This window comes from Lathamus discolor, chromosome 2, assembly GCF_037157495.1.
Source record: "Lathamus discolor isolate bLatDis1 chromosome 2, bLatDis1.hap1, whole genome shotgun sequence".
NCBI lineage: Eukaryota > Metazoa > Chordata > Aves > Psittaciformes > Psittacidae > Lathamus > Lathamus discolor.
In genome coordinates this window covers 37,139,681-37,342,671 of record NC_088885.1, presented here as the reverse complement: position 1 = coordinate 37,342,671, position 202,991 = coordinate 37,139,681, and the positions used below count along the sequence as shown (strand labels likewise).

At 39.8% G+C, this 202,991-nt stretch overlaps 3 protein-coding genes across 8 annotated transcripts; 1 reads left to right on the top strand and 2 right to left on the bottom strand.

Annotated features, from left to right (window-relative positions):
• The first annotated feature begins 7,715 nt into the window (after positions 1-7,715).
• ADAM22 (ADAM metallopeptidase domain 22) lies at positions 7,716-144,537 on the top strand. Of its 5 annotated transcripts, XM_065666435.1 has the most exons (32): positions 7,716-8,159; positions 8,279-8,418; positions 25,374-25,450; positions 65,341-65,407; positions 79,460-79,542; positions 84,028-84,091; positions 84,724-84,793; positions 89,218-89,288; positions 90,483-90,557; positions 93,248-93,319; positions 94,288-94,454; positions 96,463-96,547; positions 97,013-97,103; positions 98,830-98,881; positions 100,660-100,759; positions 106,237-106,308; positions 107,025-107,117; positions 108,615-108,695; positions 108,924-108,974; positions 109,257-109,320; positions 109,835-109,940; positions 110,967-111,083; positions 111,787-111,955; positions 112,912-113,020; positions 113,971-114,061; positions 115,397-115,414; positions 118,263-118,457; positions 121,309-121,409; positions 121,986-122,052; positions 127,420-127,506; positions 135,949-136,072; positions 137,203-144,537. In XM_065666435.1, the coding sequence occupies exons 1-32, from the start codon at positions 7,730-7,732 to the stop codon at positions 137,221-137,223; spliced, it is 3,210 nt and encodes a 1,069-aa protein (XP_065522507.1). In that variant the 5' UTR covers positions 7,716-7,729; the 3' UTR covers positions 137,224-144,537. The 5 variants fall into 5 exon arrangements, with proteins under 5 accessions (XP_065522507.1, XP_065522503.1, XP_065522505.1 ...); XM_065666431.1 differs by lacking the exon at positions 127,420-127,506 and having other exon boundaries at positions 118,263-118,370; XM_065666433.1 differs by lacking the exons at positions 118,263-118,457; positions 127,420-127,506.
• A 3,765-nt stretch (positions 144,538-148,302) lies between these two features.
• Positions 148,303-157,152, bottom strand: SRI (sorcin). Of its 2 annotated transcripts, XM_065666429.1 has the most exons (8): positions 156,938-157,149; positions 155,285-155,368; positions 151,910-151,979; positions 151,123-151,166; positions 149,980-150,127; positions 149,708-149,821; positions 149,212-149,270; positions 148,303-148,565 (listed from the first exon to the last, which is right to left on the bottom strand). In XM_065666429.1, the coding sequence occupies exons 1-8, from the start codon at positions 156,986-156,988 to the stop codon at positions 148,539-148,541; spliced, it is 597 nt and encodes a 198-aa protein (XP_065522501.1). In that variant the 5' UTR covers positions 156,989-157,149; the 3' UTR covers positions 148,303-148,538. The 2 variants fall into 2 exon arrangements, with proteins under 2 accessions (XP_065522501.1, XP_065522502.1); XM_065666430.1 differs by lacking the exon at positions 155,285-155,368 and having other exon boundaries at positions 156,938-157,152.
• A 16,533-nt stretch (positions 157,153-173,685) lies between these two features.
• Positions 173,686-193,391, bottom strand: STEAP4 (STEAP4 metalloreductase). The gene is made up of 5 exons (XM_065666428.1): positions 193,246-193,391; positions 178,598-179,053; positions 176,713-177,240; positions 175,935-176,099; positions 173,686-174,918 (listed from the first exon to the last, which is right to left on the bottom strand). Exons 2-5 carry the CDS (start codon positions 179,051-179,053, stop codon positions 174,649-174,651), a joined length of 1,419 nt encoding a protein of 472 aa, XP_065522500.1. The 5' UTR covers positions 193,246-193,391; the 3' UTR covers positions 173,686-174,648.
• Positions 193,392-202,991: the final 9,600 nt, after the last annotated feature.

Here is a 202,991-nt window from a genome sequence, read left to right as displayed (position 1 = left end):
AAGTCTACTTATTGGGTAACTGATGTGTATATTTTGCATAGAATTGATGCAATATTATGTTAGCTCAACAGGCACTGAAGAGATTTAAACACACCGGAATCTGGCTTCAGAATCTTGAGGGGAAAAAAGTCATGTTTATCATTAAAATATGAAGACTCACTGTAGTGCAGAACAAGATGGGAGAGTCACTGCAACTGCAAAGAAAAACACTTTCAGTCATGATGCAGATTTTGTTTATAGATGTCTGACAAGTCACATCAGTGCATGCTGAGTCCCCTTTGCATGGAGTACATTCAGATAGCATCATAAGCCATAGTAAGCTTATTAACTATTTCTAAAACAGATATATTCTGTATTGTATTTCAAGCTTGGTTGTTTTGGTGCTTTGTTTGGTTTTTTTAAAATCCCCACAGCTTTCAAAAAAAAGGAAAACTAATTATTATATGAAAAAGTAGTGAAATGTGGAAAGCTAGTTTTTGGGATAGTTGTCTGTGTCTCTGGCTTTCTCCTAGACAAGAGAATCAGTATTCTCAAAATATGTGGCCAGGATTCCTAGTAATGTCAAACATTTCAGGCAACCACCACCACAGCTGCCTCTGTAGTTCATAGAATAAAGGGTTAGCATTAGAACTGTGTTTTATTTGTAAGTACCTCTTTGTGATAATTACATATTATATAATTACAGTTTGAACTCTAGGTACATGAATTTCTTCTAATGCGCTTCACTTTTTTATTGACTTTCAGTGAATTTGAAAAGCTGGTGTAGGTAATTTTTATATCCTATTCAAAGCTAGTTGTTAATATGCTGACTCTTGCTTTCTTTGTATGGTGGTTAGTGGAACTTGGAGCTGTATTCCTATACTCTGCAGTGTACACTTATACACAGCATGGGATTTGAAATTCTAATAAGGCACGAAATCTTGACTGTTAGAAAAAAAAAACAAAAGCTGTAGTACTTGTGTAGAACAGACATTACTTCATTTTAAGTCTAATTGAAAAAAAAGAATCCCCTAGACTTTTATGTTATAAAAGTACTCTTATTTAAGTGGTTACGCTGTGGCCCAGTGATCTCCATTGTTTCTTTCATAGGTGTGGCAAGTATGTTTCTGGGGCTGTGAAATATTTTGTCATCTTTAAAATGCTAAAATATAAGGCCTGTGCATGCACACACATAGCATTACTGAAAGCCCATGCAGACACTACTGGTTTGGTACATTTGTGTAATGGTGAGTTGTAACTGATGTATTCAGACCCATCTTGCTTCATTACCACAGGAGACAGCAAAATTATTTTCATTAAAAGACTTCTAACATGGAAACTACCTACACAATGCAAAGTTGGGATGGTTGTAACAACATCAAAAGAAATACAGGTGTTGAAATCTGCTTTTAGAAATAAAACACTAGGAGTGTTTTACTTCACTTACACCAAGTTAGATTTGTTATCATTGCAGTAAGTGCCCAACCACTGCCTCTGACTCCATGCTCTGTGTTTGTCTGGAACAGAAATGTTTCTCTTCCAGTAAATTTATGGTGTGGCTGAAAGGATGGAATTTGCAAGGGTTGGGAAATGTGTGTGTGCATGCGTGTGCATGTGGGGTGTACTTAAAGGTATTCATATGGGTGTATGGTGATAGCGGGGAAGTGACTTCAAAACCACACACACCTAATGAAGTTCTGCAATAGTTCCTGAGTTTCATGCACTTGGGTAAGCCCTGTGCTCAGCAGCATCATCTTTAAGCAGTAATCTCATGTGCAATGTCTGATTACAGAATATTTGACATACAGCAACAGGTGGATAGGTGACTGAAAAGCTGTCCCTCCCTTTTGGAGTTGGGGGAAAGGTAGTTACAACCTGAGGAGTACTGAGCATGTTAACATCTGTTCTGTCCTCCAGGGGCTGCCAGTGTGTGTTGAGGTGATTGAACGTATGTTCCACCTCAAGTTTCCAACAAAAGGCCACGCTTCAGTTGTCTAGTCATGCTACCATTGTTCTGTGTTATCTTCTAGCCTGTATGACTGCAAAGCATATGACTCCTTAGGTGCCCCTGTGGAGGGTTGTGTGACTTCATCCTGCACCCCTAAGAACCTCAGCTCCAAACAACTTTGTTAATGTAACTGGCCATGGTATCTACAAAGCTCTTGTTTCAGTCTTCTAAGTGCAGGAATGACGTGAAAAAAATGGTAACTGCACTTAACTTGTGTAGTTACAGTGTGGGGTGTGGACACGGAATGTAAAAGTAAATACTGTTGATAATACCAACCAGTAATAATCTCACTGCTGATGTGTATAGAGTGATGGTGTGAACTGAGTTCATTAACCAGGTAAACATTTACGAAAGTGATGTGAATATTTCTGGTTTTTACCATGCGTTCTGTAAATGCTACTGTTTAGCTTTTGATACTTACAGTATGTTTGCTTTAGAGAATGCAGAATCCAGATAAATGCTGAGCATCCCAGATAGAGCATCATAAAAAGATTTGGGATGCAGAGCAGGTGTTTGGGTGGAATCCAGTTTCATATGGTATAAAGCGGCTGCAGATCCAGCTGCCTGTCAAGAGTTAATTCACTTTGGAAAAAAAAAAAAAAAAAGATATTTTTAAGTTGAGGGAAGATCTCACTTCAAGGATCAGTGTCTCAAATATTCTTTGAGTGCGTAGATAGCTGCGGTTTAAAACCCAGGCTTTCTCTGTGACCTTCGGAACAGTTTTGCACCATGGTGCTCTAGTAGAGGTTGAGAGCCACGCTGTGGAAGTCAATTTCCAAATGATGGTAGTAACTTCCGCGGGTCCAAGTACTAGGCAGAGCATTAATTTGGATGTGGGTCTTGCACATTTTGGGCACACCACCAGCAGATGTCACGTAAGATTAATGTTTCCAGTACAAGGTCTGCAACCAGGGTCCTTGATCCTCAGAAGCTTCATGGACCCTGGAAAGGAGAGTCTTCTGGTCACTGAAAAATTCACAAATCTCGTCCTGTATCCTGCATTCAGGTTGGTTTTGTCGAGTAGCTGTGTAGCTTATTTCTGAGGATAATTTTATCAGCTAACTTCCCTGACATGCTTTAGGGTTACTACAGAAGATCTCACCTGGAAGCTCCTAAATGAATGCAACTTTTGTATGTTGTAGAACATGCATGAGATCTCTGAATGTTTTTGGCTTTGATGGTGCAGATTTCCAAACCACTTGCCACTGAGCCAAATGCTGCTTTTTTATTTGATAAATGAAAACCTGAGCTTTCTTCATGCCCCTGGATTTTCTGAGAAACTACCAATACCAAACCACACTTGTAGTTACTCAGTCCAATCTTCTAAATTCCAAGAGTGGCGAGCAGCAGTCACAAGAGGTGCAAAAAGCATCCTGTGCAATGACTAGACGCAGGATGGAACCCCAACCAAAAAAACAAACAAAAAAAAAAAAAACCCCAGAAAAAAAAAGAAAAAAACAAAAAAAAAAAAAAAACAAACAAAAAACAACCTATTTGTAAACTTAGAATGAAACAACTGGGCAAAGCCTGAAGCTCTTTAATCCAAAGCTGGCTGTTCATCACTACAGGTCCAGTTGTTCTTTCAGTCCGTGAGAACGTCCTGTTCCTTTGAGTCTGAGAATTTTGAAAGGTATTCAAAAGTACAGCCCCATTAAAGACTTCAGTGGACTAACTGCTGTTGAATGGAAGGATATTTGTTCTTAATCAGCTTTTAATTTATTAGGTTTTAAATCAACTAAATGTCACCTTTATAATGCACCGTTCTGCCTGAAGACCAGAAAGCACCAGCTTACTTTCCGCATACTACCTATAGGACATTTTATTGTGTTCCTCTGCTCATCACCATCTTGAACATTCCTGATCTTTCTGGTTTTGTCACTGTCTTTCTTTGAACCTTGCAGTTTCCTCACTGGGAATGCCATGTGGTGCTCCAGATTAGGCTGTACCTGTAATTCAGTGTCAGATTCTGTGTTGTGCTCTGTATTTAGACTCTGATTGCACATGCTTCTTGTTTTGAGGTAATATTCATGGCCTGCAGTAAATAACCAACAGTCAAACGTTTCTATGCCAAAAGGTCATTGCTGTACAATTGTGCAGTAAAAATGCACTGTTGACTGTAATTGGACATGTAACCGGTACTGATACAAGAAAATTTAATTACCATGTATTCAGAAAGTAAATGTGGTTTTCATATGGAAACATTTAGGGCAGTACCCTTATGGTAATAGGTGTCCGGATGAATAGAGGCAAAATATTTGTAGATCTGCCCTTTACCAGGAAAAGGTCTTTGTATGTTTTTTATAAACTTAGTAAGCCACGATTGAATATCAACCACAGAGAGTGTAGTTGTTAAAAAGTGCCCTAAATTTCAGTTGGAATCTATCATATTTGAGAAAACAAAGGTTGCTGTGTGTGTGGAGAAGAGCTATACTTTCCACAGTATTAAGTTGCTTAATGTTCTGTAATTGGAATCAGTGTTGGTTTTCCATCATGTCTATGCATACACAAGGCTCCATTGTGCATTTCTCGGAGCAGAAAATTCAGATTTTAATCAAAATTCTAAAAATACAAAGCCATTTCTGTAGGGTTTTTAGCATTAAAAATGTGTTACTCTTTCAACATTTTAAAGTGAGGTAATTTCTTCAGAACTTTAGGCAGCTTAAAACTGTGAATTGTGATTGCAGTGGTTACTACTCACCATAGTGATTACAGCAAAGTTTACTATATACAAGTGGGAGGTAATTTTCAAGAATACCCCAAATAAATTATAAGTAGGATGTCATCAGGACTGTTTAGTGCATATACTTTCTTACTTTATGTGGCAAGGAGAGAAATAATACTTAGATCTTTAAGTGTTAAATTATTACTTTAATTATGGTTCAAAAATTATCTTTGGAATACCTGTCATAAATCAAAAGCTGAATATCTACTTATAAATCACTTTTTTTTTTTCATTTGCTTTGAAATATTGGCATGTATTTTTCAGGCTTCATTCTTCTGCAGTTGTGGTTCAGTCAGTCATGTAGAATGTGCTCATTATGTTTGGCAAATCATGAAGATGTTGCAGCATAGGATGGAGCTGTTATTGGTCATTTGAAAAAGAACTGGCTTAAATCTTCAGCCTTTCCTCATAGAAGAGGTGCTCCATACCTCTGGTCATTTTTGTGGCTCTCCTCTGGGCTTATTCTAATAGGTCCATATCTTTCCTGTACCAAGGACTCCAGTACTCCAGGTGAGGTCTTGCCACTCCATGTAGTGTCTCATCATATCTCACCACATTCCCATCGCCTACAGACTGGATATCTACACAAAATCTGGACAATGGTAATGGCAAGATAAAAATAATCAATGTACGATGTACTGATCCAGGAACTGTGCTGTCTACCTACTGCGTAACTTGTGTAGTATATACCCAGTGTTGTGAATCTGCACAGAAATGCTAACAGAAGCTGTAAAATAGCGTGCCTGTGGGGACATTTTGGTCTCACTGAAATAACTGTGGAGGCTGGCTGCAGCCTGAAGGATTTATGACTTTTTAAAAAAGATTGAAACATTGTATTTAATGTATTGATTTTTCTTTTTATAAATAGCCCTTTCTGTTTTTCTTTACCCACTCCACTTATGGTCCTTTCGATATCCTGCAGCACAGTTTTGTAAGCTGTTTCAGCAACTGCTCCAGGATTTAATGGATACTTTGAGGTAACATTCCATCTCACCTGTAGTCTGACTGCAGCATAAGCAGGACAACACAAAACTTATTAGCCACTCTCTGCTCAAAGATGATATGTATTTCCAGATGCAGTATTCTGCTCTTAAGCTGCCCGTTTTGTTCCCATCCTCAGCTTGTTGAACCATCATTTTGTCTGTTTTTATGTCATGGAAAAAAATGTGTGAAAAACTGAATTTCATTCATCTGTCCTCTAATTGCTTCCCTTAATAATATGATCTGTGTAAGGTAAGACCTGCAGAAAACTCATACAGGGAGCCCTGACCTTCCCTTCCCTTCCCTTTGGCTGGTGGTTCCTCAGAAGGCAGCTGAATGGGCTGTAATGCTTCTACAAGCAGGAATGGACATGTCAGGTGCTCTGACTGTTGCTAGTGCAAGCAACACAATCATAGAATGAGTTTGGCTGGAAGTGACCTTAAAGATCATGTATTCCCACCCCGTCTGCCATGGGCAGGGACACCTTCCACTAGACCAGGTTGTTCAAAGCCCCATCCAATCTGGCCTTCAACACTTCCAAGGATGAAGCAGCCACAGCTTCTCTGGGCAACCTGTGGCAGTGTCTCACCCCCCTCATAGTGAAGAATTTCTTCCTAATATCAAAGCCAAATCTCCTCTCTGTCAGTTTAAAGCTGTTCCCCTTTGTTCTGTCACTACATGCTCTTGTAAAAAGTCCCTCTCCACATTTCTCATAGGCCCCCTTTAGGTATGGAAGCTGCTCTAAGGTCTCCTGCAGCCTTCTCTTCTGCAGGCTGAACCACAGCTCTCTCAGCATGTCCCCATAGAAGAGATGCTCCAGCACTTCATTGCCCTGCTATGGACTCACTCAAGCAGTTTCACTTCCCTCTTGTGTTGGGGGTCCCAGAGCTGAATGCAGTACTGCAGGTGGGGTGTCAAGAGAGCAGAGTAGAAGGGGAGAATCACCACCCTTGGCATGCTTGAACTGCTGAACCCAGGACTTTGTTTAAACCACGACACATGCTCCTTTTGGTGCAGCCCAGGACACAGTTGATCTGCATAATGGTTTAAGATTATGAAAAATATTTTTTAATTTTAATCTTCCAGACTATGTAAGGGTGGTGAGACACTGAAACAGGTTGGCCAAAGAACTGGCAAATGCTCCACCCCCGGCAGTGTTCAAGGCCAGGCTGGACAGAGCCTTGGGTTACATGGTTCAGTGTGAGGTGCCCATGGCAGAATCTTAAGATCTTTTCCAACCCTAACTATTCTATACTTCTATAATGAGCATCACTTTCAGTGCTGTTTACTGTGATGTCTCCTCTTCCTTTATCAAGTGCTTACAACTGATATAGTAAACCTTGCAGTAGGTTGTTTGACCTTGTATTCTGTTGCCTGAGTCAGTGTGGAGCTGCCTCTGCCGCAGTTCTGTTGCTGCCATTCCTCTTCCTCTCTGGACTCATCTACAGAGGCGGTCCTTGCTACCGCCGCTTCGGCAAACTGCGGGAAAGGGGTGCCTCAGACAGCTGCCCCTCGTCCCATGTTCGTAAGGAAGGGTAGCTGAGGGCGGTGATGCAGGCCGTGCTGGCAGGCAGCACCGCTGTCCGCCGCTTCCCGGTAGGTGGGGCTGTGGAATTGGGTTGCAGCTGCCGCCATCCCTCTGCCGAGGGGGAGCAGCTCCCGGGGGCCGGGGAGCGGCGTCGCGGGGCTCCGTGACACTTCTGCCGCTTGCTGCGGCCTCTGGCTTAGTCCCGGAGAGCGTGCTGTACTTTGAAATGGACCGTTCTGCCTTGCAATGCCTTTCAACTCCCCGCAAGTGTTAGTCCAGTGCAGAAAGCGGCGGGTGGGAGGGAGGGAGTGGAAATTTAAGAAAGGAAGAAAAAAGGTCGTAAGGAAGGAAACTGAGGTTAGATAGAAAAGGGACACGTACGGGAGGAGAGGGGCTGGCGGCGGAAGCCCATCAGAGGGGACCGGGAGGCAGTGCCGCGTCGGGGGGGGCACAGGCTCCGGCTGCCGCTGCAGAGGGCCCCGCCTCCCGCAGCAGGACGGGCTGGCCGCGGATGCACGGTGTGCCGCGGGGGCTCCCTTCGCCCCGGGGCAGGGCGGTACTGGAGCAGGCGGTACCGGGGCTGCCCCAAGGGGCGGCGGCGGCGGTAGCTCTGCGGCGCTCCCGTGGCTGTGGGGCTTCCTCTCCGCTCTCGCACCGGTCCTTCTCTGCCTGCCAAGTGACTACATTTCCCAGCACTTCCCTCTTCCGAGGGGAGCCTCGCTGGCTCTCGCCATCGCTTTCGCTCGCAGGGGGGCTCGGAGCTGCGGGGCGGAGCTCGGCAGCCCTGAACCCGCGGCCCCGCAGCCCCCCCGCTCCCCGCCACACTCCCCGTGCAGGCGCGGAGCCGGCGGCGGCGTTGTCGAGCGGGGCGGCGGGCAGCGCCATGCGGGCGGCCGCCTGCCTCTTCTCCCTGGTGCTCTGCGCCCTGCCCGCTGCTCCAGGTGAGTCTCGGCGGCGGGGAGCAGGGATGCTGCGCCCGGGCTTGATGCGGAGCTCCCGCTCCAGCCTGCGCCCAGGGGCCGAGGGCGCAGCGGGTGAAGGGTGCCTTTCACCTTCCCAGGAGGAGCTGGGCGGCGGGGCGAGAGCCGCTTCGCGGAGCGGGAGAGCATCAGGCCCCTGCGGCTGGTCGGCGAGGCTGGCGGCGTGGGGCGGCGGCCGGCGCTGAGTACGCGAGTGCGGAGCGGCGCGGCGCGGACGCAGGTAGGCGCCGGGCTGGGGGACCGCGGCCTGTCAGCCGGGTGGGGGCCCCTGCGGCGGTGCGGTGTGTGCCCGCAGCCCTCCCCCGAGCGATGCTTGTTTGAAAGCGTTGCTGGGTGCGACGCGCGGCTCCCTTCCCTGCAGGAGCATCGGGAATGCCACTCTCCAGCAGCAGCGCCCGCGTTACTTAAAGGCGCCCCCGAGCCCTCTCCTTCCCTCCCCCGGCGGGTGCCTGGGGGCCAAGCCCGCAGCCCGCGGCGGCCGGAGGGCTAGGGGACCACGGGAGGAAAGTTGCGGTGCCTTTGCGGCAGCTGGAAGCGAAACGCTGCGGCTTCATTTCGGTTTCTGTCTGAAGCGTGGGTAGGGAGGGTGAGCGTTCTGGGGACTCAGATGTGCTTTTATAAATAGAAATCGGAAATCGGCAGGGAACTGCTTGAAATATAAGGTGGGAACTTAAGTGGAAATTTAAGTTACATATTGCTGCCCAACCCGGGTATGGGTTCTGATTTCTGTCATATGAAGACCAGCCCCTGTAGCTTTTAGCAAATAGTTCCCCCAGTTTGTATTAAAACACAGTGATTTTCATCTTGATCACTGAGGATCATATTTGAGGTGGCATATGGCTGTTATATCTAAAGGAGAAAAAAAACCCCTATTGATTCTATCCTGTTACATATGGAGAACATAAAATCTGTGCATGTGAGGTAACTGCTGACATCCATGAGTCTCGGTTTCCTCCTTTTTCCTATTGACTGCTGTTCATTTAAGGAACAAAATAGCTGAGAAAAAACTGTCTCAGATTTCTTTAATATAATCCATAAAGTGTAAGCACTGACAACTTACATTCATTTTGTGTACTTAAATAATAAAGTCTCTTCATAGCATATTTATTTGCCTCTATATGTAATGCTCTATGGAGAAGCTTTTCAGACGCAAAGACCGTATTTACAGTACAATAAAATAGGATTCTAAAAGTTCCAAACGTGTGCTGTGCTTTAAAAAATAAAAACCAAATCAGCATTTCAGGGTTATTTGAAGATCTTTGGACACTGACAACTTCAAACATTTCGTAACATGTCTGTTCAAACCAGTAATGGTTGCTTTTGAATCTAGTATTAGGATTCAGACTCTGGTCTTACAGAATGAACTGTTAATTAATGGGTTTTGTTTTTCTGAGTGTCTCAACTTCTGTTCACTAGCTCTGATGCTCATAAAAACGTTGAGGTCATCCTCACTGAGTTCTTAGTATGAACATTGCTCCAACCAGAAAAAATGTAACACTAGTGGGTTAAAAAGAGTTAGTGCATTTACCTCACAACAGCCTCCATGCTAAAATGAGCTTGGATGCTTAAGGCTTTATGTGCATTTACAACTTTTTCACCTGATCGGAAAGTTTCTCTCTGATGCTTCAGATATCCACAGCCTCTTCCATGGTATCTGATGGTTGTTAGCCACTGAAGGATGCAGTAGCTTTGGTAGACACCAGAGTGCTTATCAAAGTTGTGGACTAACCAAGTTAGCTCTTATGGTTGCTTTTGTGTGGCTGGTAAAGTCACATGAAGTATAAACATGTGATGTGCTGGGTTCTGCTCACACATGAAGAGACACCCATGCCTGCCCTGAAGAGTTAACAGTCCAAGATCAGCAGCATATAAAGGGCAGGGGAACAGATATGCCCTCTCAGTAAGATTTTCACGTGTATTCATTTGTTTTACGACTAAATATGCTCTGACTGTCTCCATGCTGTATTCTATCCTTTGCTAGCAGTCTTTGGACAGCTGAGTATCAGACTTAGAAAAACTGGTCTTCAGTAGAGATTTCAAGCCAAAGCTAATGGCTTTGTGGATTAGTTTAGGGAGGATGCTTCTTGGAGGAGGTTGAAGCATTCAGGGAGGCTCTCTGATGGTTCAAGGACAAGCAGCGGTGTCTAGAAGAGCAAAGGTACCTGGATGGGATGGCACAGTCAGAGGACTAGGCAGTGAGGCTGTAGCTGTTGAATTTATGTAAAACAATGTAATTGTGTTTTGAATTGGATAAAGATAAAAGGAGAGAGAGAGAGATAAGCTGGAGAGAAGGAAGTCACATTAAATCGGATCTTAGTCCTTTAATCCTGGATGAAAGCTTTAGCTGCAGAAAGGGCAGAAGTTATACGAGAGGGATGCAAGCCTGAGTTTGGGATTGCACAAAGGGAAATGAAGATGGGCATTCAGGAGAACACAGAAACAGAGCATGGCCTTTGCAGATCTGGAGTTTCAGAACAGGCTTACAGTGGAGTTGAGCCAGAGGAGCATTATACAAGAAAAGGAGGTGAAATAAGGTAATTGAAGGCAAAAATGTCTGGGAAGTGATGATTGGCAGATTTATAAAAGTTTATGTGTTTTTTTTTCCAGCATTTGTTATTTTTCTTTAGCAACCTCCTTTGTTCTCTTCATTTCTTTAGGTTTGTTAGGGTTTGGTTTTGGTTTTTTTTTTTGGTGGGGGGGAGGAGGCATTGCTGTAAGTATTAAGTCACTGCTGTACATGCATGTTTCACTATTAAATAATGAAAGAAATAGCCTATGTACTCATCTAGAAATCCAGAACGTAATTGCTTAAGAAATAAAATCGATGTGCTCACAGTTGTAGTTGTCCAAGATTGCTGGACTTCAGAGCAAAGCACAAGGCAAATGTTGTAGTGTGTTATATATTCGTGCCATTAATGTTTTAACGTACATTATATAGTGGACATTGGAGAATTCACGTGACTTTGGGTTTCTACTTTTGATTCCATTGTGTAATAGAGTCACTACCAGTATCCGTGACGTTCCTGTATTTCAATTTCTCTGTTCTCCAAAGGGGGACTATTAGCAGCTGCACAACACTTAATCTAAAGAGAAATCAAGAGAAGATATATCTGAGAATATGCTAATATTGTCATGAATGCAATTCAGGATCTTAGCAATGGACACTGAATTTACTGTTGCATAAGTAAGCCTATTAGAAGATGAAGGTCCTTTATAGCAGGAGAATTCAGTGAAGGCTAAGCTAAGATTTTTTTGTGTTTAAAAGAAAGTTCCTACTGTGGACATTTCTAAGGAGCCTTTCATCTCCATGCCTCAAGCTGTATTTTGGTATTGTAAGAAACATATGGGAAATCACAAGTTTTTTAATACTTTCCTTTAGTCAACACAGTGCAGGCGTGTTCTCCATTGAAATGTGGGCCTGTGTAAGTGTTCCTGCCCACTGCCTGTATTTGTTCTTCCACCTGTGAAGGAGAGCAAAATAAAGCACATGGTACACCTTTCCAAAGTTGAGTTTGTACTCTACATCAGCACCTGATTTGGAGGACCTTTCTCTTAATAATTTTCAATGGGTGAAGTGTTCTGGTTGTGAAGATGAGATTGATTTTCTAGCTGGAGATTAGAGTATCAGACCTCCATCTGCCTTCCCTCAACCCTAAGTGTAGTTTAATAGGGATCTTGCTCTCAGCTGGAGACTACCACTCAACACCAGCACATAAGGGTCCCAGTTCTTGAGGCCAGCATTTTGTGGTCATGGTAAGAGGTCCGCGCACATGATCTGAAGGATAGCATTGTTCTTCTTGTGGCTTTCATTATGTTATCCTTCTTTTTATGTATTTGTAGATGTTGATATGGAAATTTGTGAGATTTGCCATGATTTTCAGTGTGAACAAGGTCCTGACTCTGTAAGCTGCTATGGATGTAGATTCACTCATCTCTGCTGGCCGTGCAAAACATTCATAGTGTAGCAACTTCTGCTTAACAACCTGCTTTTTGCTTCCTGGCTGCCAGTTGTCCTGAAGGTTCACTGTACTCCTTATGAGTGATTAGAAGGACTGACCTGGTTGTAGGGAGAGAGCATGGTGTGAAGGGGCTCCAGGGCTGACCTGTGTCTGGAAGGAGTTGTGTTATTTGCAGTCCAGTGTGACTCAGTCATTTTCAGCAGTCTTTATTTGACTTACGCAGTTTGCATTTCTGAACTATTTGCGGCCAAATGATACAATACTATACATCAGTTTGGAAGCGTGGCTTACAGATTGCTTAGATAACTTCTTATTGCTAATAATCAATTGCAGGGAAGCTCTGCTCTGTCATGCTGAGCTCGCATAGCTCTGCTTGCACTTGCAGCTGAAATCTTCATTACTCATTCAGGTGTTGCCTAGTCTTTGCTATTGGATTCTCTGACGTCTTGGCCTCTTGCTCTAGTCTTTGAACAGGATATCCTGATTCTCTGCAGGTACTTCTGAAACTGCTGACTTTGTTTAAAACATTCTCACTTTCTGGTCTGATGCTGTCAACTTCTGTTGATGTTATAAGTTCCTGTGTTCAGTAGCTCAAACCATCAGTAGTTTTTTTGTTGTTTAAAAATGAGTTTTGACTGTTGAGGGGCTTATGAAACATCTCTAGACTTTGGGACTGATGGATGATGACTGTTGGAAAGAGAAGTGTCATGAGAATTTGCCCAGTTTTAAGAATTCTTTTCTGCCCACTTAATCAAATTACTGCTGCCTCTTGGAGAAAGTTAGGTACAATTTTCCATCAGCCTGTCACAAAACCGAAGGGGGAGGGCACTAAACTGGGAGTGAGGCTATAGTGAGTAATGACATACATTTGGTTTGCTGCCAGGTTTGGTTTTCTTCCTACCTTGTTGCCTCTTTTCCCTCTTCTCTTAATGTTTATAAGGCATTAGACAAAATGTTTGTGGTACTTTACTGTACGTTCATTGTATGTAGTTCTACAGTATTCCTGTAAGGATCAGATACTCACCAACCTAGCAATATTTTATGAATATGTGAATGACAGTTAAAATATCAGTACTGTTGATGCAGGTCCTGCCTTCCTGAAGAGTCAAAAAAGTGCTTAAAGCCAAACACTGCTGTAGATTGCTTCATGATGCAAGGGCATTGAGAGTGCCCTTTGATTTCTGAGGAAGGACGTACTTTCAAATGCACCTTTTAATAAAATATATATATTCATAGTTTGTTTTGGTATTTTATAGGCAAAGAATATTTCACATTTCCCATTTATCCTTCTTTGCAAGCTCATAAGTCTTTCCCTACTTGATAATGAGATTTGTTATGACAGTAAATGCATATGTCCAAAAAAATCATTGTCGTGGTTTAAGCCCAGCCAGCAATCAGTGTGTTACCAACATTGTTCTCAGACTAAATCCAAAACACAGCACTGTACCAACTACTAGGAGGAAAATTAACTCTATCCTAGCCAAAACCAGGGCAGTCATCCAGCAAAAAACCTCTGATAGTTGCTGCTTCAGAATTCCTGTTGCAGAAATACTGTATCGGGACTCAGGTTTTACTGTATCAGGACTCAGGTTTTACTGTATCAGGACTCAGGTTTTACTGTATCAGGACTCAGGCTTTGAGGTGGATTAAAAGACATAGGTGTGTTTGAAAATCCTAGTCAAGGTGAAAGGGCTGTGTGGGAAATCTTTGTTTTGTGCTATCTTCTCTTGCTTGTGCCTTAGCAGAGCTGAAAAGAGAGATGTTCCAAAAGCTATGACATAATCTCATAAAGCAGGCTTATATACAGTCATGGATTATCTTAAAGGCTCAGATATAGCAATCCTTATAGAAAGTATTTTTCCTAACATTTGCTTGTTGCCATGATCGATGTAGTAACTACAAAGTCTGATAGAAAAGTCCTTTCTGGCTCTGGAAATCAATAAATCTGTATTCATTTCTGATGTGTTGGTGCCCTGAGTGCAGGACTAAACTGAACAGTCTACCTGCCACAGTTTCACTGAGGATTACCTGTTTTGGGACCACTGCTGTGGCTCATGAGGCAGAAGCATGTCACTTTCCACTTAACGTCATGATAAATTTTCCTGAGATTTACCCTAATTATGGAGGAACTACATATGAAGATAACATTCATTCTAAAATGTGTGCTGCAAGAACATTATGGATGCGTGTGTTACACTGTCATGGTAGATCTAGTATTGCATTATTCTTCTGGTGCTCTAGGTCCCTTTTGTGGTCTTTCCTGTAACCATATCAGCCTTTAAGTGACTCAAGACTAACAACTTTTCTTAGGATTATGCTTGTTAAAACATTATTGCAGTTATTCTGTCAAACACTCCTTAAAGGTCAGTCAAACTCTGTAAAACCCTCAAAGCTAGTTCTTTTGGCTAACATTGTCTCAGAGCTTTTCCCTCTCCAATCAGCTCTGCTGAGGTTTGTGGTCCTTCCACTTATTGTGGCCATCTCCTGCCACATTTCTCTCCCTTGAGAGGATGGGGATCCTTGTCTCTGGATCTATGGGTTTGAGCCAAAGCTGCTTATCATCTTTGATAGACTGCCCTTCTGCTCCAGGGGAGTTTAGCTCACTGGGCTGTTAGATAACTTTGGTTGCCAGCCCAGGCCCACTTTCTCTGAGTCTGGATAACTGTGGATGTGTAGGGTGAAGTCCAGTATTATCAGAGAATCAAGCCCATTGCTCTTGGACACAGGATTGTGGTGTCTTCCTACACAGTATCTCTTTCTCACTCATGTACTGATATGGTTATTCTTTTTTTGGTTCCTAAATAATCTTTTTTTTTTTTTTTTTTTCCCAGTATTGTATTTTCTAGAAACAGTGTAATTATTGGCTTCTTGCATATTAAACAAAACTGCTACATTTAACATCTCCAGATATCACTGTGACTCCCATCCTGTTGTTCTAGTTTTGACTTCTTTATTTTAAGCTACATTAAATTTGCTATGATTGTGGAAAACTTGCAGACAAGAAAGCCTTTTGAGCCCTTCTACTCATCATCTTCCCTTTGGCTTGCCAGTGGCCTCCTGGGTAGTGTATGGATATGGTGTTCTGATGAGATGTTTTTTGGAGTGCGTAAGGGATCACAGAGACCTGCCAGATGAAGTTTTGCACTTCATATCCACAGATGCTCCCTGATAGTACTCCTCTGAAGCCATTGCAGTATTTGCATTAGTCTGAGGAGGAGAAATCATTGCTGCAGGGATGAACTGTGCTGTGGCAGCTGTGCTCAGCCACAGCCAAACATGGAACCATGTCTCTCTCCTCAGACAGAGGAGACCTTTGCACACTAAAGATTACATCTTTAGCAGCTTTTTAATACTTCAGTGGGATGACTCTGTGAGGGAAGGCTCCTGTTTCTGTCCAGAAACTATTGTGTGCACACTGAGCAGCAAAGGTGAGTGAAGAGCTGCATGGGAGAGCTGGGGACATGGGTAGGATGCGTTCTGGGCGTGCACTTCCATGATGTGGGCTGGCTGGTAGGGTAAGTTCAAGTGGAAAGACAATGTCACCTGAAATTAAAGACATGATTATGTAGAAATCAAATAAAGTGGCAAATGTCGTAGGGCTCTTTAACTGTTGAGTCACTAGGAGTCCAACCTGAAAATTGGATTCAGTTAAAGAAAGTTAAGAAGCATGGCATTGCTGCTGGGCATTTGCCATCAGACAGTGAAATGTGGTGATTTCTATGGTAATTTTAGCTCTGATTTGTTTGCCTACACCAAATTCAATTTATTTTTTTTTTTCTAATGAAATTAATGTTACCAGAGGAGAAAACGGTAGCAAGTGGCCATGCTTTAGAAAAGGCATATTCCAGAACGTAATAACTAATGCAAAGTTTAGAAAAAGTTGTGTGGGTAAATGCTTTTCAACAGTGCCTTGATTCTGAGAGCGTGATGTATGTGAGCATGAAGGCTACAGCCCTGACTTACAGCTCAAAAATTGCCCAGAAGAATAGCAGGATGCAGGAACACGGTCTGTTCCAGAAATGTCTCCTCAGAGTATTTCAGCCCCTGAAATTCTGTGGGAATGGAAAAAATCCATCAGCTCTTTCAAAAAATATGTACAGTGAAAATGTTGATTCATTTTGATCTCCTAGAGTGTGTCAAGAGGAAAAGGAGTTATGAACTGTGCTTTTCTGGCACTTTTCAACTTTAAATGGGACTTTGATACTTGAATGTAGAGGGTGAGTCATTTCAAAAGTATTATCTGTGGAGCTGATTAAGCAATGTATTGGCATGCCTGGGATTCTGCAAGTTTTGTCAAGCTGTTCTTAGCCCTTGGTGCTGACAGAATGTTAGTAAAACTTTCTGCTGTTGCCCGAGAACCATTTATGGGAAAAGTTAGACATGTTGGTAGGCTCTAGGTGTCAAAGAGTGCTTGTTGCTTCCAGTGGGAAGAGCTAATCTTTTGGTCAGCGTTCTTCTGCATACAACCTAAATGTAGGACCAGTTGAAAATGCTTAGAATATGTCATTGTGTTGCTGAAAAATGTTTTGGTCACCGATACTTGTATGAAGGAGAAAAGTTAGTGTGCACTCTTTTCATTGTAGAACCACGGAACGGTTTGGGCTGGAAAGGACCTTAAAGCTCATCCAGTTCCAGCCCCTCCGCCATGGGCAGGGACACCTTCCACTAGACCAGGTTGCTCAAGCCCTGTCCCACCTGGCCTTTAACACTGCCAGGGATGAGGCACCTACCACCTCTCTGGGCAACCTGTTCCAGTGCCTCACCTCCCTCATAGTGAAGAATTTCTTCCTAATACCTAATCTAAATCTCCACTCTTTCAGTTTAAAGCTGTTGTCTCTTGTCATGTCACTACATGCCCTTGTAAAAAGACCCTCTCCAGGTTTTCTGTAGGCCCCCTTTAGGTATTTCTAATACCTAAGACTGTTGTAAGGTCTGCTTTGTTTACAATGTAAAGGTGGCATTAATGGAGAGTTTTTTTAGATTCCTCTGATAGTGGAACTCTGTTCCTTCATTTCTGGAGCCTACGGGAGCTGCTGGAAAGAGGGCCTTTCTCTAAACATCACAGATTCCCTTCAGATATTGGAAAACATGCAGCTAAAAATGACCTCAAGGAGCCATCTGCTTTGGTGGGGAAAATGCCTTCACTCCTCTTGACTGTTAGATGCAGTGAGCTTTCCTTCTTGCCTAAATAGTGTCCTTGAGACAATAGTTCTTTCTACAGCCTAATGACACAGCAATCCAGATGGATTCATCCTCAAGTTCGGCCTATGGCGTGTGTGTTGCTGCCCTTGTTTTGTGTTTTCTCCCCCTGCAGATGCATTGTGCATTGGTTGTTTGCCTCTCACACTGCAGCTGTGCATGAGTAGTGGCTCATTTGAGTTCCGTCAACTCGAAACTGCCAGGCATCCTTGGCAGAGGGGGTGTTTCACTGAAGAGAGATTTTCCTTGTTTGAATCCTTTCCCTCTGACCTCATGCTTCTTCCCAAGGAAGTAGGTCCACTGATCTGGTTGTACAGTCGAGTCCTGTAGTATCTAGTGAGACAGGTGGAACTCTGTTCCACAAGGCTCTGCTGCCGTTGTATCTAGTGTTGTTCTTCATGTTGTACCTGACTTTGGGTGGGTGGGGAGGGTAGCAGAAACTGTGGTCTCCCTGTCTCACAGGGTGAGTCTTTGCCCTGCTCCCTGTCTTGGTGTTAGAAGTGTTATCTTCAACAGTCATCAACGTTTTTGAATGAATTAGGGCAGGAAAACATTCTGAACGTTACAAGTTTTCATTCATGGCTTTACTTTGTTTCCTTTTGGTAACCTGGTACTTCATTAGTGACACTTGTAATACCCTCTTTGGTCATACTTTTCCTAGCCACTAGTCTTTGCTGAAGAACCTTGTCAAATGTGTTTTAAAAACATGAGATTGAGCAGTCACCAATTTTTCTGGTTTTGCCCCAGTAGTGATATATTTAAGACATCTTGCACATGAGTTTAATGTGACTTTTTATGCATGAATCTTTGCTTCCTTTTCAGAAAAAGGAAAGAAAAGAAAAAAAGGAGAACGGTTTCCCCACAGTTCTTGCAGTTCTTCCGCTCTCTGGGATACAAAGTCTTCCATAACAACAGACGTTACAGTCATAAGTCTCATAGGAGATCAGAAGTTACAACTAAAATTTTCTTAAAGTCAAATTAATGTCAGCCTCTATATATAAAAGCATAGCAAGTATAAGATCTGATGCCACAGGGTTTTTCTGGTGCTGAAAGCCAGTGTTAGACTTCTTTGGAAGCAGCATCTTGACCATTCAGTTACTTACGTTTATCCTTTTAGATCTATGAGATCAAATGGTAGTTCATGCTAAATTTGCTAGCAGTGACAGCCTGATAGTTTTCCTGTCTTCACTGCTTCACCATTTAACCTTGGGTGAATTTTTGAAGAAAGATGAAGTGGAGGCAAGGAAGGAGAGCAAGAAGAGACGTTTTCAGGGGGAAATAGGGATTATTTTTTCTTAGTCAGTTTGTTGTAACTGTTTTGAGATGCTCATGATTTTGGAGTGCTGAGTGGAGATGTGTGAGCATATATAGCCAAGTCCATCAGCACTCAGCATCACAACTCTGCAGGACCTCAGAAGGATCCCTGCTGCTCCCCAAGCACTGGATGTGTGGTAGCAACACCTGTGCAATACAATCAGTTTGTGCTCAGGACTGCTTTATCCACTGGTGCTGTTCCCTCGTCCCTGTTTCTGGAGACCTCTTTTACTTTACCGTATTGACTGAATTCAGATAACCTCTGATTTCAAACCCACAGATAAATAATAAAAGTGTGGTGGTTTTTTATATTTTTGAGAAGAATAATTACTGCCATTTTAGAGGTACAAATAGTCCTTGCTTCTGACTCTGATTTCTTTGATACTATGATGTTTATGCGGAGAAAAGCTATTTTAGGTCATGTTTACGACTATGTCAGGATCTTCATCTGCTGAGAGTTGGCAGAACCCCACCAAAGTGAACTGGGCCATGGCACTGTGCTCTGGCTGTTGGTGTTTAACCCTCCCTCTGTCCCACCCTCATTTGGCTCAGGGAGCAGATATGTGATCCAGCATTTAGAAACGAACATGGACCTCTTGAAATGTTTCTTAATTGTAGCTTTCTCTCAGAATAAATGACTTACTAAATGTACCCCAAAAAGACAGCTGTAAGAGCCTTTTCGTCAAACCATGATTCTATTCTGCAGCTCCCCCCCCCCCCCCCCCCAAATGGAAAAAGAAGCCCCATAGATATTTAGCTTTCTGCAATGGTAAAAAGAGAGAGCTTGCAAGAAGAATGACAAATAATGATGATTAATACGGCAAATGAGTGCCTATAAATATTTTGAGAATGCTAGGGAAAGTAAAAAAGAAGTTTCACAGTTCTTTAATGTGCTGTAATATGTGAGTCCAGTTCAGTGACACAGAGCTCTTGGTTAAAATTAGATATTTGCAAATGGCAATAGAGGGGCCCTGAGGGAAACATTGCATTTATCTTTTATTGTCTTTTTTTTTCTTTTATTTTCTTTTATTTATATTTTATTGTCTTTTTTTTTTCTTTTAACAGGGTCTCTGTCTTGGAGATATTTATTTTTATCATTAGAACTAAGCTTATTTCTGTATTTTGTCTTGGAGCAAAGTTTTAATTTTTATTTTCCCCAGTGCAAGTAGAAAAGTAAGTTTTGGAACCAATTTCTTATTTTACGTACAACAATTTTATACTGCATAGCTGTGGATTTGTTACAACACAACAGAGGCTAAAAATTGACCTTTTATAATACGTACATGTGCTAATTAGCACTGCATTGCTCCACTGTAGCATAAATTCAAGTGTAATGATTATTTTCAAAACTGCAGTTAAAATTCTTTTTAGGTAAATCTACGTGAAACGTTTGCTGTAGTTTTTATTCAACTTCATTAATGTATTTATTGTGATTTCCCACGGATTTATCTGTGTCCGTACTGAACTTAACAGTCATTTCACACGCACTTAAAGCATTGTTAACAAGCTGAGGTTTCTATTCTCCTATTAAATAGAGGAGGGGAATTACATTAATACCTAAATAATCTATTACTTTGTAAACATGACTGACTCCCAGAATGTCTCCTGTAAAACCTCACTGTTCTTACAGGCTCTGAAGCACAGTTTTTTAATTCTCTTTTGCTGTAACATTTTATATTATCTTCTGTCTTGATTCTCTTGATGCTTTTCTTTCATCTACAAATTTGATTGGAATCTTTTAATTAGAAACTACAAGGTTATAAATAGAAGTAAATATAAAATTATTTACATCAAAAGCAAAGCATATAAAGATTTTCTCATGATTTTAAAAGAAAACCCCAACATTATTTTTTGATGGAAATCATTGTTATCTCTTCTAGCAAAATTTACTAAAAACCCTCAAAGTGCTCTAAGAAGGATACTTCAGGAATGAGAAAAATGTGTTACGAGGAATTGTACACTATGTTACAACGTATTTTAAATTATCTTTTTTCCTTATTTTAATAAGGAAATATTTTAATAAGGAAATAATTTTAATAAGGAAATTTATTTTAATTAGGAAATTATTATTCCTTATTATAAATTCCTTATTTTAATAAGGAAATAATTCCTTATTTTAATAAGGAAAAATATTAGTTGTCCTGTTACTAATGCTGCTTTCTACACCCAACTAATTATATGCAAAGTGAGGAAAATTTCTAAAATACTTCCTTTCAAAGTATGATTATTAAAGAAAGTGCTTTGCTTGCAAATGTTTCACTTGTGATTAAAATATCTGACATTATTTGATATTACAATCTGTCAAACATACTTAAGGTTATCTATAGTACAGTGCAGCCAGGCTCCCCATTGATCTACAATGATATATGTTGGTTGTAGTCACGTATGTGTATTCCCTTTGCAGAAGCTCATTCTTTGGGGCCACTTTCTGGAGAAAGTTGATTCCCAGCAAGGGTACTGAAGGGACTGTATCAGAAATCATTGCTATTCTGTTGTGTTTCTTTGTAATAATAAGTAGTCACACTTCTTACTGATTGCCCGTCTCTGTTACTGCGGTGATCCCTGAGGCATGGAGCAGGTGATTTAGAATAATTGGAATCTCATCCCTCTTTGGCAGGAAGGTTTGTACCTTCAAAGGTACCACTTTGTTTTTCTAGGATTCAAGCTTTCAATATTTGTTTTAGATAAAATGTCTTTGTGCTTAGTGATTTGAAATAATTGTTTCTGCTCCATTTACTTTTGATTCCTTGCAGACATCCACTAAACTTTGCAGTCTTTGACAAAAGTCAGCCCTTGTATAGTTGCATTAGACGCATGGGATGCTCAGTGTTTTCTGTAAGGGGGATTGCAGGGTAGTACACTTTATGTGCTACTAGAAGTTGCATCTGAAAGCCCTGCAGCTGATTTCAGAGTTGTTATCTGTATTTTCCCTCTTCAGTTGCATGACATTAAAATTTCAGAACTTTTTGATTGTATTGGAGGCACAGCACTGTGCTCTTCCATTAAGTTGTTAGAGTCTCCTTTCCTGGCTCTTGTTCATGTTCTGATTTGAATGCATCTCTCTTTGTCTCCAAGAACTCCCCTTTTATGACTGAGTTGTCAGAGATCAATGTGTCATGACCGTGGTTGTTGAAAAAGCCTCAAATTTTCTGAGAAGGTTCCTTGGTCTGAGAGCTGAGTGACCTAACTGTCTCGATTCAGTGGTTTAGAGGAGCCTTTGCAGGTGTCTGTCTGGTTACTTGTGCTTGAATGAGGTATAGATGGAATAAAAGTATGTATTTATTTCCTTTCTTTGGGTTCTTTTGTTGACATATATCTATGAGTGCAAGCTTCCTTTGCAGCTGGCTGTTTTACCTATTCACTGAGCAGGCAGGTAGATGTACTTAAAAATAATGTAAAGCCAAGACCTTTTAATATCTGTTTCTGTATTTTGTGGTTCTTAACCAGATATTCAGAAGAACTGTTGCCCTAAACCATGTACTGGCTGGTACTCTTAAGGTGCAGGTTTTTGTTACACTGAATGAGATCTTTTAGTTGTCATTGACGGGGAAATCTGTCTTCCTCATCTTCATTCTCTCTTGTGTGTCCCTTCCAGCTTCTTTCCATTGTATCTACTCATGGTGTGGCTATATAGTTTATTTGGATCAATTTACTTGTCCAGCAGAAGATGAATCCACTCCCAAATATTGATTGATACTCTGATGCTGATCTGACTTTCTGGGCAGTCAGATGAGCCGCTAAGGAGAGCAGGTGGGAACACGTGGCTGGGATGGGACAGAACTCTTCATTTTCAGGAGCAGCCCTTGCTATGCGGTGTTGCAGTGTTTGCAACCAAACATCAGGATTGAAGGAAGGGCTGTAATTTCTGGAAAGAACTGAGTTTGTCTCACTATCCAAAATGTGTGTCATGGCATCTCGGTAGGTTTGACATATACTTGAGATGCTCTTGATTGCACTTGAGTTTAAATTTAATGGTTAAGTTTCTTGGGTTTACCCTGCTTGTCTTGGGGGTGGTTATGTCTGTGTAAAGGTTTTCATCTTAATGTATTAATAGTAATTTTCTCTCTTAAATCCACATTAACAGCTTCTGTCAGGGAATAACTGTGGTCCAGGGTGACCTCGGAAATACATTAGCCTTGTAAATGTTTATCTTAGAGACATTCAAGGGAGGAGATTTCCCAGACCAAATCAATAAGATGCAATATACCTAGCAGTTAAAAAACAAACCAAAAAACCCTCATCATTTTTGCTCTTACAGTGAATGAGGTGAATACATTTTAATGACAAATGCTATCTTTAGTATATGTCCTCTTAGAAATTTAAGTTAGGCTTTTTATATTCTTCCTTACTGACACATTCTTTTTTGATACCAGCATGTGATCATGTAGAAGACTTGGTTATACTGTGTACAGAGATCTAAATGATGGCATATGTAGCTGTGTTAACAAGCAGAAAAAATAAAGTGCTGTAGAATGTTCTTTGCCTTTAGTAATGTTGAAAAGTGAACAAATGGTCTGCCATTACTCCTTTGATCAGAAAATGGTTGTTGCAGTGCAGGAAGGTAACTGAAGGTTAGTTAAGGTTAGTAAATGTGCTGCAGTGGAACAAGAGAATGGCAAAACTAGCACTGGCCCTTTGTACCTTACTGCATCTTGGCCTGTCACATCCTGTTTATGAGCAGGAGCCTAAAAATTCACATTTCTAGCAAGAGACAATGGAATTTTAACACCATTCAAAGCAAACTGTGCTGCCTGGGAGGTGGAAGAGAAATGCTAAATGCTAACATGATAATTTGTTGATGGTTGTTTTTGCTGTATTTCTGGTTGTGCTAGCTGCTGCAGGCCAGAAACATCTAAATGATGGTAGTACGTGTGGGTGGCCATATGTGCTGCAGCTGTATGTCACTGCAGATACCAGCTTGGCTGTGTCATGGGTCATTTTGGACTATTGGGACTAGCTGTAATAAGATTTCTTTTTTTTTTTTTTTTTAATAGAAACTGGGCTTTTGATTATGCATTTGTTTAAAGAGATGCTTTTAAATAATTCAGGAATTACAGGAACCACTTAGTGAAGACCTGTGGCCTCGGTTACAAAGCAGGTTAGACGTAATGGGGTAGCTAAAAGGATATCTGACTCTCTGAATTGTATCTACTGAGAGGCCTTCTAAGAAGCTTTCCAGTTAATACTGTGTCCTTCTAAACTGTAATAATCTAAATATGTGGAATTTCTCATCATGCCATTTTGGATGCACATTCACTGAACGGCATTTTTATAGAGGGCACTCAGCCTGAGCATCCTCTGTTAAGAGAAGCTATTTTTTTTTCCCCCCTAAAGGAATCAGCTGTTTGTAAACATGTATTCATGGCTGTGGTCTTTTTGATTTATTAGTACTTGCGCTTATATATGTGGACATAGAAGAAAATTCTGCTGTAGTGCAACTAAAAATGTAATAAAAAGTCATGTTTCTCTCGACTTTCCGTTTCTTTGTTGCTGTTCTTTTCCAGGGAAACTGGTATTCTCAACTCTTCTGGATTTAATGCCTATTGAAAGCCTGCCAGTAGTTTTAGAGAGAGTGAATTTGATGATTCACATTATCCTATCCTGTCCTGTGTTTCCCAGAGTTTTCAATAAATCGTTTGTTAGAGTTGTACTATTCTGTTTGGTATTTATTTAGAGAAGTGTAGTTTAGAGTTTTAAGTGGTTCTTCAATGTTTCCTCTTAGATTCCTCTGTCTACATGCTTCAAATCTTAATGCGCAGATTTCAATGAAAGGAAAATGAGAACAAAGTTGAAACTGCTCCAAAATGTCTGAAAGTAGCTTTTCTTATTAATTAGGTAAATAACGTGGCTGTTCGTTTCTTGTGAGTTTTCAGTCCTAGAACAACTGTTGCATTTCCACTGGATAGCTCGGTATTTTCTTCTACTACTACTACAATAAATACTCTATTTTTGGCAGATCATGACTTACAAAGTATTCCTGTGTTTGTCCTCTATAGGACTGAATGAATGCAATTAATTCAGGGAAAATACATGGCAAAGGAATGAACAAAGAAAGGAAGAAAGAGATGTTTCTCTAACACCCAGTTTTTTTTGGATTTAGTGACTGCTCAGGGGGCTGGGGTTTTGGGAGCCTTTTGGAGGAAATGGGTTACAGGGTGGTGAGTCAGAGCTTCACATAAAATGCAACTAATCAGATTTTATCGCATTGCTATTACCTTGCTTTATGGGCTTAAATAAGACTCTATCTGAATGCACAGCTTCTTTCAGGTAATGTCAGTGAGATTTGTGAGTGTATCCTAGTCTGACCAAACCAATAATGTCTCAGCTATTCTCCACTGGTCTGTATCCAAAGACATGATAGGGAACGAATAACGCATTAGCCAGTGGGAGACTTCCACTATCCTTTGCTCAAGATTTTGCCCAAGGTGGAAGTAGAGAAAGCCATTTCCTATGGTGTGGATAGGTTAAGAGGGAGGTTACTCCCAGCCATAGGTTGTGGTGTTTGGAATTCTTGAATTAGCCTCATAAATTCAGAAAACAGATCTTTTATTTGTCATCATAGATGGCTTTCTCCGTTTCAGTATAATTTTATTTGGTTAACAGCATAGTTACTCAGTAAATATATTTAATACGTGCATTCACAAACCTGTACAGTATGTTTTGCTATGCCTAAATACTAATTCTAGTCTTTTCAATATTGCAGTCTACCCACATTGCTCGCGCCAGCTTCCAAGTTGATGCTTTTGGATCATCTTTCATCCTAGATGTGACGCTAAACCAGTAAGTAATGATTGCATCGTACTCTGTGTTTTTTCAAGACCTGGTGCCAGTGAAATGTTATTTTTCAGCAGAGGCTTTAGAGGCTGTATTATAGCATAAATGCTATTTCTAGGTATTGAGTTCATCTGTAGTAGTGTATTTTAAGCTCTTTTGTTATTTTCTCATGCACTATTATAGGTTTTTATATTTCCGTTGTTACTACTTAGTAGCTATTGTAGTGTAGGTAACATTTTAGCATTATAACTTCATTTGCCATCTTTCAGTTAACCTTAAAGGCAAATCACTATACTCATTCAGAACCTCCATGTATATTAAAAGATAGATTTGCCAAAAACTGGTAGCTGTTAGCGTTTTAATAACCAAGTGTAAAGTACTGGAGATACAGCAATTGCAAGACAGCTAATCCTCAAAAAAGGATGAGATTGATAGTTGGGAATGATGTTTCTCTGGATGCGTTTACAGTCTTTTGGGAAGAGAGAAGCACTATAAGGGGGAAGCACACTGTGAACTTCGGTCTGCGAGGGAAGTCTGAACAATAGTAAACTTAAAGTGAGATCTGGTATGTGGCTTTAAGTTTTTGAAGTTGCATCTCAGCACAGCTATTTAAAATAGGAGTTGCTTTGCTTTTCTGCTCTGAAGTGAAAAGAGAATAAATAATAAAGTAAATAGAAATGCTTTAAGTAATTCAACTCCCAGCAATGGAACACAATGTTGCGTGCTTCAGTGTAAGAGTTGTGTTCAATTGCCACAAGAATTTCTGCCATACAGATGAACCATTCAGATTGTAATGGAAGCCACTCAAATTTCTTTTTTTTTTTCACTTGCATGCGCATTCTAAGCAGTGGTGATTTCTTTATGTGCACGGACATGAGTTAAAAACCACAAATGAATCCTTACTACTTACAGATGGCAGAGACACTGTGCTGCTGGAAGGAAAGAGTTTGGTTTAGAAGTATGATTGTATAACAAATGCATTTTAAAAGAATCTAGAGGAAGAATTTCCTGCTAAAAAGCACTAAATCCACAACATTGAAATGTCTGTTGGAAAAAGCAGTTTTTATACCTACTTAGACCTTACTGAGAATAGGTTGCAAAACCTGTTTTTACAGCCAGGCTTGATGGGGCTTTGAGCAAGCCCATGTAGTGAGAGGTATCCCTGACCATGGCAGGGGGTTGGAAGTGGATGATCTTTGAGGTTCCTTCCAACCCAAACGGTTCTGTGATTCTATGATACTTTGGGCGGCAGATTAACGGTGTGGCCACAATGAGTTTCTGGAAGATCAGGATTGTCCTTACAGTATGAATTTCGGGTCATCTTGATAAAAGTAAATACATTTAGCAATGGCATATGAAAACACAAGTTAAGGACATGCTTTTAGGAGCTGCAACAGTTCTCTGTATCTCTGGATTTTCTTTGTTTATGCACATATACATATGCACATAAATGCACACATATGTTTAAAATCTGTTTTGTTTTGAAATTTATCTGATTTTCATAACATTTTTTGTTGTCTTTAATGATATTAAATTAGTATTTGTATGGTAAGACTGTAAAAATATATCCTTAGTGTTCTTCAAAGTGCCAGAATCCACCTTAAATATGCACTTTTCTTGAGGAGCTGTGCTTTTTATAATGTGAAAAAATCGTATCACAGATTTTGCAAAATGAAAACAAGAAGTCTTCAAGGAAATTAAGATGTTTGACTTCTATCATGGTATTTAAATCAGCACTTAAACTACCTCTGTAATAGCATTTGAAGATCATACATAAAAAAGGGCCAAGTATGCCAGGGCGACATTTAAAATGTATTATTATTCTTGTGAACAAATCTATTTCATTCAGAAGTCTATATATATATTTCTTCTCTTGCAATTCTTATTCTCTGTATTACATTCTGTATGTATGTTCTAAGGATCCTGAGAGAAAAGCACTATTTTTTTTGAGAAGTGGTTGGCAAATTTAGCCCTCAGTAGCTTTATATTGAAAAGTAGTTGAATTCTTGTAAGGATCAAGGTCCAAGATTCTAGTTTTCCTCTGTAAAAAATATCAGCTGAACCTCTGCTAATATCAAAAGCATGCTGAAGCAGGTCCCTGTGGTAAAATTAGCTCTTACGCTTAATAAGCATTTGAGGAATGTTAAAGGAGGTATGGGGGACAGGGGTGAATGACTTAAAATACATAGGTTATCAGAAAGGAGAAACTGTCCCTGCCTTTGTCAATCTCTGTTCTTGCAGTCTCCATGTCGTTTAAAAATCGGTGTAATACGGCTTGCGCATCTGATCATCTCTAGTTACAATGTCAGTGGTGGTCAGTCACAGTAGAAGTGTTCATTCTTCTGTATGGTTCCCCAATTCATGGAGGACAAAATTTCAAAATTAAAATGATAGTAGCAAACAGAAAGCTTTAAAAAATCAGAAACTAAAATGTGCCCCTAGTGTCTGTCTGCAAATAGTTTTTCTTTCTTTACTGCTTTCTGTATGGACATTACTTTCTCTATTCCTGTAATTCCATCCAACTTTCTTGTTTTTCTTGCATACTTTTTCTTGACAACTTTTTTGTACTCTGGCAGTTGAGGCTGGCAGAAATGTTTATGGTCTCCTACTTGTCTCTCTTCCCTCATTGCCTGATACCCTCTGTTTTATCTCACCATAGGAGATTCTGTTATTGAATCTGAGTGTTAGTTGAAGCAACTTCCCATTCCCAGTCCCTTCCACTCTCATCTCTCAGAATGGTGGCCTGCAGCCAAAACTGATCTCTGCAATGAAACAAGCTGGGAAGATACAGGAGGTGGGCATGGAAATGTAAAAGCAGAGCTCACACTGACATTTTAGATGTCAGGAAAACCGAGGCCCAGAAAGGGAGCATTGTGCCAGTCCTGGATGCAGATGAAAGGAAGGAAAACAAAATTTTCCAACTGGTGTTATAGTGTGGCAGTTTAATTTAACATTGAAATCTGTGTGGTTTCTTCTTGCTCATACTGGATCTCAACCAGGTTTGAATGTGCGTTTGTTCACATTAAACGCAGATGTGACATACACTGAAACATTACCTTGAATGAGAATAAAAAACAGTAATAAGCTGTTACAACTACAGTGTAGTTTCCTTTTTTTCAGTGATGGTGGTGTTTTCTCTGCATGCTTCACTATCTTTCTCTCTTCCTTTTCCCCAAGTTGCCATAGTGTCTCTGCAATGAGCTTTTTTAAAGATAGAATATTTCTTTTTTAACTTTTTTTTTGTCTGTTCAGCTGGCTGATGTATTTACAGAGGAGCTTTCAGATCGAATCAGTTGTGTTTTTGAAAGGTTCAATCCCTCAGGCAAAGGTTAGGGGTTGTCTTAGTTGCATTGGTGTGTTTATGGATCCTTTGCCTCAGTATCATTATGTGTTCAGAACTTTATCTAATGGAGCTGTTTTCTGTGGCCATCTTTGTTAATGACGCCTTTGGCTCTGCCAGACCTGGGGTCTGTCTGGCCTGCGGTGCCTACCCTAGGTTCGCTTAGTGGTAGCCACATCAAGCAAGAAGGATGATCTAGGCCCTTCCTGGCTGCAGCATCATCCTCTGTATGAGGGCTCTGGTGCCGCCTGTCATGGAGACAAGTAGAGAGGGTTTGCTGAACCTCAGTCTGAGTTGTGCTCACTTCTGAGGTGTAGTGTGGGCACCAGGTACTCTGCCAAGGGGACTCCTGACCTTCAGAAAGCTTCCTGGAGCATCTGGGCACCTGTGTGTGCCCTGGCTTATCATGTTATAACAAGAAGAGCCCTCCCTGATCATGGCCTTTTCGTGGGAGAGTGAACACATTGATAGCCTGAGTGAGATCCTCAGGTTTGTGGTGATGGGGAAGCACGTAAATAAGGATTTCACTCTTATATTCAGCACTTCAGGATTGCTCTGTCCTTCCTGGTGGCACTTAGTCACTAACATGGAGCATAATCACCACTTGCTTTCTCTTCTTGTAAGACGAATTTAATTCCTCTAGTGTTAATGAAAAATAATCCATAAAGAAGTAGTAGACTGGGCAAGATACGCTCAGAAACCCTACCCCTTTATGAAGTCTACACATCTTCTGTTCCTGTTGGGCACCTGACTGTGTCCCAGAGGAGTGCCAGTACTGTGTATAAATTGATGGTCCTGATGATCAAATGTGTTCAGAAGGCTGAAAGATTTCAAATGAGTCAATTTTTATAAATTGCAATCAGTCTATTCACGATGTGGAATATAAATGCCCTTGTCTCCTAGTTTATCCAAAGGTAGGCAAAACCAAAGAAGCTTCTTCAGAAACTATTGATAGATATTTTGTTTATTTCAGTCTTAATTTAAATTATTTCTGGTTAGTGATACTGGAAAGTTCCTGGCACACCAGGAATTTATTATTTTGCCTTGCCGCTGAATGGTTTTTGCAGCTTCTGCTGAGTAGGATACAGACATTCCTCATGCCTTGTGGGAATGTTTATTAGTAATGTCTTTTAACTAGAGTTTTGCAAACCTTACAGAATCAGACCATAAACTTCATTAAAAAATCCTGGAAACAGAAGCAAAATAAAAGGCAGCTTGACAGCCAAGTGCCAGCTTTTTCGTGAGACAAACTGCTGAAACTTTGCCTGTAATTTCTTTTGGCAAATGGTCTCCAACACTAATATCAATGTGTCATGTAAGCTGTAAATGGAAAACATATTCCTAAATTTGCTCTAAATTGGCTGTGTGGATTTCAAAAAAGATTAGCTCCCTGGCATGGTTTAAAAGGTGCAGTTACGCCATTTGTGACTGTTATAATTCTTTGTGAGTCTTTATTCCGTGTTGCCCCTGTGAGCTTTGCACTCCTCCTTGTCCCCCGCAGGATGAGTGTGTGATTGAGGGGCTCTGCTTGATGTTACATGACTTGCTGCATTGTGGTGCTGGGTGTAAGAAGATCTCTCCATGCTTTATGATCTTTGTTACCCTCCTAATGCCTCCCAATAACTGTTTGGGTAACTGCATGTCGTAAGTAATGGTCAGATCAAACCTGAGGAGAAGCAGCTCTTCTTTCAGCGGTTTTGGGTCTCCCTAAAATCCAGCTCAATCCCTTACTAGATATTTTAATGGATGCCTTGGCTGCACACAGTCCCAATAGTTTTCAGTAGCAGCTGGAATTTATTTGAATCAAGGGAATTCAAACTCTGTTCAGTTTCCTTATTCATGCTCTGTGCATGTAGGCTGAGGAGCCCCACTTGAGTACAATCAATTTGGTAATTGATTCTTACTTAAAATAATGCCTTATTTTTTTTTCACCATGTGAGAGTGCTCTGAAATTTAATTGTGACATTTAGTACCAATTTTCAGGTAGCAGGATATAGGCTGGGTTCAGGTCTTTTGAATGAGGTACTGAATCATGTTCTGCACTATTTTTGAATTAAGTGGTGCTTATCATGTTCTTTGTGAATCTTTGTGAACATCTCAGCCCCCCCCAACAGGATTGTTCTTTCACAACCCCATTTTGCAAAGTCATCCTTTCCTTCTCCCAGTCTGTGATGGAAATATTAGGATGGTCATAACTGCAAACCAGACTTCATAAACACTTTCTCCCTGATATTGTTGCTTAATTTCAGAGGCAATTGTTCTGCACCACCATTGTGTTAACATGCTTTTCTAACATATTTTGTACAAACAAACGAAGAATGAAGAATCTGTTGAGATATAAATTATTTGAATAGATCATTACCCTCAATGATAAATGTTTGAACATGAGACTGGAAAAACCCTGTAGCATTGAGTTTTCCTCTCACTTCGAGTTTTCCTCTCACTTCAAGTTTTCCTCTCACTTCAGTATGTATATCACATCAGCGTTCTTTTTGTTTTATCAAATAGGTTCAGCTACTGGATCTTTGATAAAATGGCATCTTTAATGATTTCTGTGCCTTTTCATCAACCTCCCTTGTTTATCACCATCCTTGCTGAATTGTAGACTTAGTACTGCATTTTGGCTGTATCACATATAAAGGCAGCATAGTTTTCCCATTTCTAATTGATACCTCTTTACATAGGTCCCAAGATTTTTCTTTCCTTTTATTCCTTTTTCTTTCTTCAGCCACCCTTTTTTAATTTTTCTTTTATTTTTTAAAAAACTTTCTTCTTCCAAGCTTAGAATTGGCTGTTTAGTAAATATGTACTATGTTCTTTGATCGTATTTTATCATCACTATTACTATTGTTGAATTTGCAGTCCTGTTTTTTCTGTTTAATGTCCTGTTATGCTTAAGTCTTCTTTTGGAAAGGTTAAATTGCTTTTGAGAACTCCATTACATTCAATTTTTGATACTTAGTTTCAGGTTAAGAAATATCCATTATGATTGTTGCAGTATTATTGTCATTAGGTTTTTTGTTGATTTCGTATCAGCTGCTAGTAAAGGGTGTTGAAATCATCACAATGGCTACTAACTTCAGTTGGATGGGATACGAAAGTTGATGTCTGTGAAATGCTTGCAAATGCTTAATTAGCATTCTGGTTAAAATGAGAACAAAAAAGGTAATTAGTATCATTCATCTGTTATTTCTGAGTGTGTCACTAAGATAGTTCTAATCACCTGTGAGAGAATTCCCTGATATTTCTGAAACACCACTTAAGGTTCATGACTTCTAAGAAAAATAGCGTTGAAAAACATTTATGTATGTATACAAAATCTGTGCAGCCCCTGGTAAGATACTTTCCTAGCCCATTTAACAAAGCTTCTGAAAAGGCCAGTCCTTTGTTTTTCTCTCAATGGACGTGGAAAAGAATATTTTACTGCTTTTAGGTAATTATATTCACTGGAAGCAATATCTGTAGGTTTATAGCACCACAATCTTTGTGCTCTAGATGACCTTGCTTGACCTTGCTTGAGCAGGGAGATTGACTGTATGACTCCCATATGGTCCTTCCAACTTCAACCATTCTGTGATTCTGTGATAGTAGAATAATTTAAACATTTATCAGCATTGAGTATAAATTGCCTTTCTGTGGTCTGATTTTTTTGACACAGAAATAATTACAGGAAATGTACTACTGTGTATTTGTGTGTGTAGGAAGAAAATGATTAATTAGTCTGGAGAGATACTATCATTCTATTACTATAATGTTTTTCTTTCTTGATGACACTCCTTAAATTATCAGATCACTTAGGAGCTATCTATCTTACACACACATATACAGACATACCTCATATGTACAGATCAATCATGTGCTATTTTTAGCATCTTCTTTAAAGTAAAATAACTTAAACTAGGAAAAGAATCCAACTGCTTAACATGTTTCAGTGCCTATGAATTTATCCTTAAAGTGCTGTGTATCTCCAAGTGGCAGTACCTTTAACAATCGCATGAGCTCTAGCCATTATGAAGGATTTTAAAAGAAACATTAATTATATTTTTGATTTAGCCTCTGCAAGGCGACTATGACAGTCAAAGTGTAGTTTCTGGATTTACTGTTGAAATGGAATTAGTGGTGAGGCACTGGCACAGGTTGCCCAGAGAAGCTGTGGCTGCCCCATCCCTGAAGTGATCAAGGCCAGGTTGGATGGGGCTTGGAGCAACCTGATCTAGTGGCAGGTATCCCTGCCCGTGGCAGGGGGGTTGGAACTGGGTGAGCTTTAAGGTTCCTTTCAACCCAAACCATTCTATGACTAGTTTGGGCACCAGAAGTTTTACTTGAATGTTTGGATTGGATACTGTCACTTCTGTAAATAATACAAAACAAACTCTTGACCTTTTTGACTATTTATTTATTTATGCTTTAAACCAAGCTAGAATAGGATTTGTGTTTACGAAAGCAAACAGCCCTAAAAGTTGGTCAAATAGAAATTAATGATTTTTTCTTTCTTACTTTCTGTCAGATTCTCAGACCACTGTAGCTGCAACATTATTGCTGTCTTACAAATTGTTCCATATGAATACTAGTCAGAGTAAGATGTGAAGAAGGTAGTAAACAGGAAAATGCATGAACAGAAATTTAAATAGCTGGTATATTCTGTGCTGTCCTTTATAGGGCATCTCCTCCATGAGTCGGCAGCCTTCCTACTGATACAGTTCCCTTGATATCCCTCTCCCTGTGTTGTCCAGCTGCTCTGCCCTGTTTTTTTACTTTCTCCTTGAGAACTCCTTTGGCATCATGGCCTTCTGTATGTGTGCATTAAAAATAGCACTTACAGAAACAGAGGAAGTGCTGCAGGCCTTTTAGCTTGGGGCTCAAATACTTTGCTCAGCTAAGCAGCGAAATGAATTTGAATCCCCCTTTTCAGACAAGAAGTCAAGTGATGCATGGAGCTATGAATGAAGATACAGAGAATGAAGGCAGCAGGAACTGTTAGGCTTTCCATGGGGAACTGGAGGACCGAATGGATGGCTGAATAGCCAACAGTACACAAACTCACATTTTTTAATACTGTGGGATCATTACGTGAGGAATAGGTTATTCAGCCCTCTTCTATGCAGGATAGTCATTCTACTTAAGGAATGTGTTTTTAGTTCAGAGACTGAACCAACAGACAGTATTAAACCAATATGTTGTTAACATATGGAACATTTTACCTGCAAATAACCATGCTCAATTTGTGCACACAAATTCTTGCATCAAAGCAATGGACTTGTTTGCTTTCTTTGCAGTATCTATTACAGATATAAGGTGCTACCTATGAAGTGTACAGCCATTTGTTTCTGTGGTTGTGTGAGATTTATGTAGCATTTTTTAATGCATTTTGCTAGTAAGATTCAAGATGGGTGTTCCCACGTTTCCTCGCTCAGTGGATGGAAACTGGCTTCTTTCAACAGACTCTCTGTATCGTGGGTAGTCTTTAATGTAATTGTTTTCATTTGATTGGGGCCTGCTATCTTAGTGCAGAAAGTTGGTTTCCTTGAAGAAAACCACAAACAAACCAGATTCTGTACTTTGATTTGAAGCTCTTCGCACAAATTGCTCCAATTCTCTTCCCAGCTGTATTAGTGTAATGACCCCCTCTATGTGGTGAGATTTTTGTCCTCTTCCAAAACATGCACAAAAATCAGGTTTTCATATCCTGAAGCACTAATTAGCAAATGCAAATCTGGCAGGAAATGACTGATCTGTGCCCTGTTTCCCTCTTGTCAGGGGTGCTGCTGTGGCCATGGAAGCCACTGCTCCCTGTGCCACCCTGGGCTGATAGACAAGTATCCTACTGGAAAACCTTTCACTTCTTGAACATAATCCAAAGTATTCTGTTGACTGTAGTCAACAGTTCAAACAGTGGGACTCATTTGATACTTTACAGGCCTTTGGACTTCAAAGTCTGCTATTGTTACTGCAATGTTTCTGTAATGCCCCATCTAATTCCTACTTTTTTTAAATTATATGATAATCAAATTTTCCTTTTAAGTCATCTGATTGGAGCAGAACTCAGTATGACACTAAAATTCTTCAAATACCTAATTGCTTCCTATTTAGTTTAGTTCATTATTGTCCAAGTTTCATTATGAAATAGTAGGAGATGAATGAAGCAATGAAAGATACCTTGTTTACACTACTCATCAAATAGGGTATTAAAATCTATGTTTTGCAGAAACACTGAACAATTTATTTGCACCAATATATTAAGAAGTTGTTTAATGTAATGTTCTGTCAGATAATCCTAACAGAAACAGAGGCATGTGGCTGTTTTATGGTATGCTATTGAAAGAAATTTTTTTTTTTAATCCCTTTTTTGTTTCAGGTGTTTTAATGAAGTAGTATAGAATCTGCTTGTACTACCATAAAATACAAGTAAATTCATGTAGGCTAGAAAAAATCCCTTTATCTATTGACTGAAGGATTGGTTGTGTGTTAGTAGTTGTATTTCTTAAAAAAAAAAAAAGACAAATGTTAGACAGTATTTATCATGTGTCCTCATTCTGTTCCATTCACTTTATTTCTGCTATCCCAAAGGAAATAAAATGCTGTCATTTGGTGTGATACACAGTGAGATGAAGGAGAAAAATCATCTTGTGCTTTTATTAAAGATGACCTACTAGGAGATATTTCTTCTAAATTGGGCTTCTGCCCTTTTTTTGAAATAATAAAGGTCAATTGAAAAAAAAAACAACCCAAAACCTTACGATTTTTTTGTTCTTGATCTTTCTTCCCTTCTTTCTCCATAGAAATAAACCCACTTAGAGCCCAACTTTTTGATAGCGAAACTTATTTATATGCAGTGTCGTGTACCTCATATCAGATCTCCTTGTTCTTGCTGACAAATCTTTTGGGGAGGGTATAAACGTTCAAGAAGTTACAAATGTGCAGGATGTACTCACCCTCTAAGTAAAACCCCTCCTGATGACACACTGAAGATTGGCCTAAATATCAAGATATGAGATTTGTTCCAGAAGAACAAAACAAAAGCATTCATGTCCAGAGGACATGACAGATTTTAAGCCCCTGGTTATGTGTTAGTCAATATACCATAGTGGCAGCTCTAAATTGTTGTAGAGATTAATATGTAATTAACAAAAAGATAAAAATCACCCTATCTTTTTGTAGATTGTGAATTTTTGGTATCTTTTGGTTTTGCCTGAGCCAGCCAGCCAAAAAAAAAAAAAACCACAACCACATCTTAAAGATTTTCCCTCTATGAATTAGTTCAGTTGGAGCAAAACTGCCTTTTTTCACTGTAAATGTGGTACTTGTTGTGGCTCTCATTCAACCTTCCTTTCACAAACACAGCCTTGGTGGTGACAGGGAGATTATAATTGTCTCTGCTTTTTATTTCTCTTATAATGAATCCCACTTTCCATTTGGTCTGTCAAATTTTGATAGTATTAAATGAAGTTATGCTGAGAGAAAAGGAGAAAACATGAGCTTGGTGTAATATTTCTATAATGGAGTTATGCATGTTTTCAGAGCAAAGAAATAAAGAAATTCAGGTGTGTTTCCACTTTTTAAAGGGACATACATTCCTAAATATCATTGAAGGGACTAAAAGGTTTTTTGTTATGTTGCCATATGTTTTAGCATCATCTCTGCTTTTAGATAATTACAAAAAGCAAAGGGATTCTTGCCACGACTGTAGAGAGGCATGGGATTATCAATGCCTTTTTGCCTGTGTCAGGTGGTCTATTTGATTACAGAGGAAACTTACTAGAAATCAGCCAAAGAATAAATTTGGTTTATTGTACTTCACTCTGGTAAGTTGCTCATCACTAAGTGGAAATCATGAAATGTGAAGCTGTAGAAAACCAGCAAGATTGAGCTGAATATGATACTGTAGAGAAGCTGCCAAGTCTAGTTAAAGAGATTAATATAAATACATTTCCAGTGTTAATGAAAAATGGTGGCTAGAGCTTTTCACTTATATATGTACAGCCTTTGCTTTGGTATAAAGAGATTTCTTTTGTCTTCCTCTTTTTGGAAGAATTGTTAGATCTTACATTACAACGTATTTTCTGTGTAAGCTTGCTGATCTTTAGCCTGCACTTATCTGTAATCATTCTTTGATCTTCGTTTCTTTTCTGGTATTAGAGGATGTATTTCTCTTTAGTGGTCTGCCAGAACATCACTGTTAATGGATTTCTGGTGAACTAGGAATTTTACAAGAGGAATGGATACAGTAATGTTCTAATGGCCGGCAAATACGTGTTGTTACCACTTGAATTAGGCAGCTATGCTGTACTCACGTTTTGCTCTTCCCTTTGCCTGATTCCTTAGGTAGACTGTGGGAGTTCAAAAGATGCGATTCATCATTTCTTACTGAATGTGTTTCTTTTCCATATTTGGGGATATGACTGGATAATTTTGCAGCTGGGAATCGGGAAGACTAGGAACTGAGTGAATTTCTCACTAATGAATTTCTGCCATTCCCTTGTTGACCAGGTTTTTGCATGTGTTTTTATGGGTTTTGAGCTGTGAAGGTCATTTGCATTCACCTTCATTCCAGTCCTGCTCTATCTGGACAGCAGAAACAAAGCACTTCAGGCCCAACCATACGGGTTTGCTGGCTAATGCCATTTCTGCCCTTCCCATCAAAGTCTGATTTAAGTGAGGTTGGTAAAGGTCTTCACCACATTCGAACGTAGTCTTTCAGATACTCAGTGCTTGAGCACTGAGCAACATTGTCAGTTGCTGGTTGTTGCTAACAATTCCTGCTTCATTTATCCCGCACGTTCACAGCTGGTTGTTTCACCAGTATAAAAATTAGATTGTGATCTGTGGGTTTACCTGAAGGGCAAAAGACAAGCCTTTCTTTATGATTATGCTTCAAACAAATGATTGAACATTTCACATTAAGACCCCGTGTGGTTTACTCCCAAAAGCTTGTCAGATAAAGCTACTGGTACCAGATTTCAAGGATGGAGTACAGAAGGTCGGAGGTAGATGTCTGAAAAGAAGAATAATGCTGAGGTAGGGAGAGGTGGTGTCAGCATTGATGTCAGCAAAAATATGGGGGGATAATAAACTTGCTTTACTAAAAGTGTAGCTTTTGAGTTTGGGGCTGCATTATCTCAGTGCACAGGCATTTAGTGTGATCTTCCCACTTACCTGTTTTTCTGGAGGCACTGCAGTATTTTCCTGCAGACTGAATACAAATTGGTGGTGAAACATAAACATATTCCTCTTCTTTCCTACATGAGGTGTGTTGAAACACTTCAATAATTTTTTTCTCTTGCCTGGTGATCTGCAAATACTTTGCTTTTAGTCTTTGAATTGTTGTCATAGCCTTCATGTTGGTCCATGCTGTAATGCCAATGGATTAGACCAGTACAGTCCTTCCTTCTCTCTTTATAGGTAGGTCTGCATGTAAGGCTTCAAGTGATTCTCGTATGGCCCCTGTTCATAATCTCAGCGAGGGAAGATTGTTATTTACAATAGCATTGTCTAGACATTGGCTGAGTGTGCAGACAATAGAGCAATGGAAGTAATGCAGATTCTAGACCTGGTTTCTCATAAGGGAGATCTTCTTGGACACTTACCGCCTAGCAGTATTCTGTCAAGTTTCCTGTTTTCCATTTCTGTCCCACCCTCCACCCCAAATGAGCAGACTGAACAAGAGGCACTGGCACTTCAGAGGAGTGAGATCCTTATTGCTTTTATTTCTTTTGCAGATAAACTCTAAATGTCAGTTGCTTTCTTTGGAAGCAAATACTCGGCTTTTATTTGGTTTCAGTTCTTGCACATTGATAATCATGCAGATAATTCCTGAGGGCAACTCAAATTTCTCATGAAATGAACATGAGAAAAATAAGGCAAGTACTGCTTGGTCTCTGCAAAGCCTGTCATAAGAAAGGATTTGGCTTTAACTACATTGGTTTATGATAATATGACTAAGATTTTTTTTTTTTTTCATTCCCTCTGCACCTCTTTCTGTCATTGAGGAATTAAAGCAGCAGCAAGCAGACAACACGCTGACACTTTACTGTGCCAGCAGGAATAAGAAAAATATTCACTGACCTTCAATGAGGAAATAATGTGGACATTTTCTATATTTTTTGTATATTGAAAGCAGCATTAAACTGTTTTCAGAGTCATTTTCAGGTCACTGTAAATCCCTGTGGGCATAATCCCCTCACCTGATGTTGCTGATGGCACGAGTTCCTTCCTATTCACACAGGGAGAAGGAAGACCACCATGATGCTACCTAATTGACAGTGCAGGACTTGGGAGGGGGAAATGCCTGGGGAATGAGCAAGTCATGAGTTGTTGTCCATGCTGTTGGCACCCTAGTCCTTCAGTATTTCTAGTCAGGAATCTCCTTGTGAATTCAGACAGCTTAAAGATGTATTTATACTGTTGTGTTGTGTCAGCTGTATCACCCCAGCAGAAAAAGGAGAAGATGCTAATGGAACTGCACATGGCAAACTAAATTACGCCCCTGCACTCGGGCAACTGCTGCCACTGCTGCCTTTCTGTTCTGCTTTATCCAAACCTAGTAGCTAGTTTTCAGTTACGCATTTCATATTTTTCCCTATTTAGACTTGTGTATAGCATAAAATAAATGTTATATGTGAATTTTTGCCCTTGGATGAACATTAGTAGCTCTGGTTGACTTCATCAGGAGCTGCAGGCAAACATCCTAAAAAAAGAACTTGGCCTCAGATCTAAAGCCCTTTTTGCTGCATCCTATATTCCAGGAATGTGTATCTCCCTGTTTTCAAAGTACAGCAGTTACTAGCATTTTTAACAAGTCTCTTTCAGTTGTCTTTGAAAAGCCAAACAGAAGGAGCTAAATACTGTATGGGAATAAGAGGCCAATGTTTGAGCACCTTTGAAATCTGAACCCCTGAGATCAGCTGCCACCTAACCAAAGCATTTAGGAATTTTAAGTGTGTGTGGGCAATTAACGTCGTAACTAGAGCAGATTGATCTTAAACACCAGCTATCTGTAGAAACTGCTTATTGGGATAGTATTAGTGTTTTGTGTAATTTTTAAGCTGCATTTTTTTGCATTGTTAATGTTTTGTAGCCATGTAGTCATGTTTGCCCTGGGGTTTCTGAATGTAGCTAACAACTGCTGCTGTGGATTACTATAGTTACCTAAGGAAAGAGGCAGAATACCAGGATGGAGGAGGCACCTCCCAGTTGTCAGCAGTGGAGCTGGCAGAAATCAAGAATCCTTTCCCCTCCTCTTAGAGCATATGGCAACCAGAATCTTCCTATTTACTGCAAAGGAGACATGAGACAAAGGAATTGAATTGCCAGTCAAAGAGTAGCCAGAGGAGGGAATAATCAATATACAGAGAAACCACCTGGAGAAGCTAAAAGGCTGAAGCTGCATTAGGTATTTCCCAATAGATACTGATGATAATTTTATGCTGTTGTAAATGGGTAAAGCAGGATTGCCTGCTTGCTGGTAAACTGGGACACTGCTGTCAGTAAACTGAAGCTGCATGAAGAACAATTTTGTGTTTCTACAGGTTTTCCTGTTTGATGGGAACCAGTACTTGATGCAGGACTTGGACCAAATTTGCGACACTAGTTGAGGGCCCAGTGTAGTTGGCTGCAGAATTGGCCTTTCAGGTGTGAAGGTTGTTCAGTATAGCAAATCAAAAGCTTTTCAAAGGCCCAGTGTTCAGAGCATAGTCCTTCTGCAAATCAGCCTAAGTAGAGTATTTTAAAATGGGTTTGCTAGCTGCCTTGTTTCCTTAGGCATCTATTTTTGTGTGACTTAATATTGAGTAGATGCTAAAGTGAGATAGAGAAATGCTACACTAATCTGTGGCAACTGTTTTGCGATTAAGCTGGTGCCAGCGTCAGTCTGAAGAACAGCAAGGATTTGCTGGTATAGTGACTAAGGAAAGTTACATTCAATTAGTGGGTGTGAACAGATAAACTGCAGTTCATTAGTTGCTCATTTTTTCCTTCTTTGCTTTTCCTTACAGATACTTCAGATATGCGTTGAAATAATTGTTACTCAAACTGTGTGTTCAGTAATTTGCAAATAAATGGTCATGTTAACAATTTATATAAGGAATGGGTAATGAGATTATTTGAGTATAATACCAGGGTTGGTTTATAGTGGTACATGAATGCGGCAGTTTGTACTTCATCGACCTGTGGTACAACATCAATGAGATATTAAGGATTGTCTCAGGACAATCCTGTTAATAAGTGTTTTCAAATAGAGTTTGTTTTTCTGGTAAAGATCCATAGAAGCCCTCTCTCTTTCATGCAAGACTGAGTGGTCTTCTCCAGTCCCCTTTGTAAAAAGGTAGTTTTCTCCCATAGTACAAATTTAATATTTTCAGGTTTGTTTTTTTTTAACCACAATTTTATAATTTTTTTACAACTTTTTAGAAGTTAAGACAAAAAAGTCTGATATGAAAAAACCCCAACATTAAGATGGTGCCATCACTCCCCAAGTATCAAACTGAACATGCAGTAAGAAAGCAGGAGAGTTTTAACCACTTTTGCAAAATGTCATCTTCTTTTTTCAGCCAGTGCCCAGTTCTGAATGAACATGAACTTATAATTTTCAACTGACTCTTTCCTCATCCTTTAAGGAGGTTTGGTTGCCAAAATATCACACAGCTCTTAATCTCTTTCAGCATCAGTGCACCTGTGCTACAAAGGAAGCAGCTGATGCTACCAAGTTGATAATTGTCATCTTCCTTCTCATGTTAGTATTTCTAGATCTAATTGTACTCCTCCTTCTTTTAGGATTTTGCTTGACTGTCATCTTAGGTGATGTGCTGCTTTGCCTCTTCTCATGTATGTTTATTTTTGCTCAGGACATCAGTCCCAGGACATTTGTGTCTCTCAACTTCTTTACGGCACAATTTCAAATTGCATTTGCACTTGGAAAGAATGAACTGTCTCCATGCTGGAGACACAGGGATCTGAGTAACCAAAGAGGTTTTTCATCTTGCCCTAAACCTTTGCTGAAAGTTTTATTGTGGTTCTCCTAATTTGGGCATTTGTGTCTTTTATTTTTGATGTGTTATTCCTTTTCCTAGCATTAACTCACAAAGCTACTCCTCCAGCCATGTCTCTTCTCTCTCACTGACTTTCTCCTCCACTTTTTCTTCTCATTTAAGGTCTTCTCTCTTTCTCCAATTTCCAAATGCCATTCATGAATTATTTTTTTTAGGTTTTTTTTTGAGTAATATTGTACATGTATTTACGGTGTTGTCTCAGGGTGTTTTATAGTACTGCTGTCTCTATCTTCTCTAAACAAGAAAAATATATTTTTCTTAGCTCTTAGAACTATTCAGCTTTTAATGCTGTTTTTTATGGGTATCTCCACTGCAGAGATTGTTATCACAGTACGTTCCTTCAGCAACCCAAAATCAATTTGCAGCTACCGTGCGGTATCTGCTGCACTACAGCGTTACTGCACTCTGTACAGATATTAGTCTTGTACCATTCTGCTAAAATACCACAGATCATTTTTCTTATTCAAAAAATGGAGATTTCAAGGTGACCATATAGGTATATTTATACACAAACATTCTCTTTTCTATTATCTCTTGTCAAGTTTAGAAGCTCCATGGTGTTTTCACTGCGTACTCTTGCACTGACTTCTGCTGCCTTCACAATTTGGGGGGTGCCCCTCTAACAAAGGGGTGACTTATATAACAGATTGCTTGTCCCTTCAGGGGGACAGTTTCCAAGCTTGCAAACTTGTGTAATTAAAGGACTCTCTAAGACTCTCCTCAGTGCATGAACATCAAGTCATTATCGTAGCAGCCAGTGGTTTAATCCTCACCACCCTCTCTTGAATTGTCCAAAGGTCTTTGTCAGGAGCTTTATGTTATTGGTGGGGGTTTCCTCCTCAACAGTCTTGGGTTCATTTGGTGTTATTTTTATATGTTGTCAAGCTCATAGAACACTCTTGTTATTATCCCTGGGTTTATTTATACAGTGGTAGCCTCTTTTTGTTATACGCGTGTTACCATACGACACAACAGGGTGTTGCCCATACGGGTTCTACCTATTACTCGTACCTTATATGGGTATAAACATTAAATTCTATCGTACATGTGAGAAAGACTACACATCCTATGTTGAATTTTGAGGCATGTGGACAACCTGCTACATTCGAAACAGGGTAACAGCTCCTGCCACTTCCCTTATTGTCCCCTCTCTCCCCCTTTTTTTGTATTCTTCTTTGGGGATAAACATAGTGTCTAAAATCAGTACGTAGCCAAACTCTAGGAAAATGTTTTGGACTAAAATTAACATATCTATGCTTGAGTTAGTTTCTTTTGCAGTGTGGAACTAGTTCTGATGTGTATGTAGTTTTTACATGAGTATTGCTCTTTCCTTGTTCCGGAGCTCAGTGCTGCTACTTTTATAAACAGAAGATTTTTAAATACTTCCAGGCCTGTCTTCTTCTGGACTTTGATTTACAAATGAAATGAAGAGTCAGGATCATTGATGATTTTAGATTGGCCTCAGATACTTCTAATTCCTTCCTGATGCTTCAGGATGTTCATATTCTGGTCCCGTATATCCTTTTTGTCTGAAGTGCCTGAGGAAGGCTTGGTGCTTGCCCCAGGTAGCTGACTGTATGCTGTACATTCAGGGTTTGTGAGAGCTTCCCCTGTGTTTGAGCTGTCTTGGTAGCCCACCCACCCTGCATGTCTAGTGATTGTTTGCAGTTGAAGGAAGAGCAAAGAAACACCCCTGGGGCTGGGCAGCCTTCTGGTCTACCAGGTGCTCTAGGCCAAATCACTTTATCCCACCATAACTCAAGCTGGGTAATAGACACTCTGTAACTTGAAAGAGTGTTGTGGACTTTAACATACTGAAGAGAGTGTTAGGTGCTCGCCTAATAAGGGAACTCAGATCATGGGGGTTGAACACAGAACTCCCAAACCCAAAGGCTTTAACTACATGCATCCGAGGACCTATAGTAGTAATAATTTGCTTTCTGAGTGGTGCACAGATAACGTGAAATATGCAGCCTCAGGAATGAGCTATCCTCAGATACTTTGATGGTGAAAATGGGTGGGCATATGTCAAAGACGGCTACTAAATTGAAGGGAAAACGGAGAAGGCTGTGATGTGTTGCATGCTGAAACAATCTGTGAGAGAAGTGCTGTGGCTTTCAGCTCACTGGTTTTTCCATTTTCCCTTGGCTGCTTAGAGCTATTTTTAAACTCAGTATCTTTTAAATAATGCATAAGTTAACAATAGAGACTTATAGTACTGGAAAAAACCCCCCACGAATGAACTTAAAAAACCCAGAAAATCCTATCCAGACTGCTTCCAGGAGGGTCTCTGGGAGGAACAGAGCACATTTGTCTTTGCGATTTCCAGACATCTTTTGCAGGATTCCTTTTTTAGAGCAAATCTCCTCTCTTTGAACTGAGATTTTTCATTTACAAAGTGCCTTCCCAATCAAAGCAACTGAATAAACGCTATGCTGTAAGAGAGGTACATCACTTTGCTGGCTGTATGTTTTGACAAAGAGCAGCCCAATCTGGCTGTCCGAGTACCTTAGTACCTTTGCATGTCAGGAGGAGCAGTGCCAGGAAACCCCTTCTCCTCTGGAAATAGTATGCATGAATGGTTCAGCTGAGCTACTAATCCTGTTTTTCCAAGCTGCACCAGATCTATAGTCCGTGTGCTCCATAGCTATCCTGTGCACAGGCAGCCAGGCCACCATAGCTCTTGTTTGTGTGTGATCATAAAAGACCTGAAGCAGTAAATGGCTGCCCCAGGAAAGATGGTTAGCAGGGGTGGTACATCCAAATGGCTTTTGCAGCCTGCCTGCACTGGCCACACTTGTCTCTGCAGCTGGCGTACATCCATGGAGGAGGATCAAGGGAAAGCGGTGGCTGGGAACGTTGTCACCATCAGGCCAATTTATCTGGCCCTGATTGCTCTGAATAAAAAAGAGACGCTGGGCAGATTAATTATCCTGGCAGCTCACAGATTTGTAACCTCTGTGGTCAGAGAAGCCTGCACTTGCATGTGAACCGTGACAGCAGGCAGGAACTGCAGAACTGATTTGGGTTCTGCTTAACGTATTAAACCTGCAATGTTGCTGGGCCTGAGCAGGAGGACTGTAGCCCCTCTGCTCTGCTCTGCTTAGCAGTGACATAAGCCATGAATTTAGAAATAGAGCAGGACTGAGAAATTAGGAACATACTGAGGTATTTGGGTCTGCTGCATTTTTTATGTCATCCAGATCTAGTTTTGCTGGTGAGACCTCCAAGTGAAGGAAAGGGAAAACGTCTGGTTTCAGTAATCTCTGCCTTTGTTTCCTAAAAAGTGAACGCTAATGATCGTAAGGTCAAAAGAGGGAGAAGCGCAGAGTATTTAGTGATCTAGTATCAATCATGTTACTTTATTGCCTTTCACTTGTGTCAAAGGCTTTTATGCCATCATGTAGACAGTAATAAATATTCATGTGGGTGGAAAGATAGCACTTCTCCCCCTCCCCCAAGTACATTTGGAAATAGTTTGCACTCTGATTGTCTGAAAAATTGCAGTTCTGTGCCAGTTTTCAGATACATTATTTTAATACTTTGTGAGATATTTTTGGAGACATGGTTAGGTAATTGGAGCTGTTTCATTGTAAGATTTCTCTTTTCTCCCTTTCTTTCAATGTCCATGAATCTATAATATAGAAGATTTTACTATTGATAGTCTTTGGAAGAGAAAAGTTACTAATGAATGTCTGTTCTTAAGACATTAATGTCTTTAATATTAAGGAAATAAAAGGTGTACTGGTATGTTAGCCATAATACAGTAATTGGTGGAAGAGTTAAAAATAATCATCAACCTGATACCAACACAGAAAATGTTTTTAAGAATATCGTAATCCCTTTATGTCACTGAATTATTTTTTTAACTGAATTTTTCCTGTTGTTGATTGACAGTGGTGAGAATTTGCAATATGTGTTTAATTCAGAAAAATTGAACATGAAGTGATGTCAGTAGCACATGTAGTTTTTCAGGATATTGCTCAAGGTTTAGTGTCACGGGGAGAATTGTAAGAGTTTTAGGATGCATCTTGGAGAGTTGGAGAACATATTCTTTGGTTTACATATTAACAATAGTCAATAAAGGCTCTAGTTAAAAATCGTGTGTCATTTACATTGCACTTTGTAGAGATTGTGAAAAAAGGATCAATTTGACTTCATCGTACAAAATATGTAGTACTCTGTTTTTGTAGTATTGCATATGTGCATCCACTTTAAGTGTTTACCCATATATACTATTGTATGTGCATTGATACTTCAGTGTAGATTGGGTTGCCTTTTACAGGCTCACGGGATACACGTGTCTTGTCTTTTCTCATGTTGCAGGCCTAAGGACATAAAAGGTGGTGTGTGCTTCCCTCTGTGCCTCTCATCCAGCTTTGGCAGAGGACCATATATCGGGATGCCCATATGGTCTGCAGCTGTTCCCAGAACCTCTGCTTTCCCTTCCCCTTCCCTGCCCCTTTTCTGCTCATGAGTCTTTTGAAGACTTGTACTGTCCTTTTTTGCCTCTTCAAGCTTGTTGCTATGGGTAAAGTGATGCACAACAGTCTTTTTTGCTCTGTCCTATTGCCTGTATATAGAAGTGACACTCCACTTTGGTTTTTCCAGGTTGCTAGCTTCAAGTGGAGCACTAGGGGTTGTTAAGGTGACCTACGTCTCCAGGTTGCAGTTTGTAATATTTTATTCATTTTCAGACCCAAAAAGATGATTTAGACCAAACTCCAGGTATAACTTGAGAAGTCTGTGCCATCAGTCTTTAGTCGCAGAGTACAGGACTGTGCATGAAAGCAAACTTGGAGAGGTTTTTGTCTGTGAGGATGTTCCCCAAGAAAGACAACTATCCACAGGGTCTTTGGGCAGGCTTTCTTCACTCTCTCCTCACTTTGCAGGCTCACAGACCTTGCAGCCTCATGACAGCAGTGTCCATTTTCAGGAAGCCTCTCTCTCAGGGCATGGCATATGGAACAAAACCGTGTATCTGAGCAGACAGCGCTATGGATGATCATATGCCCATGCTTGACCCTGTGACCCAACCCTACTTGCTCTGCTAGGAGAGACTTAATGTGACAGTTCACACCTACTGCTTTTGACTTCTTGAGTAGTGCTGCCCTGTAATGACTGTGAGCTCAGGTGGTTTCTTTTACACGCGCTTTCTGTATATAAATTAGTTTTTGGAGTTGTGTGAACTATGCTGTGAACTTCTCAAGCAGGCTTGCCAGTGATAACCCTCGTTCCTATCAAAACTAAAATAAATAATTGCTGTAAGGATAAGATGGTTTTCTATTAGAAAAATAATGTGCATGTTTGCCAAAATCTTATCTAATTTATATTTTTTTTCTGACAAAACCAAAAATGGTAAAGAAGTTTGGGATGTTTTTTTTGGCCATAGTTTCATTTTTTTTGGTGGATGAGAAACTGTTTTCCTTTCCTCCCACCATTACTAAGACATTCTTTACAAATATTGCAAAAGTTTTTGAAGTATTGGCTTAAACCAACATAATTTACAATATTTGAAACATTTTCTCAAATTTTGGTGTAAACTAGTTTACATTTGTGCTTCTTATTCTTTTGGTTGTATTGTTTCCCAACAAGCTTTCCCTTTTCGCCCCAGATGAGATACTGCATTCTGTGTTTCATTCACTATTAAGTGCATTGCTGTTACCCAGTCATTGACTTCTCTTCAGTCATAGTTTAGGGTTCTTTGCTGCACAGCTCTGCAAAACTTGAATTTGAGACAAGAGTGTTATTGTGCTTTTGGAAATGATATTTTGCAAGTCTGGGATAGTAACTCATGATTTTTTCCATGTCCTATTATAAACGTCTATCAATAGTACTACTAAAATATGTATTTGTATCCTGAGTAAACTTCTGGGGCTCAAGTGGCCAAGTAGCAAATAATAATTGCTTATTTTGAATTGTTTTCCAATGTTCTACAACAAGTTGCTCATTCAGGAAAGATGAATAAGATTCTATTTTGGTGTGTTTCTGTTATTTAAGTATCTTTGAAGATTAAAAAAAGGAATTGCTTGGGGGACAGAACTTATATGGAAAAAAACATTAATACACTCTTTCTCATTAGACTTCGGGGTCTGGTATTTGTATGTTGAATTACCACTAGTGAATGGAAACTGCCCTGATAAAAGTGTAAAAGCATGTGTGCTATTTACGGTCCATTTATGGCGTGATGAAGACGGTAATGAAGTAGAACTTTCTGAGCTTTCACTGTATGGTACTTTCTGTTTTAAAATATACTGGGAAATGAATGAAAGGATTTTAGGGGTACAAAATTTATACTGCACAGAACTATGTCAACATACTGTAGGCAAAAGCCTTTAAATATTTGGACCATGTTTAGATAGTGGGGAAGAAATAAAATGGAGAGCGTAGGCTTCCTTCGGCTTCAGAGTGTACCTGGGTCAGGGTGGAGGTGGGCATGGCGTGACTCCTGGGACACCTAATGGGTTTGCCCTCCACTCCTACCTTTTTCAATTTTAGTTTATTTGCAGTTCTGCACCTCTTGGCACCTTTCTGAGGTGATGGTGCGATAGTATAAATAATATTTAGTTCTTTCACCATCATCGTTTCTGTTGGACATAAGGCTGTGGTTCTGCCTTGCTGCTGAAGGAGCAATTCCTGTGCTCTGCTGCACACCAGTGCTTTTGTGTAGCAAATCTAAATCTACATTTTCTGAGTGTCAGTTTCCATTTAATTTTCTATGAATGAAACATATTCATAGAACAGAATTCATAGAAGCACATTCATTGTCACATACATGGATTCAGGTGTGCATACCCATCTATGCTTATAGACCATTCTTGTAATCTGAAATTAAGCTGGCATGGGTGGTGTCTCGCCTCAGAGGGCTTAGTTCTGTCAGGGGCTGAGTGCCCTTGACTTGCACTCATTTAAATGGGAATTGGGCACCTTCACTTTGTGCATGCTCAGACTGTGAAGACTGAAGTATGTACTTTATGTTTCAGAACAATATCATCATCCCATGTATAAAGAAAATTTATCTAGCAGCTCACACTATCTGGAATAGCACTTCTTCATCTGCTTTTTGGTTACCTCATTCTAAGATGAAAACATCTCCTCTCTTCACCTTGTCCTTAATGTGTGCTTCCTGATGATATTATATATTAATTCTTCAAATGCATTATTTAACTCTAAAGAGCATTTTAGGCTGCAAGCTGTTACAAAGTGGAATAACCTATGAAAGGATGCTTGAGCTATGGGGAGGACACATCTAAACTATTTTTAGTTTGTTTAAATAAATACTAATTTTATTCTATTTGTATATATGGATTAAGAATTTGTAGAGACTGTATGGTTGCATTTCAGGAATTTGCTAGTGTTTCTGATGTTAGATTGAGCTCTGTTAGAGGAGCTTTTAGACTCAGATATTTCAGTGCAAAATACAAACATACATATTTGGATAGTTTGTGTGTTATCTTTCATGTCTTTGGTCCAATGAATCCCTTGCATGGCACAAAATGGAAATGATGGAATTGATGGCAACCCAAGAACAGTCTGAAGAGCAAGAATTAAGGTACATATCTTATTATAGGTACTCCAGTTATACTCCTTGATCTGAATCAAGCAAATCAGAGCTTTGAATGGGAGAGTTGTGCAGGTCTATGGCTATATGGACATGTGTTTTGGGAAAAAAGTTTTGTTTAAACTGTTGCATTTCTGATTAAAGTTTTGCTTTATAAAAGTTGGATGAACTTCTTTGCTAGAAAGCCATTTGTTGGAAATTCCTGACCAGCACTAATTAAAAACATATTTTCAGGGCATCTGAGGTGTCTCGGGCATCTTGCTATCTGTTCGTAATGCTCTAAAACTCTCAATTGCTATGCAGCATAGTCATTTTCACCTCCACATATCATTGGTCTGGAAGCAAAACAAGTGTAAATGGAAAATGCATTTATTCCTGTAAAAGCATTCCTTAAAATTACCCCCTTTTTTTTCTGATTATCACAGAATTATAGGATGGTTTGGGTTGGAAGGGACTTTAAAGGTCAGCCAGTTCCAACCCCCCCTGCCATGGGCAACGATTTTGGCAATCAGTGGTAGAGATTACATTATCTCTCCCCAAAGAATGATAACTACATGCAAAACCAATTACCTTGTAAGGAAATATGGATCAGTATATACATCTTTGTGTTTTAAGGAACAACTGTATTTATTTTTCTAACTTTCAGTTTAATACTCATCTCCAAATATTAAGATAGAGTGCTGCAGATTTCAGTAATACCAGCAGTGTTTAATACATGTACTGGAACTATTCCTGTGGAAAAAACCCCAAACATTTCAGGATTGATTAATTGGTAGTATCATTGTAAATATGTCTGTGTCTTTTTTTGTGGAGGGGCAAAAGACATTTGGGTTAGAGATACATATACACACACACACACATATAACCATGTGAGTCTTCTAACTTAAAAACCATTAGCATTCTTGGAGGTTGGTTAGCTTTAATTTATAGTTTAGCTCAGCATTAAATTCTACAATATTGCGTGGAGCTTTTGGAAGGTTTTTTTTCTTGTTCTGCAAGCCACATTAGCTTCCCTGATGATTGCTCATCAAATGGATTGCACTGTAGAACTTGAGTCTTTATTACAGTTTTTATTAAAAGTAACACATGACATGTTAGAAGGATTATTTTTAGAAACATAAATAATTTAAAGTATTGAGCAAGATTCTAGAAATATGTAGTAAGGAGAATAATAAGGATATCCTTATACATTTTTGTACTGAAGAGGAGAATACAATCTTGAATGTGTGCTTGTCAGTGTGAGCTGTAGTTATAAACAGTGATGCCATTTAGCTAAATTAATGTTTGCAAACCCACACGTGATGTTCCTTAATAACTGATGAACACTGTTGTAAACGAGAGGCTCTTGAGCCCTCCACTGAGGCAGTGTTCTGTATTCCTGGGGGTGTTCCCGTGCCTGATTTTCAGGCACAATGAACAGAGGCATCTAAATTAGGAGGCTGATCTCCCAGGATCTCTGTAGCCAACAGGGAGAGTGTGGGCTCCTGCAGCTGGGAGTCAGGGCAGGAGGCTGGTGGGAGGGCAATGTCTTGGCATTGTGAGCAACTGCTTGCTCTCTCTGCTGGTTGTGCAGAGGGGGATCCCATAGGGACCAGCCTCCCATTTGGGTGTACTGTCTTCCTGTGGCTCAGCAAAGTGAAGAAGGGGTGGGTGATTTCCTTGTTGATTTAGAATGTCCTGTATCTTTGCTCAGCTGTGGAGGTTGCTTTAGGACACCAGGTTAGCTCAGGATGAGGATAAGTGAGGAGGTGTAGTAGTTCTCTTGTTACAACAGTGTCAGCACATCACTGAGATGCCAAGCAAAGATGACAGGAGATTTGAAAGTAGGTTTCTTGTAGAAATGCTTGGTCAAATTCAAACTCATCATTCACTGAATGGAAATTTTAATTACAGGCAGCTCCACACTAAGATGCAGATCATAGCTAGAGCTATCTGTGTGTGACTGTATCCCTGGACAATGGGATGGCTTTACAGATGCTGGGTGTGCTCCCATCTGCAGATCCCACCAGGCAGCTGTTTTGCATCTCAGTTCTGGATGTGCAAGTGGACCTTTGTGTGGGAAAAGGACAGGAGTGCAGGAGGGACGTAGGCACTCAGAACTGACTCTGAATTCTATACTCCCTCTCCCTTTGCCTGGCAACAGTGGCACTTTCGGCTATCAGAGGTGTGATAAAGTGCTGTGTAGTAGGAGCCATTCAGGTTAACTGAGTCAAAGTCTTGAAGGGGGAATACATTATACTGTGTGTCCTTTAGGGAATGTTTTTTGTTCTCTCAAGGCTACCACACTGCTATATAGCATTTAAAAGGGTCTTCAGCTGTTCTGCACTTTTCCTTTAGGTTTTTTTAATGAACAATCATCTGGCTATGCAGTTGCTTTGTGAAATGGACTCTAAACAGACTTACCTTTTCATCTCAGTTATATTCAGCTTTTTGGAGAGACACTGATTTGGAGCCCTTTGAAGGAAAACAAAGCATATGCCAGAATGGCAGAATATGTTCCTGCTCACTTCTTATCTGCTAGAATTGCTTTCATACTTTCATCTTTTGATTCCTTCTACAAGATGCACTTTGCATTGTCACTGTAGTGTTTTGTTGTGCCATGTTCAAAATGTAACTGATGCCAGATAGTTGCCAAATTGCAAAGAATACCATTCTTGGAGTCCTACAGAATTGAGGTGGCAGGTGCTCAGCCTGACCTACAGAACATATGACAATCATAAAGGTACATGTAAGTAACCTCTGAATGAAGAGGTTACTCCTGTGAAAAGTGATAACTGGAATTGGCGTACTCAAATATGGAGATCCCTTTTCATCATGAAGAGAATACTTCAGAATAAAAATAGATAAGATTAATAGATAATAATAAAGATACTTCCTAGAAATCTATTTGCGTTTTATAAATGGGTATAAAATGTTTCTATCTATAGGCACATCATTGCCGAAAAGTGAGAGGCTAGAGGAAAAGATGGAGTAGTTATAAGGGTTTGTATTAAAGAAAATGTTGAGTCTCTGCTAGCACCATCAGCCCACTTCAGAGAAATCATCACGGCTAATGTTCTGAAGATGTAAGGGGATGGTGGTGGTTCAGATTTAAGACTCTGTAGGAAGAATGCAATATACTTGGGTTTGCTTTGACCCTGCCAGTTTTCCATCCTAGGATACATATCTTCTGAAATTTAAAACATTGATTAGGTGGCAGCATGAGAAGTTGCAGGTGGTTTATTTCTGAGCATGGCTGTATGAAGTATGTCAAATTCTGAAAGTGTCTGTTAGAACATTAGACACGTTAGTAGGCCTGCAGGATAAAGCAATTTGATTTGTGTTTTGAGTTAAGAGAGAAAGCGGGTAGCTGCTATTTTCTAATCATGAGAATTTTAAGCTAGAATTCTCCAAACAGACAATTCTGCAAACAAGGCAGCGGACTGGTCCTGGCTTAAGAGAGGATAGACATGAAAGATGAGAATAAAAGGATAGAAAAAGTTGTGGTGAAGGAGCGAGAAGAGACAAATAAATTGGATGTATAATGCGTAGTATATTGCTGGCTGGTGCCTTCTAGGGATGTAAAATATATCTTCATATGGATATAAATTTATGTGGGTATATGGCATATAGAGGGTCTGTGTGTGTGTGTGTATCTATATAGGATATATATATGTGTATAAGAAATGGCTGGTAGCAACAGAACATCAGTTGAATGAGAACTTCTACCAATGCTATATTAGTGAACCAGCTGCAAAGCTCAAGATCTATTTATAACTTCTATAACTTTTTACCAACCAATGCACCAAGTTAGGTGGATATATGAATGCTGTTAGGAATGCCAGGGATTTCAGCCTGTTCCCTTTTTCACTACTTAAAAACGAGCTGTAGTTATGTCACCTGCCGGTGTAACTGGCCTTAATAGTCTTTGAGAAGGAGTGTGAAAATGAATTTTGTATATAAAGCAGCAAAGCTAGTGTTAGGGTAGGAGGGATGTGATACTTCTGATAAGAAAAAGGCAAAATATTTGAACCCTGCAGGTGTTTTGTTGTAGGATTTTCAGTATGGGTTGAATCATAGTCTTATCCATGCAGCAGCAGATGGAAAACTGACAAAGCTGCATTTTCAGAAATGGATGTCCAGTTACAGCTGTGGAGCAGTCTCTGCAATGGGTGCAGTTAGCAGGATGCTGCTGACTGCTGTTGTTCTGTACAGCTATTGAGGTTACACGATGTGGATACAAACTGTATATTTAAAAGCAATCCTGTGCTGATATGTGGACAATAATTTGCATCCTATAAGCACAGATATATTTTCTCTCAGAGTTTCAAGAAATTACTTTGGATAGAAAGGGAATTTTAAAATATCAAATTTCTGAGTTTATTTTAGCCTAAGGAGTAGTGACAGTGATTGAACACAAAACAAACAAAACTGCATCATACCGCTGGTCCATCTATCCTGGCACTGGCAGTGGGAGATACTGTGAAAGAGCACGTGGGCTGGGCCACTTTCCGGGTCCATTCCACTCACTCCCTCAGCATCCATTAAAAGTGCCAGAATGCACATTTCTCCATATGCCTTTTAGTGCCTGTTAATGAACCTGCCGTCCGTGACTTAGTCCCTTTCTGGGATACCTTTTGATACTGTCTGCCTATACAGCCTTCTGTGGCAACATGGTGCAGAGATTCACAGCTTGTGTGACAGTGCTTTCTTTGATCTGTTTTAAATTGGTCTTCTAATTTCTTCAAGTACTTCCTTATTTTACTAATGTCAAATTAGGTGAATAACAGCTTTGCATTAATTTTGTCTATGGCCCACGTGATATTGTAGACCTCTGTCATATTCCCCCACTCTCACCGTATCCTCTCTTCTCCAAATTGAAGAGCCTTTTGAGTTTAGAGAGGATGATTTACTGGTAGGTAACACACAGGGAGGTGAAGTAACCTGCTGGGACATCAGCAATGCCAGAGCTCTTTGGCAAGCCAGCTGAATCTGACTTGGAACAGCACTGGGGAATGGATTTTTTGTCTCTCTGAAGCTAGCTGTTTACTTGCAGTTGTGTATGCTAAATGAAGATTGATGATTGTAAGTTTGCAGAGCTGTGATAATTCCTTGGACTGTATTTAAGTGATTAGTGTTGTCTCAGAATCTGGCTCTTGAGGATTTGGTGGTTAAGGGACTCTTGTCTTCCCACTCTTCATTCATTTTTTAAAATGGGCCATGCATTTTATTTCACAAAGCTTTGTGTCATTTGTCATGGGTGGATATTCTGTGATCCAGTAATGCAGACTGCTTCTTCAAGAGACGCCTTTCCCCGTCAACTTTAACAGTGCATTTGGATTTACTTGTGTAGTTTCAGACTAAAACCCTGGCTCACCCACAAGTGCAGTGTGGGACATTTGACTTACGATCCTCACAATGTGCTGTGCTATTAAAATGGATCTTCTACGTCAAATGAGAGAGGTTACAGTGCTACAGCAGGTACCTGTAATTTTAGTTCTTGCTCTTTAATTTGCCTGCCATTGTAGGTATTTTTTCACATCATGACGCATTTTTCTTTAGCCCCTCTACCAATAACAGGCTTTTTTCAATGTCTTTATAGTTTCAAGCCCATTTCAATTTTCTTGAAATTCTATCAGATTGTCTCCATCAAAATAATTTCTAGAAATTAATTAGTTCCTAGATTTAAGGTTTACTGTCTTTTGAATTAAAGCTATTTTCAGCTTTTCTAGGAAGTTCTACAGTTTCATAAAGTTCACGTATTTTGTGAACAAAAATAAAAGTAATGTTGACCAGTTTTTCTCACCTTGTTTCTGAAACTGCTTGGGTACTTGAACAATTGATGCGTTCATTAGATTAACAATAAAACCAAACTTCTCCATAATTTTTCCATGCATATATGCTAATACTCCTTAATTATATGAAAATTCTTGTGGCATGAGCAACACTTCAAATTTGAGAATAAAATTCAAGTTCTAACAGCAGGTAACCAGGAGTGTAAGGGGGTGATCATCCTAAGTGCTTATAAAAGAAATGACAGCACAGTGGGGGGAAGCTTTGGTATCATTAGGGATGCAGATTTTAGGATGGATGTACTTAGTGTCAAACTGTAAATGTAATCTTGGAGAGATACTGACTCCTTTGCTGGTCTTTCATGGCATCATGCACAAGCAGGAAGCAGTGGCGTGGAAATGCTTGTTGGTAAGAAGGGGTGATGAGCTGGGGATGAGCTGGGGAATAGAGGAGTAGGAATATGACCAGGAAGAGGAAATCTGAGGACAGAGGAGGTGGATGGGGTGTTTGAAAGGAGGTGATGAAACAGGTAGGAGCAGGAGCTGGGACACAGCTTAATTTGCCCCCTTTGTATTCCTATTTTATTCAGCTTAAGTTTTTTTATTTGTGTAAATCAATGGTATGGTTGCCAAAGTAAAGTAGTCTGGGAGTGAAGCAAGGTTGTGCTAGCAATGAAGTGGTTTGTTGGACAGTCCCCGTTTATCTATTACTTGGTTGGCAAGTGTGTGTGTGCAAAGCAAATGGCAGTGCCTGGTCCCTTTGGATTTCTTACTTGGCTTTGGACAAGCATCCCCCAAAGTGGTATCTTCAGCATTTGCTCTAGTGACTGTTCATTGTTCCTCGGGCACCCTGTGAGCAGGACACTTGGGATCAGCTCTGAAGGCTCCAAGAGCTCCTGAGTTGTTCTAAATGCAACACAGGGCAGGACACATCTGAAATGTGTTATTGTATTTCTACAATACATGGATCTGTGAAGTTTCAAACTAAGCACCCAAAACAAACATACTTTAAAGCTTTCGAGTAGCAAGTAAAATGCTGTTGCCTGCTTTCCTGAGGACCAGTATGTGGAGGACTCAGTATTTCTGTTTTGCAAATACTTTGAGAGGCTGTCAGAGAAATGCCCATCGGTACAGGAATAATTCGTATATTTGCTCCAGGGCAAGAAGATGTATACAGTAACTAGAATTTGAGGGAAAATCTTGAAGGAACCGACCAAATAAAAATATTCAGTAATGATCAACGACTAAATGATACGTATATCTTGTGCAAAATATATGTGCTTGTATTTAACAGCATAAAGCCATGCTGGGGCCACTTTGAGATGGCTGATATTTTATAACAATAAAGCAATTGAGTTTGCAATTTTTCTCTATTAATATAGTATTTGTGGACAGTAAACAATAGGTATAAAGAATTGGGTTGAAATGTGCTTGAAATCACGAGTTTACATGGGAAGTGATTTTTCATATAATATAAAAAAGCTTGACTGTATGAAGAAGCATATTAAAAACTAGGATTAGACCATGTTAGTAGATTTGTGCAAGAAAATGTGCAACCTGTGCCTTTTGTGTGCTTGCCTTTCCCTTTTATTATTAATTTACCATGTTCTCAAATACAAAAATTAGCGATGTTTATCCTGATTCTAAAGCAACAAGCATGTGAATTATGGCATTGGGGTACCTGCTTTGTGGTAGTGGTATGAACATGAGCTAAAAATATGTGCTCATTTTCATGGGATTCCTTCTGAAATTTCTTTAGGAAAAAAAAAAGAAGCAATTGCCTGAAGTTATACTGGTGTAAATTATTCATCAGCAAAAGCACAGTGAGGTTTTATTGACACTTGTGGTGCCATCAGTACTGTAAGGAAAACTAGAGCAGAGTAAGTGGAATAGCTTATTTTTGTCTGACAAGAGTATTGCCAGGGAAGTTGTGAATGCACCACCCCTGATGGTGTTCAAGGCCAGGTTGGACAAAGCCTTGGGTGAGATGGTTTAGTGTGAGGTGTCCCTGCCCATGGCAGGGGGTTTGGAACTAGATGATCTTGAGGTCCTTTCCAACCCTAACTATTCTATGATTCTAAAAACTGCTATTTATTCCTTAGGCTTCTTAGAGTCTCTAGTTTATCATTATGGTATCTTGAGTAGCAGTGTCTCCCCCTGGATACTGGGAAGAATCTCTGTGTAGGGGTGGAGCTTCCTTGTTAGGGCAGTAGATTAAATCTCCCTCTTTGGAAGAGAAGACTGTAATCACCTTCTCTCAATTACGAGTAGGATGAATTAACTGCTGTATTGACTATGTGCCCTTTGTAGTGCTTGTACCGCAAAATGTTATAAAATACATGATTTTTTTTAATCCACCGTATATCACTGTGTATTTTTTATCTACCAATTTTAATGAGCATATTAAGATAAGTTTATCAATATGAGAAATATTAACAATAATTTGGTTATATTTGAGTTGCAATAAAAATAGAATCTGAAATTGTGCTTTCAGAGCTGCTTTAGGTTTGTTTTGCTCTTACTTTGTTCGGGTAGGAAGCTATATTCAGATTTCATTAAAACATAGTGAAATATGTGGTGATATGAGTCAGTAAATGATTAGTTTGCATCTCTCTAGCTGCAGAACTTAAATATAAACTGAGTATTTTCCAGGGGAAAAAATACAAGCAGTATCTGTTGATCATGATGTGCCACATTTTTCAGTAATTTCTCATAAAATTGCTGATATGGTCATTTAGTTAGAGGAGATCAGGCTGAATTGCAAAGGTTCAAAAGGATGGGCTAAAAAGTCCGTGGTGTAGTAACTGTAGGTGAAGAGTGGCACCATGAAATGCCTGCTGGCAGTACACAGCTGGATGTACTTCAGGTACAGTTCACTTGCACAGGGCATGTCCAGCATCAGGATGTGGATTGAAACTAGTTCTGTTGCTTTACAGATTTTCCTTGCAGCTTTTGTTTTGTCCTCTCTCTCTTTTTTTTTTTTTTTAATACTAGTGCTAGGAACCATGTGCATAACAGAAATCTAGTGAAACTAAGCAGGAATGTCTTCAACCTGCTTAAACCTTTTCCCGTCAAGAAATAAAGCTAATCCAGTAAATCAAACACATGCTGTTTGTGAGACAGAACAGTAAGAATTGATCTCTTATGCTAGAAGAGGGGGCCCTGCACAGGGCTGCAGAGCTGCTCTGCAGTTTGGTGTCTGCAGTAGGATGCAGGGCAGTTACTGTCACGGCCTGAAGGCAAGTTAGCTATTAAGGGATAAAGGGACTAAGTGCATTTTCAAGTCAGATGGCATTAGGGATCCAAGAGAGAAGTCCTGGAGAGGGAAAAATTGAGCAGATGTTGGTATTTGGGAGAAACTTGATCAGGGATTCAAGTTGTGCATAGTTGACTGTTACTGAAACGTGAAATTAAGCTCCAGCGAAGGACTGAGATTGTGTACAACTCGGCACTTGTGTATAAGTGAGGACTCAACCCATTTGTAAGTAAGTCCCTAATATTTTTGGGGAAAGTCTTTAATAGTTGGTAGGAGTAGAAACATGAAGAAATTACGTTCTCCTTTCTCTCCTTCATATTAGCAGCAACAAGAACAGAAAAGCACAATAAGAATGTTTTAAAAAGGAGACAAACTTCAATTTGTGCAGACAAGAACCGCTGTTTTTCTCAGTTACTTTTTCCTTCCTCTAAGTAGGCACTGTGAAAATTGCTGTGGTATCTCAGAGAAGTTACCTAATTCTGACTGATTAGTCCATTTGGCTAATTTAACATCTACAGTTGTTAAATTAACTATTCACATAAAAGGAAATTCAGCAATTCTGTTGAGGGGAAGGAGGGGATGAAAGTTTTAGAGCTGTGGCTGTTAAAGCAGATAGATTCATGGTGCATGGAGATAGCTAATCCCCCCTGAAGTGCAAGGAAAGATCATGTATGAGCAGAGAGAAGGTGTCAGGGTCAGCATAAGGATAAAGGAGAATTAAAATGTTGTAGCTAGTCAGATACAGAAATCTGCCAGCTTAGTGGCTTCTTTTTAGTTTATCTTGCTGTATTTTTTAGGTAGCTCATGGCTGATACTGAAAATGTTTTAGGACCATAGTGTAATGATGTGAGGTAATCCTAATTCTCCCTCGTACTGTTACTGACTGGCAGATTGAATAATCCCTTCTATTCCCTCTCATCTAGTTTTTCCACTTTCATGGTCCTTGTTTTGTGATAATAATCAACTGGCCTTCTCTTCCCTGGTGTGCGAGATGAGCTGTTCTAAAAAGTTACCTCCCCGAGTTACTCCTTCCATATATATTATTTCTGTTAATGAAAGGAGTCTTTCAGCACTTTTCTCAAAGCAACATGCTGGTAGTTTCCCATCTTCTACAGCAATCTCCAATATGAATATGATTTTCTCCCTTTACTCTTCTCTTAAGGGGGATAACTTTCCCTTACATGCTTGAGTTATAATTCAGACCTTTCCAGGTTACTTGGTAGAGGAAGTACCCCACTGGGAAAAATCTTTCACTTCATCTTTATGTGCTTGGTACCTGAACAGTGCCCATTCCTTTTACTGCAGCCCTCTGAAGTGTGATATTACAGGAAGCCCCCTTATTACAGCTTGCTCCTGCAATGTATGTTAGTATTAATTGTGCAGCTGATATGGCATCTTCCTCATATCAGTGTCTCAATCATTCCCCTGAACCATTCTTTTTCTCTTGAATGTCTCCATATGTCTGTTGACAATTTCCTGCTGGCATTCAAGCCATCCAGGCCTTTCTGCTGATTTCAGCTAAAGCTCTTGTCTTCCTTTTCAGTAATGCATCTCAGCTCAGATCTCTCGTTTGATGTCCTTGTCTGGCATCATATTTGATCTGAAATTTCAGGTGTACATATTGGAGAGTTGTGGAGACAGAAATAGGGCTAAACAGACAGATGAAATGATAAACAATTCCCTCAGTGTCCAAGAAGACCCAGCAACCGTCTCAGATATCCCGAAGCCAGACATTTCTCTAATTTATAAAACTGATATGCCAACAAAGATGCATTTTATTACTATGTTGATGAACTCCCTTTATTTCCACCTTTCTGAAGTTTGTAAGTGTTGCTTTGGCCTCTAAAGAGGCCCCTATAATTTCTGCTCTTTTTCTTCCATGACTTTTAGGCATTCCATCTTTCCTGACTCTTAAATCTGTAGAGTTATTTTTTGTTCAGATGCTAGTGATAGGCATTTTCCTTTTCTTCTTGAAAATGAAAGTTTCTATTACATTTCCAGGGATAATTCCCAGTTTGTTATCCATTTCATACTCAAATGCAAACCTGTTCCCTTTTTAAAAATCTTTAATGGTCTCTTTTTTATTTCTTTCAAGTTGAAGTGCTTTATAATCTCCTGTTTTTTTTCTTTCCCTTTCTTTAAGCACTTGGCCTGCCCTGTCCTCTTTTCTCTTGACACCTTATTTCTCCCCTCATTTGCTTCCTGGAGCAGCCTGTTTCTGCTGGGGAGTCCATCTGTTGCCAAAGCTCATCTATTTTCCTTGGTTCCCAATCCCAGCTTTGGTTTGGTAAATCTCATATGCAAATACTAAAATTAATTCAAGCGAGAATTTAAGTGCGTATGCATGCATGATCTTCGATAAGGATCTAATTTTCTTAGTTGGGCTCTCTTCTGTAAGAAAATTCCCACAGCCGCCCCCGCTTGTGTTCTACTGTTGTGACTATTTGGGAGAGTTGGAAAAGCAGAGATGAGCTTGCTCATTTTATTCTTCTGGCTCTTATGCTATTGGGTCTGTATGGGATGGACTCATGTAGTTATGACTTAACATAATGTTCCAAAACCCAGTGCTGCTGTAAACAAAACCACTACTTAATTTGTGTATATTTTTAAAATAACAGACCACTGAGAAGAGAATTGCTATTATTAGCATAGCTGTTTTTTCCTTGTAAAAGCCACAGATCACATGTGCATCTTCCCTGTGAAATGTCTTATTTTTAGGCCTTAACACATGCAGGTTTTTGTCATGCCTTTTCAAAGAATTAGTATCAGTGCCTCAATGAATGTTTCTGAAAATCTCATTCTGCAGTATTGTCTTTTATAGTGTAGATGTTTTTTCACTGTTATTTTCTACATCCCTTGTGTTTCTAAGTATTTTTCAAGGTTTTTTTTTTTTTTTTTTTTGTTTTGGTTTTTTTCACATGCAGATTTTCTTTATACTTAATACCAAAGCTACTATTTAAACTATGAAAGATGGCTTTTAGGATTGATTGGCAGGCAAGCTAAATTATTTCTGTTTCATCTCTACCATAGGAAAAGGTTGGATGATTTATGTTGAAATGTATATAATTTTAATGCTGTTTGCTCAGTGTCTTCCGTTGCTTAAATAATTTTCATCGTGTTTCACTACAGCTTTTTTGTTTTAAAGTAGCGACTTCTATTAAAATTACACAGTTATGTGCTTCACTGTTACTGAAGACAAAACATTACTTATGAGGCGATATCAGGAGAGAAGCATATCTTTTGGTGTAAGTTTCCAGGACTGTGTGTAATTGTTAGTTTGTAGTTTAGTTTATAATAGCACTGATTGCATTATTGGATCTCCAAGACTGATGTGTTTTTTATGATATTTTCTGTGCAGTGAGTCATAATAATAATAATAAAGCATAATATGACATAATTTGTAGGTTTTTCTACTGATAAAGTATTCCCAGATGTATCCTGCCTGCCATGCTACTTAGGGTAGGCTTTAAAAAATGTATTTAAATTCATTTGTAAGGTCTGGACTTGATTCGCTAAAGCTGTGCAGGCCGGTGACCCCATGATGTTTCCCTTCCAGCCAGGCTTAATTTGGGAATGGAGGCACCTGCCCTGTCCTGTCACAGTGGCCCAAGGCAGATGCTGAGGGAGAAGAAGAGCAGAACAAGAATGTGTGAGGCTTCCCCAGAGTCCTTTTCCAGGACTCCAGAACTTTGAGTCAGGTATGATAACTGAGGGTTCATTTGGCAGCCCTCAGTTATGTCCCTTAACTTGTCCATTCCCAGCTTGAACTAGTACAGACCTCCAGTATCTATTCTTTCCTGTGGCAAGAGGTTCCACACTGTAACCAGGAGCTGTGCCAGAAAAAGTCTATTTGTCATCTCCTAGTTCTTTCATTGTACAAAGCAGAGAATGATCAATCTGTTTGTTTTCTTATGGCAGGCCTAATTTCCAGATCTCTGAGAACTCAATGTATGGTCTTCCAGAATATAAAAACATAAACCATAAAACAAGTTGTGTCTTTTAAAAAGTGACAATAGTGACAATTTTGTCAGGCCCATGTAAGAAGACCCTGTGCTTCTCCTTGTCATCTCTCTAAATACAACTGTAAGTTCTCTCTAAGTAATTCTGTTTGACCTCTGTCTTCTGTACTCTATACTTACTTTTTATAATCACTTGCATCTTCCTTTGCATAAAACCCTTTGTGGCCATTAGACAAGGAATCTCCCAGAAACAGTCATGAGTAAAAGTAGAACCCTAAGCTATAGAGGTGGCTTTAGTAAATCTATGGAAGCGTTGACTTTTGCTGGGAAGAAAGTGTAGTGAATGCTGAGAAACTATGTATCTAAATTCAGCAAGCTAAACTAAATGCATTTTAAGAGAGCATCTGTCTAAATTTATGAATCTGGAAAAGGCATACAAACCTTACAGAAGTCTTTGAGCTTCCCGCAGGTGGATGAGTGTTCCAAATATTTAATACTAACTTCTAAGAGGAGTTAATTGTAATCAGTAAGTTAAACAACAGCATCTCTTTTAGGAGCTCCTCAGTAACCGGTCTCTTGCAGGCTGCTATGCAAAGCATTGATTGGCAGCTGCTCAGGTAATTTCCTTCCCTTGCATCAGCTCTGGAGCTTATCATACCTCTTCGCAACGGACTTCAATTACCTAATGCAGCAAAAACATGGGTTAGTTGCACCCTTCCAAATGTACTTTGATGAGTGCCAGTGCTGACACAAAAATTGTTTTGGTAAGTGTTGGTTATGACACTGAGAGTATTTTGATGAGTGTTCGTGCTGACACAGGTAGGTTTAACACTTGCTGCTGAGGGGGCACTGAGACTTGCTTTCACCAACAACCAGTTGTTAATTCACTGTGGCTGAGGGGACCCCACCTCTATAGACAGGTTTCTCATGGATGCTTCTATTCAGAAATTTATTAGCATCCCTCTTTTTGTTGCCTCTGTCACACTCAGGTACAAAGTCTCTCTTTCAATATATATTGACTCATTGGCTGTCCTTGTACATTTGATGTTCTGCCAGGGTCTTTTATAGCCTAATTAGCTACTTTACGTCTTGGTGTATAAATTGTGGTGCATTCAGATCCCCTTACATTTCAATTTTTTGCTAGATTTCAGGAGCTTTGCATTCCCTGGTTACCTTGGGAGTCTCTCTGTGCTTCCAGGTAATTGAATTTTCTAAGCAAAGCTGTCCAGTACCTGTCTGCAGTATTTGAAAAGAGGTCTCATTTGGACAATGGTATTAATCTTACCTCAGTTTGACTGGAAATACATCTTCTTTGATATATTCTGGGATGACATGTGTTTTTCAGGAAGGCACCCTATTGATCTGGCAAATCATTTTGCCAGAAACAAGTGCAGTCATGTCTTTCTTCTTAAATTAGGCCTTCCAAACCAGCATAATAGAAATTCCCCCCAGCCCTTAAGTGCATATACTTGCTCTTTGTACAATTGAATTTGATCCTTCTTCTAATACCTAGTCATGAAGATCATCCAGTTCTTTTGTGTGGGAATTTTTTCAGTCTTTGTCTTTATTCCCCATGCTTTCCAAGTTGGCATTATCAGCACATTTTATTAGAGTACTCCTGGTTTTTGTGCCTGGGTTATTAATGCAAATACCAAACTGGCAGTTTGTAGGGCCGATATGGAAGGACCCACACAACCAACCTTGTCCTGCTCTAGGCTGTCACCAGTGTTTATGTGAGCAAAACAGCCCATGGCCTTCCTGCCTGTTTAGCCAGGGCAAAGCTCCAAAGCCGAGCAGCTGCTGCCCTGAGTCCGCTCTGCTTCCCTTCCCTCCCACAGCAGGTCAGCTTGCTTCTAGCCTGGGTGTTTGAAGGAGAAACATTCAAGTTTGCCTCTTCTGCTGGGGAGGTTTTGTGCTTGCTGCCTCTTGTCCCATCAGGCAATGTGACTGTTGTCATGTTTTCTTTACCAATTCTTCATCTTTTCCAGTCTGATTGCCTTTTGGGTCGGACAATATCAAATCTTTATTTGGATGTATAAAATAATTGGTAAAATTTTGAAATCTTTGAAAATGCTTAGTGAAATTTCTGATGTAGATGATGTGCTTTCCTAGACGATAACTTGGGCGTGAGAGGATTTGACTGGTTTAGCATTGAAGTGTCTTAGTAATACTGTGTGCATTTAACTCATATAAATTTGCCTCGGGTCTGATTGTTCTTCTCTTCAGTGTTTGTTCCAAAGCCTTGTGTGTACTTTTGAGTCTGGGTTTGCTGTTGCCCAGAGCATTTTCCTCTGCCGAAGTCGCAGTGCTGCCAGGGGAAGCGGGTGTAAGGGATGGCCGCTGGTGGAGGCCTGCCCTGGCTGCCCAAGGACAGCATGGCGCCTGCCGCCTGCCTACACCGGGTGGAGCTGGCTGTGACCTTACGGTGTGGTGCAGCTCCTGTGGCTGGTGGCTCTGTCTGCCCATTTAGTGTGATACTGATCTCACCGTATTGCTACTACAAGGTCATTTCATGACTGTGCCATTGTGTCCTTAGAAGTCTGCCGGAGGCAGCTGCCATTTTACCTCAGATACAGCCTACAGCAGGACTGACTTCAAATGTTTTCTCATCTTTATGCTGTTTTCTTTCTTTAAAATTCACCTAACTTATGTACTGCTTTTACCTACAAACAGAAAAGTCTTCTGACTTAAAATTGTTATTGCTGGCTGGATTTGAACCTTCTGTGAAAGACACACCCCCCTCCCCCCCCAGTTTTTCTTGTCGCACCTTCTGGTATTAAAAATAAATGCATCCCATGGTCTGTGACTCCCTTGGAGGTGGTTGTTTCAGTGATTTTTATGGACATTTTAGGAAAAGTATCCTGCAAGTTTTGACCTTTTCAAATGTAAATGTTTAATCAGTGCTTGCTGAGAGGGAGTGCAAGAAGATATGCGCGAAGCTCATGGTTCTTTTTTTCTTCTCGCAGTGACCTGCTGTCTTCTGAATATCTTGAGAGGCATATCGAGCAAGGTGGGAAGACAGTGGAAGTGAAAGTAAGAATTTCCTGTTTTATGCTTTGATTTTTAAATTTGGTTTGCTTTTGATGCTAATGCAAACTCATTTGTTTTCTTGTAAGGAGAACTGAGTTTTCAGGTCATTTGTTTCACTCTTCCAAGGCAAATGAGTTTCATGTTTTCTAACTGTTCATTTTTTTCCATAAGAAAAAAACCACTTTATTGGCAAATTCAGTACATTATTGTTTATATCAAAATGCTCTCCATGAAAAGTGGATGTATGGTAGTCCTTTTCACTAGTAAACATAATTCACTTTTGATACCCGTTAAAGATAATGTTTATGGTTGGGTAGCTAGTATTTCCTCATTGTACTAAACCCCAAGTTTGTTGTTTTTAATGAGCTTCTTTGTAAGTTTGAGACCAGTAAAATTTATTGTATAAGATTTCCAAATCTGTGTATTTGTTGGTGTGATGGCTACAAGATCCTGTTGCAGTTGTCTTCTGTGAAGTGTCTTACTGCCTTTGCAGAAGTGTTTTAACTTGCGTGCAACATGAGAGAATTTCCCTGAGGACCCTCTGTTTGTTAGGATAATATTTTGAAGATATCAGGTATAAAATCACTGTATAAAAAACCAATCACAGATATAAAAACTGTAGGCTACCTAAAAGGTGCATAAATGCAATATATGCTGTGTGTAACGGAAACTTTTAAAATTTGGCTATCAATCAGGTCAGATTTTGTTAGAAGTTTACATTTTATTAAAAAACCTTTCAAAGTCTTTTATGAAATCTGAGATCACCTAAATACCCTGAAACAAATGTATTAATATCTGCAGTGTGAAAGTGGAAATCCTTTAGCCACTGAGTAGCTGAGAATACCTGCTTCCTTTGGTTTATCCCTTTCTAGCATTTGCAAACTTGAAGTCTGCTTTCTTTCTACTCTCTGACAACAGTCTGCACACATTATCAGACTGAGGCAAACACATACCGTGTTCCATTAAATTGTAAAGATTAATTTCTCAGTCAGTCGTACTCTGCAGTCAAGAAGTCTTGACTCAGATTCAGAATATGAGTCAAAGCAGAAATAAAGATAATAGCTGATATTAATAAGACCAAAACAATCCATTTGTCTGTGTCAAGGTATATATGAAAGTTAGCTAAGTTGATCTATCTGAGCCCCATCACTGACTTAGAACAAATCAGTTTCTGATGCGTAAGCCTTAATCAAGAAAGGAAATGTTTGAAATCAGTGGCTTATGTCATGTAAGTACTGTTTAATTGCAGGGGGAAGAAAAGGGTGGATTGGGCCTTTTAGAGGAAGGGTCATAAAATGTTTTCTGGGTAAACATGTCTCAGTCTTCAGGGTTCCAGAGATTATTTCCCCTTCAGTTCTCTGTGGTATACCTTCAGGGATGGCTGTCACTGCCTTGCTTAGTACTCCCAAGTATGCTTTAAGTACAGAATCATCCTTGCTGTGTTGACCTTGATGCTCCAGATGAACTGAACTTGGAATGAAAGGGTCACAATGTTGCATTGCAAAGAAGTGGCATTGCTACTGGGTGGTGTTTCCTTCTCCATGCTCCCCTGCACCCTGTGCACGCATGGGCACGGGATCGGGAATGGCCAGGGTGTGCAAGGGTGCTTTTCTGCCCCTTCCTCACCCACTGCTCCAGGAGTTCGACAGGCAGCAGACCTACGGAAGTGTGCCAGGAAGGGGGGTGTATATTTCTTTCTTGTTTTGCTGCATCCAAGTGTCTGGGATTGGAGGAGAGGGAAGTAGCTGATGTGACAAAATGTCTGTAAGAGCCTGTTTGCCACAGTCATTGTCAGAAAAGTTCATATATCAAAGGATTTTTGGAAGAGTGCAGGCTGCTGAGTATATTTTGGTGCCAGGCACTGAGTGAGGTTAATTTCAGTGCCAGTAGATGTTTAAAAATAAATCTGCTTCCTTCTGTCCAGCCAGTATTTTTCAGAGCACCTGTGAGTGCCCTGGAGAGCTCTGTTCATCCATCGAACAATTTCTGAAAAGCTCAGCAGTATCTGTTTTGTATTTGAGAAGCTGAACTCTGGTTTATATCAAATGTTTCGAAAATCCTACTGCAAATACAAGAATTTTTCGTTATGGTGATTTAGTGCCTTCAGTTTCTGTTGAAATTGTTTACCATAACTGGTAACACCACCTTTAAATTGGTACTTACAATACATGTAATTATTGTACTAGATTTTAGGGATTGTGAAGATTGCTTAGATACTTATTTAAAAATAGCTAGTAAAAGGGTGCAACTTATAAATAAATCAGAAAATATGCACTCTGCTATGCAGCATATTCTTAAACAGAAGCAGGAGAAGAGGTATTTCTGAAAGGAGCCAGGTTTCTATCAGTTGCTTCGATGCGCTGCTCTTCACCCACCTCTCTGCAATTTGTCTTTGGCTGTAGGCTGAAACAGAGGCGGCCTGGCAACATCTCTCTTGCTGCCTTGGTGGGAGAAACAGTGACTGAAAGAAAATGTCCATCTGCCATCCACTGCCAGCTGCCGGCTTTTTCATACAGCAAAAGGCCCTCCTCTGTTCTTGGTCCTCTTAGCAATAAGAGGAGATGTGTTTCTTTAAAATACATATATATTTCCCTCTTGTATTTCTTGGTGCAGAAATACTGCATAAACATGTAAATCATCAGTGCTGCTGTTGTGCCATCAGCAATATGGGAGAAGGCAGGAGCTTTGAATCACTGTGGGAAGGCAGCTGTATGTATGTGCACTCAGTAATTTGGGAATGTTACAGGCATGAATGTGTCCGGGAAGTAGACGCCTGCCTTGGCTTGTGTGTGATGTGTTGATAACTACTTTTGCCACTCCTCCTCCTCTCCATCCCCCCCCCCAAAAAAAAAAACCAACTTCCTGCGCTGTAAAATACATATGGATCTTCTGCCATTACTTAGGATGCTTCAGTCAGGAGATGGGGGAGGGAAAATGGCGAAATGTTCAGATCATTAAAAATGCAACTTTGAAGGAGCGAAGGGTTTCTTATGGGGAGGAGAGTCCTCAGTTGTAACACAGCTTTCTATTATAAAAGAAAATTGAATTATGTTTGATTGCTACATAATTTGTTAATACATCTGACTGTTGGGAAGGTGGAATGTTACACGTTTTTGCAAGATGCCGGCATTTAGCAGCTGCAGAAGAGAGGTTTTTCTGTGAGATGTCCTTGTTGATTTGGCACAGTTAGGCAGCACCTAAGACATTCTTATTAAACCAGCATCAATGTGCAGTGCTTAAGTAAAACAAAAGGAGGTAGATCATAGAATCATAGAATGGTTTTGGTTGGAAAGGACCTTAAGATCATCTAGTTCTAGCCCCCTTGCCAGGGGGGACTTTTTAATTACTTTCATGTCTCCCACCTCCTTTACTTTAGATGTAACTGCTAGGAAAGCAGCAGTATTGGCCTGAATTCCCTCTGGTAGCAAAGAGAATCATCAATTAATAAGAAAGAGAAAAACCCTTCATGCATTGCCTTTTCCTGATTGTGTCAGTCCAGATCATCCTATGCTCAGAGCACATAAATACTCAACTTGTGTATACTCAATGCTGCTGCAGTATATGTGTCCTTTTATCTATCTCTCTTTTTTGGGGGGCTATCATTCTGTCACTGATGCTGTCAGTAAGACAAAAGGCAAAACCGAGCTATGGTGCTGAGTAATTCACATTGCTGGATTTTTCTCCCTCAGAAGGAATAACTGATGTCTATTCAGTGACAGTGTCTCATATAAAATTTTTTCCTCTTTGGAGAGTGTAGAAATAAACGTTTCTGCCTGTATTCCTCAAAAACATTGGACAAGTCTATGAGTTCTTAGAAAATTGCTTTCTGAAAAAAATTAAGCAATGAAAATAGTTCAGATCCCAGAGAACTTGAACAGGTAGAGTTGTGGTAGATAAATGTCATGAATTTTTGATGGCATGCTTAAATATAACTAGAAGGAACTATATTTCATAGACCTAAAATTCTTCAGTGCAGTGGTATAAACACAGTATGTGTATTATAGGTACAAAATAGCCATGCTATTTTATGCTTACAGCATTAAAGAATATTGCTTTTTGCTTCTATTTCACAGCATGCTTATGATAATGCTAGCATCAAACAACATAAATGGAATAATATTAATACCAAAGTACTGTTTTCCTCTATTGTGGTGTTGACAGAGAAGCTTTTGCCAAACCTGCCTTGTGGGTTGAGATTGCCTTGTGGCTTTGTGTCCATGTGGTGTTCAGCCTCTGCCTATGCAGCAGTGGATGCAAGCAATACAGTGCCCAGTGCCCTTCTTCAAACCACCTGTGGCTATCCTCTCGAGCTGGGGTGCCCCATTGTGGCATTGTGCTCTGCAGAGGCTGTAGCAGAGGTGCCATCATTGCAGTTTGGGGCAAATGCATTTTTATGATGCACAGCAAAGCAGAGCCCTTAGTTTACAGGAATTATTTCCTTATACATGATGGTTGGCTGGTAGCATTCACAAAATGCCTGTTGCTGTAGCTTACAGGTATTCTAATGCCTGTGTGCAAGAGGGGAAAATTATTGTTCTTCATTGCCTTGCTGTGATTAAAGTCTCAGCTTATGTATGCCATCTATTTGACAGGCTCTTTAAATGTCCTTTTTCAGGAAAATAATATAGAAGCAGCCTCAATATGATGAGTATTGCTTTATCTGTTAAACTCCCTCTTTCAAATCTGATTTGCTCAGGGAGTCTGCCTGTGACTGAGGGCAACGTCTCTGTATTGCACATCTTAGTACCTGTGTTTGATAAGACCTTATCCTCAGTGGTATCCCAACATTTGACTCCATCACCACAGGTATGAACTGATCATGACTACAGGATTAGCGGTGCAGCCAGAATAAACACTGAGCCAATGAGGAGGTCATTTTAATCATTGATTGGTATGTTTTCCAGTCTTACAGTGAGGTGCTTCCACCGGTATCTTCCAGTTCTAAGGTCTTCCAATGTCTGAGCTCCATAGAAGGATCTCTTATTTTCCCTTTAGCATTTGTTAACTCACTGTTTTGTAGTCAAAGAGGAGGATATTTCAGCTTGCCAGAAAAGCCCGTACGCTAAACAGGCTTTCCTGGGAGAGATTACATTTTCTTCCTGAAAACTGGAGCACCAGTTTGGCTGGTGGGAGGGAATGGGAGGGGAGTGCAGGGTGTCTCTACCCTGGGAGGCTGGAGCCTGGCGCTGGTGGGGGAGCTGTGTGTGCATGTACCCAGAGCTTGCACAACCTGGTGATAAGCCCCTGGGGAAGGAAAGAAAATGAAAAGGAACAAATCATAAATAATGCAGGAATTATGTATTCCTGTTTCTGGCAGGGCATTTTCAGCTGTGTCCAGAGACTAGAGAAGTTGTTAGTACCAGAAAAATCGCTCTCTTGCTTGTTTGAGAGACTATTTTTGAAGAAGGGTTCCTGTAATGTCATCAGAGCTCCTCTTCCTTATTCCCTCAACAGAGCCCTGCTTGCCTCATGGCAAATTATTAATAAATCTAGGCCATCTGAGGAAGAGCTGACAGGGAATCTGTGAGGCTGACACAGTTTAGCAGGGAATTCCTGCAAGGTTGATCTTCAGACTGCTCTCATCAAATATTTTCATTAACGATTTAGGTAAAAAAAAAAAAAAAAAGAGTATATTAATAAAATTTGCTAGCAGTGCAAAACTGGGAAGCATTGCAGTGTACAGAAGAAGGTGGAGAAGTAGCTATCTTTGACCAGTGGAGTAAATAAAAATGGGATGAAACCGGATATAACAAGTGACAACTTCTTTCACTTAGTCACTACTTATAGGCATTTTGCTGTATGGTGGGATTTCATTAATTCAAAGTCCAAGAAGAGGGTGATAAGAGTGTAGTAGCGGAGCAGGAAATGACTCTATGGCATATACCTGATAGAAACTGTGGTCCCAAAGTATACTGGTCAAATTACTTTCCGTAGATTTTAGCTAGAATTAGTGTTGCTGTATGTGTCTTGAAGAAGAGATGAAAAAAAAATTGAAATTTCTATGTGTTTTCAGTGACTCTGGACATCTTTTATTTCAGCAATATGTTATGCTGCTGCATTGAGTTGATAGGCATTGAGAAATATCTCACTTTCCTATTTTAGCTTTGATTTAGTTATGAAGGAGATCCCTTTGGGGTTTAGTAAAATATAGTGTCCTCTGTGGGGTTACCAGGGCAAGATAATCAGCCATCATATATAATGCATTTGCCTGACCCAGTGTGGTCCTGCAAGCTGGCATTTCTAATGTGTATTTGCATTAACTTTCTTTTATATGTTCTTTATGTTCCTGCTTTTTCTAGCTTACTTTTTACATGCATCCTGCTTCTGAGAAGCAGGAAATTGAAAGAGCCAGTTTTCAGTATTAAAAGTCCTTCCCAGGCTGTGTTTTTTAATAGACTACCCTAGAATGACTCTTAGATAGTGACTCATGTAGGATCTTACAGGTTTAATTATCTTGTTGTCCTTTTCTTTGTGATATAAAAACAGAAATCCAGTGGTTTTAGCTGGTCATGGAGGGGAGAAAAATTGTCAGAAAGTGGAAGCCATCAAGAGCTTAAAACCTACATCCCATTGTGGATGTGGGCCCCACTAATGAAGTCCTGGTTCTGCTGAAGGGAGAAGTCAGGTGCCTTTGTGACCATCATGAGTCACTTCTTGAGTACTCCCTGCTGTGGTTTTCACATGCCCCAGAGGGAAGGCAGCAGTCCAGTGCTTGAAATTGCAGAAAAGTCATGCCAGACTTTGTGCACCTCATGAGTTATTTCCCATGAGCTACCGCATACAGCATATATAGGCAGAGAGTGGCATCAACCAAGTGTTCTGTAAACTCAGACTCTTCAAGGACAAAGTATGGCTAAGAGAAATTAACTACTGCTATAACATTAAAGAACATTAAATGACTTTGTAGATGTTCTTATTAAAAAATGAAAGTGTATTTTGGGGTTTAACATAATCCCTTTGGGGGAGAATTAAGCTAACCAAACTGAAGCTGCTGAACCTCTGAAAGAGTGCTTCCATGCACGACTTAGCTAGATGTCTTTACTGACTTGATCTTGACTTCCGTAAATAGCTTTGCCTGGACACATCTGTTGCTCCCTACGGATTCTGAACTGGCACAGTATTATATACAGTAGATTAATGTTTCTGACACAGTCTCAAGCTCTGTGAATTCTCACTTAAACAGAAGTTTCTGTCATTTAGAGATAATGAGCCAATAAGAAAATCTAATTAGTGTATTTCTGCATTTTACTCAGAACTTTGTCTTCTGACTGATTGGTATCCCTGTAGGTGTGTTCCAACATCTCATCTTCTGTGTTGTGTTTATAGTAATCTTGTACATCATGTGCTTATAACTTGGCTTCAGACTCAGGGTAGGCTGATGAACTGATGTGACAGATTAGTATAGGTAGATTGTAATGAATTTTCATATAGTCCCTTAAAATGTTTGCTCCCTTTTGCCTACATACAGGCATGCAGGAATGGGACAAAATGACTGTCATTAAAATGACTTGTCTGCCATGACTCAGAGATTCTAGGCATTTCTACAAGAACAGAATTAAAGACAACAGGGTAGGCAGGAGTGGTAACCAGCCCTCTTCTCCTCTGCTTCATCTTTATCTGGCAGCTGATGAATAAAATAATTTTCCCGAACACCAAGGTAAGGCAAGTCAAGAGGCTGTTTCCCAAGCAGATGCCAAGGCAGCTCCTAGACCAGATGGTGTTGTGCTGGCGTGAGCTATCTGTCCACACCCTGCAGCTACATTCGTAGAGCATCTTCTCTCATAGCTACATGGCAGTAAACACAAGCCTGGTTTGGCCTCCGAACCAGGAAGCTGGGCTGATAGCACTGCCATCTGCTGAAAGCACCTACCATGAGTCACTGATGGCTGTTGGAATGAGTCGCCTGTGTGCAGGATCCTGTCACGTAAACGTGTGTCTATGTTTTTTAAGTGTTGCAAACAGCCTTCAAACATGGGCATTTTGTGGAGAAACCTTAGAAGCTGTGATGCTTTATCCTAATTTTGGAATCCGTATTTGTGATTTCAGATCCTGAGATAGTGTTATAACCTAATGTCACTACAGCACGTTGGCTCCAGGTTGTATGAATAAGTATGATAGCTGTCCTCCTACAACGGGAGGGAACCATTCACATATTCAAAACAGTTGGCTGTCAGGAGTCTACAGTACACTGTAGCCAAGTCCAGAGACCTACTCTGCAAAGAGGTGATGCGAGGATCCTTGGAGTTGTTACAAGCTGTGTCAGGGCTGAGCCCAGGGTTCTGCTGCAGGACAGCATGGTCCTGCCAGCTCGGCCCCTGCCTTTGCTGGAGCACACGTAGATTAAAAGAGATTTTCTCTTGATTCAGTTATAAAGCTCAAAGTGCCATTTTGACTTTTCTACTTACAAGTAGAAACCCATCCATTTTCTCAGTTGTTTTCTGCTGTAGAAGTCAGCAAGAGGGTGTGCATTTTCTTCTCCTGTTGCTCTTTCTCATGCAGCCTTAGTTATCCTTGAATCAAAACTTGTGCAGGCATCAATAATTTGTGAATAGATCTAAGTGATTACTCAGGAAGCAGTTTTCAAACTAGTGACCCCACAATGGGTAGCTCTTTAAAAAGCTAATCGTTATATGGCACTTCACAGAATGGTGGTGTGGTGATTAGCTGGCCTTTTGGGACCTTTCTGCTGCAAAGAAAGAGGGAGCTGTGTTACTAGGATCTGAACTATACCAGCAATCTCCTTTCCTCTGGATTAATGAGTGTTAAAATAGGAATATGTAGCTGCTGGAAGAAGGAAATTATTAATTTTAGGGTCAGTGCCTGAGTGTATAATGAGTTTAATGGCCAGCACCTCTCCTAATTGCAGAAAATTGCTTACTTGAAGATCTGATGTCAGGTGTTACTTGAAAGCAGATGAAAGTGCATCCTTAATTTTTCTCCCCTGGGAAGGTCATAGTGTCTCTGATGTGAATAACAAACACTGTCAGTGTATGGTCAGCAGTTTCTTCATTGAGAGTGCAGAGAAAAGTGAACCACCGCCATCACTGACTGTGGTGGCTGCTCTTTTGTTTTACTTATTTCCCCCTTCATTGTGAATTCAGTTAATGTGGGTTTTGTCTCTTCTTGTGTTTACTCAGCAGCTGGTGCTCCTCTGGGCAGGGACAGACTATCCTAAAAGATAGAAATGGGGACAGATTTCACTTGCATTGCCAAATTTCTGCCTTTGCATTTTGTAGTATCTTTGTCACACTATCTATTCAGACATGCTACAGGAAAACTTGGACTAACATGGTCAAAAGGGGGTGCTTGCTCATTGATGAGGAGCTGTAGCAGATCACAGGGCAAGATACCCCTCATTCAGGATTTTGCTATAATTATCCAATTAAGCATACGTTGAAGGTTAAGTCATAAACTGACCATTATCATACTGATGCATTTCTTCTAATTGACCCTGAAGTAATTCTGATTTTTATATTTTTGGTAGGTTGTTAGTACATTTTTAGCTCCCTGAATCAATAGACTTCTGATTAAACATCTGTATATTCTGCATTGCTCTTGGAAGTCACCGTAAAGGTGAGAGGTTTCATGGAGGACGCAGAACTTACTGAACTGAGGAAACATCAACTACGTGTCATGTGCATGGGCAGAAAATTTGCCTGGCATTGTGCTAACCAGAGTGTGAACAGTGGCTGTGTGCCTTGTGGAGGCAGAAATGTTGAACTTCTCTCTGCTTCAGCATTTGATTGCCTTTGGATATGGGGTGTGTGGTGCATGTGCTGCAGGCCTGTGTCATAGACATTGTCACAGGCTGACCTTGTCTCATAGGAGATGATCTTCAGCCTAATTTGCTCCCAGGCTCTACACTGGCCAGGTTCAGTTTTAGAACAGAAAGGGGCAAATATGCTGGTAATGGCTGGCATATATTGGAAGAGCAGTCTTGCTTTCTCTTCATCTTAACACTAAACCATTCTGTGGTAGCTGACAAAGGCCAGTGTGGAAGTTTGATTTGCTGAGGTGGGCAATTACTGCCTGTTTTTGAGGGAGTAGAGAAGGGCTGTAATAGCTACAGGAAGCCGATAGCTCTTCACACACCACCCTTGATGATCTCGACTGAACCGTTGTTGGTAATGGTGCTAATTTCAGTTCTTGTGGGAAGTCTTAATTTTCGTATGACACCAGAATATTTTTAAGAAAAAGTGAAATTTTTTTTTCAGCTCCTGTCTCACTGCTACAGATAGCAATAGGAAAGAGAGTCAGTAGCAGGCCTTCAGTGAGTGTTTCTGAGAGCAGAGTAAAAGAAGATAGATGTGATGATTATATTTATTCTTCTGGTGGTCTTAGATCTCCCAGATACTGTGAGTCTTCCTGTAGCACAGTGTATTTTATTACAGCACCTGCTATATAGGAGCTTTATTAGATGTCAAAACCAAGAGGATTTCAGCCTCAGCACTACAGGGAGGCAGTGACAGTAAATTTCTCATCCAAAATTACATGAACTCTGAAGAAAATGTTGACCATTTGTCCTGACCCTGTACAGAACCAGTCCCATACTTTGTAGCTTTAAATGCTTCACTTTTCACAGATTTTGTGAACTGTTGAAAATGAGTTTCCCAAAGGTACAAGATAAAGTTTTCACCCTCCCCACCATGTGCCTCTTGTTAATGGCATGTTTTATTCACTTTGAGACACTGTTCAAGAGTGCTATGCAATCACTCTTCTAGAGCCATCCAGTGTTGGTGCCATCTGGTTTCACTGCATCACCTCTTCCTTGCTGAGGTTAGAATTGTCCTCAGAACTCCGTTTAGGAGTATTCTGAGAGCAGGATTTCTTACACTGAAGAGTTCTATTCAGAAACAACTCAACACGCCAATTTTCAGGTACCATCAAGTACTTGAAAAAAAGCTATTTTCATTTAAACTCCTTAAATTTTATTAATTGATTTGAGGTGGCTTGCGTTATGTTGACAGGAACTTAAGTCTGTGTGTACAAAATACCCCTGGATGTTAGCCTATAGAAATAAACATTCTGTAGTGATAAGAATAGGTCCCCGAGACAGAGAAGATCAGAGTTCTATTTCTGTCTCCACCAAAATTACCATGAACTTCAGTAGATCAAAGAGTCCATTTGATTTGATTAACTGGAATAGAATTTGTGTGTCTGTGTTTTTCCTAGGCCAGAATTTAGCTGCCTAGGCTAGAATTTAGATCTGTAGTTCTGTGGATTTCTTTTCTAGATCTGTATGCATAAAAATTTGTTCACGGATTTATTATTATGGAATAAATTAATTTGGAGGTACTATCATTTTTGAACATATTTGAAGCCTTGTGTGGGATGGTTTAGTGTGAGGTGTCCCTGTCCATGGCAGGGGGGTTGGAACTAGATGATCTTGAGGTCCTTTCCAGCCCTAACTATTCTATGATTCTATCATGGGGCGTTTATTTGATTCTCATTAAGAAGATCAAAACATTTTTTTGAGCCACAGACTTGGATTCTTAGTATGAAAAAATGTTCCTCCTGGTTACAGCAAACTAATGGAGCCTGAGATTCTACTTCTGATACATATTAGCTACAGTTTATGAGAACAAACCAATTTGCCTATTTACTCCAAATTCCTTCCACAGATAGAACTCTGTACAACTCCCTACTGATAGTCTTTTCAATATAATTCCCATATTCATGTGCTTACTCCAGTTCTATCTTTTACAGGAATACTACTGCAAGAGTTTCATTTATAGAGTATTTTATTATTCAAGAGGTTTTAGCTTATCAATATAGTTTGACTGTTAGATTTACTATTAGCTTACTGGAGTCTCTGTTATATTGCATATGTTGCAGGAAGACCTGAAAGACTTAAGCAGTACTATGATCCTATAGTGCTAAAGACTGAAAGAAAGAAAATCTCAAATGGAGAGAGCTTAAATTAACTAAGATCTAGGAAGTAAGTAGATGCAAAAAAGAATAAAAGGGTGAAAATGAGCCAGGGTTTCAGATAAAGTAAGATGTAGCCTGTCTAAAATCCCACGTAACTGAGAATATTGGTGGCAAAAATGCATATGAGTGCAAAGCAGAAACTCAAACCATCTCCTTTTCACTTGTGCTCCGAGTCCCAATAGCTTGACGCTCCTGAGAAGTGCTGGTCCAAAGGTGATAGATCATATGCCTTATGCCAGGCACCTCGTTGCAGCCTCGTATGGAGGGTCAGCCCTGGAGCTCTTGGATGTGAGCCAGATAAACATCAGCGCAGCCTGTTGAACATTACCTGCCTGGCACCGGTAGTGTTTTTCTGCAAACATCTCATTAGAGAGGTGCCCTGGTGGGTGGCATGATGGTCACTCTGCAGGTCAGTTTGGTGAAGGGATCCTGTTTCTGTAGCAGATACACGGAAAAAGAGATGTGTAGGTGAATAGGCATTGGAGGTGGCTGCTGTCACTGCAGCAGGTGGAAGGAAGAAGTGGTATGTGGAAATGATGAAATAGTGAGATTGAAAGAAATTGAAAGGGAAAAAAGAAGTGCAATGCTTTTAACAGAAGATATGCCACTGGGATTCTCCTTGCAGGGTGAACCAACAAGCCTGCCAAATAGTGTCAGACTTAGAGTCTATTGGATGAGGTATTGCATTTCTCTGTAGTGCTGCAGTTGCTGGTCATGTGCTGCATTGAGTGCTTTGGGTCCAACAGCAGCACAGCATGTATGAATGCTCCAGAGAAGATTTTGAGGAGGAACAGATGATTTCTAATGACCAGGTTGAGATGTCTCTTTCTCTGTGAGCAGCCGTGCTCTGACAAACAGGCTCCTGTGCTCTCAAGGAGAGCATCTCAGAACAGAGGCACCCATACTTCATAGTTGCTTTCAAAAAATAGTTTGCATGCCTTGTAGAAAACAGAACAGGAAAAAGCACAAAGCTACCAACATATTCTGTGTGTTTTCTTGCCTTTTGCCTGATCTTGATTTTTTTTTTTTTCATATTTAAAAAGGAAAATCCAAGAGCTTTTAATGTCAGATATCTAAAATCACTGTGCTATGCATCACCTAAGTGACTGCTGGCTACTGAAAAAGCAGCAATTGCAATGCCTTTCTCTCCCTGCAGTAAATGGACATAAATATTCACATGTCTGGGCACGCTAGGCTCAGTAGATTATTTGTACATTTACTGATAGGGAATAGAAATTGTCAAGTATTGCTATTATAAAAATAAAGCACTGTCAATCTTATAGTCCTTTAACCAACAGTAGTGCAGTAATATGGCATGGGTGAATTTCGAAAGGCTCTAATAGGTAAGTTCCTCTGCAGTCTAGAGTGGCAGTGAGAATTTAAGGCATGTTTGAGTTGTTTTTCTAATTTTGCATACAAATACTGACATTGTGCAATACCAAATACATTGGTGTATGTGCAGTAGGAGTTACTTTGCTATCTATGTGGCTTCTGTGAAGCTAAGGGGGAGATTTTTTAAGTAAGGTCTGCTGGATTTTATTTGAGAGGTGTGTATTTTATTTGCAGAAGAGAAGAGGCAAATATTAATTTTAATTGTATTCCTTTACTGTTTGGCTATACTTAAAGTTCCCATTAGTTTTGGAGCACTAGTGAGCACTTCAGATTTGTTCTCCTTTTTAATCAAGTATTACTGTTTGATAAGCATACCTTTCTCCTCAGAAGTAGAAAATTGCCTTACGCTCAGAGCAGATTTCATCTTGTCCGATGTAGCTGGGTGCAGACCAGTTATTGAGCCTAAGCCCCCTAATTCCCACTCTTTCCCTGTGCATTGAAGAAAGATGACACTTCTGGAGTTATATGTCTCTAAAACCAGTTTCGGGATTCCAGGGATTTCACACTAACCATATCTTAATTTGGTGCAGAGAGTCAAAATAATTATGTTTATCTAGGTACCAAACCATGGCTAAAAGGAGATGGGATAAACACCCTTGTGAGTGAGTCAATTCCAGGTGCCATGCCAGTGGGTTGGCAGTGTATTTATGAAAAAAACCCCAGTGTTTGACAGGATGAAGTGTGGTACTGTGCAATGTCCTGTGGATTTACAGTCTCAATTTCCAATTTCAGGGAGGAGAACATTGCTATTATCAGGGAGAAATTCGAGGAAATCCTGTATCATTTGTTGCCTTGTCAACATGCCATGGATTGCAGTAAGTCTGTTGTTTTGTTTTTACTGGCCTTAGCTTATTAGCCTTTTAAGCAAAATAAAGCTGTTTATAGTAAAATAAGTACTGTTTTCTTTCCTACTAGTTTGTCATCAATATTAAGTACTCTACAATCTTTAGAAAACTGGGTTTAGTTTGAAACTTGCAAAAGGCTTCTTCCTCTGCTTTCAGGATTCCCTGACAAAGCACACAAGTTCCTTTATTTTTTATTTTTTTTTTAAACTGAGGACATATGACAGTGGCCAGGTATTGTTTTAAGATAATTTGTTATAGAGATAGAAGAGTAAATATAACTGAAAACATCCTATTCTACAAGAATAAACCCCACTGCCAGTATTGACAGGAACCATGGAAAGCATGCTCTTGTTGCTATAATGATGTATTTTATGTTTTTTATCTACTCTTTACAAATGAAAATGTCTGTTTAGAATTTCTCTTGTCCTATCCATTTTCTTCACAGAATTGTCCTTAAGCTGTGTGCATGGGATAATACTTTGGTACAGTAAAATATTGGAAAATCTGTAAAAAAGGACATAATATTGTGCAATATTTTTTCTTAAGTACATAATTTTAGTAATAACATCATTAAATCATCTGTCATCTGACGGTTACATGAAGCTGTGTGTTGATTGTATAGCTTTTGGACGTGCCTATTTTTGGCACTATTGAAAGATGCTAGTCAGGTTTTCAGAGCAACCAAGTAACTTCATTGTTGAATCTGGGAATTACGGGATCTTGGAGCTTTTGATGCTAAGATCAGCTTAAAAAGTCATGAAGCAAGCGAGCCTGTGTGGACATTACCTGAGCTTTGCCTTTTTGTGAGGAAGCAGAGCTTAGATGATAAAAATCTTCTTCAGCTTATTGTCTGTCAACTATTCTGTGGGTTTGGTATCAGCCATGTAAGTACATGTATTTAAGTAGTGTCTTTCTCTTCTTTTTGTATATTATTTGTTAGAAAGGGGGAGAATGCATGCAGAAGACTTGTCATCCTTACACTAGTCTGATTTACAGCTGTTACAATCAAAGTTGAACAGCTCAAGAAACCCGAGCCCAGTTTCAGTATGGACAGTGAGTCTAAAAATAGTAGCATCCTAATGCATCCTGAGCCACTGCATGGGTTCCATTAGCAGTGATCCATTAGGTCTTGGCCCCTGCTAACTCTGAAGAGAAAAAGAAAAGCAGAAAGGAAGGAGAGCCTGCATATGTCCTTTCCTGCCCTCCTTTTGTGGGCTTGCTCTTAAGACTGACCCTCCTGCTGCTTTGTGTTCTTAAATTGCCTGATATTCAAATTGATCCCTTCTAACACAGTTGAGTGATGAAAGATGCTTTTGTTTTTACCTGTATAATTCAGCTCTCCCTTCATACAGTATGAGAAAGTGTGTTTTGCTGGGCTGTATTAAAGTCAAGCTTTATGACAGTGCATTTTCATCATTATACCTAGGTCCTCCACAGCTGGTTTTATATGCTAAGTAATTACTAGAAACTCAGATCAACAATCAGAGCTTCTTAGCTCCAACCACAGTTTGTTGCATCTTGCTGGAATAAAGGAAGCTGTGGAGAGTTATCTTCTAACAAGATCTGCAGGGCAGGAACTTTGCTTTCATGAATTTTGGGAAGTGCCTAAGACTGAACAGATACCTTCAATAGAATAACAAGCTTCATAGTCCCAAAGTTCAGCTAATCTCCTTTCTTATTAGTACGTCTCAATCTTTGCTATAACAGCAGGATTTTTCATACATGTGAGAAAGTGTTGTGCTTTTTTAATCATATGAGTTTTTCTGTTGATAATGTCTATGTTGTTCCTTTTATAAGTTAAATTAAACAGATGACTGGCTGGCAGAATACTTAAAATAGTGATTTTTTTTTTTTCTCTTCTGTATGAATTTGAGAATGAAATAATATGTCTTTGCAACCTAAACTCTGAGCAAGCCATTTTGTTTGCATTTATTTTTTGTTTTCTGTGGGATCTGCAGTAACCACGGTTTCCTATGAGTTAACACAAAAAACTTTGAATGCAAAACACTCTGGTTGCTGGGATATAAATAAACTATAGCCAGGCACGACTTGCAGTCCCATGTTTCAAGGCGAGTCGCACACACACCAGGTTGGTCTATGGTTTTGCTGCCTACTGGTGGTGAATATAGAAACTGCTGGTATTACTGCAAATTAAGGACTACAAATCTGTTTGTTTGAAGAATATATATAATAAAAATTCAGGCCTGTGTTTTGCTATTGCTTTCTCTCTAATACATTTGTGAACATGTGATTTGTTCACAGAGCACAAGGCCTGAAGTCGGTTAGAAACAAGCCATGAACACTTTGAATGGGCAAGTCAGATGTGTAGGTCAGCTATGACTATTATTCTTGTCACCACTGAGTGACTTGATCAGAGATCAGTGCTGCTGGGTGCAACAGTTGCGTGAGAAGCCAGTTGCTGGTAGTGCTTTGTCATGCAGACTGTGCTTAAGTGAAATTGCAATTAGAGGAAAGGAAGTTTTGCCTCATTAAGAGCAGCAGGATGTTCCGAAATCTCCTTTTATTCCCAGGCGAAGAAGTTTAAGCAGGTGCTAGAATATTTATCTTAAGCCTTGTGGACAATATTTTATTTCTAAAGAATAAGCACAGGTAATTTGAATGGTGAAACAGCTTTCAATTGTAGATATGATCACACTTGATATATGTTATACAGTCAGTATCCCAAGCTACTTCTGTGAATCCTACACAGTTAATCCCATGAGTGAATGATATTAAACAAAGTATGCTCATCAATACCTGTAACGATTTACAAGCTTAATATAGATATTCTTATATTTCTTAATAGTCACAGTATTTTACTGACTGCATGTGGTCCTTTGCAGAACCAAAATCAATTTTGCTGATTAAAAAAAAAAAAAAGAAAAGCTAAACTAAAAAGAAAAGCATCTTGGTTTTCCTGTTTATAGTCCCAGTGGTGGTTTTTTGATGCCTAAAAGTTTGCTGAAGAGTAATCATAATAAATAAAAAATGTTGCTTCCATGCTGCTGTAATGTACTATGTGCCAAGTTTGAACTTACAGCTCATATTTATGGCTGATCTTAGAGCCCTTAGTAGTGGCACTTTGATGGGGACATGCTGATATAGCCTAATCCCAACTATGCATGTATAGGATGTCACTGAAATTAAGTCAAATTTATTAAAAATTAATGTTGGTTGGGTTATAGATAAGGTTGGTGATGAGAAATGCCATTTGGTCTTACGCTGTTACAGAGTGATGTCTGTATTACCACTTTCTTTTAAGGTGCAATTCAACCATGCTTGTGCATCCTGCATTATGTCAAAGGCTAGACTTCAGTACACTCTTTACCTAAGTAAACTTAAGGTAACACTTAATAGAAAACATTCTTGCAGAAATTGACCTTTCCTTTGCTGCCATTCAAGTGGTAATGCAAAAGCATCTGGTGTTACTGTCACAAACTATCTTCGTTCATTTAAAAGACAAACTGTTAAGGCTCTCTAAACTCTGGATTTAGAAATGAACTGTGTCTTGGAATTAAATAGAGACAGTTGGTGATTGTGTGTCTGCAAGCAAAGTGACAGATTTTCTGAGATACAGAGCAGTGTGCTTGTCATGAATTACCTTCAAATTTCTGTGGTTGGGAAGGTTTTATGCCGTAAAGAAAGAGACTACGAATACTTTGCTAGAACCATGGGTATGGTAGAAGTGTTGGTCTATTGTATCTCTTTTCACCATAACCTATCTAAAGCCTGTCTGATGGGATTTCCTATCTCCGTTCTATGAATATTCTATAGTGTCCATAGTGATAGGATGTTGCATATAACTGTTAATGTTTTCTAGAAATATAAACTTAAACTAACTCTGAAGCCTTGGGTGGGATGGTTTAGTGTGAGGTGTCCCTGCCCATGGCAGGGGGGTTGGAACTAGATGATCTTGAGGTCCTTTCCAACCCTAACTATTCTATGATTCTATGATTATTCCTGAAATGCTCAAACCAGCCCTGAACACAGGTCCAAAGGAGCCCATTATGTTCTTTGTATTTGGTACTATATGAAATGCTGAGGAGTTAGTCAAAACCATTAAATCAAAGGATCAGTTCAATTCAATTCACATGTTCCAAATATGTGTGTTCCTAAAGAGAGATTCCTTATTTATCTATTGCAGGTAGATCTCTCTTGCATGGGAATGAAGGCTCTGAACTTTTCAGTTGGCTAAATTAGTCAATTTTGATGGTGTTCATATGTGTTGTAGACTCACTCTGGGGAAGAGAGTGTATATAACCACTGGAGAGAATATCTTTCTGAAGCAAAGAAACAAAAGATTGACTCAGAATGACATTCAGTTTCTGAAACCGTTTTAACTGCTTCCTTTTATAAATATTTACATTTTTAAAACATATAAACTTTTAAACTTACTTCCATGTTGCACTAGTATTTATTTATTAAATCAGTATTTACATTTCCTGCTCTTGACAGTGGGATGTTCTATGATGGAAATCATACTTACCTTATTGAGCCAGATGAAAACTACACTTCAGATGTAAGTAGAACTTACCATAGTCCTACTGTGTTGTTTGTTAAATACAGGTATTCCTGGGTCCAGGGTAGGCATAAGCTTTTGAGACTAATCCCCTCATTCCCAACTCATTTACCTCACATGTGAGTTCCCATCATCACAAACGAAAGCACACCTCTAAAAATTAGGTGGTGGTAAGTATGTGTGTACTCTGGATGTGCAGTGCAGCACCAGTGGGTGCTGAGGGTCCCTTGGAGCCAGCAGAAGCCTGTGAGTGCCCTGTCCTGGTCTCTGTCACTTCCTTCTCTGGATCCATTACATCCCATGCCTGCTGGTTCATCCTCAACTGCAGTTCAGCAGTTGCTGTGACTCTCACTGATGTTCACTGGGCAGTTCTCTTAAACCTTGCTCCAAGCATGCTTAGCCACTCCTTTGGATGTACTGAGTTACTTCACATAAAATATGATTAACTGTTGTGTTTAGCGATCATGTCACAGTTGGGAAGAGGAGGAGTGTGTAGAATAATGGTGCCTTGCAACTTGCATGTTCACTAGTGTAGGTGCTGGATAACAAGGACCTTTAAAACTGTTTATTTAATGCTCATAAGGTATATTAGTTTATCCAGGTTTAATACATGCAATTATTTACTATTTCAGGATGACTTCCATTCCCATTCTGTTTACAAATCCAAGTTGTTTGAGTTTCCTTCAGATGACCTGCCATCTGGTATGATTTTTTCAATATTCATGACTCACTGACTTCTTTTAGTCTAAGGCCAAATTTGTTAATCGTATTTGATAGATAATTTTCTGATAGTATATTGTTTATTTGTATATCTCTTTTTTTCTGATTAAATAATAAAGCGCAAAAAAAAAAAAAAAAAGAATCTAAACCACTGAAAACACTGGAAAAGAACACGAAGCACAGAAAAAACAGGAATCCAATGAATGAAACCTTTACTAGACCTTCATGTTGCGGTGTATGTTTCTCTTAACAAGTCATGCAGTCTGTGGACTGCATTATATGCTAGTATTTGTAGACAGGAAAAGACTGCGGTAGCTTAAAGATGGTGAAAATAAACCCCAGTTTGCAACTGGTTTATAACTCCTTGTGGAATTTTCCTATTTTAAGATAGAGGGTGAGTACCATGGTGTGACCATAAGCCTGGGAGACAGGAACTTGCCAAGTATAATTGCTGTTCAGTGATTGTCAAATCTCCAGTCTTGTTCAGCATCTTTCACAGTACTGACTGTGGTGCGGGTCATACATTTCAATACAGATTAATTTGGAGGCAGAAGTGGTTTCAAGTGCTGGTAGTGATCAATCCCACAAACAGTTTATATTGTGTGTGGAGGGATAAGAGGGTTTTAAAAAAAATGAGTTTTCCTCTGAGAAGTTGACTTGTTAATTGAAGTTAAAATTGCAGTATTTATGGCATATCCCCATTCTGTCAAGAGCTTGCCAGTTTTACAGATGCATTTTCCTACTTTACAAAATCTATCCTAGATAAGTAAAACTGTCCTTCATAGACACAGTCATTTTGGTAGAAATAACCTCTAGACTAATTTCTTCAGGAGAGTTATAGATGTCCAGTCATCTTGTTACAAACTATTTGTTCCATGCTAGCAGTCAGCTCTGGAATAGTACAGTGCTGGGTACTGCACATAGATGGGTTCTTCCCAGGAGCACAGTGTGTGCAGATTTGCTAGTTGTTAAGCAAAGTAGAATCATTCAGAGTAGTAATGAGAAAAAAAAAAACAAGGGAAATTGTTATAACTGGGTCACCTTGATTTCAGTTCTGAAGAAGGAATCTTTCTGAGTCTAAACAAAACAGTATCCCAGCTTCGTGCCTCACGTCCTTTGCTGATGATTGCCCAGGCGAGGTGAAGGAGGTGTTGGGGTGGAGGGACAACACAAAAGGCTTATACAGTGCAAAATGTCAACATCTGTATCATGATGTTTCCCATGTATGTGCACCTTAGGTGCATACTTTGGTTATTCCCTGTACTTGTGGAGAGGGTAGTGTCATGTGAACAATTTATTGAAAATAAGGCCAGATAATAAAGTGCATCTTTTGTCACACTTTTTTGAGCATGTCATTTGAAAGGTTGGAAATAATGCAACCTTTGCTGAGTTTAAAATGAATCTTCTGCCTTAGGTTGTTGAAGTATGAGACCTCTAGAGCTGGTATTTGGTAGATATCTATCAGCTGTTCTGTAAGATTTCCTAATAGTGAAATTTCATGTTTTCAAGATTTTGGAATAAAATTGTTTCTGCCTTTAAAATTCTGAAAAGGAATTAATTACAAGTTGAATCCACCAGTTTAATGCACCAAAGCATGTTGATTAAAAACAAAAAAAAGTACTACATTATTAGTAACATTATTAGTACATTATTAGTAACAACCACTGTGGTATGTTATTTCATCAACGTTTCTTATATTCCTTATTTCTCTTAATGTATCAATTTGCCCAGTCTAAGGAGATCTTTCCTGATGTTAAGATTTTCTTCTTGTCTTTAAAAGAGTTTGTGTGGAAGCTAAGATTTCCACTCAGCACTGTGTTAGGAATGGAATGGGTGTTTCATCAGCTTCAATACTGACGTTAGAAAGGGAAAAAAAGCAAGTAACAGGAATTACTCGATATCAATGATAGTAAAAGCACACACTGTTATACCAAAATTTGATAGCAATATACTTCTTACATTCTTTTATGCCTTGAGTATTAAAAAAAAAGCTATTGCAGAAAATAATTAATTATACTATACTTTGCAATGATCTAAAGAGGTAATGAGGACTTTAAATCAGAAAGCTTGGATGGATGACTTGGCATTTGACTTCATAATTCAGTAGACTTATTTTTTCTCACAATCTGTACTGAGACACAGTGCAGTGACACGGTCTTAGACAACACTATATTATTGAAAGTGTTGTTTTTCAGATCATGCATAACAGAAACCGTTTTGAGATTGTTTGAAAAGCGTGTAGATGTGGCACTTTAGTGGTGGACTTGGCAGTGTTAGGTTTATAGTTGAAACTTGATAAAAGTCTTTTCCAACCTAAATGATTCTATGATTCTATGAATCCTTATCACACTTTTTCAAGGTAATATATTCCCAACAAAATTTCCTGTAGACTTTCTCAGCTGTCTGTATTTCCTGTGATTTTGTTGGTCATGTTCTTTTGCCTGAGGGTCCCTGGCTGGAAATGCACCTTGTATGAATTCATCCAGCTTGTGAACGATAGTGCAGTGTTGATGTGTGTTAATGCATTAACATTAATGGCTGCATAATTCCCTTCTAGAGATGACTGGCTGCCGATGGTGGGTAAATGGTCACATTTGCTGGTTAAGTTATTTGAGACCCTATATACATACCGTAAATTATTGTTTTATTGACTGAGAAGTTGTATTTTTATCAGTTTTATTAACCATAACATAAACCCTAAAATGACAGGTTGAAAGCCAGTTGTATGGTACTAAGCCACAAAGTAAATAAATCAACATATGTAAAGCATAATAAAAAAAAAGTGTAAAAAATTTTCAAGATCTAGTTTCTTATCATTGTGAGCTCTAGGGACTGCAGGTCTGCAAGCAATAAATAGGGACCCTTGGGTGTGATTTACTTCATTTTAGGTCCATTTTGTAAAGAAAATCCTCAAGTGCACCACTGTAACCATGAAAACACTTGTAAGCAAAGATCCTATAATTGTTCAGACCCTTCCATGAAAAGATATCTTCAAACTTCTCACACTGAAGTTAACAGTAGAATCCCCAAGACTTAGCCAAGAGTGCACCAGCTACTCATGCTTTGCTTTCCTAGTTTTTCTTATCATTAAGTAGCTGCTCCAGGTTAAGATTAGCACTTACTCCTGGTAATGTTTTGTCAGATAGGCAGTTCAACTTTGTGTTTTAAGGTTTTGCTGATATGGCAGCCCTGTCAAATTCCTATCAGCATTGGTTTTAACCCTGTTGTTTGAGCCACTTGCAGAAATTTCATAATTAATGTACAGCAGGTGGGAGGTGGAGCTGTGAGAAACTTTCCTGTCCAGCCAGCAAAACTGTTCAGGACTTTGTAACAGAACCAGAAGTTTTGTACAAAGGTATGTGAACTGGCAGTGCCTTAATTTACACAGCTCTTAGAGTACTGTCTACTTCTCTACAGGACTGGTAAAATCACTCTGGAATATCAACAGCAGTTTTCAGTTCCTGGAGACTGAAAGAATGTCCAAAGCTGCAGAAAGCACAAAGGAGGGGAAGCAGTCAAGGGAAAAAGGAAAAAAATAACATTACAAAATAAGCAACTGCAAATCTTTAATTTATGTGTCTCAAAAAAAGACCATCTTGGGGTTATATGAATAGTAAACATGCTTATACAAGATAAGTGAAGATATTTCTGGTCTGTATAGGGAAAAATGAGGCAGGGATTAAGAATCTAACATTAAAGATGGAAAAATACTTCTTGGATGTTTAAAAGGGTGACAGCAAGTATTGTCTCTGCTTAGTTTATCATGTGCCCCTTTCCATGAGTGGCTAGTAATAGATTTGATGAAAGGGATTTAGCTAAAGAGCAAACTCTTGGTGCTTATGATTAGAGGTTTAAGAAATTAAAGACACAGTGGGATTAGAAGGGTGGAATATTGTATTGATTGTTAGCATTGCCAAAATCTCATAAGGTTACTCTCAACTCTAATATATTTTGCTTTGTGAATGTAATCATCTTAAAGCATTAATTCTGCCTTCCATGCTCCTCTTACTAATTTAGGTAACTATTGCAAGAGCTCTGTGAATGTCTGCTGAATTCCCGAAAATGTGATTCACTCCATGGAATCACTGTGCTAATAATATTACATGCTCAATGTTGGTGAAGTTTTGGTGTAGAACATCTGCTGTGCTTTCTGAAGCGTGACACCCACAGATCATGTGTTGCAGCAGACCCAGATTATCACTAGTAGAGTTTTTAATACGAACTCTGTCACTGGGAAGCATCTGTAACATCGCTGCCTTTATAGCTGGAAACTTGAAAAAATAAGTTGCTGCCGCAGCTGATGTGTAGAAAAATGCCATAACTACTGTCATGCAGCATCAGGGTCACTGATTATTGAGCTATGTTCTTGTAAACATTCAACGTATTTGCCTGTGTTTTCTGTTCAGAGTTCTGGCAAATGAATGCGACATCACAGAAATTTGTTGTAAAGCCAAGATACAAAAGAAGTAAAAGGCAGGTACGTGCCAATGCGCTTGTTTATAAATAATACGCCATCAACTTTATTTTGTGCCTGCTGAATTAATTTGTCCAGATAGAGTGCTGCTGCTTGGGCTGGTTTGGCTATAACAAAAGAGGTATGTAATGTTGATGAAACATTGTTGGGTTCTCTTGAACGTTGCCTGCCTGAAGAGTTATAAAGTTATTAAGCACTGCTAAATTGGAAATGGAAAAGTAGTTAAAATATTTTGTCTCATTTTGAGTACAGTGTTTTAACATTCACAAGTATTTTTTACATTGCAGTGGTGATAAGTAGCTACTTTATCTCACTTGACTTTGATTTAAATTTAATTTCCTACACTGAGTGTTCATCCCCTGTTTGTTAAAGTGGGAGAGCCACTAAGTGCAAATGTTTGTACCCTGGGAAGATAGCAGCAATTCTTTGTATTTTAGGAATGGAGTTCAAATGATGGGACAGGTCAAAACAGAGCCAGGTCAGGGGGGCTGAACAGTGCAGGCAAAAATGAAATACTGAGAGCAGTGGGAGGGCAAGATGACTTTAACATCACTAACTAATACAAGCTTCATGGAGGCAAAAGAAAAGTGAGTAAGACGTTGGAGCATTCTGGAAGTCATTCCTGAGGGTCTTGCTTTATATCAGGAAGTTTGCTGTCTTTCTAGAAACTAGGCATTACTCTGCATTTTTAAGTCATAACGATGTAGTAACTCTTCTGGAAAACCCAGTTAAAAAAGGTCACCACGAAGAAACTCAGTCATAAATGTTTCTAAATGCAAAGGAAGCAGGACACAGAGGTGAGTCCTGTGTTCGAGCAGTGTGCGAATAAATAATAGAATTGTTAGACAGTTTCTTCATAAATAATTCAAGAGGGTTCCCCTTCTCTGTGGGAAAAAAAAAAATTATGGCTGACACAAGCTACTTATAGGCCTCACTGGGGATTCTCTTTAAAAAAAAAAAAACAAATTTGGGATGAGATACTTGATTTTGTTGTTTAAGGTCATAGAAATATCCTGGTGGGGGTGAAAGAATTTGTAAAAATGATGCAAGTAAGCACCAGAAGTTTCATCAATATCTGAGACCAAAACTGAGACAGTAGAAAAAATGTGTGCATGAGAAGTCATTTCTAGTTACCAGTTATATTCTCTCCATACACTTGCTTCTGTACACTGTCTTACAGTTCTACTCTCTCTGTAGGTACATCGGATTCCACGTAAAGTTGAAGAGGAAACAAAATACATTGAGTTGATGATTGTAAATGATCATCTAATGGTAAGACTGACACACTTCAACATCTTACAATTATCATTAACATCAATTTGTCTTAATTGGTCCATAAAGGATAACAATACAGAACAATCTATGGCCAGAATAAATTCAGTATGCCCTTAAGAGAAGAGAATATGGTTTCATTAACCATTGATGAAGTTGCTTCTGAATTTTTGTAAGGTAGTTTCACCAAGAATGCGACCAGGCCTGAGTATGAGAAGGAAGGGTCATAAATTAAAGAATTATGTCATAAAGTAACTAACGTCAGTGTAACTTAAGCTGATGATTTTCTTTCTGGCTTTCTTGGGCACTTAGCTATAGCCAGTCAGCAATCAATAATGCAGTTATTGCAATTGTGCAGCAGCTGTTGACAATGGGGAGATTAATAGCGACTAGATTTTATTTTTTTTTGATATGTCCAAATCAATGTAGAGAAAATTATTTTTTTAAGCTTCTATGCTTTCTCAGGGAAAACATAAATAAGCCCTTTAACGCAGTGGAAAGAGATATAATAAAGATTAGTGTATTGAAGAAAACCCAGGCTCATTCAAGGGGGGAAAGTCACAGATTTGTGTCAGTGAAGATTATTAATAATTAATGAAAGGAATATCAAAGGATATGGTGAATTCTCTGTCACTTGCAGTTTTCAAATCCAGACAGTGTATTTCTGGAAGATGTGGCGATGTCAAGCACAAACAATAGGATTCAATCTTGAAGTAACTGCGTAAAGTTCAGACTGGTGGTGCCACTCCGACTGGTGACATTACTTGATTTTATGGTTCTATATGGCTTTAAAAATCAAAATATATCTATACATTTTATCTACCCTTTCTTCTGTGTGCAGCTTCTCTCAAGCAATACCCGAATTGGCAAAAATATCAGTGTACCAAGGAATGTGCCACTGTCATTGGACAGTGTACTGCTCCATTAGCTCAGTTTGGCGAGCATAGCTATAAATTCTTGGATTAAATATATTGAATACTGGATGCAGAATTACCTAAATCAGTGTCATTGTGTTTCATCCTGAATACCTGAAGCCACAGCATTCCCCTTGGGACCGTATCTGTCTGGGTTGATTCCTCTTGAGGACAGTGTTTCCTGATTTTGGTTAATTATAGGTACTGTGTGAGTCAGTCCATGTATGAGTTTATTCCCTGAAGCAAATGCCAATGAACATCTATGGTCAAAGAAGATGAATAATTTCCTCCTGTGTGAAGGAAGTGGTGTATGCTCTGGTCTCCCCCCTTTCTCTTTGGGCTAGGCTAGCATGTGGATTATTCTCTGTGTGTGCAGTCAGTGTAGCTCTTATTAACTCTCAATGAGCTCACTCAGTGTGGAGCTGACACCCTGCAGTGTCGGAGCTGTTTTCATCATTCAGCCTCTCCGTGCGCTTCCAAAGGGAGCAGTGAACCTTGAGCTTCTTCTGGTCCATAGAGCCATCTGTGTGCTACTAGCCCTCATGGCCACTGAGCGCTGCAAGGGCTGTGGTGCCCTCCTCTCTGGTCTTCTCAGCTGCTTGTCTGACCATTGCTTCCAGTCAGGGAGTAAAGCTTTTGAAACTCAAACACTGAAATGGGCTTATAAATTAGTATACTGAGAATGTTTCAGTAGGCCTCTAGAGTCCCTAAGCATCCTACAGTTTGAGGTTTTAGTTGCAAATAGAGACTTGAGTAGTATACTTACTTTTCTTCGGTCCCATGCCTAATTATCTATATATTTTGTAGCTTTTTCATTTAATCCTTTCTGCCATTTTTATCTTCACAGTCCTGTCCTTCTGTATTTTACTTTTTTTTTTTTTTTTTTCCCAGTAAGCGTGTCTTACTAATTTTTGGTGCTTTTTTCCCTGTTCCTGTTTGAAAGCATGCCTTTTCCATCCCTTAGTTGCTGGGCACTTCTTTGTGCCTCTAGAAGATCCTAACTTCCAGCAAATTTGGAAAACTTTCACTCCAGAATCAAGCATCATGGGGCACAAGGTGGTTAAACATTTCTGAATATCTTGGCCTAAATTCTGCTAAGATACTTGTGACTTTTATACCCATGGTGCTCAATATAAGTATTTTTTTCCTGCAGATGGGAGTACCTGGACAACTATCTTCAGTGTCAGCTTTATAGCACTGTATTACAGATTTCAGTAAAAGTGCCATTGCAGTATGATTGCTAAAGTGATATTAACCAGTTACTGTGGCATTATGGGGATGTGAAATAGTACATGAAGAAATACAAGATAACAACTTAAGAGAAGAAACTGAAAGAAAATAGAAAGTCTGATAGTTTAAAATATGGGTGCAGGCACACACAAGGTAACACCTTCAAAGGAATCTCAACTATGGAAGTTGTGTTGCCAATTTCTGTATTGGCATTTGGAATTAACTTTAAAATAGTCAATAATAAAGTTAATGAAAATGGTAACGGTATGTTCCTGTTTCTATAGCATTTTTCAGTAAAGATCATAAAGTACTTTCCAAACAGGAATTAATAGATCCTCACAGCAGCTGTTGTAAAGTATATTAGTAATGTACATTTCTAAACAACTTTCTACTATTCCTCATTCACATTACATTCAGCACAGGAGACCAAACCTTGTACATGGGTTTTACTGTTGATGTAGTTGCTTTTTAATTTGTGCTTATTTGGAAATTGAGTTAACTTTTGTGAAGTCTCGCTATGTAACTTGTCTGTGTTTGTATTTGCAGTGTAAAAAGCACCGCTTATCAGTTGGCCATACAAACAGCTATGCTAAATCGGTTGTGAACATGGCAGATTTAGTAAGTATCGCTCAGCTAAATGTTATTTTACGTGACAGATAAGTCATGTGATTCTCCTGCTGATAGATGCAGGAGTTCTCAGTTCATGATATACCTAAAGATAACATACATGGAAATCACAAATTTTCATCTAGAAAGTCAGCCACCTGTAAGGCCTTTGTCCAGTGTAAATCATTAGAGATTTTTTGTGTCTTCAAAGATTTAAGAATCATGCTGGATCCTTGAGCATCCTTTGTTAACAGCCTGGAACCCAAAAGACAATTTGAAATTAGAAGGCATTGAGATTTCTCCAGAAAAAATATATTTGAGTAAATGAGTTAGAATAGGAACATACGGGTAATTATGTGGATTATATTTGTGACACTAAATCAGATGAGCTGCTGCCTCTTGTACCTCACTCCAGGACAGTATTACTAAAAAATGGGGTTCCTGCTCTTGAAAGTATTTGGTGTGGAGTATTAACCACAAACATTGAAAGGATGGCCTTTTTTTTTTTGTGATTCAGCCAGCATGAGGTTAAATACTCCTGCAGAGGTGTATTAGAGTGAAAAGTGTGGTTTTATAGATGACTCTTTGGTATAAGAGAGCCCTTGTGTGTAACCAGGATGATCTGGATGTTATAAAAGACCCATTAATTCCAAATCTTTAAACTAGTTGGATTGGTTCTGCAACAATTTTTCAAAAAATCCCATCTGTCTTTTATGCACCTGTGTGCCTGTGTAGGGCTGGCACGGGATCTTTTTGTAGGCTGAGAGGGCTGATAGAAGAATTATGCCTGAAATTTAGATTTTACTTTGTTTTCAAGTTTGTTTGCTGGTTTTAAGGGAAATAAAATCACCTGGGAGAACCTAAACTGTGCTAGAACAAGCTGAATATTTAGTTGTGTAAAAATGCAACCTATTACAAAAAAGGGGTAAACCTCACCTTTATTCTATTTGACATATTTGTTCATTCTGTTAATGTACTAGATATATAAGGAACAACTTAACACCAGGATAGTACTGGTTGCCATGGAAACCTGGGCTACTGATAACAAGTTCACCATATCTGAAAACCCCTTGGTGACCCTACGTGAATTTATGAAATATAGGAGGGATTTTATCAGAGAGAAAAGTGATGCAGTTCACCTTTTTTCGTACGTAACCTCATATGATGTTTTATTACTGGGGTTTTTTCTTTCTTTGGGGGTTGCTTATCACAAGTGGCTGATACATCTGCTTTCTGTTGTCTGTGTAATCCATAATAATTCAGAAAATAATGTTTCTGATGGGGAGGTGGGGAGCAGCAGGGCAAACTGCCTGCCAGTGCAACTAGAGATTAGACTCTCATTTTAGTTTTAACTTACTAGGCTGAGCAGCATCTGCTGTAATCCTTGGTTATTCTGTGCAATTACCTTCTCCACAAGCGCAGCTACCTGGAAGGTTATGCCTGGTTCCGCCTCAGAGGTTGGCTTCTTTGGCAGTACAGCACGAGCAGTCCTGTTGTATTATTTTAAAACAGAACGTTGGTTTTGAAATGAATGAGGTTTCCTTCTTAAAAAGGACTATGGCCTGCTTTACTCTTTTGAATGACCTACATGATGCAAGATTACTGAAGTGTTTCAGGTCCTCGAAATAGTTTGTTCTCTAGAGAGACACGTGCTATAAGAAGAATAAACTGGGAGGAATGTTATTTTCTCCAAATATATTAATTGTTTTGGAAAGAAGATTGATATAAAATATATCTATATTATAATTACTTTTGTGATTAGAAATATAATGTCTACAAAAACAAAGGAGAAGTTCATGGCTGAGATTTTTGATCCACACGAGACAGGCCAGATGAATTGCTCTGTGGGAGTCCTTGTCCCTCCCTGCTGCTGCGTGGACTGTTGTAGGAGCCTACATGAATAAACTTAACCTAAACACCTCACATTCACATGACTCTGGTAGGGTGCCAGGATACTCAACCCCAGTATCCACCCTCCCAGCATTTCTGCACATGCTTAATTAACTGTTATCAACTGCCGTCTGACATGGGCAGAGCTAGTAAGATCTGCAAGTGGTGCTTGCAGATTTTGGGTTCTCTGTGTCTCAGTTCTTCATCTGTAAAACAGGAATCAGGTTTTCTCACATACTTCCTGATTCTTCTTCGGTGATATTGTAAGGCCTTTGGGGAAGTCTAGTTCTTATGAATGTTTGTGGATTGGATAGGACCAAGAGGGCCCTATTTGCCTTGTGACTGGGACTCTGAATGCCACTGTAATTCTAATTCCAATGCTATCCATAACACTACCACCAGTGGTGGTATTGTTTAGAAATAGAATTTTCTGAAATTGTGTCTGTGAGTGAGACATGGCTGAGCTGGGAGGTGAGGTTGGCTGGTGTGATGGTACAGTAGTTAAAAATGAACTTACACCTTCAGCACAGTTAGCCAGTTGTATTGTTTCTTGATCTTTTTCTGTTTTCTCCTGAAAAAAAACAACCCAAATCCTAAACCAACAAAAAACATGACGAACCAGTTTGCCTCAGCTCAGATGGATCAGTACTCTGAAGTGGAGCAGAGTCTGATTTGTCTCCAGTAACTGGCAGTTATTTATGCTGACATGGTCAGCACCGAAGAGATTATTAGATTTGGCTTAGAGTGCATCTGTCCCTTGGATGAGATTTGAAGCAGTTCCAGGGAATTTTCACCTAACTGCATCAGTGAGCCACTAATGCATCTCCTTTGAGTTTTTCCACATCAGCACTGCCCAACTAGACACGTGTCTTTTTAGTGGTCCTCCATGCACTGGCAGCGTTGTTGCCCCCCCCGTGCTCTGCCAGTAGCTCATGCCAGCAGAAGTCACTTGCTGCAGTAGTATGCAAATGAACAAAAAGCAGGTGAGATTCAGGTGGTTTGGCAAAACCAGTCTCCTTCTTCTTTGCTTTCTTATATTAGGTAGTCTGAGAAGGAAGAGGGAAGATGATATAACTTTGCTGGAGATAGTTTGACATTTGAGGTTTCTGAGTAGTAATCTGTTTTTCCTGTTTCATTTTGCATAGTTTACAGTGTAATGATGACAACCAGCATTTGCAAATCAGAAGGGTAAATACTGGGCTGGATAGGCTCAAACCTCATGAACTGAGCAGGGTAAACTTTCTTTTCCTTTCCTTTTCTCAAAGGGGGAGTCGATTTCAGAGCAGTCGAAGTGGTGTAGCCCATACTGGTGGAATCTGCTCCTTACTTAAAGGTGGAGGTGTGAATGAGGTAGGTGGGGATAGTGGCATGAACAAAAAGTGGTGGAAACTTACCTGCACACAATTTGTCAGTGCAGACATGTTACTCAAAATACCTTACTGCCGCTTTGCTGATGCAGTTTTAGTTCGGGGATGTTTCTATAAAAGCGATGTCTCAATGAAGAGTGATAAGTGAATAAATTCAGATATGGATTCAAATACACTTTTTTTCCATAGGTTGTGCAATATCCTGTCATTCAGACTTGTAATCACAATGGCGAGAAACAAACAGACTTTCTTTTACTTGACTTGTCCTTAAGCCAGCATTTAGTTTTCCTCACTTGTCCATTATATAGCTGCTCTGAAGCAAGAACTCTTAATACTGTACATCTGATTTTGTTTGATAAAAGTTGCCTTGAAATGATAAAAGCTTCACTTGTGTCTGAGATACCTGTCTGTAACTGATGACTCTTCCTACCTTGTTTCTTTCTTTCAGTTTGGAAAGCCGGACTTAATGGCAGTTACCCTGGCTCAGACCTTGGCCCAAAACATCGGCATTTTCTCAGACAGAAGAAAAACTATAAGTGGTAAGGTTGTTTGACTTTTTCACTCTTTCTCAAGAGAAAACTCTTTAAGATCTGATCAGTGTCTCTCTGATACGTATTTTTCCCATGTTTCTTACAATAACAGAATATTTAAATTTTTATTGTAATAACATGAGGAGGCAATCACATATCATTAATTTTCCTCTATTTAAAAGCTGCAATATCCCTCTGCCCATAATTGCTGGCAGCCCTGGTGTCACCATTTTGTTAAATTATAAAGGTGTCTGCCACTTCCATTCATTTCAGGGAGATGGATGTCCCACCCACAGACTGAATGGCTGCCATCTTACAGGGCAAAGGTAGAAATATACAGTGTTAGACCTGGGGATGATGAGGAGCCACTTCAGTCCTGTTACAGAAGATGGTTTTGACAACTTAGCTTTTTCACTGTTGGCTTTGATTGAATTCCTCTTGTAAATTACCCAAATCTCCTGTTCCTCTTCCAGATTACCAAAATCTTCTGTATTTGCCACCACACTGCTGCCATTTCTCTGCTGTAACCTTGATATACAACATTAGTAACCCCTCTTTGCGTGAAACGTTTTAATTCAGATCTCCATCACCCACCCCAACAATGACCTTACCCTCCCTGCTTCCATGTTATATGAAGTCCCAGCTTGATGTGATTAAAGTAATAATAATACAGTTCTGAAACAATAGATGATGGAGTGTTTACTTATTGGATCATGTGTACTTATGTGGCTTACATAAAAAAATAGTTATTATATTGAGTAAAAGAACTCTGCTTAGGAAAATTTTGTTTTCAAGCATTACAGGGACAGTATATAATGCAGAGATGCATCTGCATGTAATGGTTTTTTGCAGTTCATGTAGTTTTATTTTGAAACTATTCAGGAATGTAGGAAGGATGCTTTATGCTACTGGAATGCTCAGTATTCATTTTCCAGCTGCATATTATTAACCTGATGCAGGGGCAGGACAAAAGTGAAAATGATAATAATGATGATTCTCTTTCTTATGGCTGAGGGGTGTGGAGGGAGAAGAATGCAAGTGCTGGACAGAGCCTCATTTCTTTCTAATTGTACTTTTAAAATGGAAGCAATAAACTGATGTTTATGTATTACAAATTACAAAGGAAGAAAATTACGTATGCAATACATACGTACAAAAATAGACACAGGTCACAGTTTTGGTAGCAGAGGGCTGAGACCAGAGGAAAGCAATGCCAGGCAGGGAAGAAGGGAGGGCTGCCTTCTGCCTGCCGAGGGTTTGCATGGGGAAGGGAGGGAGAGAGGGTGAAGAAGCTACTATACTGCTTTAATCATCAGTGTTTACTGATGATTTTATGCATTTTTGCATGCATTATTGGTTTGGTTTGTTTTTATCCAAGCGAAGATTTCTCTGAAAATTTGAGAATTGAATATTCATGACACAGGAGAAGGCAGGAGAGCTGAGTCATGAGTTACATGTGCTGGAGGCTGCCACTGCGGTTTCCCTAACTTCACTTTAAAAGAAGGAAAGAAAAACGGGGACATATTTTCAAATTGCACAGAAACATGAATAGTTTTTGAAAGGAAGTTCTCAGCATACACTGATGCACTTAAACTAAGGTGTTCATTAAACTAGCAAATTACTCTTTTCACCTTGTATTTAAATATGAAATGGAACTGTCTACAGGTTTTATGATAATAAATATATTATTTTGGACTCAAAATGTAATTTATTATTTTTTTTGTGTTGTTGTCAGGTGAGTGTAAGTGTGAGGACACGTGGTCTGGATGCATAATGGGAGACATGGGGTAAGGTGTTGCACTAGAGGAAAATCATGTCATTCATATAATAACATAAAGGAAAGGTGTGCAGACTTTTGCCTGTTGTGGTTCAGCAGAGTATTTTCTGTGAATCGTTTTTTTATTTTTTTTAATTTTTTTTTTTCAGAAAGTAAGGTATTGGCTGTTTAACATATATAGAAAAGATACTTCCAAAGAAATGTGAGAATAGGTGAGTTAATGAGAGGATATGTGAGGATTTTTGGTGACTTCTGGTTTAACGCACAAAGCACAAGGCTCAACAGGCAAGCCAGGGCATTGCGAAGAAGCAGGGACATCTATCTTTTTTTGTCCTCCAGTTTCTGTGATAATGGCAGAAAAACTGTGCCCATTGGAGGCTGAATGTGCTTATACCCACATGTAATGTCACTGGAGAGTTTTTATCTAATGACTAGTGAATCAGCAAATTTTTTGCTGCGATATGAAATTTAATGCTTTCTAACGCGTCTATTCAGATCTTCATATTGCCTATCTTCTGTCATGTGTATGAATTAAACTGTAGTCTAGTTTTAGATACAGACGGTGCTCCAAATTTTTAAATTCATTTCAAACTAACCTGCAATAGCTCTGTTGTCAGAACAGTTTTGAACCAAGAAGCATATTTCATTCAAAGCTCTTTGGAAGTATGAATTTGTGCCTTTTTCACCTTGTGTACCTGAAAACATACTAAATAGGAATTTTCTGATTTTTGGTATGTTAAAAAAACAATCTTTGAAGCATTTTTTATTCTTTAAAAGTGATTCATTATCTAATGGTCTTTAAATTCTTTTCTGAAGACCAAACCTTTCAAATAATTAGGTATAGGCACCTAGCTTTTTGATGAAGGTTGGTGAATCCCACAATGCCTATCATCTTCAGACTTAAATCATAAAAACTATAGATGGTAAAGGCTGATTATGTTTTGCAAGCCATCACTCCCTGAAATGCGGGATTATTTTGTGTGGCATTTCTGCTAATATTTTCTCATCCAGTGATGAGCTGATACAGTAAAGCCCGTGAGACATCAAAATCTGCTTGAAGCATAAATACTTTCATGAGTAAGAACCTAAATATAAAGATCACTTAAGATACTTTAGGAAAAACTCTTTCCCTGTAGAAAGGATTAATGAAAAGATTCTCTCTTTGAGAATACGATTCTCTCATCGTATTGCTTTTAGGTGGCATACTATGCCTTAGGTTAGCTCTCTGTACTTGAATGAAATTTATTCAGGGGTGCACAGGAGAGGGGGAAACCAAAATGTTATCTCATGTTTCTTAGAAGCATGTTTTTAAATGGCATAACTCTATTGTATAAAATATATAAAAATTCTGTAGGGCAGGATAGCTATTTCATCTAGGAGGGAAATTAGCTATGAACAGTCTTTGTTTTCTGCAGTATGTACAGGAAGGAATAAAATAAGTCAGATCAGACCCGTTAGTGGAACAGGTCATGTTTGTAAGAACTACACACTGTGTAATAAGATTTGTGCTATTTGGCATGAAATAACTTAGTGAAATGTTTTAGACCTCTCACTTTCTATGAGCTCTGTACTGCTGAAAGTTCTTCGTCATTTACTAAAATGATTTACAAATTAGATAGAGTTGCAGGCAGATAGTCACCCTGATTCTGAAGTGTGGTTTTGTACATTTTCTGAAGTAAAACATTATATTTCTCCTTCTATTAAAAAAAAATAATAAAAAAAAGAAAAAAAGAAATGTAGTGTAAAAAGCACTACAGAAAGTAATCCTGCCACCTTCTTTCTGTGCAGGTATTATCTTCCAAGCAAGTTCTCCAAGTGCGATATTGAAGAGTATCATGAATTTTTAAACAATGGAGGTGGAGCCTGCCTTTTCAATAAACCAACCAAAGTAAGTATGAGCTTACTTCTGTTTCTAATATAGATGAAACCAGGAAGAATGAAAAGGGTAATGTTAGAAAAAAAATAACATCTGTAATTTTGATATTTCTGGTTCCTTCTTAATTTTCTGGTGACATATGAGAGAAAGTAGCTTATTTTAGTTCATAGTAGCTTGGAAATTATATTTAAATATTAATAAGTGGTTTCATGTCACAGAATCACAGAATCACAGAATCCCAAGGGTTGGAAGGGACCTAAAAAGATCATCTAGTCCAACCCCCCTGCAAGAGCAGGGTAACCTACAGTACATCACACAGGAACTTGTCCAGGCGGGCCTTGAATATCTCCAGTGTAGGAGACTCCACAACCCCCCTGGGCAACCTGTTCCAGTGCTCTGTCACTCTTACAGTAAAGAAGTTCTTCCTGATGTTAACGTGGAACTTCCTATGTTCCAGTTTACACCCATTGCCCCTTGTCCTATCACTGGATATCACTGAAAAAAGCCTAGCTCCATCATCCTGACACCTACCCTTCACATATTTGTAAACATTGATGAGGTCACCCCTCAGTCTCCTCTTTTGCAAGCTAAAGAGACCCAGCTCCCTCAGCCTCTCCTCATAAGGGAGATGTTCCACTCCCTTAATCATCTTTGTGGCTCTGCGCTGGACTCCTTCAAGCAATTCCCTGTCCTTCTTGAACAGAGGGGCCCAGAACTGGACGCAATATTCCAGATGCGGCCTCACCAAGGCTGAGTAGAGGGGGAGGAGAACCTCTCTTGACCTACTAACCACTCCCTTTCTAATGCACCCTAAGATGCCATTTGCCTTCTTGGCCACAAGAGCACATTGCTGGCTCATGGTCATCCTCCTATCCACCAGGACCCCCAGGTCCCTTTCCCCTTCACTACTTTCCAGCAGGTCAACCCCCAACCTGTACTGGTACATGGGGTTGTTCTTCCCCAGATGCAAGACTCTACACTTGCCCTTGTTAAATTTCATCAAGTTTCTCCCCGCCCAACTCTCCAGCCTGTCCAGGTCTCGCTGAATGGCAGCACAGTCCTCTGGTGTGTCAGCCACTCCTCCCAGTTTTGTGTCATCAGCAAACTTGCTGAGGGTGCACTCAGTTCCCTCATCCAGGTCATTGATGAAAATATTAAACAGCACCGGTCCCAGCACCGACCCCTGAGGAACTCCACTAGTCACAGACCTCCAGCTAGATTCTGCGCCATTGACCACAACTCTCTGCCTTCTTCCTTTCAACCAGTTCTCGATCCACCTCACTACTTGATCATCAAGCCCACACTTCCTTAGCTTATCTATGAGGATGCTGTGGGAGACAGTATCAAATGCCTTACTGAAATCAAGAAAAACTACATCTACCGCTCTACCATCATCCCTCCACCTAGTCACTTCCTCATAGAAGGCTATAAGGTTGGTCATACATGACTTCCCCCTCATAAAACCATGTTGGCTGTTCTTAATGACCCCCTCATCCTTGATATGCCTAGTGATGGAGTCAAGAATAAGTTGTTCCATCATCTTTCCAGGGATGGAGGTAAGGCTGACCGGTCTATAATTACCCGGGTCCTCCTTCTTGCCCTTCTTATAGATTGGTGTGACCTTTGCCATCCGCCAATCCTCAGGCACCTCGCCCGTTTCCCACGACTTACCAAAGATGATGGAAAGTGGCCTAGCAATGACCTCCGCCAGCTCCCTCAGCACCCGTGGGTGCATTCCATCCGGACCCATCGATTTACAGATGTCTAGTTTGCATAGCTGATCCCTAACCCAATCCTCATCTACCAAAGCAAACTCCTCCTTTGTCCTGACTCCTTCTGGGGCTATAGAAATCCAGGGCCCTCGGGGAGAGTCTGCAGGAGTAAAGACAGAGGCAAAGAAGGCATTCAGCACCTCTGCCTTCTTTATATCCTCTGTCTCCAGGGTACCCACTTCGTTCATCAGAGTTCTCACAGGCTTTGTTCTAGAACCATCCCTCAGGCAATTTGTTCTGAATATTGAACATACAATATGGCGCTGAATTTATTTGACGAGGTTTCAAGTATCTTGGTAAGCTTTTGCACAGTTTATTTAAGTTGAACTCATGTCTTTTGGTACGAATCTCTGGAAGTTGAAGTAAGATTACTTTTTTTTCACATCTGTCCCAAGATAAAGCAAAGGCTCCTAGAGTCTCTGAAGGTGGTCCTACCTTGCAGGCCAGCAGCTTTGCAGATGCCATCAGTTACAAGTGGTATTCTCCCTGTTTGGAGAAGGAAGAGTTTTTACAGTGGATCTCAGAACAGAGTTTGAAAAGTCGGTCTAGTTTTTCTACAGCTGGAAGAGGCAGAGCAGGAGAGAAAGCCCTGAGGAGTAGAGGACAGACACTATGAGACCCTGTGCCTTCTGGGAGCTTGCCATGCTTCTCATTCCCCAGGTGCTGCCCACATGGTCCTTGTCACTGTCACCAGGGTCTGTCATCCCCTCAGCTGTGTCTGCTGGGAGAGAAATGTATCTAGCGAGAAGTCCTTGGATCATCTTAGTCCTGTGCTGGCTCCTTCTAGGTCAGTCTGGGTGGCTCTGCACACCCTTGCCTTGTGCTGGGTAGCCCCTCAGACAGGGGAGACTGCCAAATTGCTGCTGGCTCCTTGTCCTCAATGCCACTGTACCTTGCCTCATCTGGCACAGTGTGTTACCGCCCTAAAGGCCTGGGGAGAGGAGAGCTTCAAAAGCACTGGCACCCACTTAAATAACTGACCCATCCTCTCCAAATTTGCCTCTAAAATGTGAAATCACAGGTCTTGCTGTGTTGAGTCCTGAAAATTAGAAGTGGGGAATCTTTCTTGAGATAGCATTTGCCCTTTCTTTGCTTCTGTTGTCTCAATTTTGGCTTGCTAAACAGGTGTATTCATGTGAAAGATGCAAAGACTATGAAATGATTGACTGAGACATTTAAGGGAGAAAAATAGAAAACAAGGCTAAAGAAACTCCAGCCAAGATGTAAGTGCTTCCACAATGGAGGATTTTCAGCAGGCTAACTATATTCCTGCTCCTTTTACAGAAGCATGTGTTGAAGTGTAATCAGAATAATGATTGTGACTCTTTTCTATATATAATTAATGTTATACTCTATTTAATGTCAGTCTTTTATCAAGCAAAGGAAAGAGGCCAAGGCAGACAGCCAGTCAATGTGGAAAAAAGACCTGATAGCTGAGATGGTCACATATTTAAAAGAGAAATTAATTTCTGGAGTGATGCATGTTTATTCTGGAGTGGCTGAGAAACAGTGCATCTTCTGACAACCACAGAATTTCAATAAGTATTAGAGAGGGGAAGAGAAAGCATCAAATCCATATAAGCTGAGTCTGCTTATCTCTCAAAGGTCTCATTTTCATGAAAGAATGTACTATTAAAAGTGGAGAGAAAGCACTGTCATTCATTAATAAGATGTAAGATTTCTGTCCTGGTTCATGACAGATTTCTCATTCTTTAAAATGCACCTGTGTTTTAGAAGTTTGCATTTTCCTATCTCGTTAAAGGTGGGGAGAAGTACTGGTGGGTTTATTTCTTTGCTGAGTAAATTGTTTCCATGGTGTAATGTGTCTTACTTGGGCTTGTTTTAGTGATCATGCTCCTCTACACATCTGTCACTCAAAAAACCCCAATTAATCTTATCTCAGTTTAGATTGGCAGCATTTCCAATTTTCTCTAATGGCGTGTGGAAATGTGAAAGGTAGATGTGGAAGCCAGGGTGATTTAAACTCTTCAATATGTTGTTGTTTGTGTTGGTTTAAAGTTATTGTCAGTGGATGTCTGTCTAATTCACAAAGACATGTTTGTCCTAGCAAGAGTGGTGAAACAGAAACTTATTTTTCCTTTCCAAGAAATATGAGATAAAAGAAAAGTGACATGACAAGGTGCAGTGTTCATCAGTGCTCCACTGTAAGATCAGCTGTGTTCCTGAAAATTACATCAGTGACTGCTGGAGCAGATTAAACATATGCTTTTTTCAAATGAATGAAGCAATTATATGACTTCAGGGGAAAAGTTATCCAGTTTGCCTTTAAATTTTTTTTCTTCCATTTCATATTTAGCTGTCCCTATGTATTGCAGCAAATTGGCCCAATGTTTTAAGGCAGGATGCTCTGTTATTTCCATCTATTTGTATTGTGCAGTGCAGCTAGAGACACTGAAGAAGTTAAGTTGCCTGGAAAAAATATGTAGGAAGCAAGTAGTTTTAACAACTATTTAATAATTCTTAAAGATACTTGCTTTCTTACATTTAATATAAAATTCTACACATTCATTTCATGCTGCAGTCAAATTTCCATTTCAATAGGGGATCTAATAATAGCACATCAGCCTATGCCACAAGCCTCAGGCTGGTTTGTGACACAGCAAAGTACATGGGGTGATGCTCCATCCTGTGGGCTACGGACAGAAAGGCAGCAGCCAGAGGGAAACACACTTTGCACTACAAGTGATGTACTTGTGCAGATGGCTCGCAAGCAGACTGGTTTCTGGAACAATCTTATTTTAATTGGAGAACTTGGAGGACAATTTACGATATTTAGTCTTGATGACACAATTTCATGTCTTCTTATTTATGTAGTTAAAGCTACTCCTATGTTTTCTTATGCCCAAAGGAAATATTTTCTTTTCTTTTAGAAGGATTACCTTTAGAAATTTTGAGAAAAAGGGAAACAACAAAACCAGAAAGAACAGAGTAAAAGTGTCCATTAGAAGAGAACATAGCATGGATCCTATGTAAAAAATAGGGAATGAGTTTTCCTTCTGGGAAAGGAAAGTACTTCTACAAATATACAGATTTAGATATTTTAAGTTACAGTTTAGTGGGGAGGCTGAAGGGAAAGGGAGGAAGCCTCACCAGCTATACTTTCTCATCTGCCTGTGAGACATGCTTAGGGAAAACTGCTGAAAGTTCTCAACTGTGGTAGAGGAAAAAGGAAGGAAAAAGCATCTGCTTACAATACAAACTGATAAAGAAACACAGCCTCTTCCCTTTCCTTCCTTGTTGAGCCACATGCTACCAAAGGACAATTTTTTAATGGCTATTCCTTCTGAAGTTATGATACGTGCTTCAACCTCAGAGTCCTCCTCACTTGAATTCCAGAACAACAGCATTTGCAACCCTGTGAAGTAATGAAAATGTCATATTGCTTTGATTTTTTTCCTTTCTTGTCACACCTTTTGTTTTGTGACTTCTGCTCAGACTGAATGTGCTGTAAAAATGGTACTCATGCACAGAAGAAACCATGTGACTTGGCAGTATTGCTGAAATAATTCTCCGCATTGTTCATTCTCTGCACATTTCATTTGTGGTGTTTCTAGTCTGCTTCCCCCTGAGTTGTGGGTACTGTTTTTCAGCTAATTAAGTTGGAATGTTAACTGGAAAACCGTATTTTACTCAGTAAGTATAACAACAATTCCCTTAGGAGAGACATGCCCTTTGATTTCCGATTTTGCTCCGCAGCTTCTGGATCCTCCAGAATGTGGCAATGGCTTTGTGGAAGATGGAGAAGAGTGTGACTGTGGGACAATCACGGTAAGCTCAGTCTACTCTAAATTGGTAACTAGATTCTGTAGGGCTTAGTGCTGCCCATCACTGTTATTAATATTACATGGAGGAAGACACTTAATGAAGATCCTGTGCCAAAGGATTTGTTGTTTCTCACCTTTTTCCATAATATTTAAGAAAATGTGGGACAGGTTTTTTATTTTATCATCACATAGAATGAATCATAGAATCATAGAATGCTTTGGGTTGGAAAGGACCAACCCAGTTCCAACCCCCCTGCCATGGGCAGGGACACCTCCCAGTAGACCAGGTTGCTGAAGGCCCTGTCCAATCTGGCCTTGAACACTGCCAGGGGTGGAGCATTCACAACTTCCTTGGACAACCCATTCCCGTGCCTCACCACAAAATAAATACTGAATAGTAATACTAATAGCTACCTGTGCAGAATCAGGGCTTAAAAGATGTAATAGAAAGTATCTTCCTAGATAGAAACGTGACTCTGGTCAGTGCTAACATGTCAGTGTTTCATGACTGACACTGTGAAGTTAGAAAAAAATATTTCCTGTATTGCAGAGGAAACAGCAGCTTCGTGCCTCACAGTATGTGCAGTCTTCTGCCTCCAGAGGCCTAAAAGGCTGGTTAAAAATCTGTTTGGGTAGCGTGCTAAGACAAGAATTAATAAGAGAGCTTGGGGTTCATCTGCTTTTCCCATGTATTCTGTTATAAGTGTGTGTGTTCCTCAGGAGTGTGCCAGCGAAGGAGGAGAGTGCTGCAATGCTTGCACCCTGACGGCAGGCTCCCAGTGCAGCAACGGGCTTTGCTGTCGGAAGTGCCGGGTAAGGGCAGTGACCTTCACTGCAGCATCCTGCTGGGAATGCATCCAGGTGGCTGCAGACACCACAGCATGTGTCATTTTCCTTGCAGATCTTGTGATTACTTTTCTGAACACTTACCCTTTAAAATGGGCTGAAAACTGGTTTGTCTGGGGCTATTCTCTGTTTTCAAGGCTTGGCTCCTTGATCAAATGCAGAGGTGAATGAAAGCTTTCCAGTTTCAGACAAGTTTGAATCAGGTTGGAGTTCCACAAGGTTTTATTACACATGCTTGTTTAAACACGCACATCCTTACCCATTTGCTGCTCCCAGTGCCTTACCTGTTGCTCTGGATTTGTCCCATGAGACTGAATGGGAAAATCATACCACAGAGTGCCTGAGAAAAGGATATAGTAAAAAAACCCCACAAACCCAACCAAACAAAAAAAACCAAACAGAAACAAAACCTAAAAATCAGTTAGCAGAATTGTTCAGAAGTGTTTATCTAGCTAAAAGACACCTGACTGAGTTTCTGTTAGGTCTACCTGTGTCTCCTCAAGTTTGAACTAACTGCAATCCCATTGAGTAAAGGGAATCAAGCCCAGTGTAAACTATAAGGTATTCTTCCTGATATACCAGCAGATAGTAAAAGGAGGTTTAGCCAGATCTTGGCTGTAGGGAGCCCAACTAAATACAACTTCAAATAGTTGTTTATACTCATTTAGTAGTAATGATAATTATTATTAGTGTTATTAAGACTGTGGTGTACTGTGTGTGATATTTTTGTCTTTGTCTGTGGACTTATTATGAGGGTTTCATTTCCTTAGGAGGAACATTAGTAATAACTGTGGACCACATTCTTGACTTTGTACTCATCCTGATGTTAAAAAAAGAGAAAGCACAGATTATGCTGGAACAGATCACATTTCCCTGAGCACATTCCTTATTTTTAATGTAATGTAAAAAAAAAAAAATTAGCAGTGTGGGTGAATTTTGTTCAAGCATCCAAGTTGCACAGGCACCATATTAAAGACTATGAGAACACAAAAAAAAAACTTCTGTGTATCTACATTATTTTTGCAATGACACAAGCAAGGGTTTACCAACATAGAGAGTGGCGAGGGTGAGCCAATGCAGAGAAAGGCAGAATTTTGCAAAATGTGTCTGTAGGTGGTGTTAATCGGGACAACTCAAAAGGCCGTTTATAACAGTTCCCAACATCCCTAGAGCTGTATTGGTTTGGTAAACCCCAGGGGTCCCATGTCGCACGATAGCACTTACCGTGCTTCGCCCTGCACTTGGGAAGGGGTGCCTCAGAGAGTGGTACCACTTGCACCAGTAAATGGCTAGTGGCTGCAGGGGTGCAATGTCTGCACCAGGGAAAGGAAAGTCTTACCACATCAGTTAGCACATGAATATTTCCTGGTTTTATTTTAGTTAAAACTTGAAGGAGGCATTGCATTTCAGGCAAGATATGGAGAAAACAAGACATTAATTTTCTGTTCTTTTTTTTTCCTTCAGTTTGAACCTAAAGGAGTTTTGTGCCGAGAAGCAGTGAATGACTGTGATATTGCAGAGAACTGCACAGGAAATTCCAGTCAGGTGATTTTTATATTTTCTACCCAAGAGATGAAAAAAACCTAACCTGTAGTCTCGCAATCACTATGAATGTTACTGTTTTGTATAGTAAGGTGTATAAAAATTGTATTAAGTGTGCTGATACTAAAAAAACAGCATGATGCTGAAGTAGTTTTCCAAATACTTTTGTTGTATAGTTTGCATCCATGCTTGACTGATCTGTGATCTATGAGTTATTTTCTCTTTCTGTAGTGTTCTCCTAATATTCATAAAATGGATGGATATTCGTGTGATAATCAGCAGGTAATTAGCACTTCAGTTTGTTTTATATTCTTTCTGCTTTTATAAATTGCTTTCTATGGATTTCGATATAAGATCTTTGGAAGTCACTTGGGACTGTTCTAACATTCCTGAGTTTTGGGTACTAGTCGTATTTTGGAGCTAAGCATTAAAATGAACAAAAAGTAGAATCACATACTAGTTGCCTCAATAGAAAGAATGTAACAGATCTGTACATTCAACAAATAGATGTTTTGGAAAATCAAGTGATTTGAAACTTTGTCTGTATATTTTCCTTCTTTCTAGGGTATTTGTTTTGGAGGAAGATGCAAAACCAGGGACCGGCAGTGTAAATATATCTGGGGTGAAAGTGAGTGGATGCTACTGCTTCTATGTTGGTTGTAATTCATGTGGCTTGAAAGATTAATTTAGCTAAGAAAAATTATGGGACACACGTATTCAGAACCATTAAAAACAGCTAGCAGTGTATGCCACTCCCCTTCTTCCCTCCTCATTTTGTCTTTCCATCTTTTCCAGCTCTTTCTCTAATGTTGGATAACTTAATGGTGATTTTTCTGGTCTTAGGTTTAAGTTCTCATTAATATACGCCTGGGGAGCATATGCACATATTTGTTGATTTATTTCTGTGGCTTATAGAGCAATAAACCCTGGTCAGTCTGAACAAAATTTTATAACAGTCCTATGGTGACAGCATAAACCTTTTCATTGAGAATGCTGTGCAGTTTCAGAGGCCACCTGCAGACCATAGTACTGCAGTTCACAGATTGGGAAGCTCTGCTTGCTTAAATAGCTCACCCCCATTTCCCAGGACCTGGCTTTTCAAAGTCTTCATCATCTTAGAAGAGATTTGTCTCTGTTTTCAGAAGTGACAGCTGCTGACAAGTACTGCTATGAGAAGCTGAATATTGAAGGGACTGAGAAAGGAAACTGTGGAAGAGACAAGGACTCTTGGATACAGTGCAATAAACAGTAAGTTAATCCATATGGAAAACAACTGGTATGAGAATTTTTATTCCTGATACAGTTCTTTGGCTAGGTCATAGAGGCTCAAAAAGCTTTCTTCTGCAGATCTTAGTGCAGGAAATTCTGAAGCTATCTGAGCTTTGGAAGCACTTAGACCAAAAGTTGTCCTAGGACTCTTGGTGAGGCTCAGCAGTGCAGAGGAAAGCAGCCAGTGGTTTCATGTCTCAGTGTGGTGTTCACCTTTTATGCCGTACCGTTGCATTGCCAGGTTGTGTTTGGTTTCCAGTATACTGTAACTTTTCCTATGTCCTGCAAATTGCTGCCTAAACCAGTGTTTAACATTCTGTATTTATGCAGTTGATTATTTCTGCCTATTTCTGAACCTTTTGCCAGTCATTGTGAAACTGCATCCTGGTGTTTCAGACGAGTTCTCCATTCTGTCAATGCCATTTGAATCATAGTCCTACCTACAGCTGAAGCAGTGTCTTTTTCAACCTTTCTGTGCAGATCTTATAGCCTTACTTTTGTTCCATTACAACTACGTGAGTAAAAATACTCAGTAATATGGGAGAGGCCAGACTCTTCTTTTCTGACACACATAAGTCTCTGCATATGAGTCGTAAAGTCCCTTCAACAGCTGAATTAGATTTGGTGTCTCTAGTTCACTTACATATGTGTCATATGAGAGTTGTTTTAAAGCCAGTATTTACTGATCTCCTTTATGGGCCAGTTATTATATCTTGATAGGATATTTTGATCAATTTTATGTGGCTTGTTCTTGACAGCTCCCTGCTTGCTATTGCTCAGAGCATTTTTGATAATACATCATAAAAAAGATTCTTTTCCCAGTCCAAGTTCAAAGGAAAATAATCTTCTTGGGAAACAAGGCATTATTTATGGGAGTTACTGTCAGTAGGAGGAAAGCAAGCAATGACAAACATGTTACAAAGCAAGTGAAGAAAAACACATTTTTTTGATTGTCCGTTTTCTTTGCCATGAGTTTATTTTGCCATGTTTATTCTCTCGATGCAGGGATGTGCTTTGTGGATACCTTCTGTGCTCCAATATATCCAGTGTGCCCAGACTTGGAGAACTTGATGGTGAAATCACATCGTCAATCCTGCAGTTTGGAAAAGTCTACAATTGCAGGTAATTAGAAATTGTGAGAACAGAGCACAGACAATTAGTATCCATCTTGCACAGAAAAGCAGCTTTCTCATTCCTAAGTGGAGAACAACTGTTTCCATTACTTTTTTTTCTATTAACACATAACCATTATTCTAGCTCAACTTATGTTAAGCTTCAGGAAATTGACCGCATGTGGGGAATGCAGCTGTTTTGCAGTCCACTCTATGTAGTGGTTAATTTTTCCTGTAGAGACATAATGCTCTACTCTGGCCTCTGAATTTTACATTCTTTAATATTTGTAAAGCACTTAATGTACTCAAATACTTAGACATATGCCTGCACTGCCAAAGATAACTGGCAGCTTAATACCTTGCCATATGTTAGCTGTATCACAATTATAGACCCGGTGTGTTCTTATAGCTTCACACAATTGTTAGATGTAATAAAATCCTACACAAGTAAACTCAGTGTTTTATCTAACAATGGCTCTTACACAGGAAAAATGGTCTTTGTTTTCACCATTACATTTGTTTGATGTAGATATACTGTGTTTTGGTTTGTTTCACATTAGGGCCAGTGAGATAAATTAGCCAACACTTACGCTTTCCTGGTCTTGGGCATTGTATAATGCAGACAGAAGGCAGCAGCCCAAAGCCCAGTTTCTCTCAAGCAGTCCCATGTAATCACAGCACAAGTCTCCAGGGTCCTCTTGGTTGTTTTGCAGTGGTGGCCATGTGAAGCTTGATGAGGAGACGGACCTGGGCTATGTGGAGAATGGGACGCCTTGTGGGCCAAACATGGTGTGCCTTGAGCATCGCTGCCTCCCCACCAAGGCCTTCAACTTCAGTACCTGTCCAGGCACCACAGACAGCCAGATTTGTTCAGGACACGGTGTATGTTCTTGTACTCCTTAATCGTTTTTTCCATTTTTGCTCAGTACCTGGCTTTGTGTACTATAATAGCTAGACCTTTCAGGAAGCCAGCAGCATGACTCTTGAAGTCTCTGAAGCTGGAGAAGCTTTTGGAAAGGAAAAGGGAAAAGGCACTTAAGTAAACATAATGCATAGCAGTCAAGACATCTTAAACAATGAGTCATAGTAAGTATGTATTAGTCTTACAAAAAAGTTATCAATTGATTCTTTCACTATCACTTCTGTTAACTTGATTGATATTTCCTCAGGCAATGTACTGGAGAATATAAAGTTATTATGAAATGAGAAACGGGTCTCTGTTCTTGCAGATGCTCTTTCTCATGCTCTCTTTATTGTGTCAACAGTCAAGAAGGTTCATAAAGTTGCTGGATTCTGAGAATTACTTTGCTCTAGAGAAGAGGGCAGTAAGCTGGCTCTTGGCTAGTGGCAGCTTCTCTGCTTGGTGCACAGTCCTGGCAAGTCGCCTTGCCCTGCAGACAGTTTGAAATAATGTCCAAGTCTTTATGGCTGAGCTGAGATCAAAGGAGTTGTTCTGTCATAATGTTTTTTGTCTTTTGCACTGCATTAGAACTCCCCTTTTAATTTGAAATTAACCACTTCATCATATTTTGAGAAAAAAAAAGTGATCGTTGAGGTTCAGTCTCCAACAGCACTTATAAATAGTTCTATTAAATATAGATTACATTAAAATACATGAATGTACATAGTACATATTATACAACTTTATATATAAAGTATAATAATAGATTTGATACATTTATATCTAATATATAAATTTATATTTGCTGTATATTTATAATGTTTTGAAAACTTTGCAGGCAAAATCAGGGCTGTATGACTGTCCCTGTACCATAGATACTAATTAGGGGACTAGATCAATTTTATGATTTTATTCTGAGCTGCACTTTTGGCTGCAGGTTTGTAGCAATGAAATAAAGTGTGTCTGTGACCGATTCTGGGGAGGAGAAGATTGCAGTTCTCACATCAAAGATGATCTATATTTTGATAGAGATGCTATCAATAAAGGTACGTTGTTATAATTTTTATCAGTAACTGGAAAGGCTTGGATTTGAGGATGGTTCATTGGGAGAAACTAGATCTCCTACTCTTTCAGTTAGCATACAACACGATGCACCATTAGGAGCCTCATTCCCATGCCTTCCTCAAACAGCAGAAGCACTCAGTGTCTGAATGAGGTCTCAGACCTGGGGCTGGGCGCAAGCGGTGTTGCTGACAAGCACTCATCCCACCTTTTAGGACTGGTACCAGTGTGTCCAGTTGTACCTTGTTTGTCCCGGTCATCTGAGTGGCCTTACAAAGTATATTAATAGATTAGGATGAGCAAAATGTTATTTGGACTTTTCATATATAAATAGAAAAGTAGTGTTACATGATTGGTTTTTATTTGTAGAGTAAATCTTTTATTACATAGCCAGTATGTGGAATGTTGGCACACATTTTTTGAGTGAAAATTTTTATTCATTTTAGGGTCATATACATGAGAAAGGTATGTTGTAGAAAAATGAGGATGTAAATGCCTTTTATTATAAATCCTTGTTAGGAGACAGCTTTACCATCTTCCAGAATGTCTTTTTTTGGTTAGTTTATTCAGCTGTGGAAAGGATTTAAGCAAACCCAAACAGTCACTTTTATTCCAATGTAAGCATGTATTTGCCAGGCAGCTTATAAGGATATAAGCTACAGCAGTTTAATATTGATAACATTATGTTGGTATACCTGGCACAATTTTCTCATGTAGCAAGTGTTCAGTTAAGGGAAACAGACACAAAGGTCAAAGCTTGATTTATGAATGATCTTTTTATGTCCATGCTATACTTCAAGATTATATCACTGGCTGCAGTTAATCAGCCTAGTGCAAATTGTCCAAGCAAGCTTTTGAAAGACAGTGCATTTACTGGTTTTGTATATTTTTCTTCTAAAACCTTATGTATTTTTCCCCTTTCTTGTGTTTCCAGGTGTTGTTAGCACAAATATAATAATAGGGGCTATTGCTGGCACCATTTTAGTGTTGGCTCTCGTTTTAGGAATAACTGGTTGGGGTTACAAGTAAGTAAATTGTGTTTTTTCTTGATATGGTTAAAAATACATTTATTCCATCTGATGTCTAATTATAAGAACAATTCAAGCATAATCTTAAAAATCCAGATTTTATTTGGATTATATTTATACAGTGACATTTTTATTTTATTAGCATTTTTCAGGTAATTCTTACATGTGTATGTGCTTTTGGAGAGCTTGATCCAGGTTTGAAATTTATTTCCTTCTTAGTTATTTAATTTTTTGTAGATGATCAGGTTGTGATTTTACGGTATCTGACAAAGGAAATACAAGAATATAGTCTCACTCAATTATAAATCTTTCCTAATGATGAAGTAAATTTAGCAAGATTAGCCTTCAGTCAGTCAGTAAAGCATTTAACCATAGGCTTCCTTAAACAGATGTTTATATTCAGTCATCTTAACCTGAAATTATTTCAGGCACTTTTTTCAGTAAGAGAGAGATCTGTAGTTTGCAAATAAGGTGCAAGTTCTCCTGGTGTAGAGCTGTCAGTGTTCTGCTCACTAGGAGGCAAAAATGGATTATTTTAGCCTGACTGATCTTTTTCAGTTTTTCTCCTTTTGTGAATTTCTTCTAAAAACAGAGCATTTCAGATGTTTTGCATGTATTAAGAACAGGTTTAAGGTACTTACTTTGTCACCTGTATTTGGGTGAAACTGGCTCTTGAAGTCCTTCATCCACTGGTCCTTGGTGTGCTTGGTGGGCAGGGCAGGCTCACCCTGCAGGCACTGCTGTAGCTAGGACACAGCCCCAGTGGTTTGGCATAATGAGCCGGCACATCCTCTGCTGTTTTGTTAGGCTGAGGAATAGCTCCAATGCATAAGAAAAGAAGCATTTGGAAAAAAGCATGAAGGTTAGGATAGTAAAAAGGTAGGATATGCTCTCTTGGTGTATCACCCTTAGCTTCTGGCAGTATCTGAAAATCTGGACTTCTATTTTGAGTACAACTCCAAAAGTTAAGGGCTCATTTTGTGATCACACATTGCCAGTGGGATTAGTTTTTGGAGGCGGAGGGTGCACCTTTCACTAGCAGCTTCACAGTGAATAGACTTAAACTCATCATGAACTGCATCTCCAGCTCAGCACTGGCTTTAGCCATCCACATGAATATATTTTCCAAGTTTATTCTGATTTAGTATGATTATTTCAGAAGTGTTTTCTTTAGAAACATTTTGAGCAAAAATTTCGTTCTGCATACAGAATGGATGCTATATGGTTGGTATTTTTTTCCTTTTCTCTTTACATTTTTTTCTTTTACTGACCATGTATGCCTGCATACTCATAACTCATTCTTCTTTTTTTCTCTTCTCTTTGTATGGAAAGAAACTACAGAAGGCAGAGGTATGTGATAAAAGTAATGGAATGTATATTAGAAAGCTCTGAAAATAGCTGTACTTCTCTCTTGCTCATTTATATGTTATAAAGAAATTGATGAATTACCATATTTTAAAGAATATTTGCTTGTATATATGAAATTGGTATTTATAAGTGTATTGCTTGAAATCCTGATTTCACTGAACTCAGTAGCAAAAATAATGTTTACTTATGAGGTAGACAATCTTATTTAGGAAAACAGGAGAATATTTCCAATAAGAGAGAATGAAAATCTGCTATTAGAGATGAAAGTGTTCTTGGGAGGCTGAGAATTGAATAATTAATATTAACATGATGTTTGGGAGCCTTCTGAGACAAATTCATGCCTGGAGCTTCTTTGCAGTTAAAAATACAATGCAGTTAAATTGCTATGCAACTGAAGAACCCATTTTTTCGTGCCACCCTGCTTGATTGATTTGTAGCTAAAGCACGGTACTGTCTTCAGCACAGAGCTGGGCTTTCACCGTTTTAAGCTTGTGGCCAAAACCCAAGCAGTTTCTAGTGACTTGGGTTTGGCTCCTGGAAGACCATCTCCCTTTGATCAGTCATCTGCCTGACAGATGGGTCTTCTCGGAAGGACTTGACTCCTTCCTCTCCCAGTGCCCCCAAATAAGAGTTTTTCACAAATTCCCCTGTTTTCTGCCTGTATCACTGCCTCCTGGTCCAAGCTGCTGCTTTGTTTGTTGCTGCTGCTACCCATTGTGCTTGTTCTCCATTCCCCCTGCCTGTGTAGTGCTTTCTCTGCCAGACTCAAAACACTTGAAAAAAGCGGAAAAGCACTGCCAAGTGCTGGTTGTGTACTATAAGGTCAGATAGGTGGCAGGAACAGGAAGAAGATGAAGCTATTGAAGTCAAGCCTTACGGAGAGGTTGGTGGGTAGGAAATGTCACCCGGCACAAGGGAGGCAGCATTTCAGGGTTTGGTGCTGCTTAGTGGAACATGATGTATTGGTAAACGCAGACTAACATTGCCATCTTGTCACTCTACTGTGGATGCTTCAGTGTTGGCTGAGGACAGAGCAGCTAAAACCTTGAAATACAGAAGGAGACTGCCCCATGCATGTTTGCATTGGAGTCTTAGGGAATCTAACTTTCTCAAATTCCCTCATCTCCAGAAATCAGTATATGGACAGGGAGCTGTGAGGATGCAGTCAGTCTGCAGCTGTGTCTGTCAGCACGGGCAGAGTGAAAACCAGCATAAGCAAGCTGAGGCTTTTGAAGGTGATGGAGGATATTTCATAGTTGGTAGAGATATTTAATAATTAAATCTCCATGCAGAAAATGAAGTTCCGTGGGCTGACTTCTAAATAGAATAATTCTGGATATGTACAAGGAGTATTCCATAAAAACAGATTTCCAGTGGAGTCTCCAGAGTGTCCTTGTTTTTTTCTTTTCCTAATAGTTTATGGTTACTCCTTAAAGATGAAAACAAGACATTGAGGTATTTCTGAGTGTTATATAAGGAATGATATTTGGTATTGCTAAGCAATGGAAACGTGTCAACTGAAAGTAATAAAAAGAGCCAATTAGCAAGAATTCTGCCGGCTGGGATAGTGAGGCTTAAATGGCACAGCTACATGGGAGAAGTTATCTCTGATGGTGTAGTGATAGAACAGTTTGCTGGAGGAACTCTGGGGAGCAGAGCTGCCCACACTGAGTGAACTCTCAACACAGACATGTATCAGCTGAGGAATGGGACAGGAACTGAAACTGAGAGGTGTTAGAGGAGATGGTATGGAAGTACTGCGTTACGCTAATGATTACTGTGCCTTGTAATGGAGTATTTTAAATACTTTAGGAGCATTAGAAATTCAGATATGGAATGAAGAGAGCCCTGTTCAGGTCTGTAGTTGGACACAATTTGACTGTGAATGAATCTTCTGATACATGTGCATCTTAATAGGGTAGACAAAAAGGCCTTGGGAAGTGCAAGGCTGAATAGATAATGAAGTTGCTGGTATTATGATACAGACAACTGTCAAAGTAGCTACTTGTACTAGGGAGGATTTTTCAACTTGATGGAAGTGTAACTGGAATATTTGCATGGCAGTTTTTCTGCTGGCGATGAATTCATTATCTGCAAAAAACATTGCACAGCTTGATTAGGACTTTCGAAAGCATAGATGCTTTTATGCGCCATAACCAAGCTTCTGGTACTGGAAGGGGATAAACTACTGTCAGATATGTAGGGCATTATTTTTGTATGTTTTGGCAGATTGAGTCTACTGAGGTAGCTGAGAACCTCTGACACTGGTGTTATTCCCCATGCACAAGAAAACAGTTAAATGAGGTTTTTCTCCTCCTGAGGTTTAAACAATTCAATCAGTTGCTATTCTTGAATTCAGTAATGATCGCAAAAATTAAATGGAAAGGATCTACCTCAGAAGGAAAAAAACATTCACTTTTCCTGAGCTCCTTTTTGATGCAGGCATGTTATTCAGCTCAGGCTGCAGCGCTTGTACTGTACCTGGGGATGCTTTTTGCAATGAGCGCAGTGGGCTATTTTGAATGTCTGATCATGGTTATTTGTCTCAAGAACCACAAACTTCAAAAATTGTGATTTATCAGTGAAATGTTCCTTGTTTTCCCTTACCAAAACAACACAATCCACTTTTCTGCACATATCAGAAGCATGTGGGAGTTTTCTGTCCAGATGGTTGAATTACTTATTAATAGGATTATTGTGTGTGGTTAATGGGTTTCCTCAAGGATCGCTATCCTTGCCTCTCGTTCTTTTAAACTAATGTTTGTGCATGTTTGTGTGTGTGCTGGTGCCTGTCACATTTTCTGACTCTACGATGTTTATTATACTTTAGACAAATACCCCAGGGAGATTATGTAAAAAAGCCTGGAGAGGCCGACTCTTTTTATAGCGACATGCCTCCTGGAGTCAGCACAAACTCTGCATCTAGTTCTAAGAAGAGGTCTGCTTTTCTGTCGCATTTTCAGATTTCTACCTGTTCCATCACCCATTATTCCATTAGTCAGAACATTTCATTGTTTTGCAGCAGGTTTGATTCTTTCTTCTTTCTTTGTGGAATATTTGAAGTGGCATCCTTTGTGCTTTGATTACTGATTTTTCCCTGATGCTCTGAGCTATTTACTACAATTAGGCCAGAATAAACAAGTTTTCCATGCAAACCGATTTTCAGTTAATCAAATTTTTGTCATCTCTGTGCTTGAGATTTATTTTCAAGTAGACTGTAATAATAATTGCTGGTTTAAAAAAAAAAAATTAAATAAAAGCTCCACAACTTTCTTATACATGGTCATGTAATCAAAGAAAAGGAACACCGTCTTGCTTCAATAATAAACGTAAAATGTTCAATATAAATGTAATTTTTCTATTTTTATGTGTCAGTGTCATTAAGTCACTGAGTTGAACTGGGTAATACTCTTGCTGTCTCACATTAAAGATGACGGTACTTGCATTTTATTCCACTTACTAAACTAATATACTAAATGGTGACCAACTGTTATCTTAGAAGATAATTCTACAAAGACTTCCTGTAGTTTTGTGCTTGCTTTTACAAGTAACCAAGGAGGGCGTTAGATTTTGCCCTTGATCAGATTTCACAAACTCTGGTATTGTTCCAGTTACATAAAAAAAAAAAAGGGACAACATTTTAAAATGGAAAATCATTGAAAAGCATTGAGAGTGGTTTGTAATTGCTAAGGTCATTAGGTCACGATGCTCACTGTCCCTCTGCAGTTAGAGATCCTTTAATTATGAAAATCTCCAGCTAGCACTTTAAAACAATTTACAGGAAGCACTGTGTCATGGGAGGGATAGACAATCCTGAACTGCTTCATAAGACAACTGCAATTCAGTTCTCAGTAACTTACTGATCAGCTTATAACCACACAGCTGATGAAGCCATTTTCTTTGTTGTTATTTCAAAGAAAGTAGAGAGAAATGTATGGAAGGGATACACTTGCAGTAACATTTACTATTTGGGTATAGCAGCTTAATCTAATATGCAACTTCTGTCTATTATAATATGTTTTTAGGAAAACTTTAGCAGTGATTAATTAATGATTTCTAATTTTAAAATTCAGCTTTTCAGAAGTGTGAGTGGATAAAGTGTATTTTTTCAGGGAGCAAGCATTAATCTTAAATGATGCATTGTTTGTGTTGGAGAATCTTTTCTCATCTGGATAAATTTTGAGAAAAGCCTTGGGCGAGGAAGTTTTCATAGCTTTGTGTAAGCAGGTTCGAATACCAGTTAGGAAAAAAAAAGTTTCTTTTTCAATGAATGTCAGTTAATGTGTTTCTTCTTTCATTCAGTATCTGTGTTGCCTTTCATACTTCATTTCTTTCATGTGTCTCTGTTTATTATTTGTTCAGAAAAGCTAACGGTTTCTAAGGTCTGTCTGTACTAGAGAGTTTTGTTGTTCCCCACCACCAGTTCAGGTATGTTGTGCACTGTCAAGTCTGGAAAAGTCTGACAAATACTCCGTTAACGTTGTGGTGGAGCTGACATAGTCTTTCCATGCAACTCTTTGAATGACCGAAGTGCTATTTCCTGCCTTCCAAGCTGGTTTTGATTTGCTCTGTGTGCAGATAGGGGTGGTATCTCTTGCAAGATGTTAGAGTGACTGGGCTATTAGCTGCCTGGGTTTCTCCACGCTGGAAGGCACTATGAAGTGTTAGCTGGTATTCAGAGGATGTTCAAGGATTAAGACACAACTTTATGATAACCCTTGCTATTATGAAACACCAAACCCAGAATATAGCAAGACATTCATGAACCTGAAAACAGACCCTTGAGAAAATGTTTAAAAACTCTGTCAGTAGATCTGTTGCTTCTCAGACCTTTCGTGCTGTAATTCAGTTTGAATTGATGAAACCCTGGGCTTACTTCAGTGTGGTTGTGGTTTAGCCTGGTCTTCTGGAAACTGAAGAGCATCTCTGAGATGCTTGCCCTCCAAGGAAAGCAGAGGCTGAAAAATGCAAGAGTATCCAAACTTAGAAACAACAGAAATAGTTCCTTTAAGCAAAAATTCTTTGTGATAAATAAGACATCTATTCTGACCTGTTTTCTGCTTCCTCTTGTTTTCTTCTCTTTTGGAAATAATTGTAGATCTCTGGCAAAGAGCTCAGCTGCAGCTGTAGTTCAGCAGGAGGGAGCCTGTTGCAAAATCCCACATGTTGAGCACCACCACCACCACACACACCTCTAGCTCCCAGAGGGAATACAAAAGGAAAGAAAAATTTAGGTTTGCCCCAAGCACCTAGATACAATGACTGGTGTTTTGGCTTTGAGTTTAGCATTAGAAATGCATAATGCAGTGACTGGCGGACAAAACATAGTAAAAATTCAAAATTGGCAAACATGAGTTATCCCTCCTCCACTGGAGCTACCAACTGTGGGTGGGAGCATGCTCATCACAGATTCCCGAGCCCCTGAGGCTGGTAGCAGTGGGGTGAGGGAAGCAGTCCAGGCTTTCCTACACAGGGAAGGAGTGGGTAGCTTGCAGGCAGGATATGCTTGACGGTGAGATAAAAAAACCTTGAGGTGAGCACAGTTGGAAGAGCATCTTCCAGCCATGAACTGGGGCAGAGCTGCAAACCCAGAGGAAATCTGGTGTGTGCTGGTGTTTGTGCTTTCCACAGCAGACATGCAAGAAGGCAGTGCTGAAGTGTGGCTCTTGAACATGGGCACACCAAACTGCTGCAGGGACAGCTGTGAAGTGTAACTGCAGCATTTAACAGAACTCCTGGAGGCTCTGCTAGTGCAGACAGACCTTAGGCTGTGTTGTGTCACTGGCCTCGGGAATGTGACCCTCTGAACCGCTGAGCTAACACTGATGTGAGACAACACCCTTAACAATAACCGCATCTGAGCCCTCCTATTCCAGGTCAAATGGATTATCTCATTCCTGGAGTGAAAGGATCCCAGACACAAAACATATTTCAGACATTTGTGAAAATGGGAGGCCTAGGAGTAATTCTTGGCAAGGTAAGTGTGAACCTCTGTGCTAGCCACAGTGGAAACCAGCCTCTGCACCATTGCTGCTCTGCTGAAAGTTTAGCTGATCTTAGGACAGCATCATGCCCCCTTAAAATTGTGCTAATTGTTATTAACCTGAAATGAAGATTTAGCAGCACCCTACACAACTACTTTTTTTACACAATGCTTTGTGATGCGGAAATGACATTTCTTCCATTCCTCTAGTGTGAGCTAACATGAAAAAGAGAAGGAAGTCTACTCACACTCTTGCCAGCTTCTGTGATTTTGTCAGGAAGTGTTTAGTATTCTTCTCGAAGTGTAGTGATTTTCTCAAATGGAAGCTGAAATTAAGGAGTTTATCGCTCTGCACAGCTGCAGTGAAAATTAGAGAAAGATCATCAAAGTTTCAGGTTTAGCTGGTCTGAGGTAAATCAAGAGGGACTGACCTGTGACTTTTAAATGGTTAAAGCTAATAAGGTAATGACTCTTTTGCTGGGGATGCAAAAAGAATATACAGCTTGGCATGGGATGCAGGTGAGTTTCAAGTTGTTTTACTGTCTGTCTTTATCCTTTCATTTCTTTCAGGTAATATAGGAGGAAACAGAAAGAAAGTCAGAGGCAAAAGATTTAGGCCACGGTCTAATTCAACTGAGTAAGTCTGAACTTATAAAAGCAAAGCCAAAAAATACAGTTTTCATATTTGTGTTTTGTAGAAGGAGATTAAGAGTACTGAGAAGTAGACAGCTGCATTATTGCTCTGTGGCCCATTCTGTATGATGATTGCTAAATCTGGTAAATGGTTTGGTTAATGTATTTCAACCTCTTTTTATGTATTCTTTAAAAATTAACTATCAATTTTCTTTTTTATGTAGGCTTCCTCCCAGTCGTTCCCATAGCAATTCCCAATGATGGTGGCAGCCTGCACCATCACTTCAGGCTTTTGTCTACAGTAAACTGCCATTGCTGAGTGTATCCTGGTTCAATACTGAATTTCTGATAACTTCTTTCCTACCATTGTCTTCACCTTGGGTTGGGCCATTGCAGAGTTAGAGATTTATATCTCTGCGTACCTGCCTGGAGGTTTTAGGAGAGATACCAGTCTGCTCTGAGGGTACCCTGAAGTTCCTGTTTTTTTAAACAAATTTCCTCCTCGTAAGCCTGAAACAGCCAGTCTTGAGTAAGCTTTGCAATAAATGGGTAATGAGAGTCCTTACAAAGCAACTGATGCCCAGGCCTCTCCAGGATGACTTAGTGTTGCTTTCTTATTGATTTATTGTTTGTATTTACTGAAGAGCCCATGTGTGCAGTGTTCCCCACAGGGAAAGAGCCTGCCTTATGTACTTTAGCCTGCTGGTTGAGGCTTCTTTTGTGAATGAGTAGTAAATGGGTGAAAACATAGCCTCTGGGTTTGTCAAGTGCTGGCCTGCTGTTATAGTACTTATGCCACATGGGAATGACCCCTTGTTCGACTGCAGTGAGGATGACAGTGCCCTTTCCCCTTGTCATTAATACTAACTTGCACCTCTAAGGGCAAATGGGCTTGATACCAACCCTGCTGGTACTAATAATGCTAACTCCTCTCTGGGCCCTGCTTTCTTCAGTTTGGGGATTTTCAGTTCTGAAACTTTTCTTCCACCTGTGGTGCACTGTCTTGAGGTGAGTAGGCTCAGAAAGGTCAATAGAAAATACACTCTGTTACAAGTTACAGCAATAAAAGTTTGATGCACATTGCAATTAAAAAATTGCATGGGCAAAATGGCAGTGTGGAACCAGAAATTTTAGCCCTAGATCCCTTGGAGGAATTCATCTGTCAAGTGCCCCTGTGCTCTTGGTCTTTATGCTGATAAACTCTTACTGAAATGTTATTTTGCTCATTTTCTTTTCTCCTTGCATGAGACAGTTATTGATGAAAGCAAAATTAGTCTGACCAAACTACCAAGAGTACAAATGAGATTGCACATTCTTCTTTAGAAACTTGTCCTGTGCTTTCCCTAGTTTTCCAATTTTATTTCTTAAACAAAATTTGTTTAAAAAGAGGTTTAAGTTAATGATATGATTATTCTGTGATTCAGCAGAGATGAACACTGAGACTGAACCGGTCCATAGAGCATGAAACCAGATCAACTCTTTTTAGCCTAGAGAAAATGAAACTATGTGGGAAGAATATTGGTTTCCATAAAGGAAAAAAATCCCAGTGAGCATATTGTTTCGTCTGTGCTGCTCAGCTGGTGTTTTATACATTTGCTCTGAGAAGGCTGGAGCACTAAACAAGCGGGTAGCAGAGACAATATGAGTTGGGAATCTTTTTCCCTGTCTTTTTTTTTTTTTTCTCTTTTAGAGGTGTCCCCGAATTTCCACCTTAATTCTCCGCTTTCCTTCGTGCTGCTTGTTACGGCCTCTCAGCCCAGCAGCAGCCCTGGTGCTAGAGGGATTCAGTGTGTACTTCCCAAGGGCTGTGCAGTAGACTGTTAGGGATGAAGCACAGTGTGCATGTTCTTGGGAGAGACCTGTCAGGGAGGAAAATGCTCTGTCTCCTGTTGGGGTCTATCCTGGACTGCATGGGACCACATGGCTTGTCTGAGCCTCCTTGGCAAGCCTGTCACCCCTTGGAGAGAGAGCTCCCACTGAATGATCCATGTACTATGTCAATTTGGTGGGGAATGGAGAAGATTGTCAAGGGCACAGAGTGGCCCTCGTTAGAGGGATAACTGCCTTTGTGAGCAGAGAAAATTGACTGAGAAAGATCTGAGGCCAGCATTTACTCAATTAGGAAAACAAAAAGAATGTTGGCTGCTTCGAGGATGCCTCAGAATACATGGAGGCTTTTTCCAGACAAATTTATCTTCTTACCTTCTCTGTGAAACACAGGAGAATATTGAAATCTGCTCTGAAACTGTGGATGGGATTTGGAAAGTTCAACTGTGTTACAGCCCCTGGGAGTCCAGTGAAGCATACCTGTTGAGATGGAAGAAAAGGGGTAACACTGTTGGAGACAGTGTAGTTAGCCACTAGAAAATCAGGATCATTTGTGCCATGCCTTGTGCTGAATTCATTTTTTTAAGCAGGTGTGCACTAGTACAGTTTCCTACAAAATGATTTGACATATGCATGAGTCTGCAGTAACTGCACATATTATGCACAAGATTTTTTGTTTTATATAGTCAAGCACCAGATAGAGACTCATGCCGTTAATCATTTAAGCAAAATTTCTTAAATACTGAGCAAGGTGTGAGCCCTGCAGCCTTCATGAGCAGAACTGACAGGAGGGGTGCAAACACGTTGGGCAGCTCTTGAAAAATGGACAGCTCATACGTTTGTGCAACCCCTTGTACCTAAGAGGTACAAACAGGTCTTCTGCTAAGGATATAGCTCTATGGAGACTGCTAAAGCTCTTTTGGGATGTTTTAAATTGTTTCTACATGTTTTGAGACAAAATTAGTTTTCTTTACTAAAGGCAGATGGTTCAGTTCACACAGAAGGAATGCCAACAGGCCGAACATTTCCGCAGGTTTTTCAGAAGCAGGGTTGATGAAATGGCCTGATAAAACAGGCTTTCTATTAAAATCAATTAGACTTATCCAGGAATGATAATGAGAGTTTTCTGAATAAGCTGACAGTTTAATTGGGAACTTGTGTTAAAACAAGTCCCAGGGAACATGCGTTTTGCCGAATAGTGGTTCTGACCTTTGTTAATTTGCACTGCTTTTCCTATGAGCGTTTGTCTTCCTCATTGTAATAACTGATACAAACATCTTTGGCTTAGACTTTCTATTATATATTGTCTTTTTGCAGCAGGGTAACCCATGCATCTGAGCCTGGGCTTTCTCTCGCCCACCAAATCCCGGCCCAAGGCATAAGCCCAGGGGGTTCTGATCACCCCCAAACAGGGAGTCGGGATCACAGGTCAGTCTCACCTGCCCCTGCATTCTGGGCTGTCATTTTATCCTGTGAAAAGTCCCTTCCCTCAGTATACAATAGTTTCACTGTGGCAAAACGCCGTGACTGCTTGGAGGTGCTCCTGCTGATGCAGCGCTAGCTAACCTTCCTCCTCACCAGCCTGAGGAGTATGAGTTCTCTTGAGCCCAGGTCTTTTGCCTTGTTGCATGTTGCGCTACAAGCCAAATGGAGCTGTTGGTTTAGCTGTAGGCTTACATGTAAGGACACCTATGTTTTAAAGTGGAATTCCTGACAGAAAATGTACATTCTGGCCACCACTAATAAATATGTGGCCAGGAAAATCAGCCTGAAAGCTTTCTAATGGTCTCATATAGTGGTCTGCAGTAACTGGAGTTTAACTTTTCTGTAACAGATGAATTGGTGAATGACGGTCTATAATAAAGCCTGACCCAGGAAACCCTGCAACATGATTGTGCAACAACTGCATGCTTTGATACCACGTTACACTTTGTTTTCTAATACAGGAAGCCAGATCGGGAGTGTTTCATGGTTACCAAAAGACCTTTTCAAATATGAAAAAGCAAGTCAAAAGTACTGCAGCAAGTACTAGAAAATGTGAAGTCACACCTACAATTAAAGCTAAAGCAGAAGTTTATTAGTTCCTGGTGATGCTGGCATCAGCCTCTTGCTTCACTTGTGGTTTCATCATTGCTGTGCTACCACTTTTGATGTCTTCTTTCCCTAAGAGCCCAAGCTGGAAAGCATAAAGCACTCCTGATTCCTGATAAATAAGCAAGCTGAGGAAGCTACTTAGAAGCACTTGTGGCTGAGGGCGAGTACTTTCTGAGAGCTGTGGCTGTGCTTGCGCGGGGCGGGGAGGAGAAGTTCCAGAGCAAAAAAGGAGCAAAAGAAGTCAAAAAAGTGCTGCCATTTTTTTTTTTTTGTCAGTGTTGTTTGAAATATGGTAGGGGCTGAACAACATGATCTGGCCCAACTTTTTTTCATCTGAGCAATCCCTTGCGAGGCCTGTGCCCATGTGTGAGGTCATTGGGGTCACTCTCATAAACAAGGGTGGTGAGAACTGGCCCAGAAATACTGAAAATAACTTAAGGAGGAATTGTCTTTCTTTTTTTGTGTTGGTTACAATTTGTTTCCTATTTCAGAGTGTGCTAATCTCTGTTATATAATTATGATTATCACAAATAATTGTTAAATTGTTGCCATTCTTATACAACAAAAGCAGACTTTAAATTGGACCAGGGAGATGCCTGATTCTACACTGCCCTTCTTTCTTAACATGACAGAGGGGGAGAAATTTGCTAATCTTGTTATTGAGGGCTAAGAAGAAACCAGTTACAAAAAAAATTTCTTCTTCCCTGTTATTATTATTGTCAGATAATTAAACACCGTCTTTATTTCATAATTTTCATGTGACTGGGTATGTAGCTCAGACTTTTTACCTGAAAAGTCTGGTTTTGGTATAAATCTTGCTTCTGTAAAATATGAGATAACCCTGCAGCCCACCTCCATTAAAGCTTCTTGTGGTCCTATACCAAATTAAATGATTTTTGAAAAATCAGAAGGTTATTTGCACATAAGTGTAAAAATTGCCACTGTAGTGTCCAGCAGTAAAGCCTTTTAACACACTGAGGCTAAAATTCATTCCTGTAGAAAGGGCGAAGCGAAAGTTTCTGTTCTCATTTAGCTATGATCTTGCAATTTATTCTAGATGGGTGCAAATGTGTGTCTTCAACAAGCAAACCACAGGATTGGAGTCAAAATGCCCCTTCATCCTTATTCTGAGATCATGAAAGGAGTTAAAATCATGATCATAATGCTGGCCCTCTGCATAGGAGTGAATCTTACCCTTAAGATGTGAAATGAATGATGTATCCCCCAAAGTTTCCAGATTAATCAAAGATATGAGCCTTGTTGTAGGTCAGATTTTTCTCATGCAGTTGTACACGTTGCCTAGTCCTCACCCAGCATCCATACTGATTTATTTGCCATATTCACTTGCATTTTGGGGATGAAGACATCCTTGCTAAGCTTGTGCTGTGTGTTCTCAGATTTTCTATTCTTGTTCTTCTGCTTTCTCTGTTCCTTCCATTGCTTTCTGCAGGTATTTAAACCCATGGTTCAAAAGAGAATATAATGTAGCTAAGTGGGTAGAAGATGTGAATAAAAACACAGAAGGACCATACTTTAGGTATTTTGTAAATTAATTCTATATAATTTTTAAGAGCTGTTTCAGCATATACAAATATATTGGGACTCCTACCTTGTATAAATCAATACAAGTTACTGTAGGTGCAAAGGGCCCCTCTTCTTTTGCTGCATTTTGATGTCTGTTTTTGGCTTCATGTGCAATTTACAATTCTTTTTCTGAATGTTTTTATGAAGCCATTGAAAAGGGTGTGTGTAGTGCATGCGTTCCCACCATCATCTAGAGCTTGTAGTAGCTTTCTCATCATTTTATGCCAAATAGTGTCTTATGGGCATGAGACATATTTATCACTAATAAAGTAGTATTAACTTAAATAGAGTGTAATTTACTAAAGCAAGTAGTTTCATAATACACTGACTCTACCCACTGTCTTATATAGTGCATACTAAAATTTAAATGAAAAAAGAATAAAAAGTAGTGGTATTTTACCCTCAGCCTGCAATGAAATAACTTATATATTGTAATTGGAAAACTAAATGTATGAGAATATACTCTGTGCTCTATTTATTGAACCATCAATGAATCTGTTACAAGTGAGTGTAGCATTCACCAAAACTGTCACTTGTTTCTGAAAGGGCAAAGTGTGTATTATTTGATACATTCCAAGTTAAAGAGAAGCATGATGAGGCTGGCCTTCTTATTAGACATGAATCAGGAGACTGAGAACATTTTAGTAGATTCCCAAAAGACACAATCCCACAGCTGAGATAGAAGTTTGCATCAGCAGAAATAATCAGCATGGGAGAGAATGGGAGACAATTTTTGACGAATACTATAAAATGTCCAGTGTGCATTTGGGAAAAAACCACATGATGGAGTTGTATCGCAAGATACTAAGGAAACACTTCTATTCCAATAGTAACACTGGGAGGTATTACATAGGGAGGGAATTTAGCAAATTTTAAATTTAAAAATATCCCAAAGTCTTAAAAGAGCATAAAGATGTCACTTTTTAAACCGTATGTGTTTGTTTTCAAGAACTCTTAAATCACAAAGTAAGTTGCAGAAAGGCTTTCTGATGAACAAACAGGACAAATGACATAAATTTAAGCCTGTCGGTCCCTGTCTCATTCCTGAACAAGGAGTGAAAATTCCTGACATGAGAATCCAAGGCTTACAGGAAGTTGTGATTGTGCCAGCCAGCAATGAGCAGGTCTCTCGGTTGGTGCTTGGACATTCAGGCAGGGCGATGTGAGTCCAGCAGTGTTACCATTGCTGGTTTTATCATTGGTATGCAGGGCTCAGTTTTGGTGTCTGCAGTTCAACAAGCATGTTCGAAAACCAGGAAGATTTAGGCTCTGAGACACCTTGAAGGGAATGCAGGGCCTCAAGCTGTTCAGTTTAATGGAGCAGCTAAATGCTTACCTGATCATAAAATCTACATAGCTGCATATGGAGCAAAATCTTTGTGGGAAGTCCTTTAGACTAGCAGACCAAGACTGATTATGGCCAGAAGTCACTGGAAGGTGAAATTAGGCAATCTCACAGTGGAACTGAGGTGTGTTTTTATTTGCAAACCTTTTCTTAAAAATACCCTCTTGAACTCTGTTGTTTGGGCAAGGCCATCCGTCACCCACCATAACCTAACTGCATAGCTGTCTTTCAGGTTGTTTGTATCAGAAACCCTCTGGTTGCCATAAGCAAAGGCATTGATGAAATATGAAGATACCATTAGTTTAAGATATGTTACTTGAAATGGTTTAGTTAAACAGGTTTAAATTCCTTTGTGGATACTCTTGATTTGGTTTTCATCTTTTAATATCAGTATATCTTGATTTAGTAACTAGATTAAATTGATGGAGTGCGCCCTGCCTCTGAGGGCTTTCGGCTCTTGCACAGAATGAGTCACATTTCTAATTATATTTGAGACAAGCAAAGTGGTTTTTTGCATGTAGATGAAGATCTAGCTGACCCATGTGAATTTTAAGGGCTGTATATCGCAGAGATGAAACATAAATTAAAAACTTCACACCAGAGAAACTTTCTAATCACTGCCTGCAGCAGTAGCTTTAGAAATGAGAAAGAAACCAGAATAAATTTAGAAACCTGTATATGCCAACTAACTGAGGTAACCATGGGGAAGTGTTCTGCAGGCACATTTATGGAAGGCAAAGGATCAAATCTTCTTCTGGGATGAGTTGCCATGGGTTTAAAGGAAGTTGAACTGAACAATTTCCCCCCAAAACTCGGTTACCATTTTGGTTAATCTGTCATGGACAGGAAAACACTGTTCCTAAGAATGGTGTGTCTGAGCAGCCTATGGAGGGTTTGCTCAGTGATTCACAACAAAACAAAACAAATCCTGTTTGATAAACCCAGGCTGAAGACAGACTGCAGCTGATACATTTTAAGAATCATAGGCAAGGATAAGACATTCACATCAGGTAATTAGCTTAGTATTTTTGTTGCTGATCTTTGATTTCTCTGTTCTTTTCAAGGCATTCTGAAAGTAGCACTGCTGTTTCGCTTGTCTCCCTGTAGTTTTAGGAATAATGTGTTGATGACTGGTGCTGTTGCAGGTAGACTTGAAGTAGAATCAGGAAAATGACAAAACCACTTCCTACAATTCCTAGGAACATTGCAGGATTTTTAGAAAATAGAGATATTAATTATCACAAAGACTTGCTCCATCAACTTAGGAAAGCATCTCCATAAACCCAGCCTTGTCTCTCTGACACCTGGTGTCCTAGTTATTTTTTTTTTTTTTGTCTACAAGTCTAGTGGGTATTTCTATATAATTACTTTTTATTAATGATAGTAATAATAGTAGCTGGTGTCTCTGGCACCAAAAGGCTCCCAGCTGTGGGATTCCCTTCTGTAAAAAATAATGAGATCTGTAAAGAAAAATCTCATTTTCCTGCTCAAAGTCTAGGCTAGATTTTAATTTTACATGCCAGGCCATAGCTGTGTAACCCCAGCAATAAACCCAGGCAGGAAGCCTTGCCCTTATTTCAGCTTTGCTGCAAAGGGCACTGTTCTACCAGTGTGAGACTACTGCTTGGTTTTGTTACTGCCAATTACAGTGGCTGCTGCACAGATTGACCTTATAAAATATGGTTATGGATTACTTGAAATCCTTACTGAATCTCAAAAGACTCAGGAACCATGATTGTATCAGAAAATAAACTGTCAAAATCCCAAAATGCGGTATTTCCGTAGGCAGTTATAGACAAAAAAGTCTAGAAGGCACCTTCTGAAGCACTGAGCTGCCTACATTTGATTTAATGCAAATATTTAGAGAAACTGAGATTCTGTAGGAGTTAAGTATAAAAATAGTTTTCCAAGAAAACAGGTTTTTTAGATGGATACCCAGGACACATACCCAGAAGGAAAATGGCAGTCCTGTATCAGAAGGGCAGTGGCAGTGGGCATGGAAGGCAGGAAACAACAGGCTATCATTTCCCTCCTGTTTTTAATGTGCCTTGGTCTTCTGGCTGTCTTCTTCCTCTATTTCTTGTCAGCTGATGATAGCTGTTGGCTTTGCTGCTGTGCCAGGTCCGTTGCCTTCCTCTGCGAGCATCGAGCTGAGGCCGGAGCTGAAACCAGCCATTAGTTCCCAGCACTCCCTGAGGCAGCTTTAGACTGTGCTTAAAGAAAAAGTTTTCCCTATTACATCCAAAGTGAAACATTTGCTTTATTAGACAATGGAAATGGTGTCTATTGATGTCAAAAGGATCAAGATTTCATTTAAGGAGTTAGGGAGAAGAATTCAGTAGAGCATGTGAATGCTTGCTTCTGGGGCCTTGCTGTGCTGTGCTTAAAGTGGACAGCTCAGGCCACAGCCTTTGCCTCTTCTGCAGACTCCAGGAGCCAAGCCTTCCCTCTGCTGCTGCACTTTCTGAGGAAATCTGCACATCTCTGGTTTTTAAAAGGAATGGCATTAAAAATGTTAAAATGCTTAGCCACATCTAACTTGCAGATCCCAGCTTCCTAATGCAGATCCCAGCTTCCTAATGTAGGATAATTTAGGCTGATGATGTCCTACAAAGAGCTAAACCCATGGCAACAAAGGATAGGTTGGGTTGGTAGTATTTACATTTGGGATTGAAATGCTTTCATCAGGCTGAATGTTAATTGAATTTCATTATTTCAGTCTACAAAACAGAATCAAGCATAGCTTATGAACAGTTCGGATCTGTCAGGGCCACCTGCCTTTGGTACAGCCAAAATGACACTCGAAGTCATAAGATGTTCAGTTTGTGTGACCAAGTGACACATTGCACACCATCTCTTGTGGGCCAGCACTCTCCCCATTCAGGTGAGGAGAAGACCAAGCAAGCAGGCTCCTGGCCGCAGGACAGTGCATGCAGACCGTCTCCTGCTGCCACGCAGTGTTGTTGTAGATTACAGGTCTTCCCACACTCCTAGTTTCAACTTCCAGGACAGAGGATGGATGCGAAGTGGCCACTATATCTTGCTTTGTGGTCAGAAATGAGACTTCTTGCAGCGCATTGGGGTGCATGGCTTCATTTGGGGTTGGCAGTGAAACCCCTGCATCTGTGTTGTGCCGTGTATAAGGCAGAATGAAGTTTTAGTTTCTTGTATAGATTTCAGCTGGAAGCAACATTTGGCATGAAAGCTAATGGATTTGATAGCAGGAGAACTATAACCCCAGTGAAAGCTTAAATGGATCCCACCCTTGACCAAAACTGCAGTTTTGCCTTCCTTTAACCCCAGCGTTACCTGCAAGTGTCCCTTGAATGCTGTCCTTTTTCCATCCTGTAAATGAGAAAGGTCATGCCTGGCTCTTTCTCATTTAAAGTATATGTAAATCTGGGATACACAGCACATACACAATTGCAGGGCATAACCTGAAAGTTGATCAAAACCACCTCAAACAACTATGCTTATGTGTGAGCTCGGTAGTGATACGTTTTCACAGTCTCACTAGATGGCACCAAAGATGACAAAAACCAGCATGTAACTGTGTAGCAGAAATAAGTGGCAAGGCCCTGTGAGGGGAGGGCAAGGTCATTTCTGTAAGTGTGCAACTGCATTCTCAATGTATTTGGCTGTAGCTTTGCATGTGCAGGTGAGCAGCAATGTGCCTACTGAGTTAGGTGTGCAAACCATAGTTGAGCAGGCAATGCGAAGGGGTGTTGAGAAACAGGAAATGTAGGCAATTACACTGGAGGTTCTGGGCTTCAAAATCTTTTGAGAAGGCAGTGTGTTTTTGAGTTGTGGTACAAAGCTGCCTGGCTAAAGGCTCAGCTAGGGATCCTGGTCAGATGACTTGCTGTGTGGGGAAAATATTTAAGATGCCCCATCCTTGGGGGGTATTGCTGCTTCCAGCATCACCTACGCAGGCTGATGGACAGATAGATTGGCCATGGCTTTCCTTCTCATCATGTCTTTCTCTTGAGGTGCCAAAAATAACCCCTCATGGGAAGAGCCTGTGGCCTGCAGGAGGCGATGTTGTGTCTGGTTGTGGCGCAAAGGATGGAAGATGCCTTCATTCTTTGTGCCATCCGCTGGCTGTCATACCTATATAAGCAGGTCTCTGATAGGGCTTGCCAAGTCAGATCTAACATCCCCGGTGTTCCTTGCTTATAATCTCCATGTGCACTGTTATAAATTTAAACATGAAGATTTTAAATTCTGCTGCAGCTATGGGACAAAATTAATGAATAATTGGATTACTAATAATATGTAAAACCTGCTTCTCTTATCTTGCTCCCTTCCTCTTCCCCTTATTTTTTTTTTTTTTTTTTTTTGCTTCTAGATCTACTAATAGTTTATTAGAGCTCTTTATTAGTCCAGGTGTGAGCAGAGATGAGAGCACTTGTACAGGTAGTGAGCAGCAGGGTACTGCTGAGGACGTTTCCCTGGATTTTTTATTTATTTTAAATAACTTGTTTTCTTGCACGTGCAGTTTGGTGCCCAGGTCTGTGATGCTGGATATCTGAAAACCTTGTTTTACACTGCAGTAGCTGTTTGAAATTTTCTTCCTGAAAACATTCATGTATGTCCAATTCATCTTAATGGGCGATCAAAGTGCATGTGCTCTTCCATGTTTGGGTAATTGTAGCAACTTTAACTTTTTAAGTGCTGTTGAACTTAGGGGTTTCCTACTTTATGAGGCATTAGAGCATCATGAGCTAGGTTAGAGAGCTCTCACCATATGATTTCCATTGACACCTTGTTGCTCGTGGCTGCATTTAATCATTTGTATGGGAGACAAGAGACTGTGCTGTTTTAGGGAGTTAGACACAACAAAATGATATACTAGTCCAAAATAAAAGAATAATTATTTAAAGGTAAATAAATTTCACTTAATACCAGAGATACAAAACATTTCCAGACACAAAAAGAGTCCCTGCCTTGTCTGTAATCCTCTGTAGTGGAAGGACCTGATCCTTTAAATACTAATGGCAGGGAAGTGGGACTGTGTGCCAAGGGTGGCTCCTGTGGCTCCTTGGTATCAGTGATGTTATGGAGTTTAACCATGCCAAGTGCAAGGTCCTACACCTGGGTCGGAGCAATCCCAGGCACAGCTACAGGCTGGGCAGAGAAGAGATTCAGAGCGGCCCTGCAGAGAAGGGCTTGGGGGTGTTGGTTCATGAGAACCTTAACATCAGGCGGCTTCAGTGTGTGCTTGCAGCCCAGAAAGCCAACCGTATCCTGGGCTGCATCAAAAGGAGCGTGACCAGCAGGTCGAAGGAGGTGATCCTGCCCCTCTATTCTGCTCTCATGAGGCCTCACTTGGAGTATTGTGTGCAGTTCTGGTGTCCTCAACATAAAAAGGACATGGAACTGTTGGAACAAGTGCGGAGGAGGGCCACGAGGATGATCAGGGGACTGGAGCACCTCCTGTATGAAGACAGGCTGGGAAAGCTGGGGCTGTTCAGCCTGGAGAAGAGAAGGCTGCGTGGGGACCTCATAGCAGCCTTCCAGTATCTGAAGGGAGCCTGTAAGGATGCTGGGGAGGGACTCTTCATTAGGGACTGTAGTGATAGGAGAAGTGGTAGCAGATTTAAACTTGAACAGGGGAAGTTTAGGTTGGATATAAGGAGGAAGTTCTTTACTGTTAGGGTGGTGAGGCACTGGAATGGGTTGTCCAAGGAAGTTGTGAATGCTCCATCCCTGGCGGTGTTCAAGGCCAGGTTGAACAGAGCCTTGGGTGACATGGTTTAGTGTGAGGTGTCCCTGCCTATGACAGGGGGGTTGGAAGTAAATGATCTTAAGGTCCTTTCCAACCCTAACTACTCTATGATTCTGTGTTGGCAATGGTGCTCATCACTGGCATCTAAAGCTTCACAACATGCAGCCCCTGCTGCATTTGAGGGGCTTGGAAGACGTGTCTGTAGAAATCGAGGGAAACCTTCCATCTTCGGGGATGTGTTAAGGTCAGAAGGTATTAAGTAGCAGTGCCTAGGATGTGCCTGGAGGATGTGCCTGCACTAGTGGGAGCCCTCCTTAGAAAAATGCCCTCAGTCTACAAAATGGAACGGAAGGCCAGGGTAGCTAAGTTTTATTACTTTGAGGCTCTTTTTTCCCCTTTTATTTTGCCCAGGTTTAGAGCCTGATAGGAGCCTCTCAAGTGGGAAAAGTGCAGAATCTCAAAACAGAAGCATAAGAATTTTTCTTTATCTAGACAGTAAATAAATAAATAATAAATGAAATTTCAGTCAATAATGTGCTTCTGCCTTATTGACATGAAAAGAATGCCTTTCATGTGATACAAACATTTATTTGCTCCTGCTTACTCTACTCACCCTGTACAGAAATGCTGATTGCCATTGACTAATCAGTCCATTTTTGTATATTCTCATCAGACTCTTTCTTTGGCTGGAACAATATGCACTGTATGATGCTTGCATGTACAATAATATGTTATTAGCACTTTGTATATGCCTTTGTTACTTCACAACTAACAGTCTGGCCTCTGAGTGCATGCATTTGTGTTAATGTGTTATTAAATAAAAGATTTATTTCTATCAGTACAGGAGATTTGTAAGATATGCATAAAGACACTAATAATTGCCATTTAGTCACTGGCAAAAGACATTGTTCAGCTTGTATTTATACAATTACTGTTTCTATTTAGGCTTCATAGTGCCGTGTCTATCTTTTAGTTCCGTATTTATTCAATTGCAGATTTGGTTTGTTAATTTTATAATGATTAATTACAGTACCATATAAAACATTTTAAGAAATCGGTTTTGTTATGCAATACAACTCTAATACAAAGTAGGAAATTTTATTTTTTCTTCCAGAGTTCCTGTAAGCTATAGATACCATTATTCATATTATGAAATTATTAGACTACTGATCAAACAAAAAACTTTAATCCCCCCCCCAATATTGACCTAAATAATAAGCTATATACTTGGTTCTGAACCAAGCTTCAGAGTAATGGCAGTTGCTGTTGCAGTGCTAGGACCCGAAGACATCACATTTACTTTGTGTGTTTCAACATCTCAGGACACTGTCTCCTGCAAAGTCTCCATCTTCATCCACTGGATCTATTGCTTCCAGCAGAAAATACCCTTACCCAATGCCACCTCTTCCTGATGAGGAGAAAAAAGCCAACAGGCAAAGTGCCAGGGTATGTGTTCCTCTTCTCTGCATTTTATCAGTGACTTAATTTACTGGTATTTTTTTCAGAAGGAAAGTGTGGCAGATCAGCATCTTTGACTGACAGTGAGAGCAGGAGTGGCATTTCCTTCTCACCCGTAACTCCAGAGGCTGCTGAAGGTTCAACCTCTGGCAGTGATTAGGGCAGCCTCAGTGGCTGTACTTACAGATACCTGTTCAGGCTGCTGGTAAACATGCCCTGAAGCCCAGATTTCACTAGTTGTCTTATTTCGAGCAGAGTGTGCCTGGGGCAGCCCTGGAGCAGGCAGTGCTTCTGGCTCTCCTCCCTTACTCCTCCTGGGGAGGGGCTGATGCTGCCAGCAACTCTCATTCAAGCTGGGGGATAGCTGCTTTCCGGCTTTATTGAAAGGTGTCAAAGTTCCAGTTAAGGAGGATGTGGAGGGCTTGCATCAGTCCCTTGCAGACTTGGAGGGGCTTTGCTGCTTTTTAACCTGAGCCCACTATAGCTGCCCAGGGTGAGCAGGAGCCACTGGAACATGCGATGGATAGCGGTGCTCCACACAGAGAGATTTCCAGCTGCTGCCCACAGGCAGCACTAGCTGTTGCTTCCTTTGTGCCAATTCAGATACAGCAGATATTTGAATAAGCAACTCCCCCCTCTCTCCATCCCTAAAATTTACTTTAGGACCTTTACTTGTGTTTTAGTTCATATTAATGCAGACAAAATTCACATCACTGCTCTGTCATTTTTGTAAAGAAAAATAGAGTCTGCTGAGGGAATTTGCAAGCTGCTGCCCCCATTCCTGTTTGGGACAGTCTCTGAGAGTGGGAGATTCTCTCTACACTAGTATTAGTTAGCATAATTGTAGGGTAAAAGCTGTATCAAATTTGATGCTACAACGATTCCTTCAAACTCTGCACTCCAGCTGTGGACATTTACTGTGCTGACTGCAAATCATGCTGAAATGCTGAAATTACTTTGTGGTCTGAACAGATACCCACCAGAGGCTGGGAGCATAGCCCTGCTGACCCAAGTGATGTAGATGCAGTTCCCCAAACAAGCTTCTCACAGTGTCTGGGTAACAGCCTGGTTTGTCTTGGTGTTCAGTGTGTGTTTGTATTCCTTTTCTCCCTCTCCAGCTATGGGAGACGTCCATTTAGCTGCACTGTACTCCTTGGGTGACATCAGAACTGTTTACTTCGAATTTTATAGAAACTCAGCATGACTGAGTCATTGCGCATTCATCTGCTCTTCAGTCAATTCGAAAGCTCAACAGAGATGCCCGTGATCACAGTGAGAACCTCCTCTCATCTGGAAGGGAAAAAAGCCGCTTTTTAATTTTTCTTTCTTTTCTGTTGACTGGTATTTTATGGATTTGATGAACAACCGAAATCAGAACAATTAACATGGGATAATAGCCCAGATGTGACAAGGCTATTCCTCAGGATGACAGATCCACTTACCTAGAATGCCAACTGCAGTCTGTGTGCCAGCCCCGCCTAATCTCTGGTTTATTGAAGTCCTGAGTCAGACCACAGTGGAGCCAGGAACGCCCCCACCACCCCGGAGGGCCCAGCTGATGTAAACTTGTACACCGTATGCATGAACCTTGTGTTCTTTACTTTCCACGTGTAAGGGATAAACAACATACTGTCGTAGAAATCAGCATGCAGGAATAAGAAATACAGGATTTTTTTTTTTTTTTGTGGCAGGATTTCAAGCTTTGAAAGGCAACTATTTGATGCAAAGTCAAAGAGACAAGGATTATATCTGTTTTTTTTTACTTTACATGTTTATAATCTCTGTATACAGATTGTATATATGTAAACATTTGATAATGTCAAAAATAGCTGTTATATACATAAGTGTATTTTGCCAAATGCCTAAAGAAACAGTCATGACTAACATCATCACACTTCAGATTTTCTAGTATTACAAGCAGACATCTTTGGAAATACAAAAAGTACAGAAATGTAAACCTGTGTCTCTCAGAAACTAGTGTTTGACCAAAACCTACTCTATCTTTTCAGTATCTTATACTGTCTTGACAATCTCGATTGTATGGCAGACTGCAGAAACCAGTACAGCAGCACTTTGTCTTAAACCATCATAAGAGTACCCACCCAAAATCCATGTTTCACAGAGATGACCAGGGTATGTCTCACAGGTGTAATCAAGGCTGATTCAGCAGACAGCAGAGACAGAATCTTTAAGTAACGTGCAGTCCAAACTTACTGGACATTTGGGAATACTTCTAAGTCGTCAATTCAGGATGTGGTGATGTGAAGTTCTTCTGGTGAGAGTCACTGTGTATTTTTGATAGAGCATTTCAGACACTGTTTTAGATGGTGAGGGGTAGCTTATGAGAAGCAAAGTATTTCACTGCACTACATAATAACAGTGCTGGGCAAGTGGCCAGTTTCATTGCTGTCTTTTAACTTTTGTTACAGGAGTTGCCTTTACCATGCGCTTGAATGCTATGCTTGGTGCCCCTGAACTCCCTTGACAAATCTGGGGGCATTAAACTGAGTGCAAGTGAGTTTAGCCTGAAAAAAATGGGGTGGAGGGGGAACAAATCCTTTACATGGAGATGTTACTCTTGTGTGTAAGTGGACGGATAGATTTCTAACACCCTAAAGAGACTTCTAAAGGTTGTTGTAAAACAAATGTCCTTTCATGGGGAATTTTCAGTCAGTAAGAAACTGGACCATATTAAATCAGTTTATAATTCTCCAGCTTTCCAAAATTGACTAATTCTTTGCTTCAGGTAGTACCACTGCAGAACAAAACACCCAGTTCTGTGTGGTGCCATTGCATACCTTGCCCAACAGCTGTATGATCAATTCGATGTTACTGTAATGGGAATATCGAGGGTGTTTCTGAATCTTCTACCTCTTTCATGTGTTTCCTTTAATAAGTGAACCCAACACTTGCAGCCTTTTAATATATTTTTTTAACTTTTAAGTCTCTCAATAAAGTCATATATATGTAAGATTAAATTAAGAAACGTTTAAAATGTCAGCAACTGTAAAGTATGTAAGATTTTTAGAAGCACTATATTTTATGATTAGGCTGTACGTTGGAGTACGACAAAATATTTGCCTTGGTGTTCAAACGATTTTCCTTCACAGTTGACAGGTTCTGGTAAGTATTTTGGAGAAAGGCAAGTATGAGTGAGCGCAAGTGGATGCAGACAGACCCTCTGGAAGGAGCCAGTCACTCGTAATTGCTTTAGGAAAGGATTCTGCACTTTTGTGAAGAGTAAATATCCATCAGCACTGAAGAATATTTTCCACAAAGATTTACTTTGAGCATAGATAACTGGGTTAAAGATAGTTGTTAGCGTGTAGCTCATGCACTTAGGGTCTGAGCCACAATCGCTTGAAATCGGTATGTCTTTTACTGATTCCACTGGACTTTTTGAGCAGGACCTTCAAAGAGCTCACCCACAGTAGGACATTATGCTAAGCCAACAGCTGTTGTATTATTCTGTCACCTGGAAGCTGTTTTCTCTCCTGTGTTAGTATCTCATCTTTAGTAACTGGACTCTTCATCATGTGCCTTTTATGGTACTTTGTTTGGATACAAACTGGCATGTCATTTTGAATAATCCTGTTAGATTTCTGCACATACTTTATGTTTACCACTGTTTACTCTTCCCTTTCCATTTTGCCTTATCAGGAAGCAGCAAGATTTGGCAGACAGAACTGGATATAACATACTGGCTCTTTGTGTAATGTTCATAGTCTCCTGGTTTGCAAACAAGTGGCTCTCCTGACTGTATTTGCAATGTAGTATGTACTTTATCTTCTCTCTTGTTTTGGTATAATTCCTTTGTAGCATATGATTATCCAGTTAACTGTGTTGTGTAACTCTAACAGCCAGTTTAACACTTGTAGATATGTAGTGCCTGGAAGTCTAGTTATGAGCACTGAGTTTAAGTTAAATAAATACTGACTTTCACTTTGATGGTCTAGAATGAGAACATCACAGGACTTGGGTGCTTGCAGAATTCTTCTGCAGGGAATTTTGCATCAGGTTGGTAACCTGGAGACCTTGTCGTTGCACAAAACCTGAACTGGCAGGGCTGTGTGGGCCTCCAAAGCCCACAAAGTGGAGGTTGAAGAGAGAAGTCTTTGGCTTACATTCTATGTTTTTCTACTTCTAAAACTTAGTGTGTTGGAAAGCTGCCAGATTAATAAGCTTGAAGTTTGCAAGTATTTTTATCCACTGTAGTTAGTTACACTGGCAATAGCAATAGAAATTGTCGCGTAATACCTCATCCAGTCTAAAATATCAGAGTACTTGTACTGTCAATAAGATAGCGCAGTCACCTTGACTCATTGAGACTCATGGTTTTACTTTGGTTTTATTTTGATTTTAATAAATGAACTAGTTATTGCTAGCTATGCTGTAGATGCCTGTTGAAGTGGAAACATTACCAGATCTTCTCAAATGGAAATAATTGCCCATATGAGCATAGGACCTGCAGGACGAGCTGTACTTAAGTTAGTGTTATGTATTTCAATGTGGGAGAAGAATCTTGTATAATTAAATAAAATTAATATGACTAACTGATTGAGACTGGAAAATAGAGATTGTATCCAAATAATAATGCTGCACAACGATGCCACAAATTAACAAGTAAAAATTTACTTGCTAATTCTGTATTTGTTGAAACCAGAACTTCAGTAATCTATACTATAGACTTTTGGTGAATATACTCAGGCAGTATACCAGAAATGGTTGTGATTGATAATTTATGCATAGTTTTGTTACATTTAAATAAGTAGTTTTAAGGAAGTTGTTAAATTCATACAGCCTACCTTTGCTTAAGTTGTGAACTTAAGTCGCTACTTGCCAGTTACCTGATAAGTGTGACTTGACTTTGAAGATAGCTACTTCCAAATGATTTATAGAGTTCCTGATTTATGAGATGTTGAACCTGGTAATTTTGAGTGTGCTAATGAACAAATGGGCCTTTGAGCCTGAATTAAAATTAGAAAGGAAGTGTGTCAGTAGCTAGTGTACTGAAGTTCTCTAACCTGAATTCCTGTTGCTGGTACTGAAGTTCTCTAACCTGAATCCCTGTTGCTGGTTGTAAATGAACTGATTGGTCTTGTCAACACCAATGTGACAACAACTTTCAAGACCAGAGCTAAGAACGGGTATGTACACTATTATAGGCATGCATAAACTACAAATTCTGATCAACATTTCAGTAATTTCATTAATGAATTCATTAATAAATAGGAGAGGATGTAATGTGAAGGAATGATGAGACTCCATACTTCCGGGATAGCAAGTTAGCAATTAGGGCTTGCTTTGTTATTGAATGCCATACCTAGCTGTGGTATAAAAAATACCACACTCTAGGGTAAAGCTCTGCAAGCTCCTGTTCTCTTCCTTTCCACTCCTACTGAAAAACATTTCCATGAATGACAATTACAGCCACTAACAGCCTCTTGTGTTAGTTGGCTAAGATCAAAAAGCTGCTAAATTAGTCAGTCATCAATCACTTTTCCCAACAATTTCCTGGGTAAGATTGCTCCAGTGCTGTTAATACATTTTACTCTAGCTACAATGAAGATGATGGAGCCTCATGTCTCATGCAGCTTGCACTGGTGTGCTGGTATTGGCTGGGGTAGAGTTAATTTTTCTTTATAGTAGCTGGTATGGGGCTAGTTTTTGGATCTGTGCTGAAAACAATGTTGATAACACAGGTGTTTTAGTTCTTACTGAGTCAAGGTCTTTTCTGCTTCTCACCCCACCCCAACAGCAAGTAGGCTGGGGGTTCACAAGAGCTTGGGAGGGTAGACAGCAGGGACAGCTGACCCCAACTGACCCAAGAGATATCCCATACCATATGGCATTATGCTCAGCAGTAAAACAAGGGGTAAGGTTGGCAGGGGGAGGCAGCTGCTGGCTAAGTGGCTGGGCTTCAGTTGTTTGGTGGTGAGCAATTGTTTTCATTTGCATCACTTGTCTTTCATAGGTTTTATTTATCTATCTTATTTCCCTTTTCATTACATTATTAATGTTACTATCATCATCATCATTTTATTTCAATTATTAAACTGTTCTTCTCTCAACCCACAAGTTCTTCACTTTTACTCTTCCAATTCTCTCCCCCATCCCGCTGTCGGAGAAGGGGGAGTGAACAATGTGTGGTGTTGCTTAGTTGACATCTGGGGTTCAACCATGAGAAGGGGTAAAACCATTTTGTGGCTCGGCTATCCTGTGCCTTTCTCACCCTTTAGCACTGGTGAAGGCTAAGCCTCTTTAAACACTCAGTCTGTGAACCTAAAAGTTGTGCTGTGTCCTGTTTCTCTTGCTCCAAATCTAAAGATCATCTGCTGCTTTCTCTTAAGTAAGTTGAGTATCTGTATCATTAGCAGACTGTTTGGGCTACTGTTATCAACCACAATGTGAGGTTATTTGCCTCATTTTTTAGAGCTTGAGAATTCTGGTCTCCTCTGAAGCAATTTTTTTTTGCCCAGAATGGATTATTCATCAGACTGCTGAGCTGATGACCCACTATCTGCATGGTTTCCAAGCCATAATGACATTTATCAGCAATATGGGATTTGGCTTTGAGCAGATTTCCTGAAGACCAATACAAATATACTGCACATATGTACAGCTTGTCATCTTGTGACTGCTTGGTGAGGGAACATTCCTGGGTGCATGTGCTTGTTATCCTACTAGAGCCGGAAACAAGGAAAGAGCGCAACTGATTGTGTAGACGTAGCTGCAATACAGATAGATAGGACTCTTTTAAGTGTGGTTTCATCAGAAACAGGAGAGGAAGTAATAGTTTCTATCAGCCACCTATGCTAAAAACATCTTTTTATCTGAGAATTTTCCAAGTCAGCTTATGCAAAATATTTCTGGTGCTGGAAGTATGGATGCTGATGGCAGCTACAGCTTTCTTAACAGTAACTCATACACCCAACATGTAGTATCTTGTCATTCCACAAGTTTTCTGCAACTTCTTGGAGAAGCACTACTACAGGCAACATTCATATGTTATATCATCTCAACCAAAACAAGCAGTAAAAATAAGTGCAGAACACAGAAACGTGGTCCTTTGCCCACACTGGAGAAACTTCAGAACTGGCTCACCTAGCCAGCTGTGGCAGGTTTAGTTCTCTAACATCCCATTTACATGCGTTTCGAGATCACTTCAGCTAAGTGAGCTTTAAACTGTTCAAGAACTGCTACGTAGACAGGCCATTATTGCAATATTAACTCAGAGTGAGGTAAGGAAGACTGGGGAAAAGAAGCACAGAGCAGTTAAAAAGAAATCACATTCTCTAAAAGAGAAGTATGGGTCTCTGTCTTATACTATTTTTAATTACTAGAGCATAAAATGTCAAAGCAACAAGCTTTTGCTTTTCTTCTGTTTCTGTATTCCTCTGAATAAAAAAATAAAGTTTTGGTTAAAAAAACAGTCGTAACATGAGGCCTTAAGACCTTATATATTCTGATTTTGGCATGGAGAGTCTATTTTTACAACCACATCAGAAATTCTGTGTGTAGGCCTGGCTGACCTTGTACATCTAGTGGTGCGAGCAGCTAATCATGCGTTGTTGTAAGGCTCTGTAGAACAGCAGTTGCTGATTGCTTTCAATTATTGGTACACGGACTCCTGCTCACTGCCTGTGTAGAGATTCCGCGTATTTTATGCTTGAAAATACAGTCCAGAACATACTCAAACTGTGAATATATAACCTGATTTTTCTTTCCTTAAGGATAAATATATATGAAAATAGGTGGTGTTTTATATAGAATACAGTACTTATTTTTATTGTTGCATAAATGCAGAATATTTTTTTCAGAGTAGCAAAGCATTGTAGAATTTTTAATCTGCTGGAGAAAACACAATACGAGCAGTTCTTTCAGCAAAGCTTTTGGGGCAGTATATACCCATTGCCTCTGCCAGCTTCATTTTGTGCTGATGTTTAACTTGGGCATTGCTGTAAAAAGGAACGAAAAACAAAGCGATCTATTTTTTCACTCGTACTAGCCCTGATTGGTAAAACACTGAGAGAGGTGATGAGAATCTCGTTTCACCACTGGGGCTGGCTAGTATTGGCGAAAACAACCAACCTACATCATATTGTTGTCTTTGCTTGTTAAAAATCCTTAAAAAATCATACCTGATGTAGTAGAAACATAAGATTTTGACAAATACCAAAATGAAGCGTTGCAATTTACAACTTTCTAGCTTTCTGTCATAAAACATCACAGGCATTGGGCTGTTGAAGTGAATGAATCTGGCTTTCATGTAGCTAACCAAAATGTCGCTTTTTATAAAATCAAATAATTGTAATTTGGGGTTCTAAATTCCTGCTCACTTTTAATAACAGCATCACGGTATCCACTTCCATGAGAGTATTTAATACAAATGCCTGTGGTTTTCAGTGTTACTGACATACTGTAACATCAGTAAAGTGACTTTCAATGACAAAGACTGTTATGTGTACTTTGTTCTCATTAAATCCTTCCATTTTAGCACTTCCTGCTTTACAGGTCTCTGCAAAAAGAAAAAAGATGCTGCATGCATGAAAAAAAAAAAAGCAGCTACTGGCTAATAATAGAATATAGATGTTACTTTTCACATTCCAGGGTTTAAAATAATCCTGTGAGCTTCTCAGTCTCTTTGACTTGTGGTTCTGATGGTCTCAAGGCAAATCTACAGTTACTGTTCTTCAGGTTTGCATGTCTGAGGGCAACCTAGAAAGAATATCGACATTGTAAACTACGCCCAGTTTGCACAAAGGTCAGGAGCAATCACCCCACACAGTATCGTGTAAGTGTCCTTCCCAGTGTGCCCTGTGGGAAAGAGAAACCCTTGGTTCAAAGTTAACTTGTTTCCCTAAAGCAGGTAACCAGCATATTCTAATTGTTCACAGAATCTGCTCTTAATGGGGAAGCTTTTTTTGTTTAGCTAGATGACAGCAAATTCTGTTGTCGCTCCGTAGCAACCGTATTTATTATCTTAGTTTATGTCTAAATGATTTATTCAGTCAAAGACAATACTATGGATTTTTTTAAATGCTTACGGCAAATAAAAAGCAATTCTTTCTCGGGTAACCTAGGATTCATTCCTGGGTTTGGAGCAATTTGGCTTCCGCTTTTCTTGGTTGTGTTGTCCTGGGTTTACCAGGAGCCGTTTTGCTCCTTCTTAGTAGCTGGTGCAAGCTCTGTGTTTTGACTTCCAGCCTTGGGCAGAGAGCTGATAACACCGACTGTTTTTAATTGTTGCCAAGTAATGTTTATTCTGGCCAAGGACTTTGTGAGTCTCGTGCTCTGCCCGGGACGAGGGGAGGCTGGGAGGAAGCAGAGACAGGACACCTGACCCAAGCTAGCCAAAGAGGTATTCCATAGCACAGCACGTCATGACCAGGGAGGTAACTGGGAGTTATCCGGAAGGGCACACTCTCTCTTCGGGGGGGTCGAATTCGTTCGGCGGTGGCATCGTATTCTCTTGTTATTTTCTCTTACCAATATTATCATTGGTGGTAGCAGCAGTGATTTGTGTTACACCTTAGCTACTGGGCTGTTCTTATCTCAACCCGTGGGAGTTACGTTCTCCTGATTCTCCTCCCCATCCCTCCAGGAATGGGGAGGGTCGGCGGGGGGGGGGGTGAGTGGACGACCTGTGTGGATTGGTTTAAACCACGACGTGTTTACAAGAAGATTCCTGAAGAAAGCCTATTGGCTCACACTGCTGTTCTTGCAGCAATTCACTGCCAAGTAGCTGGCTGGTGCCAAACAGTAATTCAGCCTGAGGAAGTAAAACTGAGAAAGACTTGAGCCTGAGTGTTACTGGTCCTCTTTCTTCATTGCTCCAGGCACCTGTTACACCTTTCACTATAAAGAAGTAATCCTACCCCCAAAACCACCCTCAAATTATGCAAAATAAACTAATTTTACTCCCACGTATTATTTCATCAGTAAGTCTCATAATTTATTGCATAACTTTATACCTGTATAGGAGTGTGGAACTTCTGTGAGGTCTCTGATAATTTAATAAGTTACACTTCTTTACAAGGACGTTATATTCATTATTGCCTTATGTTTTTTGTCATTAGCAGTTTCAGGCCTGTGGTGGCTAGAGAACTGGAGAAAGCAATGTGTGTGTAAGCCATGCAAAGACACTCACTCACCACCTCCCACCCCCAGAGTAATGCACAGCAAGTCCTCACGCAACAGCTGCTTTGGAGAGACCTACCCCTGCTCTAGGTTTAGTGCTGAGCATAACTTTACATGGTGTGGAATATCTCTTTGGTCAGTCAGGTCAGCTGTCCCCACCGTGTTCTGTCCCAGCCTCTTGCCCACCTTCAGCCTACTCACCATTGTCACAAAGTGAGAAACTGAGAAGACCTTGATGCTGTGCAAGCACTGCACAGCTGAACCCCTGGTGTTGTCCCTGCTGGTTTAGTCACACTTCTAAACTACAGCAGCCTATGGGCTAATGTAAAGAAGATTAACTCCATTCCAGATAAACCTAGTACAGGACTAGCAACACAATTAAGCAAAAGTGCAAGATGAAAGTTGTGTGGTCAAGGAGCATTTAGGTAAAGTTGTCTCATAATTTTTAGGGCAAAGTTAGCAGTGTAAGGATGAATACTGTGTTTATGCAAAATGGTCTAATCAAAACCCTACAGGAAGAACAGCCTTTGCTTCGTACTCTTACTAACCTTGACAGCTGTTTTAAGTTTTGAACTGCAGCAGAACTGATGCTCACTCAGACAAACCTTTAAGGACTTTGGTCATTATGTTAGAAATGCTTTGTGCAGCATTCCATTCCCAACCTTATGTGCAACAGGACAACGTCAATTATCAGAATGTGGAAGTATATTCATATCTATGCCTTTAAAACAAATTTTTGGAGGCATAAAGAGAACTAGCTTCTGAAATGAAACTATAAGATCCAAGTAGTACATACCAGTTGCTTCTTTAGGTGAGACCAGCCTGCTTGGCATTTAGAGCCCAAAAACTAGAGATCTGGATTTTACAGTAATACTAGCTAGTTAGGGTACGAAACAGTATCTTCAGTCAAGATTTCTGCTCTGACAATCACTTCTGTTGTTTGTCCAGTGACATCTACACATACGTATCCCGTATGTATGCATATATGTATAGCTTTGCTTACATACTTCAGGAATGCCTTAGGGCAAAAGATCCTCCCCAGAAGTGCTCTAAACCACTAATATAAGAAATATAAGAAACATTCTTCTGGCATTCTTTCCATTTGCAAGACTAGCAAAAGAACATCTATCACTCCTCTGTGGTATGTAAAAGTGACTCAAATTAACAAAGTTTCATTAACTTATTTAATTGGAAAAAAGTCTGTACTACCTCCATACAGTTGTGCTGCTCCCTCTTACCATACCGTGTCAATCTTCCCTCAGGAAAAAACTCCCCATACCCCCCAAAATACAACCAAAAAATCCTCACCAAGCACCCTTTCTTCCCCTGAAAATTCTCAGTCAAAAAAGTCTTGTCTTTTTGTATCTTCTTTCATGTGAATTCTACAGCACTGATGGCCGCTGCCATGATCTGAAACAATCATCTAGCAAGAATTTTTCAAAGTGAGTTTTGGCCCCTATGTATTAGTTGGCATTCAGAGGCAAGAAGCCTGCTTGTTAGGGTTTGAAGTGCAGGAGACAGAAACATTAATTTACATGAACTGAAGCCTGGCAGCTTAAAAGTTCATTGATCAAGGGAAAGTTAAGGTATAAACATACAAAAACTATGCTGTGTCAGTTTCAAAGTGGTTTATATAGTGACACAAACAGAGCAAGAATCTTACTGGAGCAAAAGCCCCCTGTGCAAGAGCATACTGCCAGGTGAGTTCTCTGCTGTGCTTGTTGCACCCCTGCTAACGAGAAGTTCTATCAAGTAGTCTTGTGTTCGGCACATGTTGTCACAGACTCCATCTTGAAGATAGCTAGCTGTCAAAATAAGCAACTTAATCTTTCTGATGTTCTAACAGACCAGCCTAAAATGACCATTCCAAAAGCTCTTTCAGTTCGTACACCTGTCTTACCCTGTCAAAGAGAGAAGAATATGTATCATCTCATGCCATTCACATGATATCGTTTAAGACAGAAAAAGGCAAGCTGCACTCCAGCAACTGGCTTTAGTGCACCACAGGAAAAAAGTAAACACATTACAAGAAAATCTTACTATCTGCATAATTTGAGCTATACACAGTGAATTGCAAGTTTATGAGAATAAAAGCATCTTTAATAGTTACAGTTAGAAGTTAAAGACAGTATTACATGAGTAATTTATATTCACTGTAAAAACTGAAAAAAACCCCAACCAAGTATGCAAAGTGATACCTGCATAAAAGTACATAATTTCCATTATTAAGATACACAACCATTGGAAGATTTGGCAAAGCAAAACTCAAACTGGAATGTTAATCATGATCATCCACGGCTTGCTTCCTTTTGATTTAGATGCTCATAACACACTGTATGAACTGAAAAAAGAACAATCACTTATTAGATGGTAGAGAACAAGTTTTCATTTTTTCTCCTAAAATACCCATTGTCACTGCTCTTTTCTGTAAACAAATTCAGCCCCTGAACAACAAAGCTTTGAAACTAAATATGAAAACTAGCTAACAGTTAATTAAACCAAAGTATCTCTTTAATAATAACAATAAAACCCCCAGGAACACTTGAACCTAGTGTTCTCCTTTTCCTGCACAGATGCAGCTGGGAAGCCAAGAGTGACTGACCATGATTTTTGTCTTGGCCATCCCCCCCCCCCAGCCTTTTCTGGTGAAAAATGCCTATGAAGCTTTGAAACAAAGAAAGAAAAAAACATCCCAGAAAGCGATATGAAGAAGTCATGTGAGTGAGTGATGAAGCTTCTTAGATCTTCTTGAGTCACGCTGGTAAGAAGTGCAGGCAAAAATGCACAACATATTATAGAACTCTATAATATACTTGAAAACTTTCTGAGCTAACACTCAAGAAAACTGAAAACCTTTGTGCTCTCAGGTAACACCAGAAGCACAGGGAAGACATGAATAAACTCAAATTATTGCTGCTTTTCTTCAGTTTTAACATTTTCTTTAGTTTTACCCTGTAATTATAACTGCTTCTTTAAAGTTCACTTACATCATCATACTGGAAGTTCACAAAGCCCTGCTGAGACACATCCCTTCTTCTAAAGCATTCTGAAAAAATACATTAATAGAAATCAGGTAAGAATAATTACAGTTATTTTTTTTAGTACTTTCATAGAATTCCCAAGTCACATAAATGAGAACTCACAAAGAACACTACAATTCATTCCAAGACTTAATCCCCTGTACTTAATTGTCATATTTATCATATACAATCCTTCATGTTCTGTTAATAAAGTTTCCCAATTTTGATAACATAACGCTTCTAGTCTCTGGAATAAACCCTGCATTAGTTTTAAATCCATTTTTCAATGGGAAATTAAAACACCATAGTCTGTAATTGTTCCAGTTCTGCCTGTAAGTTCTATTGAAAGAAACCTATTTTGTGCTATGTAAAAGTTAAAAGTTGAACTTCAGCTAAGTGAGTAATCAGATTAAATAAAAATGTATTATGGGGATGAGAGTAACAAGGCTATAATCCAGCATACCAGTGAGAGCTCTGAGTTTCACACAGCAGGCCACATAATCATCAAATGTAATCTTGCCATGAGTGCTGTATCGCCTTGTGATCGCTGTCACTGCCTGCGGGCTCAGTCTGAATCCTATTTGAGAATAAAAAGTCTACTTTGAAAAGACAGGTTAAGTTAATAGAATCCAACACATTTTTAATTGGAAATATGTGTCAGTTATTGCAGGATGGTAAGAGGTACTAGGAAATGCTCTAAATCAGCATCTGAAACAAGAACATTTCAAAACTTACCCATCATCATCAAGGCTTTCTCCAATTCTTGGCGATCCACTGTACCACTTCTATCATTGTCAAAACTTACAAAGTGTTGCTTCCAGCCATTGATCACAGCCCAAAGTTCTTTAAACTCATTAAATCCCAGTGTGCCAGACATATCCCTCTGATTCCAAAGATAAGGAAAATGTTTCTTAACTTGAAAAAAAATAAAACAAAACCCCCTCTTTTGAATGGCTATTTGTATTTTTTAACATCTGTAGTTTGTTGTTTTTTTTTCTTAGAGCTCAGTATTAACAATGTTTTACTCTATTTTTTCTGGTAGAAAACTAACTAGAGCAACCCACAGCACAGAGATAAAACTACCAACCAAACCCAAAGGTCAGAGAACTTGCTCTCCCCACTTCTTCCCAGTGAAACCTGATAAAATTATTTGCTCTTTGTGAATTTAACTTACTTCACACACTCTTTTTACCTGCCACAATATTACCAATATGTTACCAATGAAATACAAACCTGAAATAAAAATAGATGCCGAAGGAAAAAATAAGTCTCCTGCATTCTGCACCATTTGTTCAAGGTGAGCTAACAGCCCTTCCAGTTTCGCTTCTGCTTTTTTCTTTATAAACAGCAAAACATTTGAACATGGCAACTTAAGTTTTGACTAAAAAACACTCCAAAGATTCTAGCCTTGTACTGTGTATACCAGTCTTCTACAGGTCCTACTGCTGAATGCCATACACTATCCCATTAGATACTGACACCTGATTCATTCCAGGCGCTTCATTTAGGGGGATTTAGATTATATTCAGGCTAGGTAGTATAAATGCTTAATTCATTAGCAAGGATTGGAATGTTGTCCAACTTGAAAAACACAATGAGCTATTTTGCACAAAACTATTCTGGGCTGCCAGACCAGTCCCTAAGCTTAGAGGGATACCACTTGTTTTAAGAATATCAGTCATTGAGAGCCTCCTCTATTATTATTTCATCCTGTAAAATAAATAAGAATGGAATTTTGTAGCTCCCTAATCATAAAGATCACAATACTTATCAAGTAAGGCCTGAATGGGAGTTACAAAGCATTTCCCAAATTTTTGGCACCCTCTCACCTTTGCTTACATTAATGCAAAAATGTTTGCATTTCATAGTAAAGGATACATCCAGCATCGAGATCATGAGTCTGCAAGTCTCTAAATTGAAAGCTATTTAAATTAGAACAAGGAAAAAAAAAAAAAACCTTAAAAGAATTATTTTCAACTATGTCCAAACATAAAATTTTAAACTGCTTTTTATTATATGCGGCTAATATAATGTATAGAATATTATCTAATTGCTTCAACTGGATAGACTCATACCATATTTTGATCCAAATAAGAGCTTTGCATGAATACTTGTTAGAAAAACTGACAGGAGACAACCTAGAGGCAATTCACTTTATATTTAAAATTAATATGCTCTTATCTCAATTCATAAAGGTTTTAGGTTTCAGCCAAAGTGGTCATTTCTATTTGACCATAGACACCACTTAAGCAATCCAGTTTTACTCACAGAAGCTCCATTTTCTAAATTGAACATGAGGTATCCTGACAGAGGAGTCCTGCCACAGAAATTCTTGTTTTTAAACTGAGCTTTGATATTGACCGAAGCAAAACACCTTTATAAGAACCGTCTGTCTATTAAAAAAACAAAGCAAAACACTTCCCCAGCTTCACAGCCCAGCACTGGGCAGGAAAATAAGGAGGCTGAGAAGGAAAGTCCTACATGTACAGAACTAAATACAGAGGACTTACATTTCCATATGGAAAGCAAGCCCATTTACCATGCAAATAATAAAACCCCCCAAATTCTACCGAAAGCACAACTACAAGTGATTTCTAGCAGATGGCAGAACAATTGGTATGCTTTATGTTTGGTTTTTTTTTTTTTATTTAAATCATAAACTTACGTTTATAGGCTCCTGCAATCCCTGACTGGGTGAGACATCTCTGTAGCTCATCAGCATCTATTTGTCCATCCTTTTGATAACAGAAGATGTATCAGCTATTGTTTTAATCCCCTCTCCCAAGCTAGTTATTCCCAGTACCCACTCCCTTTTCAGCGGCATTTAGTTACCCTTTCAAAAACCAACTGACTACCTGTCTGCTATAGGACAGAAACTGCCTTTTATAACCCATTACCTGTAATGATGTTTCTTTAGTTGATACTTTTGCAATATGCATTAGTTTTCCCATCTAGTGATGTACTACAAAATGAACAGGATTGCCAGGTTTGCTCTAAACTTAACTTAAAAAAAAAAGTCCCAAAGCAACAAATCTACCTCAACTATTAGTAACATACACTTGAAAGCCAGCTGCACAGAAACCAAGGCACACAATTTTGAACAGAAAGACAGGTTTCCTTAAAGTACTATTTAACTTAGTGGATATTGTAGTCACCTTAGATTATACATTTATGATCTCACTGCTACAGTAGGAAACCAGGAACCCAGATCATACAGACACTCCTCTCAAGATAGCCCTAGGGCTTACAAATCTAAAAACCCCTTGGTTTTGGTGAATAGCAAGTGTTAGCAGAACAAAAGCAGAAAGCAAAGAACTTTGAAAGAAAAACCAAACCAACCCAGGAAAGTTACCTATCTGCATGGTTTGGACAATGACTCACTGCCAACACATCCTACTCAGAGACACGTAGAGAAAACAAATTGCCAACTCATGGAAAGCAGTGAGCTGTCAAAAGTGGAGCTGGAATTAACAGGTCACATTCCTCAAGCACCTAACATGAAGTTCAGTTCACAGAGAGTTCAAGATAATTTGACCTCATTCAAGTATGGAACATTGTATCTGTAGATCTAAAATATTATGCCACTTTTGTAAAGCATTAAATAGTGACAAGAGTTGCTTTATATTCAAAATAAATTTATTTGCCTTGGCATCTTCCTAATACTTTAAATCCAGTAAGCACTTTTCTCCTTCAATTTTTTTAATAACAAGGACATGCTACTAAATGGCACAGTAGGAATGGCACAGCCAGGTAACTTTCAGAAATGAAGTATCACTGCTTATAGGACAAGTAGTAGTTACTATGTCAAATTATATTTGACAAGGTCTGAAAAAAGAGTAATAATGATTTGATTCTATGTAAAATTAGTGTCAGCAAATTCCAAAATTGATTCAAATGTACTCCATCAGCCTAACAATATAAATGTATTTAAAACTTTACTTTCACAGGATAATAAAAAAAAAAAAGACAGAATTGAAATAGCCATGCATATTAAGCAGCAAATCTCTTCAAAGTCCTTGTGCCTTCTGAAACAAAGGCAGGATCTTTAGGAGAGGCAAGAAGTGAAGCAGGATTTGTAATCATGATTACTATTACAAAAAAAAAAAAAAAGATGCTTGGCCCCTTTTTTTCTTTTTTTAAATTAGAACATAAGCAGTTAAACTGGACAAGGCACAGGGGTTTTGAGAACAGAATAAAGAAAATTATTACTTCCTACAAAGACAGACTCAAAGATTTGAAACAATGCTTCTGACTTTCTTCTGTAAACAGAGGAAACAAATTCCTCAAATCTAAGACAAGTTCTCTGTTGTAAACTACTTCAAAGAAAGCTCAGAGAGAACATATATTATACAGGCATAAAACCAACACAGAGCAGCAAACCATAACCAAAACCAACTTACGGAAAACTGTGATGCTTTTTACAGATGTGCATGGATGACTGTAAAATCAACTGATAATTTACCTGTTCTATTTTACTGTCTTCTCATAGTATTTTTACTTCTGCACAGCCACAGGTCTCTGAAATTGACTCTTACAATTCCAACGATAACATTTCAAAAGCTATCCAGCTTATTTCAATAATGAATGATTTCTACAAATAGAAAGTATTTAAGAGTACTAACTTAAGTATTAAGTGCAACTTGATTGCACCCATTAGCTCACTGGTTCCTCAGCTTTCAGTAATGCTGCCTCACTGGAGAAGCCTGGGGATGGTCTATGCTTTGCTGAGGTCAAGCTCCTGCCATCTCTTCTCCACATTACTGCATCCTGTTTGCTTTTACCTCCCTTTCTCTTTACACTAGCAGCTTACTCATTTTTCAAGCGTCAGTCACTTGCTCCACTGCTGATTCCTGTCACACACCCAGGTGCAGAGGCATCTCATCTGGCAGGTAAATGGTCAGCATGTTTAGCGGAGTTTACCCTGGGCTCCACCTTATCTGACAGGCCTGCCTTGCTACACACAGGTCATTCCAGTGTTCTCCTTTCCTACAAAAATACATGGTCTACATATTTTCATAAGCAATGTTAGAGAAGTAATATATAGACTATAAGATACATTATTAAATCAAAAGAACAACATACAGAACAAACCCAAAATTACAGTCTTAAACTGGGAATTTAAACATCAGCCAATAGTGCTGAATTCAAATTTCCATGTTTTGGTTACATCTACCTGTGGATAACAGATCTAGGGCAGAGTTTTAGATTTTCACACACCCTAGAAGGGAGCAATAAATAGCTATATATATGGCCAACCAAGACAGAGCTTATCTCAATGCACCTATCTGCATCAAAACTACAGCTCAAGAACTACTTAATTCTAGTAACATCCATAATCATACAAAACAAATATATGCCACAAAAATACAGGAAATAAATTAAAAATGGAGTGCAGAACGACAGCGAGGAAAAAAGAAAGGCTTACATCAAAGCTGTGAATGCCTTTTCCTCTAAAAGAATAATCACTCTATTCTTCCAGCAAACCCAGATGCCGGCACAACTCGACTACTTTTCCATTTGTGAGTCTATTAAGATCACGTCATGATCTCTTTCTTATTAACATTTCCTGCTCTTAGCCAGGCCACCTCCACAGCCCATCCTTCCCATTGTTTCTTGCTTCCTTCTCCCGAAGCTGGTAGCATTACCCAACCCCGAGCTGAGCCACAATTCAGTTACAACATTTCATGTAACTATATAGGCCCTGTATATATTTATATAGGAAATATAGTGTGTACATGCATACATGCATGTGTATATATGTCTGTATTTACACACACAGACACACTCAATGTAGAAACTAACAGCATTATTTAAACTGTATAGTTACTGTATATATAGCTATATGGTCTAGCTATACAGCTCTACATAGCAGATAGACTAAGAAAAGCCACTCTGTTAAAAAAAAGAAAACAACCCAAAAACCAAACAACTTGAAACAACAGCTTTCCTCACTGCAAATACTAGGGATTTCCCTTGCCAAAAGCTAACATTCCCCAGGAAAAAAGAATTCCAAGAAATAAATAACATTTTATAAGTTTACCTGCCCTGCTACTGCAGCAAAATAACCATACAAAGGATCCTGAGCTTGTTCAGGGAATGCTGGTCCTCCTGGAGCTCCTCCATACTTTAGAAATCAAGAAGAAAATTAACTTTCAATCAATGATTTGGTTAACTGAATTAAGGAACGGCAGTGTTTGTATGTAAGAATCAACTTGTGTTGTTACACACACACCATGCAAAAAAGTCAAACCAACCAAAAAAGAAATTCCTTAATGTGGTATTGATATACTGATTTATAGTAATTTAAGCAGATCAGTGTGAAACCTTGCACAGGAGCAATCCATCGATTTAGGTGCAGTATGCTGTATCTCATCAGGGTTGAATTTTAGTCTACTACTTGCAGAAAAAGGATACCAAAGATAGGACTAGTAAGGCACTGTAAATTTTTCTTTCCACTCCAAAAAAGTTGAGCAAGAAGGATCCGTAAGGAAAATACTTGGAAGAACATGCAGTAAGCATGGAAAAATTTAAATGAAATTGATTCATGGAACGATGCAAGTTAATCGTGTTTGACTGAGTTGAACCAGTAGTCTGTGTGTAACAGCACCTATACATGTCCTTTACCGAGCTGGAGCACGAGTACCTTGTTCCTCGACACCACTCAGCTATTTATCAGCCCCTTGAAGTGAAGGCAGATTTTGACAGCATCACAGTTTAGGCTGTAAGGGACCTTCAAAGGTCATACAGTCCAACCTCCCTGCAATGAGGAGGGTCATCCTCAATTAGATCAGGTTGCCCAGAACCACATCCAGCCTGGCCTTGAATGTCTCCAGGGATGATGCATCCACCACCTCTCCGGGCAACCTATGCCAGTGTTTTACCACCCTCATTGTAGAGAATTGTCTCCTTACATCCAGCCTGAATCTCCCCTCTTCTAGTTTAAAACCATCACCCCTCTTCCTATCACAACAGGCCCCGCTAAAAAATCTCTTCCCATCTTTCTTATAGGCCCCTTTCAAGCACTGAAAGGCCACAATAAGGTCTCCCCCGAGTCTTCTCTTCTCCAGGCTGAACAAATCTAACTCTCGCAGTTTTTCCTCAAAGGAGAGGTGCTCCATCCCTCTGATCACTTTTGTGGCTCTCCTCTGGATCTCCTCCAACAGGTCCTTGTATTTCCTGTATTGAGAATTCCAGACCTTTACACAAGGCGTTAGGGACAAGCTCTCGCCTGGGGGCTCCCGTGGGGAGCCGAATCGGGGACGGACACCCCCAGAAGTGACCCTGCCCCACGGGCAGCACCAGCCAGGATGTGCCTGTCCCCTCTCCCGCGGGTGGAGCCCCGAGCCGCCCCCAGCAGCACCTCCCGCGGGTCAGCGGCGGGCACGGTGCCCAGAGGGCCTGGCAGAGCCCCCCTAACGCGGTTCTCACCGCTCCCTCCACGAGCCTGAGAGCTGACCGCCCCAAACAGCCCCGGTGAGCCCCTGGAGCCATCCCTGCCTGCGCCGTGGGACCAGAGACGCGTCGTGTCCCCCCCATCAACTCTACCGGACACCTCTCAGGACAGCCCGGAGGGGACCTCGGGCCCCCCCCTCGGCCGTGCGCATTGAACGGGCTGCCCAGCCCCAGACAGGCTGTTCCGCCGCGGCGGCCCCGAGCCCGGGCACTCCCAGCTCCGCCACTAGCCGCCGCTCACCCCGCCCTGGTAGAAACCGCCGCCGGGCGCCGGCTGCCCGGGAAACGCCATCTTCGGCTGGCACTTGCCCCTGACAGTCTGGCCTCGCCCGGATGGAACCACCCGGCCAGGAAGGGGGGACCGGGACGGGCCGCAGGATCGGGACAGGGCAGGGGCTCGAAGCGCTGCCAGCCGCGCTGGGCAGCCGGCTGCCTCCCAGTAACCGGGGCAGCCGGGCAGAGCAAGACGGTGCCGTCGGGAGCTGAAGGACCAACCCTCTCTCATCATCCCGCCCCCCCATTGTGGTGGTACAGCCCGCCGGCCCGCAGGCGGCTTTTCCTCCCGACAGCAAAGGGGCGGTGCAGCGTTGCTGCGGGGCCCGCCCGTGGCGGGCCCGGGGGCTGGTCCTTTCCCTTGCGGTTTCAGCTGCTGTCGGCGTTGTTGGGGCGGGGTGGCCCCGTCAGGGCGGGACACGGGCAGGGAGCGCCGTGGAGCCGGTGGAAGCGGAGGGGAGCGGGTTCAGCTCGCTCCGGGGTGACCCGGCCGGCAGCCGTCTGATGCGGACGGGAGGCAGCGCCCGTGGTAACCACAGCCCGGCTGGGAAGAAGCTGAGCGGCCCCGGAGCGAGCGGCCGCGGTAAGGCCGGGGTCCGGGTGCTGCTGTGGCGTCCCTGGCACACCCCGCCTGGGGCTGCTGCTCTGCGGCGTGAATCTCCCTGTGTTGCAGTCACACTGTTTTAAAATCACCTATTTGTGATTCAGAAAAAAAGCCATAAAGCACGCAAACTCAGTAGTTCGTGCGCACATGTCGTGTGTAGAACCAAAGAATGGATTGGGTTGGAAGAGACCATCATCTATTTCCAGCCCCTTGTCATGGGCAGTGACGCCTTCCACTGGATCAGGTTGCTCAAAGCCCTGCCCAACCTGGCCTTGAACTTTTCCAGGGATGGGGCAGCCGCAGGATTACGTTAAACCTGTCCTCCTTTTTTGGTATTGTAGCTTTCTCCTCAACGTGAACACCTACCCAGGTCCCAGAGACATAGAAATTACATAACTGTATAGTTTCCTCTTGGGTCTGTAGGTCCAAATTCTTCCAGAGCGGGAAGGAGCAGGGAATGCCAGTGTTCCACTGGCGCTAGGAAGCCCTTTTGTGCTGGCTCCCACCAGCAGTGCTTGGTCAGAAGCGGCTCTGGTTTTTATTTTTAGAGGGAGAAGTCTCCGCACAGCCTGCTCCAGGCTGGAGGAACTCGCTGGTGTAGCTCGTGCTTTAATCCTGCTGTCTCTGTTAGCTTCAGTACCCCAGGAAGCAATAACAGCTGAAATGGCCCCAGCATGGTCTAAGCTGGACTGGTTATTTGCGGAATACTAGAATTTCTTCCTGTAGAGAGATATTTCATTAAGTTGCAAGAGGATGAGAAATTATTTGCTAGAGTCTGTATGGCTGGCACAAGTCTACTCTACTCTACCTTGCAGAGTAAATGACCTACTGTCAAAAATCTGAAAGCATAACATTTTATTTTCTGTTTGTTAGCATAAGTTCTGAAGAATTTTATAGATTTGTTGTGGATTAATTATTAACCTTAATTATGGACCTTATGAATTTAATTGTGCTAATTTATTGTAAATGTAGTTGAGTCACCCATCATCCAGAAAACTGGGTTGTCAGATGATATTTATATAGCATACATTTTTATTATTTCAGTACTGTTTACACTGATACTGTTTATAGTTGCCAGTAACATGAAAGCAAGTATCATGGTGTTCTGTGAAATTTAATATTTAATAGAGTTGCCAAATGAAAGAGACAAATCATTATTTGATACCTTCATCACACAGGACAGCATATATGAAACCTGTTTTTCTAGGCAGTTGAGAAAGAAAGTAGTGAATCTGACTAGATTTTTGGCTTAAGAAATACCTATCTCACAAGCGTATTTGTATAAGGATCTGTTGAAATCAGATAGTGCAGCAGTGAAATAGTTTTATTTGTCAGACTTAATCACATGCAGGGTACATCATTGGAAATACTGTGCTGAACTTTGTTAGAGTTCATATATTAATGTCTGGGCAAGAAGCCTTCCTAATTAAAATAGGATCTAGGTACAGTGATAAAAATACTAAAGGCTGGAAAGACTGAAAATAAGTGGCAAAAATCTAAGTGATAAGATTTGAAGAGTTACACACTGATAAGCAAAATGTTAAATAGTATATATATGTTACCAATAGCTTAAAAGTAATAGGATTTTTTTTTTTAACTGCTCTAGTGAGAAAAAAAACCTCAACACAAACCAGATAAGATTCAGACTAGTTGGTAGATAAAGATACTAAAACTGTGCAACTGTAGCTGTACAGAAAAGATAGATGTGTTTCATACGTTTGGAAGTCAGCGTAAATACTTGGTCATCCTCTGTTTGCAGTGCTTCTACTGAGACTACAGGTAATGAACACTGTACACAGTAGTTAATATTTGTGAGATTATTTAAATTCAACCACATATAAGTTAAAGAGCTAGAAGACAAATGTAACAAAGTGATATACTCTATATGGTTTGTTAGGTAGGTGTTTTGTTTGCACTGGTGCATTTGTTTATTCAGTTTTTATTTAGGGAAAAGGGTTAGGGTTAGGGCTGCAATGGGAGGCTGTTGGAGGAGATGAACAAGTACACATATGCCTTCTGAGGGGCTACTGAGCTATGGGAACATTTTAAGTTACAATAAGATCATTGCATTAGAAATACATCAGTAAGAAATCCATGTAGAATAAATAGCTACTGATTTTGCAGATCTCAAAGAATATGTGATCACTCCAGTTGGAAGACTGAAGTCAAGCAGCACACCATGCTAGTACTGCTGCCTTTTTTTTGAGATAATTCAGTGTATTTTCCTAAATATATACCTAAGTAAAATAATTTTGCTTAGAAACTGAAAACTATGCATGCAGTTTACATTTCACAGCTTTAGCTGGACTCTTTGTAATAGGATGTTAAGAAAGAATTAAACCCAGAGGTAAGGTAATAGCATTACTGCCTTAAAATCTGATCACAAGTAATATTTGTTGCATGTGCTATGCTCCCTCCCAGGGAACAGAGGTGAGCATAAACCTGTTACAACTCACACATTTTCTTCTTGCTTGTCTTCCCTCCCTCTGCCCCACTAAGTCTGGGTACATTTAACCCTGATATGAGCTCATAAATGATGTGGGAATTCAGCCACCCTGAACTGAAAGCATTGTGCCACATGGTGCTGCCAATTAGGTTTCCATCCATCCGGTGCAGTGGCTAGGAGCTCACTGGTGGTGTGCTGAGGCATCACGCTTTCCTGGCAAGGAGGTGTGGAGTTTCCAGAACTGCAATAAAAGAATCTGGGGAGGAGGCAGGGAATTAAAATGTAAAGTTCAAATTTCCTGAAGTCTTTATTTAGCACATCTGAGGGGAAAAAGACTTGGGAATAAGTATATTACTTAAGGATGGACAAAAAATAATCTCCTTACCCTTTTAACTGCCATAACTTGAGATGAGTCATGCAATCAAACAGTGGAAAGTTAAACATAGTACAGACTAGAAGTCTTTAATATCATGCCTCAGTTCGTACCCAGAATGAATGGTGCTCCACTGTTTTGGTGCTTTCTCTTCTCTTTGACACAACCCTTTCTTTTTCCATTTACTGCACGTTATTTACGCTCAGGTCTGGAGACAGTTGTTTGTGTAGAATCACAGAATGATTTGGTTTGGAAGAGATCTGAAAGACCCTATATTTCCACCAGACCAGGTTGCTCAAAGCCTCGTCCAACCTGACCTTCAACACTGCTAGGGATGGGGCAGCCACAGCTCCTCAGGGCAACCTGTTCCAGTGCCTCACAACCCTTACAGTGAAGAATTTCTTTGTAATATCTAAGATAAATCTCCCCTCTCTCAGTTTAAAGCCATTCCCCCTTGTTCTGTCACTACATGCCCTTGTAAAAAGTCCCTCTCCAGGTTTCTTGTAGGCCCCCTTTAGGTATTGGAAGACTGTTAATAAGGCCTCCTGGAGCCTTCTCTTCTCCAGGCTGAACAACCCCAACTCTCTCAGCTTTTCCTTATAGGAGAGGAACTCCGATAATCCTCATAGCCCTTCTCTGGACTCCTTCTAGCAAGTCCATGTACAAGGATTTTCTGTAATAGGCAAGTTTTATGTTTGAATCATCAAATAACATATGTGCAATGGCAGGGTCGAGGGGAAGGCATTTCTGTCACTTTGTAAGTAAAGAGAATGTGGAGATTTAGATTTTCTATAAATTTTGACTGCCAGTTTTTGAGCCACTTCAATTTTCTGCAACCCTATATGACTTCCAGACTTACTTTTCCCTCCCAGATCCAACTTCTTTGGCAGGTGGTTCAATGGTGACCAACTTCCTTATTTCATACTCCTTCCCTTCTTTGTTTCTTTTGTGTTCAGCATTGTGGGGTTTCTTCATCACTCACTGGGTATCAGTGAGAGTATCACTGAAGGGCCAAGACAAGATAACCTTAATCTTGAATGGTGCAGCTAGTGAGGTTTTGATATTGAGATTTTTGAGGCTAACAATCAGCTTTTATTCAGTGCAGTACAATAACACAATTTACCACATGCATCTCATAGTATAGCAGTTTGTGCATTCCCCAGGCATGGGTTCTTTACAGAACTAAAGCTAAAGTGCCATTTTTCAGTAACAGCATTAATTTCTAAGGTCACACAACTTGCAGTTGGACAGTTCCTGAGATGGTTTTAAAGTAAAGTTATAATTTCAATAGAAACATATCTGAAAATAACAGTGATACATGCCTGTGACTTGGAAAAAACATTTACAATTCTGCTCACCTTGCGTATCTCTTGACAACTGATCTTTCTTCCTTTATCACATACCTTATTTCAAATCCTTCAATATTGCAAACTTGGATATTTTAAAACACGTTGATGAGAACTAGAGGAAGTCGTGAAAGCTCCTTTAAGCCTTTGGTTGAGTAACATGTGGTAAGGATCCAGATCTGCTCTGTATTTGCCAGTCAGAAGCCAGACTATGAAAATGAACTGTGGATAAATGATTGCATCACAGAACAAGTTCAGCTGCACAGCACTTTTTGCAATCATATGTATCAGCATATATGTTTAGAATGTATATGAATCGCAATATATCAGAATAAATCAGAATATGTATGTTATATTACTTTACCTCAGTTACGTACTGTACTCAGTTAGGACTCAGACGTACATCCTGGAAGATAAGTGTTAGCTTGTAAAACACCCAGGTGCAGATGGAAAAAAAGTGATTCTTCAGAAGCAGTATTGTGGATATCCAGCTACAGGAGTGTATTTCTGGTTCCACACCTTATTTTCTGAATAATTTCATTAAAAGCCTGTGGCAGTCTAATGGAAAAATGGACATATACTCCAGGAGGCCAAGCCTGAAATGCATAATCTGTGGGCTAAAAAAAAGGTTCTACTTTTTGTTCTCTTAATTAAATTTTTAGTTGCACAGTGCCTTTATACAAGCTGAAGTATGTTGTTTCACAGAACGCCCTTGAGCTAGGAATTTAAATGATGTTTTGTTTTTTTGTAGCCTAAATCTTCTCTCTGCTACTTTGTGGATGAAACCTGTAAGCATTAGGAGTTAGTTATACCTTAGTTATGTAATAATAATAATAATAAAAATAAAATAGTATTATGCTATTCTCCCCACCGTGTTTTTCAGTGAGCTCAGTTCTGCCAAATGATCTAGTCAGAGGATTTAGGAATTATATTCTGCTTGAGTACCAAAATGGTGGTAGGTGGGAAATAAGCCCATGGCTGGTTAGTCAGCCATGGAGCAGTTCTTCTGGGCAAAAAAAGCCCAGCATGTGGAATGTAGAAATGGTGTTTCAGGTGTCTAAATTGCGTGACTGTCACCCATGAGGTGCCTGGTGTCCATTTTGGCTGTCATCTTACTTCCTAGGCTTCTTGAGACTCTAGGCAGATGATAGTGTTTATTCTCTCCATGTCTAGTGCTTGAACTGAGTTGACACTATTCTAGTGCTACCAGGATTCATCTTTGTCTGCTGATCTGTAATTTTCATAATCAATGAGACTGGCAGAATTACTGGGGGAATGTCTTGGACTGGTTTGCATGTGACTCACAGTAGAAGTGGCGTGCAAATAAATGTGCCAGGAAAATAAAGGCTTTTAAAAATGTGTGTATGTATTTATTTAGCACTTGTTTAAATGTCCCACTACCATAAATGATGCAACGGAGCTTCTGGCATTTTGAGAAATCACAAGTTTCATCACCCCTGGAGAGAAAGAGATGGGCTGCACTCTGGAGAAAACCACTTTTCTGATCAGAATGTCTCCGTGATGACTGTTTTGATTACTGTTTCTGTTACTACATGGGGTGTGTGTTGAAAATGCCTCAAATGTTGCAACACACATCCCTAGGCGGCCAACATGAGATGCATTTGCAGTTCCTGTCACAAAGTGTTACAATACTTTATAGTATACTCATAAAGCAATACCAGTAAACACAACATTTCTTCTACCGCTTTTTTTTCCTCGTCCATGCTGTTTTCTTTGCTCCTTTTATTAGCTTTTTCTCTTTTTTTTGTTCCCTTTTTTCCATTTCTTAACGACCTTTTGTAGTTGCTGAAGAGTGAAGGAATCAGCGTATTGCTGTCCCCAAAAGTTCCCACCAGGTGTCACACTGGCACTTCTAATGCCGGCACATCGGCTCATGCTTGATGGCTTTCTCGCCTATACCCTTTTTACCTTATATACAAAGGCAAGCTCAGCCAAAGGTAGAAAGAAACAGAACACACCTAGACAGGCCTCAGGTACTTGCTGCAGAGGCAGCTCCTTGGGTCTCAGCGCTGGTGTCTAATAAAAGCTGTAATATTCCTGAGCCATTTTTTTTGCCAAACTTAAATATCTAACAATAGTTTAGGCATTTATATAAAGGTTTTTCTATTAGAAAAAACACTTAGCATAGGTTCATGCATATATTTTTGGAAACTCACTCTGAAATTTTTGGCTAATATCTAAATGTTTGGGTATGATAGTTCTAAATAAATAGTTTGGTTAAACAGTGTAGTTTCTAAAATTAGCTATAAGTCTGCACAAAGTATTCAATTTTGCCATATTTTATGTGAACTAGATCACAGGAAGAATTTCTTCTCACTCTGTTGGGGATAAGAATCTTTTTGTCCATCTAGAAAGAGTGAGCACTGTCAACAAATGAGGTCATGAGTACTCATGTGAAGTCAGAAAACATTAGCCGGATATGTATAATAATGCGTAGTCATATTTGGTGCATTGAGCTTCAGGACATGGTACCATTGCTATCAGGACAGCTGATACTATATAGATTCTTCTTATTTCAGGTTTGCCAGATGTGTTGTACAGTTTTTGGTTGCTGTATTGATGCTTCTTTGTTATTCAGTTCTTTTGTAGCTGAACCCTTTTATATATTGTTAATATGTACACTGTAGGTGATTCTTTCTTATTCTTTGAGTAACATTAGAATTTTCAGGAAAATAAAATAAGGATTAGGCAGCACCTCTTATGAAAACATTCTCATACTTTTGAAACTATGCACAGGGATTATAAGAAAGCAAAGGAATGAAGAGGCCAGATGAGTTGTCACTTGCTGTACTCTGTGCTTCAAAAATTAAAAAACCTACAGATTTTTTTGCTGTTCTGATAACTGTATATTGTTATTAACAACAGTACATATTTTTATATAATCTAGCTGCAGAATCTTTACAGGTGTTAATAATCACTTGCTGTTTTGCATTTGTGTTGTACATGCTTGACGTTACATTCTGGAGTAGTCTGTCTTTGAGATGTCTTAAGAGTACTGCACAAGTTTACAACAAAGCTTTCTGATTCCTTTTGGATTTTATTAAAGCAAGATTTAAAGCAATCGGTTGGTGGCAGCAAACACTAAAAAAAAAGGCTCTTTGAAGTTTGGAGCTGCTTTCAGCTGTGGGAGCCCAGTCTGGGCAGTGTCCTTTCATGGGTGGGCTCCCATGGCTGACTAAAGCCCTTGTGAAGCCAACAAAGCTGTGGATAAGTATAATCATCTCTACATTTTTCTGGATTAGGGTGTTTGTATAACTCTATAAGGATGTTCCCACCCTATTACCTTTCTGCTTTCATCCACAGGTTTTGTGTCTTCATTCATTTTTGATGTTTTTCATCACCTTTTGTATTAACTACTATCTTCAGCTTAAGCATAATACCTCCAAATCTAACACTGCATAGCACTGTCAGCCTTTTCACGTAGGTATTTTGCATACATACTTGACAGAATTGATCAAAGCTAGTGTTTTCATCATGTTCTGTAGTGGAGGCTAATGAAAATATTAAAGAGGGGAAAAAAACCCTAAAAGTCATGGTCTAATAAACCCACATATTCAGGACAGTGCCAAGTCCATAGTAGTTCTGATATGTAAGATGATTATATGATGGCTCACGGCCAGCATTATCTTGTATTTAAGGGGGCCCTTTTCTTCACTGGTAGTGGGCACAGTGAGTTATACCTTCATACTCCTATTTTGCCAGGAACCTTCAATGATGCAAAGACTGAATCAGTGCACAGTCTTGTGAAGCTCTCTGTTAAAAATCTATTTGGAGTGGAGGTCACAGATATCTGTCTTCATGCTTGTGGAAGTGGCCAGACTTTTTCTATCTGAGAAGTAAATAAGCCTGCTTTCTCTGGAGGTTTGCTTTCCTTAAGAAATGAGTGGAGGAAGAAGGGGTGGAGAATGAGTATGGATTAAGTGCTTTATTTTCTTTCCCTCATGGACTCTGTTAATAAAACTAGTCAGAAGGCAGAGCTCTGCAAATACTGCCCTCTTCCTCTCTGGAATAAAACATGGAGGCACGTTAAGGGTTATTGTTACCCTGGCTGAAAGATCTGATATTAAAATGTAGATATACATTCAGTGTGAGTACTTTGTACCCAAGGAGAAGACTTCATTTTCTTCTCATGCAGGAATTAGAGCTCAGGGTGACAACAGTTCTCAGATTCCTCTGATTCCGTCTACCTTTCAATACTACCTCTTCCTTGTAAACAAGACTTATTTTTCTTTTTTCCCCTCTGACTCTTTCCACTTTTTTAATTTGTGAAATATTGAGGTTGAACCTTCCATAATTCAACTGATTACAGCATGAATATTCAGCAGAAATAATCTTATTTGAGCATTTATTACATCCAAGATTGGGATTTAAGGCACATTCACAGAGTGTATTAGGTCTGCACCTAGTTCTTGCTGTAATCCCTTTTTAGCTGGCTGCTTCTAACATAGGTAACAGATTGAATTTAATTAGTCTATTTTATTATTATTATTATGCACTTTCTGAAAACTGAACAACCCTACTTAGGAAATTGTTACTGTGTTTTCCACTAGATTTATTTTTACTGTTTTTCCTGGCACATCTCTGACAGAAACAGCATTTGGACTGATCACTGAAGCTTCTCTCCAGATAGCTAAGGGGAAAATCCATGGCTCTTTATTTACACGTACACTGTGCTTGAGCTAGAGTGACCTACTTAAGAAACACTTCACTTTTTTTCCCTTGTAACCATGTGGGGAAAGAACCAGATGATGAAACAGCATGACTTTTTTTTTTCCTCTTTTTTTTTTTTTTGTTTGTCTGCTTTTAGAAACTCTCAGAAGAATAAGCAAAAGGTATGCAAGTGGTAGCATTCACACACTCATTCCCATATTTTAAAGGACAAACAAGCATTTTATGATGCAGTGTAAGTTTCTGCATTCACAGGCAATTAACATTTCCTCTAATGCTGGTGTCTCTATGCTAAACTCAGTGACTGAGGCTTGACTAGAGCATCCACACCAGCATCCATGTTTGATCTAATGTTTGCAAGAGACAGCGAATCCACCCATGCTAAAGAGTACTCACCTGATAACATGAAGATAATTATTCCCACTGCTTTTGTCTTCAAGGCACCACCAGAAGCTTTTTAATCTAAATTTGTATGACTTTAACTCCATGTATTTGTGTTGTATCTTTCTCATGCTGAGATAATGAGATTTTATACTGGTGCTTTGTCTCACTGATGATTCCAATACTTCTCCTAACCTAAGCATTTACAGCTTATTAGTCTTAATTTTCTTTTCATTGGAAAGAAGTAATTTCCTTATGTGTGTTCTTTGAAAATAAATGCAACAACATCAAATGTCAAATACCTAAACATGGGAAGAATTGAACAAGTTTCTTTACTCTCAGAGTCTGGGTAGAGTGATTTAAATGGAGTTGTATCTTTTAATCACGTCAAAGCTGCCTAAATTTGGTTTTATCTGTAGCTTATTTGGTACTCCATGTATGCTTGTTTTACACCTGCTGCTCTGTTAAACAATCCCAGAGTTGCATATGTTTGTATAGCCTGTATTTTTTTCTGCTGTTTCATAAAAGAGAGGAGCTGCCTTTTCCCACTTCTCCAGGTGCTAGACTATAAAATTTCGTCAATCAGATAGTTACCTGGGTATGTTTTATCGCTGTCCTGGGTTAAGGACTGTTAACCCAGGACAGATGCATTCACTTCTAACATTAGTCTGTAAATGTAACAAGCATTTCCACATTCTTATACCATTTTTCATGTAATGGACTTTTCTCCAGGGTCTTGGTTGTCCCTTTCACTGTGTGAAACAGTACACACAGATACTGCTCTCTGCATCAGCTGAGTAACTTCTCCTCCCTGTACCTCTGAAAACCACAAGCCCATGTTAGATCTTTCTCCTGTCCTCTCTTTCTTACTCCCCTAGCACATTTGAACACAGTTCATAACCTCTTCTGTGAATGCTTTGCAGCTGGTGATTTCTAGGCTACATCTCCTTGGGCTGGAACAGTGGCATGCAGTCTTTGTTCCTCTGCAATCACTTTCTGCAGAGTTGGATCCAGTGGTGCTGTGGCTGAAAATGAATCATTCATGGAATCATTTCCATGGTTGGATAGAGCCTTGGGTGACGTGGTTTAGTGTGAGGTGTCCCTGCCTATGGCAGGGGGGTTGGAACTAGGTGATCTTGAGGTCCTTTCCAACCCTAACTATTCTATGATTCTATGATTCTATGATTCTATATCTGTCCTCCTTGCTCATAAGGATTTCCAGGGTAATACGGCTTTCACATTTCCTCAGCAACGAGTCTGTATTGCTTAGACTTGTTTTGTGTAATGTTGGGCATTCAACTAATTCCTGAGAAACTCTGTAGAGACCTGCTTACGTGGTAGTTGTTCTCCACGTGAATTTACCAGAGTAGGCTACAAAACCTGTAATCCTGCAGGTAACATCCTACCTATTTTCACAGTGTTATTAACAGATTTTTATTAGCTTTTTTTTTTTTTTCTGAAATGATGTTCAAGTTTGAGATTATCTGCAGTGATTGTTAATGGTTTTTAGGTTTTTTAATCTATTTAGGGTTTTTTTTCAGTTGCAAGATACCAAAAGTTGAAGTACCTCGAGTCTTTCATTGTCATCATTAAGAGACATTAGTATGTGCTTGTATTTCCACACATACAGTAGGACCAGTATGATTTATATTTTGCCAAAAATAAATACATATAAAATCACACTTTTTCTTCTAACAGCTGAGCTTCTTCCCTGGGGTAATATTTATGTTTCATATATAGCCACTATTCTGGACACTTCAGATACATCATGGAAATCATAAATTATGTTGGCTGAATGCTACAGTTAAAAACAACCAGACTGTGCGTGTATATATAAAATATATATTGAAGTGAGGGTAATCAGCTGTCAGAATCATTTGCCAAAAGCTGCGGTGAATTTTCTAATGTTTAAATCAAGTTCAGCAGTTCTTTCAGAATATCTTTAATTCAGGAGTTCTCAGCCTGTTTTAATGGATTACCTGCCAGCAGTAACAAATAGTAACTAGGATAAAACCACACGTTGTCAGGAAGCTTAAACTTTATAGCAATCTGCATTACTGTTGGAAACTTCGTAGGGGTCTGTGAGCTGAAAAATATGACAACTCCTGATAATTCAGAAAGAATTAATTCAGGCAGTGTCTACAGCCCATGTTCTGCAGAAAGAGAGAATAGCTAATCACAAGGTTGCCTTCTGGCTCTCTAATCTGCTTGTAATTAGAGAACTATCCTCAGCTTTAGGAAACCTGTATCCAATTCTTCTCCTTGCCTTTGACTTCCTACATGATATTGTGTGAGTCACTGACACAGGGATCATTACAGAAACTTGGAGTATGTCTGTGATGACAGTTAAGTGTGAATCTAAGTGTCAGCTGCTTTGTAAAAGACAGGGAAGACAGCTTTGCCAGGCTGTTTGTCTGAAGAAGAGATGTTAGAAGAAGTTATTCAGTGATTCAAGGTATTCATGATACCTGGGTATTCAGTGTTGTCCCAAAAGCCAGCTTGTAGCTGCACAAACCCCTTCATCCCTCTCAGACTTCTGTAACTGGACAGGATATACTCCTCAGGCCCTGCAAGACTGAGTATCTTAAATGATTGGATTTATTTACCTCAACAATGCTAGGCAGACTTGATAGTAAAACAAGACTGGAGTTTCTGCAGTGTGACTTGAGGTTTGACCTTTAGAGCAATCCAATTAAAGATGGGATTTGGTTTCCAATATTTACTGATGGGACTGGAAAACGGAAGCCACAAACAAAACAAACAAACTGTAATCCTGTATGTATTTAACATAATTCCACGTGATTACTGCAGCCACCACCTCTGATTGCCTGGGCCGGTTCCGAGGCATGGGGATGCTCTGTCTGTCCTGTGCCAGGGCTCCCGAAGCTCTGAGTCATTGCTATCCAAGTGAGAAGGAAGAAACTGCTCCATCTCCTCCTTCCTCCCGGGAATTACCTCTCAGGCCACCTCCTCAGGTGCTGCTCACGCTATTATTCATCTGTCACTTGTCTTCTTCATCAAGTATTGTAGGGTTTACCTTAGTTCAATTTTTCATGCCACTTTAATGGTTTACCCTTTCTTCAGTGAGATCCTGTGTTTGATTTTGCTTCAGTTCTTTAACCATAAAATGAAGATGCTTTTGTCTCGCATTGAAACAGAGCAGTCCATTAAGCAATCTCTGTCCTGTATCTGGCCAGCTGGATGCTGGCATCTCTCCTGCTCCTTTTCCCCTGAGGAAACAGTTTTTCCAGCTATGTAAGTCCTGTGCCTGATGCACAGCTGGCTTTGCTGCTGCTGCTGCTCAGCAGAGTGTGGTGTGGTGTGTAGTGGCACCTAGCTTTAGAAAGGTTGCAAAGAATGAAAAAATAGTCTGATTTGTCCCAATTTAGACCAGCGATAGAAGGCTGTGGTGGGATCCTAAAACCTGGGTTACACTCCAGGGCTGCCAAGATGAAAGGCTTCATTTAATTACTTACAAGGTACCATGCAACCAGAAATGTGTGACATTTTTCTGTCATGGAGCCAGTAGGAAAGAAGAAAATCAGGTTCCTCTTTTTCCTTCTTTCCTTCTCTCCCTCTCCTTCTAATATATTTTGTTCCTTTCATTCTGTATACTGTTCTTCAGAATTACTCTTTGAAAATACTTCCCTCCTTCTATGCCAGCACTCAGTCACAGGTAATCTGTCCCAGAAATGCCTGTTTGGGGACATTCTGTTTTGGTCTAGTGCTGTTCAACCACTTGTGTCTTGCAATGATAAGCACGCTACAATAACTTACATTTTTTCATTTTTCATTTATCTATTTTCTGAAGTCTCTAAAGAGATTTATACAGACTACACTTTCTCATCTTCCATAAGACAGGGAAAAAAATTTAATGGGTCATAAACCAGGAAAGGCCTCTGCACTGATGTTTAATAGCTTGAGTCTACTGATTGCGGTTAAGCTTTTTCTAGATTAAATCTGAGCAAGTATGAAGAGAAGCAAGCACAGTGAAGGGGCTGTATTTGAATGAACATCAAATAATAAACAAATCTTGATGTGGAAGCAAAAAGAGAGTCAGGAATAAAGGATGTGTGTGAAGCCATATAAACAAAAAATTACCACTTCTGGTTTGCAGCATTTGGAGACATTAGCTAAGTTAAGTTTCATGCAATTTTGTGAGGTCTTTGCATGGCCTCTTAAGGCTCTACAGTGTAGTTTTGTGTAGCATTGAGGTTCCTTATCAGAAAATCATGTCAGGGTCTAATCTTGTCAGAGCTAGTATTAATGTAAATTCTGGATTCCAAGATTGAAGAACATTAAATGAAGGCAGTGCACAACAGTAAGAGGTGTGCTGTTTTTCTCATCGTGGTGATATATAAAAAGAATTATCTCGAGGAATATCAGCTTCCTCCAAGGAGCAAATAATTCATGTTAATGTCAGGAATTAGAGATAAAAATGGAGATTCACAGCAGAAGCATGGATAATGCTAAGGAAGAAAAGAATCTCTGTAGGAAGGAAGAGTTTCCATGGTATATGAAATAGAAGCTATAATTAGGCTATAATGGAAACACTGAAGATTTATTAAATGTGTTAATCATAGCATGGAAGAGCAGCTGAACACAGGTTACATAGTTCCTGTGGGTGTTCATACTATTCACTAGTTCACCATTTGGACTAGTGAATCAAACAGGCTCACCTGTGTTTGAGACAGATGCTCTTGTGAAATCATGTGTCTGATAGCAGGTAACAAGAGGTAACAAGGCTGCCAAAACCTGACATGCTGGAAGAAAAGGGGCTTTCTAGACTGGGTCATGAATGGTCATGTCTTGGAGTGAGAGGTGACTGTTAGGTAGGGCAGAGACTGCTGACAATGTTATGCTGCAGAGCAGATCTCAGGACTTGTGTTGTGGTGTGGTGGTGCTGAAGGGAATTGCTCAGGTCTCTGTGATTCAAGATCCAGCATTATCTGTGGTGCCAGCTGCATCCCCTGGGGCCAGTGCATGTCTGACATCCCATTACTGTCTCAAGTAAATCTAATTAATTTAAATACTTTATTTTCACTAATAAGGACTTTTTTTTTGTTGTTGTTGTTGTTGTTTAAATGGGTATTCCCTAGGTATAACAAAAAGGTAAAAGGAAGTTAGTCATATCATTGAGGATGTAGAGGTCTAAAAATCACACTATGCTGTAGTGCTTTCCATCAGGATAAAATCTTATGCAATGAAATCCAAGCTGAGTTTTTACTGTGACAATGCCCATGTGACCATGTATTTAAAAAGCTGTATTTTGTATTTTCTAAGTGTTGACTCTGATTTAGATTCAAGAGTCACTGCTTTATTCCTGGAGGAATTCCTAGGATGCCATTATGTACATATGTACTTAAACACTCTTCTTGGCTTCTGGAAACCATATGGAAAACTCTGTTTCCAAAATTCATTTCATGATCCTTCTGATGTCCTCTCTGACCAAGCTTTGTCAGTGCATAAGAAAAGATTAAATTAGAATACGAAAAGCTCAGCCATGAGCAATGCATAGAAGCTACCAACAGTTTTCATAGCACTGGCTACTGTTTGCAAAATATTGCCATTGAACACTTTAACTGTCGTGTAAGATTACTGGAAGAATTTTTCTCTACTGTGTTCAAGAAGCAAATATGTAAACTTGTGAAGCAAATACTCCCCAGTTGCCCGGGGATAACAGGATAAGAAATCCCTCACTTAAGACTGGAAAAACAAGTGCTGCTGGACATCTGACCTGTTATCTGTTGAAGTCAGCAAAGAGTCTGCTTGCTGACTTCAGATGTGAGGGCTTTAGATCAGCTCCTGCGAGCAGCTGCACGCAGTCCGTGCAAACAAAGAGCATTATCTCCTAGGTTTGTATACAGCAGATATTGGCATTTTATTCTTGGGTAAACAGCAAATTGCAGGTCGTACCTGCCCGCTTTGCATTTTCAGTAAATCTTGGCCTGCGTTTTCATATAACAAAGCAACATGGTATCAGTCCATGAAGAAGTTATTTTGCCTTTTGCAGGAACTACTTTGAAACTATGATTTAGTTGTGAGTGTATATATAGGCAGTATTCAGCCAGTCTGCAGTTACTTTGTAGTAATGCTTAGTGAGGGTAAAAAAGACCAGGTTTGGTCTGTCTTTCTTTTTAGCACAAGGTACTCAAAACCACGGAGCATGTTTGCCTAGAGGAAAGGAGGCAGAGGATTTGCACTGTTTGTATTTCATAAAGCATGGCTTTTAAGTGGGTGTTGCCATGGCTGTTGCTGTTTAGACTCCAACCTATAGGTTCAGCTGTGAGAGAGAAAAAGGCAGGTTTTAGATCTGTATTGGGATAAGCAGAACCCCCCAAAATAAATCCTTTAAAAATAGCAAACATCCCAAACAATCTTGCAGTGTCTTGGAACTGTTACTATTTGTAATAAAATAAATCTGGACTAATTGTGTCACTGACACCAGAATTTGGCCCCAAAGTGATAAATCTGGAAGATACGTACTCAGACTGCTGCTACTTATTTTCTGCTCTGTTGGTCCCTTTCTCTTCTACCAATATGCACTATAAACACACACTTTCTGGCTTGTCCTCCTTCTCTCACTGCTGCTTCTGCAGCTGTCAGATCCTCTGTTTGCAAATTAACAGGAGGTTACCATTCCAGCTGGATCCTGTTTTTGCACATCCTCAGCCCACTTTGATGACTAAGCAAAGATCTGCTTATGTGAACATCCAACAAGCAAAGATGGGCGAAGGTGAGCCCAGGCAGCTGGCTGAAGACAGGGTCCCGTTTAGTTACTTGCCTCAAGACCTTCCAACACCTTTTCGCAACTGAGCGTACCAGCAGCTGCATCATATCAAAAGAGGTTCCAGAAATTATAACAGAGCTCAACATGTAAAAAAAAATAATAAAATCTTTATTTTGGTTAAAACATGTATGTTTTTATAGAACATCTATAACACCACATCCAAAGATTTAGTTTTTCTAAAATCAACAATATTATCTTCATGAGATATAACCACGACATATACTGCAAGCCCCTGATATAATAGGATTTCCTTCAGTTTCTTTGCTTATAACTTGCTGCTTATATAAAAAAATCACTGATCACTTTTTGCGTATGCTTGAGAAGCTTAGGCTGCTGAGCACATCTCACATCACTCTGCTGTTTTGGCCCCTTCCCCATCCCTTTGCCACCTGAGTTTCTGGTAGAGCAGTACAAGCAAGGATTCAGTAACCTTTGCCCCGCACACTTTGAATATTAGAGATCCTGTACACAAACAACACAAATCTTGGCTGTCATTAAGGTATGAACATAGGTCATAGAGAGCTCTTCCTCGCTCAGCATCCATCCTGCTGTTCTGTGGGTGCTAGCGGCTTCTGGGGGTGGAAGCAGGGTGTGTGTTTATGCACATATGCTTGTGGATCTGTGTGGATATGTGTAGGTGCGTGTAGACCTGAGTTGCAATGGGCAGAACAGGGAAGATGCCATTAAACACCAAAGGTTATTCCAGTTCTGCTCAGCCCTGGAAGAGGTTTGGAACAACAGAGGAGGTACATGGAGCACCACTTACTTCTCTTACGCTGTTCTTAGGAGTGAGGGTTAATAGACAAGAGACAATATACTGAGCAAAAGAGAGGGTCTGCACCTGTGTGAAAGCATGTTTGGGGTGCGGGAACTCAATGGCCTCATTTGATTTGCAGTTTAAGCTTGTCACTGGGGTGGCTTTATTTTAAACAGCTCCTGGCCCAGTTTTTAACTTTTTCTCTCACTCTTCAGATAAAGGAGGCTCATGATTTCATTTTGATATGCCTTCATAATATTTTTTCTTCTTTTTGATAATGCAAGTTAGTCTAATTATACAGCAGACTTGTTGATAATGTAATGTGACTGTTCTGAGTACTGGGGATTCCTCTCCCAGCCCTGTCGAATTCGCGTGAGAGGTTTGTCTAGACAAGGAAATATCAGCACAAATTTGACAACCAGCACCATGCACGGAATAATTAGGGAGAGCATATAGGCATTCGGAAGATACCATCTGTACGATGATGGGCTTAGGAACCGTTTTCCACCATAAACCAGTGTGTGTGCAGTGCACAAAATCAGTGTCAGATATCCCAGTTTGGACTAGGAGAGAACAAAGAAAAAAAAAGAAAGAAGCGGAGGTTAAAAAAGTTAAGTAATCCCGAACAAATGCAATTTACAGGACACAGTAAGCTTTGTGAAACATGTGAGCTTTGGGACTAATTGGGGACTGCTGACATGAAACCATTTTATATAATATAAAGACTCTTACATTTTTTTTAATAAAGATTCATTCAAATGGATTTAGGTGAAACACATTTCTTTTGTTTTAGTTTTTCTTTTTTTCTGCATCAACAATCCTGATAATTTTTGCTAGCTCACACATCCTGCCTGGTGGATGTCATATTTGTGAAAATACAGAGAAAACACTGTAATTCAGTGGAGAGATCCAAGCTTTTATATGCTCTAGTGCTAATCCATCCAGAAACACCATACTGTGCAAGTTTCTGGCCTTGATAAAACATTCATTGATAGTAATTTCCCTTTCCCTTGCCTCCCTTCCCCTGCCAGCCCAGCTCCTGCAGAGGCATGGCAGCTTACACCGAACTTCCTCCAAACGGGGGGCTGAGATTATAGTGTTATCAAGGGCAGCCTGTTTATAGGCACATCAGTTTTTAAAGTCTGCAGAAAATGCTTGGCATTGAGAGGATCTGAGTTATAAAGTAATTTTTGAGACCCATTTTATCTGAATTATCTTATGAACCAACAAAATTAAACCAATAAATGGTTAAAATATCTTGTGACTTAGTATAATTGTGGAGTTTGATAATTCCACAATGTCAGCTTTCTGTTTGTCATTTAGGAGCTCACGTCTTCCCAATTTACTATTGTTAATGAAGTAATCCCAGTTGTACCGTAAGCAGCCGTCAGAGCAGCTGTGGTTCTTTACAGGTGAGCTGTATAGCTGTGCAGACTTTTTTCCCACTGTGTGGTGGTGGATAGGGCGCACATCACATTTGGAGATACTAATGGAGGAAAGCCTTAGGTCTCTAGTAAACCTGCCTGTGGTCATAGTTGATTAAGGAAGAAGGTATTTTTAGAATAAGTCTTTTTCTTACCTGTACAAATCGAAATTCTCTCCAGTTGACATTGTTGCTGACTGAAGGCAAGGAAGTTATTCCCAGAAGAACAAACAAAAAAAATCCTAAAATCCCCAAAGCCACGTAGGAGTCACTAAGCCAGGCATTAGTGGTGTCGAGTGGTTCTGTTTTGTTGTTCAGGACCTGAAGAAAAGAAGAGCAGGTATATCTTAGTAACAGCAGTTTTAGGATCACTATGCAGAAAAAATATCCTTTGAATTAACTAGGAAATAAATCTTATATATTAACTCCCTGAAAATCATCAGATATTTCCTTTGAATGCCTTCTCAAAAAGCAAAACGGGCATTATATTACATACAGGTTCTGTGTGCCTGTAATCGTGGTGTGTGTTTACACTTCTGTAGGCCTGCTTTTGAGGACAGCTATATGATCCTCTGTTGTTATATAAAGTCAGAAAGTCAAAATATGTGCCATTTTCAGAGACAAAATATGCGCCATTATTAAAGGTATATCAAGAAAAGGGGAAGTGTGTTTCTTTAAATTACGCTTAATGTTTACATTTCCCCCACTTATTTTATTCGTATGTAGACTACTTAGGAGGAAGACTGAGGCCTAACTCAGTCTAAACTCCACATATTATCAACAAACATTGGATATACCAGGGGTTAAAAGGAACACAGAAACCTATCGTAAAGAATACTGGATTGTGCACATGAATTTCTGATGCTCAAGATAGAAAGACAATATTTGTAACAGGGCTGGAAAAAAAAGAAGACGGGGAAGGAACAAACCTTACCTGGGAGATGATTTGACTGCTCGTTCTCCATTTTACAAAGTAGCGGATTGGGATAACAAGAGTGTACAAAACATGCAGGGAAGCAAATGCCAAGGCTACTAGTCCAAGTTGTTTCCTGCACAGCATCCATTTGTCCAGCCAGTCTGGGAAACGGTGGTATTTGGTACCTCTGTATAACTGAATAATTGCAGCCAGTACACCAGGAAGATAAACCAAGGATAGAAGGATGAGTGCCAATATAGGGCAGATCCGATTTGGAATGGAAATTGCAATAAAGAATGAAAAGTCTTTGTTTTCATGAACATAAGGATAAATCACATTGCGAATCAAACAGTAGAAGAAGAAGAATGCAGCTAGGCCAAAGGACAAAAGGATGGGAAACTTCCACATTGGAAAGAGCCGCAGAGGGTAATTTTCTATTTCCTGAGCAGCCAAGAGGGATCCCTGATCTAATGGATTGAGACCCAGTGCACGAACAATATTCATCACCATTTGTTTAGCTTCCATGTCATCTCCACAGACAAATACCTGCAGCCAAAAGCAAACAGAAGCTTTATTTAGACAGACCTTATTGGCATTCTCCATTGCCATCTTGCCTAGATATGGATGATGAGCACAAGCTTCCTAAGTATTTGTTGGCTTCCCTGCTGGCTCTGATTTATATAGGCAAAAAGTAGCATATAGATACTTTCTTGGCCAGTAAATCCAAGAACAAGGAATATGAAACTTTAAGATTGTTTCAAGTTTTTGTATCTAAAAAGGACAATGTGTAACACACTTAGTACAAGTCTTTACCTAGAAGACTTGATATGCTTTTCTGAAGACCTGCAAGCAGTCTGTAAGCACAAGATTTTATAGGAGTAAATAGGAGCAGAATTTTCAATAGGAATGAATAGGAACAAAATTTTCAGTTGCTGCTGCAGTGGTCCAAAAGTCCTCCAGGGAACTGAGGACAGAGAACTTTAAAACATGATTGTCCTATCAAAAAAGTAAATATTATTTCTCTTCAAGTCTAGTAAAATAGTGAACAAATTATCTTTTCTTTGTGTGTGCAAGGCAGTTTGGGACTTTAGAATGGGGGCAATTTCTGCTGTCACTGGTATGATGAAGTCTTGTAGAGCTGAGGCTTGGAAGTCCTTGGGTTTGTAATTTAGCCAAAACCATTTATCTGGCAGCACAAAGTGGAGCTAGCAATGGTTGAGTAGCTGTCTGATTCTGTTTGCTCTAAAAGAGCGCTGTCCCTCGCAGTGCCAGAAAACAGGGTAATAAGAAATGGTTTGCCTTCAGGTAAGCTGCTGTATTGCTTTCTATGACCAGCTCTGTGCCCGCTGGCTTGTGGTTAGCGAGCTGGTTAAAAACACACACTGTTGTTGTGGTAAACTTCTGTGGTGATGAATTCTCATTTAAAAAACTTTCTGAATTTATTAATCTTCCAGCTCACTTCTGTTGGCCATATACATTCTATTGCCCCATTATATCTTGTGCCTCCTTGTTTTTGCTCTACTAATTCTGTTTTTGCTTTCATATATTCTTCCTGTCTCCTTTCTGTTTAACTTTACAATCCCGGTGAACAAATGATGTAACCCTCATCTCCTCCTGAGTTGCTGTCTCTCTTTGTAGCTCTGCTATCTTTCTTTCCTTGCTTCTCTAGTGTCTCCAAACACCTTCCTGAGTTCAGAGGCAAGCTATTGATATTCCTTGTCATGCTGTATTACAAGCCAAAAGTAAATTTCAGCTTACAGTTAATTTTAAATGGTTGATTATAGTGAAAATACCATCTCAATCCTGTCTGATTTGTATATCCCATGTGTGTTTTGTCTAGCTGTGAAGAAGCTATATAGTACTTAACTCTATGGCATAGGAAACCCCGGTTGCTCAGACTTACCTGCCGGCTTGCATCCAGTGTGCCTGACTGCAAGGCCCAGGCTGACACAGTGTTAAAGGCTTTCACAACTTTAGCTCCCGGCACCAGCTGAGCGAGGTACTCTGCATTGGATTCAGGATGCTCGTTTATTTTTAAGTTGTTGCTTACGTCCACCAGGACTTTTCCACGGAGGATTTCTGTTAGTGGTGTAAGGAAGTTGTAATGTTGCCTCTGGATTGCTATAATGATGATAGCGGCTTTCTGTGCTGCCTCTGCGTGGCTCAACACCTCTGCACCCTTGGGAATCAGGCTGGACGTCTGTGTGCTCCGGCTTCCAAACACAATGGGATAGCCAGATTGAATCATTTTATGCCCCAGGGCTCTTCCAAAATCTCCAGTTCCAAATATGCACACTGTCTCTCTTTTGTTAGAGGTGTTAGGAGCCAAAGCCATTATATTGGAAGAATTTTTATTCATCTGTTAAAAAAAAAAAAAAGAAAGTATTAGGAATAAAGCAAAACATCAGTCTCTTGGCAATGAAATTTAGCTTCCATTCTGGTGATACAAAATAGATACCTGAAAGTTTGCTTGCCTCTTAATATGCTTCCTGCACACTCTTTGAAACACACACTCTCAGAAGATTTCTGTACAGTTTTTAAAAAACAGCTCTGATTATTCACCTCTCCATCTTTTACAGCACCCTCTTTTCCATCTGTTTTATGGGTTTTAATATTCAGCTGAACTGTTGTCGTTTTCCTCTCTCAAAGGGAAAGAAGGAGGAAAAGATACAGCAGCACAGACAGAAAGAGTTGCACATGTTTTAGAGTGATTTCTGCTTGCTTATACTATATAAAAGCCTTGTAGAGGACTGTGTTTCTAATCGGATTAGAATCTGGAAGGCTTTTATAAAATACTTGAATAGGAGATATTATAAAAGGTAACTATAAACCTTTCTGTTGTCTTCAGTATTTCCTTAATATGACTAGTCAGTGCTAGTTTATTTTATTATTGTTCTTCAATTTCCTGAAGAATGTCTTGTGAAGCATTTGGACAGTGGAATTGGAACATTTCATGTTGAACATAGATTTTTGATATTTATATATTACTCAATAAAATTCCATTTGAGGTTTTTATCTATCCTCCTTTATCACTGTACCTGGAAGCTTCAAAGTCTTTAATGTATTATCTATGCCATAGCAGTACGTATGCTCTGTACTTGCAGAGTGAGACCCATGATACAAATACAGGATCAAAAAGGTCTGCTCCAAAGGTCTTGCAGTAGGTCCACGTGCTGTGGTCCTCACTTTACAAAAGGTGAACTCAGACTGGAAACCTTAGGCCCTGAGACAAGCCTCCAGCAGGAGATCTTGAGACGCCCTTTTCTTGGCCTGGCCAGCAATTTAGTACTGAGAGCAGCCATTCAATTTGCAGGAGCCCTGATTCAAGACTCACTGCATCACAGGTAACTGTCTTAATTAAAGCTGTGGGAATAAGTGATTTCTCAATTTTCAGGAAAAAAAATGCACGAAATAAATAGTTAGCTGTTATTAGTTAGCTAATGGCTTTGCTACTGCTGATTATTAACACTTTGCTTACATTATTCTGTGAAGCACCATTCAGAATAAAAGTGCCATCTGAAAATACTGGGGTGATGTTCTCTAATTTTCTTTCATATTTTCTCTAGCCAGAACAGTTTTTGCTTTTTAAAAACCTGGCACAATTTTAAATTGTTTGGCCAAAAACTTGCATTTGTTTGGTTACTAAAAGAATCAAGCTTGAACTTTCCCTCCACTGCAGTTCTGTGACCTAGAGTTAAGGACCATGAGTCAAGGATGCACACATCTTTTTGGCCTGTGCTGTCAGGTGTTAGCTTCACTACCAATACAGGCAGAGAAATGCTTATCCTGAGACTCATATGTGAAGATTTTGGCTTGAGAAAGCTCTGTATACAGCTGGCCTAGCCCTCAGTTGGCGTCAGTGTCTGCTTAGCACTGTTCTTGCAGTGATCTGTGGGAGCCCTGGGATTTAGACAGCTGCCAACAGAGTTTGTTTCTGATCAGGCAGAGAAGGGCGTGAGGATGTGTGTGCTTGTAGCCTGTGTGGCTCGTGCAGGTCCCATGGGAGGCTGTGCAGCACAGCAGTGTGTCAACCCCAGATCTCCTGAAATGCAGGCCCAGCTACCCAGCTGGACTCTGTGTACTTTCTCAAGTAACACACTGAGCATGAAAACAGAGCCTCAAAAGAACACATCTGAATGCCTCCTGCATATTTGTGTGCTCTGACACATGCATACAAATGCAAAGTACTTTGACATATTTAAAAAACATTCCCTGAAGGCTTTATTAATGTCCCATGAGGCTCTAATATGACTAAAGTGATAAAATTCTTTTTTAGGGATAGTTTGTATTTCAAAAAGAAGAGTTGCATATGTAATATTAATGAATGGTCCAACTCAGTACCTAGTAACCTTCCTTTTGTAATGTTTCCTTTTAACGAAGTAGGCTCCTGTCCAAAAGGAAAAATAAAAATTATTTGTAACATGGGATTGTCCAGTTGAAAATGTCTCTATTTGCCCTCAAAAAATCATGAAGTTGTTGTTGAGTGAGCTATGTAGATCATTCTCCTCTCCAAAGTAAGACTGCAAAAACCCCAAAACTCAAATGGATGTTAACAGGTAATATATTTGGTAGACCAGTTAAAGTCATGTTTACTTTGAGCTCATGAAAGTATTTAATATAGACATGAATCCAACAGCAAGAAATAAGTTTATAAAGTGCTTCTGTTTTTCACTGATACTGAACATCTCATTTGCTAGTGAGCACTGAACTCATCTTGCTCCATCCCTGGCAGTGTTCAAGGCCAGGTTGGATGAAGCCTTGAGTGGGATGGTTTAGTGTGAGGTGTCCCTACCCATGGCAGGAGGATTGGAACTGGATGATCTTGAGGTCCTTTCCAACCCTAACTATTCTATGATTCTATGAAAAGAGAAAAAGAGGGAGATTAAAAGAAATAGTAATGTAAGGAACATTCTCTTTTTTTTTTTTTTTTTCCCCAAATACGGTTTATTGGAGCATGTCTAAGATGTAAAAGGACTTGTACAAGGCAGTGGATATTACTTCATAGAAAATGGAAGAGAGTTGAAACTGCCTTTAATACTGGAAGTCTAATTTAGCTGAATGCCACTTTTTAACTTTGCCTGAATCAAGTAAGCTGAATTTACCTTCTCTTTTCAAGAATTACTTCATAGGGATGCCCATGTTATGATACGATGGTACACTTTATATATTAGAAATAAAGTGGTCACCAATGAATCTTTGAACAAATTAAATATATTGTAAAACTGACAGCAGTTCAACAGTGCATCTGCTACTTAATCACATGTAAGACAAGGCAAGTTTGCTTTTAAATCCCAGACCTTCTGGACCATGTCTCCTTCCAACAAAGACAGAAATTAACTTAGTTTTCTCCACTGAATAATTTTTTTCCTTCCTTCCAACATGTCTTTGTGCCAGCTGGCTGATGTCAGACTAATGGGAGGTTGTAGGCTTTGTAGTGAACTTATGGAGGTTACTTCAAGTAGTAGGTTATGAGCACATAGACAGTGCATAGATAAATTCTGGCTTTGCTGTGTGAATTTGAAGAAAATGCAGCCTATGATGGCAGCTGGGTGGGTATAAAGTCAGAACAAGGAAAATGGCCTTGCAGTCCATGACAGCGATAAAGGCAATTCAAGAAGATAGCAATTTTCTATAAGACAAGGTGTTTTATCATCTTACATCAGTGTGAGAAATGGAAAGCAGAAGCACATTGCAAAGGCCACAGGGCCACCCTGGTGTCTGGGAGCTCAGCTCAAACAGCTGATGGCAGTGGGAGTCTGCTCTGTGCCTATGGGTTATGCTGAGCACTCCCAAAGCACTAGAGGAGAACAGAAATGCCAGGAAACAAACATGTTGTAATTATTATCTGTTCTTTTGTATATGTAGCAATACACTATCTGAGAAAAAGCCATAGAGATTTGTTTCCATGCATTGTATTTTTGCTTATATGCAGACCCCTAACATTAGAGCACCAGTGATGCCTTTTGTTATTTGAAAGATAATCCATTTAAGCTTCTGTAATGATTAACTGTGTTTTCTCTCTTCTGCATTGTTGGTGTACTATTATACACTGAATTATCCTATTTTAAGGAAAATGCTGGTAACTTCTGATTTTACTTGGTCAGTAATGATAAAAAGAGGCGCTGAAAATAAAAAGCTAACTGCAAAACTGTTGTTTGTATCTACTACATAAACTGCATAGGGGAACTGAATAAAGGTACAATTCAGCAGTTACATGTAAATACTTTGGTATGTAGGAATTTGAATGAAGTCAGGCACATTGCATTGTACATGGGAAAAAGGAAGGATTTCCTATCAGAAACAATGCCACAGGTGAAGTACAGTGTCAAAAGCAGAAAGGCAGAGATGGAACTGAGACATAGGCTGGGGTGGATAATGACAAGATCAGAAACATATGACATGGAATGGCAGATGAGAGGTCAGTGGAACGATTCTAAAGGCAGAGAGACAAGATGAAAGGAGCTGGAAAGAGCAATTTTGTTATTTACATTTTAAAAAGAAGCAAACCAAATAACTCTGGTAGTGATCTCAAGAGATATCTAGTCCATCTCCCTCCCTAAGGCAGGATGAAATTTATTTAAAAGGTGTGTGATGGATGCTTGTCTAACCTGTTTGTAAAGCCTTCCTATGTTGTGGATGCTGAAGTCTTCCTTGCTTACTGCTTTCTCAGCTATACGATTAGGCAGATTTTCCTACATGTAATCTGTATTGCATCCTCCACTGTGCTCACAGGTGTCAATTTGCCCCCCTTCTCTTTCCAGCAGCTTATGTCTGACATGAAAGCGGTTCCCATTTCACACTTCTCTAAATGAAACAACCCCAGATCTTTGCCTGCAACTCATGCTTCTGAGATTAGAGATATTTCTTGTGGCTTTCTTCTGACCTTTCTAGACTAAACTGCTCCAACTGTTAAAGTTGGGTGTAAATCTGAATACAATATTCTTGCTGAGATCTTACCAGATAGAAAAGGATTGCTTCATTTGCCTCTTAGACAACACATCATCCCACTGTCACATTTGCCTTATTCACAACAGCTGATTCATAGTCAGTTTGTGATGCATTAAAGCTATGAGTACTTTAACAAGTAGTGTGTAGCAACAGGAACCAAAATGTGGAGTGGAACAGCTGGTGCTGAGCATATTATGTTCACTCTTCTCATGTATCAGGTACTTCCACTTTGAACTAACTTTGTTCTAGTACCACAGCCTGAATGCCCACTAGCAGCTGCAGTGCATTGGGATGCAAATAAAGCATGTCTTCTGGCTCATCTTTCATAGTAAGAATCTAGTCTCATATGCTCCAAGAGGTTTGTGTGGTGTAAAGCAAAGCTTGAAAAGTTGTGATCTGCTTCTATATCTGATCAAAGCTGAAATATTAGAGTAAGTGCTTCTTGTTACTCCCAATCTTTTAATTGGATTGCTCCGATGCCGCTTGCGCCACCCTCAATTTCTCTATTTCTTTCTGACTCAGAGATGTCTCATGCACTTGTCCCTGTTGAATAGCACCATATTTATTCAGACTGTAGCTTCAATCTGTCAAGACAATTTTGATTTCTAAGCCTGTCCTCTAATGTGCTTGCAGCCCTTTTCAACTTTGTCAGATTGTCAGCTTTAATAAGCATAGTGTCTATTCTAGCGTCTATGCCATTTAACAAAATTCTGGAACAGGATTTTTGCCAGGACAGACCCCCTGTATATCTGCAATAAATGTAGTCTTCCATTTTGACAACAATTAACTGAGAGATTGAAAATGTTTCTTTTGCTAGTTCTGCAGAACCTTACCTTAATTTAGGCTGCATTTTCCTATTACTTTTGAAAATCTTCTCTAGCATTTACCATACTACAAACTTCACTCATGTCAAATTGCATAGCATCTGTGATACACAAGCCCTGTTATCCTGTCATAAAAGGAAATGAGGTTGGTTTGGAATGACTTGTTCTTGATTAATCCATTTGCCTATAACCCGTTTCTTTCTTATGTTCTATTTGCTTCCTCTGCTTGAGAATTGTATTAAATGGATTAGGCCATAATTCTGCACCTCCTTTTTCTTTTACTTTTCAAGATAGCTGTTGTTCTCGCATTTCCAGTCTTTCAAAACTTTACCTCTTCCACACAGTTCTTAAAGATAGTTATTAATGGCTGTGGAAATGCTTCAGTTATGCCCTGAACAAAATGAAGTAAATTCCATTGCCCTTGCTGATCTCAGGTCATTTAACTCACCTGAGCACAGCCCCATCTCTTTCTTCTGTCGCCTAGTGGGAATTTTCAGCTCTTTGCTACTGATGTAAACCCCTTTTGTCATGGTTGACCCTTCCAGTGAAGAAAGAGCAAAATACATGTCACAGAGTTGTCTTTCTTGGGGTCATTAGTCAATGGCTTTCTCTCAGTTGAGCGGTGCATCAGCTCTCTCCTTGATTTTCCTTTCACAGTTTATGTTTTTACAGGAAGCCTCTTGTTATCCTAGATGTACCTTACTAATTACATTTCTTGTTGTGCTGTGTCTTTTCAAATCTTATCAACATACTAGTACTATTCTTCCATGCTTGTCCATAGGTTTTGATTCGTATATGTTGTTTGAATTTCAGTTCTTTGTTTCTGAAGAACTCACAGCTCCAGCCGCATAGCTGCCTTACTGCAGTCCTTGCTCTGCATAGCACTCTGTGTCTCTGCTTCTAACAGTTTCTTTAAGCAGCTGCCAAATCTTCTGACCCAATTTTCTTCTCAAATTGTACTTCTTATGGAACATCACTTTCCCACCTTTAGAATCTAATACACTCTGCTATTATTCTGCTAGGTGGACAAATCAGTTTTTGAGGACTTGATCTCATCTGGTGGCCTGATGGCTCCCAGCTATGACAGAACCTCTGTGTTTTCCTGTCTATTATTTTCCAAAAACTTCTAAGGTCTATGTTCTTTTATCTTTTGATTCAGAGCAAAAGCTTAGAAGATAAAGCAGGATAGAAGGACTATGAGAAGATAAATGGTCAGATCATTGCCAGGAGTTTGTTCCACAGACAAAAAGGTCTTTTTCAGCCAAAACTCTGTATCTGTCTGGTCAGGGAGCACCTGAAGATATGCAGTTCCTTACATGGGTTCAAGACTTTGTTTACATAGTTTGAACATAGGACTGAGCACATTGCAACTTATTTCACTCATTTCACCAACACAGATTCAAAGCATGTCTCATACCAAACACTTTGAAAACATATTCTCACCACCACAGATTGAAACTCCAACATGCTGTTGGACTTGACATGATTACACATCTTAATCATGCTGGGCAACTGTGAGCTGATCTTGAATTGGCATTTATGGCAGAACTGGTGAAAATAAACACTTCAGGGGTGTCCTGCAGACCTTCCTCATACCGCTTTGAGCAGACTAAAGAGGTTTAATCAGGTTTGCTTCCCGAATGCCTTTATGTGCACCTAATCCTTCCCTACCTGAAAAACCATCCTTCTCAGGCATGGGTGGGCTGCACTTGTGGTAACCATGGTGCTTTGACACCATGCTAATGGCATGTACTCATGATGGTGGCAGAAAGAACAGTGCCTACAACCAAGAGTGTCAAAGACAGTGGAAATGACCTTTCCCTTTCCTTTCATTTTTCTCTTTCCCTCTGCCTCTCCCTTTCCCCTTTTCCATTTTCCTTCTCCCCTTTTCCCTTCCCTTTCCCCTTCCGTTTTTACATTAAGTCTCTTTTTACATAATTTCTTTCAAATCCCTGGATATCTGCAGGTGGGCATGGTGAGCTTTAACCACGTAAATAAATAAATTCATATTTTTGTTTGGAATTGTACTTATTTCAATGGTGATTTTTAGTTTCTCATGCTGTCAAGTTCTCCAGAGTCAAACAGCTTTGTTCAGGAATAGACTTAATTCTCATAATTGTCCTATGTGTTTATTGCATGTACTGGCAAGTAGAAGTCATCCCCAAATGTCTGTATTTCTTTTTTTGTAAATGAGAATCCTGCTTTGTCTTGTCATCTATGATCAAAAGCTGTGTATTAGACAAAAGTGTCCTAATAAGCTAAAATTACATATAGTGCCATATTAAATATAGCAGAAAAAGAGAATGATTAATACTTAATTTCTTGCTTATGTAGTACTGCAGCTTTGGAAGTATCTTTATGAAGTATTTCACACATGCATGTTGTTCAGTAAACCTGGCGTAGCTTGGAAAATAGGTGAAATGCGATTTAAAAAGTCTCCTCAGAAAGACACATACACTATCCTGAGGCAATCTTATTTACTTAAAATTTCATTTTACCATTCCCACAGAGAAAGAATGCACTCTATAACAAATACTGTTTCTTATAAACTGACACTTTTAGAACCAAATCTGCCCTAAATTATAAACTGCATTTTCTGTTGCTTGCTACACCTAAAACTGAAAGGCATGTAGCTAAACTACTCTCCCATGATTAATCCAGTACTTAGAAACATAAAGGAAATAGCAGAATAGCTCCTAACAAATGTATTGCAACAAATTATTCATGAATTTTCTTTCAAGCAAATGAATATCTGCTGTTCTTCTCAGCAGAAAATCCTGGGCTCCGAGTTTTGACAAAGCTGATAAAAAATAATTGTTTGAGACAATAAATCCTCCTACAGAGGACATTGCATTTCCCACATCTTCACTTTTTATCAGGAGAACACTAAAGCTGCCTGGAGGCTCTTCAAACAGATAAAGTATAGGGCTAAATAGATGTGCTTAATGTTGTCTAAATCATAGCAAAGTATTGAGAGGGCTGGAAACCTCACCACTTCCAGCTGCTCCCATAAACACATAAGACCCAGCTATAACCTGAGTAATTTCCTCAGTCTTCTCAGGGCTGTTGTACTGCTCTGAGGTATGTAGGTATTAAGTTTTAACCCAGCCTAGTCAACTGCAAGGAAAATGAAAATATTTCATAAAACATTTGAAGGTGAGCAAGGGTGAGAAGGAGAGACAGACCTGCCTACAGCACAGGGGCACTGGACTTACCCCAGGTGACCCAGAAGATGTCCTGGGACCTTGAAAAACATGTTTTCAGATCCCCCATGTGGAGAAGCACCTCTTGGACTCCTGCTGATTCTCCCTCACTGTGAAGCTATTCTTTTGAGCATCTTTTATCTGCCATTTAGAGGCATTAACGAATAGCTCTGTCTCACAGAAAAATAACACTAGAAATAATGAAAGCCTGGCTTCCTATGGGTTTGTGTTTCTTGGCTGATTACAAGTACTGATTGAAGCTTCTTTCCAATCACAGTCGACGACTCCTGTAACATTTCTTCTTCTGGATTTTTATGTCTTTTAAATGTATATAGTCACAGTATAACCTTTCATTTTTTCAGGACTCTTCTGTGCAGTCTTCAGCTGCATTTTTTCATGCAAAAGAAGGAAAACAGAGCCCTCTCCCTGGTAATTTTGCTTGAAATTCTCGCTAAAAAATAATGATTGAGGAACGTATATAAACGTACATACACTCATATACCTCTGCAGGATCAGAGGAATCTCACTTCCTACAGAAATCAGGCTAAGGTAGTGGACACCCTAAAAAGTTCATGATGTACACACATCCACATATGTGTCTACCACCAAAAGAGAAGCAAACAAGTGAGAAATGGCTCTTCAGTTGTGACCTTGTATCATTGTGTCTATTGAAGGGCACAGAGGATGAGGTAGGGTACGTTATTTGGGATGCCTTTACTGAGAGCCCACCAGTAGGATACATGGAGACTGGAATTAGCTGGCATTACACTAGCAACCAACCAAAATCAGACCTTAAGAGTAGTAAGAAATGTGAGGGTTCAAAGCCGTGTATTTATTATGAGCTCTAGGAGCCTGACTGTTTTCCCATTTACACTAATGGAATTGTTGATTCTCAGTTAGCTTGCTTGTGGACTAGGTTGGCACAAGTGGGAAGAAAATGAAGCCCAGTTGCTTCTTAACACCTGTGATAAAATCAAAGGCGAAGTGGCTGCTGCAATGCAGTGACAATGTTCTTGGCAGTGTTATGCTCTTAGAAATCTGAAGAGTGAGAGGGAAAGTATGATGAGAGATTTAAGAAAAACAAACATGAATATGAAGGTTTCTTGCCAAAACAAATATATGTGGATTGGCAACATGTCTGGAATGGGGCCAAGCAGATTTTACAGATTTTACTCTGTGTTCTTGGTTACACAAGCCTAAACACAAAAATGTATTTAAAGATGTGATTTAACAGTGGATAACTTTATCAGCTCCCTTATTCACTTTATATTAAGTACATTGAATGTATCTACTTGCTTCTTTTGGTTTCCTTTCTTTCTTTTGGTTTCCTTTCTTTCTTTTACACAGACTTGAACATTTTCCTCTCCTACTTGACTGCATTTGAGTGGCACCTGCAGAGACATGCCTGCCTTCAGGACAAAATGAATGCTGATAATTTCATAAATAAAGAAATCATGCTCCTCACAAAAAAGAAAAAAAAAAGAAAAAAGAAAAAATTAAAAAAAAAGAGACAGTTTTAAATGCTGTTGCATTTTTCAGCAAGAAAAAACTCTTATCAGGCAATTTTAAAAAACTAGTTTTTTCCTCAAGATGGAAGAAATTCTCCTTCTAACTGAGCCAGTAATTTCAAGGTAGCATCCTATACTGAGAAATGGAAAGATCTAGGGTTTTTTCTTGACAGAGCTCCTTTTTGGTTCATCTCAGATTTTTCAGATGCCAGAGCTGAGCATTGTAAAGGTAATCCCTAGCCTGGCAAGCAAGATGAGTGTGCACAGCAGTGGGTTACTGCCTCAGCTCCTAGCCCAGGCAATGGTACAAAGGAAACCTCTCTGCCAGAGTCCTGCCTGTGAGCTACAGCTCTTGGAGCACAATACTGCCACCGAATTGCTCACAGTGCAGCACAGGACAGCCAGCATTATCCCGTGCTATGGTCCACTGTGCAGAGGCATAGAAAACTTTACACAAGACCTCTTATAAATCTCTGGTGCCTTAGCCCTCTTATGCAGAGCTTGCCACCTTCAGAGAGAAGTCACCCTGGTTTCTGCCTTCTGCTTTCTCCTAGGTCTTAGGCAAGGCCAGTGGGTATCTCTTGTTCATGCCTCTGTGAAATATGTGGGGTCAAGACATCAGTTACACTTTTTGTTCTGAGTGTCAAGACCATGCAATAGGCAAGAAAGGAGTATGACAGGCCCTATCTACGCAATTGGAAAGAAGGGAAAGGTATTTGGGACGTGATATAGAACAGAGACAAATGAAAAGCTTCTGTGTTCTTACTAAACTTAGCTGAAGAGGAAAGAAGAGAATGCCAGCAGGTACGAAACAAAGTGTCATGCTGCTTTTGTAATTGCCTAATTGGATAAAATAATTGTCTCCTGCAGGGTGACCCTCTCTTGTGGCTCCAGCAAGGAAACACAATGCAAAATGAGGAACTGGATTTTCTGACTAACCCTATTGTCTTTATTGCGTTACCATTTTATGCTATTGTGATTATTGCATAATTACCCACTTCTTGTGAGTACTCATATCTTTTAATGTATTTTTTGCTCTCACAGTCCTTATAGCATAGGACCACCCAGAGAAATCCTTTGTCAAACATTCCTGTGCTCTAATGATGCCAGAAAGTGTTTTGTTCTTTGCCAATCAACTTCACTAAATTTCACAGCACTTAAGGCCTATTTATCTAGAGGTCTACAGAAACTTGCTCACATAGTTGGTATCACTAATGGATTGATGACAGGCAGCAGTAAAACCCTTTGATCCCAGTCCTCAGGTGCTATAACTTGTCTGAGGTAGATGGCTGAGCTGCTTCCTCCGTTGATCAAGCAGTTTGTAGCAGATTATTATAATTAAGCACCTTTGAAGTGCCAACTTATATGAAGCTCTGGTGCAGTTCGCGTTGTAGAAGTAAAATGAAATTTATTAATATTCTCATTTTTATGGGATATCATGCTGGCTATGGAAGTGGTTTTTCTACACATTCAGATTTGTCCTGCTGAGGCTGCTCTGCTTGGGAAAAACACATGGAGGGAAATCATCCAGAGCTGAGAACCTGTCCTCACTCCTGATTTAATCTTAACCTCATGTTTTCTTAAGCAAGTCATGGGATCTGCATCTCTCAGCGGAGCTTTAGGCCCAGCCTTGTTGCTGAACCAGGGTGATCTGTGGCACTTTGCCAGCGTGACACACAAAGCAGCTCAGCCAAGCATGAGAAGAACAGTCCTGAGCCATGTAGCCTGAAACTGTGCCTCCACCAAAGTCAGAGCATTCCTCCAGTAATGCCCCCAGGAAAGGGTCACCTCAACAGTTTAGTAAAGAAAATCACTTTTGCCATTGTGCCTGAGGGTTGTACTCAGTAGACACTATGAGGCTGGGAGGCAGCTTTGTCAACCCTCTAATTAATGCTTTTGCTGGCAGCTCTTCCCTCTCCTCCTGTTTCCAAGAATCATGGATATAACCAGCACTCACCCAGGCTGCCACCCACTGCCTGCCACACCCCCACTGGAGCACCCTGCCCAAACTGCAGCAGCAGACAGGAGAGAGCTGTCATCAGCAGCCCAGAAAATGCTTCATGAGGATGTTAGAGCACACTCATTCCTCACAGCCCTGTCCACAACATCAAGTAAGTGAATTTACTATTTCATTGGCTGTGCACTCACTAAGGGGAATAAATGTTGGAGAAATTTTAGAAATGAAGAGAGCATGTGGTTCTAAACAATGATGTCAAAAGGGGAAAAACCACACCAATTTTTATTCTAGAGCATGCAGGGACAAAACCTCACACGTGTGAACTGCAATAAGCTTCTTTAAAGGTGATATTCAAATAACTGTACCTACTTTTTCTTCCCTAGAAAGACCTTTCAAAAGCCAAAGTCAGTATATATTAAAATCTAAATACAATCAAAAGGAAGTAAAAATGCCAACATCTATGAAATGTCCACAGAAGTTTAAAAAGTTTGAGTTCCACTCTGCTAGCACTGTCACTAAGAATGGGAGGAATGGTGGGCTCAAATCTTGAAGTTACCAGACAAATAGGCTGTAATAAAACTAGATGGAAAGCAGCGAGAGAGGCCTTAAAATATGCAGTTTTTAACTGCTCTCCTTGAAAATCTCAGTTGCTGTCTGTGTTTTTGAAGGACTGGGTTTGTGGGGAGGAAAAGGTTGTTCTTAGCACCCCGTGCTCATGACAGGCACGTTGCTGGGGTTTTTGCTTTGAACGAGCTGTGGTCTGGTCCTGTGAGCTTAACTGCTGTTAGCAGTGGATTGTATTGTTTCACCCAAGAGCAGCCAAGACTGCATGTCACCTGCCTGCTCTGTGATGTGAAACATGGCACTGTACATGATGGGAGACAGCTGAGTCAGCTCCCAGGTGAGCTCCTGCTCTGAAATAAAGCACTAAGGTAGGCAATACACTTTGTTAGCTGTTTCTCATGGCAAAGTAAACCCTTTATCTGGTTATCATTTCTGCCTGTAACTAAGAGAAGTAATTAAAAAAGGTGCCATCTGCCCAAAACTGTACAAATATGAAAAGTGCTTAATGTGTTTGTATGAGAAAATTCTAATATGGACAAAGAAAGTACAGGGATGCTTGATTTCTCAATGACTATCGGAATATTTTGGTATGTAGCTCCAGAACTACTTCACGGTACTCTAAGTCATTGCTATGGAAAAATTTAGGAGCTTCAGGAAGGCCACATCTAAAAAATAATTTACATCTTCCAGTAATTGCATCATTTTAGAAAGTCTCAACAGTGTTGGAAAAATTGGCTTATAGACGGAATGACAGTTTGTGTGGCAGATTTAGAGGGGATATGAAATTTTCCCATATCAAAGCTGAAAAAGAGTTCTGACAGCTGCACATTCTCTCAGAATTAATAAGGTGGAGCTGTTCTAAGACAATATTTAAGAAAAATTAATTTCTTTTTGCAGCATTGAAGCCACTTGCTTATAAAATATAAAAAAGGATTAAAATTTGTGTGCTGCCTGAACAGGAAAACGTGATATCATAGAATCATAAAAGAATCATTAATTCCAACTGTTATTAGTGCTAGCTTATGATTTGGTGTTAATCAAGCACCCTTGGAGTATCTGCACTTGCTACTAAAATTCAAGACAGAATCTTGGCTCTGGCTTAAGAAAGAATATCATCTTTCTAGCTTCATCATTTAAAATCCACTGACCAATCCTTATTTGCAGAAGCTTTCTCCACTTCTTTAACTATTGCAAGCACCGCTGGAAGATTAAATGAACTTGTTATCTGCAATGTAAGCTCCCTGAATACCAATTGACTTATCTGAAGTTCTGTTTTGTCCTAACTTTACAGATACAAATCCTTCCCTATGTCAGCTTTTAATGGCTAATATGTTGTATAATGTCAACACAAAACCAGGAGATATGGCCTGGTTTTGTACTTTTCTGTCTAGCAGGGAGAAAGGCTGGTGTAAAATTTTAGCAGGAGACTTACAAATTTTAGTTCAAGCCCACCTAAACTCCCCCCAGGTTGACAGTTTAGCCATTCTGCTCCCCATTCCCACCTGCAGAGGCGAGACAAACTTGTGTCTCATCTATGTGAAACTCACCTGTGCACTTAACCTGATGCAGTCCCCCTAGGCAAGGCAGTGCTTTTGCAGCTGGTGAGATGCTGCTTGTGCTGGAGCAAGAGACCTCAGGAGCTGCAGACAGGTCCTATCACTGGGAGCAGAGTGCAGAAACCCCAGCAACCTGGCCAGCATTTATGCAGTGGAAGCCAGGGCGAGTGCACAGGGGAGGGTGAAATGAGGGTATGTTGCAAGCCTTGCCTGGCTGTGAGGGTTGAAAGAACTTCCCGTCAAAGTCTCAGGGAAAGTCCCAGCCCTTGTATTTACAGCTGAAGTGAAGCTGTGGTTGCTTTTGTCATGCTGGCACTGATTTGCTCCTTGGCTATTGGCCAGAACTAAGGTTTGGCTGCATTCGCCCACTCTTGGAAGACAAACCTGAGAATCCCAGAAGCCAAAAATGTTGTAGCAAATATTTGCCTGGAAGGGGAGTTGCTTTTTTTGTGTTAGGGATCTCCTGTGCCATTCCAGCTGTGGGTAGGGACAGTAAGAATGTCACATTGAAAGGAATTTGGCATTCGGGTGGTTGAAAGCACCTGCTCTCTGAGGTTCTCTAGATATTCTTGGCAGCTACAATGATCCTGTGGAGCCAGAGCCTGCGATGGATACATATTGAGAAATGAGCTTTTAAGGGGCAATCCCCTGGGAGGATGCAAAGCTCTTCATGTTACACATCTGTTTAGAATGGAAGATAATTCAAGACAGATGCCTTGAACATCAAGAGATCACTGAACTGCATCATAGTCCAGATAGGAGAAAGGGGATAAGAGAGTCCCACTAGTACTGAGATTTTAAAAGAAGTTTGGAAAATAAAATTGAAAGGTATTTAAATAGTATTGCACTATTGATTTGCAAGCAATGTCTGCCAGTAAAAAGAAAGAAAGCAGAAGAAAAAGATTTTTTATGTCAGCTTGCCTTTGGGAGACTTACTGAAAAAAATAGGAAAACACACTAAAAGGGGAAAAGAGAACTTAAAACATAAAGCTGATCTCTAAGAAAGAAAAAAGAAATGACAGTAGTTCCATTCAGAACAATCTGTGACTGCGCTAAGGCCGAAGAAACAATTTCTGAGAGCTTGAGTTCTAGAGAAGAGATCAGATTGAGTTTGATATTTAGGACAGTAACAGCCCACGTCACTTGTGCACTGTTACAAAACGCACAAGCCAATGTGATGCTTGAACCACTGGAAAAGATCCAGGAGTTGAAAAAGGTGACATCACTTAGGAAGACCATGGAATTCAGCAAGGTGCACATGGCATTGACAAAGCAAATGACTTGGCTCAGAATGTCTTACAGGTGGAGCAAAGGGCACCAAGGCAGTGGACAGGTCTGGGGTTAAACAGTGCAGTATTCATTTTGATCTGAGCCATCAACTAACATGCTACCAAAAACAGTGTTATAACATTTAAATTAAAACCTACAGAGAGTGGAAAGGAAGGCAGCTGACTCTCAGAGCTTAAAATGATAAGGCTAAAACTACAGAAGATGTGTGAGAAATAAATGTACAAATTCGTAATGGAAAAAAGAGTCAAGTGCTATGCCCTTGAGAGCATCAAGGTGATCTAAGCAAGGTGATCTTGTGTAAGAACATGAGCAAAAATCTGAGAAATAATTTGAAGCCATTTCCCAGTGGCTTAGTACCTTATGAATATTAAAAAAAAAAGAAAAGCAGGAAAGGGTTGAATTGTCCAATTCTCAAACCTATGTGATCCCTACACACTGTAAGGCGGTGCTTTAAGAAGCTGTGTACAGTTATTGCTTTGGGATGACTGGAGGAACTGACAGAGTAGTTCTTGTATTGTACTTATAGAAAAGGATGAAACCCTTTGTCCATAGATAGACCTGAAGGAACAAAAAAGGTCTGTTACTCTATTAAGGGGAGATATAGTCAGTGGCAAATACTTCTCTGTCCTTAGTACATCATTGGGCTCCTGGTGAGTGTTCATATTAGGAAAAAGAAAAGAGATTTTTTGAACTTACATTAAACTTTTCTATGATTCTATGAGACCTTTGTGAGCTGCAAATAGACATTCTCAGATGTCTATTTGGGCAGAGTTTGGCACCTGAGGAAAAAAGTGATAAATTTTTCATGCCTTTCAGGTTAGTAAGATTTACACAGATGACATTTAGAACTGATGAAAAACACTGGCTCGGAGCAGCCACAGAAAGAAACTGTGCTTCTGGGCTGAAGCTGGACAAACAACCTGTAAATGCCATGTAGCACAAATAATAACATACTTGAAGAAAAGTGAGCACAACCCCCAAGTAAATCACCAGAAAATATCCAGCAATATGTGTTCTCCTACAATATTTTGGTGCTGAATTGCAAAAAGAAACATGTACCTAATGTAGCTTCTTGAGAGTGCCATCACAATAATCTCAATGTAACTTGAAAAAATTAAGAAATAAAAGGAATTAATAAGACATTTCAGACCTGAGAGCAAAACATCTGTGGGGGCTTTTGGGGTGTATGTTGATGTAGTCCTTTTAAACAGTGTGGAAACAAATGAAGGATCACAGTAGTTTATGAGTTAAAAAAACATAGGTGTTCTCAAAAAAAAGATTTAATCGTAGTCATGGAAATAAACAAAACCATACATTTTTATTTACTGAAGGCCAGGGCTATTTGTAACTGATTATAAATCATAAGAAATTACCAAACAGACCCTGGCCAGTGGTTATTTTTCATTATTTTTCAGTTACAAACTGTGACTTGCATCTTCAATATAACCTTGAAATTGTGAGCAAGATTTCCAGAGCATTAGACAATGAAGCCAAATCCAGAGAGATATTTGTACATCACTCTTATTGCAACAACAGCTACTGAGGCTGAGGTGCTTCAGGAAACAATTTGTATCATGAATGAAAAATCAAATTTAGCCTGAAAACATGAGAGTGGTAAGCTTGACAGTACTACTCGGAAAGATCTTCCAGAGCATATGTGTGGGTAATTTCAGGATTCATATGTATAAGCAAAAGGCCAGAGACATCTTGTGTTTGAATCTCAGCTGAGCAGTTGTGTTTAAAAAGAAACTAAGGCACATTATATGTAGTGTGGCCATGGTGGAGGGCACGTCTAGTGGAAGAGTTTACAGAAAAGCAGGAAAAACCTGAATTCTGAGAGGATGTGCTCATTTGTGCTTCCTGTGTGTTTGTATTCCAAAGCATTATTCCCCTTTTCCTTAGATAGACTTCCTATCTGTTACTATTTGCCCCTGAGAAGATGACTCCAGAAGTCCATATTGTGTGTCAGATTTATTTCTGTTGACCTAGCGTACCTGGGAATAGGTAACCATTCCGCAAACACAAGCTTAAGTAGGAAATTAGGCTTTTAGAGAGGTTTTGTCCAGTACCTCTTGTTCAGCCCAATAAAACAATGGAAAAAGGAATCAAAATACCACGCAGAAATGCAGACAGGTGAACTGCACCCACAGTCCTCTGGAGCCCTGGGTGCTTCACAGGCTGTGTGATGCGGAGGCAGGAAAACTGGCCTCGGCACAGAATGAGCCCCAGGCCAGGGTGTTAGAGCAGTCACAGGGCTGCTCCATCTTTGCCCTTCAGGCAAGGCACTTGTAATCATGCTGTTAGTCCTGTCCTTGCTGTGTTCCTGCTGTGGCATAGGTCCAAGGCTGGCATCCAGGTCCTCCTGGCCATGGGAGAAGAAGGGCCAAGCCAGTGGTCTACATACACAGCAACTTCCAAACCTCCCTCTTCCAGACACTCCCTGCTGCAGACACTCCCCCTGGAGCAGCAGTCTGTTGTGGGGAGTGACAACATGCTTTTCCTCCATCACCAGGAAGGTCTTTGTTGTGAATGCAACCCTTTGCTGTCCCCTGCAATAACCTGCTGCAGGGAGACTTCTCTGGGCTACTGGTCTCCCAGAACCTCCTCCAGACCTGGGATGGGAATCAACCAGGACCCCAGCAGCCACCAAAAGGCAGGAGCTCCTTACCATCCCTCCTGCACAGCCTCTACCTCCATGTGCAGGTGGCAAGCCCCTGTGATCCCTCCTCTGGCTCCCCCAGTACTTCTCACAGCTTCTGCTCCCCTCCTCCTCTCACCTCTCCATTTTTTCCTCACTCATATAAAGGTCCAATAAATCACAGGACCTGCTTGCTGACATACTCCTGTCTCTGACCGTTCTGCCCATCTGGCACCAGAAAGGGGTCGCTGTTACCACGGGGCTTGCCTACCATTCCTAGATGGCCAGCAATCCCCACAACCCCCAGCAGCCTGCCGGGAATGGTGTGCTCTGCTCTGTGTCCCTCTTTGGGGTCCTTGCGATTCAGTTTTGAAATTTCATCTCTCACACTTCATCTTTCTTTCTTTTTTTTTTTTTTTTTTGTCCCCATTTGTTGTCTCCTATCATCACTTGCCTGTGCTCCTTTTCTTAGTAAAAAAAAAAAGAGCAATGGTGTTACAAAGCTACATGTTGCTTGTAGGAGGTGGTTTCCCCAGGCTCAGATAGTTGTGGAAGAAGAGATGACAACACTAAATAAAACCAACACATGAAGGGAAAGAGAAGAGGCACAGAGCCTGTCACTTTGTGCTGCAAACGCTCCATCTGACAGCAAACACAAAACTAAGAACACAGTGTCCCAGGACACACAAATCGGGTTGCTGCCCCTGGAAAAAGCAGTCCTGGTGCCTTAGAGGGAGCCAGCATGCCCACAGGGGCACCATGGGGCACCTCAAAGGCTGATGGCAAGTTGCTGATTAATGCAATCTCAAGGCTGGTGATAAACATTTGTAACTCTCTGTAATATCACTGTTTGAAATATACTTGTTTTTATCTTTTCCTTGGCAGAGAAGGTATAGTCCTGGGATAGTGCCTTAGAGGTTTAGCATCTGAAACAAAAGTTCTGGCTATAGCATTGTCAAGACTTTCTGTGTTATATATAGCCTTCACCAGATCTTGTGCTAGCTGCTTATTCTGAGGTCCATAGTTGCAAAGGTATTCAAGATGGAAATCATCTTTCAGGATTTATAAATTAGAGATCACAAAACACCATCAAGCACACTAGTTTGTGTGTAACCCAAACCTCAGTGATGCCAGAATAGAATGAATTTCTACCTGAAAACAGGGCACGTAGTAGCATGGCTTAAAAATAAGTTTTGTCCTATATTCTATAATGACTGAAGCATTTTTCCATTTTCTGTTCCTGGCTAGGCCAAAGAATTCTTGCCTGTGAAGTTATCTATTTGCAAAGGAACTGTGTTCACAAACCTGGGCATGAGACATTTCAGGTTTTCATTGTGTTTCATTAGTCTTCAACACGCATAAGATCAGTAAAGATGATCCTAAAGGGACCTCTTATAATAGTGTCAGTATTTTTTGACTACATGCAATTTTGGTTTTTAAGTGGAGGTTAAAGTCACCAAAGACACATGTAGCTAAAATATGTTTTCTATGCCAAATAAAGGTGATTTTGTTGAGGTGGTGTTTGTCATCTATTCACAGAATGACACTTCCATTTCTGAAATGAGAATGCCATTTAGTATTACCCTTCCTTGCTCTTTCAGCAGATAAAGATACCCTGTGACCAGAGATAGCTCTTGTGTATGCATTTGTAAAGGCTACTCTGAGTTCCTGCTATATTCAAGGTTGTTGCATCATTTCCGATTAGTCTTTTCTTAAATTACAACAAAGGTGACACTATTGCTTGCTTAATTTCTGGGAACATACTCTGCTCATAACAGTGCCTACTAGGAGGCTGAAACACCCTCTGACATCTTAGATATAGTTACTGTCTCCTGTGGAGCAATATGCAGGACTTTAATTTCCTAGACTTTCACAGATAAACTACACAGTGATTTTGTGTGACATGGAAAGAAAAATACTCGCAACTGAAATATTCTGGGAACAGCATCCTGGTACAGTGGGGAAAAAAAAAAAAAAGACTTCAAAACACATTAAAACATTTCAGTCAATGGCCCAAAGCAAAGCCTAGATTCTGAGATTCTGGCTGATCCTTCCTGAGGTTGGAAGGCTGTATTTTTCCATGTTTCCGTGTCCATATGTTGTCATATGGTGAGTGCTTTATTTCTGTAGAGTGTCCTCCTCAACAGCTGGAGATACCATACTTGGAAATTCACAGGAATGAATGCCATATTTTAGGTTGTGTGTTCATGTCGAATGCAATTTCAAAATGGGGAAAAGAAAGGCTGATTTAAGAAATATTTATATATAGACTGTAATGCCTTTGGCCTGAAGTCTAGGTTACTTTGAATAGATCCTAATGCTCTACAAGCCATGTGTGTCTGAGAAGTCATTCCAGTATGCCTAGTACTTGCTCTTAAAAATGTATTTGTGAACATCTAGAAGTCAGGGATGATGATTTTTTCCCTGCTTAGTGCTTCTAATTGGACTTGCTTTCATTCTGTGAAGCTGATCTCTCGTAGTTAGGGAAGGTTAATGAGAGGTGTTTGATGTGTTCTGGAAAGCTGAGTATCTCATCTGGATGTTTATATACCTGCAAAATATTGTAGATCTTTCTACTGAAACTATTTAAAAATTTTCACTCTTGAAAAAACCACTTATTTCTTTTTCCACATTCAGGATGCAACCATGTCCTGAAATTTAAAATTGCTTGTGAAAATAAAAATAAGCTTTTGAACTTCCACACAAAGCCATATCAGATTATTGCATCCTATTTATGTAGTATCTTTACAGCTATGGTCTAGCTAATTAAAAAAATGAGCTCCAAGAAGAAATATTAACCCTGATTTTAACAACAGCATAGAAAATGTAGAAAGGTCAAGCAGTCAGTTTGCTGGACTAGAATAAAAAAGCCTCATATGTTTTTTGAGTACCTCACTCCAGCAGCTACGTAATCATGCACTGGCATACCCAGACTTTCTGCTGATAAAATCACCCTACTGCCAAAATACTGTAGCATTGACCAAGTCATAGCAGCTGAAGGAATTAATGCATAGCAGTTGAGCCACACTAACTCTTCATGTTCATGCTCTTCACTTATTCCAATGAATACTACCACATTAGTTTAAATCGCTACTTCTGAGCTCTGCATGACCTAAGTCCTCTGTCAAGCTAGCTCTGACCACATGTGCATGGTATTTGTGTCCTGCTTTAATCCTTCCTGGCAACTTGTAAAAATAAATTTTCTGGACACAGACTTCTTAATAGATATTTCTCAGTATCATCCAGCACAAGAAGAACTTGAAAAGCATGATTTTTCTTCTAGGCCAATTAGACATACAGAATACGTTTTTGTTTCCCTGCTTTTTTGTTTTCCTTTTGAAAATAGGAACTTCATTATCACGTCAGCAATAACCAGCAGACAAGGGCAGAAATAAAAGTTAATATTTAGCCTAGGAGAAATTACTTTGATATCTTCGTAGCTGTGCTACCTTAAGAAGCGTAGGACTTCTTGTCCAGTGATACGTTTATGATATTACAATTAAGCAAAGAAAAAGGATTTGTACTGCATTATGACAGAGAGCAATAAGAATGGGACATGAAGATCAATAGGCTACTTAAGTGAGTAAATGACTCCTGGTGCCAGCCTGACAGTGACACAGAGGACTTAAATGTCTGTAGTGTTATCAGGTCTCTGAGACTCCTTAGTAGTTTTATTTAGGGCTTTTGAGGGCTTATGGTATCACTGGCCATCATTGCTATGATTACAGCTTACAGCTTACAGCTAACTCAAGAGGGAATGAGAGGTCTCTCAGAAAAACTTTCTTTGTTTTTGCAGACTTTCAGGTTTTACAAGCAGTACTTCACAGGCAGGTGTGCTCTGAAAATGTGCTGCCAGCAGCCCTGAGACTGCATATAAAAAAGAGGACTATTTCTACCTAGTTCTGTTGGTCCTTCTGTCCTCCGTTCCATTTCCCAGTCCACTTTGTTATTTAGAAAAATCAAAAAGCAAACACGTGGAATGTTCAGGTAGACTCTATGAGATGCTAAGAATGTAACTGGGAATACGCTGCCATGTATTACACTAAAGCTACTGTCATCTTGACCATTTTCATCTACCTCTTGCTATTTTAATGAGAAGTTATTTAATGTGCGCATATACCTCAGAGGGGTATTCTGTGTTTTGCATTTTTTTAAGAATGTCAGGAAGTTGCCATAAGTATCTCCATGAAATTTGCTTAATAAGAAATTAGAGAAGCATTTGTCATATTTCTGCTAACAAAGTCAACTGAAAGACTAATTTTAGCAATGTGAAAATCTGCATCTATTGTGACAAAAATTATGGCCTAAGGGACAGAGCCACCCCCTCTAGAAATTAATACTTACAAAACCACATTTCTGTCGACAATCTGATGGCAACGCCATGGAAAGCTACTAATGGAAAAACAGAGCTGTCAGAATAAAAAGTATTCGTCTTCTCTAAACCAAGAAGGCTTTATTTATTCTTCATAGCAATAGGCGCAACTGAACTGTCTCCCTGAAATCTCTGTTTCCTGTAGATAATATGCTTTGCTCAGTACTAACTCATGCTTCTGTTTCATTAAGTTGGTATTTTTGTCATCATGTGGACCATATGCTTCTGGGAATGGCAACTTTCTTAATACATTTTTGTGTTGCCTCTGCAATTAAAACTAAGCCTAACGGGTACAAAATACTCCAAATAGAATGCGCCATGCAAATTATGTGGGCTAAAAACCCGAAATCTTACTTATAAATCCAAGGATTAATTAAGATATTAGCAGTCTACTCAAAGAGTTGTTATTATTAATTTCATATTGATAAAAATAACACTCAAAATTCTCCATTTATTATCGTTTACTCCCAGTCATAATGCAAATGATACCTATACACATCGATTTGTTCATCTCTACTCCTTTCTCTGGTGTTATGCTCACCCTGCTGCCAGTCCTCAAGAAGTAAGGGAGAGGGTTACGGTGAGTTGTTAGTGTCCGAGTTCTTCACTGGAAGAAGTATGGTGCTCCTGAGGATTTCTTCCATGTTACTCCAGGATCTGTCTGGGGCTATTTTTATATGTTTCTTAGCACGTACTGCACGTTCCTCTTTCTTCATTGGTCCACAATTCCACTTTATATCTACATATACTATGTATAGTATGTTTTAATTGCGTACATTAAATATTTGTTCTTTGTTCCTTTTGTTATCTCTAAAGCCAGTTTTACTGGCCTCCCAAGAGATTAATGAGCAGTAATTGATCATCTGTGATTTTTTTATAGCCCAGGAGCCTTTGATTTTATACCTAACAAAGCCCCTACTATAATCCGTTACTTGTTATAATCCTCTATGGTAGTTTAATTCAGGTCATAGGTGCCTGTACACAAAATACCTACTGCTCTTCTACTATCTATTATATACAGAAATCTCAAAAGTATTATAACAGTAGGTTTTATAATACACAACCCTACAAAGCTAAACTAAAACTTAAATTAGGTAATAATTTATTAATGGCAGGTAAATTATTGCTGTTACAGCTCAACTAGCTAAAACAAAGCTTCAGGCAAGCCAAGACAATCCAAATAAAGCCATCCTGACATGGCCTAGCTCCAAGGTTTTGTAGACATCATACAGAGGTTGTGGGCTCTTACTAGCAATGGCAATGCCATGCTTGCTAGGCTGTAGGGCTCTGCCCTGTGGAACCAAGCAAAGAAGTCTTGGGCATGGGTCTCATCAACTTTATGAGGTGAGACCCAAAGGAGAGGAATCCTGGTGTTCCCAGTCTGGTGAGGAGATGGGTTCCTGTGTTCTGGATTAGTTTGTACTGTCTAAGAACTGA

Excerpts from the sequence above, each read along its gene's own strand:
- STEAP4 (XM_065666428.1), bottom strand. The coding sequence starts at position 179,053 with ATGAATAAAAATTCTTCCAATATAATGGCTTTGGCTCCTAACACCTCT. Across the intron at positions 177,241-178,597 it reads CACTGGATGCAAGCCGGCAG|GTATTTGTCTGTGGAGATGA; the intron begins GTAAGTCTGAGC and ends TTTTGGCTGCAG. Across the intron at positions 174,919-175,934 it reads GAGAATTTCGATTTGTACAG|TCCAAACTGGGATATCTGAC; the intron begins GTAAGAAAAAGA and ends GTTCTCTCCTAG.
- SRI (XM_065666429.1), bottom strand. The coding sequence starts at position 156,988 with ATGGCGTTTCCCGGGCAGCCGGCGCCCGGCGGCGGTTTCTACCAGGGC. Across the intron at positions 155,369-156,937 it reads GCGGTTTCTACCAGGGCGGG|TATGGAGGAGCTCCAGGAGG; the intron begins GTGAGCGGCGGC and ends TGATTTCTAAAG. Across the intron at positions 151,167-151,909 it reads GATTGCAGGAGCCTATAAAC|CTTTCAATTTAGAGACTTGC; the intron begins GTAAGTTTATGA and ends TAATTTAAATAG.
- ADAM22 (XM_065666435.1), top strand. The coding sequence starts at position 7,730 with ATGCACGGTGTGCCGCGGGGGCTCCCTTCGCCCCGGGGCAGGGCGGTA. Across the intron at positions 90,558-93,247 it reads TTGTAAATGATCATCTAATG|TGTAAAAAGCACCGCTTATC; the intron begins GTAAGACTGACA and ends TTGTATTTGCAG. Across the intron at positions 122,053-127,419 it reads CCACGGTCTAATTCAACTGA|GTATTTAAACCCATGGTTCA; the intron begins GTAAGTCTGAAC and ends TGCTTTCTGCAG.